Below are 256793 nucleotides of genomic sequence, written 5' to 3' on the forward strand. Positions count from 1 at the left end.
TGGTCTCATTTTTACACCATCCACAAATCATATGGTGCAATCCGCCAACTTTCCATCAAGCTGATCGACGTTTTGCCAACTCATACGAAGAAATTTGTGTGCGTGTGTGTATACGTTTGCTCACCTGAGCAGATAATATGCGATAAAGAAGATAACAAAAACGAGAATGCAAACAAAAATCTGATATCTTAATACGTCAAACCTGGCCGGCTGTTAACAGCTGTTTGCGTGAGACCACCTTTTTAAATCCGCCTTGATTAAAGGTGTTAATCGCCTCTTTAATTTGGTATGCGTGCTTTCTTGAACGAAGTGTCCTGACCTCCAGTTTCAAAATAGAAATCTGGAAAACAGTTCTGGGATATGTGTGGTACACCAAATTAAAGGTATTGATCTCTGCTTTTAAAGATTGTTTTACGAAAAACTATTTTGGGATAACTGTGGTATACAAAATTGATGGTATTGATCTCCCATTTAATTCGGTGTACGCACTATTTGAAACGAAGTCCATTTACGTCTTCCTGAATGGAATTAGTTTATTCACAGCTTAATATTCTGGCGACAGTAGCTAAAAACGGTTGATAATTCCCTTACATTCTTAGTTTTTTGTGTTAGTGTCACTCTGTATAACTGTCATCTTATTACAATACAAACCCTACAACTCACGGTTGAATTAAGAAGGTTGGCTCATTTGCTCAGCTGAGGGAATTGTCCAACTCCAGAGTTGTTTCCAAATCCCACTAGAACGTCAAATACTTTATTTGGATTTTAAAATTTTTTCACTTTTTGATCCTTTATCACATTTTAATTGTTTTGATTTATATTTTACACTTTTTTAATCAAGTATCGTTTGATCTTGTGGGTGCTATATACGATACAGCAAAAAAAAACTAGAATGTCAACTAGAATGTCAATTTGACAGCCTAGTGGGAATTTGCTCCACCATCACCACAGTGTTGTATAATTGATTTCGAGTGAGCCAACCTTGTTAAATCAACCATGCTATAACTTTTCTATCAGGTTTTCAAGCGGAACGCTTCAATCTCCATATAAAAAAATCGTCGGCGAAACGCTGAAAGATACAGGTGAAAAAGTAGTTCTCTGTTTATAGTAAGGAAAATGGCAAAAATAAATCATTTTTCAAGTTTTTTGCCTGGTAAGGCTGGTTCTATATTCGTTTTCCACAGTTGAAAACATATATTTTTCATGGTTACTTTGTTGAAACACTACGAAAATCTCCATGAAAACATAATATTTTATGAAGAATTTTTCATAGGTAATGAGGGGACATTCCCTCACTGAATAAAATCAAAAATTTTTTTCCTTCAAAATCTTTTATCTAAAAAAAGTAATCACGAAAAAATATTGCGAAAATCTAACATAGTACCAGCCATTAGGGCGAGATCATTAAATTTTACAATTTTTGTTTGTTTCTCTTTCGAGACGGAAAAGGAATTCCAAAGATAGCAACACACACCGACCACTATGGGACGCGTTTCGATTTGGTTTATCTAAAAAAAGTAATCACGAAAAAATATTGCGAAAATCTAACATAGTACCAACCATTAGGGCGAGATCATTAAATTTTACAATTTTTGTTTGTTTCTCTTTCGAGACGGAAAAGGAATTCCAAAGATAGCAACACACACCGACCACTATGGGACGCGTTTCGATTTTGGTTAGAAGACTTTTCAACCATATAAGGTGTGATGGCTTCAAGGGCCGTGCGTTGGTATGTTGTATTTGAATCGTATTCATAGCGAAAACGCATCTATGATACAATTACCACATTAGCCACACTCGACAAACCTGCTTACTAGCTGTTCTTTTTCCAATGCATTTATTTTTGTGTAATGGGAGACATTCTGTCTGTGCTTAATTACACTTTTTCGTACTACACATGATTTTGTGCATCTGTTGAAAGTTGAATTGATGGCTTCGAACGCTAAGACAACGGCAATAGCTCTCGCTGTGTGTCCGTGTGCCCAGGTATCTTTGGCTTTCCTTTTCCATTTGCATCTCCGATCATTGAGCTCGTCTCGAAAAAGAATCAAACATAAACAATTTTTGTTTGTTTTGTTTGTTTGAATGGTTAGTTGTTTTTCTTTGTTATATTATTTAATTGTAAAAAAAATGTAAAACCATAAGTGCAGATAAAAAACGCATTTTGGTATGAAAATGATTACTGTAAAATTTCCCTCGCGAAACAATTAAATATTTCAGCGACTATTCCGAAAGCAAAATAAATTACAAACCCCTATTGCTGATTTTGACAGATAGTGCACTCAATATTTTGTTGTTGGGCAATTGCTGCTGGCTGTGAATGCAGGATGCTCCGTGCACTAATAAGGTGAAGACATGCGAGCAGCTTAGTATTTTTTTTTGTTTTGATTTTGCAGCACATCTAAATGTCAAAGGCTTGATATCACAGCTGTGATATATTTCTAAAATCTTAAAAACATGTTATATCTGATCCGATATTCCACACATAAGCAAAAAAGCCGTGTTCTTATGATAAAAATACAAATATAAAAAACGTTTGTAGAAGATAAGTTGTAAAATAACGTTTTTTTCTAAAACCACTTTGACATTTAAATTTACGGCATTTGCCACTCAAGGAAACAATTAAAGGTGGTCTCATTTGTACAACAACCACAAATCTATGGTGCAATCCGCCATTGTACCATCAAGCTGATCGACTGTTTCCCAACACACACAAGAAGTTTGTGTGCGTGTGTGCATACATGTGCGTACATGAGTAGTCAATATGCGAGAAAAAAGATGACAAGAAAGAGAATGCAAATCTGACATCTTAATACCGTCAAACCCGGCCGGCTGTTAACCTGGCCGTCAAACCTGTTCGAGCGAGACTTCCTTGTTAAATCCGCCTTGGCATATATCGTGCTCCGTACCAATACTACTTATAAAACAATCTTGTGTGTGCCCGCAAATTAAAAAAAAACAATAAGCTGGCCGCATTACGCTGGTGTACACTGGTGTTTAGGCAATTGACTCTACCTCTTGAATGTACTCCAAAAATAATTTGCTTAAGATAAACTATCTGCAAAAATTTGTTTTGGGTGATTGTGCCATCTAGATTTATTTTCTGAACTAAAATTCGAATTTCAGTTTTTTCTTTAGAAAATTTTTCGTTGGAAGGCAAAATGTCATATGTTCCTTTATCTTTTATTTGACACATGCATATTATGAACTTCGTAATGCAGACCATGTAAACATTTTCAATTATTTACCTTCTGATCTTAAAACTTCATCTTATGATTAAATTTACCCGTCGTATTTTCCTAATAATGTGCAGTATTCCACAAAAGTTTTTCCAAGTTTGTCGGTTGTGTTTGGTATCAATTGGAGAAAATGATGTCCAGACCCATCGTTTGTGTGATGAGTCTCAAGTTCGGAGACGCTTATTTACGGACTGCGGTTGCAACAAAAATCTGTATAATAATCATTTTGCAAAGAGTCCAATCCGTGACAAAAATAAGAGATTTGATAAGTCGACAGATGATTCTTTACCGTTGATAATTTCCCCTAGTGATTCATGTTTGCCCAAAAATTTTCAGCACTCAAATTCTGAGTTGTCAAAAGAAGAGAAGCCAGATATTCGAAATAACAAAGAAAGAAGTAAGGTAAAGAATAAATTTGTACCTGAAAACATTGGGGATGAGACATTTCAAAATTTTGATGATGATTCATCGCCGTCTATAGTAATACAAATACTTAGATGTCTATCCTTAGAGGTATGTGGTATACACTTCACTTTTAATACATATGTCTTCATAGCCTCATGAGCTGTTAAAACAAAGCATTGGTAGAATTGGACATGTATCCTAATTGGTATTTCTAAAACGGGTTTGTAAAGTAATATGCTCAAATCATTTTGAATGCATTACATTTTAGGAAGGGGTTCCAAAAAATTGTGGTCCACGTACTAAACTCGTATTATTTTTATAAAATTCTAACGAGTGCACTGTGGTTTGAGCCTGCAAGTCGGACAGGTATCCAGCAGGTTGGTGTCAATTACAGAGAATAGAAATTAAAGCGGCTGCTCCTGCATCTTGAAGGTTGGAATACTTCTGATTATTTTTACTGCCGACTACACCTGGCACGGGCTGCCACGAGAAGCTTAGCTGCGAGCTACCGGGCGCGTCCAAAGGTTGCGGATAGTGGAATGCTTTATACGGAGTAGTTGCAACGGTAGTTGATGACAGTCAGCGGCGTAGAGCGGGGAGTCTCAACATAAATACTAAGTGGCTATGATGCTCGACATGACAAGGCGAGCTATTGCCGCCTTTAAATAACCAATGACCACACTGTTTCTGCGGCGATCGGTCCTTTGGACCGGAACGAGCTTGCCCACCTACAGGGGCGTGACGAGAATCGTCACCTCCTCATGAAAATGTGGCTACAACAAAACACCTGCGAATACTGTCTATGCCTAAATCCGCTATCCATTTTGTGTGGTTGACGATGTTTGGTGGTGATTAGTTTTCTTGCACCGAAGTAGCTTGTAATATTTTCCTCATTTTCTTTTATTTGTAAACCGTCCATCATAGGATAGCGGTATTTTAACTTATTTTGCTTGCTACTCATTTAAATATCGTAGATGTAAAAAGTAAAGTATATAGGTACATATATTTGCCGATTTATTCACATCCATTTGTCTGCCTATTAAAAGAGTATATCTAAGCGATCGGAAAAAATCTAATACTTATTAATCGGTGCGTTTTTATTAAGCTGCTATCGTGCGTAGAACTTGGCTGAGCTGCGATTTGTGCGGTGTTCCTCGTTAGTCAGAACCAGGAACTCTACGACTAAGATGGGCTGCGTCCACAGGGATCTGGATCCGAGGTGGGTCTGGCCGGGCAGTTAAACAGGTGACGTGTATCGTGCGGGCCCTGGTTACAATCGGGACATACATCTTGCACGTCGGCATCAATCCTAGCTCTGTGGGAATTGAGGCAGCTGCATCTGCTGGAACGTAATTGAGCCAGAACTACTCTGGTTTGCCGGGTGGCGGTCGTTCTCCAAGGACTACATTCACCCGGTAGCCAATTACCGCATCCGCTACCCTGTCTGCATGAATGTTGTTTAGACCTGCTTGATATGCCGCTTGATCTAGAGGTTACGTGTAACTATGCTATCGTCGTCATACAGTTCGTGGTTCATACGAAGTCTATATTTTCCATTAACGCAAACTGCTCCATACATTTTACGAAGAATCTTCCTCTCAAACACGGCCTCGTCTACTTTTACAAGTACCCGTGCCACAAAACCATATAACACGGGTGTATCAGTATCTTGTATAGTGTAATCTTCGTCTGTCGACATGTGGCCTTCGTCTGTCGACTGTGGCCAGATATCCTTCTTTGTTTCTGCAGGAGGATGTGCCTGCACCAAAGCCATCGGTTTGATATTTTATTCTTTGGTAGAATTTCCCGACTTTATTCTGACTCCTGTATAACTCACGCTCACGCTCACGTCTTTCCTTTTCCTTTTTCTTTCTGCGGAATAGACGTTTGTCCTCTCCCTTTCTCCCGATACTTGGTCGTACCACGGGTTTCTTGGGGGAGGCTTCCGGTACCAAAGTACGGATTTCGCGGTATTATCCATGGAGTGGGCAATGGTTTGCCACTGCGCCATTATATAATCGGAACAAGGAGTGCTTTAATAAAGCAGTTGTCGAGTGGAGTATGCCGTTGCAATTATTTTTGTTTGTTTTCAATGTTCAGCTCCCGTGCAGTGTTATATAGTGTTTTTCTCGCCATGTTCAAACAAGTGCAAAACTTTGCTGCAACAAGGTAATGATCCGAATCTACATTCGTCCCCGGATCGATCGTACATCTAACACGCTGGATGAATGCCTTTCATCTATTACAGCGTGATGAATTAGGTTGTTGTTGTTGTAGCAGTGTGTTGTGTTCTATCTTTCGTCTGATTGATTCTGCTGAGCGTCCAGATTCAGGAACTCTGCGACTAAGATGGGGTGCGTTCATAGGGATCTGGGTCTGGCTGGGCAGTTAATCAGGTGATGTGTGTCGTGAGGTCTCTGGTCACAATTGGGACATACATCCTGCACTTGCTCTGTGGGAATTTAGGCGGCTGCATCTGCCGGTTCGTAATTGAGCCAGAACTGCTCTGGTTTGATGGTGAAGGTCTATTTCTTCAGTTGCAATGGGAGGCGGTCGTTCTCCTCTTTCACCCGGTATCTATTTACCGCATCTGCTACCGTGTCTGCATGAATGTTGTCTAGACCCTCATGATATGCCGATTGATCTAGATGTTCTCTTTTGTAGTTCTGGACCTCACGCTCTTGATCATGTAGATCTACCTTAAAGCTTCTGGGCGGTGGATACTTATCCGCAAGATGGTGATTTGGAAGGTCTCTGCGATAACACCACAAAATGTTTTGTTTAGACAGCATGTAGTTATGTCTTCGCACTGGTAGGATCTTTCCTACTATCTCCTCAGTCTCCTGATGAGAACTGAGGAGATAGCCCGGCGCAGTTCGAAAGGCGGCATTCTGATAGATCTGAATACTATTCCTCTGCGTGTCACGGAGCTGACGAGACCACACTGACGCTGCATAACTTACCAAAGACCGGCCAATTGCTTTATACGTGGTCAACAAGGTTTCTTTGTCTGCACCACAAGTGCTGCAGACATGTGACTTGAGGACCTTGTTTCTACTTTTGACTAAAATTTCTGTGGTATATTGGGAGAATGTGTAAGAGCTGTCAAATATAACACCAAGTGTTTTTGACACTTGATGGTCGGAATCATTTCTCCATCGACCATCACAGTCAGCTCGGCATTCGCCTCACGCGTGTTTGTAGTGAACAATGTGGCTGAAGATTTGGTGGCAGATTTCTTCAGATTTCTTGCACCGAAATATGAGGTGCGGGATAGCTCTGTGCACCACACAATCTGGATCTTTGAGGTCCGATCTGTGTGTTCTTTGCTGTCACGAAAAACTTAGCTGCGAGCTACCGGGCGCGTTTACAGGTTGGGGATAGTGGAGTGCTCCATACGGAGTAGCTGCAATGGCAGTCGACAACAATCAGCGGTATCAAGCGGAGAATCTCAGTGAGAGGTCGGGTGACATCGGCTCTTGCACAAATACTGAGTGCCTATGATGCTCGATATGACAAGGCGAGTTACTGGCGCATTTAAATAATTAAACCACTGAAACGCACTTGCTCACCTACAGGAGACGAGGATCCCCACCTCCACATGAAAATGTGGTTACAACAACAACATGGGCTGGGCCTGTTGCCACGATCGTACAATCGTCCGCATATGATACGATCTCTATGCCGTCTGGAGGGTTCGAGAGTGACTTAACAGTTGACCACAGCTTGCATAACCGGTGCCTAAGTTACATTTCTCCAAGTGTTCCCGTCACAAATTCCGCCTAAGTTCGTTGACTACCCTGTTTATTTTCAGATTCAGCTCGCTGATTCTGGGGTAAGTGGGGTCCGTACAATGAATCTCATCACGCTCGTCTGCGAGTAGCACTGCCTGCGCCAGGAAATCGGGCCGCACTTGGGGTATTCGAGTGGCTGGTTAAAGTGAGCGGCTGCTGCGTCAATGATGCCTAGGAATTTCCTCTCGGCAACTAGCACATCCGAGGAGGTGCCAGTTCACTGAAGCGGCGATTGGTGTACCGTCTGAAGCCAGCCCAATCGGCCTTCTTCCGATTGATAAACGTCCGGCACTCAAAGGTTATGAAATCGGGTGGTCAGTCGATGGTGAGGATTATGGGGAGGTGGTCTGCTCCCAAAGAAATTACGGTTTGCCAGAATACGTCACTCAGCAGATCAGGGGATGCAATGGAAATGTCTGGCGAGTTGCTACAACTCCTCGTAATTCTAGTGGGGGCATCCTCATTCACTGTGCAGAACGTGGAGCCTTCAATCTGCTCTGCCACGGCAATGCCACGGCTATGCCACGGTGGTCGTTACCTAGGGGAGAACTGGATCGCTGCAACCAATATGTTCTTCAGACCCATAAAATCTCGTCGATATTGCCACGGAGACCGTTACAATGCAATTGCAGAAATGATACACTTCCCGGCACTGGCCTGGCAGTATTGGGACTGGACTGATGGAAGCGGTTATGGTAAACCGAACAGAACCATGGTATGGATTTTATCAATCCCGGCACGGACCAAAATCGTGCGGAGACAGCACTCCGGGATGTGCCTCTCGCATGACGAAAAAATGACGAACACGTACACTGAGGCGGCAGCCCTTGCCGATGAAGGATTCCATCAGGTCAATCAGGTGCGTACAACCGGCTGCCATGGGATTGAATGGATTGGTTCCTCGTGTTTTGATCGGGTTACACCCATGTGGCTTTGTGAAAATTTTTATGTTGAAATCTGGTGCTACTATCCACCATGTTTTTTGCCGCGGCGAAATCTATCAGCCTCAACCCTTTACCGGACGTTATCTCCTGGAGGCTAAACTTTCCGACTGTTGGACCAAAGATGTCTTCCTTCCCCATCATCGCATTAAAATCTTCCAGTACGATTTTAATATCATGGGCGGAGCAGCGGTCATACTCTCTCTAGGCGCTCTTAGAAAATATCCTTGTCTGCTCGTCCTTATCTTCCGTCGGGACATGGGCACAGATAAGGCTAATTTTGAAAAATTTGGCTTTTATGCGGATTGTGGCTAGCATCTCATCCAGCGGAGTAAAGCTTAAGACAAGGTTATGATAGCTATAGTATAGTTCATCACCGTTTGGTGTTGTGGTAACGCCATTCCCAGTCCATCGCACTTCCTGTAAGGCGGTAATATCTGCCTTGTTCTTCTCTAATACATCCGACAGCGCGTGTACTGTATCTACAAACTATAGAGAGTGCGAGCTGCTGATCGCGTCCAAAGATTACGGATGGTGGAATGCTCCATACGGATCAGCTGCAACGGCAGTCGCGGACAATCAGCGGTATCGAGCGGAGAGTCTCAGTGAGAGATCGGGCGACACCGCCTCTTGCACAAATACTGAGTGCCTATGATGCTCGGTATAAGGCGAGTTATTAGCTCCTTTAAATAACCAATGACCACACTGTTCCCGCGGCGATCGGTACTTTAGACCGGAACGAGCTTGCTCACCTAAAGGAGCATGACGAAAATCACCTCCTTGACATGAAAATGTGGCTACAACAACAACATAGTCGTATCCATTAGGCGGTTGATGAGCTGCGTCTGTGTCCAGTAAAGCGGCAGATCTAGAGCCCGGGAGTAGGCTTAGAATGGACGCCAAACACCCAACAGCTGCGGTGGTCTTATCGAACTGTCGCATGTTGTCTGCTAATGAAATTTGACTGGTGGAGTGGCAGCTCCAGGCTCCACCTACCGACAGACGTTTGGTCAGAAGAGGCTTTTGACGAAGACACCTGGTTCGAGCCTTAAGGCAAACCAAGAGGTTGGAATAATAGAAAGCCCAGTGCACTCAGATTTATTGAGAGGCTAAGACTCTCACTTATAAGGAGAGAGGCTCCCTAAATTGGATTCGCTGCACAGGCTACTCCAAAGACTACAGGTCAAGATTCGGAAAATGCACCGCAGTCAGCCAAAAGGCTGCGGTCATTTGGAGGGCATCCCATGCCTAAAAGAACTAGGGTGAACAATAGTAAGATGGGTCAATAACTTTTGCTAATGTTGCTAGGGACAGTTTGGTGATGGCAGGGACAAGGGAAAAGAACAGGGCTGCTAAAGTCTGTCGGATTGCAGGAGACTGAAAATACCCCTGCGACCATCGAAACAGGGGGGGAAGGCATCGAAACGGGACCCGACAATCCCTGTGTGGGTGGGTCATCCGGTTGGACTGGGCTCAAGGTGTGTGCCAGCAGGGAACGATGGAACTCAAAATGCACTTCGACAGCAGCAGCTAGTGAAGCATCTAAGGAGGAATCTTCCAAACCGCAATGTCCAGTGTCCTGAGGAAGAGTGGTTGCACTGCTTTCTCACCTGCCCCTGGATGCGTACGGAAACTCATCATGACAATATTTAACGAATCTTGTGAGGATGAACACCTAGCGGAATCAGAAGACGATTCTAACGCAACAGTGGTGGAAGTTCTGAATCCCGACTATGGTCTGGTTTCTACAGATAAATCTCCAATAAAGGTCCTCCTGATGGAAGTTCGGATGTCAACGAAAGGGGTGAGCTGCTTATCGAATATATTATATTTTGCAATCTGGCGACTTGGAATAAAGGGGATAAACCACCTTTATTACCAGGAACAGGCAGAGCCTCTCTGATCATTGTTATTTTAGTTTCAACCTTGGAGAAAATACTGCAGGAGTGGTCCCTCGGCTAAACAGCCACAAGGGTACCACACGATTAGAAAATCTATAAGGCGGAGCCAGGAAAATATAAGAGCGAGCTGAGAAAGGCTCAGAACAATCACTGGATGGAATTCTGTAGCTCCATGGAGGATGCATTTGAGGCCTCTAGGCTAAGGGACGATTTTGTCCTCGCGACTTATTACGGTGGGGTATATTTATTTATGTGTTTGTTATGCAATTATAAGCCACAAGTCTGTACCTGTGCTTCAACCTCGTCAGGATCCACACAGGCATAGTCATAATAATCATAGACTTCCTCATAACGTTGTGACGGAGAAGAAAAGGAAATATACATAAAGGCATGCCTTGAAATGGTGGTGCAAATTATGAACAACTGCTAAATTTAGCTTTCTGCAAGCCTGCCTTACGGCTTGCACCCTTGTGATATCAAACATATTATTGTTAAAATCTCCCATCACAATAATCTTTGAATAACGAACAAACAGTTCTGAAACCTCGTCCTCAAACGCTTCAAAGTTTCCATGAGGTAAATATACAACCCCAATCAATATTTTTTCCACACCACATGTAACCTCTACAAAGACACATTCCACAACACCATAATTTATCCCACTGAAGACAATCTTATAAGTCAATAAATTTGATATAAAAAGCGCCAAAAACATAACCTGCAAAAAAACTACAAATGAGCCTTAAAAATGTATATATATCACAACTACTCTATAAAACGTAACAACTAAAAATTGCAGAGCTTGAGATCATAAACCAAATCTTACCAAAAAGCTTTTTTTTTCGATCAGCTCCCAGCTGTGCGGAAATTTGCAGCTGTTGACACGCATTCATAGTGATTCATCACTTTGACAACGCTATTGGGGAAGAAGATTTTAGCTTTTGGATTGTCCCCACTTATTAAGGTATATTTAGAAATTAGATTGCTGTCCAATCTGTCTTTGACCCCCATCGTGTGGAGCCATAATATTGTGAATCACAATGGGTGAGCCACCCGATCCGCACTTGTCAATGAGGATTGACAAACACAGAAAAATTAACTGATCTATCGTTGGGACCGAAATATTTGATTATGAGCATAACAAATAGTGAGAACACTTTGGTCCAAGTATCTCCATTTTTGTTAAAAAAAAAAAACAATTGATTATGTTTGTGGCGGTGAAATTGAAAGTTGCAAAAAGTTAAGAAGTGGAAACATCTTATTGAAAACCAAAAACTTAACACAAGCTACTAAACTGATTCAATTAATAGCTCTCACACTAAATATTGAAGTTACTGTTAAAGAGCATACATTTTTAAATAGCTCAAAAGGCGTGATGTTATATTATATTGGTACAGAGGATGACGAAATTTTGAGAGGAATGAGTCCACAATCTGTTTCTGAGATTGAGAAAATAATGAAGCAAGATGGTGATCATTTAACGGAGACTGGGCTAATCATTTTAACATTTATGCAAAACCAGAACATCCAGATGAAGTTAAGGTAGGGTATGAAATTATCCATGTTCGTCCCTTTATTCCATTTCCTCTCAGATGCTTCCACTGCTTAAAGTTTGGACACCCGAAAAAAATATTGTTGTGCAGAAAAGAAATGCTGCAATTGCAGTCAGCCCTTCCACACCAACCTAAAATCAATTAAATGTGCAAAAATGATCAACTGTGGATAAATTGTGATACCTACAATATGAAAAACAAATATCACAATACAATTGATAAGAAATGCCCCATTTTCTTGAAAGAGAAAGAAATACAAGCTATTAAAACAACAAGAAAAGTTGGCAACAAAAAAGCACGAGAAATATACCACGAATGACATCAAACCATTTCGTCTTTTGCAACAGTCACTAGACCGTCAATCAACTATAGTTCATTGAATATGTTTGACCGTAATTTTTCGGCATCAAACACCACGCAACCATCAATCACCACACAACCATCAAACACCACACAGCCATCAAACACCACACAACCATTAACTGCCAAAGAACCATCCAACACATCCAGTCATGCAACATCTTTTAGCATTTTTCCCCTTCTACATCAAATAATCCACACTTGACAAAAACAAGTCCCACGAAATCGCAGACTAGCAGTGCATCCCCCTCCTCCTCCTCTAAGACTTCTAAAGCAACAACAATTCAAATAGCGCCAAAGAATTTATCAAAGCGAAAGAAGGTGGAACTCAAGGCCAAACGTCGTAAGTCAGTAAATAAAACACCTTTGAAGGCTCCGTTACAGATTGAGGGACTTTTGTCAGATGACGAAGAAATATTTGATATTTCATACTTAGATTTTAATTTATAGATAGATAGTTTAAGCTAGATTTAATATATTTTTTAAGTTAATTTTTCATAATGTTGTTACGAATAGTCCAATGGAACATAAAAATATATTTAAATAACTAACAAGAACTGCAAATTGTCATAAAATCTCACAATCCACATATAATTGCTTTAAAGGAAATTCGTTTACTTTCCACAACTGGAACTCCAGTACCGTTGAATTACTTTCTTTATATTAAAAATAGCTCTGGAAACTCCTATGGAGGATCAGCTATTCTGATGCATGCTCAAATTTAACATCAATTTCAGGATTTCACTGATGATTTTGCCATAGTTTCGATAAAAGTTGACTCAATGCTTCAATTTACGATAACATCCGTATATTTTTCTCCATGTACATCTTTTGACCGGACCAGTCTAAATACACTTTTTCAGAAATCTGAGCGATTACAATTAATTCAGGAGACATTAATGGTTAGAATCGTCTTTGGGGATCACCGACGAATAACAGTAGAGGGAACGCTGTAGCTTAATTTTTATATTCCTCTGATTTTGTTTTGCTCAATGACGGTAGTCCGACGCACTTCAGTTCTCATAATACTTGTTCCCATATTGATATAACCTTTTTCTCTCCACGTCCAGCAATAGGTTGCGAAGGGAAGGCTCTTAATAGTCTACATGGTAGCGACCATTACCCAATATTGGCTACACTTTTCCCTAAGAGGGAATATGATAATATCAAACTCAAGCCTAGGCTTAACACTGATAGGGTGGATTGGGAGTCTTATATGAATAACTCGAGCGTATTTAATGACGTGAGACCTATATCACATTGGGTGAATAAGGAGGCAGCTAATATTACGAAAATTATACATCAGGCAGCAAATGTTTCGATACCACAATAGAATGTGGAACATTTTGAAACGTAACATTTCTGACATTAACATTATAAATTTTAGGAAGGCTAACGCTCTGCTTAGAAGGGAATTAAAATTATCCAAACGATTAAGCTTGGAGTATTGAGTATTTTTGGAGGCCACCGTAGCGCAGAGGTTAGCATAGGTTCGAATCCTGGCGAGACCATCAGAAAAAATTTTCAGTGGTGGTTTTCTCCTCCTAATGCTGGCAACATTTGCGAGGTACTATGCCATGTAAAACTTCTCTCCAAAGAGGTGTCGCACTGCGGCACGCCGTTCGGACTCGGCTATAAAAGGGAGGCCCTCATCATTGAGCTTAAACTTGAATCGGACTGCACTCATTGGAATGTTCATGGGCAAAATTTGCATTTGCATTGAGTATTTTCAGGCATATATCTTTTTGTGCATAAGCAGATGATTTTTAAATTATAAACAGTTTCGAGGAAGGACTAACGACTGCGACTTGCAATCAGTTTTGCGCGAGATTTCAAAATGGTCCAAATACTCCGCTGCAAACTTTCCATTCCAAAATGTAAGCATCTGCACGTATGCCGAAAGCACAATTGTTGAGCTTGGTTAATGTGGTAATTGTATCATAGATGCGTTTTCGCAATTAATACAATTCAAATACAACATACCAACGCACGACCCTTGAAGCCATCACACCTAATATGGTTGAAAAGTCTTCTAACCAAAGACGAAACGCGTCCCATAGTGGTTGGTGTGTGTTGCTATCTTTGGCTTTCCTTTTCCATTTACATCTCCGATCATTGAGCTCGTCTCGAAAGAGAAACAAACAAGTTTCTTAAGGAAGCTAAATTATCAGTATAGATTTAGAATCTATTCAATAGTACCCTTAATATGATTCGATGACTTAAAATACCTATTTACGTTCCATTGTGCTTAAGGCCATAGTTGCCATAGCCCTTCTTTTTATTTAGTTTATAATTTTGTCTTAATCAAAAGCTTAATATGTTAATAAATAAATAAATAGATTGCTGTCCCCCATTTTTTGGCATTCGTATACAATTTTGGCAGTATCAGGTGTCAAATGGTCATTAAGGTAGATTCTAGACATACCTTTACCACTTTCCACCTCTTTAAGAAGTATAGTTTTCCTTCGCTGATAATTAGCCATCATAACAACTAGTGTGAACATAATTAAATTTATCTAGGATGGAGAATGTCATAAGTCAGAGAATGTTTACACAATGTCTAGTGAGGAAACACTAGAAAAACAACGTGGCGTCAGAACAGGTTGTTACTGGTATGCACTCGTCGGAGGTTATTAGGGAAATTGTGTCTGAGCCAAAAATCCTTTGGGCGATAGGAAGTTTCGACTCCTTTAAGTCACCAGGCCCTGATGATGTATCACCGGTTGAATTACAAGCTGTGTCTGATAGGTTCCTTGACTTAGGGAGATATACACTGCTTTTATCAGCATGTTGTTGTTGTAGCTATGTGTTGTGCACTGAGGTGGCAGCTTTTGCCGATGAAGGAACACATCGGGTCAATCCGGTATGTACAACCGGCTGTTGTTGTTGTAGTACCAGTTTATTGTGTTCTATCTTTCGTCTGCTTGATTCTATTGAGTGTCAAGACCCAGGAACTCTGCAACTAAGATGCGGTGCGTCCACAGGGATCTGGGTCTGGCCGGGCAGTAAAACAGATGACGTGTATCGTGCGGTCGCTGGTTACAATCGGGACATACATCTTGCACGTCGGCATCAATCCTTGCTCTCTAGGAGTTGAGGCGGCTGCATCCGCCGAATCGCATTGAGCCAGGACTACTCTGGTTTGCCGTGGGAGGTCGATTTCTTCAGGTGCAATGGGAGGCGGTCGTTCTCCAAGGACTACATTCACCCGGTAGCTAATTACCGCATCTGCTACCGTGTCTGCATAAATGTTTTTTAGACCTGCTTGATATGCCGCTTGATCTAGAGGTTCTCTCTTGTAGCGCTGAACCTCACGCTCTAGATCATGTAGATCTACCTTAAGGCTTCTGGGCGGTGGATATCTATCCACAAGATGATGATTTGGATGGTCTCTGCGATAACATCCAAAAAGGTATTGCTTAGACAGCATGTAGTTATGTGTTCGCACTGGTAGGATCTTTGTCTCCTGATGGAGGTGGTCCACATGATAACTGCGTGTCACAAAGTTGACAAGACCACACTGGCTCTGCATAACCACAGACCGGCCAATTGCTTTGTACGTGGTCAACAAGGTTTCTTTGATGCCATGATCGTACAATCGTCCGCATATGATACGATCTCTATGCCGTCTGGAGGGGGTGGAATGGAGGATAGGTAGAGGTTAAACAGTGCGGGGATATCACACCACCTTGGGGAACTCCCTGTTTCACTCTACGGTGCTTCGACTTCTTATCCCTAAATTCCACAAATGACTGGCGACCACACAGATAATTCGCGACCCATCGTTTCAGGCCTTGCTGGAGGGACGTGTTGGCGATGTCCTCAAATAATTTCGAATGCTTTCGATAGGTCCAGTGCCACGAGGACCGTCCTATCACATGGCCTGGGCTGATTGAAGCCACGGCAAATGTGTGCGGTGATGTCATGCAAAGCTGTTGTTGTGCTGTGCAGTCCTCGAAATCCATGTTGATGCTCGGCGAATCGAAATTCTCCTACGAGGCTCGAGGAGAGTCTTTGCCACTGGTGAGAGAAGGGAGATCGGTCTGTACGACTCCCCCAAACTCGGGTCTGTTCCAGGCTTCAGTAGCGGGATCACTCTGCCCATTTGCCAGACATCGGGAGCTATAAGAGTGTTCAAAGACCGGTTGAGGACAGTGGTAAAATACTCAACTCCAGGTGAATCCAGATTCTTCAACGTCAATGTAGAGATTCCGTCGGGGCCCAACGCCTTAGATGATTTGGCGCCTCGGATGACTTTTGTAACTTCGCCCACGGTAAATTGTGATGGCTGTTCATCGGCTCGGAGACCACGAATACGGCGAATGGCTCCCCTTGCCCTGTATCTCTCGGGATGCACAATAAATTGATGGTTGAACAACCTGGCGCATCTCTTCGGATCAGTCACGGTTATTTCGCCAAAAGTGACTAAGTGACTTAACGGTAGAATACAGTTTGCCTACACCGGTGCCTATTACGTTGCTCCAAGTGTTCCAGCAACAAATTTCGCTTATGTTCGTTGACTACCCTGTTTATTTCCAGATTCAGCTCGCTGATTCTGGGGTTAGCGGGGTCCGTAGCACGAATCCCATCACATTCATCTGCGAGTAATACTGCTTGCGCCGGGAAATTGGGCCGCACTTGGGGTATTCGACCGGCTGGTATAAAGCGAGCGGCTGCTGCGTTAATGATGTCTCGGAATTTTCTCCCGGCCACTAGCACATCAGAGGGTTCATTGAAACGGCTATTGGTATACTCTCTGAAGCCAGTCCAATCTGCCTTCTTATGATTGATAAACGTCCGGCGCTCAGAGGTTATGAACTCGGGTGGTCTGACCCCAAAGAGATGACGGCTTGCAAGGATACGTAACTCAGGAGATCAGGGGATGCAATGGAGATGTCTGGCGAGCTGCGGCACCTCCTCGTAATCCTAGTGGGGGCATTAAAAATTATACACTTTCCGGCACTGGCGTGGCAATATTTAGGCTGGGATGCTGCCGTTGCGTAAATTGCCGTACAGGAGAGGTTGGGGGGTCACATAGTCCGACGACGAGGACGCAGAAGGCGACGACGACGACGCTTGTGAACCACTGCTGGCAATGTTCGCACAGCACCTTGCGACATAACCAGTATGATAGAGGCGGTTCTGTCAAACCGAACAGAACCAGATTCCGGGGTTCTTTTCAATCCCTGCATGGACCAGAAGCGTACGGAGAAGGCACTCCGGGATGTGCCCCTCCCATGACGAAAAAAGACGAACACGTACACTGTGGCGGCAGCCCTTGCCGATGAGAATTCCATCGGGTCAATCCGGTGGGTACAACCGGCTGCCATGGGATTGACATACAACCGGCTGCCATGGGATTGTATCAGCATGTCATATATATCTGTGGGATGGAGGGACACGAAGGTCAGTTTCATTCCCAAAGCATGAAAACTTTACCACACGAAGGCGAAAGATTTTTGTCCTATTAGTCTGTCATCCTTTATGCTAAAGACTCCCCTACTTTGGAATATAGCCATTAACAATAAATTATTGTCTCTGGAAGAAAAAGGTGTAAAAGTGGTCGCGTACGCTGATGACGTGGCAATTGCGATTATGGGAAAGTTTCGCAGCACTCTAAGAGATCTATTTCAGCTGTACGTGCAATAGCGAAGTGGGCTACCGAAAGTGGTCTAGGTGTAATTCCGTGCAACACAGAAGTAGTTATTTTCAATAGTCCGCCAACTGTTCAATACTCAACCGGATCCAGAGGATGGCTTGTTTGTCCATCACATCCGCTCTGAGGACGACACTATCTGATGCACTGAATTTAATGCTACATCTAATGTCTCTGTGGCTAGATAAATTGCTGCGACCACTGCCGTGAGGGTAAGGGTCCTTTCTCTTTGGTCATGAGGCGAGTGTGGATTACACCCTACCTGATCCGCTTTTTGAACAAAAGTATTGCACATAGACTTCTATACGGATGGTTCCAAACTAAACGACCAGGTTGGCTTTGGGGTATAGTCTAAAGATGTAGAACTGGCCTTATCAAAAAGGTTACCCGACCGCTGTAGCGTGCATCAGGCGGAAATCCTTACAATGAAGGAAGGGGTGGAATGTCTAAGATATAATATCTTCTCTAGAACAGACGTCTTATTTATATGATCCTCGCCATAGATATATATATATATATATATATATATATATATATATATATATATATATATATATATATATATATATATATATATATATATATATATATATATATATATATATATATATATATATATATATATATATATATATATATATATATAAATATATATTAATGACAATTTCAAAACGTTCAGTTGCACAAATACCTCTGAGCTGGTATTCCAAATAACACTGTTATCGAGAATGTAGATTCATCTCGCAACCTTGGCATTCCAAACTGACTTCGAAATATCATATATGTATATATATATATTCATTCATTCACCGTATATATTCATCATTCACCGTAACGTTGCGTCCAACACCATCTTTGAAAAAATACGGTCCAATGATTCCACCAGCGTACAAACCACACCAAACAGTGCATTTTTCGGGATGCATGGGCAGTTCTTGAACGGCTTCTGGTTGCTCTTCACTCCAAATGCGGCAATTTTGCTTATTTACGTAGCCATTCAACCAGAAATGAGCCTCATCGCTGAACAAAATTTGTCAAAATTTGAACACATTTCGAACCGAACACTGATTTTGGTAATAAAATTCAATGATTTGCAAGCGTTGCTCGTTAGTAAGTCTATTCATGATGAAATGTCAAAGCATACTGAGCATCTTTCTCTTTGACACCATGTCTGAAATCCCACGTGATCTGTCAAATACTAATGCATGAAAATCCTAACCTCAAAAAAATCACCCTTTATATATATATATATATATATATATATATATATATATATATATATATATATATATATATATATATATATATATATATATATATATATATATATATATATATATATATATATATATATATATATATATATATATATATATATATATATATGTATATATATATATATGTATACATATGGCTGTATAAAGTCGGGTTTAGCACCGGCAAAAGTTGGACATTGTCGGCATATATCTGTAGACTGCACTATTTGGGATCATCCGGTAGGTAATTTTTATATATGAAGAATAGCAAGCGCCCGAGGATGGAACCTTTTTAAGCAATATTCTTCATGTTTTTTCCGCAATTTAAACCAATGGAATTAAAAGTTTTATATTGATGTGAAAATTATCAATTATTTATTGCAGTTTATAACCACCTTAATTGCAATTTTGAGCTTTTGAGCAAATTGCTAAATTCCTTTATAGGTTCGACTTCAGCAAATTTTTTAATTGAATGCACAAATTTCTTAATTGAACATAGTTTTTAATTTTTTCTGTGCAGTGAAGTATGTTCAACGTCATCCAGGTGTTCCTCATCTCCGTAGAGGCAAAAACGTGTGCTGTACTTCCCTATTTTGTGCAAATATTTCCTAAAATGTCCGTGTCCGGACAGTATTTGCGTTACTTAATAGTTTGCATACCCATGTCTCCTATATACAAATTTCTTGATATTTGGAATCAGTTTCGCAGTCCATCTCCCGCATGCTTCGTTCTCCGTTCCGTGTTTCTCGCTAGTATGACTGGCGCAACGTCGTTTGACAGCAAATTGAAACCTCTTTTCATGTTACTTCGTGCCAGCCAGCTAATGTTTTAGCAATTTTGGTATACATTGATTCTTCATTTGCAGATATTTCCTTTGGCTCAATGAAAGCGATTATTTCCTCATTGTTGAGAACACAAAGGAGGTTTTAATTCAAACAGAGAAACTCACAACAAAAGTAGTCACCCACGATGTGCTTAACACAAATTGAAGCTCAAATCTGGACAAAGCACTACATAATTGGAGCTCAACTTAGGCGCCCCAGCTGACGGCTGAACACTTTTGAAGTGGGTTCATTTCAATATATCGATTGTAATTGGTAGGCAATTGCGGAGTATTTTTCCCTTTTCGGAATCTGTAGAGAATTTTGAGACAAATTCCCAGTTTTTACCGATTGTAGTGCATGGCGACTTTGCGCGTAATTTTACCCTTTCAGAAAAGGAACTTGGTTGACAATCGTGACTGAATAAACTGATAATTTTGAATACGCTGTGGGATTTTCTGATCACATTGAAGGTCAGGTCGATGATTTGGTTTACTTGCGCAGAAGCGAGTGTATAGCTAAAAAGATAATTATGGTATCGTTAACGTCGGAACAAATCAAGCAGTTGTTAGAGAGTGTAGGCCAATCAAACACACGAGTTGACTCGTTCTGCCAATGCACCGCACGAAAATCTAAGCGATGAAAATGCTGTCTAAAGGAAGGGAATGCTTCAGAGAGTTGGCGCGGCGTGAAGACTAGCGCTTTGCGATTTGATGACTTCATCACTATATTTAGTTGACTATTGTTTGTTGATATAGAAAAATGAGAGCAGTCGCTCAGCAGTTCTGTCTTCGGCGGAAAGATGAATACTGAAATTTCCGGATCGGGAACTTCAAGTTGATGATTTGGTTGTCATTTGCTCTGAAAACTGCCTCCCTCTTCGTGAAAATTTGGTCGGATAGTCGAAGTTCATCCTGTGAAACTGTTTTGTTTCGCTCTACCATTTTGTCTATTTTTAAACACCGGGAGGTAGGATCTGGGCAAAATGGTCGCTACTTTTCCCGATTCCGAGGATAAGGTCCTTATGTCTGATGAGGAAAGAGGCAGCTTGGCAATACCAATGGGAGTAATGGATCAGGAGACCTTCTGCCTAGTATTGGCCGCGTCGTCCACGACGACTAGAGCAGACACATAAGGGTATAGGCACGTGTGACGGACTTGACCAAGGAAGTTGCTCTTAAAGAGTCGGCTGGTCAAGACCATAAAGAATACTTTGACGGTCTACAACTAGTGGACCCTAATTTCTTCCAGCTAGCTCATGTCGCCTAAATTATCGGGCCTGAACTCTATTCAATGGTAATAAAGATCCAGATTTATTCGAGGCCTGGACATCCTAGGGCATAATTAACAATATTTTGCTGGGTAGTATGCGTCTCCTGCCAACCATAAATACTCCAGATTTATTCGAGGCCTGGAAATCCTAGGGCATAATTAACAATATTTTGCTGGGTCGTATGCGGCTTCTGCCAACCGAGTTGAATTCTAGCTGAATGCCGCTTTTATGCATCCAAGCTGTTCTAACGATAAAACTAAGTTATTGGATTTCGTCCACCTAACATCCCTACCGTTTTATATCATCCAAAAAAGTTAATTGTTTAGACAATCTACAATAAATATTACATTTGAAATAAATCCCATTTGTGTTTTATTTCTTTTTATTTTTACAACCCGTGCTGAACACACACAAGTCTTTAATGAATAAAAATCATTGTTTTTAAAGTAAAAACGATGTGTATACTATTGCTCAAGTCCATTCGCTGCCGTCTCAACAACGTAAAACAAAGAGATTAAAAATACGTGCGACTTGCCATCAGCGTTACCATTAAGGGCTGGACATCGCTGGGCTTATATTATCAAGTATGACGAATTTTATATATCGATAAATGCACATACCATTGTTACAAACAAATTAAAAGAAATCTTGACGGAGTTAAAAAAAATTAGGATATTTTACAATTATTTTAAACATTCTGCTGTTTCAACCCCACACTAGGGTATCAATGAATATCTTAATTTGGCCAAATTGCTCCGCTGACTGACTTTTTTAATTATTATTAGGTTAGATTAGGTTGAAAAGAGGGTGCAGATATTAATGCGGCTTGTTGTGCGCTTTAAAAACTATAAAGTAACCTCTAAAAAGAATATTTTAACTTAGGAATTCCTTGCTACTTACAAAATCCTTAATTGTTTTCAATACCACTCCCCTAAATTGGTTCATATCTGGTATTGTGTCTCCACCTAAGTACCGGTATCTGTTGGACGCGAAAGCCGGGCAATGACAAAAGAAATGCTCCAACGCTCCCAATGCTGATTATTATTAAAATTTTAAAACCTATGTACATAGGTGCTATAGCAACAAGAACAAATGGTTCCGAAGCCTGGAAAAGATCGAAATGAACCATGCTCCTACAGACCTATTTCGCTAATGTCATTAATTGGTAAGCTGTTAAATAAAATAAGGCAAGCGTCTTAACTCATTTATTGAAAAAAGCAACCTAAAGGTGGATTCTGAAATTCTACAGGGCAGTATTTTGGGTCCAGTTCTTTATCTACCACAGACCTATGATATTCCCTCAAATGCATGGCCTGTTTGTCGACGACGAACTCAAGCGTTCGTTCGACCTGAAAACTAAAAACACACTGATTTGGGTTTATGTATCTCATTTTAAACGAAGAATTTATCGAACGACAAGCCGAACAAAAACGTCAGCATTCCCATACAAAAATGAGTATTAACAATGCGAAGCAAATGTCAAAACCAGTCACTTGATAATTTATAGCCTGTTTATCGACGACGAACGTTCGACCTGCAAACGAAAAAAAAAACTGATTTGGGTTTATGTATCTCATTTTAAACGTAGAATTTATCGAACGACAAGCCAAAAAAAAAAAAACGTAAGCACTCCCATACAAAATGGCTTCATGTATATCGTAAAACTAACCTTCGGCGCATACGGACATACTGTGCGAGTGCTTGTAAACAAACCCTTCTTGAAGTCATTAAACTATACGCAGCATATTGATATTGCCTTTATTCGGTGGCGCTGAATTCTCCGCGCTAGTGCAAGTGAAGGTTTCGCAATGTGCGCGTGGATTATTGAACAATTAATTAATAAAAAGATTCATTTTAATTCTTATCAAATCACAAAAATTAATATAAGAGAAACTCTACCGACAGAGACGAAGATACAAATAAAAATTTATATACAAACAACAAACATCTGTTCTGCTTCAGCAAATACTGGCATAGAAGCGACAGTGTTACCATATCAAAAAAAAGGCGGCATCTGCTAATCAGCTGATTGTCAGTCCAGTCAAAACGGTGTTATCGACTCTGCTACGGTCGTTAATTTCAAAAAATGAGTTTCAACGAGTTTTCTTCTCTCGATTCTCCCCGTAACAGCTTAACCCTATTTAGGGTAAATAAAATGAAAGAATTAGAAAAAATCAATTCGGAGCTCATGCAGCGTATCCAATCTTTGGAACAATACTGTGCCCAGTTAAAAGAAGAAAATAAAATATTAAAACAAATGCCTATGGTTCAATGTACGAGTGCAAGTTCAAGTTATAATTCAAATGGAAGTACAAATTCCAAGCCTTGCGAAGATCAAACCATACACTACCAAACTGACGAGGAAGAACTAGCTCGAGAAACCGAGTGGATTCTACAAAAAAATAAAAAGAAAAGAAAAAAGTTAAATAATGATGTTTCTCCTCACCAAAATCAGCAAAGTGACAACGCACATCAAATTTCGCCAAAAAATAATATAAATAATAAAAATAAAAACGATGAGAAATATCGCCCACCGCCAATAATGGTATCAGGCATTACTGACTACATAAAGTTTCATCATGATTTAAAACAAAATATTACAAGCTCGTTTTTAATTAAAATGCTAAGTAATGAAACATACAAAGTGAACACATTTAATTCTGATGATTATAGAAAGTTGACAAAACATCTCTTTTCAATCGGGGTGTCTTGGCATAGCTATGAAAATAAAAATACGAGACCAATTAAAGTGATGGTAAAAAATCTCCACTATGCAACCGATAAAGAATCAATAATTGATGACCTCAAATCTCAAGGTTTTAATGTTCTTGATGCCCAAAATAAACTTAAATTCAAAACTAAACAACCTCTTAATATGTTCGTTTTATCTTTTGATTCCAAAGAAGACATCCAAAAAATATTCAAAATAAGAAGTATTTGCCACTCCATTGTTCAAATCGAGGAAATAAAACAACAAAGAGTGCTTCCTCAATGTAAACAATGCCAAAGTTTTGGTCACACCAAAAATTACTGTAATAAACCTCCACGGTGTGTCAAATGTGCGGGTAAACATAATTCGTACGAATGCGATAAAGAAATAGACCGTCCAAAATGCTGTAATTGTGGTGAACAACATCCCGCATCATACCGAGGATGTCAAGTCGCCAAAGAGTTGCAGAAGCTAAGAAACAAGAAATTACAATCAACCAGTAAGCGTACTATACCATACACCAATATTCCACGAAATAGCAATGAAAACCCGCAATCATATGCGAGTGTCACCGGAAATATCGTTTCAGAAGCTCCAAACAATATACTGTCACAAATACTCAGTAGGCTTAGTACTCAAGAAAACTTTTTTAAAACTATTGAAATCAGACTAGCTAATCTCGAGAAAACATCAAACGTATCTAAACATGTATAACCCGCTTAAGATTATGTTATGGAACGCCAATGGCCTCCACAAACACCAAAGGGAGCTTGAAGTCGTGCTCAACAACGAGAAAATAGATGTTTGTCTAATATCAGAAACCCATTTCACTACTCAATCATATATAAGATTCAAAAATTACGAGGTGTATCATACCACTCACCCAACGAATACTGCTAGAGGAGGTAGCGCAGTTATAGTTAGGAAGTCGATAAAGCATATAGAAGATGAGGAAATAAAAACGGATGAATTTCAGGCTACCACAATAAAAATATTCACTAAAAATGAAAATTTACTCATAACAGCTCTCTACAGTCCACCGAAACATCAAATTAAATACGAACAATATAAACAGCTGATAGAAAAACACAACGACAGGCACATTATTGGAGGCGACTTTAACGCCAAACATACTCACTGGGGATCCCGATTAACAACTACAAAAGGCAGAGAACTACTCAAAGCGTCGAATGATACTGGTTGCTCAATAATCTCATCAGGTACACCAACCTATTGGCCAACTGATACAAACAAAATTCCCGACTTAATAGACTTTTTTCTGGTCAAAAAAATATCGACGTCCCGAATAAAAATAGAAAATGGTTTTGATCTAAGCTCAGACCACTCTCCAATCTTCCTTACACTTTTTGAAAAAATACTAACAAAAGAGCCTCCACCCTTTTTGATAAATAAATTTACCGACTGGCAATATTTCAATTTAATCTTGTGGAATGCAGATTTGAAAGTCGAAGCACCAATCTCTGTAGACGATTTGGAAAATGAAGTTGAAATACTAACTGCAACTATTCAGAAAGCCGCATGGCAAAGTACTCCTGATTATCGAAGTACTGCTTCTGAACAAACCTACCCGGTATATATTAGAGAAAAAATTCAACTGAAACGCAAAATACGTAAGAAATGGCAGCAAACTAGACATCCGTCATACAAGACACTCTTAAATAAAATCACTAAGGAACTCAGTGCAGAAACCAAACTTTTCAGAGATATGGAACTTAGGCAACATCTGTTGTCGTTAACAACTGATAAAAGTACCGACTATTCACTTTGGAAAGCAACAAAAGGAGTTAAGAGGCCTGTACCAAGAAATTATCCAATAAGAAAAGATGACTCATCATGGGCCAAAACGAATATGGAAAAGGCGCAAATATTTTCAGAACACATGGAGAACGTTTTCTCCAATAACAATGAAGTTCCAACTAATGGTAATGAAGGTATAGGAAATTTCGAACAAAGCATCGAGAATGTTACAGTTGGTGAGGTATATGCAGAAATAGGCCGTATGCAGCTAAAGAAATGTCCAGGTTTCGACTTAATAAATACTGAAATACTAAGAAATCTTACATATAATTGCATCATTAAAATAACCCAATTATTTAATTCCTGCTTCAAGTTAAGAAGAATGCCAACTTTTTGGAAAATTGCAGAAATCCGTATGATACCTAAACCAGGTAAACCTACAACAGAGGTAACCTCATATAGACCAATATCTCTACTACCAATGTTATCCAAACTGCTAGAAAAACTGTTTTTGAGTCGTTTAAACCCCATTATTGCAGAAAAAAATCTCATACCAGACCATCAATTTGGTTTTAGAAATTCCCATTCAACTATTGACCAGATACACCGCATAACTAATACTATTGAACAAAGCTTTGAGGATAAAAAAATATGTTCTGCTGTATTCTTAGATGTGTCGCAGGCTTTTGACAAAGTATGCCATGTCGGGCTTATAAGGAAATTAAGCAGGATGTTGCCTGAAATATATGTTGAATTTCTAAAATCATTCTTATCGGATAGATTCTTCAGAATTAAACAGGATGACTCCTACTCAGACATGAAGAAAATTGGTACAGGTGTGCCTCAAGGAAGTATCCTAGGTCCCGTCCTATATCTTTTATACACTAGCGATTTGCCAGAACCACCAAACTCAGTCATTGCAACTTTTGCGGATGATACTGCTATACTTGCTGTGGCAGATACAGAGGAGCAAGCAATCACTAAATTGCAACAAGCTCTTAATGAAATAAATCGTTGGGCCTCTGTTTGGCAAATAAAGTTGAACCATTCGAAGTCGGTTCATGTAAACTTTACAAATAAAGCTACCAGGAACATCCCCGTGCATATAAATGGAGTCAGTATCCCTTATTCGGACAATGCGAAATATCTTGGTATGACCCTGGATTCGAAATTACGCTGGAAAGCGCATGTCAAGAAGAAAATCGAAGAACTTAATATTAAATGGTCAAAACTCAAATATCTTATGGGCAGGAAATCTGAACTTTCCATTCAAAACAAATTACTTTTATATAATCAACAATTAAAACCAATATGGCTATATGGCATCCAACTATGGGGTTGCACGCATAAGAAATATATCTACATGATTCAAAATTTTCAAAATAAAGTACTAAGGAGCATAGTTAACGCCCCTTGGTATGTTCGCAACAGTGATCTCCATAGAGACCTCCGCATGAACACAGTGTCAGAGGAAATATCAATTGCAGCAACGAAACATGATGCCAGATTACGCCTTCATGTAAATCCAGAAGCCATTAATCTCAATGATCCAAGTACCAGACGTAGACTGAATAGAACTAAACCCTATGATCTCTTAATATCATGAGCTTTAAACTTATTTATTTTCTTTTTGTTTCCAATGTAAAATAAATTTTCAGATAGATTATATAAAATTTACATATTTTCAATGATAATTATGTTAAATTTGAAAAAAATTGCTTGTTAGCTTCTTATTGAAAGCTAGTTGCAATTAAAATAAAAATAAAAAAAAAAAAAAAAAAAAAAAAAAAAATGTATATCGTAACAGTTGTCAACAAAGCAGAGCAAATGTCAAAATCAGTCACTTGATAATTTAGTTTCGATCGAGATTTTTTAACAAAAATGGAAAGCAAAAAACAATTGATATTATAAAATTATACATATATTAACATTTAAGATCCTTATATGTCCACCACGGATTTTATGATATAAATAAGGGGCCAAAAAAGGTTGTCTATAACAATTTATGGATCGCTCTTTAGCGTACTTCTGCAAATTTGGACACAAATTAGAGCTTCTAGGATCTCCTAAAGTAAAAATTGTTCCTTTGTGCCTCGAGTTTGTTGTTGTAGCCACATGTCTGTATGTAGCTCCATAGATGAGCAAGATCGTTCCGGTCCAAAGGACCGAATGCTGCGGAAACAAGATGGCCATTTGTTATTTAAGGGCCCCAAAAACTCGCCTTGTCATATCGAGCATCATTGCCACTCAGAATTTATCCAAAAGCCGTTGCCATCCGGCTTCTGAGACTCTCCACTCGATACCGCTGATTGTTCGCGACTGTAGTTGCAGATACTCCGTATGGAGCACTCCACTATCCCCAACCTGTGAACACGGCCGGCAGCTCGCAGCTAAGCTTCTCGTGACATCGATGAACACTACACAGTCTGGAGCTCAAAGTCCCAGCTGGTGTGGTAACACCGCTACCTTTGTTAATAGGATTAGGGAGGAGGTATTTAATGTGACGATATGTTGGGAAAATCTAATCGATGAAGTTCAGGATTGGAGGGTCTCCCTGGGACACTCTTTCTCTGACCATCGCTATATTACGTTTAGAATACCACGGCCAGCGCCGAATCCGATAAGCTTCCGGAATAAGTTGAAAACCTACTGGACAAAATTCGGAAGGCTACTCAGAATAATAGATTGTCCAAGCATAGAAGACATTGACGAAAATATCAACAGGATTACGACCGCACTGGGAGGGTCCTTCAATAGTTGTCCTCTTCGGGAAAGGAAATCAGCCCAAAAAAAACCCTGTATGACCGGGGGATTCGCAATATTCGCAAGACCGCACGAGGTTGGGCATAAAATAGAAGAATCCTTGGATGGCAAAACGTACACACTGGCGGTATGCATTGACATCGAGGGGGCTTTTAACAATGTGCGGACCGACACTCTGATCCAATCCTTAGACTAGTACTGAGTGGACCCGGTCCCCGGACTGGATAAACCATATGCTAAGGATCATGTGGATAAATTTGTATGTCCCATGTCATAAATATAAGGGAGAAAGTGGCACAGGGCATGCCACTCCTATGGGTGACAACCATAAATGACCTATTACAGATGCTGACTGAGGAGGGATTTGAACCCGTCTGCTACGCAGACGATGTTACGACAATTCTAAGGGGTAAGGATCCGAACGATTTAACGCACCACGTTTCTTCAATAAGACGGAAACTGAATTGGATGTGTAACATTCAGGAGCTTACTGAGAAGGTTCACAGATGTTGGGCACTATGTAGACGGGCCGTAGGCTCGAAATGGGGCCTGAATCCGAGGATAGTTAACTGGCTCTACAGAAGCATGACTAGACCATGACTTACTGACACCTCAGTAGTTTGGTGGATTGCTATGGAGGAAAAGTGCACCTTAGCGACCATACAACAGGTTCAGAGAACATGAGGGACACGCCTACTAGGGCACTGGAGACTAAAGTGTGAGGCAGCCATTGCGGATACTTGAGACGGCACTGGACGAGTGTGAACATCTTTACGGATCCCCTATGGGGAGATACGGATCGTGAAAAGACGAAGCTATTACTGAAAAGAAATAAGAAGGTGGCGATGGCATTCGGTATTATAACGGGACACGTTGGACTACGAGGTCATTTATGCAACATCCTTGTGGCAGTGATAGCTTCTCAGGCAAGTGTTCAGCAACAACTGCTGAGTCGTCGCCTGATTCCCCAATCCAACCGCTTCTATACACATTCAGCTTCAATTTTTTGAATCCGTGGCATAATAGTAGTAGTCACAGTTGGTTATGATAGTGGTTTTTAAGTGCTATTCGAATGAATTCAATATCGTTTTTTAGTCCTTTTAAATCATTGTAGAAGACGCTTGTATCACTCTGCTATAACAATAGGTTTTGGACCCAGAGTGACGCGGAGTTTTCTTTTTGGTAAAATATAAGAATGAAACGTTTTGCAAAATGGCATTAAATTTATCTTTTCTAATTGAAAAGTTGCTTGGTCGTAAGAATTTTGGCATATGGAAGGGACAAGTAAAATCGTACCTCTTACTTTGCGCATATTGCAAAGGCTACTACAGCAAAAGATGCATGGGATGCTTTGATTAGTTCTTTCGAAGACACTAGGTTGTCCAAGAAAAGCCAAAGAAGTTGCAAAAAGAAGGTCACTATATTAAGGATTGCACAAATAGCCAAAAAATGGAAGAAAGAAGCAGCAGCTAAAGGCATCTCTTTTTACCTCAAGCGAAATTGAACAAGATGATCGCTACATCGATTCTGGTGCAACGGCAAACTTGACCAACCCACGGCGAAGAAGTGACAATATCGAACAACTCCACAATGACAGTTGAATGTGTTAGTGAGAATACGTGCGCCAGCTGTGTACGAGCTTATTGTCTGCCAAACACTTAACTGCAAATGGCAACTGCGTCGACAATGGGCAGCGACAACGTTCTGTTGTTGAGCCTACACAACGATTTTTACAAATTGGGTGGTATACGGTAAGAAAAACGGTGGCGTCATTTTGATTAAACAGCAATGACAGACTATGGCACAACCGTTTTACGTTTTATAATTTATGAAAAATAAGGGACTCAAATTAACTGGACTTTAAAATAGATTGAGTCCGAAATTTGTATACAAGGCAAACATTCCAGAATTTTTTATGGAAGATGATCATCGGGAGACGTAATTACTTGAACTCATGCATTCTGATGTCATGGGTCCAATTCAAACGAAATCCTTTTCTGGTGCCAGATTAATTGCGACTTTTGTTGACGTCTATTCCCGGAAGGTATTTTTAATGCCAATAAAAGGCAAAACAGGAGTTTTCAAAGAGTTTGGCAAATTCAAAAGTCTTGTGGAGAATCAGTGCTTGAGAATGAACAATGGAATTAAATATGTTAATTAATATTTTGAGAAAATTTTGCCTGACAGCGGCATAGTTCATTAGAAATCTGACCCAATCGGACGATTATGGATTAAATGTGTTGCATAAATTTGGATTCTGGACTTGATAATAAATTTCAGGCAGGTGCTTCTGTTACTGCCGGTTATCTTTTAAATGGAGTGTCTTGCGGAAAAAGCACATCCAGCCCAGATGAAATTTGAGCAGAAAAAAAATCATCACTGAAATATCTGAAGGTATTTGGCTGCAAAGCTTACGTGCATATTCCGAAATCTAAAAGGTCCAAACTGCGTGCAAACCACCTGAATGCATATTTGTGGGTTATAGTCAGGAGAGCATATCGACTATATGATTCTTTAAAAAAATTGCAACCAGTCGTGATGTCGAACTATGGCCCCTTAACATAATTCAAAAAAGTTTGGCTGTCCGCAGTTGCCCCAATTTTTTAGGACCAAAAATGTAAAAAGGGCATTTTTCAAGTGTTCGTATGACGTGCATTCCGGAGAAACCCATTACTATGTTATTGTTATTTAAGGTATATGACTTATATTTTTCACTCTGAAATGCTTCGGAAATTACAGGCAAATGCCCATAGATTCAACAGTTACATCAAAATCAGGTCATAGGTCCATGCCACCTTGGAGTCACATAGGTCCATCAGGTACCTAAGTCACAATTAAAGGAAGAATTTAAAGATCATTCATAAAATGGGATTTCCATCTAAATGTTTACGATCAACAGGTATACCTAGTTGATATTTTTCTTTCGTTAGAACCTATAGAATGAAGTTACGACTTAAATCTGTTATTTACCTGCCGAAATTTGATCTCGATATCCTCCTGCAGACTTAAGATGGACAAAAAACTACCTAACAATTTATCAGGTATGCACTTGTTAAAAAGTACTTCATTTACAGACAAATACAAAGAGATACCTCTTACTGAAAACTATATAAAGCCAAATAAACATAATCCATGGATTAGTTTAGGAGTGAATGTTGGCGCTACAATTACTGAAAACATGGAGTTGAACAACTCAAAATTTTTGACCTGTTTAGAAAGTCGACCACGCAAAAATGTTTGCCGAAGCTACATTAAAGAACTCGATAGTATACACGAAAATAATGACAGACGCGAAAGTATTCGGTTGCCCAAAAAGTAATTGCGGATTTTTTAAAAGAAAGTAAATGCATTTTTAATAAAACTTAGAATAAACTTTAATCAAACATACTTTTTTACACTTATTTTTCTAAAGCAAGCTAAAAGTAACAGCTGATAACTGACAGAAGAAAGAATGCAATTACAGAGTCACAAGCTGTGAAAAAAATTTGTCAACGCCGACTATATGAAAAATCCGCAATTACTTTTTGGGCAACCCAATATAAAAGCAAAACTTTGTCTGAACTACATAAAAATTAATAGAAAATGGATCAAATCTAATCGAACTAGTGAAAGATTTAACGCAAACTAGCAGGATTGGCTTTTGAAGGACACCATCTTGGATACATTGGAGGAAGAGATACCCGCAACATCAACCAGAAAAGCAAAAGGAAGACCATAAACGAGTATGGAGAATTGTTCAGTTTACACCAGAAATAGGAGACGTACAGATGCCACCAATAAATTGACCACATCGTAGTTAACGGAAGCGCTGTCAAATATACAAAGGACAAACAAAAAGTTAGATCACAGATTACAAAATCTGTTGTTGATGCAAACCAAAAGGGTTAGAAAAGGTATCCACGCCTCCAAACACGCCCATTAAAAAGTATAGTTTGTAAGAAGCATATGCCTTGTTTATAGACCTAGAACTTTCCAAAAACAAATTTAACATACTAAAGACATCATTGATCCAACACGGGGTTGACATTTTAACAACATATAGGCAAGCGAAATTAGATTCACGACCACTGCATACGGAATTTACGGAAGTCTGCGAAAACCAGCCTGCAGGATCTTATGGACCGTACTTCAAAACGACTGCTGGAGAGACTTCCTGCAAATGAGGTGGCGACTGTTTTGAACATCGGAGAAGGGAAATATTTTGAATGCAGCTATGAGTTCCATCTGAGCATGGTTGACGGAAAAGTCGTAAACGAACTGACAGGAACAATATTAACATTGTCATGTACGATTCGATTTGTAAAAAGAGTCAGAAGACCTTCGATAATTTGAACTATTCTGCAAACAAGGAGAACTACGAATATGAAATGTTACCTTTGAATGCGAGGATACGGTGCACGGAGTTCTTGCTACCCTACCACAAAAGGAAGAAACCTTCGATGAAAATACATCAACTAAGGATAAGGAAAATCAGAAAGAAGCAAATACCGCATGACTTTTTTAAACAACTTGGACTAAAAGTAGACTATCCCAATTACGGATCGGAAACTCAAACGATGGAAACAATTTTAGGAGACTTTTTGAAAATTATGACGCAGTAACTAGAATTACATCTTTGCCATGTGCCAAATTTTATGTCCATAAAAAGATGTAATTGGCTATCAGTTGTTGCCAATTGGAGAGTTTTCTGAAGAAGCACAGGAGTCTCTTAGCAAATTTTATAAAAAATATAGATTACAAAAATATAATATAAAAAATATAGATTATACAACATTTTGGCAGCATCTTCCGATCTACTTATTTCTTCAAAGCGGCATATGAAGTCACGAAAAAAATTAGAAAAAACTAGAGGCTCAAGAAGTCAAGATCCCAGATCGGTTTATATGGCAGCTATATCAGGTTATGAACCGACTTGTACTTTATTTGACATAGTTGTTGAAAGTAACAATAAAAAACGTCTTGCGAAATTTCAGCCAAATCGGATAGAAATTGAGCCCTCTAGAAGCTCAAGAAGTCAAGTCCCCAGATATGTTTATATGACAGCTATATCAGGTTATGGACCGATTTAAACCATATTTGGCACAGTTGTTGGATATCATAACAAAATACTACGTGCCATTCAAATTCATTCAAATTGGATAAGAATTGCGCCCTCTAGAGGCTCAAGAAGTCAAGACCCAAAATCGGTTTATATGACAGCTATATAAGGTTATGGACCGATTTGAACCATACTTGGCACAGTTGTTGGATATCGTAACAAAACACGTCGTGCAAAATTTCATTCCAATCGGATAAGAATTGCGCACTCTAGAGGCTCAAGAAGTCAAGACCCCAGATCGGTTTATATGGCAGCTATATCAGGTTATGAACCGATTTGAACCATACTTAGCACAGTTGTTGGATATAATAACAAAACACATCGTGCAAAATTTCATCCCAATCGGATAAGAATTGCGCACTCTAGAGGCTTAAGAAGTCAAGACCCAAGATCGGTTTATTTGGCAGCTATATCAAAACATGGACCGATATGGCCCATTTACAATACCAACCGACCTACACTAATAAGAAGAAGTAAGTATTTGTGCAAAATTTCAAGCGGCTAGCTTTACTCCTTCGGAAGTTAGCGTGCTTTCGACAGACAGACGGACGGACGGACATGGCTAGATCGACATAAAATTTCACGACGATCAAGAATATATATACTTTATGGGGTCTCAGACGAATATTTCGAGTAGTTACAATCAGAATGACGAAATTAGTATACCCCCCATCTTATGGTGGAGGGTATAATTATAGTTTAGTAATAAATGGTCTTTTAGACGTAGATTCATATAGGAATTCTAATGAAAATTTAAAAGAAAATTATTTGTTTTTTAATTTTTAGTTAATGGTTTTAAAATATTAAAGCTTAAAAAAAGGGGGAAAAATATAAAATTTACAAAAATATTTGTTTAATCCACTTATTTACTGTTTTTTCACAAATGCTGATTTTGATGAGCTTTAACTAAACACCTACACGTCGTAGCACTCTTTTCAAACATCTTATTTATAGGGAACCAGATATGCAACATTGTTAAAGAAAATACTAATAATTCCCTGAATTCCCGTAGTTGATTTTGCTGGAAATTTGCGCGATTGCTTTGAACAAAATGCTGCACGAAATGGTCCGGACTCTTCAAGGTCGTATCAAATTTATTCCAGAAAAACTTAAAGGCGGCGAGATAAACCTTGAATACTTAGAGCCCAGTAAAATGATTGCGAACTAATTCACAAAGGGCGTGCCAGTTTGGATATATAGAAACCATTCATTAGAATTTGAATTGCTTTGATTTTATGACATTTTGGTATTTAAATATTGTTTTTACTTTTCCGGTCGTCATCAACCCCATCCAATCTACCAATCTTTGTGTCGGTGGTCGAAAGTTACGGATCACAGCCCTTTATTTTCCCAAACATGTATTCAGGATATGAGTAACTCCTTTGTATCCGTGTGTGTGCCATTGGTCGAGAAGAAATATCTTTCTTCTTGATTAAATCCAGTGGTGCGCCCGGCCAGATCTCACCAATCTTTTTAGGGCGCAACGATAAATTTCAATTGAACGATGATCGCCGAAAGCAACTAGTTTGTATCAGCCCTGATACCATCTTGCATCGTCACAAATTGGATATATAGATGGCAGTACATTGACTACCCACTCTATTTGTTTCTAGGTATGCAGCACTGTTCTTCTCCCTTGTCGACAACTACCATCACCAAGAAGTCCTTAGCGACATTATCAAAGGTTCTTGGACCCACATTATTATTGTTCGCCTAAGGTATTTTGGGTATGGGATGCCCTCCAGGTGATCGCAGCATTTTATTTGACTGTTAATAAAACAGAGGTGTACAAAATCAAAATTTCCTTTACGCTAGCGTCGATGCTCAATTCATATAATGGGTTGCCCACAAAGTAATTGCGGATTTTTCATAAAATCGGCGTTGACAAATTTTTTCACAGCTTGTGACTCTGTAATTGCATTATTTCTTCTGTCAGTTATCAGCTGTTACTTTTAGCTTGCTTTAGAAAAAAAGTGTAAAAAAAGTATATTTGATTAAAGTTCATTCTAAGTTTTATTAAAAATGCATTTATTTTCTTTTAAAATATCCGCAATTACTTTTTGGGCAACCCAATATATTCTATAGGTGGAGAACTATCGTTAGCACTATCGGCATTATCGATTGTTGGTCACTATCGCTACTATCGATAGCAGCCAAGACATTTTCGATAGTGTCCATCGATACTATCGTTGATAGTTTACTTTTCTTGCTAAAAAAATATTTGTTCATAAATTTTTTTAAAAAACTGATATTACAATAAAGAGAAATGGATCGTTTTCTTCAAAGGTGTATAATGTTTACTTTCTAAGAAGTTATGAAGTATTTTGACTATGTATTGAATTTAAAGTAAACGTAGGAGATCCTTCACACTCCGCGTGTCGAGCTCTGAAAGGTAGCCATGCAGCATTGCAGCATTGCAGCACCACAGGTTCCTAGAAAGATTTGGCGACCGAGAAGCGAAGCGGATATGGCGAGCCATACCTTAAATTTTTGTAAACATTTCAGGCTTTAATTCAATCCAAAAAACTTTTCGAAATCCCCGTAGAACTTTTTTGCCAGTGTGAAACTTTCGAAATTTAGCAAAAAATTTGGACATAATGATCTTAAGATAACGGGGTGGTTTGATATCGAGATGAGTCAAATTAGCACTTAAAATCGTTCTTAAAACCTCCACTTTGTGAAAATGGAAAGAAATGATAATGCTTTCATGGCCAAAGTTTGCGAAACCATGAAGGAAATGGGAGTATCTTTTTGAAAAATGTTGCAAATTTTTGACAAAAAATAAATATTCTTCATATTGAAAACGATGGCATTTTTAAACCGCAAAGGATATTGACATGATTCCTTTTTTACTTTGTGCATACATATACTGGCACAAATTGTGTGAAGTTTATAGCTTAAGGATTGAAGGAGTTATTAAAAACAACACTGAAAAAAACCAGTGATATTAAATTTAAAGTTAAATAACTCATAACTTGTTACCGGTACACGATGGCATGGTACATTATGCGTATTTTTTAGATCTCGTCAAGCTCTTTCTATAGAGTACTAAATCATGCAGTTCGATTCAGTAGATGAAAAGTTATGGCCCCAGAAGGTTGGAGAAGTCAAAAGTGGTCAGCTTTGACACCCTGTAGTAAAGATATGGATCCACGGCACAACTTTCCTGAAAGCTTATGTCCTCTTCTACAAATGTCTAGAACATTTTGAAAAGCTAAGAACAACAGATAAAAAGTTGTAGACTCAATTCCAACTTTTTTCCCGTTTGGCCCACTGTGGGCGTAATATAACTCACTGATCCAAATTTCAGCTAAATCAGGGTATAAATGTGGCTTTTATGGACAGATCGGTTAATATAACAGCTATATGTAAATATAGCCCGATATGAACCATATTCAGTTCGGCTATTGGGGTAAAATCTTACTTTACTTTAATTGACTATGTCAGAATATTTGTTCCACTAGCCGAGCGTAGAATAGCGTTCCAAGCGCCTCGATCGAGGTGTTTCCCCAGTTTCGAGGTGTCTCCCACAACTTGATCTTTCCATCGGTCTTTTGGTCTTCCCGGTTTGCGTGTACCACCGTGTTGCCCTTCAAAAGACTTCTTTGCTGGAGATTCTTCATCTATTCTCACAACATGACCTAGCCAACGCAGCCGTTGTATTTTGATGCGTGTAACTATGTTCATACTTACTTTACTTTAATTGGCTATGACAGAATATTTCTTCCACAAGCCGAACGTAGAATAGCGTTCCAAGCGCCTCGATCTTCTGCGCCCATTCTAAAGTCTCTGACACCAAGTTTGACCCAGCCAACGCAGCCGTTGTATTTTGATGTGTGTAACTATGCTATCGTCGTCATACAGCTCATACAGCTCGTGGTTCATACGTCGCCTATATTCTCCATTAACGCAAACTGGTCCATATATTTTACGAAGAATCTTTCTCTCAAATACTCCAAGCACTACCTCATCTGCTTTCACAAGTACCCATGCTTCAGAACCATATAACAGCACGGGTAGTATCAGTGTCTTGTACAGTGTAATCTTTTCTAAACTGCTTCCTTAGTCCAAAGTAGCAGCTGTTTGCCAGTTCACATCTGCATCTCGTATAATCTTCTCCAGCAGGATATTAAAGAGATCACACTATAGGCTGTCTCCTTGTCTGAAACCTCGTTTGGTATTAAATGGTTCGGTATCCCTGGTATCCCTGCAAAATTAATAAGACTCTGCAGGATGACACTTGCTGATACGCATTCCTCAGTAAGAATAGGAAAGAAAGATTCTTTCCAAACTCAGACATGGCTTGAAATACATTTGAACATAAATGAGTATCGAAGGCGGCTTTGTAGTCATCAAAGAGATGGTAGGTGTTGATTTGTCCTTCTCGGGTCTTTTCCAGGATTTGGCGCAGTGTGAATATCTGCTCTAGGGTGGATATACCCGGTCTAAAGCTGCATTGATAGGGCCCAATTATCTCATTGACTTTAGGTTTTAATCTTTCACACAGTACGCTCAAGAGTATCTTGTATGCGATGGGGAGGAGACTTATTCCTCTGTAGTTGGCATATTCCGTCTTGTCTCCTTTCTTGTGTACGGGACATAGTATGCTGAGGTTCCAATCATCGGGTATGCGTTCTTCTAGCCAGATTGCGCAGATAAGCTGATGCATACGCCTTATCAGCGTGTCGCCTCCGGTCTTAAATAGTTCAGCGGGTAACCCGTCGGCTCCTGCTGCCTTATATTGTTCTTTAGTCGGGTCACTGCTACTTGGACATTCTGACTAGGAGGTAAACATTCTATACCATCATCAAAAATTGGTTCTGCGGTATTCTCTTCGCGGCCAACGTCGGACACTAGCAGCTGGGTAAACGTTTCTTTCCATAATCTCAGCATGCTATCTGTGTCAGTTACCAGATTTCCTTCTATGTCTCTGCAGGAGGATGTGCCTGCACCAAAACCATCGGTTTGATGTTTAATTCTTTGGTAGAATTTCCGGACTTCATTCTGACTCCTGTACATCTCAATTCGCTCACACTCACGTCTTTCCATTACCTTTTCCTTTTTGCGGGATAGACGTTTCTCCTCTTTCCTGACGCGAAATCCGTACTTATGTACGGATTTTCCATGATCGGAACAAGGAGTGCTTTCTTTAAGCAGTTGGGTCAGTCGAGTGGAGTATGCCGCTGCCATTTGTTGTGTATGCAGCTTTTCAATATCCAGCTTCCGTGTCAGATCGTACTTTCCTCGCCATGTTCGAACGGGTGCGAACCTTTGCTACAACAAGATAATGACCCGAATCTATATTCGCTCCACGGATCGATCGTACATCTAACACGCTGGATGAATGCCTTCCATTTATCACAACGTGATCAATTTGGTTTCTCGTGTTTTGATAGGGTGACAGCCATGTAGCTTTGTGAATATTTTTATATTGAAATCTGGTGCTACTAACTACCATGTTTTTTGCCGCGTCGAAATCTATCAGCCTCAACCCATTACTGGACGTTATCTCGTGGAGGCTAAACTTTCCAACTGTTGGACCAAAAATGTCTTCCTTCCCTATCTTCGCATTAAAATCTAAAACAATTTTAATATCATGGGCGGGGCAGCGGTCATATTCTCTCTCTAGGCGCTCGTAGAAAATATCCTTGGCCTGCTCGTCTTTGTCTTCCGTCGGGGCATGGGCACAAATAAGGCTGATGTTGAAGAATTTGGCTTTTATGCTGATTGTGGCTAGCCTCTCATCCACCGGAGTAAAGCTGGAGACAAGGTGTTTCAGTCTCCGACTAACCACAAATCCACAGCCAAATGCATGCCTCGTGTTATGGCAGCTATAGTAAAATTCGTCACCGTTTGGTGTTGTAGTGACGCCATTCCTAGTCCATTGCACTTCCTGTAAGGCGGTAATATCTGCCTTGTACTTCTCTAATACATCCGTCAGCGCGTATACTGCACCTTCTCTATAAAGAGTGCGGACATTCCAGGTGCAGATCCTCAAATCAAGGTCCTTTCTTCGTTTGCGTGGGTCGTCAACGTTGGGGGGTCCATTTTTACTATTCCTTTGTTTCTCATAGTTTTCCCGGGCGGGTTATTGGCCCAGCGCCCCAACCGCATGGGTTTTGTGGGATTGCACATGTATCCAAGATCCGACGCTCGCCGCCAGCCGCCCCTAACCTGGTAACAGACGCTGATGTTGGCCATTGGTTATTTGAAGGCGCCAATAACTCGCCTTTTCATCACGAGTATCATTGCCACTCAGTATTTAATTAAGAGCCAGTGCCACCTGACTCCTCACTGAGACTCTCCTCTCGAAAGTCGCTTCTTGCCCGCGGCCGCATTTGCAGCTACTCCGCATAAAAACGGAGCTTTCCACCATCCGCAACCTGTGGACGCGCCCGGTAGCTTTCAGCTAAGCTTCCCGTGATTGTGGTAAAATCACTCTTTGAAATTAAAGGGAAATCGGATAACAAATGCGAGTGTTATGGGCTTACGATCCTAAATCAGGTGATCAGTCTATATGTCAACTATATCCAAATATGCTCCGATCTGAACAATATTTGGTTTGGATATCGGGGGCCGTAATGAAACTCGTTGGGGCCTTGGTAGAACTCGCCCATGCTTATAGAAAATATACGGGCCTGTGCCAAATTTCAGCTAAATATCTTAATTTTTGAAGTCTATAGAATGAATTCAACAAATGGACACAGACGAACAGATAGACAGACAAAGGGACATCGCTTAACCATCTTTGAATTAAACGACGATTAGAAATAAATATATAAAAATATATACTTTGTAGGGTCGGAAATGGGTATTTCGATATGTTGAAAACGGAATGACTAAATTAATATGCCCTCTATCTTATGGTGGTGAGTATAAAAAAGCTTTTAATACAAACCAACAACAAAACAAATATGTATATTACTGTAGACGGGTTATCGTCAACTATCGATAGTATTATAGTCAACTATCGATGGTTGTAAAATTACTATCGACGACTATCGATAGTTCTCCACCTCTAATGTATTCTTGTTCTCTTGGTTTTAGTCGTTGTGGAGGCAGCAAACAATCAGACCTGTTCCGATTTTCACTCGATTACGATTACAAATCGTAAGCAATTCGTGCGATGCACGGGCTGATTGTCCTTTTTTCGTGCGATTTTCTTTTTATATAAAGGTTTCCTTTATATAAAATGAATGCTATCGCCCCACATTTGACAACCGATTGGACCGAAATATATCCCAGAAGGTGGTAAATGACGCGGTCGGTGTCATAAGCGCAAATGCTAACAACTGCGCCACGGTGGCCTCCATACTTAAAAAAATTAAAGCACTAAATATCCAGAAAACATTGAAAATTTTAATAAATTATTGAAATTATAAGTAGAGCCAAAAGTTCGTTGGACATCTATATGGTACCTTTACAAAATCAATAAAAATTAACTTTTCGTTAGTATTATATAAGATATACCTTCCCATTGATGATTTCTACATATTTTTGCGCACTTCTCAACTTTCAATGTTTCAAAGTTTTGGTTTTTATACCCACCACCGAAGAATGGGGGTATATTCATTTTGTCATTCCGTTTGCAACACATCGATATATCCATTTCCGACCCTATAAAGTAAATATATTCTTGATCAGCGTACAAATCTAAGACGATCTAGACATGTCCGTCAGTCTGTCTGTTGAAATCTCGCTACAGACTTTAAAAATAGAGATATTGAGCTGAAATTTTGCACAGGTTCTTTTTTTGTCCATAAGCAGGTTAAGTTCGAAGATGGGCTATAAGAGACAATATCTAGATATAGCCCCCATATAGACCGATCCTCCGATTTAGGGTCTTAGGCCCATAGAAGCCACATTTATTATCCGATTTTGCTGAAATTTGGGATAGTGAGTTGTGTTAGGCCTAGATCGGTCCAGATTTGGATATAGCTGCCATATAGACCGATCCTCCGATTTAGGGTCATAGGCCCATAAAAACCACATTTATTATCTGATTTTGCTGAAATTTGGGACAGTGAGTTGTCTGATGCCCTTCGACATTTTTCTTCAATTTGACTCCGATCGGTTAAGATTTGGATATAGCTGCCATATAGACCGAACTCTCGATTTAAGGTTTTGGGCCCATAAAAGGCGCATTTATTGTCCGATGTCGCCGACATTTGGGACAGTGAGTTAAGTTATGCCCCTTGAGATACTTCTGCAATATGGTACAGATCGGTCCAGATTTGGATATAGCTGCTATATAGACCGATCTCTCGGTTTTAGGTTTTGGGGCCATAAAAGTCGCATTTATTGTCCGATTTCGCTGAAATTTGGGACGATGCGTTGAATTAGACTCTTCGACATTTTTCTGCAACTTGGCCCAAATCGGTGCAGATTTGGATATAGCTGCTATGTAGATCGATCTCTCGATTTAAAGTTTTGGCCCCATAAAAGACGCATTTATAATCCGATTTTACTGAAATTTGACACAGTGACTTATGTTAGGCTTTTCTACATCTGCGTCGTATATGGTTCAGATCGGTTTATTTTTAGATATATGTAGCTACTAAAAAGACCAATATTTTGTTATACACAATTGAACAATGACCCTTACTTATTAGTATTTGGTCCAAATCGGAACATATTTCGATATAACTGCTATGGGACATAAGGTATCCAATTTTTACCTGATTTTGGTGGAAGGTGATTTACATACCCGAGGTGGTGGGTATACAAAGTTCGGTCCGGCCGAACTTAACGCCTTTTTACTTGTTGTTAGATGAAATTTCATTTTAATACCGTTCTACGAGTTCTTAATTGGATTGAGATCTGATTGTTTAAGTTCTTTTTTTACCAACCAGGTATGATAAGAATCATTATCGTATACAAAACTAGATATGTCATACAAATTTGTCCGCTATCATATGATGCTCCAAAATATTTGTACATTTAAGTAAAATGTATTTTGATCCAATGATTTTGGTTCAACATTGCGATTGATCCCTCACTATGCCTTGTAAACATAATATAAAAATAAATATATAATTTTTCCTTTTATATCTAGTCTTTAATCAGACAAAACATTCAGGCTGCAATTGCAAGAATTTTGGGAATTCAACTTTAACTTATATTCCGCTAATGGAACATCGCAAACATTTTCCGGTTTCAAAGAGGTCAGATTTGCCTTGGCGAATTGAAAATAAATGCACTGATATCTTTATGTACGTAATATTTTTTATAATTGTTAAATACAATGCATTGCTGCATATCTAAAGAATTAAATCACATCTTAAAGCTCTAATACACGGCATGTATTAGTTGTCTTGTTGAGTTGTATATGTCGTGTGATACACACGAAACTAATATGTGAAAATCACTCTTCAAAATAGCAAAATACTAATTTTTTTCGACTAGAGCGTGCTCTATTCCTTCTGACAAAAACGTAAAGAAATCAGCTGTTCTTCTCACAAATTTAACAATTTTTACGCATTAAAACAAAAATAGATTTTGCTGAAATTTTTAGGTGATGTCATGCGAAAATAACATACAGGAGTGATAGCAAAAATGATGAATCGTATGAAAATTGACAATTTTGACAAACATTTTCAATTACATTTGATATTCAAAAGTAACATGCCATAAGACACCTACATGCCGTGTAATAGCGCCTTTTATAATCCAATAGTATGTATTTTTCACATTAAGTTTTGATATATTGTATTTAACATACATATACATATCGCTGTTGCGAATTCAATTCAAACCAAAGAAAAAAACAGCCGATAATATTTTCATACAAAATTTTGCAAAAACGCCAGTAAAATGTAAAAATATAAACGATTATTAGATTAAGAACACATTTACGCTTTTGTCTTTTCATACAACTTTGGGCCTTTGCAAGACGTTTTTAATTGAATTCAGCAAATTTTAGCCTGCAGCTGTGTACTTGCCATTTTATTTATATTCTTTAAGCAGCTATTAAAAATGCGCTTGCACCGAATTGTATGTCAGAATATGAAACGGTAGTGTAGGGTTTACGCTTTGCATTTTATCATCATACGATACCAAACCCAAATATTAACAATATAGTATAATTATTTCGTAATTTTAAACGTTTCTTCTAAAGCAGATATAAAGTAATTGACACAAATATATGTAAGTATGACGTATGGAATTGGGCAATATATTAGACACACAGCTGTTTAATTAAAAGGGAAATCGCACGAAAAACGGAGAATCAGCCCGTGCATCGGACGAATTGCTTACGATTTGTAATCGTAATCGCGTGAAAATCGGAACAGGTCTGATTGTTTGCTCTCTCAACAACGACTGAAACCAAGAGAACAAGAATACATTAGATGTGGAGAACTATCGATAGTTGGCACCATCGATAGTTGACCATAGTACTAACGATAGTCGACGATAACCCGTCTATAATAATATACATTATTGTTTTGTTGTTGGTTTGCATTTAAAGCTTTTTTATACTCACCACCATAGGATAGAGGGTATATTCATTTAGTCATTACGTTTTCAACACATCGAAATATCTATTTCCAACCCTACAATGTATATATATATATATTTCTGATCGTCGTAAAATTCGAAGAAGATTAAGTGATGTTCCTGTGTCTGTCTATCTGTCCGTCTGTGTGTCCATTTGTTGTAATTGTTGTAAAGCTGAAATTTGGCACAGACCCATATGTTTTCTATAAGCAGGTTGAGTTCTTAAATGTGCTATTGGGTTGCCCAAAAAGTAATTGCGGATTTTTTAAAAGAAAGTAAATGCATTTTTAATAAAACTTAGAATGATCTTTAATCAAATATACTTTTTTACACTTTTTTTCTAAACAAGCTAAAAGTAACAGCTGATAACTGACAGAAGAAAGAAAGCAATTACAGAGTCACAAGCTCTGAAAAAATTTGTCAACGCCGACTATATGAAAAATCCGCAATTACTTTTTGGGCAACCCAATATATTGGACTACATTTGGTTATATTGTATGGTTGCCCAAAAAGTAATTGCGGATTTTTTAAAAGAAAGTAAATGCATTTTTAATTAAACTTAGAATGAACTTTAATCAAATATACTTTTTTTACACTTTTTTTTCTAAATCAAGCTAAAGTCACAGCTGATAACTGACAGAAGAAAGAAAGCAATTACAGAGTCACAAGCTCTGAAAAAATTTGTCAACGCCGACTATATGAAAAATCCGCAATTACTTTTTGGGCAATCCAATAGCTGCCATTTAGACCGATCTAAATAGACCAATATCGAAACTAAATATAGTGGAGATCGGCCCATAACAGGCAAATTTGTGGTCTGATTTCACAACGAGTTATATAACGGCCCACGATATCCGAAACAAATATTGTTCAGATCGGACCATATTTACATATAGCTGCCATATTGACCGATCTGTCCATTTAAGGTCTTAAGCCCAAATAGCCGTATTTATACCCTGATTTAGCTGAAAATTGGATCTGTGAGTTATATTACGCCCGTAGTTACCGGAATCAAGTATAGCCCAAATTGAACTATATTTGGATATAATTGCCATATAGACCGATTTGTCTATTAAGGGTCTTAAGCCCATAACAGGCGCATCCCACTTTTTCAAAATTGAAAATTGCCAAAACTTTTTTTTTCGGTAACTGTGAAACTAGTAAAGATACCTCAAACTTTTTTTAAAAATTGTGGTCACTACTAGGTGCAGGCGGTGCCATTTGGTTAAAGTCAAAGCTGCATTTTGTACTGCTTGCAAACATACTCCCTTTAGGCGGATCCTAATTTTTCGAAGCCTTCAAAATGTATTTGTTTTTGCGAATATCTCAGTTTTATAGCGATAGTTCCGAATCAGCTTCAGTGCTAGGTGAAATTTTTTTTGCGCTCTTTTTAATTTGCTCTCAAACTAGTTTTATGATTTCAACAGGTTATTGTTTGTGTCGGTCAATTGGTTTTAAATGACTTATTTCCTAAAAATTTTCCGCAAACTGAAAACAGCAACTATAAATGCAAAAAACAATTGAGCAAAAAAATACATTCTGCTTTAATACTGTCGCTAATTCTTCTCCGAGCTTTATAAAAATCGATCGAAAATTCGTTTTTGATGGAAAAGATATCCAGTAGATATTGCCGTATATGGCTAGGTTAGGTTTGGTTTAAGTGGCAGTATGCCATCAGACTCACTTAGACGTTTTTGTCCTTTGTGACACCACAGGAACAGAAGAAAAATATCCAGATTGCTTTAAAAAGCCCAATAACTTGTGAATGTTCACGTCCGCTAAATCAGACAAGTTCTCAAAGAAATGAGCACCTAAAATTGAACTTCTTCTGACTGCTAGAGCGGGACACACACATGGAAGGTGTTCTATATTCTCTTCTTCTTCGATGTCCTCACAGCTTCTGCAAAAGTCGTTGCTGGCAACCTTCAGTCTCTCAGCATGTTTTCCGATTAGACAGTAACCTATCATGACGGATACAATGACTGAGACGTCTGTTCTAGCCAATGACAGCAGTAGACCTCTTCAAGTCTAGATTAGGCCACTTAGTTTTGGAATGCACACAGCCCCCTCTTTGTAACCATCTATCATTCGTTGCCCTTCGGGCCTGGTCCTGAAAACTTAGCTTGCATGATGTCGCTAGAGGCATACCCACAGATTCCAGTATGCCTGGAATGTGTAACGTAGTTCCTAGTCTCGCAAGCTCGTCTGCTTTACAATTCCCTGGGATATCTCTGTGGCGAATTTTGAACTGCTCAGCTATCTCGTTAAGAGATTTGCGTCAGTCGAGGGCGGTTTTTGTGTTCAGAAATACATTCTTCAGGGATTTAATGGCTGCCTGGCTGTCTGAGAAGATATTTATGCCAATCGTCGTTATGACATTATATCTTAGCCATTCCACAACTTCCTAAATTGCAAGGGTCTCCGCTTGATACACACTGCAGTGGTCGGACAACCTTTTCGATATAACCAGTTCTAGATCTTTAGAGTACACCCCAAAGCCCACCTTGTCGTCTAGTTTGGAACCATCCGTATAGATGTCTATGAAACTTCTGTTACCAGGGATATCGTAGTTCCAATCGGTTCTACCAGGAATAGTGGTACTGTACTTTTTTATCAGGTAGGGTGCACCCACACAGCCTGGAACAGCGGATATTGTATCAAGGATAACACAGTGTCCGTAGCCGCCACATGACCAATGAGAAAGCTCCTTTAACCTCACGGCAGTAGTCGCTGCAATTTGGGTAGCCAAAATGTCCAGAGGCATAAGATGTAGCATTAAATTAAGTACATCAGATGGCGTCTTCCTCAGGGCGGCTGCGATGCACAAACAAGCCATGCTTTGTTTGTTGAGTAATGAACAGTTGGTGGACTTTTTAAGCGCCGTCCACCAGATCACAATATTATATAGCATTATAGGTCTGACAACTGTAGTATATACCCCATGCATAACGCGCGGTCTAAACCCTAAACTTTTACCAATGGCTCTTTTGGAGGTGTTGCAGAATTGTCTTTCTTCCCCTTTCAAAATGTTGGATTTGAAGTTCAATTTCCTGTCCAGCAAAACACCCAAGGAGACAGGTTCCACTGTAGAAAACTTGTATCTCCTGCCGAAAAGAACTACTTCTATCTTGCACGGTTTTATACCCAGACCACTTTCGGTAGCCCACTTTGCTGTTGCACGTAGAGCTTCCTGAAGTATATCTCTTAGAGTGCTGGAAAACTTTCCCCTAACCGCGATTGCCACGTCATCAGCATACGCGACCACTTTTACACCTTTTTCTTCCAGAGACAATAATATATTGTTAATGGCTATATTCCAGAGTAGAGGAGACAGTACACCTCCTTGAAGTGTTCCACTGCTGACCCATCTTTTTAGATCCACAAATACTAGGCCTGCCGTAATACTTCTTTTAGTAAGTAAGTTATTAATAAACTTTCTTACCGTAGAGTTGATGCCTAAAAACTCCTTCATGATTGACGTCGGTTTTACATTATTGAAAGCACCTTCAATGTCAAGAAATGCTACCATTGTATATTCCTTTTTAGCTAGAGAACCCTCTATGTAGCCGACTAGGTCGTGAAGGGCTGTTTCAGTGGATTTGCCTTTACTATATGCATGCTGCTGCCGCGACAGGCGATCTCCAGGTATCTTTGCCCTAAGATGTGTTTCTATCAATCTCTCGAAAGTCTTCAGTATAAAGAATGACAGACTTATAGGACGAGAATCTTTCGCCTTCGTGTGGTAGGATTTTCATGCTTTCGGAATGAAAATGACCTTTGTGTCCCTTCATCCCACAGGTATATATGACATTCTGATACAAGCAGAGTAAATCTCCCTCAGCCAGGGAATTAGTCTATCAGACACAGCTTGTAATTCAACCGGTGATAAATCATCAGGGCCTGGCGACTTAAAGGAGTCGAAACTTCTCATCGCCCAAAGAATTTTCGGCTCAGACACAATTTCTCAACTAACCTCCGTAAAAGGTCTCGAGGACAAAATCTTCCTTCGCCTAGAGGCCTCAGATGTATTCTCCACGGAGCTGAGCCTTTCTCAGCTTGCCCTTATATTTTCTTAACTCCGCTTTATAGATGTCCCAATCTTGTGGTGCTCTTGTGGCTTTTGCTCTGTTGAAGAGTTTTCTGCAGTCCTTCCTTAGACCAACTAGCTGTGGGGTCAACCATGGCGGTCGCTGTTTGCCCCTTGGCTTGGCACTAGGGCCTGCTGACACAAGCGAGTCATTCAGGGCCTTCGTGATCCGCTTGACCACTATGTCTATATCCTCCGTAGTTTCTACTTCTTTTTCTGGTCTAGAAGGGATATTGGTGCAGAATTTATGCCGAAATTTTTCCCAATTCATATTTCTTCTGTTTAGCCAAGGAACCACTTCTGCAGTGTTTTCTCCAAGCCTGAAACTAATATAACGATGATCAGAGAAGCTGTGGTCATCCAACACTTCCCAGTCGCATATTCTTGCACTTATATCTTCCGATACAAAGGAAATATCTTGTATCTCCTGCCTGTTCCTGGTAATAAAGGTCGGTTTATCCTCTTTATTACAAATCGCCAGATTGCAACTTATAATATATTTGATAAGCAGCTCACCCTTTTGACTAACATTTTGACTACTCTTTGCAAGAATACAGGCTCTGTGTCGCTCATTCCCCTTGTCATGATGAGCTTCCGTATGCATCCAGGGCTATGGAACCACTCTTCCTCAGGACACTGGACTTTTGCGGTGTGGACGAATCCTCCTTAGATGCTTCACTAGCTGCTGCTGTCGAAGTACTTGTTGAGTTCCGTGCTTCTCCGCTGGCGTACACTTTGAGCCCAGTCCGGCCGGATCAGCCACCCACACAGGGCTTATCGGGTCCCGTTTCGATGCCATCCCCTTCTGTCTCGACTGCGGTAGGGGGATTTTCTGTCTCGTGCAATCCGCCAGACTTTAGCGATGTGGTCGATAGTTTCTTCGAAAAATTATGACCTCTTACGAATTAAAGGAAAATGTCCGCTCAACTCAACGGTTCAAACAAGAAGGGCTTTAATTTGCATCATGTCTTTATAAGTCCTTAAGTTTTCCAAATTTATTGGAGATTAAATAAGAAAAGGTGGTGGAACTAGAAATCAGAAATACGAAAAGATTTCCAAGCTATGCAGTTGTAAACTTTTTTCTTGCTTTGTCCACAAATTTTTACTCGGTAATAAATAAATAACTGATTTCAGATAACCTAGCAACAACTGTAAGTGTTATATAAAAATTGCTCTCATAGATAAAAGTCTGCCGACTAATATTATTTGAACACATGTATTAGAAAATGGGTGTATATATATATATATATATATATATGGGGTATATATATATATATATATATATATATATATATATATATATATATATATATATATATATATATACGAATGGGTAGAAAAATACCCAAGAATGGAGAATATTTGTAAATATATTGTGGTTTAGTAAACAGACGAATTTCTTTTATTTTTCAATTCTAATTTTCTTAAAAAAAATTTTGTTTCAAATTTTGAAAAAAATACTACATCGATATTAATGCTCTAAATTTTAAATATATGAAATTTCATCCAAATTGGACAAGGGAATCGTGGGTCATGCGTAAAAGGTAAACATTTTGTCTTAAACAATATTTATTGAAAATTGTCTGTAGAAAAAATTTTAGGAAAATGTTTTCGTTTTAAAATATGTACCTGAAATTTATTGAAATCTTTTTTTTTAAATAATTTCGAGGTTTCCCCAGCCTGAGCATTGCCTTTAGACATTATTTTATCGAAATTTTGCCTTTAGAGAAAAATTTCTTTCAAGTTTTATGTTTACACAGAAAACAATTTCATTTTGCATTTTATTTTGTGGTTTTTAATTTCGTTTTGTCTCTATTTGGGACAGAAAAGCACAATAAAAAAGTTTAAGCAAAATGTTGTGTTGCATTGAGCAGGCACAAAAAATGTTATTGAAATTTTGGCTTTATAAAATAATTTTGAGGTAGACTTAGTTCTTAGAAAAATTTTAACTAAAATATAGTCTATAGGCAGTAAATTGCTGGACAGGAAATTGAACTTAAAATCCAACATTTTGGAAAGGGCAAGAAAGGCAACTCTTGCCCTATACCATTGGCCATTGGCAATAGTTTTGGGTTTAGACCGCGTGTCATGCATTGGGTACATACTGCAGGTGCAGGCCTATAATGCTATGTGGTGTTGTGGTCTGTTGGACGGCGGTTCAAAATTCCACCTACTGCTCAATACTTAACCGGATCCAAAAGATGGCTTGTTTGTGCATCACTGCACACTGAGGACAACACCATCTGATGCACTGAATTTAATGCTACATTTTATGCCTCTGGACATTGTGGCTACCCAAATTGCAGCGACCACTGCCGGAGGTTTGGGTAGCTTTCTCATTATACCTCTTAGAAGAAAGCGATCCATTTCTCTTTATTGTAGTATCAGTTTTTTAATAAATTTTATTCACAAATATTTTTTTAGCAAGAAAATTGAACTATCGACGGAAGAATCGATGGATACTAATGAAAATGTCTTGGCCGCTATCGATAGTTGCGATAGTGCTCCACAATTGATAGTTCCGATAGTGCTTTCGATAGTTCTCCACCTATAGAATACATATGAATTGAGCATCAACGCTAGCGTAAAGGAAATTTCGATTTTGTACACCGCTGTTTTATTAACAGTCAATTAAAATGCTGCGATCACCTGGAGGGCATCCCATCCCCAAAATTCCTAATGCGAGCAATAATAATATGGGTCCAAGAACCTTTGTTAATGTCGCTAAGGACAGAGTGGTGATGATGGTATTTGTGACTGTCATCTACATATATATCCAATTTGTGACGATGTGGTTGATGACAACCGGAAAAGTAAAAACAATATTTAAATATAAAAAGTTCATAAAATGCTTATGATGCTTATTCTCCAAATTTTGTAGAATTGCTGCTTTCCGCGCAGTTTAAGACATTTAATATAGTTCCTAACCTTTTTACCTTTTTATCATTTTCAAAAAATCTCCTAGAAGTGTTTCCACCGTTTGAGTTTTCGTATCCGTACTTGGGATAGTCCACTTTTAGTCCAAGTTTTTTAAAAAATCATGCGGTATTTGATTCTTTCTGATATTTTTCTTATCCTTAGTTAATGTATTTTCATCGAAGGTTTCTTCCTTTTGTGGTAGGGTAAACAATTGTGAAAAAATTGTTTTCTTGCTTATTTTGGAAAACTGCAGTTAGGTAAAGTTTTTGCAAGCTCCCTTCGCATACGCCTCCGAATTCCTTGAATGTTTGATTTGCTTAACGAAAGTCATGAACGTTATGTCGAAGCGCCTTGATTGTTGCTTCAATAACAAAAATTGTATATAACACAATCTGATAGTGTCGCTGTTATATAGGGAACATATTTAGAAAGGCGCTGTTCCTCGTTCATCCGTTTCATGTTGGACCCATTTCATGTTCATTCAAAAAGTGTCCAGGGTCCCTCTGCCTTAGTAAGAACTTTCTGTCGTCTTCAATCTTTATATATATATATATATGGACCCTGGACACTTTTTGAATGAACATGAAATGGGTCCAACATGAAACGGATGAACGAGGAACAGCGCCTTTCTAAATATGTTCCCTATATGACAGCGACACAAATCAAATCATTTGAGTGAAAATCGGACAATACAATGTATATATGGGGGCTAGATACGCATCTAAACCGAACTGAATTGAGCAGAGGTGCAAAATCCTTCCATATATATATATAAATATATATATATATATATATATATATATATATATATATATATATATATATATATATATATATATATATATATATATATATATATATATATATATATATATATATATATATATATATATATATATATATATATATATATATATTACTTACAATAAGTGCCATATTAATGTTTACTTTGTGCTCGAATGGATCCAATGGATCCCAAAAACAAATTTTCTCTCATTTTTGACGCCGTTGCGGCATGTGTTTCCGTTGACCGATTGTCATTATATTTCGTATTTCGCTTATTCGGATTAAAAGGAAAATATTCTGGGTGTGACTTAAAAAAATTGCGTTTTGGGACACCCTAATGTACATATTAAAATGTTTAATGTTTTTATGTTTACGGAAAGTTCTATTGTTATAATTTTTTTATACATTTGTTTAAGGTGTCTCTTGGTGACCAATTACCCAAATTGGTATGCTGCAACTGCCTGTCCAACTTACGGACTTTATGGAAATTCCGGACGATGGCTCAAGAAGCAGATACCGTACTTCGAAATTTTTTGATGTATTGCAAATCATCAAATAAGGTAAGTGTGATGTGGAAACAAATATTCAAAGAAGATTGAAATAACAGAAAAATTTTTGTGCTCTCAAAATTTGGCTCAAATGTCAAACTTATAGGCATCGGTAATTATTTCATTTTTCTCCAAACGAGCAGCTCTGCCGAAAAAATTAAAAAAATCAAAATTACAAAAAAAAAGAAATTAGGCATATTTAGAACATGCAAACAACGCCAAAGGCATGCCATTTAGAGCAGAGGTCTAGTTGCGGCATATTCTTTTATAATTCTCATTTATCACAAGCGCCACCAACCAGTCTATGTGCGAAGTTCAAATTCTTTATCTATGTACATATAATTTATCTATCCAATATTTTTTACCAGTTATGTTTATATATAAAATAGTATATATAATCTTAAAAATCGCGTCTTTGAAATAAGGATACATATCTTTAAGCCAAAGTCATGTTTATTTATATTGTAGTACATTAACTTTGAGATTATAAAACTATCTTTAAATTGGTTAAAAGTCAAAAATAGCATTGATAACAAGTGAGAAATATTCTTAACTTTATTTTAAAGATTAAAAAATACTTTTATCAAAGTCAATATTTTTGTAAAGTTTTAAGATATTGTCCTTATTATAAGTCCTCTATTAAAAGAGAAATTTGAATACTGTCACTTGAAATGCAGTCAATATTTTGGATCAAAAAAACTAAATTCGATTAGTAATTCATTCATATGCATAGAGCTATTGCCTAATTAACCTGAAAGAAAGTGAAGATAAAGCCCCCGAGTTAAAGTCTCGTTCTTGTCTTGGCTAAGCGACTTATACATAAAGTTAGAGTCTCGTATAACTGACTTTAACTGTGAAGATAAAGTCCTCGCCTAAAGTCTTGCTGAAAAGTGTTATAAAAATAATTTTTACGCGTGCTGTTTGTTCAAAATACCAATAAATATTCAAAATGAGGTAATGTGAAATAAGTAAGTAAACATTTTTAGAACGATTTTGGGTTCTAAACAAAACGAAAACACCAATTTGGCCAGTTGGACCTTAGGGAGCCCACATCCGGCCAATTTCGTGGATATAAGAACTCCATTTCGAATTTATTTTATATAGGCCAAATAAGGTCTTGTGAAACGACCTAGTATGCATTTTAGCAAGTATTTGGACACAAAAAAAAAAAAACCAAAAATACTAAATTTTTCTGTTATGCCGTAGGGACTCCACAACAGATTGTTTTCCGGCAAATAAAAGTTCTCTATGCCGAATTTTTTTTTATTGGCGAAATAAGGTTTTGTGAAAAGACCTTATATATTAGTTTTTAGGAAGTACATGGACACAAGAAATAACAAAAAATAGTAATTTTATTCGCTAGGCCCTAGGGGCTCCGCTCCAAGTCGATGTCTTGGGTATTAGAATTCTGTGAAAGAGCTCTATGCCGAATTTCTTTTTTATTGGCGAAATAAGGTCTTGTGAAAAGACCTAATGTACATTTTTAGAAAGTATATGGACACAAGAAAAAACCAAAAAAAAAAATTTTTCCGCTAGGTCGTAGCGGCCCACAAGAGGCCGATTTCTGGGATATAAGAGCTCATTGTATGAGCTCTATGCAAAATTTATTTTTTATTGGGGAAATAAAGTCTTGTAAAAAGACCTAATATGCATTTTCCGGAAGTATATGGACACAAGAAAAACCCAAAAATACAAAATTTTCCGCTAAGTCGTAGGGGCCCCACAAGAGGCCGATTTCTGGCATATAAGAGCTCATTGTTAGAGCTCTATGGAAAATTAGTTTTTTATTTTTAGCAAGCACTAATATGCATTTTTATCAAGTATTTGGACACAGAAAAAAAAACAAAAATACTCATCCTTTTCGCCAGGCCTTAGAAACCCGACAACAGGCCGTTTTCCGACATATAAGAGCTTAGTATAAGAGTGTGACCAAAGTAATGCAGCATTTCATCCTGTATTCATGCAAATTGCAAATTTGGCCATGAAAATTCCATTAAGGAACAGGGGCAAACTTCTCACATATTAATGAGTGCTGTCTAATTCAAGTTTAAACCGCTGAATATTTTTTCTGATGTTCTCTGATTTGAACCCAGGCGTCCATCATCATACGCGGACATGCTAACCTCTGCGTTACAGTGGCTTCCATCATGTAGTCTATTCCAAAAAATTGCAATCAAAAAACGAGTGCCGCAGTCTGTCTTCTCTCTCGAAAATATAGGAAGTCACTCAAAATTTTTTTGGATCCTAACTACTCTAATAACGAAGAATTCGATTGCATACATTTAGTTGTCGGCGAGCATATAACACATTTTGGAGATATTTGGATAGACTGACGGACGGGCAGGACTAAATCGGCTCAAAATGTCACGAGAGCCAAGAACATATATACTTAGTTGGGTCTCATATTTACATATATACGGGGTCGTAGCCAGGGCTCGGGCCCCTCCACAAAAACGATTTTGTCTATAGAAAAAAATGTAAAATTTATTCTAAACACAAAATTTTAGTAGAATTTTTTAAATCACAAGAGAAAAATTTTTGATCAGAACGGGACTACCTCAAAATTATTTTTCTTAAGTTCAAAATTTTAATGAAATTTTTTGTACACATATTTTAATGAATTTTTTCTAAATGCAAAATTTCAGCGTAATATTTTTAAAAACAAAACTTCCTCACAAAATTTTTCTAAAAATTGCATTTTAATGTTTTTTTTCTAAAGATATAGTCTTTAGAAAAGATATATTTTCTAAAGACAAACTTTTGACCCGCCTACCACGAAATTGTTTTATAAGCCAAAATTTCAATAAAATTTATTGCGCCTGATTAATGCATTTGTGACACAAAATTTTTAATATTTTTATACCCTACTTTCTTATGACTTTTGACATTACTGGTGAATTTCATGGAAATCGGTTCAGATTCAGATATAGCTGTCATATATGTATATCGGCCGATTTTAACTTTAAAAGCCACTGCAAGCGCATTTATTGCACATCGCTTTTCGATTACGATTACCACAATATCTGAGAAGATTGCTCGCAATCGGTTTAGATTTTGATATAGCTCCCATATATATGTTCGTTAGATTTTGGGTAATTTGCAATTATGTTGGCATTTGTCAAGCGTATTTTGATGGACCTCGACGGATGTTTTTAGGTGGGTTATTAGACAACCCGTATCAAACTTAGAGCAAATTTTTCTTCTCAACATTTTTTACATATTTTCTATTTTTAATACTCGACAAATGCGATCCATGGTGGAGGGAATATAAGATTCGGCCCGGCCGAACTTAGCAAGCTCTTACTTGTTTGTGTTTTAATTTTTGTTTTAAATCCAACTTAGTAGAGTACCGGAGTATTCTACCAAATTTTGGTTAAAGGATTCAATGGAGTAAATACCGAAAAAGGTCTTCTATTTTCGAATTTTTAAAAGGGTGGGTTCCCAATGCCCTATTGAAAAAAAGTTCATATACTTTCCAACACTGCATATAAGGTCTTTTCACAAGGCCTTATTTCACCAATAAAAAAAAAATTTCCATAGAGCTCTTACAATGAGCTCTTATATTTTTGGGATTTTACTTCCTTATAAATGCATACTAGGTCTTTTCACAAGACCTTATTTCACAAATAAAAAATAAATTTTGCATAGAGCTCTTACAATGAGCTCTTATATGCCAGAAACCGGCCTCTTGTGGGGCCCCTACGACCTAGCGGACAAAATGAGTATTTTTTGTTTTTTCTTGCGTTTTTTTATTTTCTTATTACTTTTTATTTGGTATGTTTTTTTTAAATACCTTTTTTATTTATTGCCTTTTTCCAATAAATCAGCTTTAGCATTAAATTTTAGGAAAGTTTCTGGCCAAACCTGTACAAAATTATTTTGATAACTCTTTTCTCTCTTTTAGGCGAGAACTTTATCGTCACAGTTAAAGTCTTTTTATAACAGTTATACGAGACTTAAACTATCTGTATAAGTAGTTTTGCCAAGGCAAGAATGAGACTTTAACTCGGCGACTTTATCTTCACTCCCTTTATATAGCGAAGCCAGCCAGAAACGAGACTTATCTTTGCAAGAATACAGGCTCTGTTTCTCCCATTTAGTTGGTTAAATCCCGAAATTCTTAGTCTACGAATCGTTCCTTCACACACCCATGGTTCCAGGATAAGATCCGCGTCAAAAACCCCTGCCATCAGGAGGACCTTTGGTGCCGCCGAAGGACATTTATCTTCAGAAATCGGACCATAGTCGGGATTCGGAATTTCCACCAGTTTCGCGTAAGCCTCGTCTTCTGATTCCGCCAGGAGTTCATCCTCTCAAGATTCGTTAGAACTTGTCATGATAAACTTCCGTATGCATTCAGGGGCAGGTGAGAAAGCTGTGGAATCACTCTTCCTCAGGACACTGAGGTTGTTCTGCAAATTTCAAGTGGAAGTCGTTCGTTTACTTTGATGGCAAATTTTTTAAAGACAGTAAAATGACTAATATTTCTGCAAATTTTTAGGGCAATTGTTTACTGGAAAAGTACACGAACAGACCTTATATAGCATACAAAACAAAAAAAATAACATAAAACAAATAAAAACTTTGGATACACACTTTGTCCAATACAACACATCATATATATCTAAATATATATGGTGTATTGTATTAGACAATACAACACACCAATACAAAATAAATTCATGAACCTAACCTGAGCAGGAAAAAAATATAGATCTGTCTCAAATTTCGGCTGAATATCTCAATTTTGAAAGCTCTAGGATGACAACATCTGACGGACGGACAGACAGGGAAATCATTAAATCGTAATACGTTTTAGAATATATATGTATTTTGTAGGTTCGGAAATTGATGATTTGGGTATAAAAATGCAATGTACTAGGTTATATAGGTTAGGTGAGGTTTAAGGATCTCCGTTTGATACACACTGCAGTGGTCGGGTAACCTTTTCGAGAAGACCAGTTCTAGATCTTTAGAGTACATCCCGACCATCCGTATAGAAGTCTATGTAACTTCTATTACCATGGATATCGTAGTTCCAATCGGTTCTATCAGGAATAATGGTACAGTACTTTTTATCAAAACGCAATTCAGATTGGGTGTAATCCGCACTGCCCGGAACAGCGGACATTGGATCAAGGATAATACAGTGTCCGTAGCCGCCATATTACCAATAAGAAAGCTCCCTTAACCTCACGGTAGTGGTTGCTGCAATTTGGGTAGCCACAATGTCCGTATGCATAAAATGTAGCATTAAATTCAGTGCATCAGATGGTGTCGTCCTCAGGGCGGCTGTGATGCATAGACAAGCCAACCTTTGGATCCGGTTTAGTAGTGAGCAGTCGGTGAATTTTTGAAGCGCCGTCCACCAGACCACAACACGATATAGCATTATAGGTACGACAACTGCAGAATATACCCAATGCATAACGCGCGGTCTAAACACTCAACTTTTGCCAATGGCTCTCTTGCAGGTGTTGCAGAGTGGCCTTTCTTCCCCGTTCCAAAATGTTGGATTTGAAGTTCAATTTCCTGTCCAGCAAAACACCCAGGTATTTTGCGCTTTCTGTAAATGGAACATTCTCTCCACCCAAGGAGACAGGTTCCACTGTAGATAACTTGTATATCCTGCCGAAAAGAACTACTTCTGTCTTGTACGGATTTATACCCAGACCTCTTTCGGTAGCCCACTTTGCTGTTGCACGTAGAGCTTCCTGAAGTATATCTCTTAGAGTGCTGGGAAACTTTTCCCTAACCGCCATTGCCACGTCATCAGAATACGCGACCACTTTTACATCTTTTTCTTCCAGAGACATTGTAATGGCTATATTCCAAAGCAGAAGAGACAGTACACCTCCTTGAGGTGTTCCTCTGCAGACCCATCTTTTTAGATCCACAGATACCAGGCCTGGCGTAATGCATCTGTTAGTAAGAACATTTATTAACAAACCTTCTCACGGTAGAGTTGATGCCTAGAAACTCCAACTCCTTCGTGTTTGACGTCGGTTTTACATTATTGAAAGCACATTCAATGTCAAGAAGCTACCATTCTATATTCCTTGACAGCGAGAGAACCCTCTATGTACTGACTGGGTCGTGAAGGGCTGTTTCAGTGCCCTTGGCTTTACTATATGCATGCTGCTGCCGCGACAGGCGATCTCCAGGTATCTTTGCCTTAAGATATGTTTCTATCAACCGCTCAAGAGTCTTCAGCATAAAGGATGACAGACTAATAGAACGAAAATTTTTCGCCTTCGTGTGGTAGGGTTTTCCTGCTTTCGGGATGAAAATGACCTTTGTGTCCCTCCATCCCACAGGTATATATGACATGCTGAAACAATCAGAGTATATCTCCCTAAGCCAAAGAACCAGTCTATAAGACAGCCTTAATTCAACCGGTGATACATCATCGGGGCCTGGCGATTTAAAGGAGTTGAAACTTCTTATCGCCCAAAGGATTTTCGTCTCAGACACAATTTCCCTAATAATCACGACGAATGCAGACATACACCGAAGCCAGTTATCGGCTTGTTGTGGCTCTTAAAACTAAAAAGTATCCTCGACAAAGAAAATCTAAAGTAGGATTTTCGTGCTACTTACAAAATCCTTAATTGTTTTCCATGTCACGCCCCTAAGTTGGTACATGTCTGGTATCGTGTCCCTACCTAAGTACCGGTGTCTGTTAGCCGCGAAGGCCGGGCAATGGCATAGGAAATGCTCCATCGTCTCATCATCTTCCCCCCATGCCCTACACAACCATTAGCCATCACCTGCCGCACCGGTTTTGCATAAGAGAGCTCGTAGCCTAATGTGTCCCGTTATGACACCAAAAACTATACTGACCTCTTTTTACTTCCTTTCAGTAACAGTGTTCCTAACGACCGTTCCACTGTTCTACAGGGTTGTATGCGCATTCATCGCTCACGTCCTTAACTCGGACTGCAACGACCCGAAAGGCTTCGGGTTAACCAAGTTTATTGACGGCAATCCTCTGGCCTTCACTGCCAAATCGTGTGCCCTTTCATTCCCCTTTATTCCGTTATGGCCCGGCACCCGAACGATGCGAATTTTGCCATCCTCAAAGATGGCGTTAATTACCTTCTTACACTGCAAGACTGTTCGTGACCTTACCGTTCTGGTTGTTATTGCCCTTATGACAATTTTACTGTCCGTAAAGATGTTCACACTCGACGTCCTCTCGTTAGCACCACACAGCCTCACGCATTCCGTGATCGCCGGATCTCCGCAAGTTGGACCATATTATGGTCAGGCAGTCTAAACCAAATCTCAGTCCCTGGGTTCTCAATGTAGACCCCCAGTTAGAGGACAGAGTGGGCTCTGTCCTCTAACATTGATCCAAACGTGTAATATGATCTTGCAGGTGACAATACAAGGGTTCCGTCAATCCAAGAGTGTGATGCTGGCGACAGTGCCTCGCACTCGACCTCAAGGTTCATCATAAGCATCCAGTCGGAAACCTTTTTCCTTCCTTCCAGGTTTGCTATCGTCGCCGCAATTATTCCGCGATGGTATGAGCTGCTCCCATACTCAATCCAATCTCCTAATGCCTTTAGTCTCATATCCGCAATGGCTGCCTCACACTTAATCTGCATGTCAATGGGTCGGATATCTAGAATAGTCTCCAATGCCCTAGTAGGCGTGGTCTTCACCGATCCGCCTGTGCTAAGACATCCTGAACCTGTGGTATGTTCCTTTTATTGCATTGTTTCTTCATAGCATTCCACCAAACTACTGAGACGTAAGTAAGTGTTGGTCTAATCACTCTCCTGTAAATCCAGTGGACTATCCTCGGATTAAGGCCCAATTTCGAGCCTAGGACCCATCTACATAGTGCTCAACATTTGCGAGCCTTCTTGGTGCTCTCCTGAATGTGACACCTTCAATTCACGATCCAGGATCATACCTTAGTATTTGACCTTGTCAGATATCGAAATCGTTTCGTTGAGGAAACGGAGTGCGTTAAATTGGCCTACCTTCGTCTTTCTCGAGAACAGGCATATTCCAATCTTCTCTGGGTTAATATTGAGACCTTTGGGTCTAGACCAGCCATTTGCTATATGCAAGACCCTTTCGGCCCTTCTACATTGCTGGTTCGGATCCTTACCCCTTAGAAGTATTATAACATGGTCTGCGTAGCAGACGGGTTCAAATCTCTCCTCAGCCAGCATCCGTAAAGGGTTATTTATGATGGTGACCCATAGGAGTGGCGATAAAATGCCCCCCTGTAGCGCGCCTTGTGGCACTTTCTCCCTTATATTTATGTCACGGGATACACACTTTATCCAGTTGTTCCTTAGTATATGGTTCATCCATTCTTTATGGACCGGGTCCACCTGTTACTGGTCTAAGAATTGGATCAGTGTGTCGGTCCGCACATTGTTAAAAGGCATACCGCCAGTTTGTTATATTGGTCATCGGAAGATTCTTCTATTTTATGCACAACCTCGTGCAGGACAGTGTGACCTCTTCTATTTACAGTTTCTAGTATTTTTCACACTTGTTGGGAAATAATAGATTTTATTAAATTTTTGTTTTATTTCTTAAAACATAATGTGCTTTGAAAAAACAGAACATTTGTTTTTTCAATTTGAAAGACGATTGGTGTTAGACGTGTCAAAAAATATTTTATACGAAGAGAAAAAAAAAATATTCGAAGATTTAATTGAATAATTTTTAAGGAGATAAAAGGATCACGAGCATACCACATCAACTTATTTTTAAATTTCGGACGACGAAATTAATTTTTCAACTAATTTTTATTTTCCTGTTGTTTGGATCGCCGATTCCTCTGTGAATCGGCGCTGTCCACGAACAAAAGAAGAGGAAAACATCAATCCCCTAATTATTATATAATCGGTCCCAAAGACCAATTGATGCCTTTTAAAGGCGGATACTGAGATTTTTTATTCTACTAATATCAAGACCGGAGTCTTCTAATCGATGGTTTGATTAGAGCTTAATAAACCCAAAATTGACCTAAAACCCTGACTTGTCAAATCAATACATCAAATGCTAGAGTCTTCCCGTCCATAGTTTTATTGGAGCCCAATGGACACAGCATTTTCCTATTACCGAATTGTGTCAATTAAAGAATTCTGGGGATTCTCATTCTTTTTCAATTGGAGATAAAACAAGAATTATTTATAGTATATACATTTAGTTTATTTTCCCCATTATTACATACAAGACAATTATTAAATTTATATGTTACTTTGGTGCACGAGCAAAGCAAATTTGAAGCCTTTACTTTTATAACCACCCAGAACTATAGCAATTTCAAATCCCACGTCTGAAGGCCTAAGGACATCATGGATATTAGCTGGTGAGTTTTCATAATATTATTTAATTTGTTATGCTCATGCCATATTTTTATAATAACACAAATTCACGACACTTATCTTTACTAAATGCTAGGTTTATTTTTTATTGTTTACGTAAACTATAGTTCTTTCTTTCAATATCATTCACTTTTAACTTATTTATAAACTTAGATTACCTTTAATACAATCACTTTTTATTGGACTAAGTTTTATACCTTTAATTGCCACAAATCAATTACTATTCATTTTTGAATATATTATAACGATGTTTTAAACATTTTTTATATAACTCACGAAAGGTGAAGGACATACAGTAGTGGGAGATAAAATGGGCTGAAGGATTCGTCAGCATGGTTGGGTGGGTAGAGAATGGCAATCAAATTACATCTTACTTACTATTCCTTCAAGCTACCTTATTTTTACTTTTATGGCAGCGAAACCAAGCCTACTTCCAACGGGAAAGAACCGCCCCGGGACTGAGCACGGCCGGCGGCGAGGAGGTAGCGACTCCCAGAGGAATTAGGGCCCAAGGTGGTGGTTCGTTACATAAATTAAATGGCGCCCAACATGGGGCCAGCTGGTCGTTTTCAGACTTTCACAGAATCCGATAAACCAGTAATGTGTCACCTAAATGCTGGTCCTTTTCATTTCCTCTTCTTTCCTTTTCTTTTCTTTCCTTTCCTTTTCTTTTGCTTTTCATATCATTTCATTTCCTTTTATTTTCTTTTCCCTCCTGAAATAATTTGGATTTATAGTTTACTATTTGCGAGGTTCCTGTACCAGATTTATTTAGGAGGATATCTTTGAAAACCTTTTCGGTGACTTTTGTTTTGTGGAAATGTTGCTGCGAAATCATACACCGAAACGGAATAAATGATAACTTTTATTTATTTCCTTCTCTTTTCCTTTTCTTTTTCTTTCATTTCCTTGGGATTTTAAATATGGATTGAATTAGCTGATTTTTATTGGTTTCTTACCTAGGCGAAAACTCGAGGAACTTTGTTGTTGAGCATGATGTTTCATTAAGGATTTGTGTTTTTTGGACTATTTTGCTAAAAAAAACATACCTTGGTAATCCAGGTTTAACAGCATTTTAAATTTTTGCTTTTGTTACTGTTCGTTTTATTTTATAGAAGATGATCTCAGATTTACCCCTACTGCTTTGTTCCTATGCTGAGTAGTGAGCTGTTAGCATCTCATATCGTATTTTATTTATTTAAAACAAAATTTAGTTAGTGTATTTTATATATTATAGTTGACTTCATTTTTTTAACGTTTTGGAAAGATGCCATTGGCACACAGCAGGGACAGGAATAATGACAGAGAAGAAAGGCCACCTAAGAATGGCTATTGGACAAGATCCAGGGACAGAGCACCTGGTTCTAATCGGAACAGGATACGTTCCGCTGAAAGTGGATTGGTAGATAGGACGGAAGAGATGTCTTCGGTAATAAACGAAGACCGAGTCCAGCAGATGATTAGTGTCTCTATGTCAGAAATGCGTAGGGAGATTACTTCTACAATTTCGAACGAGATCGGTAACCTAATCCGTGGAATGAATTTGAATAGCGAAGAGGTAAGTCCTAGGGAGCCTACGTCAAGGGCGATTAGAATCAACAATGGACGAAACACTCAATACTACGTGCCCCAAGAACAACCTGAGAAGATACTTAATACAATTCGGAATTGGAAAATTTCTTTCTCCGGTAGTGATAAGGACTTCCCAGTAGAGGAGTTTATATATAGAGTAAATATCATGACAACACAATACACTAGGAGGAAATTTTGATTTGGTTTGTAGATACATACATGTTCTGTTTGAGGGTAAAGCTTTGGCTTGGTTTTGGAGATACCACCGTCAAAGCGATACTGTTGAATGGGCGGAATTTAGTAGGTGTTTAAAAATACAACACAAGGACTTTTGTAGCGACTTTGATATTAAGGATGATATTCGTCGCCGAAACGTTATAACGAGTCCTTTGACGAGTATTATGAATTCATAATGACATTGGCAGATCGATTGCGTGAACCTATTGAAGATGAAGAACTTTGTGAGACCTTGCTTCGAAACCTTAGACCCGAGATTCGTCATGAACTCTTACACTTGGACATACGTCAGGTTTCAGAACTCAGAAAATCAGTGAAAAGGCACGAGAAATTTATGAAGGATGTGCAATCAGTCGTAAAATTTAGACGTGAAGGGAAGGCTCAGGTAGCAGAATTAGTGGACGAAGAGGATGTGGATGACGAAGGATCAAACGAACATGAGGTCAATGCGGTTCTTAAGGATATAAAATGTTGGAATTGTGAGGAGCGTGGCCATCTGTATAAAGATTGTTTGAGGGAGAAAACTGTCTTTTGTTACGGCTGTGGACTTAAGAATACATATAAGCCATCCTGCACTAACTGCACCAATTCGGGAAACGCCTTGAAGGGTGTCCTTCCAAAGAAAAGAGGACATCCTACGGAATTGATGAAAATAAATTAAATATTGAAGCTATTGAGAAAAACCCAGATTTTACAAATACCAGAACAAGTAACCTAATTTTACCACACAGCTTTATAAAACCTAAAATTATACTTGCGAGGAAATCTTTAAAAATTCTAAGTCCAAGCGAAGTGCTTTACGTATGAGAGAATTTTGGAAACAGCTGAAGACCTTTAAAAAGTATAAAATTGCAACGATTGTAACCAAAGATTCAGATACTCGGCCTTATGTAGCTCTAAATTTCAAAGGAAAGTTGTATTAGACAATGGAGCTAATAAGAGTGTTATTGGTGGTGATCTGGCTCAGGAACTGAAGAAATAATCTGATTTTAAGAAATGTCGCGGAAATGTGAAGACTGCTGACCATTAGAAACAGTCAATTTCAGGAATAATTGAGTTAGATTTTTATTATCAAAATCAGAAATGTAAATTTGAGTTTTTGGTTGTGGAGTCTATTAAGCAAGATATTTGTGGAATGGATTTTTAGTGCAAATTTAAAATTTCCATTTCTTTGGGTTCCGGACAAGATGAGATTTGCGGTATCGATATGGACTTGGACTCCATAGAATAATCGGAGGACCAGAGACGTAAACTGAATGTTGTTATCGAGATGTTCCCCAATTCTGACAGGGATGGTCTTGGATGTTCCACGGTGGATGGTCTTGGATGTACCATCATATCGATACAGGAAAGTCCAAGCCAGTTAAACAGAGATACTATCCGATATCTCCAGCGAGGGAGAAAATTCTCTTTACGGAAATTGATAGGATGTTGTCATTGGGAGTTATTGAGGAGTGTCCTCAGTCTCCATGGTCTTCGCCTGGTGTATTGATAGTTAAACCTGACAAAGTTCGCTTCTGCGTGGACAGCAGGAAACTTAATTCGGCAACGGTAAAGGATTCTTATCCTATTCCAAACATTGAAGGAATTTTGTCGAGGTTGCCTTCAGTACATTTTATCTCCAAAGTGGATCTTAAAGATGCATTTTGGCAGATAAAACTAGATGATACCTCCAAGCCTAAGACAGCATTTACCATACCAAATAGGCCCTTATATCAATTCACAAGGATGCCCTTCGGGTTGTGGAATGCACCCCAAACATTGTGCCGTTTGATGGATATGGTAGTTCCGTATAATATGAAATCCCACGTATTTGTCTACCTCGACGATTTGTTAATTGTTTCGGAAAATTTTGATAGCATTCCAGTTTTTCTCATTTTACATTTCCTTTAACTGAATTGCTTTCTAAGAAGAAATCGTTTAAATGGACACCTGAAGCGCAAGAGGCGTTCGAACTTTTGAAGTGTAAGATGTGTAGTGCTCCTGTATTGGTCCATGCGGATTTTACAAAACCATTCGTATTGCAGTGTGATGCCAGTGTGGTTGGAGTTGGTGCCGTTTTAGCACAGGCAGATGAGAACGGTGACGAAAGACCCATAGCCTTTATGTCGGCAAAATTAAACAAAGCCCAAAGGAACTACACTATTACGGAGTTAGAGTGTTTAGCGGTAGTGTTAGCTGTAAAAGGTTCCGTGCCTACATAGAGGGTCACGAGTTCAAGGTTGTGACGGACCATGCCAGTCTTAAGTGGCTCATGCGCCAGAAGGATTTATCATGTAGATTGGCACGGTGGGCACTGAAGTTCCAAGGTTTCAATTTTACGATTGAGCATAGGAAGGGAAGAGAAAACGTAGTGCCTGATGCATTGTCGCGTATATATGAGCAGGAAAATGACGTATCGGAGTTAGAACTGGAAGTGCTTCCGTGTATTAATATGGATTCGGACGCTTTATAATAGATGGCGTACGGAATTAGCAGAGTACAAGTTTCCGGATTTTAAATTGGAAGATAGATATATCTATAAGAGGACAAGTTTTTCGACCGATTCGGAAAATGACCAGACTTCGTGGAAGTTAGTGGTTCCATCGGAGTTGAGGAAAGACGTGATATATATAGCCCATAATATTCCCAATTCGTCACTTTGCGGAATAGCGAAAACGTTGGAAAAGATACGAAGGTATTTTTATTGGCCGAGATTAGTTACGGATGTACGAGAGTATATTGGGCAGTGTGCGATGTGTAAGACTTCGAAGGCTCCGACGATGATCTTACGACCTCCATTGGGAAATATGGTTTCAACGGAACGACCTTTTCAGAGGTTGTATGTGGATCTAATTGGGCCATTACCCAGAACTCGCAAAGGAAATGGACCATTACTCAAAATTTACTTTTCTCAAGCCACTGAAGAAGTTAGTTTCCGGACCCATTGTTGCTTATTTAAGGGATGACATTTTTAATTGCAATGGAATTCCAGAGATTATGGTTTCAGACAATGGTACCCAATTTAAGAGCAGAGAATTCGAAAATCTTTTTCGACAGCATGGAATTAAGCATCAACTTACTGCTGTGTATAGCCCGCAGGCTAATGCCAGCGAGAGAGTAAACAGATCGGTTAATGCTGCTCTTAGATCATATGTAAGGTATGATCAACGGCGATGGGATGAATTTATACCCAGTGTTAATTGCGCCCTGAGGAACACAGTGCACCAGACTTTGGAGAAGACTCCGTACCAAATCCTGTTTGGTCAACATATGATGACCCATGGGGGAGACTATAATCTTGTGCGGAAGCTTCAGTTACTGGAAGATGCGGATCTAGATTTAAGTAGGACGGACAAGTTAACGTTGTTGAGAGACTATTAAGGGAAAGGTGAAAGCTGCATATGAGAAAAATGAAAGGTTATATTATTTACGCTCTCGAAATAAACAGTATGATATAGGAGACGAAGTAATTCGACGGAATTTTTCACAAAGCGTGAAGATAAATAATTTCAATGCTAAATTGGCACCAGTGGGAATTCGAGCGACAGTAGTACGTAAGATTGGTAATGTAAGTTATGAGCTTAAGGATAAGGACACGGGGAAAATTGGGGTCTACCATTTAAAGGATATTTGGGAATAATTTTTTTTTGTTTTTTTTATGCGTGCTATAATTTGTGATATCTTCTATTTACAGTTTCTAGTATTTTTCACACTTGTTGGGAAATAATAGATTTTATTAAATTTTTGTTTTATTTCTTAAAACATAATGTGCTTTGAAATTAAAAACTGTCTATATGTCTATACAGAAAATTTTTAATTTCAAAGCACATTATGTTTTAAGAAATAAAACAAAAATTTAATAAAATCTATTATTTCCCAACAAGTGTGAAAAATACTAGAAACTGTAAATAGAAAAGATCACAAATTATACCACGCATAAAAAAAAATTATTCCCAAATAACCTTAAAATGGTAGACCCAATTTTCGCCATGTCCTTATCCTTACGCTCATAACTTACATTACCAATCTTACGTACTACTGTAGCTCGAATTCCCACTGGTGCCAATTTAGCATTGAAATTATTTATCTTCACGCTTTGTGGAAAATTCCGTCGAATTACTTCGTCTCCTATATCATACTGTCTATTTCGAGAATGTAAATTATATAACCTTTCATTTTTCTCATATGCAGCTTTCACCTTTCCCTTAATAGAGTCTCTCAACAACGTTACTTGTCCGTCCTATTTAAATCTAGATCCGCAGTTTTCCTCTAGTTACTGGATAACTAGAGGAAAACTCCAATCTCAAATTATATTTTTGATTCTACTGATATCAAGACCGGAGTCTTCTAATCGATGGTTTGATTAGAGCTTAATAAACCCAAAATTGACCTAAAACCCTGACTTGTCAAATCAATACATCAAATGCTAGAGTCTTCCCGTCCATAGTTTTATTGGAGCCCAATGGACACAGCATTTTCCTATTACCGAATTGTGTCAATTAAAGAATTCTGGGGATTCTCATTCTTTTTCAATTGGAGATAAAACAAGAATTATTTATAGTATATACATTTAGTTTATTTTCCCCATTATTACATACAAGACAATTATTAAATTTATATGTTACTTTGGTGCACGAGCAAAGCAAATTTGAAGCCTTAACTTTTATAACCACCCAGAACTATAGCAATTTCAAATCCCACGTCTGAAGGCCTAAGGACATCATGGATATTAGCTGGTGAGTTTTCATAATATTATTTAATTTGTTATGCTCATGCCACATTTTTATAATAACACAAATTCACGACACTTATCTTTACTAAATGCTAGGTTTATTTTTTATTGTTTACGTAAACTATAGTTCTTTCTTTCAATATCATTCACTTTTAACTTATTTATAAACTTAGATTACCTTTAATACAATCACTTTTTATTGGACTAAGTTTTATACCTTAAATTGCCACAAACCGATTACTATTCATTTTTGAATATGTATGTATATTATAACGATGTTTTAAACATTTTTTTTATAACTCACGAAAGGTGAAGGACATACAGTAGTGGGAGATAAAATGGGCTGAAGGATTCGTCAGCATGGTTGGGTGGGTAGAGAATGACAGTCAAATTACATCTTAGACTGCTCCTGAGATCAGCTTCACTCTAATTTCTTCTGTCCTCAATTTTTCTTTTATTTAATACCTTTGCTATTCTTTTTTTTCACTTACTATTCCTTCAAGCTACCTTATTTTTACTTTTATGGCAGCGAAACCAAGCCTACTTCCAACGGGAAAGAACCGCCCCGGGACTGAGCACGGCCGGCGGCGAGGAGGTAGCGACTCCCAGAGGAATTAGGGCCCAAGGTGGTGGTTCGTTACAACAGTCTCCACCTACCTTTGCTTAACATAGGCATGTTGATTTTACTTAAGCAGTTCGCTAGATGTCATACTCTTTATCATGGTGTCCACAATACTTTCCATGGTTTTGAGTAGAAAGGACATAAGGCTAATAGGCCTTTGGTTTCGCATAACTTGCATTGCCGGGCTTGGGTATAAATACCACCCTTGCCTCCTGTTAGGATTTCGGAGTATATGTAAGTCTCAGGCACGCTGAGAAAATATTGGCTAGGTGGCGCGCCAGATAGTCTGTCTCCTTCTGTAGTAACGCCAGAAATATTCCATCAGGTCCGGATGACGGAAATGGTTAGAAGCTATTCCTTCACCATAAATTCCGTAATTATAAACCTTCGATCAACATCATTATTCCACGATTCCGGTTTCTCCGTGAGTCCCGTCGTATCCTGTGGAAAATAGGTTTTCATCAAAAGCCTCAACATGTTCTCCGTTGTCTCTGCTCTCAATCCCATGGCAGTTGCTAAAGTTTCAGTTTGGACATGGGTTTTTGAGAGAAACATTTTCATCTTGGTGGCGTCATTAACGCTATCGACCTGGTTGCACCTTTTTCCGCTCTGGTAATCTTATTGTATTTCTTGAGCCGTGTGTAATACACGTCTCAATATGCTTCCGGTTTATTACAACGTGCTCTGTTAAAAAGTCTGCGGACGTCTTTCAAAATATTGCGAATCTCCCCGGTCATCCAGAGTTTTCGTGGGCTGATTTCCTTTCCCGAAGAGGACAACTATCTTCGAAAGATCCCACCAATGCAGTCGTAATCCTATTGACTGAGTCTGGAATTCTTTATGTACACAGCCGTAAACATGTCTGTAAAAATAGGCCAGGACATGTAATCACCCTGAAAAATCTCTGTATCACATGGCGGAAGATGAAAGGAATAATCAGACTTTCCCGCATAGGACGGAGTATCTTGAAACTCTGGCCGACGTTCGGAAACTGGAGGATTTGCGATAAAACAATGATTTGGTGACTGAAACTCCTCCGCGAGCTGTGATAACTTCGCCAAGCAGTTCCAGTAAGTATCATAAGTACTCTTAAACTTCGTCCGAAGGTTCTCCAGCTAGTAGCATATTCTGGCTCCTTTGCACCGTCCTCCACCTCTTCTTCGTCTTGCTCACTATCACGAGTAGTCATGAACGTATCGAAAGGCGACTTAATGTCGCTCCACCATGACTTCAACTCTGTCATGTGAACATTAACGAAGTGAACGGATGAGAGCGGAAGCGTATTAACACCAATATCAGCATTGAAAGCGACAAGGCGATCAGCCAAACGAATGAACGACTCGAATGACATATTCGAAATTGAAAGAAAAAAAGTATAATTGAGTCTGAACTGGGCGCACTTAACTCTCTGAAATAGGTTAGAAGAAAAAAACATACTAGAACGGAAAGAATATTCGAAAACATGGAGCCGGTATCGAAATAATCTTTGAAAAATGTCGAAAATTATTTTCAGAAATAATAAAAATTTTAAACCAAAAAGTCGAAATGGCTGTAGGGTGCATGGCAAACAAAGAGTATATAAAAGCGAATGAACAAATTCAAAACAACACAGAAATCTCGATACCGAATGAAAAATAAAATATTCCATAATTTTTGGAAATTAATGCCAATTTTATGGAACAAAAGCACACTGCTATTTAACTTTTTATTGAAATGTAATAAAATTGTCAATTTCCACCAAACTTTAAGAAAATTAATAACCGATTAGTCGGAAAAGTGTATTAGCACTACGGTTTTTGAAAAATTTCACTCTGTGAAGGAAATACTGAAATGCTGTCGGCAAAACACAACTGAAATCTTATGATGCACAATAAATATTCAAAAGAAAGTACTATTGTTTTTACTTTAATGGAATAAAACAAAGCACAAACTCACTTTTTCCTGTACGATAATGACGATATGCAAATGTTGGATGAAATGGTGATGACGGGATGATTTTCAGTACTCTATCCGGTTCGACAAGGACCAATGAAAATGACGAGGGGTTTAGTTCTGGAGGAAAATGGATGGTTTAATTCCTGGGGTTATGGAAAATATTTCATGAAATAGAAATATTTTCGTCGCAAGGTAAGTTTGGCAGGAAGAGGAAAAAAAATGATAACACAGCGGATTATAATTCAGATATTTACAAGTTACTTTATTGAATGGAAAAAGAAAACTCTGTAAAACTGTGTAAAGCACGACATCTTTAGAACAAAAAGAGAAAGACACACACGCAAAGTATTGAGCGGGAAAGCTGACGTATGCAGATGTATGGAAATAGCTGCGAAACTTAGAAAGTAGATTGGGATGACCAGGAAGGAAAATGGTTTGGCATTAACAGTATTCAAGAACTCTGCCAGGGCTTGGCCGCGCTTATTCAAGAACTCTGCCAGGGCTTGGCCGCGCAGATAAAGTGATGCCAGGTATGCTCCATAGTCTCCCTGTCTCACCACTGTAACATCCGACGTTGACACTGTAGTTATATTATTCAAATTTTTATGACAAATAATGCAGGTCCTCGGCCGAGTACTAGTGTTCGCATAGAATAATTGGTAGTTAATATGGTTCAGTTCAGAAACTTTGTTCCGTGTCGTCCATGGCTTCTGAATTAAGGCAATATGAATCTTGCCCTTGAATCTTGCCTTTACTGCAACAGAGCGTGTGTAGCAGTCGGGCTTCGTTGCCTATCCTAGCCTTCCGAAGTCTCAAGACTTCCCAGTCGCATATTCTTCCACTTACATCTTCCGATACAAAGGTAATATCTAGTACCTCCTGCCTGTTTCTGGTAATAAAGGCCGGTTTATCCCCCTTTTTACAAATCGCCAGATTGCAACTTATAACATATTCGATAAGCTGCTCACATCTTTGGTTGACATCTGAACTTCCCCATGTCTGGTGATGTGCATTATCATCACTTCCAACAATGAGGCTCTTCTTCCTTGCTGAAGCGGCTTCAGCCAGAAACTTAAGGTTTGAAGGTGGTCTCTGAATCGTGTGCCATATATAGGGAAGCCACCCAGTAACGAGACTTATTTATTTCAAGGCTGGCTATTACTGAATCTTCAGTGCTTAGCGACGGAAGAAGAAAAATATTTTGACTACTTTCTACAAGAATATAGGTTCTGTGTTTCTCATTCCCCGTACTCTTGGGTAGTTTAAATCCAGGAATTCTTAGTCTACGAATCATTCCTCCACACATCCATGGTTCTTGGATAAGAACCACGTCAAATCCCCTGCCATCAGTAGCACTTTAAGTGCCACCGAAGCGACCTTGCAATGCTAGAGATTTATCTGCAGAAACCGGACCATAGTCAGGATTCAGAACTTCCATCACTGTTGCGTTACCCTCGTCTTCTAATTCCCCCAGGAGTTCATCCTCACAAGATTGGTTAGATCTTGTTAAGATGAGCTTCCGTACGCATCCCGGCGCAGGTGAGAAAGCAGTGATACCACTCTTCCTCAGGATACAGAACACTTGCGTTTAGCTGCTGTCGTCGAAGTACCAATTGAGTTCCGTCCTTCCCCGCCGTCGCACACCTTGAACCCAATCCAACCGCCTTCCCCTACTGTTTTGATCGTGCCAAGAGATTTGTCAGTTTTCTGCAATCCGCCAGACTTAAGTGATGTGATCGATGGTTCCACAGGCAAGTGTTCAGCAAAACTGCTGAGTCGTTTCCCGATTCTCCAACCCCACCGCTTAAATACACCTTCAGTTTCAACTTGTTGAATCCTTCAAACTTGTTGAGGTCTGCGGGACAGCCGGAGTTGAGTAAGAATAATGCATGTCTCCGGTCACCATCAGCCTCATCCAAACTTCCAATCTTCCAGTCGGTGGTTGAAAGATTGGGATTACATTCCCTTAGTCTTCGAAGTATGGATTCAGGATCTGAGAAAATCCTTAGTATCCAACCATTTGCCACTGGTCGAGAAGTATTTAACTCAATCCAGTGCTGAACCTGGCCAGATCTCACCAATCTTTTTTAGCACACAACGATACTTTTCAATTGAGCGTTGATTCCCGATGGCAATTAGTCTGCATCGGCCCCGATATCAGCCTGCATCGTCACAAACTGGAGGATATCCAGGAAATTCCGCAAGAACATCAGAGTATACTGATGACAGCCCATTAACTATTCCTATGTATGCAGCCCTGTTCTTCTCCCTTGTTGACAACTGCCATCACCAAACTATCCCTTGCAATTGTTTTTGGACCCCTCTTACTATTGTTCGCCCTAGTTTTTTTAGGCATGGAATGCCCTCCAGGTGACCACAGCCTTTTTGTCTGACTGCGGTGCGGTTTCCGAATCTAGATGTGTAGTCTTTGTGGTAGCCTTTGTAGCGAATTCCTGAGCCCAATTGGGCTCAGGCTAGTTGTTTGTCGGCTAGTGGATCCCTGCTGGCTAGTTGTTTGTCGGCTAGTGGATCCTGCAGCTGCTTCTCTACCAGTCGAAGTTTCTTGAGCAGACAACTTGCTACGGCCTGATACCACCAGCGCACCCGTTGGGTCTTTGGAATCCATTCTAAGCATACTCCCGGGCTTTAGATCTGCCGCTCCACTGGAAACATACGCAAATCATCAACCGCCTAATGGATACTGTTATCGTTGCTTTCCTTGAGAAACGCAAACAATGTCTCTAAAAATCTATCAAAATCTTTCGGACCAAAAACTTAAAGTAAATCCTACCAAAATTGGTAGAGAAAGTCCAAGAAGGCAACGCTCATCTGATTACTTCTGATTTTCAGTTCTTGTTAATGTAAGATTTTCTCATATCGCTATGGAAGGAAATTTCATGAAACTTTGTTTTTGCGTTACCATGGCAACCCGAAAAGAAAAAGCAACAAATTCCAGACTACAACTGAATGTTGTTCCTTTGATTTCTTTAACTGTTTCCTTATCAAGTCCAGTTATTCTGTTTCTTCTTTTTGCTTTTGCCGTGCTTCTATAGTTTTCATAGTCACAGGAAAAAAATTGTTTGCATTTTATTTTTACTGCAAAAATGCAAGCAATGCAAGGCCGGGTCGATTTTTTTTTCAAAAAATCCTTTAGCAAAAACGTATACAATTCTAAGAAGTTTCTTTGAAGAAACTATGTATCAAAAATAAAATTCTAATCCGTGCCTCTCGGATTCAAAATGTTTTTTAAGTTTTTGTTTGTTCTTGTCATATTCGATATTCCTGTGATTAAAGTACAGGTCGCATTTGTTGTTCGATTATCGTAAGATTTTGCACATGTCACTTTATTGGTCCAAGGATGAACGCTATTGATTTTGAACAAAATCGTTTCAGATTTAGATATAGCTCCCATATATATTTCATCCGTAGTCCTAATTTTGATCCGATCTTTACGAAATTTTGCATAAGACGGCATTTTTAATGTGTGCATAATTTTATCAGAAACGGTTCAGTTTTAGACAAAGCTGCCATATATATGTTCAAACCAACCAAAATGGCGTTTTTATGCTTTAGGAGCCATTACACAGAACGTCTTGTCCAAAATTTTGTAAACATCGGATCAAAATTATGGCTACTATACCCTTTAAAGGCCGTATCGGATGAAGATATATATGTATTGGAACTATATCAAAATTTGAACCGATTTTTTTAAAATTCAATAGCGTTTGTATTTGGACCAAATCGAGAGACTGGTTTACATGGAATCTATATCAGGTTATAGACTGACTTTTAGCTAAATAGGACAGAAATTGTGGCTTGTAAGGGCTCGAGAAGTCATATCAGAAGATCGGTTTATATGGGAGCTATATCAGGTTATAGACGCATTCGGACCGTACTTGACATATTTGTTGGAAGTTATAATAGAACACTACATGCAAAAATTCAGCCAAATCGGACAAAAATTGCGGCTTCCAGGGGCTCAAAAATTCTGAACCGATATGGCCCATTTGCATTCCCCAATGACCTTCATTAATATAAAGTATCTATCTACATCAATATAAAAAATGTATGTGTGCGGCTAGATTTACGCGTTCGACCTCTATCGTGATTTCGACAGACGGACGGCTAGATCAACTCAGAACGTCGAGACGATCAAGATTATATTTACGTTATTACGAGGTGTTACAAATGGAATGACTAGATTAGTCATCCTATGGTGGTGGGTATAAAAAATTTTGAAGTCGAGAGGAGCGGATTTGAATTTTATTTTAGATACATGGTTTCTTCGGAAAAACTTCTTAGAATTGTATGCAGTTTACGTTTTTGCTATACGATTTTTCACTTTTTTTTTCATCCATACAAATCAACCCGACCTAATGTATACTCATAAAATATGTATATGACAAATACTATAAATAATGTGAAGTATAGCACGGAAGACGATATTTTAAACTATGTTAGGTTAGGTTGAAAAGATGGTGCAGATATTAATCCGCCCATGCCACTATGGTCATACGCCTAAGTTAGTAATTGGCTTGTTATGCGCTCTAAAAACTAAAAAGTGCCCTTGAAAAAGAAAATTTTAAATTAGGAATTCCGTGCTACTTGCAAAATCCTTAATTGTTTCCATACCACTCCCCAAAGTTGGTTCATGTCTGGTATCCCTATCTAAGTACCGGTTTCTGTTAGCCGTGAAAGTCGGGCAATGACATAGGATATGCTCCAAAGTCTCATCATCTTCTGAATGTGAAACTTCCATTGAGACCCCTGGGTCTTGCCCAGTCATATGCCATATGTAAGACCCTTTCGACCCTTCTGCATAACTGATTCGGATCCTTGCCTCTAAGAAGCATCGTATGCATAGCAGACGAGTTCAAATCCCTCATCCGTAAAGGGTCATATATGGTGGTCACCCATAGGAGTGTCGAGAAAATGGCCCCTGAGGCGTGCCTTGTGCGATTTTCTCCCTTATATTTATGGGACCCGCAATTCATCCACCTGTTCCTTAGCATATGGTTTATCCAGTCTCTAAGGATTGGATCAATGTGACGATCCGCACATTGCTCAACTTCCTCTTGATGTCAATGCAAATCGCCAATGTGTACGTCTTGGCGTCGAGGGATTCTTCTATTTTATGCACAACCTCGTGCAGGGCAGTCTCCACAGACCGTCCCTTGACATAGGCATGCTGTTTGTATTTGAGCAGTTCGCTGGATGTCCTACTCTTTATCATGGTATCCACAATACATTCCGTGGTCTTGAGTAGAAAGGACGTAAAGCTATCATTAACGCTATCGACCTGGTTGCAGAAAGGCTTATAGGAATCAGGTTTTACCGCTCTGGTCATCTTATTGTATTCCTTGAGCCATGTGTAATACACATCTCAATATTCCTCCGCTTTTTCTCTCTTCTCTTTCCCATCGTTGCGAATCTCCCCGGTTATCCAGGTTTTTTCATAGGCTGATTTCCTTTCTCGATGAGGACATCTATCTTTGAAAGACTCCACTGGTGCAGTCGTAATTCTGTTGAAATTGTCGTCAATGTCTTCTATGCTTGAAAAACGTAATTATCTTGCCCAAGTCTTCTTCTGAGTAGTCTTTCGAATTTTGTCCAGTTGGTTTTCAACTTATAACGGAAGCTTATCTGATTCCAATCCAGAACCTCATCGGTTGGATTTTCAAAACATATCTAAAACCTCCTCCATAATCCTATTAACAAAGGTAGCGGTGTTACCAATATTAAGTGTTATTGTTATGTCATTAGTATTCAAGAATTCTGCCAGGGCTTGGCTCCGCTCATTGATGTTGGTACTACCCCACGAAATGTAGTGAGAGTTCATATCGCACCCTTTTAGTACCTCATTTCCTGTCTGTTTTGCTTTCCTCGGAGAGTCAAAAGGCAGAGAAAGTGGTGCCAGATATGGTCCACCGTCTCCCTGTCTCATCACTGTTGCATAAGACGTTGACAACTCTGGGAAAAATACTTAACCTAAATTTTTATGACTTATAACGCAGGTCCTCTGCCGAGTACCAGTGTTAGCATAGAATAATTGCTAGTTGATGTGGTTCAGTCCACTTTGCTCTCACTTTGTTCCGGGTCTTCCATGGCTTCTGAATTAAGGAAATATGAATCATGACATTGCCGATTTTCTCAATCAGAGCGTGAGTAGCTGTCTCGGTCCGATGTAGGTTTATCTGGGTGGCCTCAATCATTGGTCTTCCATTAGATGGGCTTCTTGCGAGTGGGTGATGGTCTCATCTTCTGCTTCCTATTCTTTAGGCTGCATTGAGTTTCCCGTCACTGCACTGCCTGATGTTTTAATATTAGGATCTTTGCATATCCTAGTCTTCCGAATCTTCAGAGTGTCGGTAATGGTTTCACCATGAAAGCGGGGCGCTTTCGCAATTTGCGCTGCTATCTGCTAAACTGCCTTTTCAATATTTTTCCTCTTATTCGCGGAATTATGTAATTGAATAAGATGAGATGATAGATCGCACCATAATAGTTTAGTTGTAATTACAGATCGTTAGAGTTTTTGCCCAGAATATTTGTAGTTCCACATTAGTTTCCAGATCAACAAAATAATTAAGTGTATTCAAATAGCATTAGGATCCTTTTAATGGAAAACCTTTGTAATCTTTCAACTTCTTCGAAGTGTGTGAAACCCCACTCTTATGCTGCATACCCTTGGATAGATCTACACACTGCGAGAAAAAGTTTCCATTTCATATGCAATGATATATGATCTTTTTTCAATAAATTTTTCCATGTAGAGTTTATTGCCTTCTTTGCTTGATTTATTTTGTTTTTGACGGGATTTGTGAAGTTTAATTTTGACGTAAATATTACCCTAAGATAACCGTTTCCACATACAACATATATTTCTTGCCTCTTGTAAAACACCTTTTCTCGATTTGATATTCCACCTCCGTTTCTAAACAGCATAATTTGGATTTATTAGTGTTCACCTCCATGTTCCATAATTCACAGTACCTAGTCTGAGGATCATTTGTTGAAGCGCATGTATTTCTTCAGTCATTCTGACTATATCGTCAGCGTACATAACAATCCGAATGTTTTCATCTCCTACCGAAATTCCGTCTTCTAACCATTTATGCAGATGATTTATATAAAGGGCAAATAATAAATGTGATAAAAGACAACCTTGTTTAACCGACATTGTAATAAAGTGTAAGAGACTTCCTCTCCATTCCATACGGCAGACTGGGTATTTTTGTATACGTTTTTAATAATTTTTACAAATGTATATGAGACATACCTATGGTGCATAGCTTGTATACAAAAGCCTTTTTCGAGACTTTATGAAAGGCTGCTCAGAAATATACGAAGAAAGGGTATGGTTTTTTCTTTTCCGGCAACTTTATAGCTGCAATAGAGGCAAGATTGTATATGTTGAAACCGGCCTGATATTCTACCATAATTTTCTTTTGGACCAAAGGAAACCCAAGATACTAGTCTATTGTTTAAAATGCCCATGAATATTTTTGCTAAAGTATTCATAAAAGATATAGCTCGATAATTAGCCGGGACATTTACATTTTGAATATTGGAAAAATTACTGTATTTATCATTTCCTCTTGCGTGTACATATTAAAGTATACTTTAGCCATCTCTATTAAGAACTCATCTGTAGCGTGAATGTAAAATTCATATGGCACTCGATCTTCTCCCGGTGCTTTATTGAGTTTGACCTTGGCAAGTATCTGTTTAATTTCCGGTGGTAATATATCACCGTCAAGCAGTTCATCATAAATCTTTGGTGGAGCGTATTGAAAGTCCAGGACAAATTGTTCGGTAATAAGTAGGTTTATGAAGTGATCTTTAAACAAATTGCAATTTCAACTGTGATTTCTTGTCCATTAATTTATTTTGCCCACTCCACCACTCCTTACCATTATTGTTATTCTTTATTTTCTTGTTTAAATGCGACAAGTATCTCAATTTTGCAGATGAACGTATATCTTTATAAGATTTTTTATGACGCATATATGTATGCTTCTCTATCTACATTACTGTGACTCTTTCTAAATTTATTTAGATATTTAAAGGTTTTTTGTCGAGCCCAATGATACCTTATGTTAAACCCTTTGTTTTTATTGCAGAAGTTTCGCCTTCCGTTGAGGCTTTGATAAATTCTGTAAATTGTTTCATATGATCTAAACTTCCATGACACGCAAGACTGAATTTTAGATTATAATATTCTCTCACAACTAAGTTCTAATAATATGAGTAAGTGATCTGACCAGATTTGATCATTCACCTGAATGTTAAAAACTAAAGGCAGTACATCTTGGGACACAGCACAAATGTCATTCACCGATGACCCTACTGGGCTAATAAATGAAAAACTTCCTTCTTCATCGCCTTTTGTTTGCCCATTCAAAATCGCAAGATTGAAATCATTAATCAATATATTTTCTACCTTTTGCATTTACGCCTTTATCGTTTGATCTACGTTCGTTTTTACCGGCTGTAGAAACTAGTTCATGTACATCTGAGATTTGCTGCTGCATCTCGTCAATTCTTACGTTTACGTCCTCCATAAGTACTGCATTACTAACTTCAAATTCCACATACATATATCTTTTTAGGAGTGTGAATTCTTGTTTCTAATCCGCACGTCTAATATAAAGAGGTATAATGGTTAACTCATCGTTGCCACAAATTAAGTTTAATCCCATGGCAGCCGGTTCTACGTACCGGATTGACCCGATGGAGTTCTTCATCGGCAGGGGCTGCCGTCTCAGTGTATAACACTCTGCTACAACAACAACAACAACAAATTAAGTTCAGGTTTATGACAACACATCTTGTTATAAATTAATAACGAATATTTATTTCTTTTAAGTTTCTCTTAATAGCCCAATTTCTTTCCAAATATCCATGATACATCAATACCAGGTAGATTTTAGTTTTTTTGGATCTATTGTCATCGTCAAGTTATAAATGGATTCAAAAACAATCGTCAGGTACCAAAGGTCCTTGAAATTTCTTTTATTGTACCTATGTAATGTTTCGCTTCAACATCAAACGTTAGCCCTAAACGTTGCATTATAAAAGTGTTTCGATACCCACAAACGATTATTCGTTTACCGGACCAATAAAAGCTCCCTTGCGTTTCTCCTACTAGAGAGAAAGGGTGAGTATTTGAGCGCATAGACAAATGATGAGCGAAATTACTCACACTATACCATATTACTGTGCATGTATACAGAAAAATAATCCCAACTAAGCTCATCGGCTTACAAATAATTGCAATTGTATGTTCGTCACTGGTATAGACACATTCTCACACAAAACAGTTTTTCCTTTTTTGACTGCTCAAAGAGCAGTGAGTATGTTGAGCAGCTCAGTAGATTGCAGATTAGGGTGATGACTTTTTTACAACCCTCCCTTCTTTTTTTACAATTCCTCTATCATATTTCGAGGAGTTTTTATTTAAGATTACATAAATTCTTACATTTACATTATTACATTCTTCACTCTCAATATGATTTTAAAATTTTTATTTCGGCATTTTGGGTAATTTTTTGAAGTCACTGTGAGCAATTATATAATTGAACAAAAGCTTTAGAGTCACATATATGTAACATCATCAGACACTCATGGTAGTTAATTATCCACGTTGTCATTGGAGAGGATGAATCTTAGTGGGTGGTTGTTTTTTGTTGCGACAGGAGTTATATAAGTCTTGCATATCTGTGATCGCTCGCGATCAACGGGCTGTGTTATTTGGGGATTCATTTTCTTTCCAGTGTGTCTTCAAGCATTTAAGAGCTTTTGGGTAGTAATTCAAACCTACAGACACTTCTTCAAAATCTTCAGCGCAAAAAAAAAATTGACGACTGTACCAATGGTCAGACCATGAGTAATAAATGACTGAACAGATTTTAGGCAAACTTTCCCGGGTTTCAGGCAACAGAATTAACTACAGTTAAGTTTTAGCGTACATTGCAGATGTTTGGTATCTGGTTAAACTTTTCAAAAGGCAATTCTCTCCTCTCAGTGAAATGACGGAAGACACGAGTGAGGTGGAAGAGAAACTTCATGTCGTCTCTCCAGCCATTCTGAAGGCTGCTTTAAATTCATCATAATTGATCATCAATTCTTGACCAAAGAAGTACTGGGCGTTTGGTAATCTAGTCGATCCATAAAGCTCATTGTCCATAACAAAGTGAATCGGCTATAACATGGAGACCCCTTATCATTGAGATTAAAATTTGAATCGGACAGCACACAGTGATATGTGAGAAGTTTGCCCCAGTGCCTTAGTGGAATGTTTATGGCCAAATTTGCATTTGCAATTGGCTTATGCTTTCTTCCTTTTTCTCGTTGATGTTGCATTGTAATCTTCCCACGGACTATCTGTACTGTTGTCGAATGAGTCCATGCTACTTGCGGAACAATCAAGTATCGCTGAGTGTGGAAACAGTCGCTTCCATTGCCCTCTTTCGCTTGGATGGGTGGATGGTATTGGCACCAGCAGGTTTGCGCTGGAATAGCCAACGAGGCCTGACCCTCAACTTCTAGTTTGTAGAAGTTCTTAATTTCTTTGCACATCCATTCGCCTTTTACCCTGGTTATGTCAAACAATTCCTTTAATAAATGCTCGTTTTTTCTGCAGCGCTCATTGTCTTTCAGAAGTTTTGTTAGTTTTGCACAAATGGTTTGATCAGATATTTGTGTTCTATTTGTAATAGAGACAGATTACCCTATGGTCTGCAGCCATATAATATCCGATTGTATGAATTATTTCAAGACCAAATAAATTTAGCGCAAAATGTGTGATTGAACGGGAGGCACATCGCAAACAGTGTAGGCTGCAAATATGCTTACGTTGAAAACTTACTCTTATAGCAATCGACGATTACTTAGAGTAGCAGTTGGGCAAGTGTGTTTGTTGGTAATAGTTGGAGGTCTTCATTTGTCTTCCAGGTAGAAACTATGCTCTATGCTCTACAAACAGACTTGCCCAAGACATACCTTTTTTAAAAATTCCTATTGACAAGTTTGAGTGATTTTAAACGAAATCGCGATCTAGGGAACCAGCCAAATGCTATTACAAAGCAAAAAACTTTAAACTAACTTTAAAAAACTAGGGTTTTTTGTTCTTTTTGTAATAGAAGCAGACGAACCTTTGGTCTGCAGCCGAACAATATCCGGTTGTATGAATTATTTCATGACCAAATAAATTTAGCGCAAAACATATTCTACAGCGCAAAACATATATACATTGTTGTCATAAATTATATGCAAAGTTCTTTTATTTATTCAAAATGTTTAATAACTAACAAACCGTTTTTATTAGAATATTTCAGAAATTGGAATTCATTTCAACAATATGGTTTCCTCTACCTCTTGGAACAAATCTCCATCTGAGCAAATGGCTGCGACGGCATTAACTGAGTTGTGCAATATTTCAAGAAAAGATGACCATAACCAAAATAAATCTCCTGATAATGAATTGCTTTGTTCGAAATCAGAACACGAAACTATATTTGAACAAGATGACAATGGAATTCGACAAGATTTAAGACCATCTGAAGAAACTTGTTTCAGTGAATGTTCTCAAAATGAAACCGATTACATATTTCGGACGCATCTAGAAACGGATGCAGTTCTCACAGACGTTAGCAAGAACGTCGTATCCATTTCGTGTTCGAATCATACAACACTAAACCATTGTACTTGTATGCTAAATCATTTAAAGAATAATAATATTCGGATTAAACAAAATAATGTTTCGGAGACTAATACTTCGGGTACTTTACGAAATTCATCAACATTTATTCACATACCGGACGGTAATAATTTACACACAGAAGGTATTCTCAACCGTATAACGAGAGACAAGTATACGCCCTTTCACTCAAATGATAAAGCGGACCATTTAATAAACGACTGCAATTCTCCTAGTAGCATTACCACTTCAGAGGAACTAGCTACTGATGCGGCAACTACTCAACTATGGCAGGTATTGGCGCATTCGGCAGGTAAGTTACTTTAAAGTTATGATTAGGCGGTAGTCGCTATAATCATGTCGTCAATGCATTTACGGCCTGCAGAAATATATTAAACACAGGAGATTGAATTTAGGCCCCACTTATCGTCCCCTTACCGCCAAAAAGATGTAAGTGCCAAATTTTGGGATTTTTAGTTTTTAATAGGAATCAATAACTGACGACTGTTTCCACTTTCTGTTATAATTTTTTGTCGATAATCCAAGCCGTTATGATTTTAAAACAAAAGCAATCTTAATGTGTCATTTTAATTTTGGTAGATAAATTCCGTGACAGAGGAGGGCACTAACATTACTATCGCCAAACACAAGTACCTCAAAAAAATTAAGCAATAATAAAAAAAATATGTAATTTATCATATTGAAACGTTTTATATATGGAAGTGGAGTACGAATCGGTTGTTTAAAAGTAGGGATAAGTATCTCATAGATAAGTAGCCACCCTCGACCCCGCCAAAGGTAAATATTGGCCGACCGGGACATTATTGGATTCAAATTTAAAGCCTTTGGAAGTACAGTGGTCACTAATAAACCCATATTGGTCATCCAGGACAATATGGGACGAAAATAAAAAGCGTTGAGAAGTAAAGTACGAAGGTAATATATAAACTTGGGGACATCCAAAGACACTCCCCAAGACGGAATTATGGGTCGACTGGAAAACATAGGAATTAATTTTTAACAACTTTGGGAGAATATTACGGATTTGATATATTTTGGACGAAGGGAGTGGAGCGGCAAACTTTCGGCCACTTCAGTCCGCTCCAAATCCCCGATTAGAGGTAAGTAAAAACACGGCCAGGCTTAAATTCGATAAAAAGGCAATATTTATAACGCAAGAATTTTATTCGATAAATCTTTATACATTTATACATCTATATCATATTACGTAACGATCTAGACTATATCAGACAAAGGTTTGAGGTGTCAAAAACAACTCACAATTTCAAATTTCGTTGATATAGGGTATTAGTACAAATTGGGCCCATTCTTTCTACTTTTAATCTCAAATCGGTCTATACGGCACCTTATAAAAAAGTCCGATCTGGATCATATTTTTAAAGTATGGTCCCTAACTGTTCCGCTCTAAATTTCAGCGAAATCGGATAACAAATGCGCCCATTATGGGCCCAAGACCATACATTTGGAGATCGGTCTATATGGCAGTTGTATCCAAAATAGTCTGATCTGGACCATAATCGATTCGGATGTCCCGAGGCTTTATACAATTAACTGTTCCAAAATTCAGAGGAATCAGATAATAAATGCGGCTTCTATGAGCTTCAGACCCTAAATCGCGACATCGGTTTATAATCAAATATGGACGAAAGTTGGCATAAATGTGTAGGTGTCCAATATGACTCTCTGTTCCAAATTGCATTTAAATCGGATTTAAATTTAGACTTTCAGCTCACTTTCAAACAATGGTAATAATTGCACTTACCTCTAAAATACTTAAAACGAGGTCATTTATGTGACAGCGAAAAAGATGTAAATGTACAAAAGTGATACATATGTAAAAATCATATATCAATCTAAGATATGCTATGATTTATTGAATAAAAACGTTCTCCTGTAAAGTATTGATTTTGGCACTTACATCTTTTTGGCGGTAAGGGGACGTTATTTCCGTGTTTAGCAACTCTCAAAGTTGTGGGTTACCATGAGTATGAGAAAATCTAAAAAAAACTAATAAATAATATGCTGTGTAAGAACGGGAAACGATACCTCTTTGAAATTTAGAATGGTTACGGCTGAGGTGTTAGCGATTTCGCTTAAGGTACAGTGCATTTTTTTTTGCATTTTTTGGTAAAAAAAAGTACTTTCATTGATTAGTCTTTATTGAAAAAACTTGCTTAAATACCTTTGTGAAGAGGATATATAGCAGATGCTTTTAAAGACACATTTGAACAAGATATGTCAACTTAAACGAGTACTATATGTACTTCAAATAGGCAATTTTCTATTAAAAATTTGGAAAAAACTTCGCGTACAAAATTTCCAAAGCCCAGATCTAACAATTGGGCATATATATTTTTTACTCCATGTGTCCTCGAAACCCATGCAAAAAATATTTTGCACCATCCAATATTTGTAGCCTCCACAGCAGATTTACTAAAAAATGGCGATTTTGAAACCATCTTTCCCGAAAGAGGTCTTTGGAGATTTTTGTAGAGGCCAATTTTGTAGCCAAAATTCAACAAGTAAAAGCGTGCTAAGCTCGGCCGGGCCGAATCTTATATACCCTCCACCATGGATCGCATTTGTCGAGTTCTTTTCCTGGCATCTCTTCTTAGGCAAAAAAGGATATAAGAAAAGAGTTGCTCTGCTATTAAAACGATATCAAGATATGGTCCGGTTCGGACCACAATTAAATTATATGTTGGAGACCTGTGTAAAATTTTAGCTAATTCGTATAAGAATTGCGCCCATTGGGGCTTACGAAGTAAAATAGAGAGAACGATTTATATGGAATCTGTATCGGGCTATAGACCGATTCAGACCATAATAAACACGTTTGTTGATGGTCATGAGAGTATCCATCGTACAAAATTTCAGGCATAATAATTGCGACCTCTAGGGGTCAAGAAGTCAAGATCCCAGATCGGTTTATATGGCAGCTATATCAGGTTATGAACCGATTTGAACCATACTTGGCACACTTGTTGGATATCATAACAAAACACGTCGTGCAAAATATCATTCTGATCGGATAAGAATTGCGCACGCTAGAGGCTCAAGAAGTCAAGACCCAAGATCGGTTTATATGGCAGCTATATCAGGTTATGAACCGATTTCAACCATACTTGGCACAGTTGTTGGATATCATAGCAAAACACGTCATGCAAAATTTCATTCCAATCGGATAAGAATTGCGCACTCTACAGGCTCAAGAAGTCAAGACCCAAGATCGGTTTATATGGCAGCTATATCAAAACATGGACCGATATGGCCCATTTACAATACCAACCGACCTACACTAATAAGAAGTATTTGTGCAAAATTTCAAGCGGCTAGCTTTACTCCTTCGGAAGTTAGAGTGCTTTCGACAGACAGACGGACGGACGGACGGACGGACAGACGGACGGACATGGCTAGATCAACATAAAATGTCGCGACGATCAAGAATATATATACTTTATGGGGTCTCAGACGAATATTTCGAGTAGTTACAAACAGAATGACGAAATTAGTATACCCCCCATCTTATGGTGGAGGGTATAAAAAGAATTACTAAGATATGTTTATTCGTTTTTTCGTAGAAACTTTTCCAATTGAAAAAAAAAACAAAAATTTAATTTTTACCATAGCTTTGCTTTTACAAAAATTTCTTATCACAAATCTTAATTTTTTAAGTTTTCATTTTTTGTCTTCTACAAGTCTAGACCTTTTCAACGAAGAGGTGAAATATTTCTTGCACCGCTTAAGAAAGAATGCTTCTTTCGAAAAAGAATGCTTCTATCGACACTTCGAATGCGTGTTTTGATCAACAGACATCACATTGTATCTTCATGCCCAGAACATCTAGAGCATCTGACTGCTCAATATCTATACCGTCGATAGATATCGGCGATTGTAGTGGGTCAGTGAATCGCTTGTGAGACAAAAAACAGCACTGCGTCTTCTGTGTGTTCAAGTTTACTCCGTTCATTCTACCCCACTCGGAAATTGCCAACAAATCCTGGGAGAACGTCTCATCCATAATGCGCCTCCTGTCCACAATTACTTGAGGACTGGGCCTATGGTCGAATGAATATGAATGACACAGACTACTGTCATCGGCAAATGGGTAGACTGGATTCGAAGTCTGACCCGATAGATCGTCGATTAAAATAAGAAAAAGGGAAGTGGAAAGGACAGAGCCTTGTGGCACACCTGCGGTCAATGTATACTCATCGGTTGAGAACCCATCTACAACAACTCGTATAGTGCGATCTCTGAGAAAGCTCGAAATAAATCGAACGAAGTTATTACCGACTCCAAAAGCGACAAGCTTTGATAAAAGTGCACCGTGCCAGACCCTTTCAAATGCCTTGAAGATATCCAGAGGCACGACCTTATTCTCTCCAAACTGGTGGATAGAGCGACTCCATCGTTCCGACAAGAATGCCATTAGGTCTCCCGTGGAGTGATTTCTGCGGAACCCATACTGCTTAGAAGGCCATTGGGTTCTAAGTATCTGACAAGATGATGGTTAACAATGCTCTCCATAACCTTGGAGATCGCGGAGCATATCGCAATTGGCCGGTTATTCGCAGGGTTATTCGCCTATCTTTTTTGGGGATAGGCTGAACGTTTGCAACCTTACAAAGCCGGGGGTAAAACTTCCGCACGATAAGCAAGGTTGAAAAGGTTGCGTAGTGGACGAGCAAGCGTCGAAGAACACTTACTAAGGACAATTGTTGATATACCGCCCGGGACCGGAGATTTATTAACGTAGGGCAGAACCAACATAAATAAGCGGGGCCAAGCCCTGGCAGAATTCTAGAACACTAACGACCTAATAACACTTAATACTGGTAACATCACTACCTTTGTTATTAGGATTAGGGAGGAGGTTTTAAAAGTGACAATATTTCGGGAAATTCTAATTGATGAGGTTCAGGATTGTTTCAAATTTCAGTCAAATTGGATGAAAAATGCTCCTTTTATGGGCTGAATACTCTATATCGGTAGGTGGGTCTATATGTCAGCTATATCCAAATATGGTAAGATCTGGACGATATTCAACAAACAGGTGTAGAGGTCTATCAAAAATCGCTGTTTTCAAATCATCAAAATCGGATGAAAAATGCCCCTTTTATGGACTCAATACTCTTTATCGGGAGACCGGTCTATATAGCAGTTATATTCTGTGCCAAATTTCATTGAAATGTGATGAAAAGTGCTCCATTTATAGGATCATTACACAATATCGGGAGATCGGTATATATGGCAGCAATATCCAAATATGGTCCGATCTGTACCATATTTCACGGGAATAGGTAGGGGTCTACCAAAACACTCTGTGCCAAATTTCATCGAATTCGGGTAATAAATGCATCTTTTATGGCTTCAATACCCTATATCTGGAGATCGGGTGGTCGGTCTAAGGGCAGCTATATCCAAATATAGCCCGATAAGAACCGCACTTCACAGAAATGAATAAAGGTCTACCAGAACATACTGTGCCAAATTTCGTCGAAATCAGACTTTAAGTCTGGAGATCAGTCTATATAGCGGCTATATATAACTATGAGAGATCAGAACATCAGGTTTATATACAAAGAATACGAAATCATCAAAAATTGTTTGGAAAATTTTTTTATACCCAAGATATCTGCAAAATCTAAATACCCAAAAAAGGTATTTATTGGGTATTTACCCGATGAAATTTTTTTCTGATGTTCTCGCCAGGATTCGAACACAGGCGTTCAGCGTCACAGGCGTTCTGCTGAATGTTATGCTAATTTTATGTTTGCCTGTTAATTGTTTCGATTACTTTACGCATTTTTTTAGAAATTTTGTGAGAAGAGTTTATTTTAGTTTGTGGAATATTACTGTAAAGAAGCTACCTGATCAACAGATTCCTTGAACACATGACATCGCATAAATTGGTTTATATTTCGAAATGTGGCTGAGCTCGCTCGCATTTTTTGTTATTGTTCTCCTAATTTGTAAACATCAAAGGGTAAGGATCCGAACCAGCCATGCATATGACTGAGCTAGACCCAAGGTCTCAATGTTAACCCAGAGAAGACTGAAATATCCCTGTTCACGAGGGTGACGAAGATGGGCTAATTTGAAGCATCACGTTTTCTCACCAAAACGATTTCGGTATCTGACAAGGTCAAATACTTAGAAGTGACCTTGGATAGGAAACTTAATTGGAAGTGTCACATTCAGCGTCGTACTGAGAAGACTCAAAAATGTTGGGCACTTTGTAGATGGTCCATAGGCTCGAAATGGGGCCTGAATCCAAGGATAGTACAATGGCTCCACAGGAGCATCATTAAATCAATTTTACGGACAGTAATATGGCCATAAGGTAAGGACGGTAAGATAACGAACAATCTTGGAATGTAAGAAGGAGATTAACGCCTTCTCTGAGGATGGCACAATCCGCATCGTTTGGGTGCCGGCCACATGGGGAAGATGATGAGATGTTGTAGCATTTCCTATGTCATTGCCCCTTTCACGGCTAAAAGACACCGGTACTAAGGTGGGAACACAAGACCAGAAATGAACCAACTTAGGGGAGTGGTATTGAAAACAATTAAGGATTTTATAAGTACTACGAAACTCTTAACTTAGATTCTCTTTCTCGAGATTACTTTTTTGTATTTAGAGCGCAAAACAAGTCGATTACTGGCTTAGGTGTATGTCCATAGTGGCATGGGGCGGATTAATAACCGCACCCTCTTCTCAACTTAACCTAATCCAATGCTGCCCGACAGAAGCATAACTTCCAAACCACTTTCCCTCATTTGGATAATTTTTTCGAGATTTGTACGCGAAATGCTGAGGTTGTTTCCACAATAATTTATTTAAATATAAAAATAATTTCTTCATTATTCAATTAATAAGGCGTAAGGGAAGGAAATGCCTGTGCACAATGTTCTTTTATTGACATCGGTTTTTGAAGCCACATATTCAAAAAACTTTTTATTGATCGCAATAAAACAAAAGCAATCATGGCTAAAAAATTTACATGGATTTTTGTCGTCATCTAGACAGTGACCACGCAACAGTATATATAAACTGAAATATTTTGCTGTGTTTTGAGATCCATTGTACCGTTTGTAAAAATCATAGGGTTTTGTTTTTAATAAAATCACAAAATATTGTAATGCAACGCATTTAATTTTTCATTCCCAATTAATCGACTGAAGTAATAAAATCTTTATGTATGAAAAATATCAAATTTAAAATATCAATTATCTACTTGAATTAAGTCAGTTAAAAGTTTTTTGAAAGAATAGCCGATTTCCAATGAATTAGTTCAGTGATTTGATAACCTCTTTAATTGAATAACAAGTAAAAAGGCGTTAAGTTCGGCCGGGCCGAACTTTGGATACCCACCACCTCGGGTATATATGTAAACCACCTTTCATCAAAATTCGGTGAAAATTTCATACCTTATACTTAATACCTCATACCGATCTGAACTATATACGACACGGATGTCGAAAAGCCGAACATAAGTCACTGTGTCAAATTTCAGTGAAATCGGATTATAAATGCGCCTTTTATGGGGCCAGGACTTTAAATCGAGATATCGGTCTACATGGCAGCTATATCCAAATCTGGACCGATTTGGGCCAAGTTGCATAAAAATGTCGAAAAGCCTAACACAAAGCACTGTCCCATATTTCGGCGAAATCGGACAAAAATGCCTCTTTTATGGGCCCTAAAACTTAAATCGAGGGATCGGTCTATATGGCAGCTATATGCAAATCTGAACCGATCTGGGCAAAATTGAAGAAGGAAGTCGAAGAGCCTAACCAAACTCACTCTGTCAAATTTCAGCGACATCGGACAATAAATGCGTCTTTTATGGCCCCAAAACCTAAAACCTGGATATCGGTCTATATGGCAGCTATATGCAAATCTGGACCGATCTGTGCGATATTGCAGAAGTATGTCAAGGGGCTTAATTTAACTCACTGTTCCAAATTTCAGCGACATCGGACACTAAATGAGCATTTTATGGGCCCAAAACCATAAATCAAGAAATCGGTCATTATGGCAGCTATATCCAAATCTGAACCGATCTGGACCAAATTAAAGAAATATGTCAAAGGGCCTAACACAACTCACTGTCCCAAATTTCAGCAAAATCGGATAATTAATGTGGTTTTTATGGGCCTAAGACCCTAAATCGGCGGATCGATCTATATGGGGGCTATATCAAGATATAGTCCGATATAGCCCAACTTCGAACTTAACCTGCTTATGGACAAAGTTTGCGCAAAGTTTTTTGTTGAATATACAAATTTCTTAATTCAGTCAATATATTAATTTTTTCTGTGCGATCATGTTAATTAATCTTAACAACAATCGATATTTCTCAGAAAAACTTTGTCGTATACAAAATTTTGTTTTTTAAAACGTGTTTATAGCTAAGATTTTTACAAACACGAAACAGAAAATCTATATCAGTCCAAAGATGTGGAACATCTCACTTAAAGCGAAAGCAAATAAGCTATGAGCGTTGCACGGTGGAATAGGAAACAAAACAGATGGAAATAAGTCTGTTGTTGTTGAAACAGTGTGTTATGTTTCATCCACTTGTCTGTTTGTTTCTGGTAAATATCCATCTGAATTTGGTCCTAAGTCGAGTAGGTTTGGCTGAGAAGTTAATCCTAGATAAGAGCGGCTGCATCCACCGGAACGCATTTAAGCAAGAACAACTTTGGTTTGTAGGGGGATGCCAAATTCAGGTCCATGTGTGAATGTGTTCACTCGATCTATTGAGGTTAGGATTTTCATGCATTAGTATTTGACAGATCACGTGGGATTTCAGACATGGTGTCAAAGAGAAAGATGCTCAGTATGCTTTGACATTTCATCATGAATAGACTTACTAACGAGCAACGCTTGCAAATCATTGAATTTTATTACCAAATTCAGTGTTCGGTTCGAAATGTGTTCATTCACCGTAACGTTGCGTCCAACAGCATCTTTGAAAAAATACGGTCCAATGATTCCACCAGCGTACAAACCACACCAAACAGTGCATTTTTCGGGATGCATGGGCAGTTCTTGAACGGCTTCTGGTTGCTCTTCACTCCAAATGCGGCAATTTTGCTTATTTACGTAGCCATTCAACCAGAAATGAGCCTCATCGCTGAACAAAATTTGTCGATAAAAAAGCGGATTTTCTGCCAACTTTTCTAGGGCCCATTCACTGAAAATGATTTGCAAGCGTTGCTCGTTAGTAAGTCTATTTATGATGAAATGTCAAAGCATACTGAGCATCTTTCTCTTTGACACCATGTCTGAAATCCCACGTGATCTGTCAAATACTAATGCATGAAAATGCTAACCTCAAAAAAATCACCCTTTATAAAGGCAGTCTAATGTGTCACCAAGTGTTTTTGGATTATTGTTGGTTGGAATTCTTACGCCTTCAACTATCAAAATCAGGTTGGGTTAGGTTAAGGGCAGTCTGCCATCAGACTAAATAGACGTTTTTGTCCGTTGCGAACAGGAGCAGGGGAGAGAAGATGCTTTCTAGTTTCTACCGTTGAACCATCCAAGTCGCTTTAAAAAGCCCAACAACTCGATAATATTCAAATCCGCTAATTCAGACAGGTTCTTAAAGAAAAGAGACCCTAAAGTGAAACTCCTTCTGGCTGCCAGGGCCGAACATACAAACGCAGATGTTTTGTATTTTCTTCTTCTTCGACGTCCTCACAGCTTCTACAAAAGTCGTTACTTGCAACCTTCTGTTTGTCAGCATGCTTTCCTACCAGACGGTGACCTATCATAACGCAAACAATGACATAGCCCCACAGCAGAGGTCGCAGCAATTTGTCGTAAATTCAGTGTATCAGATGGTGGCGTCATCAGAGCGGCTGTGAGCACAAATTAGCCATCCTTTGAATCCGGATGAGTATTAAACAGTAGGGGGTCTTTTGAAGCACCGTCCACCAGATCACAACTCCATGCATAAAAGTCTAGCAATAGCATTATATACCCAGTGCATGAGACGCTCTTAAAGTCCTCAACTTTTGCCAATTGCTCTCTTGCAGGTGTATAAGGCAATAGTTGCCTTTTGTTCCCTCTCCGAAATGTTTGACTTTAAGTTCAACTTCGTGTCCAGTAAACCCAGGTATTTTGCGGTTTCAGTAAATGGAACATGCTCCCCTTCTAAGGAAACAGGTGCCACTGAGAGTAACTTGTATCTTCTGCTGAAAAGTAATCTTTCATCTTAGGATTTACTCCTAGATCACTTTCGGTATCACACTTCTCTGTCAGATGTAGGTCTTCCTGAAGTATATCTCTAAGATTGCTGGGGAACTTTCCACTTGCCGCAATTGCCACGTCATCAGCATACGCGACCGCTTTTACTCCTTTTTCTTCAAGAGAAAAATAATATATTGTAAATGGCTATGTTCCAGTGTATAGTACACCCGATTAAGGTGTTCCTCTTCAGCCCCATCTTTATAGATCTGCGGATCTCAAACCTATCGTAATACATCTACCAATATTTAAGTTCTAAAATATAACTAAATAAATATTCTTATGGTATTATTGATGCCTAGAAACTCCAGCTCCCTCATGATTTTTTTTAACAGCAACTAGCTTTCAATAAGAAAGTAACAAGCAATTTTTTTTTCAAATTTTACATATAAAGGGTTAATTTTTAAGAGCTATATAAAAGTTTAACAAAAAAAAAAAAACACACACACACACAAAATTCAGAAAAATGCATAAAATGTTAATTTGAATCGATAGTTAATGTTTGAAGATTATTTCTTGCAAATGTTGACCGTGACTGCACCTCAAATGGTCCAATTTTGGCATACTCTTCCCAACATTTCGGCCGGTATCCCACGAATAAATGCTTTAATATTGTACTTAACATAGCTCCACAAAAAGTAGTCTAAAGGCGTTAATTCGCACGATCTAGCGGCCAATTGACCGGTCCCGAATGTGAAATAAAATGTTCATCACGCCTCTCAATAAGCCCATTGTTACGCGTGCTGTGTGGCATGTGGCACCGTCTTGTTGAAACTACATCCAATGTGCAAGTCAAGCACATGGATATCATCTCACGATAGCGCTAACCATTCAGTTACGTTACGATTCGCTTCATCTTTGAAGAAGTACGGTCCAATGATGCCAGCAACCCATAAACCGCACCAAACGGTGACTTTTTCTGGATACCTTGGTAGCTCTTGCAATGCTTCTAGCTAATTTTCATTCATCCAAAAATTAGCTTTGTCGCTGAACACGCAGATCCGCGCGATGAACTTTCTTAACAGAGCACGCATTTTGATAATAATAAAAGTGTTGAGGTTTGTACTTAAAATATGAGGCTTTTGATGAAAACCCATTTTCCACAGGATACGACGCTACTCACGGAGACACCGGAATCTTGGAATAATGATGTTGATTGAAGGTTTATATTTACTGAATTTAAGATAAATTAATCCTTGAGGATCTTCAAACCATTTTCGCCACCCGGACGTGATGGAATATTTCCAGCGGAAATAGGAATATGCCACCGTAGCGCAGAGGTTAGCATGTCCGCCTACGACGTTGAACGCCTGGGTTCGAATCCTGGCAAGACCATCAGAAAAAATTTTCAGCGGTGGTTTTACCCTCGAAATGATGGCAACATATTGATGCCATTATAAAATATTGTTGAGGCTTTTGATGAAAACCCATTTTTCACAGGATACGACGCTACTCACTGAAACACCGGAATCTTGGAATAATGATGTTGATCAAAGGTTTATATTTACGAAATTTATGGTAAATTAATCCTTGAGGAGCTTCCATTTCATTCATTTCCGCCACCCGGACCCTTAGATTATAAGAACAGTCATGTATCCTTCTTAGGAAATAATAAAACAATTTTTAAAGGAATAAACATTTTTAAATATCATTATAAAAAATAATTAAAATAATCTTTAGAATTTTGTGAAATAGTTAAAATAAACTTTAGAATAGGTTAGAAAATAATATTGTTTAAAGGGAAAAAATAATTTTAAAACAGCTAATTTCAAAGAAAAATGGAAACTTTTTTTTAAAAATTGATGCGTTGCTGATGTTTTGGATATTGTGATCTGACTAGGAATTGGTGTATAAGAGTCTGTTATTCATAGTGCACGCAGCTTTGCATATGTCTGCCAGGCAGTAGCATTTATATGATTTGACCAATTAAAGAACTGTTAAAAATCACACCTAAATTCTTAGCACGAGACACAATATCAATTTTCTGTTGGTTTATAGTGATATCCAGGTCTCGGAATCTAAATCTTTTATTTTTGTGAATAACAATCACTTTCGATTTCTGGGGGTTCAGAAATAAACCATATGCTGTATCCCACTTATAGACATGGGACAGGTCCTCGTTGAGTTTTGCAAAGCATTCACTAATATTATTTACAGAGCCGATAAGGAATAACTGAACGTCATCAGCATACATAAGGATTTGGCATGGACCAGCTGGGTAGGAAGATCGTTTACGTAGAGCGAAAAAAGCAGCGGACCAATTATTGAGCGTTGTGGAACTCCTTAAGGCACTAGAATTGGCGCTGATATTGAATAACCTACATACACTGACTGTTGCCGATTACTAAGATATGATTGAAGCAATTTAATAAAAGTATCGCTAAAATTGAAAAATCTTCTGAGCTTTATATATAAGTTATGGTGATGAACCGAGTCGAAAGCCTTTGAATGATCTAGTAGGACGAGAAAAGTATCATTGCCAACATCAATTTCGATTCTAATTGATTCCGAAACTTCAACGAATGCACTAACGCAACTATGATGGGCACGAAATCCGGATTGTCTATCGGACAACAAAGATTTATGATGGAGATATTCGGACATTTGTTTATGCAAAATCTTCTCGAAAACTTTCCAGAGGTAACATAATATAGAAATCGGACGGAAATCATTATTCGATTTAGGGATTGAGATTATCTTTGAGCTTTTCCAAATAGTCGGATATGCACTGGTGATTAGAATTGAATTAAAGAGATGAGTAAAATAAGGTAGAAGGTAATATTGTAATGAATCTTGGGTCAATGTTATCAAGACCAATAACATTTGTCTTGACTGATCTAACACAATGTAAAACTTCGTCGTGCGATACACATCTAAACTCAAAACCGCAATCAACATTTGTGCTTTCCGAAAGCCTATTAGTGCCTTAGTAAAAAGTTGAGTCTATATCTGAGTTCGCAATATTAACAAAAGTTTAATTTAATTTATTTATATTACCATGGTAATTAGAAATTGCTTTGGATTTTCCAATCCCGATATCGTTTATAACCCTCCACTTGCCTTTCGTGACTAACGTCAAATTATATTTGAATATGAATAATGTCGTAATTTTGCATCCCTAATGAGTGCATTAATTTTATTTCTTGCCGTGCGGATTTCCGCTTGAAGTTCAGGCGTTTTAAAACGTTTCCACCTGGAGTAGGCTACGTCCCTGTAACGAATAAAATTCCTAATAGTGGAATTAAACCAAGGATTAGTATCCGATTTCTTCATCTTAGTCCGAATGGGGACTAGTTTATCATAGATACGTCCAATGTCTTTTTCTTATCGATATATATAAGATCTTATATCCCATTCCAATAGTCTTCTTGAATCCTTTCATCTAAGGCAGAATAGTCAAAAATTTTGAAGTCGCGGTACGAGAACTTCTCCATTGTTCTTGACACAGTGAAATTGTAAGCCAGATAAATCAAATATTAGAAGTATTGTTCACAAAGAACATATCCTAAAAGGTTTCTAGAATTGGTAGATGAGACACCCAGTGCTAACATATGGTCCGTCAATTTGGAATCTATAAGAATATTGGAATTAAAGTCACCAGCTATAAAAACATCATTATATCCCAATGTTATGGTTTCTAAGACGTTATGAATTTAATTCAAATCTATTGTATTGCGTGACCGGTACATACAATCAATCAAGAATTTTTTCAAGTTAGACAAAACCTCTACGTATATATATTACGTTTGATCATCAGGATTAGATTTAGATCGGAATTTGGCTTTTAACGTGTTGCATATATGGCAACACCACCCTCACGACGTTCTCTATCAGATCTGAATGCAGTATATACATCTAAGTTTATCAAGCTATCTGACAGTGTGTAACAAAGTCTCTGAGAGACATATTATATCGATTTCCGCACTTTTGAATATATACTTGAACTCATCAATCTTGTTTACCATACTTTGAGAATTAATGTAGCATATCTTCTAATCATCTCTTTGTCTTGTTAAAATCTGCAATAGATTTCGAGTTACGTCTTCAGAATCTCTATCTACACTAATATTATGTGTCATAGAGAGTAATAAATAGATAAGAAATAACATCAGCATCGTGTTTAAAAAAGAATATTCCTGCTTGTATTAACGAAAAAACATTAATAAGATAATAAAGTTGTAAGAAGAAAAGGAAAAAATAACATTTAAAAAAATAATAAGTTGTAAATTGGAGAATACATAAAAAATCAGCAATATTATGAACATTCGTGTTGACAGTCTAACTTCGTATTTCTGTATTAGGCATTTCCTCCGAAGCACGCAAATTAGCAATAATTTTAGGATGAAATATGCATATTGGCCGTTACCATCGAAACGTTTAATATAAGCAAGTCCTCTAAATGTATATGTAGACTTTATAAGACCTTTCTTCTTTAAGTGTATTGCATCTTGCAGGAACTTGTCATTTGTTTTAGAGAGATTATCGTTGATATAATATTGTAATGAAGATATGAAGCCAATAGAATTCAATAATAACTTATTGTTGTGCAACTTATAGCCAGAAACAGATTTTAAGAAAAACATTTTGTCGTAGGGCGACGTGAACTTTATTATGATTACGCCATCCAGTGAATTGAGGTTTTGGGTGTTGTTTCTATTTTAAAGGCGATGAATTGTTTTAATGCGAGGTACAACTATATGTATAGTACTGCATATGTTGGCAAATATGTCGATTTTTTTCAAGATCACGATAATTTTAAACAAATTGTTAAATTTTAGCTTTCACCGAACGCTCAAGACGAAGTTATGCTATTTCTTACAATTTTGAACTATTTTTGGTATCAAGATGTACGATTTTGAGAAAATCATTTAGTCACCCATCATATATTTCCTAGTTGTACCTACATGCCAAATTTCAGTTCTATTAAATTAAATTGTAAAAGTTTTTCCCCGTTTCGAAAACCACTTTTAAATTTTGCAACCCTCATTTAAAGCGGTAAATGAATAACGCAACAGCCATAATTTGAGTCAAATTTGGTTTTCGATTGTCCGTAAGCTCATAAAGTCTCCCAACTTAGGTTGCTATAGTGTACCTATGTATCAACATTCAGAGATCTAGCTGAATTTAAAGAAAGAACCAAATAGTACGAATTGCGGTACTAAACATACTTTTTCTACCACTTCAATTACGATTTTGTAATTTTTTTTCATCAAACCTTATTTATTCGAGACGCTCATTAATTTGGCCCCTGCCAAACTATCATCATTTTCGTACATTTAAGTACCATAACGTGCAAATATCGTCATTCCCCGTGTCTACGACTCAAGCAGTTGTTGTTATTGTAGCAGTGTGTTGTGTTCTATCTTTCGCCTGTTTGATTCTGTCGAGTATCTAGATCCAGGAACTCTGCGACTAAGATGGGTGCGTGCAGAGGGATCTGGGTCTGGCTAAGCAGTTAAACAGGTGACGTGTGTCACAATCGGAACACACATTCTGCACGTTGGCATCAATTCTAGGTCTGTATGAGTTGAGACGGCTGAATCTGACAGATCGTAATTGCAGGGGAGGTCAGTTTCTTCAGCTGCTATGGAAGGCGGTCGTTTTCCAAGGACCACATTCACCCGGTAGCTATTCACCGCATCTGCTACCGTGTCTGCTTGCACAGAAAAAATATAAACCTACCGATTAAACATGGTATTGACTTAGAAAAATCTTTTCAAACAAGGTGTTAATTGCTTTAATTATTTTTGACATTGAAATCCGTTTTTTCTGGATCATGGCAAGTAATTGGTAAAGAAGAAATTCGTTGAACATATTTTTAATTCTACGAATTAAATTGTTATTTAATAATTCAAATTGTGAGGATCTACTTCTGCGTTCTGTTGTGTCCACTTTCACACATATGTAATGAGAAGAAGATCGAATGAGCCAAATATATGTCTAATTTCTATCATAGACAGACACATAGTGGCATGAGTAGAAATATATCAACAACAGTAGAAAGTGTGGTTTTTATTTATCCCTCATTATCTCAATAAAATAAAATATTTTTTTTCATAATAATTTTTAAGTAAAAAATATATTTTTTAAAAAGTGTTATCCTGAAATAGTGTAAAACAGAAAAAATTAGAACGTGAACAAATGAAATATATACATTCCAAACTAAAAAAATTTGAGGACATGGATGAAGGTAGGCGAGGTATTTACAAATATTATATTATTTTAATATGTTATTATCCCTATATAGACTAAAATGGCTTGGAAAACGACGCTAATGACGGAAGATAACAAATGCAGTATTCCTTCACGTAGATCTAGATATCGGGGTATTCTGCGTAAAGTGCTAAGATTGGTATTTATTACGATTCACTTTAATATGTATATAAATTATTTTGTTCATTATAGTATTTACAGATGGTATCCACAACAATGAAGAGAGGCTCATAAAGGAAGGGAAATTTTTTCTTCTTTCTGTTAAAAAATATAAATTAAAAAATAAATATTTTAAATCAATATTTGAATGTTTTATCAGCAACTTAATTCAATAAAATAAACTACTTTTAAATAGTGCAAAAAAATCAATTATTTTCTTTTATTAAATTGGTAAAAATGTTATTTGAGAGAAAGGCCAACTTTCAATTAATTGTCTTATTGAGTTAATAACTGCTTTAATCGGATCCAAATTACAAAATTGTTAATCACTAATACAAATTCGTTTATAGGTCCGATTTCAGCTAATTTTTTAATTGAATGAACAAATTTCTTAATTTAACCATGTTTTTCATTTTTTCTGTGTGAATGTTGACTAGACCCGCTTGATATGTCGCTTCATCTAGAATTTCTCGCTTGTAGCGCTGAACCTCACGCTATAGCTATCCACCGCTTTAAGGCTGATGATGATTTGCATGAAGTTATGTCTTCGCATCTTAGATCTTTGGTCCTGATGAATGTAGTCCACATGAGAACTGAGGATATAGTCCATCGCAGTTCGAAGAGTGGCATTCTGACAGATCCACTGCGTTTGACATAACTGACGAGACCACACTGGCGCTGCATAACATACCACAGACCGGCCAATTGCTTTGTACGTGGTCAACAAGGTTTCTTTGCCAGCATCCCAAGTGCTGCCGACAAGTGACTTGCAGACCTTGTTTCTACTTTTAACTTTATCGAAAATTTCTGTGGCATGTGGGAATGTGTTACATGAGAATATGTAGGGGATGCCAAATGTGACACCAAGTATTTTGGGACACTTGATGGTAGGAATTGTTTCTCCATCGAATATTACATTCACCTCACACGTAGTAGTTTTTTTCAGCAGAAGATACAAGTTGCCTTCTTGGGAGGAAAGAAAGCGCAAAGTACCTGGGTGTTTTGCTTGACAGAAAATTGAACTTCAAATCCAACATTTCGGAAAGGGTAAGAAAGGCAACTCTTGCCCTTTGCACCTGCAAGAGAGCCATTGGTAAAAGTAAAAAATAAACTGCGCGTCATGCATTGGGTAAATACTGCAGTTGTCAGACCTATAATGCTTTATGTTGTTGTGGTCCGATGACCGACGCTTCACTGTTCAATAGTCAACCGGATCCGAAGGATGGCTTGTTTGTTCATCACTTCCGCTCTGAGGACGACACCATTTGATGCACTGAATTTAATGCTATATCTAATGCCTCTGGACATTGTGGCTAGACAAATTGCTGCCGTGAGGCTAAGGGAGCTTTCTATTTGGTCATGTGGCGGCTATGGATACTGTACGATGTTGATACAATGTACGATGTTCCAGGCAGTGTGGATTACACCCTACCTGAGCAGCTTTTTACTAAAAAGTACTGTATCAATATTCCTGATAGCCGATTGAAACTACGATATGCCTGGTAATAGAAGTTACATAGTTATCTATCTATACGGATGGTTCCAAACTAGACGACCAGGTGGGCTTTGTGGTGTACTCTAAAGATCTAGAACAGGTCATATCGAAAAGGTTACCTGACCACTGCAGTGTGTATGAAGCAGACATCCTCGCAATTAAGGAAGTGGTGGAATGGCTAAGATTGGCATAAATATTTTGTCAGTCAGCCTGGCAGCCATTAAATCCCTGGAGAACGTACTTCTGAACACAAAAACCGCCCTCGACTAACGCAGGTCTCTCAACGAGATGGCTGAACAGTTAAAAATTCACCTGTTCTGGGTGCCGGGCCACGGAGATATCCCAGGGAATTGTAAAGCGGACGAGCTTGCTAGACTAGGAACTACCTTACACATTCCAGGGAAACTGGTATGTGTGGGTATGCCTCTAGCGACATGTAAGCTAAGTTTTCAGGACCAGGCCCGAAGGGCAACGAATGATAGATGGTCACAAAGAGGGGACTGTGAGCATTCCAAAAGTATGTGGCCTAATCTAGACTTGAAGACGTCTATCGCTTTGTTCTCACTGGCTAGAACAGACGTATCAGTCATTGTGTCCGTCATGACAGATCACTGTCTAATCGGAAACATGCTGACACACTGAAGGTTGCCAGTGTGCAGAAGTGGTGAGGATATCGAAGAAGAAGAGACTATAGAACACCTATGTGTGTGTCCAGTACTGACAGTCAGAAGTAGTTCCACTTTAGGTTCTCATTTCTTTGAGAACCTGTCTGATTTAGCGAATATGAACATTCCCAAGTTATTGGGCTTTTAAAAGCGATCTGGATGGTTCAATGGTGTGAACTAGAAGGCATCATCCGTCTTTTGTTCCTGTGGTATCACAATGGACGAAAACGACTAAGTGAGTCTGATGGCTGCCACTTAAACCTAATCTAACTTTAACCTCACATGTACCTGTAGTGAACAATGTGGCTGAAGATTTGATGGCAGATATATATTAAAATCTTTCACAGCGAAAAGAGCGGAAAGTTCGTTGAGGTATAAGTTTAACCAATCGCAAATGTCAACAATGGATGCAGGGACCTGATGTCATGATCGTACAATCGTTCGCAAACGATACGATCTCTATGCCGTCTGAAGGGGGGTGGGATGGGGATAGGTAGAGGTTAAACAGTGCCGAAGATATCACCCAGCTTTAGTATAAAGATTTCCTATCTCTTAACTCCACAAATGACTAGCGACAACACAGATAATTCGCGACTCAGCGTTTTCACAGCAGTTGTTGTGCTATGTAGTTTTGATGCTCGGCGAATGGAAATTCTTCAACGAGGCTCAGGAGGTGAGAGAAGGAGACTGGTGTGTACGACTCCCCCTTACTCGGGTCCTTTCCAGGCCTCAAAGCTGGCCTCACTCTGTCTATCTTCCAGACATCGGGAACTATAAGAGTGTTCAATGACAGGTAAAATCAGATCCTTCAGCATCAATATAGAGATGCCGTCGGGGCCCAACGTCTTGGATGACTTGGTGCCACGAATAACATGTAACTTCTTTCACCGTAATTTGTGATGGGTGTCCATCACCTCGGAGACCACGGATATGACGAATGGGTCTCTTTTTAGCCTTATCACTCTCGGGATGCACAATAAATTGACGGTTGAAAGACCTGGCGCATCTCTTCGGATTAGGTACAGTTACGTGGCCAAAAGTGACTTAAGTGCTATCGGCCTGTCTAGCGGGATTCGAGAGTGACTTAACAGTAGACCACAGCTTGCCTTAACCGGTGCCTAAGTTACATTGCTCCAAGAGTTCCAGCCACAAATTCCGCTTGTTCGTTGATTAGCCTGTTTATTTCTAGATTCAGCTCGCTGATTCTGGGGTTAGATGGGTCCTTACAACGAATCCCAACACGCTCGTCTACGAGTATCACTGTGCAGGGAAATTGGGCCGCACTTGGGGTATTCGACCGGCTGGAAAAACTCTCTCTGAAGCCAGCCCAATCGGCCTTCTTCTGATTGATAAAAGTCCGGCGCTCAGAGGTTATGGAGTCGGGTAGTCGGTCGGTGGTGAGAATTGGCCTGCCAGGATACGTCACTCAGGAGATGCAATGGAAATGTGCAAATGTGCAACCGTGAAAAACGTGGAGCCTTTAATCTGCACTGGTTGTTACCTAGTGGAGAATGCCATGAAATGTGTTGCGCATTAAGGTCCACTAAAACCAGACGATTATGGCCAAACAGTAAGCCACGAATGTCGGACCTGTAATCTTGACCATTAATTGAAACAAAACTATCAAACGGCGGTATGTACATATTGTAAAGCTCTATATCGTCAGTATCGGACCTAACTGCTATCTACATACATTCCATGATGCGGTCACTTGCGCCATGTGCAGGCGAGAAGGAAAAGGCAGACGATTTGGCAAAGAAGGCCAGAGAACGGCCGTCAATAAACTTGGTTAACCCGAAGACTTTCAGGTCGACGCAATGCGAGATAAGGACGTGGGCGACGAACGCGCATGTAACACTGTGGAATAGCGAAACAGTCGGTAGGACGGTGAAAATCCTATGGGGTGATCCGCATCGTGAGAGGACGAGGCTATTACTGAAAGGAAGTAAGAAGGAGGTCAGTATGGCTATTTGTATCATAACGGGACATATAGAACTACGAGCTCACTTATGCAAAATCGGTGCGGCAAGTGATAGCATGTGGGGAAGACGATGAGACACGGAACTCCTACTTAGATTTCCTTTTTCGAGGTTATTTTGTAGTATTTACAGCGCACAACAAGCCGCTCTAATGGTATGGGGCGCAATAATATCCAAACCCTCTTTTCAACCTAACCTACTGCACGGAACGGTGTATCACGGAGGCAAATCCCCCACCTCCACTCCTTAAGCGATCCTTGCGTAGCACATTGTAACCGTGACAACTGTGCAGGTTGCAGCTGTTTGTCAGCTTTATCTCCTGGATCGCTTCAACCAATGTGTTCTTCCGACTGATAAAATCTACGATCTTGTCGATCTTGCATTGGAGTCCGTTGCAATTCTATTGCAAGAATGATACACTTTCCGGCACTGGGTTGCTGCAGTCGCGTATATTGCCGTACGGTAGAGGTCGGGGTGGCACATAGTTCCACTCCATACACCACTTACTTTTTCGATACCAACCGATGATGAAGGCGGTTCTCGTAAACCGAACAGAACCATGATCCGGTCTTTAATCCCGGCATGAAGCAGAAGCGCACTCCGGCATGCACCTCTCCCACGAACAAAAAAGGACGAATACGTACACTGAGGCGGCCGCGCTTGCCGATGAAGGACTCCATCGGTTCAATTCGGTACGTACAACCGGCTGCCATGGGATTGTCAATCATTCCATCACGCATCTTTTTATATATAGAGATAGCTGGCCCTGTGTTCTTTGCTACATCCTAAAGTGCATATTTCTATTCATTGTTCTTTACGTTTTATGAAGCTGGTGCCCAGAGTGGGTCTTTCTCGGTCTACATTACTTTATTTGTTTATCGTATGTGTTGTTAAAATACGTTCTATATCCGATACAAAAGTTTTCAAGTTCCAAAAAACCTTACTGGATCAACGTTATTCTTAATGTGGGAGTGTGAATTGTTACTATCAAAGTTCCTTATAGTGACTTTGATTTTTGATTTACACTTATATGGAATAACATATTGCAAATGTCGCCATAACTCTTTCAAAGGATTTCACTGTTTACATTTTCAATCGAACATGTTCATATGCTGAACTTACAAGCAAAAAAGAAAAAAAAATTTAATTGAATATTTTTTAAAATTCCAATTAACTTTTTGTTTCCTTTATAGAACTGTCAAATAAATCTACTTCAAAGCATCGTTAAGTTTTGCTTTCACCGTTGTTATTCAAACAGCAGATATTCAAACAAAATTTGCTTTTATGGCGTCAATTAGCTTTTTTATGAGGGCACAGTTGATTGACGTTCACGGAGTGATCCCATCAGCTTGTATAAGTTTGAGAATTCTAAGAGGAAAGTTCGGTAATTTCCTAGTTGCATGAAGCCTAATTGTTGGAAATCGTCTGACGACTCGGAGGAATTCGATATGTTCGCAGACATTTTACAACGCAGCTATACCGAGTTGTCATTCAGTTCCATCTATAGGTTTTATTATTTCCCATGCATTATTCTTATCGATGATTATCGATGATGAGGTGTTGAATGGGTTAAAATCACTGAAGACTTCCAAGTGTACCGGCGAATATTCTTGCAACTTAAACCTATAAGTAATATGTCACTTACCATGTTCAACGATTCACTATCTGCAGAATATTTTCCTCATTCCTGGAGTTCAAGTTCCTTTGCATAAAAATAGAAGTAGATGTATTATTAAGAGTTATAGGGGTATAGCGAAATTAAGTGCAATACCAAAGCTAATTGAACTGTTGGTATCTCGAAGGATATCACATTTTGTCACACCAATCTACTGAACTTACCTGTCATGTATGATGTTTTTTAAACCAATTTCAAACAAATGTATTGTATACTGATTTTGCTAAGTCTTTTGATACTGTGTGGCACGATAATTTACTGTTTAAACTTGACATGATGGGCTCCTTTCAGTTCTTTTGCATTGGATAGCTTTTTACTTACATGACTGTACATAAAAATGTTACTTTAATGATATCTTTTCTATGGATATAGCTGCTTATTTTGATGTTCCATAGGGCAGCCATTTAGGTCCATTGCTGATCGTTCTTTATTTAAATGATCTTCCATCAAGGATTTTAATATTCGCAGATGATGTGAAACTGTTTTGCTTTTTGGATTTTCCAAATCGATCACTGTGCTTGCTAAGTGATCTGGACTGATGCATTGTTAATAGAATGGCGCTTAATTTTAAGAAGCACAAGAAGTTGTCCTTTTTCACTAGACCTATTCCAGGTGACTATTATATAGGTTTTTATAAATTGTATAATGTAGATTCTTTTACTAATCTTGGTGTTTTTTGGACGGTGGATTACGTTTTAGTTTGCACATTTACTCTTGAATTATTATTGTAGCCGTTAAGTGGAGCGGACGTGTTTTTATTTCGCTCCTCAAATATGCGTATCTCGAAATGGGTACTACCTATTACGAAAAATTTTAAAGCCTTTTTGGAGCAGGCTAGAAAGTGACACCAAAGACCCAACAGCTACGGTGGTGGCTTCAGACCGTAGCATGTTGTTCTCTCCTCCTACAGGTGTGTTTGCCTTGGCACCCGTAGTTGAGCATAATGCTTCAAGTGCACAACTAGTCGTCAGACTAATTAATGTGGAAGAGACAGATAAACCAGAGGGATGCACAGTTCGTCCCCAGGCTGTAAGTAAAGGTGGTGTTTCCGACTCAGATTCAGACAGCGACGGTGTCAATGAAACAGTCATCGCAGCCGAATCGAGAGATAAGGACAGCGGAATGACGGAAGAAGTGAGCGATGGCTTTACTAAGCTCACAAGCAGTCCGAGAAAGCGATCCGGTGCGCGACGAAGGAGACAGAGGAGTATGTACCGGCAGCGCAATCGGGCGAAAGTACAGGATGGTGGAATGGATAAAGAATAAGATCTTCCGAAGAGCACAACACTGCTAAAATGCTGAAAAAGAAAAAGAGCTTCCCGCTTTCAAGTACTCTGGGAAAACCAAGCCAGCCATACCGCAATTGAGACTCCAGACAGTGTCCAGGGGAGGGGAGACAAAGTTGGAACAGGAACGAAGAAAGCGCGCACGGCCCCTGAGTGTTCATGGAGGACTGTGACTTCCAAAAGGCCACAGCCATAACGGAAAGAGAAAGATGGTCGGTGGGAATAGTAAGGAGCCGCCCTCTTACGCCAGAGGGGCAAGGAAGCACAACAAACAGAGCCAGAGTGGCAAGAAAGCACATGACTGACATATGCAATCATCAATATTGGCAGTGTACCGGTAAGATTCCACCAAATCATCAGTCCCAAGTGAAGGATCTAGTTAACGAGCAGAAAGCTCAACCTTCTGAGAAAGATGGACATCCCCCAGCTCACAAAGGCGACAGTCTTCATCAAGAGACGGGGCAGTAAACTTGCCACGGAACGCATGTTGGGATTCTTGGGCAAGCAAACTCAAGATTTGGTCACAGAGATGTGGGAGGTCTTCCAAAGGGAGGAGAAGGAGCAAGGAACTCTTCTTGTGGTTGGCACTGATCAAGTCTCCATGGCTAAGACAACAGGCATGGCGCACTACGGAAGAAAGGCTGTCTTTTTCAAGATTAGGAAGATTAGGAGAGGCAGAAATCCTCATATTGAGACATCAGGCCGTGTTGTGGCAGGTGACTCAATACCGTCCAACAAAAAGGGGCTGACCGCGAGACAATCACGGCCTCTCTCAATATTGGAAAGACTAGGATAGGTGAACATCCTAATATTTTAATATCAGGCAATGCAGTGGCGAGAGGCCCAACACAGCCTAACAAATAGGGACCACCGACTCCAAGATTCGGAAGACTAGGATAGGCAAAATTCTAATATTGAAACATTAGACAGCGCAGCGATAAGAGTCTTTATGCAGCCTAACGAACAGGGAGCCGTGGATGGTACCATCACCTACTCCTAAGAAGCCCATTGACCTGAGATTTGGAAGACTAAGATAGACAAAGATCCTAGTATTGAAACATCAGGCAGTACAGGGAATGGAAACTCAATACAGCCTTACGAACAGGGACCAGATGATGGAACCAATGTCGACTTTAGAAAGATTCAGAAGACTAGGATAGGCAAAGAACCTAATACAAGGACATCAGGCAGTGCAGTGACAGTAAAGATAGTTGTCTTCTTCGGGAAGGAAACCAGCCCAAGAAAAACCCTGGATGACCTGGGAGATTCGCAATATTGTTAAAGAGGTCCCAGACGTTTTAACAGAGCACGCCGTTAAAAACAAAAATTTCTTTTGGATGTGTATTAAACACGTCCAATGTCCAATCTTTAGTAGTCGACATGGAAGTGAGAACAAAGACAACGGAGGGCACGTTGAGCCTTTGAACGAAGACACCGAAATCTTGAAATAATGATGTTGATCGAAGGTTTATCATTACAGAATTTGTGGTGAAGGAATCCTTCAGGAGCTTCAAACCATTTAATTCACCCGGACGTGATGGAATATTTACAGCGTTACTAAAGAAGGAGACAGACTCTCCGACGCATTTTCACAACATACCTGTGACATGCATATACTCCGAAAGCCTCGTAGGAGGCAAGGGTGATATTTATACCCAAGCCCGACAAGGCAAGTTGTGCGACATCAAAGGCCTACAGACCTATAAGCCTTACATCGTTTCTACCCAAGACCATGGAACGTATTGTGGACACCACGATAAAGAGAAGGACATCCAGCGAACTGCTCAAATTTCAACAGAATGCCAATGCAAGGGAAGTTCGCTGGAGATTGCCCTGCACGAGTTTGTGCATAAAATAGAAAAATCCTTCGATGCCAAAACGTACACACTGGCGGAATGCATTGGCATCGAGGGGCCTTTTATTAATGTGCGGGCCGACACACTGATCCAATCCTTAGACCAGCACAGGGTGGACCCGCTCTTAAGAGACAAATTTTGTGTCCCCTGGCATAAATATAAGGGAGAAAGTGGTACAAGGAACGCCACAGGATGGCATTTTATCGCTACTCCTATGGGTGTCCGCCATAAATAACCTATTACGGATGCTGACTAAGGAGGAATTTGAAGCCATCTGCTATGCAGACGATGTTATAATACTTCCTAAGGGTAAGGATCCGAACCAGCTGCGCCGAAGGGCTGAAAGGGTCTTGCAAATGGCACATGACGGGGCTAGACCGAAAGGTCTCAATGTTAACCCAAAGATAAATTAAATACATATGCCTGTTTACGAGGAAGACGAAGGTGGGCCAATTTAACGCACCACGTTTCCTCAATAAGACGATTTCGATATCTGAAGCGGTCAAATTCTTAGGTGTGATATTGGACAGGAAACTGAACTGGAAGTGCCACATTTAAGAGCGCACTGGGAAAGCTCACATATGTTGGGCACTTTGTCAACGGGCCGTAGGCCCGAAATGGGGCCTGGCTCTACAGGAGCGTGATTAGACCAATACTTACTTACGCCTCAGTAGTTTGGTGGACTGCTATGAAGAAAAAGTTCAATGTAAGGACCATACAATAGGTTCAGAGAACATGGTTTGTTGCTATAGGCGGAGCGATGAGACCCACGCCCACTAGGGCACTGGAGACTATTCTAGATATTCGACGCATTGACATACAGATTAAGTGTGAGGCAGCCACTGCGGCTATGATACTTAAGGCGATGTTACAATGGATTTAGGATGGCACTTAGGTGGAGACACAATACCAGACATACAGAACCAACTTAGGGGAGTGGGGTTGAAAAGAGGTTGCATCAATAAGGCGAGGTCGTTGTTGAGTTTTGTAAAATGAGGGTCCACAGTGTTTGATGATTCTTAGGTGACAAAGCGTTTGGTTACAAACTTAGTCCGGCCTGCATTGGAATATGGTTTTCTGATTTGGAACCCATTCTACAGGTGCTATTTAGATAAGGTTGAATCAGTCCAGGTACAATTTCTTCTTTTTGCTCTTTGGGGCTTACCGTGGATTTCGAATGAGGTTCTTCCCGCTTGATGCTTAGAGAAGTATTTATTGTGAAATTATTGCATGGTCAGATTGATTCCCAATTCTTAACTGGCGAATCAAATTTTAATATTCCTCTTCAAAATACTCGGCATTATATACCCCTTAGACTTCCTTTAGTGAGATCTAATTACGAATTAAACAATCCACTTCGCTCTTTGTGTGATGTATACGAGTATAACAAATTGTTTAATATTATATCCTTCACCGATCGTATTCATATAATAAATACTTCTATCCTTCGTCTGTAGTTTGTTGTACAAGTTGTACCTATGTTGCTTTATGTAGAATATGTATGTGGATCGAATTCTAGTGTTCAACAACTCCATAGTTCGGACTAAGGGGCATACGCATCGCCACGTAATGGGTGGTGGCCCCCTCGTTCGGCAGGGTGAGTGGCTTGAGAGCGAATGAAAACTGCATTAAGCTTTTGTAATAACGGTGTACATTTTTATTGCATATAAAACAAAGGAGTGGACGAAATACACGTTTCCAAACATTCAAACACAGTTTGATTTTATGACGGCCGTTTAATCAGTAAAGTTAAGCATAGTTTACCTATATATAAGCGTTCACGAATATGCTTAATATTCAGTGTACGCCGCTTTTTTAGTGTAGGTACTTTTGAAATATTAACAACTGCTTTAGGCAACAACATTACCGTCGAAAACTACGTCCGGTTGTGGGGTTAAAATTTTTTTTCGATAAACGAAATTTCGATACAATGCGCCATGTGTAAAAATACTACACTTGCTTGGACAATCGAAATCACCATAAATTTTAGTCCCATTTTGTCCCGAATGGCCTTCATGTTCGTTTAACAAGATTTTTGGTAGCCCCACATACTTGTCCCCAAATTCAAATATCAGTTTCGTATATTACTCGGAGTCTTGTTTGAACCGTTGAGTGGAGCGGACGTATTGTTATTTCACTCCGCAAGAATTTTCCTGTAACTCGTAATAGGTCATTATTTTTGGAAGAAACATTTAAGTCACTCAAGCTGCGATGGAGGTATGTATTAGCAGGTTGATACGTCTGTTTCCAGTGGAGCGGCAGATCTAGAGCCCAAAAGCTGCGGTGGTGGTATCAGGCCGTATCATGTTGTCTGCTACTGAAACCTCGACTGGAGGAGCGGTTGCTCCAGGCTCCACTAGCCAACAGACGACTGGTCAGAAGGGGCTTTGGGCGAAGACACCTGGTTCGTGTCTTAAGAACAAGGCCGAACCTTTCTATCTTCGCATGCCTTTAATTTGCCTAGGCCATCGGCCTTCCTCGGCAAACCAACACGCTCTTTAAGAGGTTCGAATAATATAAGACGCATCGCTCTCCTTAGACTCCTTAGACTCTCACTAAAAGGGAGAGAGACTCCCTAAATTGGGCTCGGGAATTCGCTGCATAAGCTACCTCTAACTGCCAAAAGGCTGCGGTCACCTGGAGGGCATCCCATGCCGAGCAATAGTAAGATGGGTCCAAGAACGTTGCTAATGTCGCTAGGGACAGTTTGGTATGGCAGTTGTCGACAAGGGAGAAGAACAGGGCTGCGTACCTAGGAATAACTGGAGTGGGATAGTCAATATATTGTCATCAGAATACTCCGATTTCCTTGCGCAATTTCCTGGGTCTCCTTCAGTTTGTGACGATGTAGGCTAGTATCGAGGCCGATACAGGTCAATTGCCTGCGGCGATCAACGCTCAATTGAAATGTATCGTTGTGTGCTAAAAAAGATTGGTGAGATCTGGCCAGGTGGTGCATTAAATTTAGTAAAGAAGGAACATATTCCTTCTCGACCAATGGCGCATACTTGGATACCGAGGATTCCCTCAGATCCTGAAGCGATATTTAGAAGACAAAGGGAATGTAATCCCAATCTTTCAACCACCGATTGAAATTGGATGAGGATGAGGCTGATGGTGACCGGAGACTGTAGTATTCGTACTAAACTTCGGCTGTCTCGCAGACCTCAACAAGTCTGAAGGGGTTCTATCCTACGGATTCAACAAGATGAAACTGAAGGTCTATAGAAGCGGAGGGGTTGGGAAATCAAAAGACGACTCAACAGTTGTTGCTGAACACTTGCCACATCGCTAAAGTCTGACGGATTGCAGGAGACTGAAAATTCCCCTGTCACAATCGAGACAGGAGGGGATGGCATTGATACGAGACCCGACATGCTCTGTGTGGGTGGGTCACAAAGTTGGACTGGGCTCAAAGTGTGCACAAGCGGAAAAGTACTGAACCCAGAGAGTACTTCGACAGCAGCAGTTAGTGAAGCATCTAAGGAGAAATCGTCCACACCGCAAGTGTCCAGTGTCCTAAAGAGGATAAACCGACCTTTATTGCCGAGAATAGGCAGGAGCTACCACATATTACCTTTGTATCGGAAGATATAAGTGGAGTAATATGCCACTGGGAAGTGTTGTATGACCGCAGCTTCTCTGATCATCGTTATATTAGTTTTAGCTTTGGAGAAAACACTGAAGTAGTGGTCCCTCGGCTAAACAGAAGGAAGGCGGGTTGGGATAAATTTCGGCACAAATTCTGCACGTCTATCCCTTCTAGACTAAAAAAAGGAAGTGGAAACTACGGAGGATATATACATAGTGGTCAAGCGGATCACGAAGGCCCTGAATGACTCGCTTGTGTCAGCATGCCCTAGTGCCAAGCCAAGAGGAAAACAGCGACCGCCATGGTAGACCCCAGAGATGGTTGGTCTAAGGAAGAACTGCAGAAAACTCTTCAACAGAGCAAAAGCCACAAAAGCATCAGACGTTTGGGACATCTATAAGGCTGAGCTAAGAAAATATAAGGGCGAGCTAAGAAAATATAAGGGCGAGCTAAGAAAGGCTCAGAACAAATCCTGGGTAGAATTCTGCAGCTCCGTGGAGGAAACATCTGAGGCCTCTAGGCTAAGGAAGATTTTGTCCTCGAGACCTATTATGGTAGCGTGTATTCAGAAGTCAGAGAATGTATGGACAATATCTAATGAGGTAACACTAAAACTACTCGTTGATACACAGGGAGATATACTCTGCTTGTATCAGAATGTCATATATAATTGTGGGATGGAGTGACACAATGGTCATCTTCATTCTGAAAGCGGGTAAACACTACCACACGAAGGCGAAAGATTTTCGTCTATTAGTCTGTCACGTTTTATGCTGAAGACTCATGAGAGGTTGATTGAAACATATCTTAGGAAAAAGATCCCAGGAGATCGCCTGTCACGGCAGCAGCAAGCATATAGTAAAGGCAAATCCACTGAAATAGCCCTTCACGACCTAGTCGGCTACAAAGAGGGTTCTCTCGCTGTCAAGGAATATACAATACTAGCATTTCTTGACATTGAAGGTGATTTCAATAATGTAAAACTTACGTCAATCATGAAGGAATTGGAGTTTCTAGGCATCAACTCTACCGTACCGTGCAAGACGTAAGTAGTTCTATTCAGCAAGAGATACAAGTTGCCTACAGTGGAGCCTGTCTCCTTGGGTGGAGAGAATGTTCCATTTACAGAAAGCGCAAAATACCTGGGTGTTTTGCTGGACTGGAAGTTGAACTTCAAATGCAACATTTTGGAAAGAACCAGGAAGGCCACTCTTGCCCCATACACCTGCAAAAGTACCATTGGCAAAGTTTAGGGTTTAGACCGCGCGTTATGCATTGGGTATATACTGCAGTTTTAAGACCTATAATGTTATATAGTATAGTGGTCTGGTGTACGGCGCTTCAAAAATCCACCTTCTGCTCAATAGTTACCCGGATCCAAGGTTGGCTTGTTTGTGCAAGACAGTCGCACAGAGGACGACACCATCTGATGCACTGAATTTAATGCTACATCTTATGCCTCTGGACATTGTGGCTACCCAAATTGCAGCGACCACTGCCGTGAGGTTAAAAGTGCTTTCTCATTGGTCATGTGGCGGCTACGGACACTGTGTTATCCTTGATACAATATCCGATGTTCCAGACAGTGTGGATTACACCCTACCTGAGCCGCTTTTTGATAAAAATTACTGTACCACTATTCCTGATAGAACCGATTGGAACTACGATATCCCTGGTGACAGAAGTTACTTAGACTTCTATACGGATGGTTCTAAACTAAACGGTCAGGTGGGCTTTGAGATGTACTCTAAAGATTTAGAACTGGTAATATCGAAGAGGTTACCCGACCACTGCAGTGTGTATCAAGTGGAGATCCTTGCAATTAAAGAAGAGGTGGAATGGTAAGATATAATGTCATTACGATGATTGACATAAATATCTTCTCAGACAGCCATTAAACCCCTGGAGAATGTATTTCTGAACCCCAAAACCGCCCTTCACTGTCGGAGATCTCTCAATGAGATTGCTGAATAGTTCAAAATTCACTTGTTCTGAGTGCCGGGCCACAGAGATATCCCAGGGAATTCTAAAGCAGACGGGCTTGCTAGACTACGAACTATCTTACACATTCCAGGGATGGCGAAATCTATGGGTATGCCCCTAGCGACATGTAAGCTAAGTTTTGAGGACCAGGCCCGAAGGACAATGAATTATAGATGGTCACAAAGAGGGGACTGTGATCATTCCAAAACTATGTGGCCTAATCTAGACTTGAAGAGGTCTACTGCTTTGCTGTCATTGGCTAGAACAGACGTCTCAGTCATAGTGTCCGTCATGACAGGTCACTGTCTAATCGGAAAACATGCTGAATGTTGCCAGCAACGACTTTTGCAGAAGCGGTGAGGGCATCGAAGAAAAAGAGACTATGGAACACCTTCAGTGTGTGTGTTCCTTTTTCTTTTGGGAGGCTTTTGGCAGTGTTTGCGTATCAATAAACGAAAAATAGAAAACAAAACGCAGGATGGTTTTAGTTGCTGGTTCTTGTCAGTTATGACTGGTTTATTTAATTATTATCGTACATAATAATTATTAATAATCAAAAGCAACGAATAAACGTAGGTGTTGCAAAGTGGCTCTCCATACTCGTTAGAACTTTGACATTTGTGCTTTGTGACGAAAGCACAAAGTCGCATAAAAGAAGTAGTAATTGGTAACGCATAAACGTCGTTACAAAATGCAATTTCAATGAAAACCAAGTGAAATTAATTATATTTAATTTAGAATTAAACATTGCCGCTGGCCTTGCAACATCAAGCTATGTTGCAAAATTAAAGTAGCTGTAGAGCAAAAATAAAGGAATTACAAACAATATCTATAATAAAAATGTATTACTTGTATTTTTAATTCATGTTTTCAAAAAATAAATACTTAATTATTTTTGTTAGTGACCACTATTGCATATTAGGGTCAATATGTTTAAAAATGCAAATAAAACAAGTTTATTTCATCCTTTTCTCGACGTTTCGTCGGCTTTTTCCGACTTCTTCAAGAGTTTATTTAGTGAAATCTATTAACAAGAGACACATTTTAAATATTTTGTTCTGTTTTGTTACTTTTAAGGTTTTTACTTACATATGTTTACATTTGCATTATTCTCTTAATTTATTAAAAAACTGGACATCACGACACATTTATAATAAATAAATAAAATAAATAAAATGTATAATATAGCAGCGAAAAATTTTAAACTAATATCACAGAACTATGTTTACACTCTAAACTATTGCAACGGAATACTGTAGCTTTGTATTATCTTTGTCCTCTTTCGTGTTCATTGACTTGTCTATCCTCATGTTTATACCATATGTTTGATGGTAAATCTTCTCCTCGTATTTAAAATAGTTGTTTTCTATTAGACAGAATTGCAAGATTTTTAAGAACATCTGTTTCGTCATCTTAGTGTGTTCCTTTAGATGTTCCCACTTACTCATGATGTTTTTTATAGCCAAATGTGTTGGTATATTTGTAAATAATGATACCACATCAAGTGATACAAGTATATCGTCATTTTCTAACATCACGTCCCTTATTCTTTCTTTTACCTCCATCGAATTTCTGACGTTGTATAATGAAGAGTGTTTTTAATAATTACCGATGAATTTCGATAAATTGTAGCACGGCACTTTCGTTGAAGAAGAAATAGGTCTAAGAGGTACTTTGTCCTTATGTATTTTCGGCAAACCGTAAAGTTGTGGAGTCAAGGCTGAATTGCAAACTAACTTCGATCTTTTCCATTTTGTTACGTTAAAATTCTTGTACAGTTCTTGTACGATGTTATTGTTCGTCCTTTCTAATTTCATTGTAGGATCCTCCCTTACAGTCTTGTACGTGTTCTTGTCCTTTAACAGTTTTTCCATTTTGTTGTTGTAATATTCTTTGTACAATACCACTGTTTTGTTACATTTATCGGCCGTCGTTATCCGGATAATATCCTTGTGCTTTTTGATAAATTTTCTGGTATCTTCGTAAATTCCAAGTATAAACTTTCCTGTTTTCTGTGTTTCTTGAATTATTTCTGAAGTCCGAAATTCTATTTGCCCATTTTGCCCTAGTTATGTCCTTCTCTGCAATCAGTGGAATTTGGGCGAAATTGTTTTTGCAAACAGGGAGTGCGAATTTGTTTCCCAATGATAGGATCCATTTGTTGTATATATTAAATTCTATATTTGTGTAGTTTATAAACCAGTCCTCGTTAAGTTTAAACCCGAATTTCAAAAACTTCTCTGCTTTCAGTTTCTCGATTTTGCAATTGTGTGTCTGTCCTACCTTAGATTTGATATTGCTATATCTAGTCCATTGCTCTTGTGTAAATTTGCATAGTTCCGTTTCGTTCAGTGTATTTTTGATTTCTCCCTCAATGTTGCCAATCTCTTTCTTTACTACTATGATGGTGATATGACTCTCCCGTATTTCTACGTTGAGTAATTTGGTGTGAAAGTTTTGTTGTATTCTCTCAGCCTGTTGCTTCGTCTGTGTTGATTTGACTAAGTTAGAAATATGTCCAGTCGAATTTTTAATGTGTGTTTGTGTTATGCCTTGTTGTTTGCATTGAAGGAGAAATTTCAATCTTTCTGTTTGTTTCGCTAGTCTATTTATCGTTCAGCAGTATTGCTTCAGTTTACTTGATATTTCCTTGTTGTATTTGAGTTTAATGTTTTAGAAAAAGATCTTCATTTTGCGATGCTCTTACCTCTAGAATCCAAAGTACGATGTTATTGTACGTATTGTTTTGTTCGGTTCACCCTCCGATTGTAATTTCTATTATGTTTATTAGGGACCACTGTTGCTCTATAATCTCTTACGTGATTTTTGCGGTTTGTTAGGGTCAATATGTTTCAAAATGCAAATAAAACAAGTTTATTTCATCCTTTTCTCGACGTTTCGTCGGCTTTTTTCCGACTTTTTCAAGAGTTTATTTAGTGAAATCTATTAACAAGAGACGCATTTTAAATATTTTGTTCTGTTTTGTTAAAGGTTTTTACTTACATACATATGTTTACATTTGCATTATTCTCTTTTTCGCAATATAGCAAAAATAGAAACCTCAGAAAATGTGATTCTTTATAAAGTAAACAGGTCACTTGCGAACAGGTGTGTTGCGAGAATTATCGTGACGTGAGCCTGGAAGGTATTTGTATGCCGATCTTTTGGATTGCTTCTTGTACAAGGTGTCGTATGACTAGCTTTGGAGATCGATGCATGAATGTTCCCAACAGATTCTAAAGTCTTGAACTTCTGCGTTAAAAATTCGTTGTATTCTTTACAGGTTGGCATGTTAGCGCTATCTTTAAGTCCATTTTCAAATTCTTCTAAATAATTTCACTGCATTTTCAAAGAGCATAGGTAAATAGGACTTGGATCCTATGATTTTGTATCAATTTTAAAGATTTTCAGACTTTGGATTGAACTATTTACGGTTCTTTGAAAAGTCTTAAGAGTTGATGGTGAATTTGAAGTAACTGAAGGTAAATTGAACAAGCTCTTAATCTGCTCATTAATTTGCTTCCTTTTGTTTTCATAACGATCCATTAGACTTTTCCACGCATGGTCAAAACCGTCATTAGTCAAAGGTATTAAAGAAATGATCTCTCGTGCTTCACCTCACGACAAATTGGCTATGTCTTATAATCGCCACAAAAAATATCTGTATCATTACTGGTTGCCCAACTGATGTCGCATAACTCATGGACGGATCGGTTTTACTACAGGAGCATATGGGGCAGGGGTCAATGTTTCGATTTCAGCATTGATTGAACTAAGAGAATTATTATAAGCTGTAAGCGCTTTTTTGTATAATTCACGCAACTTTTTTAAGTCAATGGGCTGCTCTTCTTTTTGAGGTTTATATTCTCTACAATCTTCATAAGACTGCCTAACACAATTTGGAGGCCATGTAAGTTATCCTCGGCTGAGCTAGCTGGAATTTCTTCGAAATCAATTAGGTCATTATACGAATTCATAAATTTATTAATAATATCCATGTTGAGATGTCAAAAGTTACGAAAATTCAGCAAAATTCTATAAAAGTATGGGTCTGCACACGCTAGTGATCGAATGTCACGAAAAAAGTCAAAAAAGTTACAATATTTACTCCCAAAACTTCCTTGGAAATTTTTACGAAATTTCCGATATGATAGCTCTATGTCTGAGTGAGGTGACAAATGGATGAGTGAGCATAAGAGGATAACAAATGTAGAGCAAGATTGATCTTTTACTAAGTGGATGTTAGTTGGTGTAACATGCGTTTATGTGAGGAAAAATAAGAGTACATACTGCCGTCCCTTTATGTGTATACAAGAGTGGGGTCTCTTTTGATGCAAATTTATCGATGACTCCGATTGGATAAAGTGTGAGGTCTGATGTTCTCTTTAAAATGAAGTAGTGTGAGGTCTGAGGTCGAGAATAAAGAAAAGCACGAAACGATTATGTTGTTGTTTTAGTTTTTTCAAATGTTGGTTTGAAAATTGAACCGTTATGTTGGAATTCGGATTTATGTTGAAATACTAGTTTTTCAAATGTAAAATTCACTTTGGCACAAAATTTTGTTGTTGCAGTTTTTGTTGTGATCAATGTTCAAATGTAAGTCAATTATTCAAGGCAACAAGAAGGTTGCACTTTAACAGGAATGCCTTAAAAAATTTTGAAATATTTGCTATGAAAATGTCTTTCACAAATGAATTTGATTTTTCAAATATGTATTTTGTTTTTTTTTTTTTTTAATATCAAGATATTTTGTTTATACGACACCGTGCTTAAATGTATTTGCTTTTTGTTATACATATGTCAAAAATAACTAACTCACAAAAGTCAATTAATTTTTATAATTTTAAAAAAATGTTTGACTTGTGACTTGTTTTGACGAGTTATTTAACAAAATTGTTTACGTTTTCAAAAATTAAACTTTTTTAAAATTTACGCTTATTTTACTTTGACATATTTTACATGTTAACGTTCATCCTATGGTGCAGGGTATACAAATTGTACTCAGCTGTTCGCATGACTTTACTTTAGAATTGCATCCGGAGGTAGGTATAAAAATGGTAAAAAAAAGTAAAAAATTTAATATATGTTGCAATAGATAATAGATCTCAACTAAATTGCATTAAAAACTGTTTTTGAAGTTTTGAAGAATTACGTTTGCAAACAACAAACGTAACTACATTGACTAGTTTTACTTTTGTTGTTTCGAAAAATATCAACCGTTCACACCAGTTGCGATGTGTTGGAAATTTCTCTTTTTCACACTCCAACATAAATGCTATGATGCACTTTTGATAAGTTTAATTTCTTCTTGCTTTATCTATAAAATTTTGTTAATTTTATGAATTTTTTTGGGAATTCGATTTTTATTTTTTGACTCTTTGGGCTCACATACTTTGAGTGACTGTTTTTTTTTTTTTTGGCAAACGAGTCGTTTTTCCATTATAAATTGTAAAGGAAAAACGAGTCTTTAGCTCAATATAACTTAGGTCTGAACATAGTATAATACATATAGCCATTAAACATGTTTTACCAATCAGTGTAAACCTAGCATTAATATAAAACTTCGATATAATAAGGTGACATTTCATGTATTGGAGATTTTTTCCCCATGAGTGAATAAAACTAAATGTTTTAAAATTTTCTACACTTTAGTATGATATTTGTTTGATCCCAATAACTTGTAACTACTCGAAATATTCGTCTGAGACCCCATAAAGTATATATATTCTTTATCGTCGCGACATTTTATGTCGTTCTAGCCATGTCCGTCCGTCTGTCCGTCCGTCCGTCTGTCTGTCCGTCCGTCCGTCTGTCTGTCCGTCCGTCTGTCCGTCTGTCCGTCCGTCCGTCTGTCTGTCGAAAGCACGCTAACTTCCGAAGGAGTAAAGGTAGCCGCTTGAAATTTTGCACAAATACTTTTTATTAGTGTAGGTCGGTTGGTATTGTAAATGGGCCATATCGGTCCATGTTTTGATATAACTGCCATATAAACCGATCTTGGGTCTTGACTTCTTGAGCCTCTAGAGTGCGCAATTCTTATCCGATTGGAATGAAATTTTGCACGACGTGTTTTGTTGTGATATCCAATAAATGTGCCAAGTATGGTTCAAATCGGTCCATAACCTGATATAGCTGCCATATAAACCGATCTTGGGTCTTGATTTCTTGAGCCTCTAGAGTGCGCAATTCTTATCCGATTGAAATGAAATTTTGCACGACGTGTTTTGTTGTGATATCCAACAACTGTGCCAAGTATGGTTCAAATCGGTCCATTACCTGATATAGCAGACATATAAACCGATCTGGGATCTTGACTTCTTGAGCCTCTAGGGGTCGCAATTATAATCCGATTTGCCAGAAATTATGTACTACGGATCCTCTCATGACCATAAACATACGTGTTTATTATGGTCTGAATCGGTCTATAGCCCGATACAGCTCCCATATAAATCGATCTCTCTATTTTACTTCTTGAGCCCCCAAAGGGCGCAATTCTTATTCGAATTGGCTGACATTTTACACAGGTCTCCAACATGTAATAATATAATAATAGCAGAGCAAATCTTTTCTTATATCCTTTTTTGCCTAAGAAGAGATGCCGGGAGAAGAACTCGGCAAATGCGATCCATGGTGGAGGGTATGTAAGATTCGGCCCGGCCGAACTTAGCACGCTTTTACTTGTTTTCTCTTATTTAGATGTGATTTTTACTCTGATGCTTTTATAATACACAACTACCACACAAAGAGTGAATGGCGTTTGTTATTGTACATGTACCCCGTACAATATTTCTATTAGAATTCGGCTTCTTAGTTTTGTCACTTTATTGGCTGAAGTTCCAAGAAATAATTGTGGTTTGTGGTTAGGCTTATTTAAACACCAGAAACTACGGTCGGAGGTTAGTGTTCCAGTGTGCCGTCGCGAGTTTGAGCCCCGTTGAAGTTTCACTTTATTTTATCATGTGCCTAAAAAAAATATATTTTAAACACCCAAATCCACCCACACGTGGTGGGTTTGGTGTTTAGGTTCTATCCCCAGTTATCAACAATTTAATAAATTTTAATTTTTGGGATGAATCATTATATGGAGCATTGTGCTACCTTTAGCTTTCCAAAAATATAACATTTTTAGGAAAATTCCATCCAGAGATGTTCAAACGGGAGCTCCCATGCCCATTCAGAAATATTGAAATATCTCGGTTTCTGTAACGAGTTCAGTCAATATCAATACATTGGCGGTTTCTGCTGTCTTGCGGCTTTCATTTGAGTGCCACTTTGCTGTTTTAATCTCCTCCAGAAATGTCCAAAATGTGGCCCCCAAAGTTGATAAAAATGTAGGCATCCATTTTGTTTGGTATGTATTCCAGCTGCCGAGAAGTGGAATAATACTCTCCTTCAGCTTTTTTCCTTCCAGAGATGTCCAAACTAGGGTACTCATGCCCATTTGGACAAATTTAAATGTCTCGATTTCAATAACGAGTTCAGGCAACATGAATACATTGTCGGATTCTGCTCCATTGATGCTTTTATTTGAGGTCCACTTTTCTGTTTCAATCCCCTCCAGAAATGACCGAAATGTTGCCCCCAAAGTTTATACAAATTTAGGCATCCATTTTTGTGTTACAGAAAAGTTTTACTTTGGGTATTTCTGCTCCCTTAGTCACTTTTCCGTTATAATCTTTTCTAGAAATGCTCGAAAAACTACTTTCAAATTTTTTGACAAAAATGTCTACAAATAAAGATACAGAAATAAGACTAGCAGTAGCAGATTCTTCTCCCTTTAAGTTTTCTTTGATGTTAAATTTTTTAAAATCCGACCAAATTCCTTGAGATATAATAATTTTAATTTTATGTTTCAGTCTCACTCGTTCCGATTTCCGAATTCTGACTGGAAAAGGTCTAAAATAAGTTTATGGTTATGTTACGTTTTATATGTTTTCGTCACAACCACAGAAAAGATGATATTGTTGGAGCATGTTTCTCCCCTTTAGCTTTCCAAACATATAATTTTTTTTGGAAAATTTCTTCCAGAGATGTCCAAACAGAGGTTCGCATGCCCATTCAAAAAAATTTAAATATTTCGATTTCCATAACGGGTTCAGTCAACATCAACACATTGGCAAATTCGGCCGCCTTGGGGATTTCACTTGAGGGTCACTTTTCTGTTTTAAACTCTTCCAGAAATGTCCAAAATGTAGTCCGCAAATTTAATACAAATGTAGGCCTCCATTTTATGGATGTATGTTTCAACCACCGAAAAGCTGATTACATGGTGAAAAAGTACTCTCCTTTACCAAAATTTTTAAATAATTCCTTCCAGAAATGTCCAAACTGCAGTTTGTATAACCAACCCAAAAACAAGGTATATCAATTTCTATAACGATTTCAGAAAATTTTTTTATGGCTTTCTTTTGAAAGTCTTTTTTCTGTTTTACTTAACCTTTCCATCGCGCTTTTCGTCGTCCCGGTATGCTTGATTGAGCTTCTTCATCCATTCTGATAACATAACCTAGCCAACGCAGCCATTGTATTTTGATACGTGTAACTATGCTATCGTTGTCATCATTAACGCAAACTGCTCCATACATTTTACGAATAATCTTTCTCGCAAACACTCCCAACCCTGGCTGGTCTGCTTTCACAGGCACGCATGCCTCGGAACCATATAACAACACGGGTAGTACCAGTGTCTTGTAGAGTGTAATTTTCTTCTGTCTAGAGGTGGCCTTGTTTCTAAACTACTCACTTAATCCAAAGTAGCATCTGTTTGCCAGTATTATTCTTCGCTTTATTTCAAAACTGGTGTCACTTGTTTCGGTTACGGCGGTGCCGAGTCTTATTAATTTTGCAGGGATACCAAACTCAGACATGGCTTGAAATACCTTTGAACGTAAAGGGGTATCGAACAGTAGGTAGTCAATAAAGAGGTGGTAGGTGTTAATTTGTCCTTTTCGGGTCCTTTCCGGGATTTGGCGCAGTTTGAATATTTGGTCTAGGGTGGATTTATTAGGTCTAAAGCTCTGATAGGGCCCAATTATCTCATTGATTTTACGTTTTAGTCTTTCACACAGTACGCTCGGGAGTAACTTGAATGCGATGGGGAGGAGACATATTCCTCTGGTACGGGGCATAGTATGCTGAGGGTTCAATCATCGGGTATGCGTTCCCCAGCTAGATTGCACAAACAAGCTGATGCATACTCCTTAACAGTGTGTCGGCTCCGGTCTTAAATAGTTCGGCGGGTAAACCGTCAGTCCTGCTGCTTTGTTGTTCTTTAGTCGGGTCACTACTACTTGGGCCTCATTACTTCATGGTTAAATAGAGTCTTCCTTTCTTTTGAGTCGAATTTTCTTTAACGTTCCTATCAGACTTACCAGATATTTTGATCTAATTATGCCAATAATGATCATTTTCGGCACCTATGTTATCAATTTAATCAACTGAAAGATATAATAGATCTATCTGAAAATCGAGAAAATTTAAAAAGGAAAATTATATTATATTTAAATTTTTAGGTTAATAAATATATTGTTATTAGTCTGTAAGGGTATTTATTATCTATAGACTAAATAATTAAAGAAACAAACGTACAAAATCGTACTTTCTTTACAGACTGAGCTACAGCTCTAAAAATTGGGTCACAAGTACACCTTAAGAGAATGTATCGGGCAATTGGAAGCTATTTTGAAACTCGTAAAGTCAGGTACATAATCGTACAAAATGGTAATTTCTTTATGAATAGAGCTTTTTAAATTGCGACACAGTTACACCTTAACAGTATATATCGGGCTTGATTCGTATATTTCGGTTCTAAAATATACAAAATGATACTTTTTTACGGATTGAGCCTAAGCTTTTAAAATTGGAATACAGTTCACCTTGACTTTGCTTGCAGCAGCCGTGGTAGCGAAGCAACCGGGCGTATGCTAGTCTATATAGCAGGATTTTGTCCGGCTTTAGACCATTGTTCAATGCTTTCTTTTCAAAGAATAGTATAGCCAAAAACATTTAAAATTCAGCAAAAAGTGTGTTGTTGCTAGAAGCATTTGACTGGTTTCCCGTATCGCGATTTCATTTTCGACCAAGAAAAATCATTGGCAGGAGATGTCAAATGGGTCATGGTGCTTTACAACCTTTCCAACTAGAGTACGTTGTAAAGCACACATCTGAATTTGAATAGGGCTCTTTAAGACGACTTGATTCATAAGCGCAATAGAAAACCAATCAAATCTTACTTCCCTTATTCAAATCCAACTTATCCAACGATGCTAATAGCATCGAACACAGAACTCTTTTGTTCTTCTCACGGCGATCGCCCAACGATTGATACTTTGACCTACACCACATGCGACGTGCCTTTCGTTTGGTTTGTCGGTTTGCGCTTTCTTTTTTTGGTCTTAAAATCTTATTGAGATTCCATTGCAGGGTATTGTCCGGCTTCAGACCATTGTTTAATGCTTTCTTTTCAAAGAATAGTATAGCAAAAAACATTTGAAAGTCAGCAAAAGTGTGTTGTTGCTAGAAGCATTTGACTGGTTTCCCGTATAGTATCAAAAAGTACGAAATGGCGAATGTTTGCCCAGCGCGAACGGAAAGAGCTCGAGTTATGATTTGGGACTAAAATTATGATTTTGGGCTAAAATTAAAGAGCGTCTCGAAAAATTAAGTCGCTAACATTTCGGAAAATACTACCGGAAGTGGGAGAAATAGTACGTTTAGTACCTCAATTGGCACCTCTTTTGTTAATTGAGCTAGAGCTTTGAATTTTGTGGACTCAGGTACACTTTGGTACAGGTACAAGCTAAATTGGGAGGCCAAAGGAGGTTTTAGGCTTTTAGGTACTTAAAAGTATTAAAAAACCTACGAAGCAAAGGCTGGTTTTTTAGCTGGCAACACTGGTTTAAACAGCTCATGCACGCTACGTGTTTTGTTCCACTGTCAAACATCTTCAGTTTGGCCTATAACTTAACCATGAATCGTCTTACAAACGATCAACGCTGGCAAATGAGTGAACTTTATTATTGGCATCATTGGACCGTACTTCTTAAAAGATGATAAATCGTAACGTAACTGTGAATAGTAAGCGCAACCGTGAGATGATATTTTTTGCCCAAAATGCAAGAGCTTGACTTGCATGACATGTGGTTTCAACAAGACGGTGCCACACAGCACGCGTACAGTGGACTTATTGAGAGGCGAATTCGATGAAAATTTGTTTTACGTTCGGGACCGGTCAATTGGCCGCCTAGATCGTGCGATTTGGCGTCTTTAGACTACTTTTCGTTTGCTCCATAGGGATTAAAGCTCTATCCTCCGTTTAATTGTACATAATTTCAAGGGCTGCGTGTAGAAACATTGAAACATAATTCTGTAATTAAATAGTATGGATAAATTTCTACATAAATAAGCTTAATATAAAAACCGAGCTTAACATAAAACGTGTATGCTCAAGCGTGGGAAGATCAATTCGTTGAGGGCGATCAATGTATGGAGGTAAATCATATAGGCTACTCCATCCGAAACCTCCAAGCGCATATATTAAGAATTGTGTCTGCAACTAATTCAATTCTATAAACGTGATGTCGATAACAAACAGCAGATGCATATTCCAAAACGGGTCTAACTTATCAAGTGATTTGTCAAATACGGATCGATAAATTCCTTAGACCACCTTTTTATAAAACGCAATTAACCTCTAGCCTTATTCACATATTCGTCAATATGAGAACCGAAATCAAGCCTACAATCAAGTAAAACACCTAAATCATAAAAATTTACATTTTCCAATTCACAATCTCCAACTTTATACGAAGATGAATGAAAACACCCACGCGAGAACGTAATTTTCTTACGTTTTCCGATGTTAAGGGTCATGCCATTGACAAAACACCAATCAACCAATCTATTAAGATCATTCTGCAGGAGTTGAGATATATTAATACAATCAAGAGATAAGAATAGCTTCACGTCATCAGTAAGTACCATATAAGATTACGATATAACAGAAGGAAAATGATTTAAGTATAAATTAAACAGAACGGGAACAAGATGGCTGCCCTGAGGGGTACTAGATGTCACCCGGATTTTGGTAGACGCCATTGAAGAGAACCTTTAGCGTTTTGCCACATAAATAGGAGTTAAACCAGCCTATCAATGTTGGAGGAAATTCCAGCGTTTAGCTTATTCAAGGGAAGACCGTGATTCACTGTTTCATACGCTTTACTGAAGACAGTGTGAATAACATCAATTTGAAGCCCATTGCTCACAACGACCAACAAATCCCTTCATAAATTCATGTTGGGAGGCAGGTACAAAATTTCCCCGAGCAGGAGCAAATCTCTCTGAAATCAATAACTCAAAGATTTTGAGGATTACACTCAACTTTGCAATACCCCTATAATTCTTTATAACCGATCTGCTGCCCTTCTTGTGAAGAGGAATAACGCAACTCTCCTTCCATAGGTCTGGAAAACATCTAGACCTAAGTGACAAGTTAAACAAGAAAGTGAAAGTGAAAGGGGTGCACAACACACTCTTTAAGAATGAAGGAAGGAACAGCACCAGGGCAGTAGTTTGTAGACAGCTAATCAATGGCATTAAAAACCTCAGATTCAGATAAACAAATAGTATAGAATAAGTATATGGATAAGGAGCATTACAAAAAAAGTCATCAGTGTATGCAAATTTTACCCATGAACATTGCACTAAGGAACAGGCGCAAACTTCTCATCAGTGTATGACACTTGAAAAAAAGCGTGCAAAAAAGTTTGATATGTCACTATAGTCATTGGACTCCGTTCCCTCAAATAACTAGGGAAACTTCTAATTCTTTTTTAAGAATAAACAAACGCATAAAGACTCTTAGAATTAGCGTTCAACTTGTTCCTCATGTTGCCCAAACACTTCTCATAGCACAATTATTGAGTTGTTAGAACCTATTTTAATAAACTGAATAACTGACTTAATCAATATATGAGACACTTAATTGAAATTTTCTTCTGAACATATTATTTCTTTTATTGCTCAAACTTCGTTAATCCTTAGTAAAACAGGGTTGGCCAACATTCTGTCCTGTCACAGCAACTGGGACAGAAAACTTTATGCCGTTGTTAAGATTGGAGTATGAGAAAGATAAATCATTGTTTAAACCAACACCCCTAAACGACTCTAGAAGTGAAAATCGGGCGAAATATATATACGGGAGCTATATCTATATATGAACCGATTTCTATGAAATTCGCCAGGAACGTCAAGAGCGATAAGAAACAATTTCCTGCCAAATATCCAGTAAATCGGTTAATAGATGGCCACATGATTCCAATATAAGTCCACATCGGATGAACATATATATATAGGCGCTTTTTCTAAATCTGAACCGAATTCGGCCAATTTTCTTAGATATTGTGGTAGATGTAGAACAAAGCGTTGTGCACAATTTTGGAAAATTTGGTGAGTAATCCAGCAAACCATTCGACTACTTTTTTAAAACATATTGATTTAAAACCAAATAGTGATTTTATTAATAGTAATATAAAATCACCCACGGTTGCCAACTAATAAATAAGTTTGGCAACAATTGGTTTGGTAGTTATCCCTGCGATAACTGCCAACCAAAAACAATCGATCTCGAACGCACATAGGCAAAGAGCTATCCCAGCAAAAACTCTCATTGTCAAATAACCAGAAAGGTAATCTAATAACACATTACTATTGTTTGAATAAGACACTATTTTCTACTTTCAATATTAGTTTACAACACAAAAGCAAACATTAATTCTATTTAATCAAAGATGGCCATGCTTTTGTGTTTGTTTGACATATTATATTTATTAACAATATTCTAACACGAGTGATTTTGGTAGTTTTGTGGCACAGAGTTTGCATCAGAAGATTTATAGTACAAAGCGCCAGAGTTCTTATCTAGGACCAGCAAAATTATTTAAAATTATTTATTTCATTAAAATTACGCCCACATCATGCGGAACAATCAACAAATTTGTGAGGAGGTAGAAAAAATTAAAAATATTAATAACGACACAGTATTTCCCTCCTAGTGCTACTAAGTGGTGTGGCTTTGCGGCAAGCCATTCGGACTCGCCAATAAAATGGAGGTCGCTTATCATTGAGCTTAGCCTTGTAACGGACAGCAGTCATGGGTATGAGATCATTTTGCCCGCAGCTTCTTAATGGCATTTGTATCTTTACCAAGGTTATAATAAGGCTTTTTTCTATTATTACAAATAAGAGCTTATTCTTGAGCTTCATCGAATTTGATATGTAACGACATTTGTACTACCGGTAACACATATGATATTCCTGTAGATAACTCGGTATATTTTAGCAGCTAGCACATCTAAGGATAATGTGTTATCCATTATTTTATATGCTAAAAATAATGGGATGTACCTACCAATTTTTTGATGGGTATGTTAAGCGCAGCGCACGGCGGTGGTTGTTTTTACTTATGCAATGACAGCAATGAAATGCATTTTCTTTGCGGATTGCAGAGATGCATAACAACCAAAATGTTTTCAAAAGTGTTTTATTGCCGTCAGCTGATTTCTGATTCTTAGGGAAAATTTCGCATTTTACTCCAGCTTTTAAGAATTGATAATTGAATGTATAATTTGTCGAAATCCGCTGCTGATGAAGAATGTCGTAGCCCAGAGACTGTTGTCTAGCGAACCATTCCACCACATTTTGATTTAAAACCCAATGGTGATTATATACACCACAACTGTGGTATGGGGTATTACAACTTAATGAATTTGTTTGTAATACCCAGAAGGAAGAGAGATAGACCCATTGATAAGTATACCGACCGACTCAGATTCACTTTCTAATTCGATTTAGCTATGTCGGTCTGACTGTCCATGTTAATTGTGTACAAACGACAAGCACCAATTTTCATCCAATCGTCTTCAAATTTAGTACAGGCATTTTTTCGGCCTAGACACAAAACTAATTGAAATTGGAAAAAATCGGTTCAGATTTAGATATAGCCCCCATATCTATGTTCGTTCGATTTTGAGATATATTGCAATAAAGTGCTGATTTGTTAACTGATTCTCTCAAAATTTGGCAGGAAGAACTTTCTTTTGACTCTCGACTGGAAAATTTATTAAAAATCGGTTGAGATTTATATATAGCTCTCACATATATATTTTATTTTATTGACCAATCTTGGCAACATTTTCTTTCCCGACAACTCTTTCCTCAAGGGTACGGGGAATGGGAGACACAGAGCCTGTATTATTGCAAGGGTAGTCTTAATGTTTTTCTTCTTCTGTCGCTTAGCACTGAAGGTTTAGTAGTAGCCTGCCTTGAAATAACCAACTCTCATTACTGGCTGGCTTCCATATATATGACACAGAGATTCCGTCTTCAAAGCAGCCTCATTTTAAGAAGTGATGAAGAAGAAAAGCCTCATTTTAAGAAGTGATGCTAATGCACATCACCAGTATGGGGAAGTTCGGATGTCAACGAAAGGGGTGAGCTGCGTATTGAATATATTACAAGTTGCAATCTGGCAATTTGTAATAAAGGGGATAAACCTACCTTTATTATCAGGAACAGGCAGGAGGTACAAGATATTACCTTTGTATCGGAAGATATAAGTGGAAGAATATGCGACTGCGAAGTGTTGGATGCCCACAGCTTCACTGATCATCGTAATATTAGTTTTAGCTTTGGAGAAAATACTGAAGTAGTGGTCCCTCGGCTTAACAGAAGAAAGGCGGATTGGGATAAATTTCGGCACAAATTCTGCACCACTATACTTTCAAGACTAGAAAAGGAAGTGGAAACTACGGAGGATATAGACATAGTGGTCAAGCGGATCACGAAGGCCCTGAATGACGAGCTTGTGTCAGCATGCCCTAGTGCCAAGCCAAGGGGAAACAGCGACCGCCATGGTGGACCCCAGAGCTGGTTGGTCAAAGGAAGGACTGCAGAAAACTCTTCTGCAGCTCCTGGAAGATTTTCTGCGAACGGGTCGATAGCGTTAATGACGCCGCCAAGATAAAAAAGTTTCTCTTTGTCCATGTCCTTTTTACATCCAGCGAACTGCTCAAATACAAACAGCATCCTATGTCAAGGGAAGGTCGGTGGAGACTGACCTGCACGAGGTTGTGCATAAAATAGAAGAATCCTTCGATGCCAAAACGTACACACTGGCGGTATGCATCGACACCGAGGGGGCTTTTAACAATGTGCGGACTGACACATTGATCCAACCCTTAGACCAGTACCGGGTGGACCCGGTCCTTAGAGACTGGATAAACCATATGCTAAGGAACAGGTGGATAAAATGTGTGGTCAAGGTCAAATACTTAGGTGTGATCTCGGACAGGAAACTGAATTGGAAGTGTCACATTTAGCAGCGTACTGAGAAGGCTCACAGATGTTGGGCACTATGTAGACGGGCCGTTGGCTAGAAATGGGGCGTGAATTCGAGGATAGTCCACTGGCTCCACAAGAGCGTGATTAGAAATACTTACTTGCGCCTCAGTAGTTTGGTGGACTGCTATGAAGTAAAAGTTCAACATAAGGACCATACAACAGTTTCAGAGAACATATTGCCTTGGCATAGGCGGAGCGATGAGGATGACGCCCACTAGGGCACGGGAGACTATTCTAGATATCCGACCCATTGGCTTACAGATTAAGTGTGAGGCAGCCACTGCGGCTATGAGACTGAAGGCGATGGGAGAATGGATTGAGAATGGGAGCAGCTCATACCATCGTGGTATAATCGAGGCGGTGACAGGAAACCTGGAAGGAAGGCATGAGCTTTCTGATCGGATACCTGAGATGAACCTTGAGGTCGAGTGCGAGGCACTGCTGCCATCGGCACAGTCTTGGATTGACGGAACCCTAGTATTTCCATCTGGAAGATCATGTTACACGGTGGATCAAAGCTAGAGGACAGAGTGGGCCTGGGGTATACATTGAGAACCCAGAGACTGAGATCTGTTTTAGACTGCCTGACCATAATACGATTCTGCAGGCGGAGATCCGTGCGATCACGGAATGCGTGAAGTGGTGTTGTGCTATCGCGAGGACGTCGAGTATGAACATCTTTACCGACAGTAAGATTGCCATAAGGGCAATAACAACCAAGACGGTAAGGTCACACAGTCTTGCAGTGTAAGAAGGAGAATAACGCCTTCTCTGAGGAAGGCAAAATCCGCATCGTTTGGGTGCCGGGCCATAATATAGTAAGGGAAAATGAAAGGGCAGACAATTTGGCGGTGAAGGCCAGAGGACTGCCGTCGATAAACTTGGTAAACCCGAAGCCTCTCGGGAAGACGCAGTCCGAGTTAAGGGAGTGGGCGACGAATGCCAATGCAACATTGTGGAACAGCGAAACGGTCGGTAGGACGGTGAAAATCCTATGAGGGGATCCAGATCGTGAGAAGACGATGCAATTACTGAAAGGAAGCAATAAGGAGGTCAGTATAGCTATTGGTATCATAACGGGACACATAGGACCACGAGCTCACTTATGTAAAATCGGTGCGGCAAGTAATAGCATGTGTAGGGCATGCGGGGAAGATTATGAGACGTTGGAGCATTTCCTTTGTCATTGCTCGGCTTTCGCGTCTAACAGATACTGACACTTAGGCGGAGACACAATACCAGACATGAATCAACTTAGGGCAGTGGTATTGAAAACAATTAAGGCATTTGTAAGTAGCACGGAATTTCTAACTTAAAATTTTCTTTTTATAGGTTACTTAATAGTTTTTAGAGCGCACAACACATTAGGTGTATGTCCATAGTGTCATGAGGCGGATTAATATCTGCACCCTCTTTTCAACCTAACCTAACCTACTGTCTCCCTACTGTGGAATATAGCCATTTACAATATATTATTGTCTCTGGAAGAAAACGCGTTAAAGTGGTTGCGTATGCTGATGACGTGGCAATTGCGGTTAGGGGAAAGTTTCCCAGCTCTCTAAGAATTATACTTCATGAAGCTCTACGTGTAACAGCAAAGTGGGTTACCGAAAGTGGTCTAGGTATAAATCCGTATAAGACAGAAGTAGTTTTTTCAGCAGGAGAAACAGATTGCCTACAGTGGAACCGGTCTCCTTGGGAGAAGAGAATGTTCCATTTACAGAAAGCGCAAAATACCTGGGTGTTTCGCTGGACAGAAAATTGAACTTCAAATCCAACATTTTGGAAAAGGCAAGAAAGGCCACTCTTGCCCTATAAACCTGTTAGAGAGCCATTGGCAAAAGTTGGGGGTTTAGGCCGTATGTTATGCATTGTGTATATACTGCAGTTGTCGAACCAATAATGCTAAATATATGGTGTTGTGGTCTGGTGGACAGCGCTTCAAAAGTCCACCTACTGCTCAATACTTAACCGGATCCAAAGGATTGCTTGTTTGTGCATCACGGCCGCACTGAGGACGCGTTCATCCGATGTCCTGAATTTAATGCTACATCTTATGCCTCTGGACATTGTGGCTACCCAATTTGCAGCGACCACTGCTATGAGGTTAAGGGAGCTTTCTCATTGAGCATGTGGCGGCTACGGACACTGTGTTATCCTTGATACAATATCCGATGTTCCAGACAGGGTGGATTACACCCTGAGACGCTTTTTAATAAAAATTACTGTACCACTATTCCTGATAGAACCGATTGGAACTACGATATCCTTGGTAACAGAAGTTACATAGACTTCTATACGGACGGTTCCGAACTAAACGACCAGGTGGGCTTTGGGGTGTACTCTAAAGATCTAGAACTTGTCATATCGAAGTAGCTACCCGACCACTGCAGTGTGTATCAAGCAGAGATCCTTGCAATCAAGGAACTGGTGAAATGGTAAGATATAATGTCGTTACGACGATTGGCATAAATATCTTCTCAGACAGCCAGGCAGCCATTAAATCCCTGGAGAACGTATTTCTAAACTCAAAAATCGCTCTCGACTGTCGCAGATCTCTCAACGTCATGGCTGAACAGTCAAAGTTCACCTGTTCTGGGTGCCGGGCTACAGTGATATCCAAGGGAATTCTAAAACAGACGATCTTGCGAGATTAGGAACTACCTTACACATTCCAGGGACATTGGAATCTGTGGGTATGCCTCTAGCGACATGTAAGCTAAGTTTTCAGGACCAGGCCCGAAGGGCAACGAATGATAGATGGTCACAAAGAGGGGACTTTGAGCATTTCAAGACTATGTGGCCTAATCTAGACTTGAAGAGGTCTACTGCTTTGCTGTCACTGGCTAGAACAGACGTCTCAGACATTGTGTCCGCCATGACAGGTCACTGTCTAATCGGAAAACATGCTGAAAGACTGAAGGTTACCAGCAACGACTTTTGCAGAAGTTGTAGGGACATCGAGGAAGAAGAGACTATGGAACACCTTCTGTGTGTGTGTCCCGCACTAGCAGTTAGAAAGAGTTCTACTTTAGGTTCTCATTTCTTTGAGAACCTCTCTGATTTAGCGGAACATTCGAAAGTTATTGGGCGTTTTAAAGCGATCTGGATGGTTCAACGGCAGGAACTAGAAGGCATCTTCCTTCTACTGTTCCTGTGGTATCACAAGGGACGAAAACGTCTAAGTGAGTCCGATGGTAGACTGCCACTTTAACCTTACCTAACCTAACCTTCCTCGACAACTACCACAATATCTATAAAGTTTAGTCGAAATCAGTTAGTCGAATAAAGCTCCCATATATATGTTCGTCCGATTTTGAGATATATTGCAATAAAGTGCTCATTTGTTAATCGATTCTCTCCAAATTTAGCAGGATTTTCTTATGACTCCTAATTTTACTGGTGAATTTTATTGAAATCGGTTCAGTTATATATATAGTTGTAATATATGTTTATCGCCCGATATTTACTTCAAGAGCTACTGCAAGCACATTTATTGACCAATCTTTCCAAAATCGGTTCAGATTTAGATGTAGCTCCCCTATATATGTTCGTCAGATTTTATGTAATTTGCAATAATGTTGTCATTTGGCAACCGTATTTATTACAGTTTGAGCATATTTACCTGCAATTCGATACGGTTGTTTAATAATGGTCCGGAATTAGATATAGGGTAGGTGTAGGGTATTATAAAGTTGGCACCGGCCGACTTTTGTCTTTCCTTACTGTTTTTAGGTTGGGTTAGGTTGAAAAGAGGGTGCAGATATTAATCCGCCCCATGTCACTTTGGACATACACCGAAGCCAGTAATCGGCTTGTTGCGCGCCCTAAATACTAAAAAAGTGACCTCAAAAAATTTTAAGTTAGGAATTCCCTGCTACTTACAATATCCTTAATTGTTTTCCATGCCACGCTCTTAAGTTGGTTCATGTCTGGTATTGTGTCCCCACCTAAGTGGCGGTATCTGTTAGACGCGAAAGCCGGGCAATCACATAGGAAATGCTCCAACGTCTCATCATCTTCCCCGCATGCCCTACACATGCTATCACTTGCCGCACCGATTTTACATAAGTGAGCTCGTAGTCCTATGTGTCCCGTTATGATACCAATAGCTATACTGACCTCCTTCTTGCTTCCTTTCACTAATAGCCTCGTCCTCTCACGATCTGGATCTTCCCATAAGATTTTAGCCACCCTACCGACCGTTTCGATGTTCCATAGGCATGTGCATTCGTCGCCCACGCCCTTAACTCAGACTGCTCTCTAGCCTTCACTGCCAAAAAATTGTCTGCCCTTTCATTCCCAGTTACTCCGCTATGGCCCGGTACCCGAACGATGCGGATCGTGCCATCCTCAGAGAAGGCGTTAATCTCCTTACACTCCAACACTGTTCGTGATCTTACCGTCGAATTTAATTTATTTTTTTTTCTTGAACCATGTGTAATTCACATCCGAATATAGTTCAGCTTTTTTACGACGTGGTCTTTTAAAAAAATATTGCGAATCTGCCCGGGCATCCAGGGTTTTTCTTGGGCTGATTTCCTTTCCCGAAGAGGACAACTATCTTCGAAAGACCCCACCAGTGCAGTCGTAATCCTGTTGTCATTTCGGCAATGTATTCTATGCTTGAACAATCTACATTATTTTGCCTAATTCTTCTTATGTGTAATCTTCCGAATTTTGTCCAGTTGGTTTTCAACTTATTCCGTAAACATTCCTAACCTAATGGAGCGAAGGAGACATTCCAATCCTGAACCTCATCGATGAGATTTTCCGAACATATCGTCACATCTAAAACCTTCTCCCTAATCCTATTACAGAGGTAGCGGTGTTACCTTTGTTAAGTTTTATTAGGTCGTTAGTGTTCAAGAACTCTGGGGAAAATATTTAATTTAAATTTTTATGACAAATAACGCAGGTCCTTGACCGAGTACCAGTGTAAGCATAGAATAATTGGTAGTTCATATGGTTCAGTCCGGAATCTTTGTTCCGGGTCGTCCAGAGCCTCAGAGCGTAACAGTCTCGCTCCGGTAGAGGTGGGGTGATGATCTCATCGTCTGCTCCCTGTTCTTTAAACTGCATTGACTTTCCTGTCACTGCACTGCCTGATGTCATCGCATTAAGTTCTTTGCATATCCTAGTTTTCCCAATCTTTATAAAGTCGATAATGGTTCTATCGTCGGGTCCCTGTTCGTTAGGCTGTTTTGAGTTTCCAAACCCTATACAGCCTGATGTTTCAATACCAGGATCTTTGCCAATCTTAGTCTTCCAAATCTTGAGTAAATGGGCTCCCTTTTCGTTATTCTGCATTGAGACTCCTGTCGCTGCGCTGTTTTAATATTCGATTCTTTACCTATCGTAGTCTTTCGAATCTTGAAGTCGGTGATGGACCTGTCGTCATGTCCTGTTGTTTTATCTTTGCTTATCCTAGTCTTTCCAACATTGAGAGAGACGGTGATTGTCTCGTCGTCAGCCCCCTGATTGTTGGACGGTATTCTTTCACCTGCCACTGCACGGCCTAATGTTTCAACATGAGCATTACTGCCTATCCTAGACTTCCCAATCATGAAGAAGACAGCCTTGCTCCCGTAGTCACGGAGACTTGATCAATGCCAACCACAATGAGTGTTCCTTCCTCTTTCTCCTCCCTGTAAAAGATCTCCCACTTCTTTGGGACCAAACGTTAGTTTTGCTTGTCAAAGAATCCTAATATGCGTTCCGTCGCAAATTTACTGCCCCATCCCTTGATAAAGATGATAAAGACCGCCTTTGTAGGCTGGGGGATGTCCATCTTTCTCACCAGGTCCAACTTTGTGCCATCCAAAGGAGCGTGGATACCTACGACGAGCTGTTTGACGGTATCAATACATTCCGCCGACGCAAAACGTAGCGTAAGAATGTCCACTCTATACTCGCAGCCATCATTTGTATGGGTGGACCCTGTACAGAGTTCCACACATGTTGGAAAATCCGCTCGCTAAACTGTTTTTAAAAATTATTTTTAAAACAGTTTTTAACAAGAACTCATGCGAGGACTCTATCTTCAAAGTAAATGTTTTTTTTAACGGCTACGAGTATACGAGGCTTTAACTTGCTGTAAGGCCATTTAGCCAAGATAAAAACAAAACTTTAAGTCGGGACTTTATCTTCACTCCCTTATAAAAATGTTGCCTTTCTTACACCGTGTCAAGTCTACGGTGGAGAGTGCAGCACTTTAAAACAGTTGCTATCTTTTCATAACTAAGTAACGGCGTACACTGAATATCATTGAAATTCGTGGAGATAAACTTCATGACGCGTAAAACATTTGATTGCCATCATTAAAGCAAATAACTTTTGATGACTTAAATGATTTTTGCTATACTATTCTTTGAGTAGAAAGCATTAAACAATGGTCTAAAGCCGGACAATATCCTGCAATGGAATCTCAATTAAAAAAAATTTGTTTGAAATGTTTATTTTATCCGCGTCCTCTGTTTTATATGTAAAAAACTTACCGGTATTCACAAAATTTCATGCAGCTTTAGTTTTGTAAGGGAAATAAAAAGTTAATTGGAATTCGAAACACATTCAATTAAATTTCATTTCATTTACAAAACTCTCCAAATCTTTTTCGCTCTCACAACACATTCATTCACTAAAAAAACGAACGACTTTCCGTAAAAGTTTGTTACAATTTTTATGTACGCGAACACTCTAATTGCTGATTGCTGCGTAATGTTGCCATATCTTCTAAATTATCATAAAAGTATTCGAGAAAACCAAAGTTGGTAACAGGAGGTTTATCCCCACGATAAATTAAATTTCCGGTTAGCTAACAAGAACTTTATTTTTCTGCGAGAAACCCTCCCTAAATGTGTTAAAAAGAATGAAATGAATACTCCCATTTAATTTGTGGAGCTCTCAGGTGTCTTAATATCCAAATGATCCAAAAAGATTTATCAGGTAGAATTTAGGATTATCTTACACCATATATAACCTAATTTTTTATTTAAATGCCGTTTTTTAAATTTTATCATTTACTTTTTATTTTAGCCAAGCGAAATGAATGCAAGGAAGCGTCTCAACTTTTACACATATTAAACAGTTCTTTCGCATTGCCCAAATCACCAAATCTAGAAAGAAAAGCACCCTCAGAGAAGCCAATGGAATTAGTCAAGGTATTTATATGCTATTTATTGTATGTCTATAGAGTATTTCGAGATGTTGTATTGCACACTAATTATTTTGGTTAATTTAAGGTCTAGTTAATCACTCATAAACGTACCGTAAATGTAGTACAAAAATATGGATGTAAATTTGTTTATTAGAAAAACTAGCTGTAGTGTGTATATGTGTGAGACAATTGTCTGGTCATGACCATTGTCTGGCTTAGGTAATCTGATTCGCGCATATGGACACCCATCCGCGTTGCGTGGGAATATACATACGTTGCATATTCACACAGGTGAGCAACCCAACATCATGGGAACATGCTGACTAGGCTTAAGCTAGCTTAGAAACATTTTGTCAAAATAAAGTTTAATTTAAGAACAACAATCAAATGAAATAGACTTAAATTTTTCCTCATGGCGACCGTGACAGGATGTGACAATAAAAATTGGTCGGTCGGCGGCAGTGATTCTTAATACACACCCCAAATAAATAAAAAACAACACAGTTCAAAAATAAAGCTGCATATTACAAATTATGACATGTATTTTGAAGAACGATTGTATTGGGTTGCCCAAAAAGTAATTGCGGATTTTTTAAAAGAAAGTAAATGCATTTTTAATAAAACTTAGAATGAACTTTAATCAAATATACTTTTTTACACTTTTTTTCTAAAGCAAGCTAAAAGTAACAGCTGACAGAAGAAAGAATGCAATTACAGAGTCACAAGCTGTGAAAACATTTGTCAACGCCGACTATATGAAAAATCCGCAACTACTTTTTGGGCAACCCTATATAATACGAAATAAAAAAAATTAAAAAATAAAGCTGCATATTATAGTAGAAAATAAACATGAATGAAATAAAAAAACTCCATAACAAAAAAACTGAAAAAAAGCAAAAAAAAATTAAACAAGAAGAAAACATCAAAACACAACAGCAAACCAAAAAAAAAGATGATAACTGAAGCACAATAAAAAAGGATGTTCTTAAGCAAAATCAAGCAGCAATTATAAAATGAAACACAGCATGGACAACAACAACAATAAACTAAATCAAGCGTTAAGTAAAATCCATATATCAAATATACATATATATATATAGATTTTTTTTAGGGAGAAAGACTATTTTTGTCTCAAAAAAAAAGTACAAATTTTAATTTATATTATGTACAACTCCGAGAATAAACTTCTGTAGGTGGACTGTAAGGCAATTAATATAGAGCTCCCAGAAGTGTAAAAAAAGCCGTATATCAGTTTGGAAATAGAACAAAATAAGAAAAGACCAGGTTTCATTTTATGTATTTGTGGACACAGTTTATTAAGCCTCTTCTTACCGCCTTTGGTTGTTGACGCTACACAAGTGATTCGTTCAACATATTTAGACTTTAATCGGCGTAAGCATTTAAGAGTATAGTAATCATGGGTGGTACGGAATCAAAGATAGAGGATCCTAATGCCAATGTTATTAACGACATTGTGGTAAAGGTAGAAAGTCCTACCAACTACTTCTTAATCATAATTGGTTTATTGACAGCCCAGCTATTGGTAACACTTTACCAACTGCATAAGAGGGCTCTACGGAAGAATTATATAAGGGACGCATCTGTTGCAAACGATCTTAAAAAGGTATAGGAATCAATATAGGAGAATAAAGTTCAGTTTAAAAATAACTTTAAAAAAAATCTTGACCATCCATACCAGCACACAAAATAAATGAAAACCTTTAAAATTTAGAACTCACATGGACTGGATCGACATAATCGGAGTAGCCAGAATAATCAAAGAGCAGAACTTTGATAGGTCATACAAAAGTCTGAAAGTAGACAGACCGTTAGGAAATGAGACACCTTAAAATATTATTTGAAGCCCTGGAACAAATTCGGACATTTTTAAAAGGGTACTACGATAATCTTACCTCCTCCCACAAAATAGCAGCAAAAGCATTTTTTTCATTGGGCATTACAATATTTCCGGCCGTACATTTACGGAACACATTTTTTAGTGAAAACGGATCACAAGCCCTTATCATATTTATTCTCGCTCAAAAATCCAAGTTCCAATTTGACGAGAATAAGATTGGATTTGGAGGAATATGATTTTACCGTGAAATTTCTCAGGGGTAAACAAAATGTTGTAGCGGATGCTCTTTCCCGCGTCACTCTTAACGAGCTAAAAGAGCAATATGAACAGACAGTATACAGGAGTATATAAAATCGTGACAAGATCTGAAACTCGTCGAAATAGTCCAAATTACGTTTATGACGATACTCGTGGAAATATTTCAATCGAAGAGCCCAACGTTTATGACGTCATTAATTTTAATGATGTTAAAAAATTCGTAAAATTAAAGTAAAGTAAAATTAAAGTAAAGTATTTAAACCAGTGTTGCTTAAAACATAGCAAAGTGATTTTAAAACGAATTCATGTTGTGGATTTGTGTGCTAATGAGAATTTTGATTTAGATCAATTTTTTCACAGGCTTAATAGAGAAGCTGGCGCACTGAAAATCTCCCAACTTCGGATGGCACCAAGCGAACAAATATTTAAATTTGTTCCACTTGATTTATTCAATAAACGGGCAAAATGATATTAAATAGGGTAAAAGTAGCGCTACTACCTATGGTGACCGTTATAAACGTAAATAATGAGAAAGAAAAAAAAACAAATATAAATATAAAAATACTATTTTGACAAGATACCATGATGATGCCGCTGAAGGAGGTCATGCTGGTATGACACGTACTTACGGGAAGATTAAAAGACACTATTATTGGAAAGGTATGGTTCGGGATATTACCAGATATGTTAAGGCATGCAAGAAATGTCAACTCTCAAAGGTAACCCGACATACCAAAACTCCGATGACATTGACACATACGCCACCACAGCCCTTTGATTTTGACACCATTGTAACCTTCCCGAAGTCCGAAACATGCAATGAGTATGCAGCAACACTTATATGTAATTTCACAAAATACTTAGTTGCTTTGCCAATACCGGACAAAAACTCCAAAACTGTAGCTAAAGCAATCTTTGAGTCTCATATATTGACTTATGGGCCTATGAGAACTATAGTTACTGACAAGGGTACTGAATATAAAAACAGTTTGATTGAACACTTGTGCAAATATTTGAAAGTGAAAAACATTACTTCCACAGCCTACCATCATCAAACTCTTGGGACAGTAGAGAGGAGCCATCGGACTTTCAACGAATATGTAAGGTCTTACATATCCGTTGACAAGAACGATTGGGATGTGTGGTTAAGATACTTCACGTATTGCTACAATACGACACCTTCAGTTTCTCACGGATATTGCCCTTATGAACTGTTATTCGGCAGGGTTCCGATCAGGTTTCATGTATTTAATCAAATTAAGGATATTCAACTATTGTATAATCCTGAGGATTACTCCAAAGAAGTAAGATACAGAATGGAAATGGCGTATAAAAGGGCAAAGCAATTGCTATAAACGGCAAAAATAGAACGTAAAGAAAGGTATGATAAATGAAAAAACGAACCAATTTTCAATATAGGTGATACTGTGCTTCTTCGTAATGAAACTGGTCACAAATTAGATAGTAAATATTTAGACCCTTATAACATAATTGACGTGAAGAAAAATGGTAATTACGTTATAATAGGCAAAAAGACTATTACTGTTCATAGCGATAGATTAAAAATATTTAGAAAATAGATTAGAGACAGGCCTGTCCCCCAATTTATTTTAAAAGTTTTTTTTTAAGTAATTTTTTTTTATAAATATATATGTATATTTAAATTCTGTCCCTCAATTTAGTTCATTTCAGAATTTATTTTTACCAGTTTTTTTTAGGTAATTTTTATTTTAAATATTTACAAATTCATGTACCTTAATTAAGTTAATTTTAACATTTATTATTAATTTTTTATGTCATTTTGTTAATATACTTTAAGAAAATTAATCTTACTAACAGATAACGTTTAATTATTTTGTAGAATTAATAATTAATGTTTTTTTAAATAATTTTTTTTATGCATAAATTTTGTTATAAATTTTAATAAATAATATAAAATAAAAACACTTCTGTCATATACTTTTTTTTAAATATACATGAATAATAAGGAATCTTATTAATTTTAAAATCTATTAATGTTTGTTTATATATAAATCAAATTAATCTTATAACATAATTTTAAATATTTTCCTCTCCTTTTGTAGTAATAAATAAATATTAAGTCATTTTGTAATTCGTACAAAACAAAAATTATTTAACTTTAAGACTACTAAAAACGTTTATATTTTTCATAAGAAATAATTATCTATTAAGTAATTTTGTTACATATTAAAAAAATGATTAGCAAGTAATCATTTTTTCGTGAAAAGGGAGATGTAGTGTGTATATGTGTGAGACAATTGTCTGGCCTTGGTCATGACCATTGTCTGGCTTAGGTAATCTGATTCGCGCATATGGACACCGTTGCCGTGTGAATATACATACGTTGCATATTCGCACAGGTGAGCAACCCAACAGCATGGGAACATGCTGGCTAGGCTTGAGCTAGCTTAGAAACATTATGTGAAAATAAAGTTTAATTTAAGAACAACAATCAAATGAAGTAGACTTCAATTTTTCCACATAGTCCGTTGGAGGCAACCGTAGCTCAGAGCTAGCTTAGAAACATTTTGTCAAAACAAAGTTTAATTTAAGAACAATCAAATGAAGTAGACTTCAATTTTTCCACATAGTCCTTTGGAGGCAACCGTAGCTCAGAGCTAAGCAGGCAATATCAGCGGAGGTAGTTTTCATACATGAGGCTAGGCTTGCCAGATGGTGGGGATTGTATCGAATGAAATGTCAGTATTAATGCGATTGCATATCGTTCAACTCCCATATCAAATACACATAATCCTGCGTATTTTCCTTGGTCAATCAAAAATATGTTATTGTACAAGTTAAGTCATTCAGATTCGTCTGGCCAAGCTCACTCTGCTTATAATAAGAAAATATGACAAGGCAGTGCTCGTTTTTACCAGAACTTCCAAGAATCTGGCATCTGAATCTGTTTGTGAAATAATACCTTAAGTTCTGCTAAGCGACAAAATATGGTCATATTTCTTTAAAATACATTAAAGCATATTGGTAATATTATTCAAACTGATCTTTTTTATTATTTCTCGAACATATTCCAGCTCGAAAGCATATAAATTCAATACTTTATGTTTAAAAAATTTTAAAGAATTTAGGAAGTGTTCGGTAAGTGTTTTAAAAGTACTTTTACTGGCATAGTCCATCGCAATTTTGATACGCCATGTATCTTCATCATTACCTTTGTCAGATTGATAAAGGTGCTCTACGTACCCAACAACTATTGAGGAAGGTGTAGATCACGATTTGATCTTTTATATTCTCTATTACTTTACTTTACTTTAATTGGCTATGACAGAATATTTGCTCCACTAGCCGAACGTAGAATAGCGTTCCAAGCGTCTCGATCTTCTGCGCTCATTCTAAAATCTCTGACACCTGACAGTTTCAAGGTGTCTCCCACAACTTGATCTTTCCATCGGGCTTTTGGTCTTTCCGGTTTGCGTGTACCACCGTGTTGGTCTTTAAAAGACTTCTTTGCTGGAGCTTCTTCATCCATTCTGACAACATGACCTAGCCAACGCAGCCGTTGTATTTTGATGCGTGTAACTATGCTATCGTCGTCATACATCTCATACAGCTCGTGGTTCATACGTCGCCTAGATTCTCCATTAACGCAAACTTATATTCTCTATACCTATAAGTAATGACCACTGCAAAAAGTGTTCAGTATTTGAAGTAATGTATATATTGGGTTGCCCAAAAAGTAATTGCGGATTTTTTAAAAGAAAGTAAATGCATTTTTAAAATGAACTTTAATCAAATATACTTTTTTACACTTTTTTTCTAAAGCAAGTTAAAGTAACAGCTGATAACTGACAGAAGAAAGAATGCAATTACAGAGTCACAAGCTGTGAAAAAATTTGTCAACGCCGACCCAATACTAAACACAAAGAATCTGCTATAGGCTTAATTAATGATAAGATAGAACTTTAATATGAATTGTAATGAGTTTTACACATTTTTGGAAACTGAGGAGGGGAGTCACTAGCCAACCCACAGTATGCAAGAATACAAGGTGGATAAAATGAAGGGTTACCCATCTTTTTTGTCTGCAAATATTTTTTATTGAGTCAAACAACAAACAAATGTTAAAAAACCTCAAATCCAAAGCCATTCACTTTGGCTCAATATGACCACCTTATGCCTTGACTATTGCTCTGAGTTCATAAAAAAACAGTGAAGTTGGTCGTATGTGGTGAATTTCCGAACATTGTGTTTTCTTACAAGAAAAATTTCCCAACTGAGTAGGTCATACACTCCCAAAATTATGGTGTACAAGAATTTAAGTCTACGAACGGCCAGTATTTTCTATCTCAAGTAATGGATGGCAGCTATGACCACCACTGGCCACTCTCCTATCGTTTTCATCGAGCCTAGCGTCGAAAAAAATTTTAATTGTTATCGGGCAAATATTTTTAAAGCTGCATCGTTACATAAAGCAAGTTTAAACCAAGAATACCTAAAAAATAATGAACCGCTCTACAATTTGTTGGTTTGTAATTATTTGTGTTTCTCTTTATAATCAAAACTGAATATCGACTAAAATGTTGTTTTTTTCGAAGAATCCCGACCGTCAGTTTTGGATTTCCCGTCTTGGAGCTTCGGGGACCTGGCAAACCTACCCGACGCCAACGATGGTCTCAAAGTGCGGGCTGTGAACACTCAAAAATGATGTGGCTCAACATAGACTTGAAGAGGTCTACCGCCCTGCAGTCGCCTACAATAGGCGTTTCAGCCATTGTGTCTGTCATGACAGGCCAATGTCTGATCGGAAAACAAGATGGTAGACTGAAGGTTGCAAGTAACGACTTTTGTCGAAGCTGTGAGCATAACGAGCTGAGGAGACTATAGAACACCCATTGCGTGTGGGTGAAACCAAAATAACGATGATCAGAGAAGCTGTGGTCATCCAACACATCACAGTCGCAGTAGTTAAAGCACAAGGATATACGACTTGGAAGTGTTGGATGACCACAGCCTTGGAGAAAATACTGCAGAAGTGGTCCCTCGACTACAAAGAATAAAGGCGGATTGAGATACATTTCGGCACATATTCTTCCCGTCAATCCCTTCTAGACCAGAAAAGAAAGTGGAAACTGCGGAGGACATAGACATAATGATCAAGCGGATCACGAATCCCCTGAATGACTCGCTTGTGTCAGCATGTCCTAGTGCCAAGCAAAGGGGCAAACAGCAACCACCATGGTGGACCCCAGAGCTGGTTGGTCAAAGGAAGGACTGCAGAAAACTCATCAACAAAGCAAAAGCCACAAGAGCACCACACGATTGGGACATCTATAAGGCTGAGCTAAGAAAATATAAGGGCGAGCTTAGAATAGCTCAGAACAAATTCTGGGTACAATTCTGCAGCTCCTGAAAGCTTTTCTGCGAACAGGTTGGTAGCGTTAATGACGCCGCCAAGATAAAAAGTTTCTCTCAAAAACCCATGTCCAAACTGAAACTTTAGTAGACGATATGGGAGGAGGAGCAGAGACAACGGGGGACATGTTGAGGCTTTTGATGAAAACCCATTTTCCACAGGTTACGAAGGCACTTACGAAGACACCGGAAACTTGGAATAATGACGTTGATCGAAGGTTTATATTAACGGAATTTATGGCAGAGGAATCCTTGAGGAGCTTCAAACCATTTAAGTCAACCGGACCTGATGGAATATTTCCGGCGTTACTACAGAAAGAGGCAGACTATCTGGCGCCTCTTCTGGCCAAAATTATACGACACCAAAGGCCTACAGACCTATAAGCCTTGCGTCCTTTTTACTCAAAACCATGGAACGTATTGTGGACACCATGATAAAGAGTAGGACATCCAGCGAACTGCTCAAATACAAACAGCATCCTATGTCAAGGGAAGGTCGGTGGAGACTGACCTGCACGAGGTTGTGCATAAAATAGAAGAATCCTTCGATGCCAAAACGTACACACTGGCGGTATGCATTGACACCGAGGGGGCTTTTAACAATGTGCGGACCGACACACTGATCCAATCCTTAGACCTGTACCGGATGGACCCGGTCCTTAGAGACTGGATAAAACATATGCTAAGGAACAGGTGGATAAAATGTGTGGTCAAGGTCAAATACTTAGGTGTGATCTCGGACAGAAAACTGAATTGGAAGTGTCACATTTAGCAGCGTACTGAGAAGGCTCACAGATGTTGGGCACTATGTAGACGGGCCGTTGGCTCGAAATGGGGCCTGAATCCAAGGATAGTCCACTGGCTCTACAGGAGCGTGATTAGACCAATACTTATTTACGCCTCAGTAGTTTGGTGGACTGCTATGAAGAAAAAGTGCAACATAAGGACCATACAACAGGTTCAGAAACAGAGAGAACCACGCCATCTGGAAGATCATGTTACACGGATGGATCAAAGCTGGAAGACAGTGTGGGCCTGGGGGTTTACATTGAGAACCCAGGCACTGAGATCTGTTTTAGACTGACCATAATACGGTCCTGCAGGCGGAGATCCAGGCGATCACGGAATGCGTGAAGTGGTGTTGTGCTATCGCGAGGACGTTGAATGTGAAGATCTTTACCGACAGCAAAATTGCTATAAGGGCAATAACAACCAGGACGGTAAGGTCGCGAACAGTCTTGAAGTGTAAGATGAGATTAACGCCTTCTCTGAGGATGGCAAAATCCGCATCGTTTGGGTGCCGGGCGGAAATGAAAGGGCGGACGATTTGGCGGTGAAGGCCAGAGGACTGCCGTCAATAAACTCGGTTAACCCGAAGCCTCTCGGGACGACGCAGTCCGAGTTAAGGGAGTGGGCGACGAATGCCCATGCAACATTGTGGAACAGCGAAATGGTCGGTAGGACGGTGAAAATCCTATGGTGGATCCAGATCGTGAGAAGACGATGCAATTACTGAAAGGAAGTAAGAAGGAGGTCAGTATAGCTATTGGTATCATAACGGGACACATAGGCCTACAAGGTCACTTATGTAAAATCGGTGCGTCAAGTGATAGCATGTGTAGGGCATGCGGGGAAGATTATGAGACGTTGGAGCATTTCCTTTGTCATTGCCCGTCTGTCGCGTCTAACAGATACTGGCACTAAGGTGGAGACACAATACCAGACAAAAACCAACTTAGAGCAGTGGTATTGAAAACAATTAAGGAAATTGTAAGTAGCACGGAATTTCTAACTTAAAATTTTCTTTTTATAGGTTACTTTATAGTTTTTAGAGCGCACAACGACTTAGGTGTATGTCCATAGTGGCTTAGGTGTATGCCCATAGTGGCATGAGGCGGATTAATATCTGAACCCTCTTTTCAACCTAACCTAACCTACTGTTTCCTACTCTGTCTCTACTTTGGAATATAGCCATTTACAATATATTATTGTCTCTGGAAGAAAATGCGTTAAAATGGTCGCGTATGTTGATGACGTGGCAATTGCGGTTAGGGGAAGGCTTCCCAGCATTCTAAGAATTATACTTCATGAAGCTCTACGTGCAACAGCAAAGTGGGTTACCGAAAGTGGTCTAGGTATAAATCCGTATAAGACAGAAGTAGTTTTTTTCAGCAGGAGAAACAAGTTGCCTACAGTGGAACCGGTCTCCTTAGGAGGAGAGAATGTTCCATTGACAGAAAGCGCAAATTACCTGGGTGTTTTGCTGGACAGAAAATTAAACTTCAAATCCAACATTTTGGAAAGGGCAAGAAAGGTCACTCTTGCCCTATAAACCTGCAAGAGAGCCATTGGTTAAAGTTAGAGGTTTAGACCGTGTGTCATGCATTGTGTATATACTGCCGTTGTCAGACCTATATTGCTATATGCTGTTGTGGTCTGGTGGACAGTGCTTCAAAAGTCCACCTACTGCTCAATACTTAACCGGATCCAAAGGATTGCTTGTTTGTTCATCACAGCCGCACTGAGGACGGGTTCATCTGACGCACTGAATTTAATGCTACATTTGATGCCACTGGACATTGTGGCTACCCAATTTGCAGCAACCACTGCCGTGAGGTTAAAGGAGCTTTCTCATTGGTCATTTGGCGGCTACGGACACTGTGTTATCTTTGATACAATATCCGATGTTCCAGGCAGTGTGGATTACACCTTACCTGAGACGCTTTTTGATAAAAATTACTTCCTGATAGAACCGATTGGAACTACGATATTCCTGGTAACAGAAGTTACATCGACTTCTATACGGATGGTTCCAAACTAAAGGACCAGGTGGGTTTTGGGGTGTACTCTAAAGATCTAGAACTTGTCATATCGAAGAAGTTACTCGACCACTACAATGTGTATCAAGTGGAGATCCTTGCAATTAAGGAAGTGGTGGAATGGCTAAGAAATAATGTCATTACGACTGCCACTTAACCTTACCTAACCTAACCTTCATCGACAACTACCACAATATCTATAAAGTTTAGTCGAAATCAGTTCAGATTTGTATAAAGCTCCCATATATATGTTCGTCCGATTTTGAGATATATTGCAATAAAGTGCTCATTTGTTAATCGATTCTCTCGAAATTTAGCAGCAAGGATTTTCTTATGACTCCTAATTTTACTGGTGAATTTCATTGAAATCGGTTCAGTTTTATATATAGCTGTCATATATGTTTATCGCCCGATATTTGCTTCTAGTGCCACTGCAAGCACATTTATTGACCAATCTTTCAAAAATCGGTTCAGATCTAGATGAAGCTCCCCTATATATGTTCGTCAGATTTTGGGTAATTTGCAATAATGTTGTCATTTGGCAACCGTATTTATTAGATTTTGAACATATTTACCTGCAATTCGATACGGTTGTTTAATAATGGTTCGGAATTAGATATAGTGTAGGTGTAGGGTATTATAAAGTTGACACTGGCCGACTTTTGTCTTTCCTTACTGTTTTTAAGTTGGGTTAGGTTGAAAAGAGGGTGCAGATATTAATCCGCCCCATGTCACTTTGGACATACACCGAAGCCAGTAATCGGCTTGTTGCGCGCTCTAAATACTAAAAAAGTAACCTCAAAAAAATTTTAAGTTAGGAATTCCGTGGTACTTTCAAAATCCTTAATTGTCTTCCATGCCACGCTCTTAAGTTGGTTCATGTCTGGTATTGTGTCCCCACCTAAGTGGCGGTATCTGTTAGACGCGAAAGCCGGGCAATCAAATAGGAAATGCTCCAACGTCTCATCATCTTCCCCGCATGCCCTACACATGCTATCACTTGCCGCACCGATTTTACATAAGTGACCTTATAGGCCTATGTGTCCCGTTATGATTCTAATAGCTATACTGACCTCCTTCTTGCTTCCTTTCACTAATAGCCTCGTCTTCTCACGATCTGTATCTTCCCATAAGATTTTAGCCGCCCTATCGACCGTTTCGATGTTCCATAGGGTTGCATGCGCATTCGTCGCCCACGCCCTTAACTTAGACTGCGTCGACCCTAAAGGCTTCGGGTTGAACGAGTTTATTGACGGCAGTTCTCTGGCCTTCACTGCCAAAAAATCGTCTGCCCTTTCATTCCCAGTTACTCCGCTATGGCCCGGTACCCAAACGATGCGGATCGTGCCATCCTCAGAGAAGGCGTTAATCTCCTTCATAAACTCCAACAATGTTTGTGATCTTACCGTCCAGGTTGTTACTACCCTTATGACCTGTTTACTGTCCGTAAAGATGTTCATACTCGATGTCCTCGTGTCAATACCACACCACCTAACGCATTTTGTGATCGATTGGATCTCCGCCTGTAGGACCGTATTATGGTCAGGCAGTCTAAAAAAGGTTCTCAATGTAGACCCTCACGTTTTGGCACCCCCACGCTTTGTTACTCTGGTAATTTTTTCCTTGAGCCGTGTGCAATTCACATTCCAATAAAGCTCAGCCTTTTTACGACGTGCTCTTTCAAAAAATCTGCGGACCTCTTTCCCAATATTGCGAATCTCCCCGGCCATCCAAGGTTTTTCTTGGGCTGATTTCCTTTTCCAAAGAGGACAACTATCTTCGAAAGACCCCACCAGTGCAGTCGTAATCCTGTTGTCATTTCGGCAATGTATTCTATGCTTGGACAATCTACATTATTTTGCCCAATTCTTCTTGTGTGAAGTCTTCCGAATTTTGTCCAGTTGGTTTTCAACTTATTCCGTAAACATTCCTAACCTAATGGAGCGAAGGAGTGCCCCATGGAGACACTCCAATCCTGAACCTAACGATAAGACTTTCCGAACATAAAACCTTCTCCCTAATCCTATTAACAAATGTAGCGGTGTTACCTATGTTAAGTTTTATTAGGTCGTTAGTATTCAAGAACTGTTGCATCTGACGTCGATAGCTCTGGGGAAAATATTTAATTAAAATTTTTATGACAAATAACGCAGGTTCTCGGCCCAGTACCAGAGTTAGCATAGAATAATTGGTAGTTAATATGTTTTAGTCCAGAATCTTGGTTCCGGGTCATCCATGGTTCCTGAATTAAAGCAATATGAATCATTGGACCTCCAGTAAATGGGCATCTTGGGATTAGGTGACGATCTAATCGTCTGCTCTCTGTTCTTTAGACTGCATTGACTCTTCGGTCACTGCACTGCCTGATGTCATCGTTTTAGGTTCACTGCCTAGTTTAGTCTTCCGACTTTTTATAAAGTCGGTAATGGTTCTGTCGTCGGGTCCCTGTTCGTTATGTTTTATTAGTTTTCCATTCCCTGTTCTGCCTGGTGTTTCAATACTAGGATTTTTGCCTTTCTTAGCCTTTCAAATCTTAAGTAAATAGGCTTCTTGGGAGTGGGTGATGGTACCATCATCGGCTCCCTATTCGTTGGGTTGCATTGAAACTCCTGTCGCTGCGCTGCTTAATGTTTCAATGTTAGGAACTTTACCTATCCTAGTATTCAGAATCTTTAAGTCGGTGATGGGTCCGTCGTCGGGTTCTCTTTTGTTAGGCTGTGTTGGGTCTCCGCCACTGCATTGTCTGATATTTCAGTATTAGGATCATTGCTTCTCCTAGTCTTTCCAATATTGAGAGATGCCGTGGTTACTGTACGGCCTGATGTCGCAAAATGAAAGTTTCCTAGTCTTCCCAATCTTGAAAAAGACGCTTTGCTCCGTCTCTCTGTTGTGCTTCCTTGCCACTCTGGCGAAAGAGGGCGGCTCCTTACCATACCCGACCATCTTCCCCTTTCGTGATGGCTTTGGCCTTTTGGAATTCACAGTCCTCCATGAAGACTCAGGGCCGTGCTCGCTTCCTTCGTTCCTGTTCCAACTTTGTCCACCTCCGCAGGACACAGTTTGGAGTACCCATTGCCGGATGGCTGGCTTGGTTTTCCCAGAGTACTTAAAGGCGGGGAGCTCTTTTTCTTCTTCAATATTTTAGCAGTGTTATGCTCTTCGGGAGATCTTATTCTTTTTCCAGCTTCCGTAGAAGTGCTTGGAATGTCAGTTCTATCCCCTCCAGCATCCTGTACTTTTGCCCGATTACGCTGCCGGTACATACTCCTCTGTCTCCTTCGTCGTGCACCGGATCGCTTTCTCGGTCTGCTTGTCATCCCGATGCCCTCATCTCTTGATTTGGCTGCGATGACTGTTTCATTGGCACAGTCGCTGTCTGAATCCGAGTCAGAAACACCACCTTTACTTAAAGGCTTGGGACGAACTGTGCATCCCTCTGGTTTATCCGTTTCTTCATCATTTATTAGACTGACGATTAGTTGTGCGCTTCAAGCATTACTCTCGAATACAGGCACCCACACCTATAGGAGTGGAGGACAACATGCTGCGGTCTGAAGCCACCACCGCAGATGTTGAATCTTTGGAGTCCATTTCTAGCCTACTCCAAAAGGCTTTAAAATTTTGTCGTAGATGGTAGTACCTTTTCCGAGATACGAATATATATTTATTTTTTCTTTGAGGAGCGAAATAAAAACACCCCCGCTTCACTCAACGGCTACAATTAAACTCTACGAAGAAACAAAGGAAATAATTAAGAAACACGATTATAGTCACAACAGCAGACAAGGGGAACAAAACGGTAGAAATGTTAAGAAAGGAGTTTCACTAGAAAATGGACCACTTACTTGCGGATAAGATAACTTATAGACCATTTGACGTGGATCCTACTGAAAAACTCCAAAAAGTTAACAATGAAATTGTCATTGAACTATTCAGCAACAACCTTATAACAAAATGGAAAATAACTAAATTAAACCGCTTTTCACCACAATCACCAGAACTTTACGGACTACCAAAAATTCATAAAAAGTACACTCCTCTCCGGCCTATATCTTCAGCAATGAACGCCCCCTACTACTCTCTTTTTTGAACACATCGGAAACTTAAAACTATAATTTCTAAGGAGTACAATGCAAAGAACTCTATAGATACAATAATTTGAATCCGTCATTTTAGATGAAGACGGCATCATTGAATCCTTCGAAATTATACTACCATTCCAAAACAGACATTCCATGAAATTCTCAATTTCTGCATCAAAGATAACAATTAGTTCATGTATGATGGAAAACTTTTCCACGAAACTTATGATATGCCAATGGCGAACCCACTCTCACCAACTATTGCGGAAATTTTTAGCGAAGTATGTCAGGTCGCCTACATACTCGCGATACTAAACAAAAAAGATGAACCAAATATAATGAAATTAATCACAGCAAACTAAAATTTACAATAGAAAAGGAAAGTCGTGCAGAGTTACCGTTCCTAGATATGAAAATAATACGAAAGGAAATACGTTAATAGCCTATCAACAAACACATTGAAGGTTTTTTTAATTCTGTAATATCTGTATCTTTTTAATTCGGATTTATAAATATACCTATAAACCACCACTGTAATTTAAAGACCATTTTTTGTACAGGTAAAAGTAATATAAAAAAAGTGTATTACCTATACATTCCTACACAATGTCGTTAATATCGTTTGTGTTTTTTTTTTCTTCTAAATATATTGTCGAAATAAAAATATTTTATTTTCGTTATTAAGTCCAGGTAATTCACTGATAATCGATACTAAACTGTAACCAAATGTTATTTGAGTTAACTTACCTCCTACAAATGTTTTTAACTAATGTTAAGTCTACACTGACTTATTTTGCTTCACTGGTTTTGGGAAACATCTCAACCGTTCATACCAGTTGCGATGTTTTGCATATTTCATGTTTTCACATTCCAATATCAATTTTATTGGGGCTTATTGTTAAGATTTATTTCTCTTGCTTTGTCTGTAAAAATTTGGTTTATTTTAAAAAATTTTGAGTAGAAAAACGAAAAACGAGTCGTTTTCAGACCATTATAAAGGGAAAACGAGTTGTTTGCTTAAAACAGCTTTGGTTTGAACTAGTACAAGCAAAGAATATTTATATGTAGTGTATGTTACAGTTGAAAGTTAAAAATGCATATTAAAAATAATTTCAACAACATTTTTTATCACTTGTATTTCCACTAGAATGTACTGCGTGCGTTCACATCCACCGCCAAAAAAGAAATAAAGTTTGTGTGGAGTTGCAACAAATTTTTTTTCCATTCAACATGTTATTCTTGAGAATTTTATTTCAGTATGAAACAAAATTATCCTTTGAATATTTATTTTCGAAAATTAAAGAGCTTTTAGTGATCGTTCACTAACAGTACAACAATATAATTGGCTTAATCTGAATCCCATATTATCTTTATTGGCCTATGAATTCGCTCGGAGAGTTTAGGGTCATTTAAGTTTGGATGTTAGATGTACCCCATTCTTAGAAAACTTTATTTGAGCTCGATATTCCCATACGGATTTTGGTAATGGGATGGCCCTCGGGGTGTTGGTTGGTGGATTTAGCTGGTGGTGAAGACCCCCGTTCACTTGAGTCCCATATTGTCGTGATTGGTCAATATATATATTTGTTAGGTTTTGGGTGTGGGACAGCCCCCCTAGGTACCCCATCCGAAATTTGGATACCAAATTTTTGTTCTTAGGTTACTAAAAGAGAGCACACAAAATTTCGCTAAAATCGCGCCACCTATCTTCGAGGTCTGGCATTGCTGAAAATTTGGGTAAGGGTCCGCTCCCCGTTCAGATATCAAAAATAAGAAAAATAAGTACCCTATTTTAACCACGTGTCCATAATGCACCATATATGAACATTTCAAGAAAACCGGTCTAGCCGTTTTTGAATCTATACAGAACATACATACATACAAACAAACACAAATTCTATTTTGTATATAAGATATAGATCAGTGCAATGAAATTTGTATGAAAATGACATCTATCCAGGACAACGAAGTTCTGGATAAATTACCAGTGCAGGCTTAAGTAGAACTTCTGTTGCCAGGGTTGCCATGATATATTTGTTAGAAATAAGTGTGGCCACTTGCAGAAATACCTCTATTGTGAACGGTAAAAAAAATTAAAGCCACACATGCTTTCTAAATTTTCGTTATAAATTTTACAAAAATTTGCACGTTTAAATCAACTGTTAAATTTATAATCAAGCTCGACGTCTTAGTTGTGGGTCTTCAAATTTTAATTATTCTCCCAATTTTCATGAATTGCATCTTCAATGGGGTTTTTATTTTTATTAATCTATAATTAAATATAAAATATTTGTCAATACACATACATACATATATTGACACAGGCTTAACTTATTCTAATGTAAAAAAACATCCGAAACTTCGTAAAGATTTCTGAAGTAATTTCGTATAGAAATCGGATGTACCTTCCGAAACTTCGTACAGAGATCAATCAACAAACTGAATTATTTTTTTTCATTGACTCACTTAATGGTAAACAAAATAAGATAAGTAAACTATGAGCAGAGAAAAATATCTGTATCTCGGAATAGGTACTACCCGTTACGTACATATTTTCAAGTCTTTCAGCAATAGGCTCAAAATGGACTCCAAAGATCCAGTAGCTCCAGTGATGCTATAGGTCCGTAGCATGTAGTCCGTCCTTCCTATAGGTCTGGGTGCCTTGGCACATGTAATCGATAGTAATTCTTCAAGCTTCGGCGTTATTATTGTAGATTGGCCATTATTTTCACAGCGTGCCTAGGACTTGCATATACTCCGAAGGTCTGATTGGAGGCACGCCATAGGGGGCATTTTATCGCCACTCCTATGGATGACCACCGTAAATGACCTATTAGGGATGCAGACTGGGGAGGGATTTGAACCTGTCTATTACTGTCAATTTTTATGATTTTTTTATTTGGCAACAAAATAAAACAGATCGTAAATAGAATTGAATGTTTTGTTTTTTCTTAAACTCAGCCAAGCATAAGAATCAATATGTCAGCTTTTCTTTGGATGGCACCTGCAAGATATTAAGTATAGTTTTTCAGTATGAAACTCAGCACTTTGTTTTGTCATGTGCTACTCAAATTAATATCACAGCAAGAAATTCAATGCTTTTGTTGGCTTCCTGTGAGAAATTCTGCATTAGCAACTTCGGCACACTTTCTTACACTGCAATTTCTTTTTTTATTTCTTTACATTCTGTATATTTTTAAATCTTATATTTTTGTATATATAGGGAAACATTTTTAATAAACGGATATAGTACAAACTCAACCTATCTTCACCTTTTGTTTGAATTTCTCTCAAAAGGGGCAAAGAAAACGAGCTTACGCTCCAACATTTGGCGACCGTGACAGGCCACTATAGGACCTACAACCGTTTGTATTACGCTAGCGTGACTTAGCAATAAGACTTTTGACTTTCAGAAAGCCATCATATCCTTTGGCTCACAGCTCACCATACCCGTTGGAAACCAGCACAACACATCCCTTTGGCTCGCAGCTCAACATACCCTTTGGCTCGCAGCTTAACATACCCTTTGGCTCGCAGCTCACCATACCCGTTGGCACCCAGCACAACACATCCCTTTGGCTTGCAGCTAATCATATCCTTTTGCTCGCAGCTCATCATACCCGTTGGCACCCAGCACAACACATCCCTTTGGCTCGCAGCACAGCATACCCTTTGGCTCGCAGCTCACCATACCCGTTGGCACCCTGCACAACACATCCCTCTGGCTTGAAGCTCACCATACCTTTTGGCTCGCAGCACTACATACCCGTTGTCACCCAGCACAACCCATCCCCTTGGCTCGCAGCTCACCATGCCCTTTGACTTGCAGCTCACCATACTCTTTGGCTCGCAGCTCACCAGAAACTTTGGGTCGCAGCTCACCATATCCTTTGGCTTACTGCTCACCATATCCTTGATTCCCAGCTCAACTGCTCCAGAAGCAGAAGGAAATCGGCGATGGTATCCCCACCATAATCAGAAATTTAGGTAAGCACTCCAGCAGCTGAAAGACTATTCCCTACAACGAGGAGCGACTCCAGGCAGCTTGGACCGAGTTCGAGATGTCGGACACTAACCTGAGAAGTTCGGATGAGGTGGACACATCGAACGAGTACTTTGTGTCAGAATATTACAACCAAGTTCAGTCCTTGTCAACAAAGTACTTCGCATTGATAGAAGGCGATATGGAGAGCCTAAGGCGAGCATCAGTCACAAAAAACCCATCAGGATCCCACAACCCCGAATATATAACCATCTCAGGATGGCGCCACTGATGGCCATGATGGCCTCATCAGCCAATAACTAGGTAAAATGGCGCCTTCGGCCCCTTAGAAGGCCTGAAGCTGAAGGGCCAGGAGGAGTCCTACTACGAGGTGAAAAGGGCCACCATTACCCACCTGTGGCAACAGTTGGAAACCCTTAACGATGAGGTACTGGACAAGTATCTCCATCCTCCATCCAGACCTATCCGGCTACGACACATCAAAGTATGTCCACCTCGAAGAATCATCAAACTCACCGCTTCTAACAAAACTGTCCACACCACCACTGACGAAGTAATAACGAAGCCAACCTCATTGCCCTTACCTGCAATCGCCATTACGAAATTCGATGGCGATTACATGAAGTGGACTTCATTTTCAGATTTATTTAATAAAATCATCCATGAGCAAAAATATCCGACGCTCACAGAATGTGGTATCTGAAAAAAACGTGGTTGGTGACGCAGCAAATGTTATTTCTCATTTTGCGGTTACTGGAGATAATTACCAAGCGGCATGGCTATAATAACAGGAGAATTATGGTAGCCACCGTAATTAACAAACTCCTCAAACAGCCATTTGGCGTCAGCTCGTTGAGCGCGCTCAAGAGGTTGCATGATACAACAAGGCAATGCTTAGCAACCCTCTTAAACCTTTTGGTTAAAAAGGTGGACAAACCAGTTTATAGACAATATGAACAGTCAATCCTAAATCCTAAGGAGCTACAAGCCCTTAGCGATTTTCTAACCTTCCTGGAAACTTATTTCAATACTCTCGAAGCAATGGTTCATAAAGAGAACCTGCTTTCAACAAAACTTGAACACTTACCACGCAACCCCAACTAGAAGGTCGATAATGCATTAGTTGCAAGAGCGACCATCACCCGTTATATAAATGCAAGGAGTCCATATTGATCAACCCGAAAAACCGGCTGATCTTTGTACTAAAACAAAGGCTGTGTGTAAACTGCTTCAGCAGTAGGAATTCTTCAAAGCAGTGAACGGTTTTAGGCCGCTGCCAAAAATGTGGGAAAAGCACCACACGCTTGTTCACATCGAACATTCTCCATAAGGTATACACAAACCAAGGGGAACCTTCCACAAGATCGACCGCAACCAGAACAAGTCCTAAGCATCAGTCACCAGAACAAGCAACTTCCCTCGTCACTGCACCAGCAACGGTAGTAGAAATTTCCACTACTCCTAGGCCTTAGGTTTTACTTGGAACAGCATTGGTGAAGGTTAAGGCTTTTGGTTTGGAAACCGAATGCAAGGCGATTCAGGATCACAAGTCAACCTTCTCACAGAAAGATTAGTTATCCGGCTTGGACTCCCCGCCAGGTCTGCATCTATCCCAATCAATGGTATTGGAAAAAACCAGACCAAGGTTCAACACCGAGTCAACATTACACTTCAATCCAGACTCAACAACTTTTCTGAGGGTTTGGAGGCATTTGTTTTGCCCGAAATAATTGCTTCCCAACCATCTCATCTTATTCACATTGATTGGAAGTGGACGATTCCCAACAATATAACACTATCAGACCCAACCTTCAACCGTCCAGACAAAATCGATGTTCTGTTGGGAGCAGAATATTATCATCAGTTACTCGCCAGGCAATAGGGCGACTCTGGGAACTGGAAGAAGTCGAAGGCACTCAGCAACAATTATCGACCGAAGATGCACAGTGTGAAACGCACTTTAATCAACACTGTGCACGTAACAAAGAAGTGCACGTATTAAAATTCGTAGTGAGATTCCCATTTTGTGCTTAACCGAGCTCACTGGGAGAATCCCATAGCAATGCTTTCAATCGGTTTCTGTCTTTGGAACGGAGATTAGCAAAAAACACCGCTTTGATGCATCAATACATACACTTCGTGAAGGAATATGAATCGTTGGGCCACATGACCAAGGTAGATATGGACAAGGTGAAAGGAACTAATTACTTTATTCCTCACCAATGCGTGCAACGACCCGAATGTAGCACCACCAAGCAGAGGAGTTGTATTCGACGCTTCCTTAAAAGCATCATCAGGGATATCATTGAAAGATATTCTTCATACAAGAAGGACTTGTTCACTATCCTACTACGTTTCCGATTGCCACGTTTCGTATTCACTGCGGACATTGAAAAATGTTCCGACAAATATCAATTCATCCACAGGACAGGTCATACCAGATAATAATGTGGCGAAAGAGTGTCACCGGACTTATCAGCTATTTCACCTTGAATACCGTCACATATGGAACCTGACCAGCACAGTACCTATCGATCAGATGCATGAAATAAGCCGTGGTAATAAGATCCGTTTCTCTCTAGCAGCTGGTTTTTTGGAAAGGAACTTTTACGTTGATGGATGGACTGGGCGGAGCTGACAGTTTAAATGAAGCCTTGGAAACCCAACGCCAACTGTAAAAGGTCATGGCATAATATGACTTCAATTTACGAAAATGGAGCGCCAATCACGCTCAACTGCTTCGTAATATCTCAGAATGTAAACAGGAAGTCAGCCTCGACTTTTCCACAGAGGAAAGCGATTACACCAAAACATTAAGACTTGCTTGGTTACCTAAAAGCGACAAATTTAAGATCAAGGTCAGCCTACAACCAATAAAGACAGTAACCAAGAGAACAGTCACTTCAGATTTGGCACGCATTTTTGACCCACTCGGTCTCTTATCTCCTTTAATCGTCAGGGCAAAAATGTTCGCCCAAGAGTTATGGAGTCTGAATCCTTCAGGGGATGAAGCCGTGCCTTTGGAGGCCTTTACCCTTCAATGACATAATAAGTCGGCTAATCTTGAGTCCATACACAAAGAAAATAAACACTGCGGCTCTACCACACTTCTTGCAGCCGTAAGACAACGCTTTCGGCCCATTAAGGGAAGGCACTTGGCCCGAAACACTGTCCAAAAGTTGTTCAAGAGCCAAGCCAAAACTACTTCACCAAATTATGGGAAATTTGCCGGAAACGAGGGTGACGCATGCAAGACCCTTCATCAACGCAGGAGTTGATGAAGGGCCTTGCAGGGTACATTTTAAAACCAGAGGAAAACGACCTCAAGGGCGTATATAGCCGTTTTTTGTTGTTTCACTACAAAGGCAGTTCATTTAGAGCTAATAACGGACCTCACTTAAAAAGTTTAGAAGTCAAAGAGGACATTGTCAAAATCTTTATTGTGGTAATGCTACCAACTTCGTGGGAATCAACTTGCAGAACTATCCGCTAAAGGTCTTTTGATTAAAGAAATATCAAGCGCATCCTTGACCTATTAGGAAATGGAAACTATTGTCATAGAAGTTGAATCTATCCTGAACTCAAGGCCAATTGCGCCAATTCCTAACAACCCGAGTGATGACACTGCATTGACTCCTGGTCCTTCCTTGATTCGGGAGCCTCTCACGGCTCAGGTTGATCGACATCATCCTCCTTGGCAAAACGTTGGGAATTAGTATCGCGAATAAAACATCAATTTTTTAGAAGATGGTCGAAGGAATAACTCAACGAACTTCAGCAACGCAACAAGTGACAAACTAAGTCCGAAAGTCAGAATCTACAGCCCGGCACTATGGTCGTAATTAAGGACAATTTACCTGTCATCAGCTGGCGGCTTGGAAGGGTAATCGAAACGTTTCCTGGGCCCGATGGTTTTGTCATGGCAGCTGAGGTAGAAACATCAACTGGTGTCATTAAGCGAGCCATTCACTTACTCGGTCCTCTCCCTTTGGAACCTCCTGACAATGAAAAAGAAGATAATTCAGTACACCTCAAACGAAGCAGCGCGTCCAGCGACAAAAACGAAGGTTCTTCACCACCAAAACGCATCAACTTGAGTATAACCAGCATACTCGTAATCTTTGCATTGTTTCTTCCCATAGTGACGTGCCAACATGTCACTTATAATCAAATTAAAGGCAACCCTGGTATACTTTTTGAGCATATCGGTAAAATCAAACCAATTCTATCAGAGTGGAAACTTGTGATATACTTTGAACTAGCACCATTCCATAATGAGCTGCAACTTCTATGTAACGGTACTAAAGCCTTTGAAAAGGCCTGTAACCACTCCCTCTTCAGCACCCAACGTACCGGACTGATGTCCCATTTCCGCAATATCCAGGATGGAATGCAGGCTGGTCTAGAAAATCTTGTTAGACAAAAAAACGAGAAGCAATAGACATAGTTGTTAATTTAGCGAATCCCTTATTCGGCGTTCTGGATTCAAAATATGCTGAGCAAATGTCCGACACCATCAAAGACAATGAAGCCCGACTGCAAGACCTACTGTGAAATCAAACATCATTCCTAGACTCCACCCTTAAAATTATGAAGCAAACCGAAGCTCGGACTCAAAACAGTTTCGAAGAAATCAATTTTAAACTCAACAGACTCATAAACCTCACAAACAATGAAGACACCCACCGATCCCAGCTAATTTTATCTTTTAGCATCCAGTTAATTATAATTGCAGACAACTTACAAAAAATGCACACATCCATGATTAACTTGTTGGCTGACACTTATCATGGTCGGATCACCCCTATTCTACTAACTCCACAACAATTTTGTATTGAAGTAGGCAAAATAAAGCCCAATCTTCCACCAGATTTGACTCTACCGGTGGTAGATATCATTCAAGTCTATGGCATTGCGGCAGCTCACGCATCTATCTCAAATTAGCACATCATTTGCACATTGCTCATTCCGCTGTCAAATCAAAATGAATACGATCTATCCTCTCCACAAATATTGAATAACTCATTAGTAGCTATCACACCAACGACAAAACTGATAGCCCTTAATGCTCATCGTGATACACATTTTCCAACTGATGACAATAAACTTCTCGATTGCAAAACACTTGAGCACAATACCTTCTTATGCCCACATGTTCTGGCCACTTACCACAAGGTGCACCAATACGCAACTGCGAGATGCATTTATTTAATAATGAATCTGATTCAAACTGCAATATTGAGTAATGCCAACAACAACGTTTGGTATCAACTAATTAAAAAGAATGAGTGGCTGTCGCAACCTATGAACAGTTCAAATTAAGTACTGTTTGCAACGGAAAAAGCAGTTAACAGCTTCCACAGTGTACTGGGTTGCTCACACTGCCAGCAGGGTATACTATGAAAAACGAGATGATCACGATAAGCAGTCACCAAACTATAGTATCAACCCTACATCAATCCAGCTCAAACAATGGGATGCCATTTTTTAATTCTCGGCACGATGTGGCGAGTCTGACAGAATCCTCGATATACAGGTCGAGTATTGATGCAATTGACCGCCTACAGGAAGAAGTGAGGGCACAGCTACGCGATATCCCAGTTATTTTTAATTGGCTCTCATTCTAATATTATTCATTATAATATTCAGAAACTACATACAAAGGAAAAGGGCCAACGCTCCCTGTCCAGTCCCGCAGTCTGCTACAATATCAACATGGGACATCTCAGTAGTTTGGCAACCTCACAGTTCCTCCTGGGGGCCGCAATATGTTAATTCTTTATAATTTTTTTATTTGGTAACAAAAAAAAAACAGATCATAAATAGAATTGAATGTTTTGCTTTTCCTTAAACTCAGCCAAGCATAAGAATCAATATATCAGCTTTTCTTTGGATGGCACATGCAAGATATTAAGTATTGTTTTTCAGTATGAAACTTAATACTTTGTTTTTCATATGCTACTCAAATTAATAGCACAGCAAGAAATTCGATGCTTATGTTGGCTTCCTGCGAGAAATTCTGCATTAGCAACTTCGGCACACTTCTTGCAATTTATTTTTACTATTCTTTTTTTTTTTGTATATTTTTTAAATGGTATGTTGTCCTACGTTGCAATTTCTTTACTTTCGGTATATTTTTAAATCTTATATTTTTCGTATATTCTGGTATAAATAGGGAAACATTTTTAATAAACAGATGTAGTACAAACCCAACCTATCTTCACCTTTTGTTTAAATTTCTCTCAAAAAGGGGCAAAGCAAACGAGCTTACGCTCCAACAACTACTAAAACGATGTTATAATACTTCTAAGGGTAAGGATCCGATCCAGCTAAGTGTCTGTCCATAGCGGCGGATTAATATCCGCACCCTTTTTCAACCTAACCTAACCTAATGAAGACAACAACAAAATCTAAATTTTCTTCTTTCCCCTCTCTACAACTGCATTCTCAAAAATATGTATATTCTCAAAAATATTATATTCTCAAAAATATACAGAAACAAAATTATCTTTGCAGAGAAATGCACACACAAAATTAGCACGAAAACAGTTGCCTAAGCAGGCAACCTATACCAAATTCTTTCTCTTGCTCTCAACATCCAACCATTGAAAAAGTCATTCGAAAAATGACCGTTACAGTGAAATACACAAGAAACATGTAAGCAATCATCAGTTTTCCCTCCTTCTCCTATTTAATGAAACCCTAATTTCTTACCAACAACATTTATGATATTGTTAAGGAATACATTCTTTACCTAGAAGTAAAAACAAACAACAGTAAAAAGATAGTTTCAAAGTACCATAAAAAATAAACATGAAAAGTACTGGTAATAAAAATTTGCATCCCATGCTGCACGCATACTCCCGCCAGGATTCGTGTCCAGGCATTCAGCGTCATAGGCCACCATGCTAGCCTCTATGTTTAGGTGGCCTTCAACGGTTCACAAACAAATATATGCAAACAATCGAGCACAAAAAGACAAAAACATTTGACAACGAGTTCAAGTATCATTCAGAATTCCTTTTGAACTGTCGGAAAAAAATATGTGCCACAAAAAAATTTGCACAAAAAATCCAAAATAAATTCCATCAGAACTATCGGAATAAAAATTCTTAAGTGTTCAAACAAATTGATATGTAAAAAACAAGCACAAAAACAGTCCACAAATCGTTCAGAATTCCTTCCGAACTGTCGGAAGAACAATTAAAAAAAAATCCATACGAAATACGGTCAGAAATCTTTTAGAATTCTTTTAGAACTGTCGAAACAAAAATTCGCTTAGAATGTCGAACAGAATTCGGAACGAATTCGGAAAATATAGAAACTTCTTAGAAAAAAGCGAGAAACTTTATCGGTACGGCAAAACCAACAGCAACATAAAATTATACATTAAGGACTCTCAAGAAATTGGAAAAACTTGGAAAATATAGAAACTTCTTAGAAAAAAGCGAGAAACTTTATCGGTACGGCAAAACCAACAGCAACGTAAAATTATACATTAAGGACTCTCAAGAAATTGGAAAAACTTGCAGCAAGTGCAACGGTACTGAGGCAGACACAAACGCCAACGAGCGTCACACACACTTACACGTGCATACAAGAAAAGTTCCAAAGTGAGTACATGTTTGTTTTTTCGTTTTTGGAGCGACAAGCCAACAAAATATATTGGGTGCTGCTAGAAAAATCTCCATTTACTATTGTAAGGATGGAATTGTGCGTGCGTTTGGCATGACCTTCTATATTTTGTGTGTTTGACCCGTGCAATTTAATAAAATTGAAAATTTGTTTTACCTGTACACAAGATGCTATTTTCGGTAAACTTATTTTAACCGGTCTGAAATTTGTCACGTGTGGATTTGTTTGTCCCTTGCGTGTTCTCTTTTTGGCTTGTTTATATTTTTTTGTGAAGAGAAATTGTGGACGGAGATCGTCAATGTTATTGTGAAATGGATTGCCTACAATATTTTCCTTCAAAAGATTTCTTTGCTAGAGCTTCTTCATCCATTCTGACAACATGACCTAGCCAACGCAGCCGTTGTATTTTGATGCGTGTAACTATGCTTTATATTTTTTTAAGAATATCCTCTGTTATGCTGCAAAGTGTCGTAAGTCAAAAAAAATGTTGATTTATTATGTCCACATATGTCCGAAATATCTTTTAGTACCCAAGATATATTCATTTACAGGTAGTGGCAGTTCCCCAACAACAAAATGTTGAGTACACTATCTGTCAAAATCAGTGATAAGTGCAACTCTGATTTTGTGTATATTACTAGTTCGCGCCATTTTTCGTTGTTTGTGTGTGTTATGATTCTTAACTATAATACACACACACAACCAAAACTCGTTGGCAAATAACGCACTTCGCCAGAAAAAATTTTACTTAGCTGTTCACTTCCTTATAATTATGACATGTTAGTACCCAAGCACTAATTCTTGGGTTTTTTAGCGTGTTTGCGAACCTCGTGGTTTAGAAGTTCCTTCGTTTGTGTATGAAATTTTTTACAAAAAAGCACCCACGAGATCCTGACTTAAGAAATTGGCTTTGTGATTAATTTGACTCGCTGGCTTCATATTTGTGGTCGATTTTGTGCTCTTAGACGAAAAAACAACCTGTTGAACTAGATTTTCTATGGAATGTCTATGTATGTCGGAATCATATACCAGTGACCTCAGAGGAGTCACCCATTGACAAGAAAAAGCTTCGGACACATTATAAAGATGGGAATCGCGAATACTATATGAGGGTCATAAGCTCATTAAACGTGGAAATTAGCTCTATCAATGATCAAGCTGCCCAGGAAATGGTGGAACGAAACTATCAGCCGACACCTGGACCTTAAGATATGGATTTTACGCTAGTTTCAAGTCTACCTCTGTGCGACACAGACACACTAAGGGAGGATACACAACCTGTACTGCATTTTGGGACCTCTTCACTGCCATTTACATTAAAAATTCCAAACTATACAACGTTGAGAAGCTCCTTCATCTCAATCAGAAGACTGCAGGGGAATCAAGAGAAATCATTAACCACATTCCTCTGACGAACGACGGGTTTCTACCAGCTTGGTCAAATTTGACAGACCGCTATGAAAACAAACGGTTGCAAGTTAATGAACAGTTAAAAGTTCTTTTCAAATATTAACTCAGACTCTAGCAACTCAACTCAGATATTGCATCGTACAGTAAATAGTTATCTATACTTATTTGAACCGTTGATTGTAGCGGACGTTTTGTTATTTCGCTCCGCAAGATTTTTTTGTAACTCGTAAAAGCGCATTATTTTTGGAAGTAGAATTTAAGTCACTTAAGGTTAGCTACGGTAGTGGGATGGGTCTCCTCCAGTTTGTGACGATGCACGCTGGCATCGGGGCCGATACAGACTAATTGCCTTGGGGGATCAACGGTCAATTGAAATGTATCGTTGTGCGCTAAAAAAGATTGGTGAGATCTGGCCAGGTGCAGCACTAGATTAAGTCAAGAAAGAAGATGTTCCCTCTCGACCTATGGGGCATGCTTGGATACCAAGGATTTCCTCAGGTCCTGAATCCATACTTGGAAGACTTAGGGAATGTAATCCCAGCGGTAGGATTGATGAATCCGGAGACGACTCAGAAGTTGTTGGTGAACACTTGCCTGAGCAAATATCGACCACATCGCTAAAGTCTGGCGGATTGCAGGAAACAGAAAATCTCCCTGCCACAATCGAGACAGGGGAGGAAGGCATCGAAACGCGCCAGCGGGGAAGTACGGAACTCAAAAAGTACTTCGACAGCAGCTGCTTGTGAATCATCTAAAGAGAAATCGTCCACACCCCAAGTGCCCAGTGTCCTGCGTAAAGAAACTCATCATGACAAGACCTAACGAATCTTGTTAGGATGAACTCTTGGCAGCATCAGAAGACGAGGCTAACGCAACAGTGTTGAAAGTTCTGAAATCTGACTATGGTTTCTGCAGAGAAATCTCCACCTTTATAAGCAGGCACTAAAGGTCCTCCTGATGGCAGGGGGATTTGACGTGGTTCTTATTCAGGCCATGGTTCCTGAATAAGAACCTCGTCAAATCCCTGATTCTGCTAGGAGTTCATCCTCACAATATTCGTTAGGTCTTGTCATGATGAGTTTAGTTACGCATCCAGCGGCAGGTGAGAAAGAACTCTTCCTCAGGACTCTGGACACTGGGGACGATTCCTCCGTAGATGCTTCACTAACTGCTACTGTCGAAGAACTTTTTGAGTTCCGTCCTGGTTCGTGGACTAAGAAATCCGGGAGACCTAGATAAGCACTCCTGTCAACGCAGATCTGGTGATTCTCAGGACGGTATGTTGCGTGAAGACCTGGCTAAATACTTTTACACGGGCCTGGCGATCCTCAGGGGGAAAGGTGCGGGTGAAGACCTGGCTAAGTACTCCTTGGCGGACCTGACGCTCCTCGGGATAGGAGTTCCTGTGGAGACCTGGCTAATTACTCCGCTTATAGGGTGTTAGTTCTCGGATGGGGAACCGGTCAATCGCCTCAAGGAAGTTAGTGTGGTGGATGTCAAACCAGGGTCTGAGTGCACGCCGCGTGATCAACATGCGCACGGAATAGTCTAGTCTTCCACTCTGGTGGCCTGCGTAAGCACACCGCGGGGTTTAGGGATCTACAACCGAGATGGCGGAGCCACGGTTCTCCACAATTCATGAAGGTGGCCTGCGTAAGAACACCGCGGGATTTAACGCGCTACACACAGTCGCAGTGATTCACGAAGGTGGCCTGCGTAAGCACACCCCGGGGTAAACGTTGTTCTCATAAGGACTCGTCATGAACTCTGGGAGTCTGCGTAAGCACATCGCGGGGTAATCGTGGTTCACATAATGACTCGTCACGAACTCTCGTGGCCTGCGTAAGCACACGCGGGATTTAACGCGTTGCACACGGCCTGCGTAAGCACACCGTGGGGTAAACATTGTTAAACAGTCGTCACGAACTCTGGTGGCGTGCGTTAACACAACGCGGGTTTTAACACGTTTCACACGAATTGACGGAATTAAAGTTGTTCACGGTTCAGAATGGTGGCCTACCAAGCACACCACGGGTTTTAGCACGTTTCAAGCGAATAGACGGAATTAAGATTGTCCACGCTTCACAATAGTGGCCTGCGTAATCACACCGCGGCAGTTAAAAGTTTCACGAGATCGCCTCATCACGATTCGTACATGAGACCAACGTAAGTACTCACGTCCGCTAGGCTCACGGGAAATTTCTGGAAAAATCGGTTATCACGGGTCTGTACGATCGTGGTCACTTGTTCACAACACTATATCTCGTTTCTTTTCAACACTCTCACATACATGGGACGCGTCTTCCTCTGGCATCTGCGTTGAGACTGATCCCTGTTTTTACTTGTGACTCCCTTTTTATAGGCTTTCCCCGCTTCCCATTTACCGTTTTGGCCTTGACTCGACAATCACCAAGGGCTTGACCAACGCATTGTGATTGGCTACTGCCTACGTAGACCCTGTGCGTGTGGGTATTTGCTGCTCTATCGCAATCGCCTCCACCGCCTCTGCCATCAGTCAACGTACAAACAGCGCGTGTACGTCCACTGCGTTGCCTATATACAACAATACCGTGTATGTGGTTGTTCGTTGCTGTGACTGTTGAGTATATACTATAGCCAAGTGAACGGGCAGCAACAAAACACACAGCATAGAATGTGTTTTGTTGCTGCCCGTTCACTTAGCAGTTGGGTTCTTACCTACGTTGTGTGTTTTGTTGTTGGTTGTTGATTTGCATGTTGGGTTTTATATGCAGTCCTTCAGACAGCAGAGAAATTCACATAGAAGGAAAAAACACACAGCGGACAATTCATTTCAAGGTTAAACTATAATTCATTGCCCAATGTAAAAATAGATAATATAAAAAAAAAAGGAATTCATGTAACAAATAACAAAGAGAATTCATCAAAAGAGACAAATCGGGACATAACAAAAGTGAGTGAGCGGAAAATGAGTGTAACGACTTTCGCCGTTACACCTGAAATATATAAGTCTATAAGGAGGTAGATATTATCTTTGTATCGGAAGATATATGCGCAAGAATATGTGACTGGGAATTGTTGGATAACCACAGCTTCTCTGATCATCATTATATTGGTTTCAGCCTGGGAGAAAATACTGCAGAAGTTGTCCCTCGGCAAAAAAAAAAGAAAAAAGTCGGATTGGGATAAATTTCGGCACAAATTCTGCACGTCTATCCCTTCTAGACCAGAAAAGAAAGTGAAAACTACAGAGGATACAGACTTAATGTTCAAGCGGATCACGAAGGCCCCGAATGACTCGCTTGTGTCAGCATGTCCTAGTGCCAAGCCAGGGGGCAAACAGCGACCGCCGTGGTGGACCCCAAAGCTGTTTGGTCAAAGTAAGGACTGCAGACGACTTTATTCCGAAAGCAGGAAACCCTACCACAAGAAGTCGAAAGATTTTCGTCCAATTAGTCTGTCATCCTTTATGCTGAAGACTCTTGAGAGGTTGACAGAAACATATCTAGGGCTAAGATATCTGGAGATTGCCTGCCGCGGCAGCAGCATGCATATAGTAGAGGCAAACCTACTGAAACAGCCTTTCACGACCTACTCGGCTACATAGAGGGCTCTCTCGCTGTCAAGGAATATACAATGGTAGCATTTCTTGACATTAAACAGCCTTTCAAGACCTACTCGGCTACAAAAAGGGTTCTCTCGCTGTCAAGGAATATACAATACAATACTAGCATTTCTTGACATTGAAGGTGCTTTCAATAATGTAAAACCGACGTTAATCATGAAGGAGTTGGAGTTTGATGCCTATCAACTCTACCGTACGAAAGTTTATTTATTACTAACTTACTAAAAGATGCATTACGCCAGGCTTGGGATCTGTGGATCTAAAAAGATCGGTCAGTAGAGGAACATCGCAAGGGGGTGTACTCCTCTACTTTTGAATATAGCCATTGATAATATTATTGCCTCTGGAAGAAAAAGGTGTTAAAGTGGTCTCGTATGCTAATCACGTGGAAATTGAGGTTAGGGGCCGTTTCCCAGCACTCTAAGATATATACTTCAGGAAGCTCTTATGTGCAACAGTGAAGTGTGCTACCGAATGTAGTCTTCTGTCTTGTCCGTGCAAGACAGAAGTAGTTCTTTTCAGCAGGATATACAAGTTGCCTACAGTGGTCAGGAACCGCTGGAATTTCGGTTCCAGCCGGGCAATGGTGAGGTCCCAGTGGGGAGCAACGTGGTGGCTGTGGTTTGTACTCAAATCGCGGGTAGAGCATAAACTCAGCGTGGAGTTTTCAAACTGGTGCCGTGACCCATAGATCGAAAAGAGTTTTAGATAGTACCGCCTCAGTGTGTTATACACTGAGGCGGCAGCCCTTGCCGATGAAGAATTAAATCGGGTCAATCCGGTACGTACAACCGGCTGCCATGGGATTGGTTGTTGTTGATGCTATATGGTGTTGTGGTGTGATGGACGGCGCTTCAAAAGTCTGTTCATTATTGAATCGGGTCCAAAGGACGGCTTGTCTGTGAATCACAGCTGCACTGAGGACGACGACAACATCTGACACACTGAATTTAATGCTACATCTAATGCCTGTCGACATTGTGGCTAGACAAATTGATGGGACCACTGCCGTGAAGCTAAAGGAGCTTTCGCTTTGGTCATGTGGCGCCTACGGACACTGTGTTAACCTTGAGACAATGTCCGATGTTCCAGACAGTGTGGATTATACCCTACCTGAGCAGCTTTTTGATAAAAAGTACTGTACCATTATTCCTGATAGAACCGATTGAAACTACGATATCCCTGGTAATAGTAGTTACATAGACTTCTATACGGATGGTTAGACGACCAGGTGCGTTTTGGGAATAACTGGTCATATCGAAAATGTAACCCGACCACTACAGTGTGTATTAAACGGGGATTCTTGCAATTAAGGAAGTGGTGAAATGACTAAGACATAACTTCATAAAGACGATTGGCTTAAATATCTTCTCAGCCAACCATTAAATCTCTGGAGAAGGTATTTCTGAATACAAAAACCGCTCTCGACAGTCGCAGATCTCTCAACGAGGTTGCTGAACAGTTCAAAATTAACCTGTTCTGGGTGCCGGGCCAAAGAGATATTTTTTTTATTTTATGTTTAGTAGTATTATTAATACTTTATGATGTATGTATATATTACAAATTATCGTTATTCTTAAAGGTTTGAACTAAAGAAGATTCAAACAGTACAAAATTTGTTTCAGTCTTAAATTATTTGGTAGACTATTTTATAATTGTAGTCCTTTGTAAAATAATGACCGACGTTTTGTTGTTGTATTCATTCTTTGCAATCTAATATGTTGCACATTTCTTAGCATATATTGTTGTACATCTGACACAAATTGTAGTTGTTCCTTGAAGTGTTGTGCTGCATTTCCAGATTTCATATTGTTTAAAAATAGGATTGTGCTGAGTTTAAACCTTTGTGTTAAATCTAGCCATTTTAGTGTTTCCAACATCCAGTTGACAGACGTATGTCTATACTTTCAGTATCAGTTTCTGTAATCGTTGAATTTGGGTTGTTATGCAGCGTGTATACAAAATCGTCGATCCAAATTCAAAATGTGGTTTTAAAATTGTATTCTATATATTTATTGCTGTGTTTGTTGACAAATTTTTGTGCTCTTTGTCACCTTTTGTTTCCATTAATTTCGCTTTCGATTCGTTTAGTTTTAATTTTTACTTTTTTAGCCAAGTACTTACATTAGTAATATCGCTCAAATCATTTTCGTAACATTCATTTATATTTCCAATCTCCGTGAAAAATAAAGTATCATCCGCATATAATATTTCACATTTGTTTAAAACTTTTGGCATATAATAAATAATAATGCTCCCAAAATCTATCTTTGAGGTACGCCATACTCATTTTTTAGCGAGTTCGATTTCACCCCATTAGTTTGCGTCATTTCCTTTCTACCTTGGAGATACGATTCAAACCATTTTAGTTACACTGCCTTGTGCAATTTTTGTAGCAACATATGCCTGTCTATCGTTTCGAAAGCTCTTTTAAAATCTAAGAAAATTGTCATAATTTTGTTCAATATTTTTCCATCGATTTATTACGAAGTTGACTGCTGATTCACATGAGTGTTGTTTTCGAAAGCCTGATTGATATTTTGAGAACAAGTTGTTTGCTCCCGTTTATATTTCTACTTGCAATTTTTTTGTTTTTGCAACTATTTGTATTGGTGTCACAATTGATTGTTTCCAGTTTTCGGGAAATATGCCTAATACAAGAGATTAGTTAATTATTTGAAGTAAGAAATTGCCAGTTTTGTCGTACGTAGCTATTATCAATTTAATATTAACTTTATTTAAGTCTGGTTTGGACTTCTACCTTTAAATATATTAAATAGTTATGGGGAATTTATTGAACGGAATTGGAATTTGCAGTTTGTCACATTTAACTGGTTTAAATATTGCACATGTTTTATATTATCACGTATTGATTTAATACTATCTGTAAAATAGTTATTAAATTTATTTGCAATGGTTTCGTTTTCCTTATACTCTATTTCATTAAATATCACAAATTGTCTTTGTTTCATTACAAAATTTTTAATATTTCCCCACATGTAGTTTTGGTCGATTGCACTATTTATCTTGTTATTAATGTATTTACTTTTTTCGGTTTGGAGTTTGATTTTGTACTTATTTCTCGCATGCTTATAAATAATCCACGAGTTTATTGTAGCATCTATTTGGGCTTTTGGATATTTTAGAATTTGTTCAAGTTTTCGATTCCGTAGTTCACTGTTAAACCATTTATTTGTCATTTCGTCCACTTTTACTGTTTTTCTAAACGAAAGTTTTCTAATGGTGTTTTCCTTGCAAGAGTCTATATGTTTGGCGTTCTCATCTATGCTTCTTATTCCAAATATTTCTAATATTGCACTTAATTCTCTTTCAAACAATATCTTATTGCACATAACGACTTGTGGTCCGATATCTTGCAGGTTTTACTTATCTCGACATTATTTGCATCTGAATTTTATATAACATAGTATATTAAAGTACTAGAATTTGGTATTATTTTTCTTTAGTCACTAACGATCTGTCTCATTCCTTGATCACTAATTATGTTTGCAAGTTTCTTTTTATAAAATTCGTTCTTTGACCGGTCAAAATTGAAATCTCCAGTAATTATTTTCTTATCGCAGTTATGTTCTGATATCTCCTCCATAGTATGTGCAATTTGTTCGCAAAAATGGGCTTCGCTACCACTGGGCGATCTATAAACAGCAGTTAAATTGAAATTGATATTCCGGTTTTGCACTTTGAAAGTATTAATCCAGAAATTATTGCTATCTTCGTTTTCATAAATTTGTGATATCTCTTATCTATCTTTTATGTACGTTTTTAGTCCAACTGTTCTTGGTGAATTTGAATATGTTATTATTTGGTTATACCAGTCTATGCATGTTTCTTTTTCATCAATGTCACTTGTGAGGTGCTTTTCAATTAGCACTACGAAGTCTGGATTAACCGGCCTTGAACATTGGAAAATATTCCCTTCACTTTCTTTGATTGTTAAACAGTTTCCTTTCTTTTTTTTCATTTAATTTGTTCCTATATACCGGACATTCTTTGCTAGTTATGTAGTGATTTTCATTATGGCCTAAATTCAACTTCTTATTCATTTGTATGCAATTTATGCACTTTTCAATTTGTTCTTTTTCATATTCGCGAGATTTGTGTTTCCCGTGGCATTTTATGCAGGTTTCATTGTTCCTTCATTCGCTGGATTTATGGTTATAACCTTTGCATTTGAAACACTTTAATACATTCGTTCTGTCAAATACTCTGCATTTTTCCCAACCAATGTTATATTTTCAGTGTATGTTTCACGATCAACCTTAAGTTTTGCATCAACATTAAGTTTCACATTATAAATTGTTCTATTTCTACTTCTGAATTCATATGCAACAATAACATATAGTTTACTCTCGTTCAAAAATGTGCTTTGGCTTTTTATTTTTTCAATAAGTTCATTTTCTTCATATTTAAACGACATATCTGTTACGTCTACATTCATTCCAAAAGGACTGGGCGCCTTAGTTTCATATTCCCCGCTCATTTCGCTTTGTATCGCGTTTTTTTATTTTCTCCCTTTTGTCTGCGTTTTATGTTTGTATGACGACCGTTCCAAATCTACGATTTTCCACATTTGTTATTTTTAGGTTTGCTGGGTTAACTCTTTGATTTAAGTCCATTTTGGTCTTTTCATTTCCTTGCTTCTCTTTTGGCTTTACTATTAGATTAACTTGTTTGTTTAGATCTGGCATCTTCCGCTGATTTCATATCGATTGAGCATATCTCATTTTCGTTTATTTTTCACTTCTTTCTTTTACAGCTTTCTTAATTTTGCTGCACATTTTTTTATTTGTTTCTTCAAGTGACATTCAACCATGAAATCGTTCTTATTCTCTATTTTGTTAACCTTCTTGCATAATTTTGATATTTCACGCATGCCTCTCTCACAATTTATTTTGTAAGCCTCTTTACATATTCTTTTCCTTCCATATTCCTCCTTTCTATACCTTGTAACAATTGCTTTATTTCATTCTCATTCTCTTTTAACGCTATTTGAAATTCTTTTTTATATTCAACAAAGTGTTGTGTATTTTTTTCAACATCTTGCGCATCTTTTAAAATGAAATCGATGTTAGTATCATCACACATAAATTTAATCATTCGGTTGGTATCCAAAACTCCACAGGAATATTCATTGAGACCAGAACATATGATTTCACGGCGCTAAACTTTTCCACATACACCATTACAAATTACGCCTTTTTCTCCCCGAATGCGTTTTCTGCACTTTGTGCATTCACCTATTATTTGGCTGCTGTGTTAATATACTTTTTATGAATAATTAACTCAACTTAAAAAAAATATTTTAACACGAGCAACACCGTTATGTTAACTTTGTTTTAGTTTAAATAGTCTCTGTCTATTATATTGTGTTTTTTATTTTTAATTATTATTTTTTTATTATTAATTATTATTTTTTTATTTTTAATTATTATTTATTTTGCGCTTGAAAATTGCGTCTATCTTCTTTCACACTTCACTCCTATCCCAGGGAATTGTAAAACGGACGACCTTGCGAGACTGGAGTCTGTGGGTATGCCTGGAATCTGGTGGGTATGCCTCTAGCGACATGTCAGCTAAGTTTTCAGGATCAGGACCGAAGGACAATGAATGATAGATGGTCACAAAGAGGAGACTGTGAGCATTCCACAACTAAGTGGTCTAATCTAGACTTGAAGAGGCCTACCGCTTTGCTGTCACTGGCGAGAACAGACGTATCAGTCATTTTGTCCGTCATTACAGGCCACTGTCTAATCGGAAAACATGCTGACAGACTGAAGGTTGCTAGTAACGACTCTTGCAGAAGCTGTGAGGACATCGAAGAAGAAGGGACTATAGAACACCTTCTCTGTGTGTGTCCCGCACTGTCAGTCAGAAGTAGTTCCACTTTAGGTTCTCAGTTCTTTGAGAACCTGTTTGTTTTAGTGGATGTGAACATTCGCAAGTTGTTGGGCTTTTTAAAGCGATCTGGATGGTTCAACGGTAGGAACTAGAAGAAGTTTTCCCTCTTCTGTTCCTGTGGTATCACAATGGACTAAAATGTCTAAGTGAGTCTGATGGCAGACTGCCACTTTAACCTAACCTGACCTAAATAGTTGTATTCAGACCCTCGATACACTTAACGCAGAGGTTAGTAGGTGGGACCCTATTTTAATATAATCTTTTCGACAAAATTGTCTACAAACCGAAAATCAGAAAAAGATAGATTTGTAAACAATTTTCAAAGAAATGTTTCACATAAAGTACAAAGGGTAAGAGATATCAATACGATGAAACAATAAGCGATAACTCGAACTAGAATGATAAGAGCTTTCCAATTTGCAAGGCGCCGCATTTCATTCGAGATTGTCCAAGTTTATAGAAAACAATGTTAACGACAGGATTCACGTTGTAAAAATATCTTACTTGTGTTTTAATTGCCTATCATCCAATCAGGGGGTAAAAGAACGCAAAAGTAGATTCACTTGTAGAGAATGTATCTCGCGGCGCCACACAATGTTACATTAAGGAACTTAGACCAAATCTAGCAGTCAAGACCCAGCAAGAGATGCTGTACGCCCCAGTTTTTCTGTTTTTCTTACAACACTTACGCAGTCCACTTCGTACTTCGAAAATATCAACATTATTACCTTGAACCTCCAGAATGATAAAAGTTGTCAGCGTCATCCTAGGAAACCCTACTATTTACTGACATGGTTCAAATAGAATCGCGAGAGCAATTATAAGATGCCAGGGCAATCATTGATTCTGGGTCGCAAATCTACCTTTATTTCAGAGAAATTGAAAAACAAATTGATCCTGCCAACAATGTAACAGGACTTAACTAAATTGTCGCAGAGAAATCAACGAGAACTTGTCTTTTAACATTACGTTCATCCTTAGACCCTTGCCACGAATTAGAGGTGCACCTTGAGACCCTGCTTTCTAATTTGCCTCCACATAATTTAGACCTTGCGCAACTTCGAGATGTAGATAAGAAATCAGTCGGGTCGCTCTTGGCGCAAAATACTGTTTTTGGATGGATTGTTGGAGGACCAACCGTACAAGAATCTCCGGACGATAGCCAAATTTCCTTTCACAACACAATCTCAATAGAGAAAACTTTGACACGCTTTTTGGAGGTGGTGGAGACCCCAAAAAGGATTTTAAGTCAGAAGAAGACCATTTTTGTGCGCAAAATTGCAAAAAAACGGCTCGACGCGACTCAAAAGGAAGGTACATTGTTACCCTTCCCTTTAAAAGAAGTGAGGAGTTACGAAGTTCTGGGGAAATCGCAATGGCTCAATTCTACAGGATGGTAAAGAAGCTCTAGAAGAACCCAGAAATCAAGGAGCAATATGATAATGCCATTCTCGAATATCTAGAACTCGGGCATATGAGGAAGCTAAACTGACTCACAACGAAACTTAGGGTGGTTTTCAACAGCTCAAGTCCTTCTTGAAACAAAAAAGCCTCAATGACAACTTGTTTTCTGGACCCATTTTGCAACAAGACCTTGGTTTACAAATTTTGTATTCTTCAAATATGTTTCTAATGAGGATGTCAAAAAACTGCTGAGGATTTTGAGCTCTTGGCGAACACTTCTTCAACTTTCGGAAGATGTGACGGACACATATCCACTTGCTTCAAAAAATTTATACTAGGAATTCTATATGTTGACAATGTATTACTCGAGGAAGCACTCGTAGAAGCCATTGCATCTAGAAAATAGTAAATCGCCGCTTTGGAATCGGCTGGAATTAAACTTATCAAATGGACGTTCAATAATCACAAACTAATTTAGGATCTACCGGCAGAACAACTGCTTCCCGTAAAATGACTGGAGCTTGTTGAAGACTCCTCAACAAAGTCCCTTGACATAAAGTGGCATATTTCAGTGGATTATTTCACTATTAATCAACATTTACTAGAAATTAGACACTCTTATAAAAAAGAGAAGTTTTGTGGTTGGACCCAATTGTTGCTGTTGTAGTCATGCAGCAAGTATAGCTGGACAAATTCGACTAGGATGACGCGCTTATGTCAATAACTGTGATAAATTGGCAGAACTTTGTTAAAAGCTCGTAGGCAATAGAATCCGTTAAAATTCCCAGGTGGATACGTTTCACGTCTAGGTCCAAAGTCGTGGTATACTGTTTCTGGAGCCGCGTTATATATATGGGAGGAACATGACAACCTCCAAACCGACACTATTCTTTTAGCTGTAAAGACCCGCGTTGTCCCTATTAAAGATTTCTTGCCGAGACTCGAACTATGTGGAGCAGTGCTGCTCTCAGAGTTAGCTTCAGCAACTATAACAAAGCTTTAGATTTCGAAATTTACGACCCAATTTTGGACAGATTCCACAAATGTTCTATTGTGGTTTAGAAAACCTTAATTTGGAGCAAATTCGCGTTTCAGAAATCCTGAAGAAAGTTGGCAATGAAAAATGCCGCCATGTAACTCTGTGGATATTGCGAGTAGGGGCTGCGCATGGTCCGCAGTGGTTGACTTTGCCCAAAGACAGGTGACCAGCTTTTCAAGTTCCTGAATACACAAACCTTGAAGCACAGACGGTTAAAGTCTTTGCCACATTGATCTTTGAAGACTCATTAGTTAGGTTAGGTTTAAGTGGCAGTCTGACACCAGATTCACTTAGACGTTTTCGTCCATTGTGATACCACAGGAACAGAAGAAAGAAGATGCCTTCTATTTCCTAAGCATACCAAAAGATTCCCGTTTCCCTGGAATGTGCAAGGTAGTTTCTAGTCTTTCAAGCTCGTCCACTTTACAACTTCCTGGGATATCTCGGTGTGGCCCGACACCCAGAACAGATGAATTCAGCCATCTCGTTGAGAGATCTGCGATTGTCGACGCAGGTTTTTGTGTTCAGAAATTCGTTTTTCAGCGATATGACCAGCTCTATTTTTTCGGAATACACCGCAAAGCCCACCTGGTCGTCTAGTTTGGAACCATCCGTATAAAAGTCTACGCAACTTCTTTTGCCAGGGATATCGTAGTTCCAAACGGTTCTATAAGGAATAGTGGTAAAGTACATTTTATGAAAAAGCGGCTCAGGTAGGGAGTAATCCACATTGCCTGGAACATCGGATATTCTATCAAAGATAACACAGTGTCCGTAGCCGCAATATGACCAAAGAAAAAGCTCCATTAGCCTCACGGCAGTTGTCGAATTAATTTGTCTAGCGACAATGTCCAGAGGCATTAGATGTAGCATTAAATTCAGTGCATCAGATGTTGTCGTCCTCGGTGCGGCTGTGATGCACAAACGAGCAATTCCTTGGATCCGGTTGATTATTGAACAGAAGGTAAACTTTTTAGGCACCGTCCACCAGAACACAACACCATAAAACATTATAGGCCTGACAACTGAAATATATACCCGATGCATGACGCGCGATCAGAGTCCCAAATTTTGCCAATGGCTCTTGCGGGTGTATAGGGCAAGAGTTGGAGACAGGTACAACTGTAGGTAACTTATATCTCCTGCGAAAAAGAACTAGTTCTGCCTTGCACGAATTTACGCCTAAGACCACTTTCGGTAGCTAGCTTCGCTCTTGCACGTAAAGCTCACTGAAGTATACTATATCTTTCAATGCTGAGAAACTTTCCCCTAACCGCACTTTCCACGTCGTCAGCTTGCGCGACCACTTTTTCTTCCAAAAACAATAATATATTGCTACTGACTATAATCCATAGTAGAGGATACAGTATACCTCCTTGAAGTGTTTATCTGCTGACCCATCTTTTTAGATCCACAGATCCCAATGCATCTTTTAGTAAGTAAGTTATTAAAAAACTTTCTTACGGTAGAGTTGATGCTTAAAAAATCCAATTCCTTTATGATTGACATCGGTTTTGCATTATTGACAGCACCTTCAATGTCAAGAAATGCTACCATTGTATACTCTCCTTGACAGCTCGAGAACCCTCTATGATGTCGACTAGGTGGTGAAGGACTGTTTCAATGCATTTGCCTTTACTACATGCATGCTGCTGCCGCGATTGGCGATCTCCAGCGATCTTAGGGCAAATATAAGTTTCTATCAACCTCTCAAGAGTCTTCAGCATAAAGGATGTAAGACTAATAGGACGAAAATCTTTCGCCTTCGTGTGGTAGGGTTTTCCTGCTTCCGGAATGAAAATGACCTTCGTGTCCCTCCATCCCACAGATATGTATGACATGCTGATACGAGCAAAGTATATCTCCCTAGACCAAGGAGTAAGTCCGTTAAACACACCTGGCAACTTAAGGAGTCGAAACTTCTTATCGCCCAAAGGTTTTCGGCTCAGACACAATTTCCCTAATAACCTCCGACGAATGCATACCTCTTCCACGCCACGTTGTCCGTTGAAGAATTTCCCGGGAAATATGTATAAACGAGTAGTTCTAGTGTTTCCTCACTAGACGTTGTCCATACATTCTCTGACTTCTGAATATACCCCACCGTAATAGGTGTAGAGGACAGCGTCTTCCTTAGCCTAGAGGCCTCAGATGTATCCTCCACGGAGCTGCAGAATTCTACCCAGGATTTGTTCTGAGCTTTTCTTTGCCTTTTCTCGCCCTTATATTATAGATGTCCCAATCGTGTGGTGCTCTTGTGGCTTTCTCTCAGTTGAAGAGTTTTCCGGAGTTCTTTTTTAGACCAACCAGCTCTGGGGTCTATCATGGCGGTCGCTGTTGCCCCTTGGCTTTGGACTAGGACATGGTAACACAAGCGAGTCATTTCAGTTTACTCTTCCTTTTCTGGTCAAGAAGGGAGAGACGTGCAGAAATTTTGCCGAAATCTATCCCAATCCGCCTTCCTTCTGTTTAGCCGAGGGACCGCTTCTGCGGTATTTTCTCCAAGGCTGAAGGCATATGCATGCTGCTTTCTTTCTTGTACAACATAAGCTCGTATAGAATCTTGCTCCTAGAGCGTAGCTAGTAACGACCCAATGACTTCACCGCTTACTCCTGGCCATTTCCTTATCGGCACACCTATTCTTGCGCCAGCTGAGGCAACATATCTGACCAAGACTTGACCATTGCAAATAAATGAAAAAGGCTCAAAATCGTTTCTCAATATTTTTTTATGGGCTAGAAGTCTTAGTACCTCAATGAATTGGACCGTAGAACAAAATGCTAATACCAGCAAGTTATGATAGGTTATGTTTATGTGGAAATCTGCCATCAGACTCATTTAGACGTTTTCGTCGACTGTGATACCACAGGAACATCAAAAGTTCCTACCGTTGAGACATCCAGTTTGGTTTAAAAAGCCCAACAACTTGCGAATGTTCACATCCGCTACATCAGACAGGCTCTCAAAGAAATGAGAACCTAAAGTGAAACTCCTTCTGAGTGCTACACTCAACACACATACACAGCTTCTGCAAAAGTCGTTGCTGGCAACCTTCAGTCTGTCAGCATGCTTTCCAATAAGACAGTGACCTGTCATGACGGACACAATGACTAAGACGTCTGTTCTAGTCAGTGACAGCATAGCGGTAGACCTCCTCAAGTCTTTATTAGGCCACATAGTTTTGAAATGCTAACAGCCCCTCTTTGTGACCATCCATCATTCGTTGTCCTTGGACCTGGTCCTGAAAACTTAGCTTACATGCCGCTAGGGGCCCGGCACCCATAACAGGTGAATTTTGAACTGTGACAGTCGAGGGCTGTTTTTGTATTCAGAAATACGTTCTCCAGGGATTTAATGGCTGCCTAGCTGTCTTAAAGAATATTTATAGCAATCGTCGTTATGAAATTATATCTTAGCCATTCCACCACTTCCTTAATTGCAAGGATCTCCGCTTGATACACTCTGTAGTGGTCGAGTAACTTTTTCGATATTATCAGTTCTAGATCTTAAGAGTACACCCCAAAGCCCACTTGGTTGTCTAGTTTGGAACCGTGCGTATAGAAGACTATGCAACATACAGTACAATACCTTTTATTAAAAAGCGGCTCAGTTAGGGTGTAATCCAGACTGCCTGGAACATTGGATATTGTATCAATCATAACACAGAATCCTTTAGCCTCACTGCAGTTTGTCTAGCCGCAATGTCCAGAGGTATTGGATGTAGAATTAAATTCAGTGCATCAGAAGGTGTAGTCCTCAGTGCGGCTGTGATACACAAACAAGCCATTCCTTGGATTCCTTTTGAAGCACCGTCCATCAGACCACAATACTATATAGCATTAAAGGCCTGATAGCTGCAATATTTACCCAGTGAATGACACGCGGTCTAAATTCCCAACTTTTGCCAATGGCTCTCTTGCAGGTGTATAGGGCAAGAGTTGGAGACAGGTACCACGGTTGGTAACTTAAATCTCCTGCTGAAAAGAACTACATCTGTCTTGCACGGATTTACGCCAAGACCTCTTTCGGTAGCTCACTTCGCTTTTGCACGTAGAGCAAGTATATCTCTGTGAACGCTGGGAAACTTTCCCTAATAGCAATTTGCCACGTCATCAGCATGCGCGACCACTTTTACGCCTTTTTCTTCCAGAAACGATAATATATTGTTAATGGCTATATTCCAAAGTAGAGGTGTTCCTCTGCTGACCCATCTTTTTAGATCCACAGATCCCAAGCCTGCCGCAATGCATCTTTTAGTAAGTAATTAATAACCTTACGATGGAGTTGATGCCTAGCAACTCCAACTCCTTCATGATTGACGTCGGTTTAACATTTATGAAAGAGTATACCATTGTATACTCCTTGACAGCGAGAGAACCCTCTATGTAGTCGAATAGGTGGTGAGGGGCTGTTTCAGTGGATTTGCCTTTACAATATGCATGCTGCTGCCGCGACTGGCGATCTTAGGGCAAAGATATGTTTCTATCAAACTCTCAAGAGTCTTCAGCATAAAGGATATATGTGACATGCTGATACAAGCAGAGTATATCTCCCTAAGCCAAGGAACTTGTCTATCAGACACACCTTGTAATTCAACCGGTGATACATCATCAGGGCCTGGCCACTTAAAGGTGTCGAAACTTCTTATCGCTTATAAAAGTTTCGGTTCACACACAATTTCCCCAATACCCTCCGACGAATGCACAACAGTGACAACCTCCTTTGGCGCCACGTTGTCGGATGGAGAATTTCCCGGGAAATGTGTGCCAGCAAGCAGTTTTAGTGTTTCCTTACTAGACATTCTCCATACATTCTCTGACTTCTGAATATACCCCACCGTAATAGGTCTCTAAGACAGAATCTTTCTTAGCCTAGAGGCCAAAGATGTATACTCCACGGACCTTCAGAAATCCACCCAGGATTTGTTCTGAGCCTTTCTCAGCTCGTCCTTATATTTTCTTAGCTCAGCCTTATAAACGTCCCATCGTGTGATGCTCTTGTGGCTTTCGCTCAGTTGAGGAGTTTTCGGCAGTTCTTCCTTAGACCAATCATGCTGACAAGCGAATCATTCGGGGCCTTCGTTATCTGCTTGACTATTTTGTCTACATCCTCCTCAGTTGCCGCTTCCTTTTCTGGTCTAGAAAGGATAGACGTGCAGAATTTGTGCAGAAAAATATCCCAATCCGCCTATCTTCTGTTTAGCCGAGGCACCACTTCTGCGTTATTTTCTCCAAGGCTGAAATTAATATAACGATCAGAGAAGCTGTGGTTATCCAACACTTCCAAGTCGCATATTCATGCGCTTACATCTTCCGTTACAAAAGTAATATCTAGTACCTCCTGCCTGTTCTTGGTAATTAAGTTCGTTTATACCCTTTATTACAAATCAACAGATTGCAACTTACAATATATTCGATAAGCAGCTCACCCCTTTCGTTAACATCCGAAGTTCCCCATATCTGGTGATCTGTATTAGCATCACTTCCATGATGTTTTCTTCCCTACAGAAGCGGCTTCAACCATCCAACACTTCCAAGTCGCATATTCATGCGCTTACATCTTCCGTTACAAAAGTAATATCTAGTACCTCCTGCCTGTTCTTGGTAATTAAGTTCGTTTATACCCTTTATTACAAATCGACAGATTGCAACTTACAATATATTCGATAAGCAGCTCACCCCTTTCGTTAACATCCGAAGTTCCCCATATCTGGTGATCTGTATTAGCATCACTTCCATGATGTTTTCTTCCCTACAGAAGCGGCTTCAACCATCAACTTAAGGTTTGAAGGCGGCATCTCTGAATCGTGTGCCATATATAGGGAAGGCAGCCAGCAATGAGACTTATTTATTTCAAGGCTGGTTACTACTTAATCTTCAGTGCTTAGCGACAGAAGAAGAAAAACTTTTAGACTCCTCTTTGCAAGAATACAGGCTCTGTGTCTCCCATTCCTGTACCCTTGAGTAGATAAAATCCCGGAATTCTTAGTGCACGAACCATTCCTTCACGCACCCATGGTTCCCGAATAAGAACCACGTCAAATCCACATTGGACACTTGCGGTGTGGATGATTTCTCCTTAGATGCTTCACTAACTGCTGCTGTCGAAAAACATTTTGAGTTCTATCCTTCTATCTATCCCACTGGCGCATACCTTGGGCCCAGTCCAACTAGATGACACACCCACACAGGGCTTGTCGGGACCCGTTTCGATGCCTTCCCCTCCTGTCTCGATTGTGGCAGGGGTATTTTCAGTGTCTTGCAATCCGCCAGTCTCTAACGACGTGGTCGATAGTTCCGCAGGCAAGTGTTCAGCCACAGCTGCTGAGTCCTCTCCTGATTTCCCAACCCCACCGATCCTATAGACCTTCAGTTTTTACTTGTTGAATCCGTAGGATATAACTCCTTCAGACTTGTTGAGGTCTGCCAGACAGCCGGAGTTTAGTTTGAATACTTCATATCTCCGGTCACCATCAGCCTTGTCCAATGTAGCAATCTTCCAGTCGGTGGTTGAAAGATTGGGATTACATTCCTTTAGTCTTCAAGAATAGATTCAGGATCTGAGGGAATCCTTGGTATACAAGCATGCGCCATGGGTCGAGAAGTGCTGCTAGTGCTGCACCTGGCCAGATCTCACCAATCTTTTTTAGCGCACAACGATACATTTCAATTGAGCATTGATACCCGAAGACAAATAGACTTTATCGGCCCGATACCAGCTTGCATCGTCCCAATTATTCCTAGGTATGCAGCCCTGTTCTTCTCCCTTGTCGACAACTGCCATCACCAAACTGCCCCTGACCCATCCTTCAATTCTTCGCCCTAGATTTTTTAGGCATGGGATGCCCTCCAGGTGACCGCAGCCTTTTGGCTGACTGCGGTGCATTTTCCGTCTTTGAGGTAGGCTGTGCAGCAAATCCCCGAGCCCGATTTAGGGAGTCTCCCTCCCTATTATGGAGTGTCTTAGGATTATTCGCACCAACCCTCTCAATAAACCTGGGAGCGATGAGTCTTCTATTATTCCAACCTCTTAAAGAGCGTGTTGCTTTGCCTGGGAAGGCCGATGGCCTAGGCAAATTATAGGCAGGCGAAGATAGAATAGGTTCGGCCTTGCCCTTAAGACTCGAACTGAGTGTCTTCGTCAAAAGCCCTTCCTGTCCAGTCTCTGTCGGCTAGTGGAACGCGGAGTTACCGCTCCACAAGTCGAGGTTTTAGGAGAAGACAACATGCTACGACCTGATACCACCACGAAGCTGTTGGGTCTTTGGAGTCCACTATCCACTATACTTGAGTAATTTAAATTTTTCTTCCAAAAATAATGACCTATTAAGAGTTACAGAAAAATTCTTGCGGAGCGAAGTAACAAAGCCTCCGCTTCACTCAACGGTTCAAACAATAATCTACCAGCAGGACAATCTAAGAGAAAAAAGTTAGTTGTTATCAGGGACGATAGGTTTCGTTCCTGAATGGGTAATGGGCCCCGTTGAAGAGGCTTACCCTGGAAACGACCAAAATACACGAGTTGTCGCCATTAAAACCCGTCACGGTACATTGAGTTGACCCTTAACTAAACTGGCCAAACTTTTTTTCCGCCCGATTATGCTGTTGCGCCTCTAACCACAAACAAAGTACTCCTGCAAACCTTCTCTTTTCAGATATGGCTGCCGGAAGAAGTACGCTTAAGAGGTAGGGATGATGGATCGCTCAAGCTGGACATCGTATTCGTCCCCACAGCTACGGTACGGGTATCGGAGGACGGCGTGGACAGGTGGTCTTTCAATCGGGCACTCATCAACCAAGGCTCCACCACGTCACCCATTTCCTACTCCACATATCGGTGTCTCGGTCTGACTTCATTCAGGTATCGTGGCAATCGGTTTTCGTATTGCCGACCCGACCCCATTCCGAATCTCCGATCTCTCGATTTTCGATGGCAAGAAAACGACTAGGTGGTTTAATTATATTAAATTATAAATTATTCTTTAAAATTTTTTCTAAGGTAAAAATTTTATACAATTTTCTCTTAAGAGTTTAATGAAATTCTCAAAGACAACATTTTAATAAAATGTTCGCTAAAAACGAAATTTTAATGAAATTTTCTCTAAAATTTATAAAATTTTCTCCAAAGTTAAAATTAAAATGAAATTTTCTTTGATGACAGTATTTTAATGCAAAATTTTCAAAGACAATGTCAAAGTGTGCAGTCCTATTCAAGTTTTAGCTCGATGATGTGCGGCCTCCTTTTTTATGCGGTATCCGAAGAGAGAAGTTTTAACATGGTTGGATACCTTACAAATGCTGCCAGCGGGGATTTTAACCCAGGCGTTCGGCGTCATAGGCTGACATGCTAACCTCTGCGCGCGGTTGTCTCTATATTCAAATGTTATTTATAAAAAAGTGGCACATATCGTCGATGATTTAAAAATTGTTTTTATCGAATATGAAAATCAAAAAAGAAATTCAACATGCCGATGCAAAATTTTATCGATTTTATAATTTTTTTGATAATTCTTTTATAAATAAATGTGTATATACAATATATCTACATGATTCTTCTATATTTTATATTTTTAGTGTGGGAAATTATTTGCCTCTAGAAACGGTCTTCATAAGGATATGGTGTGCTCTAATTGTGGAACAGTAACTACAACTATTTGGAGGAGGAGTATCTGTGGCGATATTGTATGCAATGCATGCGGTTTATATTTTAAACTCCATGGAGTTAATAGACCGCATTCCATGAGACGGGATACTATACATACTAGACGGCGGCGACAAAAGGGCCCCGAAAAAGCAGTAAAAATTGGTAAATAAAATGCGATCAAATTTTAGTTACATGTATTATATTAACTTATCTTATAAATATATTAAACTAACACTTTTACTTGGATTTAGCTTTCACATATTTTAGATATATAGCGTCTAGACCAATATGATTTTGAAATTACAAGTCTACATCTTTGCAACGAATTACAAAATACAAAAACCATAGAGATTATCCCTAAATTAGAGATTATATCTACGATTGTAAAAATTTGTTTGCGATGAATTAAATCGCAAGAGTTCCAGAGTACCGTAGTCTAAAAAAAAACTTTATTGACCATTATTTCCCATCTACAATTTTTATTTTATAATTTTGAGTATGGGTGAATCAATTGAAATATATCGATTACTAGCTGGACAGGACCCACTCCGCTGCGCCTTCTTTCACTCTCTTATTTTATTTGAACCCTATATTGTCACGGTCAGGAAAAAGTCCTGTTTGGGGTGCTGGTACGGCCTTTCAGATATTTCGCCCCAATGTGGATATCATATTGGTGCTCTTCTCCCAAATTTCTTTCATTTGAGCCTTACATTGTTATGGTCGGTAAATATGTCCGGTATGGGGAAGTTTTTGGGAGTGAGGTGGTACCCCATGTATGAGATTCGTGCTCTAGTCTCAAATACCTTCCATTTGAGCCTAATATTGTCATTATTATTGGTTTAGATTTCCATTTGGCGTGCTTTGGAGATGGGGCGACCGCCATAGATATCCCACCTTAAATTTGTATTTGTATTTTATTATGATAAAATCTATACAAAAGACAATGTCTTATAACGACATCGTTAAAGGCCATTAGCAATTTATTCCTATGACTTACATCACAACCGTAAAAAACTTCGCAAGTGTATAATAGTTTCGACAGAATAAATATCCTAGCCAAAAGCATTCTTATTGACAATGGGATATACTGTCGACTCATAAATAAGTATCTTAAGACGCAGTAGGTCCTGCCCACTGTCATACTGACATGATTCTTCCATGAAAGTCTATGATCAAACTCCATCCCAAGGTTTTTTGCAAATGAAACAATCTCAATTGTGGCTCCAGCAATTGCCACATCAAGATTAGGCGGCATTGTCACCCGATTCCTACCAATTACGAGGCACTTTGACTTTGTTGGATTTAGAAGTAATCCGTGGGCGTTTGCCCATGTGTTTATCCTATCTAAGTCACTATTAAGGCGAAGTACGCCATCGATCAGCCTCTCCGGCGAGGAGCTCATAAACAGCTGTACGTCGTCGGCATACATATGAATACCACAGTTGCGCAATTGTCGAGGAAGGTCATTGCTATATAAAGAAAAAAGGAGTTGGCCCAATACAGACCCCTGTGGAACACCTCTTGCGACTGGAAGATAACTAGAACACCGGATATCAACACATACCGATTGGCTTCTATTCGAAAGATAGGAAAATATAAGGTCCGTTGTTCTGTCAGAAAGTTTAAATAAATGTTTCAGTTTAAGGCAAAGTACATTGGGATAAACGGAATCAAATGCCTTCGAGTGATCTAAAAGAACAATAAAGGTAAATTTATCGCTGTCAATATTACTCCTTACATCTTCAACTACTTTCAAAAGTGCAGTAATGCAACTGTGCTTTGGCCAGAAACCAGATAGAAAATCTGTTATTCGCACTCCTTAAAAAATATATCGTGATATTTTCCGGTTGACTAGAGCCTCAAATATATTAGAGATGTATGGAAGTATTGCTATTGGCCTAAATTCTTGGTTATTCTTTGGTATTGGGACTATCCTTGCCCGTTTCAAAGACTGTGGATAGCCACTCCTTAAAATAATTATGTTAAAAAGATGGCATATATACAGAAGAATAAAGGGTAGAATTATCCTCAAAAATTTCGGGACAATACCATCAGAACCAATGGCATTAGACTTAATCGATTCTACAGCGCTAACGATATCGCTTTGTTCAAAACGCTCATGATCAAAACGTAGGTCTGGTAAGGTGTTGTTACTACAATGGCTAACGTTACTAAATTCACTGTCGTAGAAATGTACGTTTAGCTCAGGAAAAGATATGTTCAAGAAACTCCTATTAATCTCATCTAAATAAACATGTCTACCAATTGATGCATTACCCCTTCCTATTCCAATTGACATAATAAGTAGGTTTAATGACTCTTGAAATTTACGACTAAAATAAGCTATTTTCTTTGTCTTTATACAAGAAGTAGTCTGATTTCTCGCACGCTTGTAATCTTTAAAGAGTTCAGGTGTCCTAAAACGTTTCCATCGAAAGTACGTACAATCTTTTTTACCTATCAATATTTTAATATCATTATCAAAGCACTGATTCCCATCGGAATACATTCGTCGAAAATCTAACTCACATTGCGTTGAAGAAATGCTGCCTGCTCATCCACGTAAGACATACCATAAAGCTCCTGCCACTCAACGGTGCCAATTTCACAAAGTAGTGAGTTATAATCAATGTTTCTATAGTCTATGTACGTATATGTTATACATGTATATTCCATTGAAACGCCATAAGTCAAAAAACATAAATCATGTTTTGAAAGTAGGGGTGCCGATAATTGATCATATAACATCACATCAGTCTTGGAACTTACGAAGAACAAGTCAATAAGAGTCTCAGTTGTCGTTGTATAGTGTTTGGCTTTATTGGAATTAACAACATGCAAACCTATTGATTGCATGCTCCCCGTCAAATGTCATGTCTTATATAGATAGCAACTCCACCACCTCTGCCATCCCGATCGGATCTTAAAACCCTGTAACCATCTACGGATACCAGTCTATTCCCATAATGTGGTTAAAACCATGTCTCAGACACCGCAATAACCTCAAATTTATAGCGAAACTCATCAATTTTGTTCTTAAGGCTCTGAGCACTTATATGCACAATTTTCAGTTCAGGCTTCTGTCGCGCTAGAACCCTGACCATCAGGTGTAGATTTTTTTATTTATTTTATTTATTTATGGATTTATTGTCTACACAACAAGATAATAATCTTATAATTAGTGTGTAGATTTATTGTTATATAATACATCCGACTAAAGTAGGTTCTTAATAAATAAGCTAGGTTACAATAAATAAAAAGTGGAACAAAACAATGTTTACAAATAAAATGTGTTAAAAAAACAGCCGTATGTAATTGGGAATTTAACAAAAAGCTCAAATAAAAAAAAATTAGAACAACAAAATAATTTAAAAAAATTTTAAAGCAAAATTTAAAGAAATGAAATTTTAGTTAACTATGAGAAAAATTGAATAAGCAGTTTTTTAAATGTAATCGTGTTGCTGATGCATTGAATATCGTGTGGTAGATTATTCCAAAGACGTATGTTGCTAATTTAAATTATCGTTCAGACATAAGACTCCGTCTTCTAAAAGATATTAACTTTCTTCCTCTATCAGATTGGGCAAACCTCAGTCTATCCAACAAATATCTGGCATTTAGAAGATTGTTGAAACTAAGTCCAAATAGAGAATTTACATATTGTGGTGACTCCTTTTTAAACCATACACATAAATGACTATGCTGTTAAAAGCTGCATTCAAATTTCGGAGGCTCGAAGAATCACAATTCAAAAAAAGTTCACAACCATTTCAAACCTGGAACTAGGAATGTTTTCGACAGAAGAATTCAGATATTTATGGGTGTAAAGGAGTGTGTGATCCAAAAAGCTCGAAGCTTGTCTGTCTTTCTGACTGTCTTTCTAACAACAGGGACTCTTGGTGAAGATATACCGACATCTGTCCATGAATAATTTTCTCGAAAACCTTAGAGAGATAGCATAAAATTGATATCGGCCGATAATCAACGTTGGATTTGGGAATGGGGACAACTATAAGCATGTTTGAGTTAAAATCCCTAGTGATTATTACATCAGTATAACCCAGTGTTACTGATTCCAGTACAACCAGAAGCCCATGTATGCCAATCGTATTATTCGGACGGTAGATACAACCAATTAAAACTTTTTCACGATTTGAAGATATTTCAACAAACACCTATTCTATCTGGTCCCCGAATTTAGACTTTAAAGGAATTATATTTTTCAGGTTTCTTCTGACATAAATGGCAACACCTCCTCCGCGACTTCCCCTGTCAGATCTGAACAGAGTATATCCATTTAAGTTGACAAGACTGTCAGCTATGGAAGGACTTAGCCATGTTTCCGAGAGGCATATATCTAAATTCATCAACGTTCCTTACCAGATTTTGAGAATTTATGTGGCAAATTTTAAACCATTTCTTTGCCTATCCAATATTTTGTTTTTTGTTCCGTCTTTGGAATTTGTATTAACATTACCAAATTGCATCATTTATCAATTTTAAACAATTTAGGAATATGGCATCAGCAGCTCAATTACGCATAGAATTTCCATTCCGGATGGAAAGATTGAATTTAAAACGGCTATAAGTGTTTATTAAAGTGATAGCATTAAAGTGATACAAAGTAAAATTCTTATCAAAAATATGATGCTATTATATGGTTATTCTTCTACCACGAATATATAATAAACAAGCTATAAAGTTAGGATTGTAAATCCATACCAGCTTCGTCTCGCCGGCTTCTATATTCATCAAGGGTTTTAGGATGAAGAACGCATATTGGTGGATCATCGCAATCGAGGCGTTTGATATATACAAAGCCACGAAAAGTATATGTTGCCTTTAAAAGACCTTTCCTTTTTAATTGAATTGCATCTTGCAAAAGTTGGTAGTTTGTGTTTGATATGTCTTCATTGATATAATATTGGGAATTGGAGTTAAAACCAATATCACACAATAATAATTTGTTGTTTTTTCGTTTCTTATAGCTTTTTATAGATTTTAAGAACAAATTTTTTACGTATGGCGACATAAACTTAATAAGGATTACTCCATCCGGCGAAATACGTTGTTTCGTGCTATTTTTGCAAGCGGTGAGTTGATTTAATTCTAGGTGGAACTATGTTCATTGAGTTGCAAATGTTGCTGAACACGTCAATTAAATTTTCATCTCTCTGGAATGGTATTCCATTCAAGCGAATTTCACAAGCCAAAGGTGCATTTTCTTGCCTTAGAAATTGTTTTTGGAGTTCCACTATTTCAGATTGTGTTATGGTAAATTCATCAATTCGTTTTCCAAGTTAGAGATGCGTGCGTGGACATTATTTAAATCATGTATCACTGCTGCCAATTTATGGTCAAACTCATTCGAAATAAGTGTTACTGTTTCTCTTAACAGTCCTTTGAATTGATTCATTATCCTTTCGCTTAGCTTGGAGAAACGGCCATCGAGCATCTGCACAATTCGGAATGGCGAATCAGATAACTTAAGTGTCTTCGCTGAATTTTCGAAAGATCGACGGATAAGGCTCTCTCGGCCGCGTTTGGGTGCCCTTGAATCTCTTACCACAACGTTATATTTGATGTTTCGCTTGATACTTCTCTTTTACTCTCACAGTCAGTTCTCTATACGTTTTAGTTTCTCACTCGTTGTTCTTGTAATGCTGTTTGTTTGTAATTTCTGCTTTGCTTTTTTTACACAAAAACAATTTGCAAATGTTTGTAACACAACACTTTCTGTTATTCGAATATGATTATTATTGAACACAGGATGTACCACTTATTGAATTTGCTTTTATTTGAATCTTTTTGTGGTTTATAACCAGAGTATGGAGTGTTTTATCAGGAGCTCAAATAAACACGTCTACACGCTACAAGTTTCGCAACTGTCAATGTCTCTAGAATTTTCCCTTTAATTACAAGGAACAACATATTGAGAAACATTGAAGTAATTGTAGACAGTACATATCTTTGATTTTAAATTTATATATGGAAAGGCAAAATTATTTTGTTTGAAAAATAAATAAATTATAGTTTAAAAGGGTTTAATTTCATGAAAAATTTAATTTAAAAGATTCTCATCGTTATTGTTATAACAAGTATCTGCGTTATGTTGTTGTTTTAATGCTTTTATGTTTAAGTCTATTATCTCGGCTTTGAGGTCGGAAATTTCACACATAGTTGTCTCTAAATATGACACTCTTTCAATTACATTGTTTAAGTCCACTCTCATTTCGGTTATTTTCTTATTAATTTCTGTTAATATTCGGTCCTCACTTTCCTTAATCATTGCTTTTATTTCACTAGATATACTTTCGGATTGTTTTTTGAGTCGATTATCCAGGATTTGCTTGGTTGTTTTATGTTTTGTTTTATTTTGTTAAATACATTGGTACTCTTCGTATGTATTTAGAAGTTAAGTGCCTCCCTTAAAAACACTACACTGTTGTGGAGAGAGAATGTTTTTGTTTATTTTTGTTTTTTACTTCTTTTCTTCTTTTGCCGTTCAGAAGTAGAAATATCAATTTTTATTTTCACTTGTTGGTTATTTTGAACGCTTTAATAACTATATGTTATGTTGTTTCTATTAAGCAAGACTTTTTGAACACTATTAAACAAGATTTTTTAAAATTAAAGTGGGGAAAACAACGCAAAACTTCAATTAAAAACGAAACAAAATAAAACACGTCCGTTCGCTGCTAATTTAGTTCAATTTAGAGGTTAATTTATAGTTTTTAGAGCGCACAACAAGCCGATTACTGGCTTAGGTATATGTCCATAGTGGCAATTGGGCGGATTAATGTCTGCATCCTTTTTTCAACCTAACCTAATAGTGGTTTGGAACACGAACACCTTAGCTACCGGCGGCACCCAGACTACAAAATCTCACACTGCCATATCTTTTTTGGGTACAGCAACAATAACATCGCACCAAATCTTGCGAGCACACCAGTTTCAAGAATTTCGTTTGGGTACAACAACACCAACGCCGTACAACATCTTGCGACCACACCACTTCAAGCCCTCTAGTGTAGTCCAACTAAAATAACAACACACACCAACTTTTGGAAGCGTCATAGTCTTGCGGACAAACCCATATCTAGTCTTTTAGTATGACCCGACAACAACACTTTGCCTGCGTGCAAAAAACAACACCATAGATTAGACACCAGATAAAACCACCTATCAGTTTTAATTCGTCTTGACGAAACAACACAACTTAATTTTTGGCACAACAACAACTCGCCATAAGTTCTTGTACAAGGAAAAAGGGAAACCAACCCCTATCCAGCCTTCTATTTTTGTTACCGTTGTCAGCCGTCACACGTCACCAGAGTCAGTCAAAATACCAAGGGCAATATGAAAATTTAGATCTGTCGTACTGATACCATAATCATTCAGTAATAAAATCATCACCATAGTTCACATCGCCCTACAAGCAATAACAAAGTTCTCATCTTTCAACAATATTCAGTTTCTCGATGACAACGAATCTCCGCTTTTGTATAACAACAACATCATCATAACCATCAATCTCATCAGTATATCACGATCCCCGTACAACAGCAACAATAACAACAAGGCCTTCTGTCAAGCAGGTACCATTATGTAGTCATCCGATGTTTTGTCACATGCTTATATAGACGCACGGAGGAAAAGCAACGGTATTTTTAAAGACTTTTTATAAGGTAAGGCATAACGATAATATACCTCTTTGGAGATAAATGTGCTATTTTTTGAGAATTTTAAACACTTTGAGACCGCAGTAGATACCTACGGTACAAAAATTTCAATTGTTTTTCTTCAAAACTTATATATATATGTATATTTTTTTAACAATTTCAAACCAGGTCAAGTTTCTTTCTCGGAAAGTTTACATTGTTGTCAAGTCACTTGGAAATAGCTTGGTGACGGACAAATTGCTGTTACCTCATGTAATTAGAAAAATATTAACTATAGTTGTTGCCGCTAAAACCAATCAGTAAAGAAAAACCATTGTATTTCTATATATTATTTACTAATAGTCACCGCGTTTAAAACCATTCAATGCTGTGCAGACACACGCTTGCAGAAGAATAATTCTGTCTTTCCGAAGAAAATTCACTGTATACACACCTTTTAAAGTATTTAATGACGCACTTTAAGCCAATTTAGTGCCGTGCAGGCACATATTTTTGATAATTTCCTGAAATTTTGATATATATAATTTTTAAGCGATTTTACAACATTTTAGTACATTTAAGCTGTTTTAAATATTCAAGCCCATGATTGTGAACCTTTGTTATTCTCCTTCTTCTTTTTAATTTGTTGTTTAGCAATTTTTGATAACCTTGTGCTGTTCAAGGCAAAACACTTGTATTTTCCATTAGTTTGAAGAGAATTTTCAAGCCTTTTAGAAACATTCAGTGCTGTTTAAGGCACTTATCATTTCTTTCCTTCAATTCAAACCTTTGTCAAGTATTCTCGTACCAGGTGGCACATTGAGATATGCTACTTAATCTCTTTTAACATATTTTTTTCTTGGTTTATATTCCGTCACTTGATCGAATTTATTTATGATGGTATATAAAAACATATTGTACATGAGATTTTAGCCCAATTCTCATTCTAGTTTTTTATTGTATTTATAAGTCATGAATTGTGACCGCATTCCATATTATAGCGCTATAATAGGAGTGTTCTTTTTTTGATTTTGTTTTCAGCTCATTACTATATAATATTCTTGTATGTCTACAGTCCCATCATACGATTTATTGATTGTATAAACAACATTTACTCTTTATTTTAATTAGACCTAACGTTTAGTTCTAGTTATTATTTTAAGAATAATAAAAATGAGTTTTTCTTGAATTTTACATGATCGCATCGAGTAGTCAATATGGCTGAGTAGGGATCGTGGCAAGGTAGGTATTTCAAAGTCAATATCGTATCTGAGGTAATCCTTTAATAGGCGACAAGGGTTACCATGGTCTGGTTTTTGGTGAGAAACCGAGGGAGGGGAGCATGTAGGTAAACAACAGCGGATTTTCTTTAATCAACCTACAGATGTCGCCGCGGACAGGATGTTAAGATCAAGCCCCAAACACGTCATTTTTTTTAGGATTGTTAATCACTGGTTCAAATTATTATATGATAACAGCGATTATTTTCTGATTTGCACACAAGAACAACATCCCTATCCGACGAGCCTTAGCCGTGCACAGATCGACAAGAAGCCAGTGCTGCTGTGTAAATAGGACGTTTCCCTTTTTGAGAGCCGAATCGTGACAATTTAAAAAAACATTACTGAGAGTGCGATATATACTCACTGCTTACGGTGTCGCGACAGGCATGAGCTGTCGATAAATATAAATAACAAAACAAAATAACAAGGAATGTTTAACGAGAACATTAATGTAAATACATGTGTGTATGTGTAAATAAGGTACAATTGGTTTCAGTATACTATAATACAGGAATGCGTACTAATGTATAAGTATCACAGATGGTGTTTTATTTAAAAGAATACCAAATGTTCAGTCAAAACAAAAAATGGAATGTGCATGGCAGTATGTATGACAAATTATGATAAAGATGTTTTTTGTGTCGTTTTCCATAATGTTAAGGCCGGTATTATATTCGGTTTTCGCGTTGAAACTCGATATAAAAAAACACAACCGGAAAATGCCGAAAAGTGTTCGTTTCGTCGTAACTTGTTTTTTCATCTAGGGAAAATTTACATTCGGGACGCCAAACTTCTAATTGCAACATATGTATTTACTCTGGGTGGAAAAAATAGTGTTTGTGGATGCATAAATAAGAAAGTAAATTTTAAATATAAATAAATATACTCGAAAGAAGAAAAATATCTCTTTCACAACAAGCAGCTCAGTCAATCTGTACGAAATAATGAGGTTTGTGAAAGAAGAAGAAGCACAACTGCTTTTGGTCTTTCAATTACAACAAGTGGAAGATGCTGACAATGGTTTTTAGACTACAAAATCTAATTATTTTAACAAATAAATGCCGAATTTGGCTTTTTTAAATTGTTTTGTGTTTCATTATTTATTAATTACGAAGGGGTGGTTTTTGATTAAAATTATAACAACATACATGAATTTCAGTACGACCCAAACACTAATATGTGTGTGTACACATGCACATAAGCAGCTGATAAATTGTTTGATACCATATTAATATTTTATAATTAATTTGGCCAAAGAAACCCAAAAAATCAAATGTGGTAACCTTGTCAAACCACCGAATGACCGATTTTCGGAAATTTTTCCACAAAAAAGAACGTAGTACCAGCATTTAGAAAAAAAATTATAAAAAGTGGTCATAACATAGAAAGAGGTTACAGTTTGACTAGACTTTGTAATAGTTTAACCTCTATTTGAACCAAGCGCTGAATTTATGAAAAATTGTAGCATGGCGTACTGGACTGGGTCACTGTCAAGATTTTCGTTGAAGATTCCAATTGGCGAAAGATATACTGATCCAGACCATGTTATATTCCTCTCTGTTTCATAAATTTGTTTCAGTAGGAAATTCTCGTGCTCGGCAAGGTTTTCAATAAATTTCATTTGATGAAGAAAGCGTGTGTACAAAGTGGCGCAACATTTGCAGTTTTATATATGAAAATATTTGAAAATACTTATTAGTACTCTCATAATGTTTGCTTATGCTCTTCCTTAAGACTTTGCGCTCGAAAACTTCCAACTCATTGGTCACAGTTGAGGACATCGTGAACCAAATTGGAAAGGCGTAAAGAAGAACCGATCGAATCGACACCTTATACAAAAGCAACTTCGTTTGTTGTGGCAGATATACATATATTATTAAAAAGATATGAAAACGATCCAACTATATTTCTCGCTTTTTGCTAATCAAGTTTCACATGTTTGATAAATTTCAAAAGTTTGTCAAAGTTGATGCCCAAGTATTTTATGCTTTCTTTGAATGGGATTTCAATACCACCAAGTGAGACTTGCAGACCTTTGCTTTCAGGAACGACTGATTTTGAACATTTACCTGAAACGCTCCGGATGCATATGGCTTCAGATTTTCCTGCATTGATGGTAATGGCCCATGTTTTGTAGTAGTCGTTTATGATTGTTAAATGTGCTAATACTTGTTGCAAGACAATCGCAGGGGATGAGTTGTACACATAAATTGCCTGTGAGCTTGAAGCAGTGTGGGGAAAATCATATAGAAACATGTTAAAAAGGGAATGCGCCAACACACTTCCTTGAGAAACGCTGCTGCTTACAGTGCCCGATAAAGATAAAACATTTTTAATCTTGACTTCAAATTTTCGATCCGAAAGAAAGATCTAAATCACCTTAAAAAGGCAAGGGTCAACCTCCAAGTTAATCAGTTTATATATTATTGCTTTGTGCCAAACGGAGTCAAATGCTATTTCAATGTCCAATAGCATTTCAATGTCCAAGGAGATTGCAACAGTACAAATTTGGTTTCTGAAATTTGTAGTTATGTATGTCAGTTTGGAATTTTAAAAGGGCATGTTGGGTGGAATGCTTCTTTTTAAAACAAAATTGAAAATCAGAATGGGACTGATATAATAAATTCCTTCTCAATTTTTATTTTCAAAACATGTTCAAATATCTTCCCGACATTTGACAACAAGGAAATTGGGCGAAAATCTCCTGGAACATCGCTAGTGGGCTTTTTCTTAATTGGAGTAATATGGGCCAATTTTCAACTAGCTGGTAAATAACCATTGTTTATACAGTTATTGTATATGCAGGTAAGGAAATCAATTGTTGAATCTGGTACTTGTATCAATAGAAAATTTGAAATGCCAACGCATCCGTTATATTCCTTTCCATTTATGTTTCCAATTATAGATTTAATTGTTCCAGAATCTGTGAAATGGTAATCATCCGGGTTAGCCAATGCTCTTACGTTATCATCAAATGAGAAGATGTGGTTTAGAACTGCAGTAACAAAAGATGATATCCTTGTATCCAGATCATCTACCGGGCTACCAGGAACAGTCACACGAAACGTGGAGGTATAATGTGTTCGGAAACATTCAGCTATTTCAGTGTCACTAGTGATGATATTATTATCCATCCGCAGTTGTTAGCAAAATGGCGACTTCTTTCTCCCAGATATGGAATAAATTTCTAAATGCAGACGGACCAGGTTTGATTGTAAACAATCTCTCACTAAATTGTTTGGCTTGTTCCAAAGCTGTTGTCTCTTTTATTATTGTTTTCAATAACTGGATTTGCTTTGATAATATCTTATACTCACTGTTTGAACCGTTGAGTGGAGCGGACGTATTGTTATTTCTTTACGCAAGAACTTTTCTGTAACTCATAATAGGTCATTATTTTTGGAAGAAAAATGTAAGTCACTCAAGTATAGCCGCGATAGAGGTATCCATTAGGCGGCTGCGGCTGTTTCCAGTGGAGCGGCAGATCTGGAGCCCGGGAGTAGGCTTAGAATGGACTTTGCTAATGTCGCTAGGGACATTTTGGTGATGGCAGTTGTCGACAAGGGAGAAGAATAGGGCATACCCAGGAATAATTGGAGTAAGGTAGTCAATGGATTGTCATCAATATACCCCGATGTCCTTGTGCAATTTCCTGGGTCTCCTCCAGTTTGCGACATTGCAGGCCGGTATCGGGGCCGATACAGACTAATTGCTTTTGGGAATCAACGCTCAATTTAAATGTATTGGTATGCGCTAAAAAAGATTGGGGAGATCTGGCCAGGTGCAGCACTAGATTTAGTCAAGAAGGAAGATATTCCTTCTCGGCCAACGGCGCATGCTTGGATACCAAGGATTCCCTCCGATCCTGAATCGATGCTTGGAAGACTAAGGGAATGTAAGCCCGATCTTTCAACAAACGACTGGAAAATTGGTAAATTGGATGAGGCTGATGGTGACATGCAGTATTCGTACTAAACTCCGGCTGTCTCGCAGACTTCAACAAGTGCGAAAGGGTTGTATCCTACGGATTCAACAAGCTGAAATTGAAGTTCTATAGAAGCGGTGGGTTTGGCGAATCAGGAGACGACTCGCTGCTGCTAAACACTTGCCTGAGGAACTATCGACCACATCGCTCAAGTCTGGCTGATTACAGGAGACAGAAAATTGTCCTGCCACAATCGAGATAGGAGGGGATGGCATTGAAACGGGACCCGACAGGCCCTGTGTGTGTGGGTTAAAAATTTTGTCTGGGCTCAAAGTGTGCGCCAGCGGAAAGCACGGAGCTCAGAAATCGTCCACGCCGCAAATGCCCAGTGTCCTGAGGAAGAGTGGTTCCACAGCTTTCTCACCTGCCCCTGGATGCGTACGGAAGCTCATAATGACAAGTTCTAACGAATCTTGTGAGGATGAACTCCTGATGGAGTCAGAAGACGAAGTTCTGAATCCTGATTAAGGTCCGGTTTCTACAGATATATTTCCACCATTGTAAGATCGCGTCGGCTGCACTAAAGTTCCTCCTGATGACTGGGGATTTGACGTGGTTCTTATCCAGGAACCATGGGTGTGTGGAGGAATGATTCGTGGACGGGGAATGGGAGACACAGAACCTGTATTCTTGCAACGAGTAGTCTAAATGTTCTTATTCTTCCCTCGCTAAGCACTGAACATTTAGGAGTAGCCAGACTTGAAATAAACAAATCTCTGACTGGCTGGCTTCCCTATATATGGAACACGATTCAGAGACGCCACCTTCCAACCTTAAGTCGCTGGTTGAAGCCGCTTCTGTAGGGAAGAAAAGGCTCATTGTAGGAAGTGATGATATTGAATATATTATACGTTGCAATCTGACGATTTGTAATAAAGGGGATAAACCGACCGACCGAAGAAAGGCGGATTGCGATAAATTTCGGCACAAATTCTGCACGTCTGTCCCTTCTAGACCAGAAAAGGAAGTGGAAACTACGGAGGATGTAGACATATCGGTCAAGCGGATCACGGAGGCCCTGAATGACTCGCTTGTGTCAGTATGTCCTAGTGCGAAGGCCAAGGGGCAAACAGCGACCGCCATGGTGGACCCCAGAGCTGGTTGGTCTAAGGAAAGACTGCAGAAAACTCTTCAACAGAGCAAAAGCATGGGTGTGTGGAGGAATGATTCGTGGACGGGGAATGGGAGACACAGAACCTGTATTCTTGCAACGAGTAGTCTAAATGTTCTTATTCTTCCCTCGCTAAGCACTGAACATTTAGGAGTAGCCAGACTTGAAATAAACAAATCTCTGACTGGCTGGCTTCCCTATATATGGAACACGATTCAGAGACGCCAACTTCCAACCTTAAGTCGCTGGTTGAAGCCGCTTCTGTAGGGAAGAAAAGGCTCATTGTAGGAAGTGATGATATTGAATATATTATACGTTGCAATCTGACGATTTGTAATAAAGGGGATAAACCGACCGACCGAAGAAAGGCGGATTGCGATAAATTTCGGCACAAATTCTGCACGTCTGTCCCTTCTAGACCAGAAAAGGAAGTGGAAACTACGGAGGATGTAGACATATCGGTCAAGCGGATCACAGAGGCCCTGAATGACTCGCTTGTGTCAGTATGTCCTAGTGCGAAGGCCAAGGGGCAAACAGCGACCGCCATGGTGGACCCCAGAGCTGGTTGGTCTAAGGAAAGACTGCAGAAAACTCTTCAACAGAGCAAAAGCCACAAGAGCACAACACGATTGGGACATCTTTAAGGCTGATCTACGAAAATTTTAGGGCGAGCAGAAAAAGGCTCAGAACAAATCCTGGGTTGAATTGTGCAGCTCCGTGGAGGATACATCTGAGGCATATAGGCTAAGGAAGATTTTGTCCTCGAGACCTATTACGGTGGGGTATATTCAGAAGTCAGAGAATGTATGGACAATTTCTAGTGAGAAAACACTAGAACTACTCGTTGATACACATTTCCCGGGAAATTCTCCAACAGACAACGTGGCGCCAGCAGAGGTTGTCATTGGTATGCATTCGTCGGAGGCTGTTAGAGCCACAAAAAGTTTCTACTCATTTAAGTCGCCAGGCCCTGATGATGTATTACCGGTTGAATTACAAGCTGTGTCTGATAGACTGGTTCCCTGGTTTAGGGAGATATACTTTGCTCGTATCAGAATTTCATATATACCTGTGGGATGGAGGGACACGAAGGCGAAAGATTTTCGTCCTATTAGTCTGTCATCCTTTATTGTGAGGACTCTTGAGAGGTTGATAGAAACAAAGATCCCTGAAGATCGCCTGTCGCGGTAGCAGCATGCATATAGTAAAGGCAAATCCATTGAAACAGCCTTTCACGACCTAGTCGGCTACATAGAGGATTCTCTCGCTGTCAAGGAATATACAATGGTAGCATTTCCTGACATTGAAGGTGCTTTCAATAATGTAAAACCGATGTCAATCATCAACTCTACCGTAAGAAAGTTTATTAATAACTTACTTACTAAAAGATGAATTACGGCAGGCTTGGGATCTGTGGATCTAAAAAGTTGGGTCAGCAGAGAAACTCCTCAAGGAGGTGTAATGTCTACTTTGGAATATAGCCATTAACAATATATTCTTGTCTCTGTAAGAAAAAGGTATAAAGTGGTCGGGTATGCTGATTACTTGGCTTTTGCTGAAGGGGAAAGTTTCCTGGCAGTCTAAGAGATTTACTTCAGGAAGCTCTACGTGTAACAGCAAAGTGGGCTACCGAAAGTGGTTTAGGTAGAAAACCGTGCAAGACAAAAGTAGTTCTTTTCAGCAGGAGATACAAGTTGCTTACAGTGGAACCTGTCTCCTTGGGTGGAGATAATGTTCGATTTACAGAAAGCGCAAAATACCTGGGTGTTTTCTGGACAGAAAATTGTGCTTCAAATCCAACATTTTGCAAGAGAGCCATTGACAAAAGTTGGGGGTTTTGTCTGCGTATCATGTATTGGGTATATACTGCAGTTGTCAGACCTATAATGCTATATGGTGCTGTGGTCTGGTTTACGGCGCTCCTACCTACTGCTCAAAACTTAACCGGATCCAAATAATAGCTTGTTTGTGCATCACAGCCACACTGAGGACGACATCATCTGTTGCACTGAATTTAATGCTACATCTTATGTCTCTGGACATTGTGGCTACCCAAATTTCAGCTACCACTGCCGTGAGGCTAAGGGAGCTTTCTCATTGGTTATGTAGCAGCTACGGACACTGTTATCCTTCATACAATATCCGATGTTCCAGGCAGTGTGGATTGCTCCCTACCTGAGCCGCTGTTTGATAAAAGTACTGTACCACTATTCCTGATAGAACCGATTGGAACGACGCTATCCCTGGCTACAAAAGTTACGTAGACTTCTATACGGATGGTTCCAAACTAAACGACCAGGTGGGCTTTGGGATGTACTCTAAACTGATCACATCGAAAAGGTTACCCCACCACTGCAGTGTGTATCAAGCAGAGATCCTTGCAATTAAGGAAGTGGTGAAATGGCTAAGATATAATGTCAATACGACGATTGACATAAATATCTTCTTAGAAAGCTATGTAGCCATTAAATCCCTGGAGAACGTATTTCTGAACACAAAAACCGCTCTCGACTGTCGCATATCTCTTAACGAGATGGCTGAACAGTTCCAAATTCACCTGTTCTTGGTTCCGGGCTTCAGAGATATCCCAGGGAATTGGAAATCGGATGAGCTAGCGAGACTATGAACTACCCTACACATTCCAAGGACTCTGGAATCTGTGAGTATGCCTCGAGCGACATGTAAGGACCAGGCCCGAAGGACAACGAATGATAGTCGGTCACAAAGAGGGGGCTGTGAGCATTCCAAAACTATGTGGCCTTATCTAGACTTGAAGAGGTCTACTGCTTTGCTGTCATTGGCTAGAACAGAAGTCTCAGTCATTGTGTCCGTCATGACAGGTCACTGTCTAATCGGAATACATGCTGAATACGGTTGGAAGCTGTGAGGACATCGAAGAAGAAGAGACTATATAACACCATCTAGGTGTGTGTGTCCCGCACTAGCAGTTAGAAGGAGTTCCACTTTAGGTTCTTATTTCTACTCATCGTTGTTCAGATTTGGATTTGTTGGCGGCATGAGACGCTAAAATTCAGAAGTAACATCACGTCGGAAGTTATTCCAATTGGTGTTCATATATGATAGATGTAAAGGGGGGGTTTTATCAGTATGGCTGAACATTCAAATTTCATTCTCATTCTTAGTGGAATGTGATCAGAGAAGAATGGCAACGTTGTAATCCCGACATTTTCAACACAATTGTCTATAAGGCGCGAACTTACTAGGAAGTGGTCAAGGAAAGATGGGTCATTAGGATATGACGGTGAAGTATAACAAAACTTAATGACATCCAATAAATTCTCATTCAGCCAATGATGCAAGACTTTCCCGTTCGCGTTATCCATAGTATCACCCCAAGATTGGCTTCTCGAATTCAAATCACCGCCAAGAATATAACCATGGTACAACTAAGAGGTAGTGTCAATAGCACAACAACAAAAATCTACCCCCAATAAATCTAAATTGAAATGTCAATGTGGCTTTAGAAATAAACTTTTATTTTACAACTTATCTTTTGCAAATGTGTTCTATATTTGCATTTTCATCATTATAACACTGCTTTGTTGCTTGCGTGTGGAATATCGGATCAAATAGAACATATTTTTAAGATTTTAGAAAAATATCACAGCAGTGTTACCAAGTCTTTGAAATTTAGATTTACTGCAAATTCAAAACAAAAACACCTTTTTAGTGCATCCTGAATATAACCATCAAACTTGTTGCACAATTGAAGTAGATTATTTAAATCGGATTTCATCCTTTGTGGTGTGTAATTGCATGGAATATAAATAGACCCAACCAAATATCTTCTTTGTATATTGTCATAATAACTTTCAACCAGGGCTAATACCAACATCTTTGAAATTTGAATATATCCTTGATAATTAAAGCTGTTCCAATATTTGTATAATCATATATCGAACTATGTATACCCATTAATTTTTATATTTTTGTTTCTCCGCAAACAACATTCTTGAATAAAGGTAAAGTCTTTGTTGTTGTGAACAAGCGTTCTGCTTAAATCTAGTTGTCTGCTCTTGTGTACCAAGGAGCGAACGTTGAAGATAAGAAAGTTAATCCATCTATGGTCTATTACCATATTGGGTTCTTAATTTGTCTAGTGGACGCAAAAATTAAAATTTTGCATCAGACTTTGGCATGCGTTGATATCCACTGAGAAATATATTAATTTCCTGTTCAAGTCTCAATTCCTGCAGCTCCAGAAAATAGCTCGAAAGTTTCAAAAAAACCCACTGTCCATGATTTACAGTGGGTTACATCATACTGGCCAAAGATTTACCAGCTGAAGTATAGGATAAGTTGACAGCTTTCATGACATTGTTTACTGCAATAGATTTCTCCTCATCTGATTTCGCTGACCTTCTCTGTTTAGAAGCAACATATTTCTTGTAGATTGGACACTTTTCCAATTCGGGGAATGTTCAGATTCCCCGCAGTTCTTACAGAAAGGATCAGAAGAATCTTCTCGTGTGCTTTGACACTGTCCTGGTTCGTGTTCTTGTGCACATTTTACACATCTATATGCCTAGTTGCAGTTACGGGATACGTGCCCATCTCTGACATCTGCGACACTGAATGTCGCCACTTTTCCTCTTGGGCTTTTCCCAAGAAATTATCAAGGTGGATCTACCATCTACACCATGAGAAATTATATGGTTCTCAATCCCACGGACATGGAATACATCACGAATCTTCTTTCCCGGAAAAGAAGACCAGTGTCAGTATTCTTCTTAATAGAAGAAGGTTTCTTAAATTTGGCACATTCTATCAAACTCAGACTTGATTCAAGTGACATCAGAAACTGTGTAAGGGTTCGTATCACTAACGACACTTGTTTCAACTCTTTTGGGGTGAACAAATAGAAGTGAATCCTCTTATCCTTTGACAGAGCCACCATTGACATATGTAGTGTAAGGTCAGCAAAGTCCAACTTACTTATATATATGTTTACTTGAGAAATCGTTGTCCAACCGAAGCAGTGGAAGGTGTTACACCTATAGAGCGTTGGAGTGGAAGAAAGCCGACTGTCGCTCATTTGAAGACGTTTGGATGCAAAGCTATAAAATTAGACAAACGACCTGGTAAGTCATAGTTCCAGGCGAGGGGAAAAGAATGTGTCCTAAGGATGTGTAGCGAGTCAAAGGTTTATAGTGTATATGACAAAAAGAATAGAGCTTTATAATTATTCAAAATACAGAACAGGCATCCGCACTTGTAGATAATACAAGAAATATATTGTCTGTGGAAATCGTGTATTGGATGAACATATGAGTGAATCAACTCAAGTAGTTGAAGAAACTAAAACCCCATCTGCTCCAGATGAGATTTGAATTCCAATGTATTGCGATCTGGAAGGCAAATTAGGAACAATCTCATAAAAACTGACATTAAAGACGATCCAAAAACTGTGGACGAAGCATTGTCAATAAATGATCGCGATATGTGGATTCAATCGATGAAACCCAAGTACAAGTCCTTAGTCGACAAAGGAATGTGGAAATTGGTGGATAGACCAAATGGAGTTCCTATTGTAAAGTGTAAGTAGGTGTTCACAAAGAAACACGATAAGGATGGAAACGTAGAGCGTTACAAATCAAGACTAGTCGCGAAAGGTTGCAGTCAGAAGTATGGGGTGAACTACACCGAAACATTTTCCCAGTAACTCGATATTCTAGCGTACGCAATCTTCTAGCTCTTGCAGCAGAATTTAAATTATATATCTGCATCAAAATGACGTTACAACTGCGTATCTGAATGGTGAAGTTGATGCAGAGATTTATATGGATTAACCACAGGTGTTTGAGAATACCGAATCACCGGATAAAGTATGAAAGCTACAAAAAGCCATTTATGGTCTCAAATATTCCGGTAGAAAATAGAATAAGAAATTGGACGAAAACTTGAAGAAAATTGGATTTGAACAATGTATGATCGATACAAGTGTGTACACAATTAACACAGAAAATTGGATTTGAACAATGTATGATCGATACAAGTGTGTACACAATTAACACAGAACAGGATGTCATTATTCTCGTTGTATACATAGACGATATCTTATTGGCTGGTTCCAACGAAGACTATTTAAAGGAAGTGAAATACAAATTGGGCGTACTTAGAAATTAACGATAAAGGACTCTATGGATAGATAAGGAGAAATACTCCAACGGGACCTTTACAACTTTCTCAAAAGAATATGATTTTTGAATTGTTCAAAGAAAATGAATGGAAAACGTCAGAAAGGTTGCTACTCCATTAGATCCTTGTCAAAAGTGTAAGAAGTGTACAGATGGCTGTGTGAATTGTAAGAAGGTGGATATAAGATCCTATCTGTCTCTAATTGGTTCCTTAATGTATATTATGTTGAAGGCCGGATATCCTACAAGCTGTCACGAAATTATTTCAATTTAACAACGATCCGAATTCTGAACATATGAGTGGAGTTCATCATATCATGCGATATCTAAATGCAACCATAAACCAAGGATTAGAGTATAAGTGCACTGGCAAACCATTATACGGATTCGCAGATCCTGACTGGGCAGGTGGCTCAGATGATAGAAAATCATTCATATATTTACATTGGCTGGAGCTGCTATGATGTTTGAAAGTAAAAAACAACCAACTGTGGCGTTAAGTAGCACCGAAGCCGAATATATGGCTTTATCTGCATCGACGAAGGAGATCATTCATATTCGAGATTTGATGACTGAAATTAGTTTTGGTAGATTTGTGAGAAATGCAACAACATTGGATCCCAACAGTTCATTAAAAACGCGGTGTATCATTCAAGAAGCAATCATGTCGACATCCGGGTGCATCATATGAGAGATGTTTTCAAGGAAGGGAAGCTTGATTTGAAGTATGTACCATCGAACGAAAATCCGGCAGATATTTTGACAAAATCTCTAGTGAAAAATACAACAACAATAAGCATTTGTCTGAGAAAATGGGATTAAAATAAAAAGTATGTTTCCATTAAGGGTTGGTGTTGAAATTACTTTGTAAAGAAACTACTAAATGATTTGTATTGTACAAGTATGCTTTGAATTTGTTTATTCATAATTTTTGTTCTGGAAAAGTGTTCTGTATATATTTTTCATTCTCTCTATTTGCCTTGTACAATAACGTTCTCGGACAAGTCGGAGATCATTAGCACAACAACAAAAATCTATCCCCAACGAAACTACCTTGAGTGGGATATGCCGCAAATTGAAATGCCAAAGTGGATTTAGAAGTAAACTTTATAAACTTATTCTTCAAATGTGTTTTATATTGGGTTGCCCAAAAAGTAATTGCGGATTTTTTAAAAGAAAGTAAATGCATTTTTAATAAAACTTAGAATGAACTTTAATCAAATATACTTTTTTTACACTTTTTTCTAAAGCAAGCTAAAAGTAACAGCTTATAGCACTGTTGTTGCCTATGTGTGGAATATCGGATCAAATAGAACATCTTTTAAGGATTTTAGAAAAAAATCACAGCTGTGTTACCTTTGACATTTAGATTTACTGCAAAATCAAAACAAAAATAAAAAAATGTACTTAGCTGTTCCCATGACCTAACCTTATAATTGCTTCTTGATCTACCCACAACGAAACTACCTTGTGTGGGAAATGCCGTAAATTGAAATGTCAAAGTGGTTTTAGAAATAAACTTTGTTTTACAACTTATCTTCTTCAAATGTGTTTTATATTTGTATTTTCATCATTCTAACACTGTTTTATAGCTTATGTGTTGAATATCGGACCAAATAGAAATTTTTTTAAGATTTTAGATAAAAATTACAGCTGTGTTATCAAGCCTTTTACATTTAGATTTACTGCAAAAATAAAAAATGTACTCAGCTGTTCGAATGACCTACCCCTACAAGTGCATCCTGGGTGAAAGAGCACTTTCAATGACTCTACCTCATAATTGTACTATGTGGGAACCCATTCCCATAGGGTTATCGTGGTACAACTTAGAGGTAGTGTCATTAGCACAAAAACAAAAATCTACCCCCAACGAAACTACCTTTAGTTGCAAATGTCGTATATTGAAATGCCAATGTGGTTTTTTATATTTGTATTTTCATTATTATACCACCTCACGTTGTATGTGCATCATGTAGGATTATAAAGTTGAATTCTTTGTTGTTGCTATTACCTTATATAAATTTGCCTTGCATAAAGCTGTACCGAGTAATCTCCGCTAACCGCAAAGTAATCGATTAAAAAAACTGAAATCGATTAATAGTTTGAATCGACTTATTATTATGTATCTATTAGTCATCCTGATAAGAAATGACTAACTAGCCGAAAAGTGGAGAGGCATTTTTTTATCTTTCAGAAGTCTAAATAAATATGGCTGAAACTTTTACTTTTGGAGGATCCCTTGCACCTATTTCCTGCCATGCATGGAATAAGGATAGAAGCTGTAAGCATGATGCTTTTATTGTTCTGGTTTTGATGTTAATTGTTTTTCAGTAATTGCTTTGTCGCCTAATAACAACGAAATCCATATATATAAGCGGGTCAATAACGACTGGAGAATAACTGACGTATTAAACCAACACGATTTGAGGGTGATGGGATTAGATTGGGCGGAGAACACAAATCGTATTGTTAGTTGTGCTGCTGATCGTAACGCATATGTGTGGCAACAGACAGAAGATGGAAAGTGGAAACCGACATTGGTTTTGTTAAGAATCAATAGAGCTGCAACATGTGTTAAATGGTCACCAGCAGAAAATAAATTTGCAGTTGGCTCCGGTGCTCGCCTCATATCGGTCTGTTATTTTGAATCGGAAAATGATTGGTGGGTATCAAAGCATATCAAAAAACCAATCAGATCGACCATAACTTCTATAGATTGGCATCCAAATAATATACTTCTAGCAGCAGGTTCCACCGATTATAAAGTAAGTTCCTCTCCGACTCATATGGAACTTGTTCATAATCATTATATTTTGGTAGGTCCGAATTTTTTCAGCATACATCAAGGATATTGAAGATCAACCTTCGCCAACCCCGTGGGGTAGCCGCATGCCCCTTGGAAATTTGATGGCAGAATTTAAGAATTCAATCAGTGGTGGCGGGTGGATTAACTGTGTGCGATTTTCAAGTGATGGTAATAAGCTATGTTGGGTTAGTCACGATAGTAGTATAAGCGTTGCCGATGCAACCAACTCCAACGTAATTGTGAGATGCAAATCAGAATATCTTCCCTTTCTGACTTGCGAATGGATATCACCAACATCTATAGTAGTAGCTGGTCATAGCTGTGTTCCCCTAGTATATATGTGGAAAAGCGATAAACTAAGTCTTATTCGTAAACTTGATAGATCACAAAGAAAAGAATCTGGTGGCATATCGGCAATGCGAATTTTCCAATCCCTTGATAGAAATCTGCGTTCAGAAAATTCCGATACACTTGTCGATTCTATCCATCAAAACGCAATCACTTGTATTCGGTTATATGAAGGTGACAAATATAATGGAACCCAAATTAGTACTTCCGGCATTGATGGTCAACTGGTAATATGGAAAATTGACATGAACATAAACGACGCGTTTCAAGTCCTTGCAATGTAAACATAAATTTTAAATGAAAATATTAGCAGAAGACCACATAAAAACTATAAATTATCAAAGTATTTTAAAGAATATAGACTCAGCTATATCTATCATCTATAGCCTTAAAAAGCGTCTTATTTTTCTAAAATTAATCTACGAATGCATTGCTACGATTCCACAATACTTTCCTTTATTTTTATTATTAATAAATAATTTTGTATCATATATTCAATTTCTTTGCAGTATAGCAGACAGGAAGTGTTACCAATTCAAACGAACACATTTGTTTTTGTGTGAAGGACAGCTATCCAGTGTGTTCCGGCACTGGATAGCTGTGAGCACCACACAGGCTGGAACATTGAGCTCCAATTTGTGTGGTGTTCATTGCTATCACGAGAAGCTTAGCTGCAAGCTACCGGTCGCGTTCACATGTTTCGGATAGTGGAATGCTCCATACGGAGTAGCTGCATTGGCAGTCACGGACAATCAGCGGTATCGAGCGGAGAGTCTCAGTGAGAGGCCGGGCGACACCGTCTCTTGCACAAATACTGAGTGCCATTGATGCTCAATATGACAAGGCGAGTTATTGGCGCCTTTAAATAACCAATGGCCACCCTTTTCCCACGGCGATCGGTTCTTTGGACCGGAACGAACTTGCTAACCTACAGGAGGTCGAAAGAGTATGAACCTACTTTAATATAATTTTTTTATATAACACAATATTTTTCAATTATAAAGCTGTCGAAGGCGAATAAGTTGCGAAATACCATGAAATGTGAAATTCACCTTCGACTACGACTGCTTTCGATTTTCGCCTTCGACAAACGAAATAAGGGTGATGAAGCTACGAATGCACTGCTATGGGTCCACTCTATTATATATTATAAGAAGTCCATTAATTTAAAGATTTTGTAGCAGTTATTTAATTTGTTTATGATACAGAGCAGGTGATAAAGTGTTTCAATTTTAAACGACCACATATAATTGTAAGAAACCGTATTTTTATTTAAATGGCATAAATGTGTGACAGTAATATTAATTTCAGAACCCATTAATCGATCACTATTTACCATGACTATTGCTCTGAATCGGAGGCCTTCTAAGCGAAGAGGTTAGCATGTACACTAGCAAAACGACTGGGCTTAAATGCTGGCGAGAATATTAGAAAAAATATTCAAAGGTGGTTGTTTCCTAATGCTGTCGACATTTGTGAGTTAATATGCCATGCATCAGAGATGGTCTGTATGTCGGTTTTTTAGGTCTTCTGCTGTCAAAAAGTTGTAAACGTCATATACTTTAGTAAAATGTATAAAAAGTAGTAAACGTCATAAACATCGAAATTGCTCCGCTTGCTGACGATCAGACATGTTATTTTCTGTAATCATAAGACTTTCGTTATGTACGTCAAATTCGTCATTTTGCATACAGTTTACTATTTTTGTTATCACACCAGTAAATGTTTTGTCGTACGAAATAACCTAGATATATAAGAACCAATAAGAAGAAGAAACTAAATATGTAAACAGCAGCTGATTTTTAATTCGTACAGATTGCTGAAAATGTAAAGAAGTTTGGGATAATAAAATGGATATTAACGCAGAAAAAAAAGTTGTGGTTTCCAGTATTATTGCGATATATGATGAGATCTGCAATAAAAATAAGAAGAAGAAAAAACAACAAAATAATATATATAATAAAACTTTGCAGGAATGTCATATGCGACTTTTTCCGAGTTATAAGGAAAATTTCTCCATTAATCTCTAAAGAAAATACTGTAATGTGAGAGGCTATTTCAAGTTCTGGAAGGTTACTATTTACCTTAAGGTTTTTAGCAACTAGATAAAAATACACTCAATTAGCCCATAGATTTCGCATATAACAGGCCTCTATTCCTTTAATCATGCCAGAAACTATCGATGCCATTTACTCGGTTTTAATAGATAATTTTATGAAGGTAATACAAATTTGAGCAAAAAACGGAAACTGAACGAACAAATTTTAAAGGTTCCCAGCAGTGCGAATGAGTGGAAAAATATTTCTGTTGACTTTGAGAAAAAATGGAATGTTCACTTTTGTTTGGTGTCATAGGCAAGACTCATACATTTGTATAAAATAATTTTGTTTTAATCTTTTTTATTCCTCTCATAAGACGGCAAACATTGCTATCAAGAGCAAAGCAGACTATGGATCATACTATTACAATTACAAGGGTTTCAATAGGGTAATACTGCTGGCTGTTATTGACGCAAATTATAACTTTTATATGCCAATGTTGTTTCAAATGGAAGAATAAACGACGCTGCAGCATTTAATGAATCATCACTGATGAAGCCACAACGAAAAACCTTTGCGATTTTCCTTTTCCTTACTTTTTACCTGCAACAGAGACGTAAGTTCCTTTTGTATTCGTTGCAGATGACGCTTTCTGGATGACATCAAGAATGTTAAAATCTTATGGGGAGAGGTCAGCTAACGAAAACAAAATTTTAAACTGCAGATTTAGCCGGGCAAGCCGTGCTGAAAACGCGTTCGGAATTTTGGCAAACAAACTCAAATATGTCAGAGAAATGTACAGCCCTATTCTGAAAAACAATTCCCGGGAGTTTATTCCCTAATCCCTTTTCTGAATAAAAATTTACTGGGAGTTTATTCCCTAATCCTTTTCCCTTATTCTAAACAAACATCGAAAAACGGAAATATTTCCCAGAGAAAAAAGTAGCTATTCTTAATCGTTATAAAAGGGAGAATGAGACGGTAAAACTTGGAGAAATTCCCCCAAACAAATGAAAGGGAGCTAGGATACAAAATTATAAATTTTATTGTTTTTTTTTTTTTTTTTTAAATGGTACCTTAAATGTATGGAAATTGTTTTTTACCTTTTCATCCAGCAAGAAAAGCGGCAACCGCCGGGAAATGTCGATTAGATCTTCAAGTCTTAGTCATAAAAGTGACCTATAGATAAAACGGCTTACAGGCAGACAACCACAGCATTTATAACGACGAAGGAAAAGCAAACGTTTATATTACGATTCAGCCACCTTAACTCCTTTTGGCAAGGGAAAACGCCAACATACAGGATGTGGGCCCCGCATGCAACCGGTGGTAACACGACACAATTAATCTGTCTACCGGGTCACTCTGGAAGCATCTAATTTAGCCAACGATAGTTGGACGAAGACGGAAAGTAACAACACAGAAATATGGTGACAAGCTGTAGGCCATAATTGTGCACTATTAAAATACAAAAATTAAAACAAACATTACAAAAGCCACACAAAAGACGTTTGTAAACATTTTTAGCAACCGTAATAACTTCTGTTTGCTTATTTTTCCATTTATGTTCTTTTTTCCAAAAAAATATCAGTCAAATGTTTAGCCAAAATAAAACGGCTGTTTTCGAAATTCCCTCTCCCCATTCAATCAGAATAGGAGGATTTTATTCGAGAGAGAAATTAATTCCCAGGGAGTTTTCAGAATTGGGCTGAAAAAGTAGCAAACACGTTTTTTTCAGCAGGTGTATTCAAAACAGCAGATTTTGTTTGCTGGCCGAAATGTTTGCTAATACAGCAACCCTATGTTTGCTGAAACAGCAGTAATGTCTGCTTTCCCATTTTCAGCAGACAAAAAATGCTGTTTTAGCAAACATTTATGAATATAAAGGCAACAGGAGTACAGGAATAATCATTGTGTTTATTAACCAATTAATCAGAGTTGATTTATGTATGTATATTTTATTCACATGCAAGATATCATCACTACTGATCCATAGTCGATACCAAAACTTGGGGATCGGGTGTTGTACGCGGTTTTTCCTCGTCGCTTCCGTGTGATTCGTCTTCGGAATTCGTTTGAACCACATTTGTGCCAATTTCTTTGGCCATATTCAAATATTGAAGGGTTTCAATATCGTCAAGAATTTTAAAAGGTTGGTTTTTGCCAACGATTGCGACCGATATATTCTGAAATAGAGAATCGAATTACATTTAATTTAAACTTCAAATTTCATTCCATTCATTTTGTTAGTAGTCTAGAATAGAAAACCAGGTTGACCCTCGCCAAAACCTCGCACGGGAGTTTAAAAATATAAGCCCATATTCACAAAACTTAAAGTAGGTTTATTTGATAGAACTGTCAAAGTAACTACAAAGTTAAAAGCTGTTTTAAGTTTTGTGAATGGCGGTGATATAGTCTTAAACTTACCAAAAGTGAACTAGTTTCATCTTTTCCAGCTAAATCTTCGTTAGGGAGGGAGCCCCGAATAGCTTGAATGCCATGGCAAATAAGTTCATCTTTTGTACAGTCTGTGAAACTGCTTATATGGCGCTCTAAATACGTTCGTGCACTTTGGGATCTAGAACCAATTGACATAGCCTTGCAGTTGAAAAAATTTGCTGAAGGAACAACTTGGTAAATATGTGGCCCCATTTCATCATATCCTGCTACAAGCAAACCAACGCCATAAGGTCGACGATCATATCGTTGAGTACTACTCTGCATTTTATTGCCCAAATAAGAAATAAGTCTTGACACCGGATACGTTGTGTCATAAGAATATTTGAAATTAAGGCACTCCATCCGCAAGATGCGGCTTAATATGCGGGCGTCTGCTGTAATGCCCGATATCGATATACCTAAATGGTCATCAATTGGAATAATTTTTCTTTGCGATGAAGACAATTCTGACGAGGCTCTACTCAAAGCCACAAGTATGGCGTAGTCTTGATTTTTTAGACCAACAGTGGCAGCGCCAAGTTTAACTGCCTCCATGGCGTACTCGACTTGATGTAAACGACCTTGTGGACTCCAAACAGTAACATCACTGTCGTATTGATTTCGAAACTAAAAAAAGCAACATTAAACGACGTAAAAGTCAAAAACTTTCCTACGAACCATGACGACAAAATCTTTTTTTTTTTTGAAGCGAATGACAAACAATTTCTTCACCACAATTCAGAATAATGATAAAGCAGTTGATTATTAACAAAAGTTGATTAGCAACCGGGTGTCACCGACTATAAGATTTGTACTAAAAATTTTTATTTAGCCTGAACCTAAATAGAAACTAACCTCGTCGGCACCTGTCAAAAATCCAAGTGTCGCCAATTAAGTGATTTTTTTTAATTCTATTTAAAACACGATATATATAGTGCAAATCGCGATTAATTTTTTTCTACCTGCATGAAGTTGCCAACGATAACTCACAAGATGGGAGTAATACAGGGTGACACGTAAAAAATCAGCATGTACGGGAATTATCAACAGTTTTTAGCTACTGTCGTCAGAATATTAAGCGGTTAATAAACTAATTCCATTCTGGAGGACGTAAATGGACTTCGTTCAAAAAAGTGCGCATGCCACATTAAAGAGGATATCAATACCTTTTATTTGGTTTACGACACCCAACCACACAGAACTGTTCGTTGTTTCGTAGAACAAACCTTCAAGTTTTCTGTTTCGAAACTGAAAGGCAGAACACTAAATCAAGTTTGGAAGACATAAATGTTCTTCGTTCAATAAAGTGCATACACCAAATTAAAAGGGAAATCAATACCTTTGATATGGTGTACCAGACATATCCCACACCTGTTTTTCGTAGAACAATCCTTCAAGTTTTCTGTTTCGAAATTGGAACTCAGGACACTAAATCCAGTCTAGAAGCCATAAATGGACTTCGTTCCACTACATAATATTTTTATTTGTGCATAAAATCGATTAGTTTTGATAAATTTCCGAAGTCCATTTATAGACTCCAGACAGGATTTTATGTCCTGCCCTCCAATTTCAGAACAGTTTTTTGGTTATGTGTGGTATATAAAAATAAAGGCATTGATATCCCCTATAATTTGGTATGCGCACCTTTGCGAAGTCCGTTTATAGCTTCCAGACTTGATTTTGTGTCCTGCCTTCCAGTTTCAAAACGAAAATCTGAAAGATTTGTTCAACAAAAAACAGTTCTGGGATACACTAAGTTAAAGGTAGTGATCACGCATTTAAATTGGTATATTTGCGTTTTTGAACGAAGTCCGTTCCTGGCCTCCAGGCTAGAAGTAGATAACGCATTGCCTTGTTTTATGGCGCCCGAAGCCAAAACTGGTTGATAATTTCCGTACTTTTTAAATTTTTATTAATGTTTGCCACCCTGTGATTTAAGAAATTGTTGTGCTATCGAAAGTTAGAGATGTCGCTAACTTCACGCAGGTCACAAAATCAAAGTTGCACTATTCACAGATTTTGACAATATTTTGTTGTTAGGCAACTGCCACTACCTGTAAATGTCAGGATTCACTGAATAAGGTTAAGCCAAGCGATCAGCCGATATACTTTTTTTTAATATTTGGCAGTACTTGGCATTGCGGATGTCAACTTGTTCTCTTTTTACATTCATTCTTTGTTTACGTTTTCTCCAATATGATGACATTTTCAATCGTCAGATTTGACATCCTTAACGATGTTTATGGGGCCTATCCACTTTGTGTTTTTGCATGTGACCTAACCTTCTATTAGTGAATCCTGTGTAAATGTATATATATACATTGGGCCATTCACTGATTTACACGGCGTTACAGTGGTGCCACCCATATAGTGCGCCGTCGCTATTCTGATGACGAAACCTGGACGGCTGTCACTTATGATTGCTAGCTAATTTATTGTTCTTAAGGGCGTAAACACTATAATATGCGTTATAGTTAACGGAAATTTTTGAAAATATGATTAAACGCATTATTAATTAGAGTTGTAAATTCCGTAAGGAGTCAGTGTAATAGATCCCGAGCCTATTTGTACACCCACAGTCAGCGAACGAGGGTTTTTAAAATAAGGCTGAACGATAAGTTGTAGAAAGATGCTATTTTCGATGGTATACTAATATGGGTAGCGGTCCATACAAGTAGGGATAGCAAACCAAGTAAATTTTATGATCGCCGCGCAGAATTATTGGATTGTAAGGGCAGAAATATCTTAGAAATTTGCACCTTTTTCCTCCCATCCTTTAACAGTGATGTTCAAAGGATGGTTGGGTTTGTCGCCTGCGCTCTTTGATGCATATAAGCACCTCTATAGGACAATAGGGGATATGGGTGAACCACGACCCATGTCTGAATGCCTATCAGGGGAAGTTCTGGCTGGGAAGTGCGCCATGATGGGACAAAATGACAACGCAGAGGCAACTGGCCGATAAGGAAAATCTTTCCTTTGGATTTTAACTGACAGACAATTTATAAGAAAGGAGCAGCCAATCGCGTGCAGTGTTGGTGTTGTGTTGCTGCAATCACTGCATAGCTAGTGTATGATGATCCAAAGGAAATCCTAGAGTGACAAGACACGTCGTTTTAAAAAGATGCAAAATAAAAAAAAATAATTGAATTCTCAGAATGTAAAGAAAGAAAACCAAATCAAAGTTTCGAATTCTTTTCTTAAACAACGAAAATTTACACATTACAGAACGATGAACAAAATGAAGAACTATAAACTTAAAACTAAAATAATAATTAACCATAAAGTCTACATTAAAAGATAAGCTGAGAAGCTACCAGGATAGCTTACCTTAAAGAAATCCCATGGCAGCCGGTTGTACGCACCGGATTGACCCGATGGAATCCTCATCGACAAGGGCTGCCGCCTCAGTGTACGTGTTCGTCTTTTTTCGTCATGGGAGAGGCACATCCCGAAGTGCCTTCTCCGCACGCTTCTGGTTCGTGCCGGGATTGAAAAGACCCTGGTTCTGTTCGGTTTGCCAGAACCGCCTTCATCATCGGTCGGTGTCGGTGAGGTGTAACCGGTGCATGGAGTGGGTACATTTTCGATCTTGCTCTGGCCAATCTTCACTACGGGAGTATAGTCATACTGGCTATGTCGCAAGGTACTGTGCGAACATAGCCAGCGGTGGGTCACAATTGTCGTCGTCGTCGTCGCCTTCGGCGTCCTCGTCGTCGGACAATGTGATCCCCCCGACCTCTCCCGTACGGCAATTTACGCAACGGCAGCATCCTAGCCTTAATATTGCAAGGCCAGTGGCGGGAAGTGTATCGTTCTTGCAGTTAAACTGCAACGGACTTTGTGGCAAGATCGATGAGATCGTGGACTTTATGAGTCGGAAGAGCTTATTGGTCGCAGCGATCCAGGAGACAAAGCTGACCAACACCTGCAGTTTGCACAGTTGTCACGGTTACAATGTGCTACGTAAGGATCGCTCAAGGAATGGAGGTGAGGGATTGGCCTTCGTAATACACCATTCCGTGCAGTATAGACCTATCTCTCTCGAGAGCTTCACGTTTTGCACGGTAAATGATGATGCCCCCACTAGGATTACGAGAAGGTGCAGCAGCTTGCCAGACATCTCAATTGCATCCCCTGATCTCCTGAGTGACGTATCCTGGTAAGCCGTCATCTCTTTGGGGTCAGACCACCTCTCCATAATTCTCACCATCGACCGACCACCCGACTTCATAACCTCTGAGCGCCGGACGTTTATCAATTATAAGAAGGCCGATTGCACTGGCTTCAGAGAGTATTCCAATCGCCTCTTCAGTGAACTGCCACCCCCCTCTGATGTGCTTATGGCCGAGAGGAAATTCCGAGATATTATTAAAGCAGGAGCCGGTCGAATACCTCAAGTGAGCCCAGGAGGAGAGCCATTCGCTTCCATTCGCGAGCCATTCGTGGTCTCCGAGCCACGAGTACGGCCATCACAATTAACAGTGGGCGAAGTTACGAATGTCATCCGTGGCGCCAAATCTTCTAAGGCGTTGGGCCCCGACGGAATCACTACATTGATGTTGAAGAATCTGGATTCACCTGGAGTTGAGTACCTTACCATTGTCCTCAACCTGTCATTGAACACTCTTATAGTTCCCGATGTCTGGAAAATGGGCAGAGTGATCCCGCTACTTAAGCCTGGAAAAGACCCGAGTTTGGAGGAGTCGTACATACCGATCCCCCTTCTCTCACCAGTGGCAAAGACGCTTGAGGCAGTACTCCTCCCGAGCCTCGTAGGAATTTCCATTCGCCGAGCATCAACATGGAATTCGGAGATTGCACAGCACAACAACAGCTTTGCATGCCATCACCACACACATTTGCCGTGGCTTCAATCAACCCAGGCCATGTGATAGGACGGTCCTCGTGGCACTGGACCTATCGAAGGCATTCGACACGGTCAGCCATGCCAAATTTTTGAGGACATCGCCAACACGTCCCTCCAGCCAGGCCTGAAACGATGGGTCGCGAATTATCTGTGTGGTCGCCAATCATTTGTGGAATTTAGGGATAAGAAGTCGAAACACGGTAGAGTGAAACAGGGAGTTCCCCAAGGTGGGGTGATATCTCCGGCACTGTTTAACCTCTACCTATCCTCAATTCCACCCCCTTCAGACGGCATAGAGATCGTTTCATATGCGGACGATTGTACGATCATGGCATCAGGCCCCCAACCATTGATGACATCTGCGATAGGTTGAACGTCTACCTCAACGAGCTTGCCTCATATTTCGCTGCATGAAATATGAAGATATCCGCCACCAAATCTTCAGCCACATTGTTCACTACAAATACGCGTGAGGTGAATACTGACCTGACTGTGATGGTCGATGGAGAAATGATTCCGACCATCAAGTGTCCCAAAATACTTGGCGTCACATTTGACAGCTCTTAGACATTCTCCTCACATGCCACAGCAATCTGCGATAGAGTCGAAAGTAGAAACAAGGTCCTCAAGTCACTTGCTGGCAGCACTTGGGGTGACAAAGACTAGACAGACAAAGAAACCTTATTGACCACGTACAAAGCAATTGGCCGGTCTGTGGTAAGTTATGCAGCGCCAGTGTGGTCTCGTCACTTTGTGACACGCAGTGGAATAATATTCAGATCTGTCAGAATGCCGCCCTCCGAACTGCGACGGGCTGTCTCCTCAGTTCTCATGTGGACCACCTCCATCAGAAGACAAAGATCTTACCAGTGCGAAGACATAACCATATGCTGTCCAAGCAATACCTTTTGGGCTGTTATCGCAGAAACCATCCAAATCATCATCTTGTGGATAGATATCCACCGCCCAGAAGCCTTAAGGTAGATCTACACGATCTAGAGATCAGCGCTACAAGAGATAACCTCTAGATCAAGCGGCATATCAAGCGAGTCTAAACAACATTCATGCAGACACGGTAGCAGATGCTGTAATTGGCTACCGGGTGAATGTAGTCCTTGGAGAACGACCGCAACCCATTGCACCCGAAGAAATCGACCTCCCCCGGCAAACCAGAGTAGTTCTGGCTCAATTACGTTCCCGCAGATGCAGCCGCCTCAATTCCCACAGAGCTAGGATTGATGCCGACGTGCAAGATGTATGTCCTGATTGTAACCAGGGACCGCACGATACACGTCACCTGTTTAACTGCCCGGACAGACCCAGATCCCTGTGGACGCACCCCATCTTAGTCGCACAGTTCCTTGGTCTTGACACTCAACAGAATCAAGCAGACGAAAGATAGAACAAAATAAACTGCTACAACAACAACAACAACATTAAAGAAATGGAAACTGAATTATAATTTCGCCTTAAAGACTGAAGTTACAAACTATTATTACAAAAAAAAAGACTTCAATTAAAAGCTATTGTTATTAAACACCTTACGAACTAATTTTAGCGGGAAAACTATTTAAAAGTAAAAGAAAACATAGCTCAGCTTGCTGACCTACGGCTCACCGCCTCTGCACCATCGTGGGACCTCCTTCAAACGTACTCGCAGAACGCAGTGCTCCAGGTGGCGGCTACATAGACACTAACTCTTTATACTTAAACCTAAACGTTTGGGCAGACGGATGTACAGATTATCTAAGAATAAAACAATAACAGTGAAATTAGTTTTTCGAAAAGGTATGCATTTGCTTATAGGCTACTTATTTTTCATTGTACCACCGAAAGTGTTTTATGGTATCTACCTTTCCCAAATAGATAGAGCACCCTTTAGGCAGGTAGGAAGTCTCAATAGGAATTTTTGTTCCAGGCTAGTACCCTAAAAATGCCCTCCGGTTGGGCGTAGCCTAAAGCCAAAAAAGAGAAAAATCAAGAGATTAAATAAGAAAACTAATTACAGATATCCTTTTTTTTGTAATACTGCTTTTACTTACCTTGAATATTACCATATAGACAGAGTTAGCTGCCATTGGAGGCAAAACCGAACATACGGCAGGAGCACCAATAGAGGAGAACATAGAGGCCATTAGATTCCTTTGAGATCAATTTAATTCTTTGCGGGTTTTCCCTGTTATTAATAAAATTAAACTACTCTTTGTCATATTTCATGGCGATATATTGCTGAATTCGTTATTTTTTCTTTTTTTATGTAAAATCAAATATTTATACAAGAAGTATAAAAGTATGTATATAATTGCAACATAAACTAAGCCTATATCGTTTTAATTTAAATTTAATGAATTATTTGGTGAAAGCACATGTTTTCACGGTTACTTTTTTGAAACATTAAAAAATCTCAATGATAACATAATGTGGAAATTGTATCTTTGAGGGGTTTTCGCAATTAAAAGCTAGTACTACGTTCTTTTTGGTGGAAAATTTTTCGGAAATCGTTCTTTCGGTGGCTTGACAAGATTACCACATTTAATTTTTTCTTGGCCAAATTGTTGCCATTTACATATAAAAATTAATATGGCATCAAACAATTTTTCACCTGCTTACGTGTAAGTGTACACACAAATGTGAGTGTTCAGGTCGTACTGAAATTCATGTATGTTGTTGTAATTTCAACCAAAACCACCCTTCGTAAACAAACAAAAACAATTTAAAAAGAGAAAAATGCAGCATTTGTTTGTAAAAATAATTAGATTTTGTAGTATTTTCACTGTTATAAGTTAAATAAGCACAACTTTCTAAAAGCCTTTGTCAGGATCTTTCACTTTTATTAAAATATTGTTGTTGTAATTGTAGACCAAAAGCAAAACACATTCTTTCACAATGCTTTTTATTTCGTACAAATTGATTGAGTTGCTTGTTGTGAAATAAATAGTTTTTTTCTTTCGAGTATATTTGTTTATATTTAAAAAAAATACTTTCTTATTTATGCATCCGCAAACACTTTATATTTTTCCACCCAGATTAAATACATGTGAGCAACATCACTAACACTAACAAACACACAGTTACAATTAGAAGTTTGGCGATCGCGTTTATTTCGCAAGGGAAATTACTTGTTGCACAGCGACTGTGGTTGTGCTCTCAATGGGCGTCCCAAAATGTAAATTTTCCCTAGATGAAAAAACAAGTTATGACGAAACGAACACATTTCGGTAATTTTTCCGTTTGTTTTTTTTTTATATGGAGTTTCAACGCGAAAACTGAATATAGTATTGGTTTTAATACGATGCAAATACAACATACCAACGCACGGCCCTTGAAGCCATCACATATAATATGGTTGAAAAGTCTTCTAACCAAAGACGAAACGCGTCCCATAGCGGTTGTTGCTAACTCTGGCTTTCCTTTTCCATTTGTAAAGAAAAACAAACAAAACTAGTATAATTAATTGATCTTCACCCTTACAGGCAAAAAACTTAAAAATGAAAAAATTCGGCATAACCGGCAGGGATTCCAACTTGGGCACGCGGAGCAACAGCGAGAGCCGTTGCCTAGCGTTCGAACCCATCAATACAACTTCCAACTCTAGCGAAACTTCCGGTTGCACCCAAGACATTTATGTCGCCACTGAAAAATAGTTGTGTAGAATACAAGATGGGGACAAATATCGATTTATAGTTTTGGTCGAATTTTAATGATTTTTGGCTAATAAAGTAAATATGTGCTCAGGATTCACTAATAGAAGGTTAGGTCACTTGCGCAAACATAAAGTGCATAGGCCCCATGAATATCATTAAGGATGTCAAATCTGCCAAATCAGTACTGCCAAAAATTAAAAAACAATTATGTCGGCTAATAGCTTGGCTTAACCTTATTCAGTGAATCCTGGGAGCTATTAAAAAAAAATTTTTCTTTCGTAGTTGCAAGAAAAAATTCTCCAAAGCCTATTATGTCACCCTGCCACTTCATTTGAGCTCCGTACCAGCAAATGAAATTTTCGGTTACGGTACCGGCAAGTCGTACTTAATAAGTACAGGATTCACTGAATAAGGTTAAGCCAAGCGATCAGCCGATATACTTTTTTTTTAATATTTGGCAGTACTTGGCATTGAGGATGTCAACTTGTTCTCTTTTTACATTCATTCTTTGTTTACGTTTTCTCCTATATGATGACATTTTCAATCGTCAGATTTGACATCCTTAATGATGTTTATGGGGCCTATCCACTTTGTGTTTTTGCATGTGACCTAACCTTCTATTAGTGAATCCTGTAATAAGTACAACAAAGCATATTTTTTGGGAACTTGATATGTCAATATTTGTAAACAGGGCGAAGAAAATTCTATTCGCCCCGACATTTAAAATGTTCGTCAAATTTGTTTCGACCAATCAGAGCAAGAAGAAGTTTATTAATTTTTGGGTGTCAAGAAAACACATATTTATTTAAAAAAGTTCAAAATACCAATTATATCCAGTGGCTTTACTCACAAAACTGGCTAGAACATTGGGGTCCGATCTCTGTGGTGTTCTTTGCTGTCACGACAAGCTGAGCTGCGACCTACCGGACGCGTCTACTGGTTGCGAATAGTGGAATGCTCCATACTGAGTAGCTGCAACTGCAGTCATGGGCAATCGGCGGTATTGAGCTGAGAGTCTCAGTGAGAGGCCGGGCGGCACCGACTCTTGGATAAATACTGAGTGCCTATGATGCTCGATATGACAAGGCGGGTTATTGGCGCCTTGAAATAACCAAAGGCCAACCTGTTCCCGCGGCGATCGGTCCCGTGGACCGGAACGAGCTTGCTCACCTTCAGCAGCCTGACAAGGATTGCCACCTCCACATGAAAATGTGGCTACAACAACCCAAAAAACCACCAAAATGCCAGGTTTACAAAGTTTTCATAAGGTTATTGTAGCCGTAGATAGCTACCAAGTGAATGCTAACAAATGGTCCAAATAGGAAGATTGTGATTAGAAATCAATAGCCATAATGAGGGGTTGCGTACCCATTTTTGGCTTTTGAATATCTTTCGTATTGTCATGTCATTTGAAAAGGACAGCTAAAGTTTGTTGGCTACGAGAATGACGTTGTCATCATGGTGTGTAGCCGTTCAGAGTGCATATAGTATGCTGTCAAAATACTAGGTAACTTGGTATGTTTAGGGGACCTCTGCTAGTTGTGATGGAGCTGCAGCTCTCACTAATGAATGTCCTGAAAAGCCATTGCAATGTTAGAACTTTGACCTTGCGCTGGTCACATGGCGGACTTAGGCTTGATTTGTGGGGATGAGGAGGAGGAATCATAGACGGTTGAGCATCTATTATGAGACTGCTCTGAAATTGCGAGAGTAGGTGCAGGATTTTGGCTAGAAAAAAATCATTTTTCTGTTTAAATTATCTTGATGCAAAAGCCATTTCGCCGTTCTTGACTACTATAACTTTTAATTGCATATTGGAGGGAGCTTCTCCAGACCTCCTGGCTGTTTTGTAAAGCATGTTGGCTCCTAATCTTCATTTTAATGTCTGGCATTGTACTTCTGCGCTTCTCGAATCTTTCGGGGGCGACACAATAGACCTAAGTTCCCTGAGTGAAATTGATAGTGAATGAGGTTGCTAGACGCGTGTCATTATGTACCCTAAGTCTAAAAACGATAAAAGCAGCAAACACAATTTATAAATTATTTATTTTGAAGTTTATATTTTTACGGAGAATTCGAAAATGAGTTGACAAATTCTCTCAGCTGGGTTGATGCGGCCACCTAATAAATACCCCTTGGGTACCGGTCACAAAAATTTTGTTTAGGATTTGTCAATGCATTTCTTATGGTAACGAAAATTTCGCCAGAGGTGCATACTCCGCTTAAAGTAGAAATTTAAAATATTATGCCACCCTATATAGTTATCATCAATGTTACCATCAACCGAATTTGCCCTGCCCTCCAGTATCTTAACAGAAATCTGGAAGGATCGTTCTATGAAACCAATTCAGGTGTATTTGTGGCACACCAAATTAAAGATGTTAATATTCCCTTTAATTTGGTATGCGCACTTTTTTGAACGAAATCCATTTATGGCTTCCAGACTGGAATTAGTGCCCTGCTCTTCAATTTGGATTTTAAGCCCTGCCCTCCAGTTTCAAAATAGAAATCTGAAAGGATTGTTCTACGAAAAACAATTCTCTGGTAAATGTGATAATGTAGCGATTTTCCCTTTAAATTTGTGTATGTATTTTTTTGAACGAAGTCCCTTTATGGTCTTCAATCTGAGTTTTGTGTCCTGCCCTCCAATTTCAGAAATCTTGAAGGTTTGTTTTACGAAAAGCAGTTCTGGGTTAAGCGTTGTATACCAAATTAAAGGTATTGATTTCCCCTTTATTGGTGTGCGCACATTTTTGAACAAAGTAAATTTTCGTCCTCCAGAATGGAATAAATTTGTTCACAGCTTAATATTCTGGCGACAGCAGCTATAAACGGTTGATAATTTCCTACATGCTGTGTTTTTTGTGTCAGTGTCACCCTGTATTACTGTCATCTTGCGAGTTATCGTTGCTAACTTCATCCAGGTGATTTAAAAAGGTTGTCTCACGCGAACCGTTGTTAACAGCAGGACCGATTTAACGGTATTAAGACGCATATCCTCTGCTTGCGTACGTAAACTTTCTGCACACGTTCATACACACGCATACAAATTTTTTTGTTTGTGTTGGCAAAATGTCGATCAGCTTCATGGTAAGATGGTGATTTTTATGTTGTTGGCAAAATGTGACAACCTTTAAAATAATTCGGCCATGGCAATTATACAGCTTTGTGTTATTGGTATTTCTTTTTCTTCATTCCATTAGAAGCAAAGATAAAAAGTTATAATAAATTGCACATTTAACTCCTCAAAACCAAAATTTGTTTAATTTTTATTTACTGTTAATAAAGATTCAAGGCAGCAGCCAGTGTTCAGGTACAGAAAACTTGCCAAATGAACTTGTAATTTTACCTCAAGTCGGTTGTTCTACATTAGAAAGTAAACGAAAAATTATTTGGGAAAATCTTGAAAAATTAAAACATTGTATCCTTCCAGACGCCAAGAAAAGAGCAATTATCGGTTTTTAAGTATTTTGATGGAATCATCCTCAACGGAGAGCCCCGATGAAACCAACACCGTTTCCTTGAATTTATAAAGAAGGGAGGATACTGCCATTGAATTGAGTGGACTGGCTGCGCAGTTAAACAAGTGATGCAGAGTGGGATTGAAAAAAATGTGTGCAAATTAGTCTGCCAATTGTGAACGGATATAGATATCTTTAATTACAATACAGTGTTCGTAGCCGCCACATGACCAAATAGAAAGCTCCATTTGCCCCACATCAGTGGTCGCAGCAATTTGCCTAGCCACAATATACCCTAAGCATTGGGAGTAGCATTAAATTAAGTTCACCAGACCGTCACAGTTCGAAGAGGGGCATTCTGACAAATCAGAATATTATTCCACTGCGTGTCACTTAGCTGAATAGACTACATTGCCGCAGCATAACTTACCACAGACCGGATAATTGCTTTGTACGTGGTTAGTCCAAGTTTTCTTTTTCAGCACACCAAGTGCTGCCATCAAAGGGTTTGAGAACGTTGTTTCTATTTTTGTGTACGGTGATGGCATGTAAAGCAGTTGTAGTCCTATGCCGCCTTCGAAATGCATGCTGGTGCTCGGCGAATGGAAATTGCCCAACGGAAGGATCGGGAGGAGTAGTTTTTCATGTGTCTTGGCTACTAATGAGAGAAGGGAAATCGGTCTGTACGACTTCTCCTTGCTCGTGTCCTTTCTAGGTTTCAGTACTCATTTCCAAACATCGGGTACTATAATAGTGTTTAGACAGTTGTAAGGTACTCGATTCGAGGCAGATCCAGATTCTTCTGCAACGTATCCAGCGCTTTGCGCGGATTGGCGCCACGGATGAAATTCGTTGCTTAGTGCTCGGTAAATTGGCTCCCTTCTAGTCTTGTCATTCTCTGGTCAATGAGTTGACGTTTATCTAAGGAAAATACCTCACAAGTTTCACCACCATTTTTTTAAGCAATTGCTTTCCTAAGCAGGCAAATAAAGAACCAATCAAAACAGCTGTTGTTTTGCAAATTTTCACTGGAATCGTTCGCGTACTTTTGCTTGCAAATTTTTAAAGAAAGTAAAATGGCTTTTATACTCCTGCAAATTTTAACTGGAAAAGTACGCGAATCCTGGCGAGACCATCAGAAAAAATGGTGGTTTTCCCCTTCTAATGCTGGCAACATTTTGTGAGGTACTATGCCATGTTAAACTTATCTCCAAACAGGTGTCACACTGCGGCACGCCGTTCGGACTCGGCTATAAAAAGGAGGCCCCTTATCATTGAGCTTAAACTTGAATCGGACTGCACTCATTGATATGTGAGAAGTTTGCCCCTGTTCCTTAGTGGAATGTTCATGGGCAAAAAAAAATGCATTTTTGTGTTATCAAGCCTTTGACATCTAGATTTACTACAAAATCAAAACAAAAATAAAAAACTGCACTCAGCTGTTCGCATGACCTCACCTTATAAGTGCATACTGTGTCGGACCGCTTATTTTTGTTAAATTTTGGAAATAATTAACTTTTCCGATGGTATCGATAGAAAAAATATTAATCGATAATCAGACAAAAAAAAAATATCGATAGTGGCATCGATATTTTGCCAACTTAACCACAGTTGTTGGAAGTAAAAACACCTCATACAAAATTTCAGCCTAATCGGATAAGAATTGCGCCCTCTAAAGCATCAAGAAGTCAAGATCAAAGATAAGTTTATATGGCAGCTATATCAAAACATGGACCGATATGGCCCTTTTACAATCCCAACCAACCTACACTAATAGGAATATGTGCAAAATTCCAAGCACATAGCTCTATTCGTCGGAAGTTAGCGTGCTTTTGACAGACGGACGGACATGGCTAAATCCATAAAGAATGTCAAGGCGATCAAGAATATATGTTGGGTCTCAGATAATTATTTCGATGTGATACAAACGGATTGACGAAATTAGAAGACCTTATATGAAGGAACATTTCTTTAGACCCTCCACCATAGGATGGGTATACTATGAGTTGCCGTTTGTAACTCATCGAAATATTGAAATAAGACCTAACAAAGTACTTATAAAGGGTGATTTTTTTGAGGTTAGGATTTTCATGCGTTAGTATTTGACAGATCACGTGGGATTTCAGACATGGTGTCAAAGAGAAAGATGCTCAGTATGCTTTGACATTTCATCATGAATAGACTTACTAACGAGCAACGCTTGCAAATCATTGAATTTTATTACCAAAATCAGTGTTCGATTCGAAATGTGTTCATTCACCGTAACGTTGCGTCCAACAGCATCTTTGAAAAAATACGGTCCAATGATTCCACCAGCGTACAAACCACACCAAACAGTGCATTTTTCGGGATGCATGGGCAGTTCTTGAACGGCTTCTGGTTGCTCTTCACTCCAAATGCGGCAATTTTGCTTATTTACGTAGCCATTCAACCAGAAATGAGCCTCATCGCTGAACAAAATTTGAACACATTTCGAACCGAACACTGATTTTGGTAATAAAATTCAATGATTTGCAAGCGTTGCTCGTTAGTAAGTCTATTCATGATGAAATGTCAAAGCATACTGAGCATCTTTCTCTTTGACACCATGTCTGAAATCCCACGTGATCTGTCAAATACTAATGCATGAAAATCCTAACCTCAAAAAAATCACCGTTTATATGTATTCTTGATGGTATTGTCCGTCCATATCCGTCAGTCAATCTGTCTGTCGAAGAAAACACGCTAAATTTCGAAGAAATAAAGCCAGGCTCTTAAAATTTTGCACAAATACTTCCTATTAGTGCAGGTCGGTTGGTATTGTTAATGGGCTAAAACGGTCCATATTTTGGCGTAGCTGCCATATACACCAATCTGGAGTCTTGACTTTTTGAGTCTATACCGAGCGTTATGCTCATTTGATGTGGCTGAAATTTTGCGCGGGTCTAAATAAGTGCATAACCTGATGTAGCTGCCATGTAAGCCGATTTATTATCCGATTTAGGTGAAATTTTGCATAAAGTGTATTGTTTCGTCTTCCAACAACTTTTCCAAGTATGGTCTAAATCGGTTTATAATATGTTTGGCTGAAACTTTGCTCAATGACTTCCACTAGGGTCTCCAATATCCAAACCAAGTATGGCCTGAATTGGTTTATCCGGTTTGCCTGAAACTTTGCCCAATTACTTCCACTAGGGTCTCCAACATCCATACCAAGTATGGCCTGAATCGGTCCATAACCTGATTTAGCTTTAAAGCATGGCAAATTTTATCCGTTATTCTTGGGTTGCCTATAAAGGAATACCGGACAAAAATCTTGACAAACGCGATACATGGTGGAGGGTATATAAGGTTCGGCCCGACCGAACTTAGCACGCTTTAACTAGTTTCATTTATCCATTTTATGCCAATCCAAATTTCATTGGACTACCTCTTTCCTAACATGAACTAGAATTTTTCTTAGACAGTTCTATTCTTGGGTATTTCGATCGATTTGCAAAAAAACTGCAATAATATCGTCAATTGTCAACCGATTCTAGCGAATTTAGGCACGAAGGTTTTTCTTATGACTCTTTTGATCACTAGTGAATTTCATAGAAATCGGTTCAGATTTAGATATAGCTCCCACCAGGAACGTAGCCAGGGTAGGAGCCGCCCGCCACACCCCCTCAAATTAAAAAAAATATTCAATGAAAAGTTTTCTTTAAACAAATTTAAAATTAACTATTTCCCAAAGATAAAAATCTAAATGAAATTTGTTCCAAAGACAAAATTTCAATGAAATTTGTTCTAAACACGAAATTTTAATGAAAATGAAGGCAAAACTTCAATGGTTTTTTCTGAAGAAAAACCTTCGAAAATTAAAAAAAAAAATTCTATGAAGGCAAAATTTCAATGAAATTTTTTTTAAACACAAAATTTCAATGAAAATTTTTTTTTAACACAAAATTTCAATGAAATTTTTTCTAACGACAAAATTTCAATGAAATTTGTTCTGAAGACAAAATTTTAATGAAATTTGTTCTAAGGACAAAATTTTAATGAAATTTGTTTTAAAGACAAAATGTTAATGAAAGTTTTTCTAAAGACAAAATTTTAATGAAATTTTTTTCTAAAGACAAAGTTGTAATGAAATTTTGTTTTAAAAACAAAATTTTACTGAACATTTCTATGGAATTTTTTTCTAAAGAGATTTTAATGAAATTTGTTCTAAAGACCAAATATCAACGAAATTTGTTCTGAAGACAACATTACAATGCAAATTTTTCAATGCCATTTTTTCCAAAGACAAATTTTTAATGAGATTATTTCTGAAACCAAAATTTTAATAAATTTTTTTTAAAGACAAAACTTCAACGAATTTTTTTTCTAAAATCAAAATTTCAACAAAAAATTTTCTAAAGACAAAATTTCAATTAAATTTTTTCTTAAAACGAAATTCCAATGTATACGTCACACAAAGATCGAAAGGATTGGGTTAATTCGTAATAAGATCTCACTAAAGGTAGTCTAAGAGGTATGTAATGTCGACTAGAGCAATATTTAAATTTACGGAGAGCAATATTTAAATTTAATTCGCCAGTTAAGAATTGAGAATCAAGCTGACCACACAATAAATACGGCTCTAAGCATCAATTGCCTCCTTTCGAGCGTTGGTAAGACAATAAGTTTCAAGCGTTTCTCGTAGCGGGAAATAAATCCAGCCGAATTCGATGGTAAGCCCCTAAGCGCAAAAAGTAGAAATTGTACCTGGACTAATTCAACCCTATCTGAGTAGCACTTGTAGAATGGGTTCCAAGCCACACAACCGTATTCCAATGTTGGCCGGACTAAGCTTGAAAATAAACGCTTGGTCACATAAGGATCAGCAAACTCCTTGGACCACCGCTTTATAAAACCCAATAACTACTTTGCCTTATTGATGCACGAGTCAATGTGCAAATTAACACGTAATCTGCCATCCAAAATAACACCAAGATCAGTAAAGGAATTTACGTTATCCATTTTATAAGAACCTATATAACAGTCATCTATAATAGATCTAACCCTGAAAAGAGATAACTCCTTGCACTTCTTAAGATTAAGCGCCATGCCAATAACACTGCATCAGTCCACCAGAGTGTGCAGATCGCTCTGCAAGCACAGTGACCGATCTTGAAAATTCAAATAACAAAACAGCTTCAAATCATCCTCGAACTTAAAAATCCTTGAAGACTGAATAACTGATGGAAGATCATTCAAGTAAAGAACGAACAGCAATGGACCTAAATGGCTGCCCTGTGGAACACCAGAATAAGTAGCTATATCCTTGGAAAGAATATTATTAAAGTAAACTTTCTGTGTACGGTCTAATGAATAAGAAGCTATCCAATTCAAAAGAACAGATGCACCACAGTATCGAAAGCTTTACTAAAATCAGCGTAAATGACATATCTTTAAAAAACCATCATATGCATGATACATCAGTTCTAATAGGTTGGTCAAAATCGATCTCCCCTTAACAAAGGCTTGTTGACAAAATGGGATATCCTACGAGAAACCAGCAGTTCAAACAGCGTTGGTATTCCACATAATTTGGCAATATCTCTATTATTTTCAATAATACATCTGCTACCATTTTTAAATAAAGGATTTATATAACTTGACCTCCAGGAATGAGGAAAATATCATGAAGACAATTAATCATTAAATATGGCCGTAAGGGGGCCTATATAACTCATAGGCAAAAAAATTTAAATATTCGCCGGTACACCATGTGGCCCTGGTGTCTTGGAATTCTTTAATGACTTTAAACCATTCAGCACCTCATCCTCAGTAAGAATCGTGACATAATTACCAGGTAGTGTAACGTAAACAGCTGAGTAAAATTTTTTCTCGTGAAGTGCACTATCTTTCAACGAGTTTTTGTTGTGTGTGTGTATTAAAGTTAAGAACAATAACACACACAAACAACGAAAAGAAAAATGGATAGGTTAGGTTAGGTTGAAAAGAGGGTGCAGAGATTAATCCGCCCCATGCCATTATGGACGTACACCTAAGCCAGTAATCGGCTTGTTGTGCACTCTAAAAACTATAAAGTAACCTCTAAAAAGAAAATTTTAAGTTAGGAATGCCGTGCTACTTACAAAATCCTTAATTGTTTTCAATGCCACACCCCTAAGTAGGTTCATGTCTGATATTGTGTCTCCACCTAAATACCGGTACCTGTTGGATGCGAAAGCCGGCCAATGACAAAGGAAATGCTCCAACTTCCCCGCATGCCCTACACATGCTATCTCAGGTATCCGATCGGAAACCTCTCCACTTCCTTCCAGGTTTCTTATCGTCGCCTCGATTATACCGCGATGGTATGAACTGCTCCCATCCTCAATCCATTCTCCCATCGCCTTAAGTCTCATAGCCGTAGTGGCTATGGACGTACACCTAAGCCAGTAATCGGCTTGTTGTGCACTCTAAAAACTATAAAGTAACCTCTAAAAAGAAAATTTTAAGTTAGGAATGCCGTGCTACTTACAAAATCCTTAAATGTTTTCAATGCCACACCCCTAAGTAGGTTCATGTCTGATATTGTGTCTCCACCTAAATACCGGTACCTGTTGGATGCGAAAGCCGGCCAATGACAAAGGAAATGCTCCAACTTCCCCGCATGCCCTACACATGCTATCTCAGGTATCCGATCGGAAACCTCTCCACTTCCTTCCAGGTTTCTTATCGTCGCCTCGATTATACCGCGATGGTATGAACTGCTCCCATCCTCAATCCACTCTCCCATCGCCTTAAGTCTCATAGCCGTAGTGGCTGCCTCACACTTAATCTGTATGTCAATTGGTCGGATATCTAGAATAGTCTCCAGTGCCCTAGTTTGCGTGGTCCTCATCGCTCCATCTATGCCAAGACAACATGTTCTCTGAACCTGTGGTATGGTCCTTATGTTGCACTTTTTCTCCATAGCAGTCCACCAAACTACTGAGGCGTAAGTAAGTATTGGTCTAATCACGCTCCTGTAGAGCCAGTGGACTATTTTAGGATTCAGGCCCCATTTCGAGCATACGGCCCGTCTACATAGTGCGCAACATCTGTGAGCCTTCATGACGCTCCTGAATGTGACACTTTCAATTCAGTTTCCTGTCCAAGATCACACCTAAGTATTTGACCTTGTCAGATATCGAAATCGTCTTATTGAGGAAACGTGGTGCTTTAAATTGGCCCACCTTCGTCTTCCTCGTGAACAGGCACATTTCAGTCTTCTCTGGGTTAACATTGAGACCTCTGGGTCTAGCCCAGTCATATGCCATATGCAAGACCATTTCGGCCCTTCTGCATAGCTCGTTCGGATCCGTACCTCTTAGAAGTATCATAACATCGTCGGCGTAGCAGACGGGTTCAAATCCCTCCTCAGTCAGCATCCGTAATAGATCATTTATGGTGGTCACCCATAGGAGTGGCGATAGATAAAATGCCCCCCTGTGGCGTGCCCTGTGCCACTTTCTCCATTATATTTATGCCATTGGACACGTAATTTATCCACCTGTTCCTTAGCATATGGTTTATCCAGTCTCTAAGGACCGGGTCCACCCGGTACTGGTCTAAGGATTGGATCAGTGTGTCGGTCCGCACATTGTTAAAGGCATACCGCCAGTGTGTACGTTTCGGCATCGAACGATTCTTCTATTTTATGCACAACCTCGTGCAGGGCAGTCTCCACCGACCTTCCCTTGACATATGCATGCTGTTTGTTTTTGAACAGTTCGCTGGATGTCATACTCTTTATCATGGTGTCCACAATACGTTCCATGGTTTTGAGTAGAAAGAACGTAAGGCTTATGGGTCTGTAGGCCTTTGGTGTCGCATAACTTGCCTTGTCGGGCTTAGGTATAAACACCACCCCTGCCTCCTGCCAGGCTTTCGGAGTATATGAAACTCCTAGGCACGCTGTGAAAATTTTGGCCAGACAGTCTGCCTCTTTCTGTAGTAACGTCGGATATATTCTATCAGGCCCGGGTGACTTAAATGGTTTGAAGCTCCTCAAGGATTCCTTTACCATAAATTCCGTTATTATAAACCTTCAATCAACGTCATTATTCCAAGATTCCGGTGTCTCCGTGAGTCCCGTCGTATTCTGTGGAAAATGGGTTTTCATCAAAAGCCTCAACATGTCCTCCGTTGTCTCTGCTCTCACTCCCATAGCGTCTACTAAAGTTTCAGTTTGGACATGGGTTTTTGAGAGAAACTTTTTTATCATGGCGGCATCATTAACGCTATCGACCTGTTCGCAGAAAAGCTTTCAGGAGGCACGTTTTCCCGCTCTGGTTATCTTATTGTATTCCTTGAGCCATGTGTAATACACATCCCAAAAACTTCCGCTTTTTTACGACGTGCTCTGTTAAAAAGTCTGCAGACCACTTTCCCAATATTGCGAATCTCTCCGGTCATCCAGGGTTTTTCTTGGGCTGATTTCCTTTCCCGAAGAGGACAACTATTTCGAAGGATCCCACCTGTGCAGTCGTAATCCTGTTGACATCTTCGTCAATCTCTTCTATGCTTGGACAATTTAAATTATCTTGCCCAAGCCTTCTTCTAAGTAGCTTTCCGAATTTTGTCTAGCTGGTCTTCAATTTATTCCGGAAGCTTATCGGATTCGACGCTGGCCGTGCTATTCTTAACCTACTGTAGCGATGGTCAGAGAAAGAGTATTCCATGGAGACCTGAACCTCATCGATCAGATTTTCGGAACATTTCGTCGCATCTAATACCATCTCCCTAATCCTATTAACAAAGGTAGCGGTGTTACCAATATTAAATTTTATTGGGTCGTTAATATTCAAGAACTCTGCCAGGGCTTGGCCCCGCTTATTAGTGTTGGTGCTACCCCACGAAATGTGGTGAGAGTTCGCATCGCACCCTATTAGCACCTCGTTTCCTGTTTGTTTTGCTTTCCTCACCAGCCGTTGCAGCTCCGACGTTGGTGGCGGTGTCGGAAAGTCAAAAGACAGATAAAGTGATGCCATTTATGCTCCACCATCTCCCTGTCTCACCACTGTTGCATCCGACGTTGACAACTCTGGGGAAAATATATAATTAAAATTTCTATGACAAAAAACGCAGGTCCTCGGCCGATATGATATGGTTCAGTCCAGAGACTTTGTTCCGGATCGTCCATGACTCCTGAATTAAGGCAATATGAATCTTGCCCTTGCTGATTTTCTCCATCAGAGCGTTTGTCCGGTGGAGGTTTATCTGGATTACCTCAATCATTGTCCTTCAGTAAATGGGCATCTTGGGAGTAGGTGATAATCTCATCGTATGCTCCCTGTTCTTTAGACTGCATTGACTTTCCTGTCACTGCACTACCTGATGTCATCGTATTGGGTTCACTGCCTAGTGTAGTCTTCCGACTTTTTATAAAGTCGGTAATGGTTCCATCGTCGGGTCCCTGTTCGTTAAGCTTTATTGGGTTTCCAATCCCTGTTCTGCCTGGTGTTTCAACACTAGGATCTTTGCCTATCTTAGCCCTCCAAATCTTAAGTAAATGGGCTTCTTGGGAGTAGGTGATGGTACCATCATCGGCTCCCTGTTCGTTGGGTTGCATTCAGAGTCATGTAGCTGCGCTGCCTAATGTTTCAATATTAGAATCTTTACCTATCCCAGTATTCTGAATCTTTATGTCGGTGATGGGTCCGTCGTCGGGTTCCTGTTTGTTAGGCTGTGTTAGGTCTCTCGCTACTGCACCGCCTGAAATTTTTGTATTAGGATCATTGCTTCTACTAGTCTTTCCAATATTGAGAGGTGCTGTGATTGTCTCGTTGTCGGCCCCCTGTTTGTTGGGCGGTGTGGAGTCACATGCCACTGCACGGCCTGGTGTCGTAGAATGAAAATTTCTGCCTATCCTAGTCTTCTCAATCTTGAAAAAGACAGTTTTGCTCCCGTAGTGCGCCATGCCTTTAGTCTTAGCCAAACTCGTCACGGAGACTTGATCAATGCCAACCACAAAGAGAGTTTCTTCCTCCTTCTCCTCCCTGTGGAAGACCTCAAAAATCCCAACATGCGATCCGTTGCAAATTTACTGCCCCATTCCTTGATGAAGACCGTAGCCTTTATGAGCTGGGGGATATCCACCTTTCTCACAAGGTCGAGCTTTACGCCCTCCCAGGAAGTGTGAATACCTCTGACGAGCTGTTTGACGGTATCAATACATTTCGCCGACGCAAAACGCAGTGTAAAGATGTCCCCTCTAAACTCGCAGCTCATCATTTGTATGGGTGGACCCCCAACAGATCCTCCACTTGGGCAAGCCATCGCTCACTTCTGCTGTCATCCCGATGCCCTCATCCCTCGATTCGGCTGCGATGACTGTTTCATTGGCACAGTCGTTGCCTGAATCCGAGTCAGAAACTCCACCTTTACTTAAAGGCTGGGGACGAACTGTGCATCTTTGAGTCTTTGGAGTCCATTTTTAGCCTACTCCAAAAGGCTTTAAATTGTAAAATAGGTAGTACCTATTCCGAGATACGAATATATATTTATTTTTTCTTAGAGGAGCGAAACAAAAATACGTAAAAATATGTCAGACGATTCGCTACAATCAACTTTCATGCGACTAGGAAATTCCTGAACCTTCTTCTTAGAATTCACCAACTTAAAAAAGCTACTGGGATTACTGTAAAGACAATTCCTTATCCTGACAATATAATCAGAATAAAATCTCATATTCTCAGCCCTCGCTCTCGAATAATTGGCATAATTCAATTAAGTATTACATTTCTTAAAAAGTCTACTTTTGACATTACGCAAGCGTCTCAGATACGGGGTAGACCACGCGGTCCCCTTTTAGAATTAGGCCTCACAGTTTGAACAGATATTTCGAAAGCATCATTCCGCATTATAAAAGTCGAACGCAGCAGATCAAAGTCGTCACTGCCAAAGTTAACTCTAAATCCGGTATCCTTAACTGGAATATCTTTCATCAAATCATGCTGCTACTGAACTTCAACAGACAAAGTCGAATGGTATCCGAATCTACATAAAGAAACGTCCACGTAAAAACCAGGTCCAAAATCGTATCCCTTACATTACGAATGTTATTCATCTCAAACAAGCACTGGTCAAAAATGATAACCCAGAATGTATCCATATCAATTGAAGAAATCATTGAAATAGGCACATAGAAAATGGCGTTCTCTTTCGAGACACATAATAACATGATATCTGCGGTAAGTGAAGTCACCGAAACAAACAAGTATGGGATCTGCATGCAGATTCAACACCTCCCTTATCAATTCTGAATGTCTCATGTAGATATCTGTCTCCGAATTCGGTGCAACATAAGAGCACGTTAAAATGAGAAACTGGCCCAAACATTTCGTCACGACGAATAAAAACTCAATATCATCATAATCCGTAAGTGTAGCCAATTCAGAAGACATGGAGTTATGAACAGCTACAAGCACACCTCTAACAAGTCTACCTACTCAGTCACATCTATAATCTTGGTATTGATCAGAAAAAGTTCACTATTACCGATGCCAGGTTTCCGTGAAACTGAATATCTTGAAGTCACTACCAAAAGACTTCAATTAGATGCCCCTAAAGGTTGGTACTATATTCGGTTTTCGCGGTGAAACTCCATATAAAATAATGAAAGGAAAATATTGATGAAAAGTGTTCATTTCGCTATAACTTGTTTTTTCATCTAGGGGAAATTTACAGTTCACGACGCCCGAAAAGAGCACAACCACTGTCACAGCGCAACAAGTTGTTTTTTTACTTAAAATAAACGCGATCTCCAAACTTCTAATTGTAACTAAATATTTGAGGATGCATAAATAAGACTCTATTTATATAAAATTATAAATAAATATACTACTAAAATAAATAAAATATAAATGTTTCTTTCATAACAAGCTATTGCAATAAATATGTACGAAGTAATAACGATTGTGAAAGAATGTGTTGTGCTTTTGGAAAGTTGTGCTTATTTAACGTATACCAACGAAAATACTACAAAATCTAATTATTTTTACAAATAAAAGCTGAATTCGTTTCTTTTTAAATAGTTTTTTGTTCCATTATTTATTAATTTCGAAGAGATGGGGTTTGGTTGAAATTGCAACAACATATATGAATAAGAGTATGGTCCACACACTCACAATTGTGTGTAAACATGTACGTAAGCAGCTGATAAATTGATTGGTGTCATATTAATTTTTATATGTAAATGGCAATATTTTGGCCAAAGAAACCCAGAAAAATCATATATCGTAATCTTGTCAAACCATCGAAAGAACGATTTAGGGAAATTTTTCCCCAAAAAAACGTAGTACTAGCCTTAGGGAAATTTAAAGACAAAATTTAGATGAAATTTTTTCTTGAGACCAAATTTCAATGCAAGTTTTAAAAGACAGAGATTCATTGAGTTTTGTTTTTACACAACTTCAATAAAATTTTTTAAAACAAAATTTTAACTAAATATTTTAAGACAAAATTTTTTCTAAAAGCAAAATGTCATCGAAAGTTGTTTTAAGACAAAATCTCCATTTAACCTTTTCTTAAGCAAAAATCAAATGAAATTTGTTCAAACGATTGAAGTGCAATGAAATTTCCTCTAAAGATAAAATATTTGGGATTATTCTTTAATTTTCATTAATAAATATTTATGAATTTCGGTCTCTAAAAAATGGTATAAATTTTCATTAGGCAAAATCATATGAAACGAACTGGAAAACAGGATTTTACTATGCCAAACCGATGTCCCTAAATTATTTTCATTTTGAAATAACTATATCAAATCAATGCAAAAATATTTTTCTTGTTCTCATTTTCCAATTTTCTATTTTCTTGGAATTCTACAATTAACAAAACCATATTTAAGGTAATTTTCTGTATAAATTACACAAGGAGGAAAAAATTAAGCACAAGAGCAATTTTGAGAATAATGAATATTGACAAAAAAAAATCAAAAATTCCTTAAAAAGGGAAACTCATGAAAATGGGCGAGATTTTAATCAACCCAATTAGTAAACATGCAAATTAGTCCATGAACATCAAGGTAAACGGGATATTTCTGTCTAATTAATGAGTGCTGTCCGATACAAGTCTAACGTCATTGAAGAGGACCCCCTTTTTATTTCTGAGTCCGAATGGCTTGCCGCAGAGCGACTCCACTTAGAGAAGTTTCTGTGCTGATTATCTGTGGTAATAACCTCACTAGGAGGCGATAACCATCGCTGAAAATGTTTGTTGTTCTGCTGTTCTCGCTGGGATTTGAACGCAGGCGCTCAGCGTCAAAGTCGGGCATGCTAACCTCTGAGCTCCGCTGACCCCCAATAATTAAGCAAGTTTTTTTCCCATAGCTGGGTTGCAGCCAAGACATTTATGTCGCTACTGAAAAATATTTTGTAGTGTACAAGGTGGCGACAAACATGATTTATAATTTTGGCCGAATTTGAATAAGTTTTACTAATAAAGTACATATGTAATAAAATGAATCGTCTTTATTTGCAAATAGCCCAATTTCATGTTGCATCGGCCTATCAAAACATTAATTTTTAGTCGTTGTTGCAAGAAAAAAGTTTTCAATGCCTTTTATATGCCACCCTATTACGTTGATATGTGCCGATTTTAATTAAATTGGCAATTAATTGACGCGAAATTTGTATTGGCGCAGCGACATGTCGCTACCATTTTGCTCATGCACGCAATAGAATAAAATGTTTGAGACATTTTTGTGAGAAACAAAAGACTTTTATTACGAAGTTTTTCTTTTATTGTTTATTACGAAGTTTATCTTTTATTGTAACTGATTAACGTTTAAATATTATTGTTTTTAATTCAAGCTTTATGTCTTTCTGATTTTCTCTTTTCTGTATTATTTATGCATCATTATTTCAATGAAATTCATTTTCAAAATATGGTATACAACAAATTAAATTTATTTTTCAATTTATTTTTAAACTATTGACATCACCGTTTCTATTTGCTATTTACCTTACATATCTAAATGAGAAAAAAAAACACAAACAAAAACTTTATAGTTATGCGGCCGTCTTAATCAGTTGTTGTCTGCTTTGCTACTGTTTTGTAGTTTTTCTTATTGTACTTTGTTCACTCGACAGTCTATAGTTGCTCGTGCATCCCTTGGTGTCTGCTTTGTAATTCATGCGTTGTGTTGTTGTCGTGTAGATTATATGTAGCGTTTCTAGAATTAGTGTCTTGTAGGAATTTATTTCGTTGTCTATTGCTCTCACTCTTTCTAAGTCTGGCTCACGGTGTTCTGTTGCACAGGCTTCATCTAATGCCATTGTTTGGTGTGTGTTTTTCATTCTTAATTTAATTTTTGGTGGTTCAGATATATAATTTTTGGCATCCGGTAGGTCCATATCTGTTGCATTTGATCTGGGATACTAAATTCGATTTCTCCATATTGCTTAATTTCGCCTTTGTGTTAGTAATTAGGGATCTAAGTGTGTTTGTGGTTTCGTGTGCGATTTTAAATTTTGATTTTTCTTTGGAATTTGAGTTTCCAAATCTCTCTGACAGTTTTGGTACATATATTAAGGATTTTTATGTAATTGGATCTCTCTCTTGTGGCTAACTGTTCAATGACTTTTTTATAATTATTTAAAAACTTTTGATGGAAAACTATTATGTCGAATGATATTGATGATTTTTCTGGGTTTTTATAGGGGAATTTTTCATTACTTATATCTTTAACTCTGTTGATAAGATTTAAATCTGTAGTTAAAATAATTCTTTTTGGATGGATTGAATGATAATTTAATATTCTGCCCGATGATGTAAGTTTCTGATATCAGTCAATTAATATATTGCTGTTTTCCCGTACTAATGTCCAAGTATGGTAAACTATTGTTTTCTTCCTTTTCTGTTGTAAACGTGGCGCTTGAATTAAAACTATTGAATGATGTCAAGATTTGTTCTATTGCACTTATTTTGCTTATCCCAAAAAAAAGGTCGTCCACATATTTCGTCATGATTTTAGGTCTAATATTACAGTTTGAAAGGCATTCATTCAACAGTTCCTTCATTACAATGTCTGCCATGATTGGTGATGTATACTATTCCATAGGCAAACCTTCCTTTTGCATATATAGCTTGTCCTTATATTTAAAATGGCGCTTTTCTTGTATGGAGAAAAGTCAGTAAAAGGCCTTCGTCATGGTTGTAAAATTTTGAAGAATTGTCTACTTACTTTCTATAATCCTTATTGCACAGTCCATAGGTATACTAGAGAAGAGCGACACTAAATCGTGTGAAAACATTGTTTCGTCGGTATTTATCGAAGTATTCTGAATCTTCTCTTTAAATTCGTCTGAGTTTTTGACTTTGTACTTAGATTCTTTTGTCAGATTCGATAAAATTGCAGTAAGAGGGCAACCCTATTTGTGAATTTTAGGGAGACCATAAATTCCTGGTGCTATAGCTGTTTCCGTTTCAAGTTTTCTTTTCTCAACTTCACTAATCACCTTATTTGTAAATAATTCATCAAATCTTTATTTTACCACTCCGTGCACGCTCATCTTATTCTTCCTTTTCCATTGCCTTTATCTGTTTATCTTATTCTTCCTTTTCCATTACTATTGATAGATACATTCTCAGAACAGCGAGATAAACCCAAAGATTTTTGAAAGCAAATAAAAATAACATGATATTAAACGCAGATAAAGGAGTGAGAATATCAGATACAAATTACAACAAGGACTAATACTGGAAACGCTACACATAATCAACACGACACAACACAACGCATGAATTACAAAGAGACACCGAGGGATGCGCCAGCAACTATAGATCGTTGGTACAACGAGTGTACAAAGACCAATAAGAAAAACTACAAAACAGTAGCAAAGCAAATAGAAATAGTGATGTCAATACTTTAGAAATAAATTTAATTTGTTGTAGATCATATCTTGAAAATGCATTTCATTGAAATGCTATTTATCGATGCATAAATAATAAAAAAATAGAAAAACCAGAAAGACCTTGAACTTGACTTAAAAACAACAATATTGAATAAATAAGGTCGAGTTAAAAATAATCAACATATTTAACATTTGAAATGTTAGCCATAATCGTAGCATGATTGAATGTAACTAACTTTGTTTATTGTAAACCCTTTCAAATCATCGTCTACGCTAAAATTACCTTTATTTGGTTGTAAAACCAAATACTCTTTAATGGCAAAAGTCCTTCAATAGCCGCAAACGATAAATCGTTTACCGCACCAGTAATTATTCTGTTTTGTCTCTCCTACCAGAGAGAGAGAGAGAGTACCTTAGCGTATAGCATAGTGATGAGAGGATGGTAAACTCAAAAAATTGAAAATTTTTGAAGTTTTGCCATAGGTACGTCCTTTGACAAAAGTCATTAAAGCACCATGAAAGGCCTTTAATACAATTGTGTAACATAACAACAAATTAGATCCAAATATACAATGGAAGAGTTTGAATTACCAACTAAGTTATGCTTATAATTGGTGAAAATTTGAGTAAGATTTATATTACAATATTAAATTGAACTTAGCATCCTTTTCAATGTGCACAATCTAAAAAGTAAAAGAGTACTAAGTTCAAACAGGGCTGAATCTTTTGTATCCTCCAAATCGCATAAGAATTGCGCCCTTTCGTACCTCAAAAACTAAAACCCGGAGATCTGTTTATATGGGACCCATATCAGTTTATAGACTGATTTAGACTATATTTAACACTAATGATTAACGTCATAGAAGAAGTCTTTGTACAAAATTGCAGTCCAGGCGGTTGAATTGCGCCCCCTAGAAGTTCAAAAAGTATAATCAAGAGATTGGTTTATATGGGAACTATATCAGGTTATGAACTGATTTGGACCTGTCAATGTTGTTGGATGTCAAAAAATACTTCACGCAAAATTTCAGCCAAATCAGATAATAAATGTGTCCATGTATTCTCAAGAAGTCAAGATCTTGGGTCGGTTTATATGGCAGCTATATCAAAACCTGGACCGATGAAGACCATTTATAATCCCAACTGTGCAAAATTTCAAGCGCCTAGCTTTACTTCTTCGAAACTTTGCGTGTTTTAAACAGACGGACCGACAGGGCTATACCAACTTAGAATGTCAAGACGATGAAGAATATTCATACTTTGGTGGGTCTCAGACCAATATTTCAATGTGTTACAAACGGAATGACGAAATTGGTATACCCGAAAATATATTAATTTACAGGTAGTGGCAGTTGCCCAAAAACAAAATATTGAATGCACTATCTGTCAAAATCAGTGATTAGTGCAACTCTGATTTTGTATATGTTACTATTGGGTTGCCCAAAAAGAAATTGCGGATTTTTCATATAGTCGGCGTTGACAAATTTTTTCACAGCTTGTGACTCTGTAATTGCATTCTTTCTTCTGTCAGTTATCAGCTGTTACTTTTAGCTTGCTTTAGAAAAAAAGTGTAAAAAAGGTATATTTGATTAAAGTTCATTCTAAGTTTTATTAAAAATGCATTTACTTTCTTTTAAAAAATCCGCAATTACTTTTTGGGCAACCCAATAGTTCGTTTCATTTTTCGTTGTATGTGTGTGTTATGGTTCTTAACTTTAATACACACACACAACAAAAATTCGTTGACAGATAGTGCACTTCGCGAGAAAAAATTGTGCTCAGCTATTTACGGTACACTACCAAGGCAAATTTAAAAAGGTGGTCTCACGCGAACAGCCGCTAACAGCTGATCAAGTTTGACGGTATTAATATGACAGATTTTTGTTTGCATTCTCTTTGTTCTTATCTTCTTCCTCGCATATTCTCTACGTATGTACGCACACGCACACACATTTCTTTGCGTGTCTTGGCAAAACTACGATCAGCTTGATGACATGATGGCAGATTGATCCGTATGATTTGAGGTTGTTGTACAAATGAGACTACCTTTAATTGTTTCGCCATGGTACACTACCTGGTAATTATGTCATGGTATACCTTCCATCCTATGGTGGAGGGTATAAAAAGAATATGCATATACATAAAGAAGCACTTATAAGGTGAGGTCATGCGATCAGCTGAGAACAATATTTTATTTTCATTTTGTAGTAAATGATGCATAGCTGTAATATTTTTCTAAAATCTTAAAAATATGTTCTATTTAATCCGATACTCCACACGTAAGCAATAAAACAGTGCTATAATGATGAACATACAACTTTAAAATACATTTGAACAAGATAAATTGTAAAACAACGTTTATATCTAAAACCACTTTGACATTTGCTTAAGGCTTTAGCCAGTCAAGGTAGTTTGGGGTAGTTTTTTGTTGTTGTGCTAATAACGCTACCTCTTAATTGTACCATACATATACATAAGCATGACGTTATATTAATTTATAATTAAAGAAAAACTAGTTGAAACACCGAATAATATTTTATGCACCAATAATGAAAGGTACTGTCAGTTTAAAAAACATTATGTTTGTCACAAATTCTTCCAACAATTTATCGCAAAAACATATTTATCGTAAACAAAATCCAACGTTTTTCATTTAGAAGTTTACCTGGCGAACATTTCTTTCGTGAGAAACGAATTACATTTTTGCCTGTAGAACTCACTACCACTTCTACGAAATGTTTCCGCATTTTCTTCGTCACCATTTTTTATAATGTGTTTTGACAGTTTTTCGGGCCAAAAGTCGAAGTTCTAGGCATAAGGTGGAGTTACTTACCATGCGCGCGCACTAAAAATGCATTAAAAATAGAAGTCTGCAAACAAACCCCATAAACCCGACGCGCAAAAGTTACGAATTTTCTACGTTGACGATGGAACTCGTGCGTCATTTTCTGTTGCCATACGTGTAGTATTTTTAGGCGTCAAAGCTAAAAATTCTCTTTAACGGTTTTGTGGGATTTGTTTGCAGAGTTGCATTTTTAATGCGCGCGCAAAGTATGCAACTCTACTTATATGATATGTCAATGCATTTCTTATGGCAACGAAAATTTCGTCAGAGGTGAATATTGCCCCTACGAACATACTTTTTATACCACTTTAACGGTTGGGAAACTAAAACATTGTTTAGTGGCGATATTGGGCTACAAATGGATTTCTGTCGTTTTTTCGAAATTTTCGAAAGGATTTTGTTCTTTTGAAAATTATCTGTTTTAAGAAGGACATAATTTTTTTAGTCGATGACGAAAATAAAAGCAATAATATTTAAAACGCAAATACAATTGACGAACAAAACAAAAAGTTTACAACAGTAAGAACGTATATATTGTATAATATAAATATAAATAAATTTTTGATTTATGCCGTTTCGCCCTTACTTCGGCACCGAAATGATGGGGATTGTGCCATCCTCAGAGAAGGCGTTAATCTTCTTCTTATACAGAAAGACTGTTCGTGACCTTGCCGTCCTGGTTGTTATTGCCCTTATGGCCGTATTTGCGTTAGCACCACACTACCTCATTCCATGATCTCCCGGTGATGGTAGACCTCTAGGTCCACTTTGTCCTCTAGATTTAATCCATCATGATCTTCCAGATGGCAATACAAGGGTTCCGTCAGTCCAAGACTGTGCTGCTGCCAGCATTGCCTTACACTCGACCTCAAGTGTCGTCTCAGGTACCCTTCCAGGTTTCCTATCGTCGCCTCAATTATACCGTGATAGTATGATCTGCCCCCATCCTCAATTCATTCTCCAATCGCCTTAAGTCTCATAGCCGCAATGGCTGCCTCACAATTATTCTGTATGTCAACGGGTCGGATGTTTAGAATAGTCTCCAGTGCACTAGTGGCTGTAGTCCTCATCGCTCCGCCTATGCCAAGACAACATGGTCTCTGATCCTGAATGGTCCATATGTTTTACTTTTCTCCATAGCCACAAATCTACTGCGGCCTAAGTAAGTATTGATCTAATCACTCTCCTTTAGAGCCAGTGAACTAACCTGGTAAACAGGCCCCATTTCAAGCCTACAGCCCGACTGCATAGTGCCAAACATCTATGAGCCTTCTCAGTACACTCCTGAATGTGACACTTCCAATTAAGTTTCCTTTCCAAGATCGCTCATAAATATTTGACCTTCAGATATAGAAAGTTTGGCCAATTTGACGCACTACTTCAAATTCGTCTTGCTCGTGAACAGGCATTTAAATTTCCATAATTGGACAATATCCAGATATCCAATAAAATAATAAATACAATTTGAAATTGAATTAAGAAATAAGCGGCAATAACATTTTTAGAATATTTAAATCAATGTACTAACGTTTATTAGCTGAAATGTTTTACAAATTAGTTCAATAAACCATATCTTAGTACTAAAACCCTGTTTACACTGCTCATTAAATCCGGATTTAAAGCTCTTTTCAGCTGATTTCCGAAAATAAATTGGAAATATCTTATCCATTTTACAGTTTCAACTATTTTAAAAAATGTTCGAAAATTTCGCTAGGGGTGCATACTCAGCTTTAAGCGCAGTATGCACCTGTGCCAGAGTTTTCGTTACCATACGAAATGGATTGACGTTTGAGGTGCGTACTCCACTTTAAGCTAAGTGTATGTCGCCACTAAAAAGGGGTTTTCATTTTGCTTCCTGTTTTAAATTATGGTTTTTTTATTCTATTTTTTAGCATTTAATTTTTTTTTGAAACATTTTTTACTACTTTTACTAAGTTGAATACAGTAGAATAGTTTGAAAATAGCATTTTATTCTTTTATTCTAATTTTTTAGCATTTTTTACTACTTTGTCCGGAGTCGTAGTTGAGATAAATTTCTCGACTCCCACTCCAAGGCTACGACTCCGACTCCGCAGCCCAGACTGAATTTTGTGTCCTGCCCTCCAGTTTCAAAACGGAAATCTAGGGGGATTGTTCAACGAAAAACAGTTCTGGGATAAGTAATGTATACCAAATTAGAGGTATTTACCACCCCTTTAATTTGGTGCTCACGAGTTTTCGGTGGTGGTAATCGTTGGTTATTTTGTCTGATTATTAATAACTTCCATTTAATAAAATACATAAGTACTGTAATTCATCGTTTTTTTTGTAAATTACTTTACTGCGAAAATAATACGCAGCTCAAGTGAAATTTTCTTGGCGTAACAGGGTGACATAAGAGGCAATGCAGAATTTTTTCTCTCCGTTACAATTGAAAATGTTTGTTTTGGTAGGTCCATGAATAAAGTTATTTGCAAATATAAATGTTTAATTTCAGTACCTTTGTACTGTTACGCAAAGAAAATTTCATTTGAGCCGTGTATATGCAATCGAAATTTTGAGTAACGGTACCGATAACGAAAATTTCGTTTAGGATATGTCAATGCATTTTTTATGGTAATGGAAATTTTGCCAGAGGTGCATACTGTGCTTAAAAAATCTATCAGGCCTGTTCCGGTTTTCGAAGCGAAAGATAGATCATTGAATAGATCACAATACAAAACCATAATGTGTTGTGCGAAAATTGAAGGCTTTTAAAGTGCGTATCATAACATCGAAATAATTCCAAATATACTCTGAAGGAGTTTGATTCATCAACTGAGATCTGCTTATAATTCGTAACGACTAGAGTTTGAATTATGTTACAACATGAAATTGAAGTTAGCATCCTTTTCAATATGCACAATACATTTTAAATTTAATTTATAATAATTTATATATATAATAATTTATAAATTTATATAGAAAAACTAGTTGAAACCACGAATAACATGTTCTATATATCATGAATGAAAAGTATTGTCAGGATAAAAAAAACTTTATATTTGTCACAAATTTCTGCATGAATTTGTTGCAAACAAATCAACGTTTTTCAGAAAAGAAGTTTACTTTCGAAAATTTCTTACGAAAATTTCTTTTATGACAAACGAACTGTTTTTGGCGTTTTGTGAATTCAATAACCGGTAAAAGCCTGTGTATCTTTTTCTAGAAAACATCCGCAAGAGATGTAGTTAAGAAATTTCAGGAAATAATTAAATGTTCACTATCTTTATGGAGTTTTCTAGCTGATTAATTTTTAAATACGTTTATTGTAAACCGTAAAGGCCTGGTCGTGCTCCCGTAAACATACCGTAAATGTAGGAAAGGAGGCCGCCGTAGCGCAGACGTTAGCATGTCCGCCTATGATGCTGAACTCCTGGGTTCGAATCCGAGCGGGAACATCAGAAAATTTTTGATTTGTGAGAAGTTTGCCCTAGTTCTTTAATGGAATGTTCATGGGCAAATTTGCATTTGCAAATGTAGGAAAGCAAGTCAGCTGTTTTGCTTTGGTTTATGAATATACATAAAAAAGATTACCGAACGTCTGTCACCCGTAAACCGAATTTAGAATTCAGTAAAAACAAAATTTTACGTTTCGTTTCTACTCTTAAAATTTGAAGTTTGAACAAATTTCAAACACAGGATTTGCTTCCCATTCTTCCCTCCCAGAAAAGCGAATTCCTACGACGTAAGGGGAACGTCGGAACCCGCCTTCTGACCACACTATCTCCGAAGTCCGCGTTGATAGCCCTGACACGTAGCATACAGTGCGTCCACGGGGAGAAAAATAGTTGAACCGCCGTGAGGTTCAGTGCGAGACTGTTGACTGATCTCCTCGTTGTTAAATGCTTTCTCAATAGTCAGGAAGGACGCCATCGCGTACTCCTTCATTTGGAGAGACGTCCCGACCTTTCGCACCACTTCCAGGAGTACCCGCCCTTTTTTCCGACGTCAAACCCTCCATCACCTTGTAGTCTTTTTTTAATAAAATTTTTTGTTTTGGGTCGTTTTGTAATAAGCGTAATTGTTTATATACAGGTATGATAAATACATTCATTCTACACTACATTTACGAGAGCATAACCCAGGACTTTAACTAATTCTTTTCAAAATCTATTTGTAAATTTTGTGTCCATAGGGACTTGAAATCAATTAGCATTTATTTATTTCGAATTAACTCAAAAAATCAATTTATTTGAAAGTTGTTCCTTCTCTTAAATAACATGTTTTTAATAAAGGAAATAATAACAGTAATAAAAGGAAATAATAGATATTTAATAAATAATTAATTTAATAAAAAAAAACATTTAATTTAATTAGATTAAATTGCGGACAAAACATGAAATATATTGCTTTAAAATATTTGTTTTTTTATTTCTCTTCTTCTAAATGAAAGAAGAAAAATAGGCTTTCCTTTATAAGCCACTGCTCTCAATTGTCGGGTAGACCGTTTGGAAAGAGTTTAAAGAACAAAATAAATATATATATATATACATATATATATATATATATATATATATATATATATATATATATATATATATATATATATATATATATATATATATATATATATATATATATATATATATATATATATATATATATATATATATATATATATATATATATACATAAAAATGAATTTGTGTTTGTTTGTGGGTTTCTAAATTTCTTTGTTCCGTATAGACTCAAAAACAGCTGAACATATTTTTTGCAAATTTTCACAGATTGCTGGGAGTGGTCCGGAAGGAGCAATAGTCTATATAATTTTTTGGTATCTCAAGGAGGGCGGACCCTCCCCCTTACCCCAAAAGTACCACCCAAAAATAAAAGTGGGACTCAAATGAAAGGTATTCGGGAGTAGAATACAAATTTGATATCAACATTTGGTCCAAGTACCTAGGGGCTGCCCCGACCTCCAAACCCCTTCAAATAGGCATATTGGACAATAATGACAATATGGGACTCGAATGAAAGGTATTCGGGAGTAGATTACGAATATGGTTAGGAAGGAGGAATATTTGCTGATATTGGAAGGGGGCGGACCCTCCCCCGTTACCCCAAAATCAAGGTTGACCGATCGGGACAATATGGGTATCAAATGAAAGGTATTGGAGAGCAGAATACGAATATAGTATAGTATTAAAAGTTGGGTCTAAGGAACCCATGGGCCACTTCAACCCCAAAATTTCCCCAAACAAACATATTGGACGTACAGATCTATATGGGACACAAATGAAAGGTATTAGGGAGAAGATTACGAATATGACATACAAAATTATGTCCAAATATTTGCGGGCCGCTCCACCCGAAAAAGGCCCCCCAAATGGGAGTTTCACTCTATCATTGCTATATAAGACTCAAATGAAAGGTATGTGGGAGTTGATTACGAATATGACATTAAACTTGATGTCCAAGAATCTTGGTGTCGCTTTACCTCCAAAAATCGCATCCAATAGATTATTTGACCAATTAAAACAATAGGGGATCAAATGATATATATTTGCGTTAGCACCACACTACCTCATTCCATGATCGCCCGGTGATGGTAGACCTCTAGGTCCACTTTGTCCTCTAGATTTAATCCATCATGATCTTCCAGATGGCAATACAAGGGTTCCGTCAGTCCAAGACTGTGCTGCTGCCAGCATTGCCTTACACTCGACCTCAAGTGTCGTCTCAGGTACCCTTCCAGGTTTCCTATCGTCGCCTCAATTATACCGTGATAGTATGATCTGCCCCCATCCTCAATTCATTCTCCAATCGCCTTAAGTCTCATAGCCGCAATGGCTGCCTCACAATTATTCTGTATGTCAACGGGTCGGATGTTTAGAATAGTCTCCAGTGCACTAGTGGGTGTAGTCCTCATCGCTCCGCCTATGCCAAGACAACATGGTCTCTGATCCTGAATGGTCCATATGTTTTACTTTTCTCCATAGCCACAAATCTACTGCGGCCTAAGTAAGTATTGATCTAATCACTCTCCTTTAGAGCCAGTGAACTAACCTGGTAAACAGGCCCCATTTCAAGCCTACAGCCCGACTGCATAGTGCCAAACATCTATGAGCCTTCTCAGTACACTCCTGAATGTGACACTTCCAATTAAGTTTCCTTTCCAAGATCGCTCATAAATATTTGACCTTCAGATATAGAAAGTTTGGCCAATTTGACGCACTACTTCAAATTCGTCTTGCTCGTGAACAGGCATTTAAATTCCCATAATTGGACAATATCCAGATATCCAATAAAATAATAAATACAATTTGAAATTGAATTAAGAAATAAGCGGCAATAACATTTTTAGAATATTTAAATCAATGTACTAACGTTTATTAGCTGAAATGTTTTACAAATTAGTTCAATAAACCATATCTTAGTACTAAAACCCTGTTTACACTGCTCATTAAATCCGGATTTAAAGCTCTTTTCAGCTGATTTCCGAAAATAAATTGGAAATATCTTATCCATTTTACAGTTTCAACTATTTTAAAAAATGTTCGAAAATTTCGCTAGGGGTGCATACTCAGCTTTAAGCGCAGTATGCACCTGTGCCAGAGTTTTCGTTACCATACGAAATGGATTGACGTTTGAGGTGCGTACTCCACTTTAAGCTAAGTGTATGTCGCCACTAAAAAGGGGTTTTCATTTTGCTTCCTGTTTTAAATTATGGTTTTTTTATTCTATTTTTTAGCATTTAATTTTTTTTTGAAACATTTTTTACTACTTTTACTAAGTTGAATACAGTAGAATAGTTTGAAAATAGCATTTTATTCTTTTATTCTAATTTTTTAGCATTTTTTACTACTTTGTCCGGAGTCGTAGTTGAGATAAATTTCTCGACTCCCACTCCAAGGCTACGACTCCGACTCCGCAGCCCAGACTGAATTTTGTGTCCTGCCCTCCAGTTTCAAAACGGAAATCTAGGGGGATTGTTCAACGAAAAACAGTTCTGGGATAAGTAATGTATACCAAATTAGAGGTATTTACCACCCCTTTAATTTGGTGCTCACGAGTTTTCGGTGGTGGTAATCGTTGGTTATTTTGTCTGATTATTAATAACTTCCATTTAATAAAATACATAAGTACTGTAATTCATCGTTTTTTTTGTAAATTACTTTACTGCGAAAATAATACGCAGCTCAAGTGAAATTTTCTTGGCGTAACAGGGTGACATAAGAGGCAATGCAGAATTTTTTCTCTCCATTACAATTGAAAATGTTTGTTTTGGTAGGTCCATGAATAAAGTTATTTGCAAATATAAATGTTTAATTTCAGTACCTTTGTACTGTTACGCAAAGAAAATTTCATTTGAGCCGTGTATATGCAATCGAAATTTTGAGTAACGGTACCGATAACGAAAATTTCGTTTAGGATATGTCAATGCATTTTTTATGGTAATGGAAATTTTGCCAGAGGTGCATACTGTGCTTAAAAAATCTATCAGGCCTGTTCCGGTTTTCGAAGCGAAAGATAGATCATTGAATAGATCACAATACAAAACCATAATGTGTTGTGCGAAAATTGAAGGCTTTTAAAGTGCGTATCATAACATCGAAAGAATTCCAAATATACTCTGAAGGAGTTTGATTCATCAACTGAGATCTGCTTATAATTCGTAACGACTAGAGTTTGAATTATGTTACAACATGAAATTGAAGTTAGCATCCTTTTCAATATGCACAATACATTTTAAATTTAATTTATAATAATTTATATATATAATAATTTATAAATTTATATAGAAAAACTAGTTGAAACCACGAATAACATGTTCTATATATCATGAATGAAAAGTATTGTCAGGATAAAAAAAACTTTATATTTGTCACAAATTTCTGCATGAATTTGTTGCAAACAAATCAACGTTTTTCAGAAAAGAAGTTTACTTTCGAAAATTTCTTACGAAAATTTCTTTTATGACAAACGAACTGTTTTTGGCGATTTGTGAATTCAATAACCGGTAAAAGCCTGTGTATCTTTTTCTAGAAAACATCCGCAAGAGATGTAGTTAAGAAATTTCAGGAAATAATTAAATGTTCACTATCTTTATGGAGTTTTCTAGCTGATTAATTTTTAAATACGTTTATTGTAAACCGTAAAGGCCTGGTCGTGCTCCCGTAAACATACCGTAAATGTAGGAAAGGAGGCCGCCGTAGCGCAGACGTTAGCATGTCCGCCTATGATGCTGAACTCCTGGGTTCGAATCCGAGCGGGAACATCAGAAAATTTTTGATTTGTGAGAAGTTTGCCCTAGTTCCTTAATGGAATGTTCATGGGCAAATTTGCATTTGCAAATGTAGGAAAGCAAGTCAGCTGTTTTGCTTTGGTTTATGAATATACATAAAAAAGATTACCGAACGTCTGTCACCCGTAAACCGAATTTAGAATTCAGTAAAAACAAAATTTTACGTTTCGTTTCTACTCTTAAAATTTGAAGTTTGAACAAATTTCAAACACAGGATTTGCTTCCCATTCTTCCCTCCCAGAAAAGCGAATTCCTACGACGTAAGGGGAACGTCGGAACCCGCCTTCTGACCACACTATCTCCGAAGTCCGCGTTGATAGCCCTGACACGTAGCATACAGTGCGTCCACGGGGAGAAAAATAGTTGAACCGCCGTGAGGTTCAGTGCGAGACTGTTGACTGATCTCCTCGTTGTTAAATGCTTTCTCAATAGTCAGGAAGGACGCCATCGCGTACTCCTTCATTTGGAGAGACGTCCCGACCTTTCGCACCACTTCCAGGAGTACCCGCCCTTTTTTCCGACGTCAAACCCTCCATCACCTTGTAGTCTTTTTTTAATAAAATTTTTTGTTTTGGGTCGTTTTGTAATAAGCGTAATTGTTTATATACAGGTATGATAAATACATTCATTCTACACTACATTTACGAGAGCATAACCCAGGACTTTAACTAATTCTTTTCAAAATCTATTTGTAAATTTTGTGTCCATAGGGACTTGAAATCAATTAGCATTTATTTATTTCGAATTAACTCAAAAAATCAATTTATTTGAAAGTTGTTCCTTCTCTTAAATAACATGTTTTTAATAAAGGAAATAATAACAGTAATAAAAGGAAATAATAGATATTTAATAAATAATTAATTTAATAAAAAAAAACATTTAATTTAATTAGATTAAATTGCGGACAAAACATGAAATATATTGCTTTAAAATATTTGTTTTTTTATTTCTCTTCTTCTAAATGAAAGAAGAAAAATAGGCTTTCCTTTATAAGCCACTGCTCTCAATTGTCGGGTAGACCGTTTGGAAAGAGTTTAAAGAACAAAATAAATATATATATATATACATATATATATATATATATATATATATATATATATATATATATATATATATATATATATATATATATATATATATATATATATATATATATATATATATATATATATATATATATATATATATATATATATATATATATATATACATAAAAATGAATTTGTGTTTGTTTGTGGGTTTCTAAATTTCTTTGTTCCGTATAGACTCAAAAACAGCTGAACATATTTTTTGCAAATTTTCACAGATTGCTGGGAGTGGTCCGGAAGGAGCAATAGTCTATATAATTTTTTGGTATCTCAAGGAGGGCGGACCCTCCCCCTTACCCCAAAAGTACCACCCAAAAATAAAAGTGGGACTCAAATGAAAGGTATTCGGGAGTAGAATACAAATTTGATATCAACATTTGGTCCAAGTACCTAGGGGCTGCCCCGACCTCCAAACCCCTTCAAATAGGCATATTGGACAATAATGACAATATGGGACTCGAATGAAAGGTATTCGGGAGTAGATTACGAATATGGTTAGGAAGGAGGAATATTTGCTGATATTGGAAGGGGGCGGACCCTCCCCCGTTACCCCAAAATCAAGGTTGACCGATCGGGACAATATGGGTATCAAATGAAAGGTATTGGAGAGCAGAATACGAATATAGTATAGTATTAAAAGTTGGGTCTAAGGAACCCATGGGCCACTTCAACCCCAAAATTTCCCCAAACAAACATATTGGACGTACAGATCTATATGGGACACAAATGAAAGGTATTAGGGAGAAGATTACGAATATGACATACAAAATTATGTCCAAATATTTGCGGGCCGCTCCACCCCTCCGGCCTAAGTAAGTATTGATCTAATCACTCTCCTTTAGAGCCAGTGAACTAACCTGGTAAACAGGCCCCATTTCAAGCCTACTGCATAGTGCCAAACATCTATGAGCCTTCTCAGTACACTCCTGAATGTGACACTTCCAATTAAGTTTCCTTTCCAAGATCGCTCATAAATATTTGACCTTCAGATATAGAAAGTTTGGCCAATTTGACGCACTACTTCAAATTCGTCTTGCTCGTGAACAGGCATTTAAATTTCCATAATTGGACAATATCCAGATATCCAATAAAATAATAAATACAATTTGAAATTGAATTAAGAAATAAGCGGCAATAACATTTTTAGAATATTTAAATCAATGTACTAACGTTTATTAGCTGAAATGTTTTACAAATTAGTTCAATAAACCATATCTTAGTACTAAAACCCTGTTTACACTGCTCATTAAATCCGGATTTAAAGCTCTTTTCAGCTGATTTCCGAAAATAAATTGGAAATATCTTATCCATTTTACAGTTTCAACTATTTTAAAAAATGTTCGAAAATTTCGCTAGGGGTGCATACTCAGCTTTAAGCGCAGTATGCACCTGTGCCAGAGTTTTCGTTACCATACGAAATGGATTGACGTTTGAGGTGCGTACTCCACTTTAAGCTAAGTGTATGTCGCCACTAAAAAGGGGTTTTCATTTTGCTTCCTGTTTTAAATTATGGTTTTTTTATTCTATTTTTTAGCATTTAATTTTTTTTTGAAACATTTTTTACTACTTTTACTAAGTTGAATACAGTAGAATAGTTTGAAAATAGCATTTTATTCTTTTATTCTTTTATTCTAATTTTTTAGCATTTTTTACTACTTTGTCCGGAGTCGTAGTTGAGATAAATTTCTCGACTCCCACTCCAAGGCTACGACTCCGACTCCGCAGCCCAGACTGAATTTTGTGTCCTGCCCTCCAGTTTCAAAACGGAAATCTAGGGGGATTGTTCAACGAAAAACAGTTCTGGGATAAGTAATGTATACCAAATTAGAGGTATTTACCACCCCTTTAATTTGGTGCTCACGAGTTTTCGGTGGTGGTAATCGTTGGTTATTTTGTCTGATTATTAATAACTTCCATTTAATAAAATACATAAGTACTGTAATTCATCGTTTTTTTTTGTAAATTACTTTACTGCGAAAATAATACGCAGCTCAAGTGAAATTTTCTTGGCGTAACAGGGTGACATAAGAGGCAATGCAGAATTTTTTCTCTCCATTACAATTGAAAATGTTTGTTTTGGTAGGTCCATGAATAAAGTTATTTGCAAATATAAATGTTTAATTTCAGTACCTTTGTACTGTTACGCAAAGAAAATTTCATTTGAGCCGTGTATATGCAATCGAAATTTTGAGTAACGGTACCGATAACGAAAATTTCGTTTAGGATATGTCAATGCATTTTTTATGGTAATGGAAATTTTGCCAGAGGTGCATACTGTGCTTAAAAAATCTATCAGGCCTGTTCCGGTTTTCGAAGCGAAAGATAGATCATTGAATAGATCACAATACAAAACCATAATGTGTTGTGCGAAAATTGAAGGCTTTTAAAGTGCGTATCATAACATCGAAATAATTCCAAATATACTCTGAAGGAGTTTGATTCATCAACTGAGATCTGCTTATAATTCGTAACGACTAGAGTTTGAATTATGTTACAACATGAAATTGAAGTTAGCATCCTTTTCAATATGCACAATACATTTTAAATTTAATTTATAATAATTTATATATATAATAATTTATAAATTTATATAGAAAAACTAGTTGAAACCACGAATAACATGTTCTATATATCATGAATGAAAAGTATTGTCAGGATAAAAAAAACTTTATATTTGTCACAAATTTCTGCATGAATTTGTTGCAAACAAATCAACGTTTTTCAGAAAAGAAGTTTACTTTCGAAAATTTCTTACGAAAATTTCTTTTATGACAAACGAACTGTTTTTGGCGTTTTGTGAATTCAATAACCGGTAAAAGCCTGTGTATCTTTTTCTAGAAAACATCCGCAAGAGATGTAGTTAAGAAATTTCAGGAAATAATTAAATGTTCACTATCTTTATGGAGTTTTCTAGCTGATTAGTTTTTAAATACGTTTATTGTAAACCGTAAAGGCCTGGTCGTGCTCTCGTAAACATACCGTAAATGTAGGAAAGGAGGCCGCCGTAGCGCAGACGTTAGCATGTCCGCCTATGATGCTGAACTCCTGGGTTCGAATCCGAGCAGGAACATCAGAAAATTTTTGATTTGTGAGAAGTTTGCCCTAGTTCCTTAATGGAATGTTCATGGGCAAATTTGCATTTGCAAATGTAGGAAAGCAAGTCAGCTGTTTTGCTTTGGTTTATGAATATACATAAAAATGATTACCGAACGTCTGTCACCCGTAAACCGAATTTAGAATTCAGTAAAAACAAAATTTTACGTTTCGTTTCCACTCTTAAAATTTGAAGTTTGAACAAATTTCAAACACAGGATTTGCTTCCCATTCTTCCCTCCCAGAAAAGCGAATTCCTACGACGTAAGGGGAACGTCGGAACCCGCCTTCTGACCACACTATCTCCGAAGTCCGCGTTGATAGCCCTGACACGTAGCATACAGTGCGTCCACGGGGAGAAAAATAGTTGAACCGCCGTGAGGTTCAGTGCGAGACTGTTGACTGATCTCCTCGTTGTTAAATGCTTTCTCAATAGTCAGGAAGGACGCCATCGCGTACTCCTTCATTTGGAGAGACGTCCCGACCTTTCGCACCACTTCCAGGAGTACCCGCCCTTTTTTCCG

General features: G+C 38.5%; 3 protein-coding genes and 2 long non-coding RNA genes across 10 annotated transcripts; 3 read left to right on the top strand and 2 right to left on the bottom strand.

The window, feature by feature from the left end:
* The first annotated feature begins 3187 nt into the window (after positions 1–3187).
* On the top strand, positions 3188–197648 carry LOC106090358 (uncharacterized). Of its 4 annotated transcripts, XR_009397502.1 has the most exons (8): positions 3189–3752; positions 52234–52377; positions 82134–82818; positions 137129–137253; positions 185249–185480; positions 196948–197067; positions 197168–197334; positions 197403–197648. XR_009397502.1 is itself a non-coding variant. In XM_059364290.1 (6 exons), exons 1-6 carry the CDS (start codon positions 3273–3275, stop codon positions 192364–192366), a joined length of 1689 nt encoding a protein of 562 aa, XP_059220273.1. In that variant the 5' UTR covers positions 3188–3272; the 3' UTR covers positions 192367–192762. The 4 variants fall into 4 exon arrangements, 2 of the variants coding, with proteins under 2 accessions (XP_059220273.1, XP_059220272.1); XR_009397503.1 differs by lacking the exons at positions 196948–197067; positions 197168–197334; positions 197403–197648 and adding exons at positions 192793–193006; positions 193169–193997; XM_059364290.1 differs by lacking the exons at positions 196948–197067; positions 197168–197334; positions 197403–197648 and adding an exon at positions 192233–192762 and having other exon boundaries at positions 3188–3641.
* LOC106090360 (uncharacterized) lies at positions 127552–127961 on the top strand. Its single transcript, XR_001221816.1, has 2 exons — positions 127552–127690; positions 127747–127961. It is a non-coding gene; the product is annotated as an uncharacterized LOC106090360 (long non-coding RNA).
* Positions 197649–207631: 9983 nt separating the features above from the next.
* On the top strand, positions 207632–209930 carry LOC106090353 (actin-related protein 2/3 complex subunit 1A-B). Its single transcript, XM_013256521.2, has 3 exons — positions 207632–207797; positions 207848–208281; positions 208337–209930. Exons 1-3 carry the CDS (start codon positions 207725–207727, stop codon positions 208952–208954), a joined length of 1125 nt encoding a protein of 374 aa, XP_013111975.1. The 5' UTR covers positions 207632–207724; the 3' UTR covers positions 208955–209930.
* Positions 209931–212606: 2676 nt separating this feature from the next.
* LOC106090356 (proteasome subunit alpha type-1-like) lies at positions 212607–213933 on the bottom strand. The gene is made up of 3 exons (XM_013256523.2): positions 213827–213933; positions 213137–213775; positions 212607–212895 (listed from the first exon to the last, which is right to left on the bottom strand). The coding sequence occupies exons 1-3, from the start codon at positions 213827–213829 to the stop codon at positions 212692–212694; spliced, it is 846 nt and encodes a 281-aa protein (XP_013111977.1). The 5' UTR covers positions 213830–213933; the 3' UTR covers positions 212607–212691.
* A 5562-nt stretch (positions 213934–219495) lies between these two features.
* LOC106090361 (uncharacterized) lies at positions 219496–226655 on the bottom strand. Of its 3 annotated transcripts, none has more exons than XR_009397752.1 (5): positions 226581–226655; positions 225554–226525; positions 220061–220194; positions 219872–219973; positions 219496–219764 (listed from the first exon to the last, which is right to left on the bottom strand). It is a non-coding gene; the product is annotated as an uncharacterized LOC106090361 (long non-coding RNA). The 3 variants fall into 3 exon arrangements; XR_009397754.1 differs by having other exon boundaries at positions 219830–219973; XR_009397753.1 differs by having other exon boundaries at positions 220061–220214.
* Positions 226656–256793: the final 30138 nt, after the last annotated feature.

The sequence above is a fragment of the Stomoxys calcitrans genome, chromosome 3 (assembly GCF_963082655.1).
Source record: "Stomoxys calcitrans chromosome 3, idStoCalc2.1, whole genome shotgun sequence".
Taxonomy (NCBI): domain Eukaryota; kingdom Metazoa; phylum Arthropoda; class Insecta; order Diptera; family Muscidae; genus Stomoxys; species Stomoxys calcitrans.

Coding starts and splice junctions, on each gene's coding strand:
- LOC106090358 (XM_059364289.1), top strand. CDS start 3,273: ATGATTAAATTTACCCGTCGTATTTTCCTAATAATGTGCAGTATTCCA. Junction 82,819..137,128: donor GGTATTGGCGCATTCGGCAG/GTAAGTTACTTT, acceptor TTTTTATTTTAG/CCAAGCGAAATGAATGCAAG. Junction 137,254..185,248: donor AGCCAATGGAATTAGTCAAG/GTATTTATATGC, acceptor TTATATTTTTAG/TGTGGGAAATTATTTGCCTC.
- LOC106090353 (XM_013256521.2), top strand. CDS start 207,725: ATGGCTGAAACTTTTACTTTTGGAGGATCCCTTGCACCTATTTCCTGC. Junction 207,798..207,847: donor ATGGAATAAGGATAGAAGCT/GTAAGCATGATG, acceptor ATTGTTTTTCAG/TAATTGCTTTGTCGCCTAAT. Junction 208,282..208,336: donor CAGGTTCCACCGATTATAAA/GTAAGTTCCTCT, acceptor ATATTTTGGTAG/GTCCGAATTTTTTCAGCATA.
- LOC106090356 (XM_013256523.2), bottom strand. Junction 212,896..213,136: donor ATGAAACTAGTTCACTTTTG/GTAAGTTTAAGA, acceptor TCTCTATTTCAG/AATATATCGGTCGCAATCGT.